At 46.9% G+C, this 288,358-nt stretch overlaps 1 protein-coding gene and 1 long non-coding RNA gene across 6 annotated transcripts; both read right to left on the bottom strand.

Moving 5' to 3' along the window:
• Positions 1-63,031: 63,031 nt before the first annotated feature.
• On the bottom strand, positions 63,032-71,114 carry LOC121458715. Its single transcript, XR_005975876.1, has 5 exons — positions 71,026-71,114; positions 69,355-69,431; positions 65,211-65,294; positions 64,762-64,853; positions 63,032-63,089 (listed from the first exon to the last, which is right to left on the bottom strand). It is a non-coding gene; the product is annotated as an uncharacterized LOC121458715 (long non-coding RNA).
• A 51,853-nt stretch (positions 71,115-122,967) lies between these two features.
• On the bottom strand, positions 122,968-274,663 carry Myo1b (myosin IB). 5 transcript variants are annotated; one of them, XM_041668131.1, is made up of 31 exons: positions 274,479-274,663; positions 244,800-244,943; positions 229,616-229,731; positions 203,421-203,515; positions 192,556-192,660; positions 188,774-188,820; positions 184,043-184,106; positions 172,313-172,411; positions 170,524-170,627; positions 168,998-169,145; positions 168,611-168,729; positions 164,236-164,322; positions 163,597-163,662; positions 153,473-153,577; positions 150,444-150,506; positions 148,211-148,411; positions 146,960-147,186; positions 144,229-144,429; positions 142,594-142,687; positions 141,629-141,778; positions 139,654-139,722; positions 138,271-138,357; positions 137,906-137,992; positions 136,128-136,214; positions 133,141-133,215; positions 131,703-131,837; positions 130,656-130,762; positions 128,265-128,397; positions 127,326-127,478; positions 125,390-125,517; positions 122,968-124,203 (listed from the first exon to the last, which is right to left on the bottom strand). In XM_041668131.1, the coding sequence occupies exons 2-31, from the start codon at positions 244,932-244,934 to the stop codon at positions 124,080-124,082; spliced, it is 3,411 nt and encodes a 1,136-aa protein (XP_041524065.1). In that variant the 5' UTR covers positions 244,935-244,943; positions 274,479-274,663; the 3' UTR covers positions 122,968-124,079. The 5 variants fall into 5 exon arrangements, with proteins under 5 accessions (XP_041524065.1, XP_041524066.1, XP_041524067.1 ...); XM_041668132.1 differs by lacking the exon at positions 274,479-274,663 and adding an exon at positions 258,220-258,251; XM_041668133.1 differs by lacking the exon at positions 137,906-137,992.
• Positions 274,664-288,358: the final 13,695 nt, after the last annotated feature.

The following is a 288,358-nucleotide window of genomic DNA, read 5'->3' as shown; positions in this document are numbered from 1 at the left end:
ATGTGGTTGTTGGGATTTGAACTCAGGACCTTTGGAAGAACAAGCAATGCTCTTAACCGCTGAGCCATCTCTCCAGCCTCAGGCTCATATATCTTAATGCTTAGTGATCAGATAGTGGCACTATTTGAAAAGGATTAGGAGGTGTGGCCTTTGAGGAAGCGTCCCTGGAGGTGGGCTTTGAGGTTTTGAAAACGGGCGCTAGCCCTAGTCTCTCGTTCTCCCTAAGGAAAAGGATGTTGCTCTCAGTTACTGATCCAGCGCCTGCCAATGTGTCTCCATGCTCTCCACCATGGCGATAACAAGCAGAACCTCGGAAACTGTAAGCAAGCCCCCAGTTCCTTTCTTTCATAAGAACTGCCTTGGTTCAGAGCATCTCTTCACAACCATAGAACAGTAAGACACGGCTGGGGAAGGTTTGGATAATTTTCAAAGGATTGCAAAACAAAGAAATATATGAAAGCGAGTAATCTCCTGAGCCTGAAACACCATTTCTGTTTCAAAACAATAAATAAATAAAACTTTGCAATCCCTCAAGTAGCCTCCTTAAACTTATACGTTTAGTGCCGAGGATAAAGAACCTGATGTGTAAGGTCTTCCCTGAACCCAAACCTGCAGGTGCTCATCGAGAAGACCCTGGTAGTCTCGCAGCACAGCTCACAAGGAAAGAGGACTTTGGTTTGATTTAATAAAAGTCCACAAAACTTGGTGTCCCGAGACATAATATTCACATCGATAATTCAATTAAAAATTGACAGGTCTAGAAGAGGAAAACATTCCTGCAATTGTCATCCACTGCTGTGTAACAAACTACTCCCTCCAAAGGGAACATTTCTTTCCTTGTGTGATCCTGTGAGGCAGGAATTCTTGCAGAACACAGCAGAGAATGTTCCTCTGGACTTTGTTCCCTTTAATGTCTAAGCTGGAAGACGAAGGGTAGGGGTGAGAATTATCCACCCCTACACTTATTCCTTTATCTTTTGGCAGTAGGTACTGGCTAAGCAAAGCACCATTGTGAACACAGCCTTGGTTGACAGCATCTGTTTGTTTATTCCTTGCACATGTCCAGGAGTAGTGGAGCTACGATTGACTGGTACCAGGAATATCACCCTTGGGTGCTAAGGATTGATGCTTTTGTTGGTACACCTAGAGCAATGGGCTGCGCCTCGGCAGTTGGTCAGGCTGTTTTGCACAAATACTGTGATTAATGATCCATACCAGGTTCAGCCTTGGGGTTTCAAGCTTCAGCTGCTTAGAAAGTTGTGCTATTGTGACGTGACCAGCACGTCAAAAGCCTTGAACGCAGAGGTTCCCGATGTGCGTCTGGACACACACTCCTATTGTTTGCTGCCAGAGAGGATGCACAGGACTCATATCCTCTGACGAAGACTCCAGAACCTGTGCTGAGCGCTGTGCGCTCTGTCAGTCCAGGGAAAACGTCTCACCGATGGCTTTATTTGCAGTCCTGTCACAATATAGTCTCTGCGGCCGTGATAACCCTTTGAGTCTGATATTTTCAGGCAACCACTGAGTCTTGGGGTTCTCAAAACACCATGAAAATCCAAAGAAAGCCAGATGGGGTTTGGGGAGATCCTCAGCAGCTGAGAGACCTCCACTCTTGCAGAAGACCCAGGTTTGATTCCCAGTGCCCACACGGGACCTCACAACCGTCTGCAACTCCAGTTCCAAGAGATACGATGTCTTCTTCTGGCCTCTAAGCACACCAAGTACCCATGTGGCATACACTCATGCAGGCCAACACTCATTGACCAAAAGGAAAAATAAAGGCTAGATGTACAAGCTGTTCACTGTTCTCTAACATATTAACTGAAATTTAGTTGGGTGTGTCTGATCAGCAGGCTACGTCACTAGCAAGGCCCTTTGCTGGGCCTAACAATCTACACCCAAGCCTGCTTACACAGTGGAGGTTTTAGTTTCTCTTCCATAGGACGGCTCATGGCATAACTTCCCTGGGAGAAAATGATGAGAGACAGAAGAGGGAAAGGGAGGGGGCATGACAGAAGCTTGCTCAGCTAGAAGTTAAGGCTATTAACTTTGCCACATTTTGTTCGCCACACAGACCAACTTTGGCATAATATAGGCAAGGACAATTAAGAATGTGGATACAAGGAGACAAAGGTCATTAGAGACGGGCTATTAAACTAGAATACCCATGTTAACACAAGAGTAAGCAGATTCCCTAGGAAGGATTGCGATAGCAGAGAAAGAGGTCTATTAACTGCAGACGGGGTTAGTCACTGAGAAACTAAGACTGTCAGGTAGAACGGCCGTTTTATTCCAGTTCTCAGAGGCAAAAAGCCAAAAGGTCTTCTTCGTGTGTGTTTACAACAGGTTGTTTTCTGTCATGAGTATTTAGCACGCATGTCCACATCAACCTATGCACAAATGTCAGAGGAATTAAAGAAAAGGTGTTGGGGGGTTAGCAAACAGACAATTCTGCTTTGAGCAAAAGCATACTGGGAGAAATTGCGAACACGTTAAGAAACAGCGTGAAGACGTCAAGAATTCGGGCTCAGCAAACAGGAAGCCATAACCACAAACTAGAGCCTCAGCGGGGCTGCAGAAGGTGATCTCTGCGTGACCTCTAGTTGTCCTAATTTGCCAGGAACATCTGACCTAGAATTCTAGGTGACATCACCAGTGAGGTGGGAAGACGACGCTGGGAAGCCATCAAACATGCTGCATGCATTGGGATGAGAGACTGTTAGCTTAACACTGTTAGAGATTAAGGTACTGTCACGGTACTGGGCCCAAGAGACAGGACAGGGGCAAGTTAATACTTTAAAGGTTTTTTTGTTTGGTTGATCTTTTGTTTTGTTGGTTTTTTAAGTTTGTTTCTTTAGATGATTGGTTGGTTTTTTTTTAATTTTGTTTGGTTTGGTTTGGTTGCTTTTGTAAAGGAAAAAAGTATTTCAATGAGGTAGCACAAAGATATTAATTAGGAACTCCAAGAACACAGACTTCCACATTTCTCATTAGGTTACTGTCTTCGTTAAGATTTCTATCGCTATGGTAAAACACCATGACCCAAAAGCATGTTGGGGAGGAAAAGCTTTAACTTCCATATCGCTGTCCGTCCTCAAAGGAAGTAGAGACAGGAACTCAAACAAGGTAGGAACCCAGAGGCAGCAACTGATGTGGAGGCCATGAAGGAATGCTCCTTGCTCCTCATGGCTTCCTTGGTCTGTGTTCTTATAGAATCCAGGATCGTCAGTCCAGGGATGGCACCACCCACAATAGACTGGGCCCTCCCCCGTTAGTTACGCATTAGGAAAATGCTCTCCAGGCTGGTGCACAGCCAGATGTGAGGGAGGCATTTCTTCTTCTCAGATGATGACAGTTGTTTCATGATAGACATACTATGCCATCATATGTGTCCGAATCCAGCCAGCACAGTCACCAGCTTAGAGTTTGTGGAAAGGAGAGGAGTATCTTGAAAAGAATTAAAACAGCGCATTTCAGACTGACCCTGGTGTGCAAGACTCTAAGCTTAGACTCCCCTGATCTTACCAGTTCAGCTTCCTAAACACCATCATTCTGGTCGAATTGGCCAAACATCAGCCTTCCACATGCAGTGTGTCCATTCCTCTCTACTTTTTAACGTCCCCAATCCAGATGTTCCACAGGCTATGCATCTGAATTCAATGAAACAGACGATCTTCTTGGAACATTCTGTAGCCCAGGTTTACCTTCAACTCACTGTGGAGTATCAAGTCAGCCAAAACATTGGTAGCCTCCTCCTGCCTTAGCCTCCCAACTGCTAGAATTGCAAGTGTGACCCCCCCCGTGACCCCCACTAATATGCTCTATTTTTATTCGTCTCAACATTTGGCTAAGGGGATTTTCTTCCTCATGTACATTAAGTAAAGTCAAACCCAAATTTACATGGTCAACTTGCCATTACAATGTCCAGCTGGTCACAGTGGCTCACACCTGCAATCCCAGCATTTGGGAAACTGAGGCAGTGGAACGCAGTGGGGGTAGGGGAGTGGGGGTAGTTGGGTGAGTGCCCAGCTGGTCATGGTGGCTCATACCTGCCATCCTAGCAATTGGGAAACTGAGGTAGTGGACCGGGGTGGGGGTGGCTGGGTGGGAGGTAGGAGGATTACCATCTTCAAGTCCAGTCAGGGTTATACAGAAAAGCCTCATCACAAACCCCAACGAAACAAATAGACAAAACCACTCAAACACAGGAGATAACCAAACCATAAAGGGAAAAGGGTTGTTTGGCTCATGAATTGGGTGAGTTCAGACCTTGACTGTCAGGCTCATTGCTTTTACACCTGGTCAAAGCAGTATGTAACAGCGCGAAGCACTGAGTAGATAAAACTACTCATCTTGGGGCCAAGCAGTGACAAAAGAAGGTGCTGGGACTTACGGTTCCCTGTAGGGGTGTGCTACAAGGGTCCCCTATCTGACAACCTCCACTAGTCCTCACATCTTAAAGGTGCCATCCCTGAGAGTGTCCAGCTGAAAGCCAGGCTGCTAACACAGGACCCTTCTGGGGCCCAGGGCCAAAGCCTTAAAAGTGACCTTGTCGCAAGAGGCCTGTTGCTGTTGGAAAACTGATCAATATCATATAACATTTTGGCATCATTGATGTCATCCAAATGTACATGAGTGAGATGTTCCTACCTTTACCATGGTAACTGGGGTTTTATCCTTCTCTTTCTTCCTTTTTTTCCTTCTTTTTTATTTCCTTTTTCTGTCTTTTGAGTACTATGCTAAATATTTTGTTTATGGTTTTAAGTGTGTGTGTTTAGCTGAAGATTCTACCCAGGGCTTGGCACATTCCGGGCAAGTCATCTGCCTCAAAAAGCAGCACCAGCTGTAGCCAGTTAGGTGTGGTTTCTTACTTTGTTAGTGTCTGGTTTGTCAGCTTCTCTCTTAGTCAGAATTACCATTGCCGTGATGAAACACTATGATCAAATGCATCTCTGGGAGGATAGGGTTGATCTGGCTTGTACTTCCATGTCATTCATTGTTCATCATAGAAGAAAGTCAAGGTGAGAATTCAAAACAGGTCAGGGACCTGGAGGTGGCAGCTGGTGCAGAGGCCATGGAGGGGTGTTGCTAACTGGCTTGCTCCACATGGCTTGCTCAGCCTGCTTTCTTATAGAGACCAGGACCACCAGCCCAGGGGTGGAAATACCTACAATGGATTGGGACATCCCACACTGATCGCTAATTAAGAAAATGCCTTACCACAGAAGACAACTTCTTGAACAGAGCACCAGTAGCACAGACACTAAGATCAATAATTAATAAATGGGACCTCCTGGAACTTAAAATCTTCTGTAAGGCAAAGGATGTGGTCAATAGGACAAAACAGCAGCCTACAGAATAGGAAAAGATCTTCACCCACCCCACACTTGACAGAGGACTGACCTCCAAAATATATAAAGAACTCAAGAAACTAGGCATCAGAATACCAAATAATCCAATCTAAAAACTGGGGCACAGACCTAAACACAGAATTCTCAACAGAAGAATCTCAAGTGGTTGTGATAAACTTAAAGAATTGTTCAACATTCTTAGCCATCAGGAAAATTCAAATCAAAATTACTCTGAGATTCCATCTTGCACCTGTCAGAATGGCTAAGATCAAAACCACAAATGGCAACTTACGGTGGACAGGATGTGGAGTAAGGGGAACACTCCTTCATTGCCGGCATGAGTGCAAACTTACACAACCACTTTGGAAATTGATATGGCAGTTTCTCAGAAAATTGGGAACCAATCTGCCTTAAGACTCAGCTATACCACTCTTGGGTATATACCCAAAGGATGCTCAGTCATACCACAAGAACACTTGTTCACCTATGTTCATAGAAGCATTTATAACAGCCAGAACCTGGAAACAACCTAAGATGTCCATCAGTGGAAGAATGGATAAGGAAAATGTGGTGCATTTACACAGTGAAATATTACTCAGCTGTAAAAAAAAAAAAATAACATCGTGAAATTTGCAGGCAAGTGAATGGAATGAGAAAAAAAAAAAACCCTAGTGAGATAACCCAAACCCAGAAAGACAAACATGGTATATACTCACTCATAAGTGGATATTAGCTTGAAGGCTACAATCCACAGCTTATGAGAGGCTCAGTAACAAGGAGGATCCTAAGAGAAAAACACGGATTTCCCTGGGAAGGGGAAATAGAAGTGATCACCTGGGTAAATTGAGAGTGGAGGGCATGAGAGATTGTGTCAAGCAGGTTGTGGTGGGATGGATAGGTAGAGTAATGAAAGAGACATCTTGATGAGGGGGGGCATTTCGAGGTCAGAGAAATACCCAATTCCAGGGAAACTCTCAGGAATTCACAAGGATAACCCCAGCCAAGAGTCCTAGCAATAGTGGAGAAGGTGCCTGAACTTGCTGCCCCCTGTGGTCAGATTGATGACTACCTCAATTGTCTTCAAAGAGCCTTCATCCAGTAACTGCTGTAAGCAGTTGCAAAGCTCCAGGAATCCTCTTGAAGAGAGAAAGGAAGGATTGTACTAGCCAGGAGAGTCAAGGTCATCACAGGGGATCCCACAGAGACAGCTGACCTGAGCTCGTGGGACTGACAACTAAGGAGCCTGCATGGGCCCTCTACATATATGTAACAGTTGTGTAGCTTGGTCTGTTAATGGGACTCCTAGCAATAGGATCATGGGCTATCCCCAAAGCTTGAGCTGGCTTTTGGGAACCTATTTTCCATGCTGGGATGCCTTGCCCAGCCTCAATACCTCAGTACAAAGGGAGGAGCATAGTCCTGCCTCACTTGATATACCATGCTTTGTTGACACCCCCGGGAGGCCTGCCTCTTTCCAAACAGAAACAGAGGAGTTAAAGGAGGGGGAAGGAAGGGGGGATGGAGGGAGAGGAGGGAGGGAAAACTGCAGTCAGATGTAAATTAAATGAAAAAATTTAATTAATGAAAACAGGGGAAAAAAGAAAAGAAAATACCTTACAAGCTTGCCTACAGCCCAAGTTACCAGTGAGGCACTTTCTCAGTTGGGGTTCCCTCTTCTCAGATGACTGAAGCTTGTGTCAAGATGACAAAAAGCCAGTCAGTAGAACCTCCTATGCTAATAGGCATGGCTCTCTGACCCTCTTCTGGTTCTGAGTGCTGCCTGAGCCCTATTTCATTCTTCATTCAAGCAAACCCTGTCCATTTAAATCTGCCTGAAGTTTTACTTCTAGAAAATGTCCATTGATAGCCATTGTGTTCATCCCCACACAATAAATCATAAAACATTATTCCTCATTTTGCTTTCTTATCCATTGCTGTGTGCAAGTTTGTCCTAATTTTCCAACTCGGTGCCCACCTCACCCAAGAACCCCTGTCATAGCTATCACACACACAGTGGTATAAGCTGTGGTTCTTACCGCACCAATTCTGAAGCCCGAAGAGAAATGAGAAATGGAAAATTTCCCGTAACTCGCCTGGCCAAAGCCTGACACACCTGAACGCCACCTGGCAACCGAATTTGTCCTGATGTGAACTGGCTTAAGGCTGTTTGTGATCCTCATCATCACCATCACTGTGAGTACTCATGCACTTTGCTACCATGATGCCCAAGTGTTTCTTAAGGCAGCTCTGCCCTCCCATGCTGGTGTCTTATCTGGGATGCCATGTACTTACTTCAGCACAACATTAAGTTCTCAAAAGCCTAAATTGCAAACACCTCTGGGTACACAAGATTCCTATTAAGCAATTTCTCTTATCTTCCTTTCTTATTTTTTCAATTAATTCTCATTTTCTCAAGTTGTTTTATTTTATTATAGAGAATGTCTTTGGCCTTCTTACACAAACACTTTAATGACTTAGGAAACTGTCACAATGAACAACACTTTCTTTTTTAATTTTTATTATTTTATTTTATATCCTCACTTAAATCTTCCTCCCTCCTCTCCTTCCAATCCTTCCCCCAACCTCCACCCACTGCCCCCATTTGCTCCTGTGTAATTGGAGACTGTACTTTTGTTTCCTAGCCGCCCAGACCCAAATAATCACACAAATTTATATTAATTACAAACACTGCTTGGCCAACAACTCAGGTGTATTCCTAGCTAGCTCTTACATATTAAATTAACCCCTTTCTACTATTTTATATTTTACCATGGGGCTCATGGCTTATCAGTAAGTTTCTGGCATCTTTCTCATTCTGAGGTCTTTTTTATCTGTATCTGTCTTACTGTGTATCTGTAATAACTTTCTGACCAGCAGAGCTTTTTTTTAAAATGCTAAGCAGCGTGGCTAGGACTAACACTGCAGCTTTGCCAACTGGCTCTACCCCATCCAACACGGCGGAGGTACGTTCACTGCCTCTGCGAGCCATGCTCACTGCTCCAGCTCCAGGGATGCAGCAGGTCGACATCACCATTAGACAGCGTGTGGTATTCTGCTTACAAACCTCATCTAAATGCTCCATAGCAGCACCTCCCAAAGGAGCCAGAGCCCTTTGTGCCGCAGTACAAACCAGGAAACCATCCCTTAAAGAACCTGCGCCTCTGCTTGAGACCAGCAAACAGACCCTATCTAAAAAATTATGTCCATGTCACTCCTCCCTCACTTTTCTTCAGAAAGGGGCAAGCATCCCATGGGTATCAGCCAGCCATAACTTATCAAGTTGCAGTAAGAGTAGGCACCCCCTCTCCTGTTGACGCTGGAGGAGACAACCCGGCAGGAGGAAAGGGTTCCAAAAGCAGGCAGAGGAGTCAGAGACAACCCCTGCTCCCACTATTAGAAGTCCCATAAGAGGATGTTGTCAGTCATTTTTATTCTTTATTCTTTGGTCCTTGGGGCCCCATCACCCAGTTCCCAAATAAATCACACAGAATCACATTCTTTCTTATGACTGCCCTGCCTTAGCTTGGCTTATTTCTAGCCAGCTTTTCTTAATTTAAATTATCCCATCTGTCTTTTGCCTGTGTGCTTTTACCTTTCTCTCCCCTTTTCTTTCCTTCTTACTCTGTGGCTTGCTGCATAGTTGCGTGGCTGACCCCTGATGTCCTCCACTCCTTTTTCTCACTCTTTGAATGTCTCTTCCCAGATTTCTCCTCCTATTTATTCTCTTTGCCTGCCAGCCCCACCTATCCTTTTTCCTACCTAGCTCTTGGCCGTGCTGCTCTTAATTAGACCAATCAGATATTTTAGACAGGCAAAGAACTACGGCTTCGCAGAGTTAAACAGATGCAGCCTGAAAGAACTTACGTCTGCATCATTAAACAAACGTTCCACAGCATAAGCAAATGTGACGTACCTTCAGCTAATATTCCATGACAAGAGTGTCAAGGTCTGTCCTGTGCAGGCTCCCTTGTTGTCAGCTCAGTCTCTAGCCACTGTGAACCCAGGTTAGGTGATGCTGTGAGTTTTCATGTGGTGCCCTTGACCCCTCTGACTTCCAAGCTCCTAGAACAACCCTTTCTGAACACAACTCCTACTGAATTTTCCTGGACTCTGAATTGCTGGTTTTTATTTGTTCATCAGCTGTGAGACACACTTTTTAACAACTCAGATAGTATTTAAATGTGGAGGACATCTTTATGGGCCACTAGCTCTTTGACCTTTCTTGAATATACATCTTATAATCTTATCCAGGATTAGATTAACTATGATATGATTAAAATTGAGGTGGCCTCAATGGGCATTAAGTGTCTAACTATTCTTTGTTCTCTCTCTCTCTCTCTCTCTCACTCACTCACTCTCGCTCTCTCTCTCTTTCTGTGTGTGTGTTCCCAAATTTTATTTATCCACCTACCACATTTTTCAGTCTTTCCGTGTGACCTCAGAAAGACAGGTGCTAACCCACAGCGTTTGAGCATCCATTAAGCCTGACATTTAGAAATCAATGTAGAAACGACTGAGAACTATCATTCGGTAAGTGAAATTTTGCATCATAGGGCGACTGACTCATTAAGTTTAGTTCTAAGAGACAAGAAAAGATTCCCTAACGGAGGTTGACGGGAAACCCCTGGGTCGCAGACATTTCCTAGCTTCCTGTGGTCAGCCAGATGCTACCGCAGTAGGTACAGTCCTAGAACACACAGCAGCAAGCCTACAACAGGCAGAGGAGCGCTTCCCCTTTCTGAAGCAGAATCTACAAGGAACTACCAAGTCGCCTCTGTCTACGGTTGTTTAACAGCCAGTGCCTAGGTTTCCACAGTAGGGTTGAAAATTCTATTCTTTGGGATTCTGAACTTTTAGCAGAGAAAAAAGAAATTCTCTAGGATTACCCATACATAATCTTGTGTGCATGTGTGTGTCTCTGTGTGTATGTGAGTGTGTGAGTGTAAAGCCTTTATTCAATTCAAAGCTGAAATAAATTTATTTGATGTCCACGTTTTACAATTATTTATTAATCAATATAGAATCAGCATAGCACGAATTAGCACAGCCCTGACCATTTCGCAGGGACTGGTGAGCCTGTTAGGTGTGTTCCCATTTTAATTTCTTACTCAGAAATAAGTCAGAAGACCTCAGGTTCCTGACTCCCTGGCTGCGATGGGATGCAGCTGTTTTTCCCGTGTGCCAAGCTGTACCAGATGATCTCCACCTCCCTCCCCTAAAAGCTTGTCAAGCAAGCAGTGGGGTTGGAAATGTAAAGTGAGTGGAGAAGGCACAGCTCCCTCAGAAGCGGGGAGGAGGCCATGCCAGCAGGGTTCCGTGTGCATTGCCCGCAGCTCTGTGGATTGCTATCCTCATTGGAGAGCATCCATGGCACCAGGTCCCTCAGCCGCCTTCTCTCAATATGCCCGGGCTATTCTCACACCTGAGTCCTTCTGTGGAGCGTCCCTCATCAGACCTCTCGTGTCCAGACTTCACTTTGCTGCCAAAAGCTGTAAGTGACCTTCCAGACTTGATGTGCCCAGAGCTCTGATCAAAGTGGCACCGCGAGGCGGAAATTCTTACCTCTGTGAGGTACCAGAGATGTTTCCGAAAGCAGAAGTGCCCCGCCACCCATTACTAATCTCTTCAAAGAGTAACTGGAAAGTGCCAAGGAAACCCCTTGGGAAAATCTTAACAAATGTACCTCACTCGGGAAATTCTGGAAAGGTGAGACAAGCTGCCACATCCCGACTTCTCGTGTATATGCTAAGCTGACTTTTCACCACAGATTCATTTACGCCCTTTCATAAAATACATTTATTATCTCTCCTTTCCAGATGCTTCAGCTATATGAATACAATCAAGCCATGAGAACTTTCTAGCTCTTGAGCCCAAACAGACTAAGGACGCGGAGAAGTTGTTGAGCTCTCCAGGGGTGACTTTCATGCAAGTGGTTCCATTTCGGGAACCTGAGCCAATCTGAGGAGCCAAGCTGTGAACAAGACACTTTGCTTTGACAGCTTGGCATTGGTTGGAAAACCATATAGTCTCACGTCTGTTACATGTTTGAGATCGAGTATCAAAGTGAAATCCTTTAACAAGCTTTGGCAAAGGACCAAATGTGTGTCATGGAAGATAAGAGTTCTTGGGATGAGCGCAGGGTGTGCTGTTGTTGTGATTTGCCATAAAAGAAGATTCTACAGCAGTATCCAAATTCATGCTAACGTCACGAGTCTGAAATCAAAACATTAAAACTAACGACCAAAAAATTTAGTAATCATTTCTTTGTGCTCTTTGGATGGACTTTGGCCACGGATATATGTTGATCAATTAGTTATTTCAGTCAACAAGATGGCACCAGTTGCTCATTTTTGCAGCGATTTTGTGAGGCTTACATGTAAGAATTATATTCAGTATATCTAAGGGGACTACTCTTACTTGAGATTAGTCCTTGACTTGACTTGCGTGGAGAAGACACGGCATGCCCTCTCCCTCCCAGGCCAACCCGTAGGCTTGGGTCTCTGGAGAGGTGACAATACCTCTCCTTGCAACCTTCTGTGACCACCTTCACCCCAGTGTCATGCTTCATTTCTTCGGGGGGATCCAGACCCATGTTTATCTCTGCTCCAAGTGCTCTGTCCCAAGCCAGCCAATATCCTGCCAAGGAACAATTTCGGCTTCAATCTACTAAACAAATAATCCAGCACTGCCTCTAACGGTCCCGCCGGTGCCTGCTAAACGCTTTTGCTAATATAGTTGTCATGTTAAGGACCTGGCCTGAGAAGGCATCATCGCGCTCTGCAGCTGCTGTCCTGGACGACCAGACGGAGATTGGCAGGACAAAGAAGTTCAGCATCCAAACAGGTCCACCAGGCTGCTGGGTCCTGAATGAGATTGTCTTTGAATCTGTTTATCACTTGGGCAGTACTCTTGAATAATCATATTAAGTCATCAATTATTTACAACATACACACACACACACACACACATATATGAATCTCAAGTTAGCAGAGAAACAGACAAGCACTCAAGTTGTGAAGTTATTGGGGGATGCTGGGCCTGACACAGAAGACGATCAGAAGCCAGTGAGTAAGCCAGGCCAACAAAACCATCTGACCCATGTGTAGCAGAAAACACACTCTCTGGACACAGGAAAAAGTTGGACCCCTTCATCAGAACCTCCTCAGAGATGAGCAGGCAACATTAACACAAATGGATCCCAACACAACAATACCAAGCCATGAACAGAACTGTTGGCATCCCAAAAGCAAATTGTTCCTTTTCCCCAGAAGAGTCCAGACCCAGTGTGTGGCTTGCCTGGGCAGGATCCCTCTGCCTGCCTTCTGCCACAACTCCAGATGCTTAGCTGTTAGCCTCAATCAGTCTTCGTTCAAGAACGAAGCTGAGGGCTGTCAAGATGGCAGGCAGAGCAACGCTCCAAGCCAAATTTGAGATTGCCGTCTATGCAAGATGGGACTCAGGGAGGGCCTTTAAAGGGGCAAATCACATGAAAACCTTCAGAATCTATTAAAGTAAGCAAAAACAACAACAACAAAAAAAACCTGTCCTTTTGCTAGGTTAAGTGGCAAAGGCAACTCAAAACGACTTTGGGGTATCGGAATAAGCAAGCTTCAGAAGCAACAAAAGCAGTTACTTATATCTTAACAAGCAGATAGTCACAGCTGTGTATTTTTGACTGAGGGTCACTGAGACAGTTTTACTGTGGATGTGATTTCAAGATACTAGAATATCTCTGTGAAAAAGACAGGCTTTTCTCAAACTTAAGGGTGTGTTCATAAAGCAGTATTAATACATCATACTTACAAGTTACCTGGGTGATTCATATCACGGCTTTCAGGCCTACTGAGATTTCTGGTTTCTGTAGTCTGGGAAGAGCAGAACTACATCAATATCACATAATGGGCGACAGATCCCACACCATCGGCCAGGTTTCTGCATAACAAACAACCCCAATTCAAGTGACATCTCTCAAGAGTACTCATCCATTCCCACTTTGAGACTTGCCAGGGTCTAGTTGACTGCTTCTAGCTCATTCTGCTCTGACGCCTGTCATGCTAGAACCAATGGTCACCAGAGTGGCATGTTAGATCCAACAGTCACTAGAGTGGCATGTTGGGGCCAGTGGTCACCAGAGTGGCTAGCTGCCACCTCCTGGTGGATCACAGAGTTCACGAATCTGACCACACCTGTCCCCAAGGGCGGGGGAGGCTCTATATGCCTTATATCATCTAGTACCTGGTTGACAAAAGCACATGACAAGCCAGAAGTCACCAAGGCAGAGACATGGGCTGTGCCTGCCTTGCTGGAGACCCTGAGCGAGAACTTGAGAACACAGTTACAGCTGACCCCATCCTGCACTAGAAAAAAAGACTCCATGATAAGTGTTTTAAAAGGATCTTTCTTTTATATTTTCTTCCATATGCTTAACGTGGAAGCTAAGAGCTGGTAATATTTTCCTATTATGAACCAATCAGTAAATGGCTACATTTTTGTCTTTGTGGACTATACAACCTTTGTTTCAACTCTCCCATACTAGCGTGAAAACAGCCCTTGACAACACAAAAAGGACCCACTAAATCCACCACTTAAGACCGTTGTGTGTCCACTGCCATGAAAGTTTCAGGTAACTGTCACGAGTTACAGGACGTTATGAATATCGGTTTGACTTTTTAAATCTGTAGAAATGTTAAAAACCGTTCATGGTTTGGGGCCTACATAAGCTAAGTGCTTAATTAAAGTCGATTAACCCACAATGCATGAACTCTAAATTAGCCCATGGGCAAGCCAAGCACTTGACATTTACAGAGAAGACAGTGCACAAAGCTGGGAGTTTGCACAGGTCGAGGATGTAGGCCACAAAGACATTTACCTGGGGACCTTTGAACATGCAATTTCTGTAACAAAAGTTCTACACTATAAATGCTAGAAGTCATGATACCAGGAGGTTATTAGGGTGTAGCAAGGAAGACAGAATCCCTTGAAAGAGCCCCCTGGGTGAGCTACAGCTTCATTGAGGATCGCACATTCCCTCTTTAAAGCACTTAAAGGTAGCAAGGGCTTCCAGCTACTGCCTGTTATGTTCATCTTTATTTCCTATTGTTATTAAAGTACATTTAGTTGACAATAAAGTTTTATGCCTTCAAAGTGTATGGGGTGATATTTGATGTATGCATACATTGCAAAATGATTGCAATAACAGATTAACATTAACAGAATGACCCTCTTGCAGGTGGAGATGGGCATCTGCTTTCCTGGGATGTTTCAGCTTAAATAAAATAGCTCATGTTGTTACCCAGTACAAAATTAAATTGTTAAAGACAGAAACTGAAAGTCACTCCCTTCTTAGGTGTACCTCATTGATAAGCATGACACATAATTATATATATATATATGCATTTTATTTCTCTATTATATATAGATATACAGGTATGCTGCTGCTTATTAAAATATTCTAATATACCCAGTGTTTTAAGTTTAATATGCAATTGTGGTTATGCATGTGCGTAAAACACCTGTAACGTGTATGTAGAGGCTATAAGTCATCTTTGTGTGTTGCCTCTAATACTCTCAATCTGATTTTGTGAGACAGGTTCTCTTACTGAGCCTGGAGCTCATCCTCTACTGACTGGCCAATGAGCTGAGCCCCCAGAATCTGCCTGTCTCTGACTCCCTCACCCCCAGTGCTAGGGTAACAGGCACATGAGGCCACACCCAGCTTTTTATGTAGGTGCCAAGAAGCCATCTCAGGTCAGAACGCTTTCCCATCCCTACTCACTAGGCCTGTAACGATAACACCTACAGACTGTTTTTTTAATGTAACAGTATGTTCTGCAAATCTTGTCATAATAGTACGAACAGATTTTGCAATGTATTGCAAAAACATGGTATCACCATCATTTAAAACTCACACTGATATCCATTTCAGTTCTTTTCAGTTTCCTCCTACAAATGTAACATTAAAGTGAGCATCCTCATAACGAAATCTCTCCATAAATTAGCCACTGAGCGCTAACAAACACGGATCTAAAAGTCCAATATTCTGGATCAAAGTGCATGAGGTAGTTATATCAACCGTTCCCCCCCCCCCAGTGTTGTCCGGTGAAGGATAAGGAGATTGGAAGTTTGGACACGTGGGTGACAAAGAGTAATAGTAACAAATTAACTAATGAATAATTGGATGAGAGGGGAGGACAGGCGAGAATAAGAACATTTGGTCAGGCCTGGCGGTGGTGGCGCACACCTTTAATTCCAGCATTCGGAAGGCAGAGGCAGGCAGATCTCTGTGAGTTCGAGGCCAGCCTGGTCTACAAGAGCTAGTTCCAGGACAGGAACCAAAAAGCTACGGAGAAACCCTGTCTCGAAAAACAAAAAAACAAAAACCAAAAAAACAAAAACAAAAAAAAAAAGGGAACATTTGGTTTTGAGACTTTTTATTTGAGATTAACTACTTTTTCTTCTTTGTCATTGAATTGCGGAGAGCAGAGGTTCTGAACAGGGGTGGAAGGATGTTATGGTTGGGGTCCTCTGTAGTAAACTATCCCCAAACAGAACGTATCAAAGCCACAATTGGGTTTTAGCTCCCAAGGTCCTGTGTTCACTCCACTTGGGTGAGAGATTCTTGACCAGACTCTCCTTCAGGCAGCTGTTGTCAAAGTCTGGGGTCAAAGTCCTCTGCTGGCTCCATTGGGCTGGCTGTGAGTCACCTCCCGGCCCTGCCCCCATAACTCACTGATGACTGTGAACTGTGAGCGCACCAACAGGTGAGTCTGCAGGCTCTCTCCTGATAGCTAGCAACCTTTACAATATGGCGGCTGCGTCCATTGCGGGGCATGGACCAAGAGTTAGTGGTCTAAAATCCCATAAAGTAGTCTGTATTTATTCAAGTCTTTCTATGCTCTAAACCTGGGAGTCATAAGCTAGTACCTTTTTGAAATTGTTCTACTACATTTGGGCCGGGGAGTGGGGGAGGATGGCGGTAAAAATGGGTTCTCTCCTTCTGTTACTTGGGTCCTAGGATCAAACTCAGGTTGTCAAACTTGGCGGCAAGTGCCTTTGCCTGCTGATTCACCTCACCACCCTCCCACCCACCCACCCCATCCACCAGACGATAACTTCTGCCACATTCCCCGGGGAATTTCCAACAAATGTCTTGGAAATGCCTGGAAACAAGAGAAGACACCTCCTCCATGGTGGGACAGCAACAAGTCACCCTACAGAAGAGCTGACCTCGGCTACTCTTGGAGGACAGCCGGCCACCCTCAAGGAGCAGACAGGAGTCCTCTGAAAGTGTGGACAAGCCTGTTCATGTTTGCGTCTTCCTCTATAGGCAATCCTGATGAGTCCCAAGACTCTCAAAGGGCCAGGGTTAGGGAGGGATAGTGAGGGGAAAGCAAAGACACAAATACTAATCCTGGTAAATACAGTCTATTAACTATTTCAATGGCTATTGTACCTTAATATTCATCTAAAGGTTTCAGTAGGTTTCTTTGTCACTAATTTGGATTCAACTCACCTCTAGCCTGTTCGCTAAAACCTCATCCATAAAAAAATCCGCAAAAAGAGATCGGACCGCTTTTGACACTGTGACTATATTGAAGTGAACCTGGATGGAGATCCACGCACACACGTAAGTTCTGAATTGTAAGTAGAAGAGCCTGATTAAATGAACGTTGTATTTTGGACCCCTGTTCCCACCAGGAATACCTATATTTGACGGAGAGAGCGCTAATCAGCTATTCATATTCTGTATGCAATCAGGGGGAGATTTCTTTGCAGACCCCTGAAGCCCAGTTTTGGCCAGAACAGCAGCTTATTTCCATCATTAGAGCATGAAATCTGCCTACTTTTTATCTCAGCACAGGTGACTTTAACCACCATTACCGGTCACAAAATTATATGGTTTTTATTAGGGCATTTGGTTCTTACAACTGCTCAGGATCCATGGATTGGGGGAGCTGGGGAGGGGAAACTATAATCAAAATATATTATATTTTTTTAAAAAGTCCATTTTCAACTTTTTAACAAAAGGGGTAGGGCAAGTACTTGGGGCGTGGGTGCTTTCGATGGCCCTTCTCATTGGAAGTCCAAAACATAGTTTCGAACTGCTTTTAGCAACGCTAGTAGGGTCAACAAGTAGATCTTCGTGCTGACTGCCTGGCCCTAGTGGGTGGGTGGCTTTTGGACTGCAAAGAACCCAATTCCTCATGATAAAAAGACATAAATGATAGAGACAAGTTGTGTGCTACACCCAAAAATATCAGGCTGGTGCTCCATGCTGTCTATGAGGAAAATGTTTTGGATTCAGTGTGGAGTTTATTAGGAAGAAAGAGGAAGAGGAGGAGGAGGAGGAGGAGGAGGAGGAGGAGGAGGAGGAGGAGAAGGAGGAGGAGGAAGAGAGAGAGAGAGAGAGAGAGAGAGAGAGAGAGAGAGAACCTCTTCAGAGAAAATAGCAGACAGGAAGAGAGAGAAGGGGTGGGCAGAGTTGGCCTCTTAAAAGGACATTTGCACCTGTCAGGGAACAGCTTGAGATGCCAGGATCCCAAGGGGCAAGGCCAAGGTGTACTGGGATACTAACAAAGTGGCCTTGTTGTTTGGGTTTTGTTTCCATTTTGTTAAAAAAAACACAGGTACCTAGGAGGTCAGAATTCACTACTGAGGAAAGAAGGGATGGATGGCATTGGTCCCCTCCTTTTCCTCCCCCTCCATAGTCCCTGGGAAGAGAGGAGGGTTGGGGTGAGGGCTAGCTACGATGAGGACTCGCCTGTCAACACTTGGCCAGAGACACTCTGAGCCCCATCTTCCAGGGCCAATGGGTACACAGGAGACAGGCCAAAAGACGCATCGAAGAAAGTCTTCCGAAATGTGAGACAGAATTGACCTGTGCCGTGTCTGAACAGTAACTGCATAAGATAGGCAGACACGTCACCGTCAGACGATGGAACCTTCCACGGCAGCTTGGCACTGAAAAAGGGTGGATCTCACAAAGAACAAATTGATTAAATGAAAAGTAGATGCTCCTCCCCCTCTCCGCCCACCCCCAGTTCATCCAAAACATTTTCCCCAGGCAGCATGGAACACCAGGCTGGTATTTTTGGGTGCAGCGCACATTTATCTCTTTTTATCACGTTGGCATTTGAGCCCCTTATCACCATATGGAGGGAAGAAGATCTGGTTTCCCTGGGCTGCGGTTTCAACCTGTGACTCAGGAGGCCTGCTGGGCTCATCTGTCCGTTCTGAACTGGGCTCCCCGATTCTGCTGGGAAGCAATAGGGGAAAGGCTCTCAGTCCTTGGCAGGCTGGGATGGAGAACAGCAAGGCCGGGACAGCCAGGTTCATCCCTGGATAAGCTGAGTCATCCGGAACCTGCAGAGGATTGTCTGAGTAGGGTTTCCCTCTTCTCCAGCTCCCCGCCCCCCTCCGCACCATCCGCAGGAGGGTGAAACAGCGTGGTCAAGCCCCAGGCTCTGGCTACCTACTAATTAGTCAGGCCTGGCCTCCAGCACAGGTGCTCTGCTCACCTCACGTACCCTTCCGTCCTTTCCAGTTCAGGAACCATAATTATCAGGAGCCAAGTGGCTCCTCCTTCCAGCTCCTCCCTTAACCCCTGATATCTGTAAATGACCTGGGTAAAGTGGTGGTTATCCCTGTCTGAGCGAGGGCCAGCGAGAAACATCAGGTCTTGTAACCTCTGTGTAAAGGCGGGTCTATGCCATTTACAGCTGAAGCGGGGTCCCTCCCTTCCGCTGCTCTTGCTGCTGCTTGGTTTGGTTTTCCTTTGAGGGTTTTAAATGGGGGTTTCCGTAGGCCAGGTTGACCTCGTATCTGTTAGGCTGCAATGGCTACCCCTGCGTTCCTGATCTTTCTGCCTCCACTGTCAGATGCTGGAGTTACAGCTTTGCCCATTGGGATGATGTAAACAAGCTCGGTACTTGCTGTTTCCTGGGAAAGCGCCCATCAGGCAGCTACTGGCCCAGATACCGCCCTCCTTCTTGATGGAGGAGGCAAGAAAAAATGGTTTGAGAAATAATTCTGTTTAGGTTTTATTTTTTTTATTTCATTTTGTGCATGTGTGTGTGCGTGTGTGTGTGTGTGTGTGTGAGAGAGAGAGAGAGAGAGAGAGAGAGAGAGAGAGAGAGAGATCTGTGCTCAAGTACCTCTTCAAAGGCCAGAAGAGGGTGTTGGAACCCCTGGAGGTAAAACCATAGGTGGTAGTGATCCAGTACTAAAAACCAAACCCAGGCCCTCTGGAAGCTCGCCTCGTAACCCAGGTTGACCCTGAACTCACTGCAGTCCTCCTGCCTCAGTCTTTCCATTGAACAAATACTGAGCGTGAACCACCAAATATACTCAAATAATAAGACTTAAATCAAAACAAGCAGAGGGTGTGAAAGCGTAGTTTCCAGATCCTGCCTGAGTCGTCGTCAGGAGACGCTCCATGGGATAAAGTAGGTTTACAGGCGGCCTGCTCCCTAAATGCTGATGAACAGTAACTAAGGCTGGCACACAGGAGGGAACGGCTCCCAGAAGCCTGTGCTCAGCGGAAGAAGCCAGGCGCAGGGAAGGCACACAGGAAGGAATCTTGAGCCATGGCTCTTTGAAAGCCAAGAGGAATTGCTTAGAAAGCCATCTCAGGAGCTTTGCAAATGACGCAAATACCTGAGTCTGGACCAATGAGGCGGAAATGCCTGCCTGCCTGTCTCAAATCCACCCAATCGTCCATTTCCGGTCTATCTATGCAAAGCAGACCTCATAAACTTTCACCAACACTGTGCTTATGTACGTGAGATGACCAGAATTTTCTTTAGCAGTTTATACCATAAAAACTGCAAGAAGAAAATTTTCAACCCAGAAGATGATCTAATGCCCACAGCTGCCCCCTCAATCCAAATGCTGTTGACGCTGCTCACGGCAAGAGCTCATTCCTTGCTTACAAGAGACCTCCTCTCAGCCCAGAAATGTAGTCAAATTCAGCACCGTACACAGAATTAAATTTTCTAGGATTACAGGCATGGGCCTCCACACCCAGGAGTTCTTTGTTAACTTTCCAAAGGAGGAAAAAAGGGAAAAACAAAACAAAAAACCTCTTGCTCAGCTAAGGAGAGGAACCCAGTCTGCCGAGTGAAAGACAGTGGATTCTGAGGCTGTGCTCATCCCTGCTTGGGCTCAAGGATGATTCTAAGTCTCTGGGGTCAAAGGTCTTCAGTCCCTCTGTGATTAGGTTCTGATCCAGTCACAGTCACTCAGAACTGCATGCCAGGAGCCCCCCCAGACTTCCTCCGTTATTAACCCTGCTTTCGTCCCTCGTCCTCTTGTCTTTATGCCTCTCCCGCAAGCCCGGGATGATGCCATCGTCCGCACACTCCTAAGGAAAGACAACGTTCTACGATCACAGGTCACAGATCACAGCTCTGCGCCCATTTGATAGGGATACAGATGCAGTTTTTTTTCTCTTAGGTACCCCAAATTTCTTCACTGTGTGTATTTCTTTATATCTATGTTCAAAAAAATCACAGCTGTTTACTGGCTCAGTTTTTCTTCTCACACTTTCCCGATAAAACCTGATCCGTAACATTTATTTTCCTCGTCTTTGCCTAGAGCCCGGGGCTCTGTAAGGAACTGATCGGCCTGTAGGCAGCTCCGGCGATGGCATCCCACACATTTTCCTGCTGCGGTCACCTGGCTCTCTGGCTTCCCATCCGGCTCCTGTTTTCCTCGCTACCCAGCGTCAGGCTACACATTGCATATCATAATTTATGAACAGCTAGTGCCTCTTTTTAAACGCCACTGTCTCCAGTAGTTAGGATTACGCCAACGACGAACCAGACCCTCCAGATCTCAGTAGCTCAACAGACTAGAGCACTGTTGCTTGTTCCCAGAACAAGCTGGGGTAGAAGCAATCTGCGACGCCCGGCTCCACAATCCTTCAGCTAAGAGCGGAATCCTGCTGCTTGTCTTCCAGGCTCGGCCTGAACTAGCAGCGGTGAAGGGGAGCGATTGGAAAAATCTCGTGACAGGTGGTTATGAGCCAGTCCTGGAAACATCTCTCTCCGCTTCATCACTTTCTCCACACATTTCGGTGGGGAAAGATCGCTCCTCGATACCGAGAGACTGGAGAGGGAGGCTGAGAGATGTAACTCATCAGTGGTCAAAGGAACTTGGAAGCTAGCCAGAGTCTAACCACTGAACTGTGTTCTAAAGTCACCGAAAATCTAAGGCCAATAGAGAAACAAAGGCTAGCGATAGAGTACCCAAAATGGAGAAGAACTGGTTGCTATAAAGAAAATTAGGATAAAACTTTGTATTATAAATATACACATAATTTTAAGAGTAAAATTCTGGAAGGAAATATACAAAATGCTAATATGTATAATTTGTATGACAGGAGTATAGGTTTGTACAATTTTTCTCCTTATGATTCTTATTATCCAAGCTACTTACAATCCACTGCTATAGTTATAAATAAAATAAATATTCTTTTAAAGACTAATAAATGCATAGCTGTTGCTATAGCTTCTATATAGAAGCTACTTCTAATCTAGCTAGCCCATGTCAACATCTGTAATAATAAATTAGAATAAATAGAAAAAATGAGTAGGTCCAGTTCTACTTAATAAGATAGGAATGATTAATATTATTTAGTTATATATTCCAGAAAAGTGTTCTGAGATGGAGAAGATTAATGCGATTTCTTCAAAGAAGGCACTATTGGAGAAATGCAGTTTTATTTTCCTATTAATGCTCTCTATATGACTTTTATTGTTTTAATTTCATTTACCAAAAACAACCCTTGTAGTTTCTAAAAACCTCCCTCTCCACCTCCCTTCCCACCCCTCACCTGTCTCTGTAATATGTGATCGACAAAAATACATTTCGCCTGGCATCTGGCCCCTAAGAACGGTTTGTACGGCCACTTACTTCTCTGTCAGAGCGGACAGTAGAAAAGACACAGGGATCCCCAGGCTTATTATCACTCTGTTGCTCTCTCAGGCTCAGGGCAGACCAGCCGTGCTTTGAGTAGCTTCTTGGAATATTTACCTGATCAGTTTCAGATCCCTCACAATCAATCCAGTATCACCCCGGGACTCAGGTATTCACCTAAAAAGAAGCTGTTCATCTATGGATCAGTACAGCCAAACCAGGTGCTGTGGTGCTTATGTGAGGGCTGTACCTTCTGCTCTCCTGGGGGTACTTTTGGGGTTTTTTTTGTTTTGTTTTGTTTTTCGAGACAGGGTTTCTCTGTGGTTTTGGAGCCTGTCCTGGAACTAGCTCTTGTAGACCAGGCTAGTCTCGAACTCACAGAGATCCGCCTGCCTCTGCCTCCCGAGTGCTGGGATTAAAGGCGTGCGCCACCACCGCCGGGCTCCTGGGGGTACTTTTATCAAGAGTGCCCATCTTTTCCCTCCACTGTGAAGACAGGACTGTTTGTCTGCGGTTTTGGCCAATTAACCCCCGCGATCCCGCGAGATTATCTGTTCTCATCCAAACGTGTTTCCTGGGAATCGTTAGCATTCCTGGTGGACACTGAGAAGAGAAACCAAGGCGCTGTGCACAGCACGGTAGAAGGAGAGGCTGCTTATTGGAGAAAGTAGCTTGGGCTTCGTGTCTCCCTCTCTGTGCCGTGGCGGATTCACAGTCTGTCCCCCTGCTCCAACTCTGCTGCCTATAAGGTTATCTTCTATTGGAAGTTTATTTATGGTCTTTCCATTTCCAAAAGAGAAAGGAGAAATTTAAATGCTGCATATCTTATTAAACACCTGTTTGATGGTTTCCCCATTTTCATCTGTCGGCTGACCATGTCTGCCCCATGAATGGGAAAAAGTTGTGCAGAGCCTGCTAACACAATCCTGAGATCTAATCTTTGCCAGGGATTATGAAGAAACTTATAATTATGTTCTACTTTGGATTTACCCATCTTTACTTATCTCGCATTGAAATACAATCAAAATCAGCCTGTTTCCATTCGGTTGCAAATCCCCGTCTTAAAGTTCCTATTCAAAGTCTCCCCAATTTTCATTTTCTCTGTCTTTTCTTATTATATTAAATCCTGATATCTGAAAATGGAACTATATAGCAGCATTACCCTGTTCTTTAAAAAAAAAATAAGATCATATCTACTCTTCCTGCATTTTCTACATTATAACCATGTTTTCTTTTTTTAAATCCCTGACAGGTTGCAATTAGATTTCCAGCTTGCTATTGTATTGTAGCAAATACTGTTATTATGGTAGAAATAATTCACTTTGTTTAGTGAACTACTCAGATAGTCTGCAAGATGCCTCTGATACCAAATGTCATTTCCATTCTTTAATTATAATTTTTAATCTTTTCTGGTTTGCTATTCTTTAAGTAGATTAATTACTTTTATTTTAAAATTCAGAAATGGCCTGAGTTTAATAATATTTATTAACATGAATTATTATATCCCACTGCTTTTCCCTTGTAGAACAGTAGAAGTCATTTTGTTCTTTCCAAACTCTTTGACCTATAACATAGTGAAACACACTGCCAAAGACCAACACAGATTTATTAAGTAATTAAATTATTAGAAGAGTTTTTAAACTTTGTATACGTGTCTGTGTGCATCTGTATGATTGTATACCGCAGACCTAGATGGTATTCACAGAAGAGGGTTTTCGAGTTCCATGAAGCTGCAGTTGCAGACAGTTGTGGGTCACCATGGGTCCTGGGACTACAATCCTGTCCTCGAGAAGAGCTTGACATGTGTGCTCCTAACAGCCGAACGTAGCTGCTACCGGCATTTCGATAACTGTCCGTCTAAAAGATGTGCCTTCAGAGGCTGTGGTCACCCTCTGAAAGGTATGCTTTCTCTAAAGATCTTCCCTTTGTCCAGAGCTGTTTGCAAACAAGATTGTTGCAAACGAGCAGAAAGCAAACAAGAAGTGAGGCCTGTCTGTAGCAAACACACTCATGATGAAGGAAGAACTCAAGACTTGTCTGTGGTTCCCAGGATCATGCTGACCGGTCCATGCCTAGGATGTCCCGCCATGCACCAAAGCAAGGCATTCTTTGAGTATGTGTTGAGAGGGCACGTGTACTAGGTTAGATTGTGCTTCAGGCTTGTCCCTCTTGCTGAGTACTTGGGTAGAGCTTTAGCTAAGTAAGGTTCAGTTCAATTGAGCAAGTCCATCAGACTGAGCATTTTGGGAAAATGAAAGTTGGAAAATGAGCTCTCCAAACTGGTCGCTAACTCAGGTACTGTCCCTCCTTGTTCTGTGACTTAAGCCAAAGTACTTTCATCTCGAGGCGCTAATTGATTGGCCTCCACAGTAGGTGTGCGGTGAGTTTCTTCCCAGGTTATCTGTAAGGATTTAAAGGATCCCATTTACAAAGTGTGGGTAGGCTGATGTGATCCGAGCGCTCGTGGTCATCGGGTGTTAGCGGTATTTAATGTTTGCTATCTATATGTCTGTCATTTACTGCTACCTACCAGGACCAACCACAGCAACAACCACAAAACCCCCACGGCTGATTTCAGATTCCAAGCAGCAGTTTGGTTCTGGTCTGTCCCAATCTCTCTAAGGACCACACAGAGTATGTTTCTATCATGATTTTAGCAGAGATGCCCGGGGAGAAACTTCACGAAACAGGCACAGCACCATCTGAGTCACGAGCAAATCAGACTAGCTGAAGCATGTCCTGTAGCCAGAGTCAGGGGATGGGCAAGGGGACTTGGCATGGTGCTGAGCCTTAGCAACCAGAGGTAGATCAGAACCTTAGGACTGGCTTTTTCCCCTTCGTAAGTGAAGTGCAGATGGCGCTGTGGTTTGGATCGAGAAAGTCTCCCAGAGGTTTGTGAAAGTTTCTTTTCTAGTCCGAGGAGCTAGCAGGAAATGACAGAAACGTTAGGAGGCAGGGTCTGCCTGGAGCAAGTAGGTCACAGGGTTGTGTCTTTGAAGCCTACTGGAACCCAACCGCTTCCTGTCTTTCTGTTTCCTGACAGCCATAAGGTAAAGGGCCCCCTGTCACAGGCTTTCAACTTTGTGGTATTTTGCCTTACCTCAAGGTGAGAGGTAGTGAGTTTCGCCGACCTTGGGCAGAAACCATGAGGCCAAAGGGACCTGTCCTCCTTTCTACTGTGTCGTGTGTACTTTGTCCCAGTGACTGAAAGCTGAGAAACACAGAGGAAAGGCCCAGGAAGCTGTCACAGAGACTGCTCTGCAATCCTGATGTTGTCAGATCTCCACCCGCTTCAGATGCTCCGATAGCTCCTTGCATCTGAACCTTCACGGTACTCGCAACCCTGGGCCTGCAAAAGCAGCCATGTCTGGACAGACATGCAACAAATCCCCAGGTACCATGATCAGTCTTACCAATGGAGTCATGAAAGCCTTTCTAGTGAGCAGAAACAGACTCCCAAGAGTATACCCATTGGCAAAGTTGCTGGTGTATAACAGTGAGAAGAAACTGCCTGGCTTGGGGAAGCAGCTCTCCCCACCATTCCTGGAAGATGAAAGGGGATCCATTCTAACTGTAATACAAGTAAATGCCCCGAAGGATGTCATTTCTTCTCCAGCCATTATAGTGCGAGTTTCTGGTAGACTGCCGTTACAGTTCTAAAAACAAAGCATCCAATACTCACTAGACACTTCTTGTTTAACCTAAGTATTAACAAAACTTCTGTGGACCTCTTATTTATTCTTTTTTTTTGTGTCATAGAACTAAGGCTATATGTTGGACCTAATGATTAATTAAGATTGCTATATAAAAATTTGCTACAAATCACAACGGTCAGATTTTATTGAGCTTTCTCTGGAGAACAAAGCGTTAGAGAATAGAATTAGAATCTTTCTTGGTTTTTGATCCACACAAAGTAAGACAAAGAAAGCAATAAATCTGTGTCGGAGGTTCTCCTTCAGGCTGTGAGGTTGTTCCTCCTCAACCGTCTGGGCAGAGTTCCTGTCAAACAATTCAGGCAAAGCTCACTCTCAGTCAGGGTTCTCAGGAGCGGGCCCTTCATTTTAAGACAGGAAAGGAAGATGGGAGAGGTCCCAAGGCTTTGAAAAAGTTGTCAGGACACAAAGGGAGATGAGGCATTTTCATCTTTGGCAGGACGTAAGACTCCTCAAGTCCCCAGGGAGGACGTTCTGCTCAGTGTGAGGCCACACAGGACACAGCTAAACAGTATGACAAAAACGCTGCCTCGGGTGGACAAGGGGCCACTGTGCGATCCCTGCTCACTTGACAGTGTGCAGAACAGAAATATGGAACCTCTGTGGAGCCCGGGCTGACAAGACTCTACCATCCATACTCAGAAGAAAACAACCCAGAACAGGTGTGCAGACACACGCCTTTAATCTCACGACTTGAGGGACAGAAACAGATAGATCCCTGTGGGTGTGAGCCCAGCCTGGTCTACAGAGTGTGTGCTAGCCAGTTCAGCCAGGGCTAAACTCTGAGACCCTGCCTCACAACATTTTAAACAGAAACTAGGTCTTCTCACCGCTTTGTTTTCTGTTTGTCCCGCTTCCCTTTCTCTTATCCCTTCCCTTTTCTTCTTATGAGTGTGAATTTTTCTGACCAGGAGCCCCTCTGCTGTGTCCCCGAGTCTCTGATAACCCTGTGAGTCTGGTTCTAGTGATTACTAGCTCTGTTTCCCAATGGCAAGCTTTTGGTTTTTATACAAACGTCTACAGGAGAACAAACCCTCTGGAAAGTTTTCCTATGCTTTCTGCTTCTACACAGTCTTTAAATTCCTTCCCTGGGGCCGGGCGGTGGTGGCATGCGCCTTTAATCCCAGCACTCAGAAGGCAGAGACAGACAGATCTCTGTGAGTTCAGGGCTACTTGGTCTACAAGAGCTAGTTCCAGGACAGACTACAAAGCTACAGAGAAACAATGTCTTAAAAAAGGAAACATCAATCTATTATATAATAAGCAGTCAGAATTTTACATTCTTTCCTAAGCCCGACATATTTGTCTCATTCGTGAAAGCCATTCTCTTCTATATGCAAATTTGAATCATAGAAACATAAAATGTTTTAGTTAGAGAGTTTTATTCATAATATATATCTATCAGACTGCCATTGGTCTCTTATAATTTTTCCATTTGTTGCAGTTAAATAGGGATGCTTGAGATTTTAAAATATGCAAAACCAGCTTCATGGTTAACTTATTAGCTAGACCCCCTCCGTTCATAGTTTCTAAATCCATGAAATAGTGTTAAAAGCTTTTTAAATCACGCAAAATTAAGAAAACCGTTATTTTTCTGGTAATAACTATTACCTGAAATACCAAGCATGCTATTGATTTGTAAATGTTATCATTAATAACAGCATTGACATAAGGAAATTCCAAATAATTGTAATTCAGTCCTCGGTTTTTCTTACGTTTACTTTGCGTGGGTGTGGGTGTTTGCACAGGCGCAACTTCGGTCAATCTCATTTGGTAAACTGGGGAAAGTTCCACGCTCTGGCCTCAAAATAGCCACAAAGTACTCGGGCTGGCAGACGCGCTCCAAGGCAGTGGCCACTTTAAACGTGATCAGCCAAGGTGCTCTGTGAACTGTGAACTTGCAGAAATCCTCATCCAAGGGTTCTTCCCAGGAGAGTATGTGGCTGACCTTGTCAGATTCCCAGAAGCTCTTCCCACGCCAAGCTGGTGGGGCTTGACACTCGTTCATTAATGAAAAGTTATTTTTACATCTCTCATCCTAATTAGCAAATCCCCATGTGCAGATCTCACAGAAAACTCTGAAGTGCTCCGTAATCGTGCCTGGAGTGCGCGCTTCTCATCGCGATACTTCAAGTGCTAAGTGCTGCCAGGACGCAAATGAAAAATTAATTTTGTTCATAAATCATACTGTTTGTCCTGAAGCACTTTAAGGTAAAGTTTTTATAAAGATGAGAGAATATTCTAAAGCCCAGCTAGAACAAAACTGTAGACTCTCACTCGCTCTCACGACTCCTAACGGGATAACCACGATGGCGCCATAATGGCGCCCCTGGAAATCTCCGGGCTGAGTAACGGGACCCAAAATGGCAAGCCACAGCTCTGCTTCCTCTGAGCTATAGCTTGAACGTTGTGTCCAAACCTAAACGACAGAAGCAGCATCCCGTCTGATGTCCCCTCTCCAGGTACCGCCCACCGCAATATCATCCACTCAGCTGCTGGAGGAGGAGGAGGGTTGGGATTCGCCCTTGCTAGGTTTGACTCAACAAGCTTATTCGCTTCGTCAATACAGTGACTTAAACAGTGGCCTCAGAGCAAGCATCTCCAAGTCCTACCATCCGCCTGCTAATGCAACCATATATGGGAAAGGGGCTTTTGCAAATAAATGGAAGATCTTCAGCTAAGATTGTCCTTCACTGACTGGACGGTGCATATATCTAGTGACAATCTTTATGAACCATGTGTTTTATAGCAGAAAACAATTGGACACCAACAATAGAGAAGAAAAAAAGAGGAGAAGCCATGTCGAGGCAGGAGCAAGCCCGGAGTTACTTAGCTACAAAGTTAGTCCCTGGAAATGGGAAGAAACAGGAGCTGTCTCACCTGGATGCTCTGGAGGGAACATGGCCTGGCAAACACCTTGAATTCAGGTTTTAGCCTCCAGGATCATGAAAGAACAAATTTGTATTATTTAAACCACCAAGGTTGTAGTCACCGGTTTTCTTAACCCTTCAAAAGTAAAGCCGTGTTCCAAGTCCTTCTCACAACCATGTCAATATCTTTGACTCTTCCTCTGTGTCCCCTGTGCTGACATAATTCAGACCACCACCAATCCCAGAAATATTTTAGTTAGGAAAAAAAAAAAAAATCTCATGGGCCAAGGTGAAGGATGCCGGTACCAACCGAGCTGAGTTTTGCTGGTGCTGAGTTCTGCTCAAGCTGAGCGCTTCTGCACAGGAACTTGGGGCATTCCTGCAATCCTGCCTTCCTCAGCTGACATCTGCAACACAGCTGGCAGACGTCCAGAGCAGAAGCAGTGTGGCTTTCCGAGTTTGAGAAACTGCAGATACCGATCTTCTCGACATGGAAGAAAGACAGGAAATTGCTTCTGTTTTGCTATGCATTTCTCAAGACACCGCTGTGGGCTAGAAAACAGAGGTCCTGGTATATCTAAACATGTTTCCCTTCTCTCTTTTCTGAAACTAACCAGACTAACCCGGAGCTGACTCAAGGAAGGGAAAGGGATCTCAGTAAAGCTGCCGGGCAGAGGCAGTCACGTCTGTTAGCTGTAAGCCCAGCATTCCTAAGACAACATCCAAATGAGCTCAAATTTAAGCGCTAAGAAAAAAAATAAAAATAAAATCAAAACCTTTATCTCTCCGCTAAGGTGGGTGCCTCTGGGTAGACAGTGTAGCAACTGTGCCTCCTGCTAAACCCAGGGATCCAGTCTCCTGGGTCTAATGAGATTATTGATTCCCAGGAGCAAGCTGACTTCAGGCAAGCCTCCTCCTCCTAAAGCAGAAAATCTATTCTACAGTGAAGACCACACTGTGTTTTCCTCCTGGCTTACCGCAGTTTCAACAGTCCTTACCTATAATGGAGGAATTTAACAAATGCCATATCAATGCGTTGCTAATTACTGATTAGCGGCAACAATGCCAAGAACGAACTCTCTAAACATCCCCAAGCGCGGTTCGTCTGAATTGGTCTTGACAGCTGTTTTCCCATTTTTCGACTCCTCTCGTTTCTCTCTGTATGATACTTCTCCACTCCAACACTATAATAACAAGACTAAAAACATTGCCGCAGATCAATTGTGGAGGGGAGGCTTGAGAAAATCTGGGGAGCCTTCCGCAGAAGCCTCTTCGGGTAGCGTCTGTCACAGCTTCTCATTACGGGAGAAGAGAAATCTCAGCGAGTGTGGCTGTCATAACACAGGCAAGGGATAACAAACTGGATCGTAAAGAGAGAGACAGTTTTTATTGTACTTGGATTTGGTCGGGCACAAAGGAGCATGTATATGCGCATAAACACAGATATACAGTTTGGCTGAGTAAAATTGCATTGTCGTAGACGTGCGGCCATAAAGCAATGAGATTAATTTCCTGGTCATACTGGTGGGGACCATTTGCCATGTACACGCTCTGCGATTGTCTCAAATACAGCAACCTTTAAACAGCTAGCCTCACAGATATACCAGAGTCTTTGTTCAAGTCAACACCCAACCAGGTTAGCTTTATGGTTCTCATAAATGCTCCAAAAACCTAAGCTCCAGGATTAGACTAGCCAAGATTCAAGGACAAAAAACACAGAACCGCCCCTACTAAGGGGACAGCTACCTCGCCCTGTGGGCTGTGTGACCCCTGGTCTCTTGTACTGAAGAAGTCAGAAAGTTTCCCTGCCCAGCACTCCTGACAACTGTGAATCCAGTTTTGTTTGTTTGCTTGTGTTTCTGGTTGGGTGCGCTGGAGATATGCTGTCCTCCTCTTCCAAAGGCTCTCTTGGCTCTTGCTCTCTCCCAAGTTCTGCACTGCGGAAGCAGCATTCTCAAGAAGCCAGCAAACATCAGCTGGGGTTCAGCCTGGTTGAGTTCTGACGTTCAGGTTGGGAGGAAGGTAACCCCAAGATCACTGAAATTACAGCTGAGAAAGAAACACACCAAGTTAGGCTTTGTGGCTTCCTACCCATGCACCGAAGAGATCTGGAAACGATTACCGGAATAGCATCTATGATCGCTCTTAGCTCTGTTCAGAGTCCTTGTCTCTACGGGTCTTGCTGTGCTCCAGGTACATCTAAAAATCTGAGGTCACTGAGACAAAGTAGCCATTCATAAAAGGAAGAAAGAGAAACCAGTGCTGATAGCATTCTTAGGCAGAGTTGTATTACAAAACACAGTGAAGTCAAGAAACTCCGGGGGGGGGGGGGGGAGTATTGGTTAAAATAAAATAATTCTAACCACAAAGGATTGCCTTATTTTGTTGCTTTTCATATTGATACTTTGGTAACAATCACAAAAATAAAGAAATAAAGAGGAGGGGGGGGGGGGCTTGTTATTAGTGTGGCTCAGGATACCAGAGCTAGAACATTGTCTTTTCCTTAGAAGGCAAAGTGATTCGTGTTCCAGATGGCTCCAGGCTTCTTGTGGCTGATGCTACAGTATCAACATGATGTAGGAAAAGGAAATCTGAATTTAAAATTTACATCCTAATCTCCTATGACCTTGAACAAATGATTTCAGTTAGCTGGGGGAGGGGACATGATGTCGCACACCTATAATCTCAGCATTGAAGAGGCTGGAGCAGTCTAGGGTACAAAACAAAAATGATCTGAAACAGAAATAACTTGGTTCGGTCCTGTCCCACGGGGTGTGAGCTCCCTGGATTGGAGTTACCAGAGGCTGGTATGGTAAGAGCCACTCCTCAGGGCCAGTCTTATTACTAGACGTCAATAAATCACCAGCCATCAAAGTCTTGAAGAGCGCTCGGGCTTCAGGTAACGAACTTGCAAAATGAAGTTCTTGGATAAGTGATCTGAGCACTCTCCCAGCTTTTCAAACTATGGATTTACAGAATAAAAGGAATGATTGCTCAATACATAAACACAATAAACTGGGGTAGGGCCGTAGAAATGAGTTATCCCTCCGCAATAAGAAAAGAACGAACCTTAGATACACACAAAAATGTGGACAAATCTCCAAATATTATATCTGTACTGCGTGAAATAAACCCTACCCCCTCATTGTCATAAAACCCTAAACTGAGGATCTGAACAAAGAGAAAGAGGGCGTTATCTGGGGTGTCGTGAAACTTTCAGGGTGAGAGATACCTTTGCTATCACTGTCTTGATTGAGCTGATAATTTCCCTGAGTAAATGCATACGTCAAGCCTTATGACAGTCTACACTTGAAGCGTGTGACAGTGACTACGCAATTTGATCTTAACAAAGTTATCGAGGAGAAACAGATGGGGAGCTTGGGGGAGTCTGGAGATCTGGAAAGATAACTGGACGGGAAGTCTAACTGCGGATGATGACGAAGAAGACAGGAAGGTGGGGGCTACTGAACAGATCAGAGGACGGTCCACAAACACAGAAGGGGTTGCGGCATCCTAACTGGTCCCCTTCAGAGGCCAGAGAAGCAATCTGGAAGCTATACAAAGCAAAGCCCAGGCTGGGGTCGGCACAATCTGGACAACAGAAGGCTTTGCTTGCTGCCAGGTCATCGACTCTGGCTGTCAATATCACCATAGATGCTGCTAGGCCTATTCTAGGGTTGAGCACTGACTGGGTCTTCTCCTTGCCAATCACACTCAGCCCAGAGTACTGACTGGTCATGCTCCATGCCAATCACATTCAGCCCAGAGCGCTGACGGGGCCTTCTCCATACCGACCAACCAGTCATACTCAACCTAAGCTGTTATTGAGCTTTTAGTCAGTGATAGTGGAGGCGAAATGTGAACATTATTACGTTGACTAGCCAAAAGGAGTGTCAACATGGCGTCATGTTGGGTGTTCATTCCAGATTCTTCTGAAAGATAGTCCCAGCTCCCCACTGCTACATAGACCAAGACCAGGAGTTTAGTCTCTGTCTTTTTCTTTTCTCCTAACATCTGAACTGGCTCTCCCAACACTTTTTTGGGGGAGTTCTGGGGGATTGCCACAACCGTGGCAAGTTCCGCTTTCTTCAGGCTAAAGAACTTTACTAGAAACACTGGTAGAATATTAAATTGGATAAAGATCAAAGTTGGTAGAATTCCTGGTAAGCCCACAGTTGGTCCACTTGAAAGGCAACAGTCCCTTTTGCTTTCTGATTAAAATGGAAATTGTCTATAAAGAAACTCCTTGGGACGAAGTTGAAAGACGGAACCAGATTAAGCAAGCAGTTCATTGCCCTTAAGCCAAGCAACTCACAGACAACTGTAGACCCAGCGCCAGGGGTTTGGGCTCCTCTGGCCTCTCAGTGACGGCATTCACATGGACATACCCCAATGGACACGCACACACATGCACATAATTAAAAATAATAAAATAAATCTCAAAAACATTCAAAGAAAGTTTAAGCAGCTCCCACTCCTTACACACTAGAAGGGGGAAGTGTTTAGCAGTGGAATTGATACTGCCTGAATATACACCGATGAGCACAAGGAAAGATCAGGTGAGCCCACCTTGTCATAGACAACAGAGTTTAGGCCTCTGGTGTAAGCTAACCTTAACTAGCATAAAGAGTCACCCAAACCTCCCAACGCGCATCCTAACTGCTGCTTACTGAGGCAGCCAATTGCCGTCATTATAACTCTATATCCTTCCAGCATTAACCGCCAAGCTCCTGCAGGTATACCAAGAGCTAACAAGAAACATTCTGATTTTCTAAAATGAAGAAGAGTCTAGGAAGATTACTAGAACAGAGCATTATAACTCTTAATCATTGCGATCTCTTAAGCCCTGCAGGTATAATGAAATCACGTAAATAAACCGCAGGGTTGAGGGTCCCGGGCAGGCAGCAGCCGGAACAGAGTCGGGCAGAAGGCTCAGCTGAGGAACAGCCTGGAGGTGTTCGTCTGTGAAACGCTCCTAAGAATCAGGCCGTGATTATAAACTAAGATTCACAGAGAGCTCTTTCAAATCTCGGTGAAGGGCTCATTTTTTTGAAGCCGTTCATTAGGTTACTGCCTTCATCTGTTGCCGTGGTGGCCATTGTGACTGCAGAACCCAAAATGATACTAATTTTGGCGACATTTTCTTCAGCCTCTTACCTTTTTCCTAGGAAAGAATTTTCCTTAGAGAATCTAAAAGTCGAATTGCTTAGTGATACATACTTTTGATGACAGAAAGAAGAAGGAAAAAAAAAACCTCCGTTGAGTCTCTCTCACGAACCAACTAAAAAGGCATCACTAACGTAAGCCATATTGCCAGAGTCACGGCTGCCTATGGAAATAGGGATGGGACGGAGAGAAAAGGAAAGCGCAGAAGTCCATACTCCTTTTAGTGCTCAGGATGAGAAATAACTGCGCCCCTGTCCTACGCTAGCAGAGAGCTCACGGGAGCACAATGGCTGGTCTCAGGCTCCTCTCGCACAGCCAGGGGACATCAGGAGAAGGTGTTGCCTGTCCCCATGCGTGATGTTGCTATGGGAAATACCTTCATTTGCAGTGAGATGTAAACCTACTCCCGTGTTCAACAACCAACAGTTTTCGGTTCATCTTCTTCATATGTTTTTATTGGTTTGATCCGCCGCAACATTAAGTCCTTCTATAACCCTAAGGAAGTGGGGCCTCCAGTTTGAGCCCTGGACAGAGGGAAGCTGGGTCTGTGGTGTGAGCCAGCTACCCAGGAAAGCTAGAACAATCTGGCCGGGCAGATCCTGGAACCGTGAATAGAGGTGTGAGTGACTCTGCTGCCCCCTAGCGGTTTTGGTCACCTGGAACCCTCCAGGCACAAGGTCGCTGGCTTGGGATTGCTCACTGTGATCATTATCTTGGGATGGATGGGTTCCAGGAGAACTACAGCTTTCGCACTCACACCAACACAAAGCTAGTTCTGCCATGTGACCCTGGTCCTGCCGACCTGCTACTGGCACCCATCACCTTCATGCCGTACATATTTCCTGAGCTCAGGTCACAGTGGCGCAATAAGCCATTCAGATGGTTTTATGGCTGAGCAGCAGGCCTTGCTCAATCATCAGGTAGCTACGCAATACGCAACGCGATAAGACTTCAAACAAAAAGGACAGCATTCTGAGAGCAGGGAGAAGGCAGAAGATCGATCTAGCCCTAAAGATCAAAGAAGCAGCTTGAGGGTATGCTTAACACCCAGCTTGAGCCATGGCGCAGAGGCATCACAAGGAACACTCCGGAGAGCACGTGGTAAAGTGAAGAGGCATCTGGGTAAGAGGAGTCAGCATGAGGCAGCGCGGACAAGGCGCAGACAAAATCAGCTGCGTCCTTCGGATGGCTGAGTTTTACCCTCATAAACGGGGCAACTGTCTGCTAGGACAGGTAAGGTGTGGTCCGGCCTGTGTTTTCAGGGGCTCGTGAAACCTGCCGGGTAGAAAAGGAGCGTAGCGCAGAGACTAGGGGAAGAGAAGCAGAAGCTAAAATAAGATTTTCCAGGCGAGTGGGGCAGCCTGGGCGGACCACGAGCACTGACGGGTTCTGAAACACTAATTCTGACAGGCGTGTGCTCGAGCAGCAGATCTACTAGCTGTAGAGACTGAGGGAAGCAAGGGGATTATTGCCGGGCTTCCTGCCGTGTCTACACTAGGAAGATGCTCATGACACCATTGAGAGAGGGTTGAGAGCCGTGGATGTTGGGGCTTTTGCATTGGGTCGTATGGCATTTGCACCTAGAGATGAACTACAGGGAACTGGAAACACAGATCTGGTCCTCATGATCCATAGGTCCGTTTTTGTATGAGAAAACTGAAGCTCAGAAATGTTGGATACTGTCTCTAACTTGGTCCCTAGTAGAGGGGGATGTTTTAGGCATGCTTATGTCTGGTCTTAGCCTAGTACCAGAAATGGGGAAAAAAAAAAAAGCAGCTCTAGTATAGCAAAGTCAGAGACAAAAGAGAAAGGCAGAACCTGAGAAACACAGGTTCTGAGGAAAGCAGAAGATATCTGAGCCAAAAGCTGAGAAAAAAGCAAATTCTACTGAAGGAGGAGGAGTCAAAGGGCCAACGGGAGGATGAAGACTTGATGCTGGACCAAGGGAGGAGGGGGCAAAGGATTGAGGGAGGAGGAAGACTTGGTGATGGGCCAAGGGCTAGGTGGGGGATTTCATACGCCAGAGTAGTTTAAATTGTTTAAGCACAAAAGCGAAGGAGGTTCTCCTGGGCAAAAAGAGGCCAGGATAAGTGAAGTCAAGACTAGAGAGAGGAGGTGTGGAATCACTTCTGCCAAGAACTGCTTACTTCCATTTTTCTAAGATAAGAGGAGAAAGGAAAACAGAAACAGGAAGTGTGCCTGTAAGATCAGCATCTTGGCTCATGGGAACAGCGTACATTGTGCACGTGCCCAGGCAGAGGCCCTTCCAAATATACCCATACCAACTGGAAGTTGAAAAGCCTAAATCTTTCCTACCCTACTCAGCACAGACCAAAGAGAGTTTTACTTGCTTTTATTTCCAGGTTTTTATTTTGTTCCCTTTCAACCTCGAGTTAACAACTGAAAACATCAGACACAAAGGGACATAAAAGGGAAAGACATTCTATTTCATCATTAGTTCAGCCTTCCAGGAAATAGGACCACTAACAACTACAATAAGCCTTCAACAGCCTTCCCCTCATCTCCTCACCTCCTGCTTCCACTGGGCCAATGAGGGGCCATTGACATCCCCTGCAACAACAGAGTTCAATCCTGTGCGCTTGACATCCCAGACAATAAAAAATAAATTGCTACCTATTCTTCGCTTCACCTCAGAGTCCTCTTCCCAAGAAGGAGCCAAAAAAAAAGAGAAAAAGAAAAAGAAAAAGCAAGCCAAGTCTTTGGTCTTCTCCACCCTGGTGTTATGACACAGACTGATGGAGAAGAATTATTTCTCTAATATTTTGGCGACTGCTTCCTTGTCTGTATATGTTGTTATAATTATCGTAAGAAAATACTAAATCTGGCTCTCTCTATAAGTGAAGCTTTGGTTGGAGAATTATCAAGGTGAAAAAAAAATTGGAAGTATTTTTCTGTCTAAATCATCTGCCTTCATGGGCCCTTGGTAAGTGCCCCGTTTACACAGCCCCCACCTTCAGCTCCTCTCAGATGGACCTGCCTTACACGGTCCCGCAAATGGCAGGGGACAGGTGTGCCATGCACCCAGCTGCCTTTACTTTGAAACAGCTAAACGCATCTTAACACCAAACCCATGGTTCAGTCCCCAATAGTCCTGGTTTGCTTCATCTGTCAATTTGGCCACCTACAATTATCTAGTAAGAGAATCCCGTGTGAGGAATTATCGACGTCGGACCACTCCTGTGGGCACATCCTTCGGGGATCATCTTAACCGTTGAGTCTTGTAGGAGTGCCCAGCGTAGTGTGGGCAGAACCATTCCTAAGCAATTGGCTCTGGTCTGTGTAAGAACGCCGAGTATAAGCCTGCCTGGCAGCCAGCAAGCATCCTCCTCCATGGTTCCCAGCATACATCTCTGCCTGAGACGTGAATTCCTGGGTTGGAGCTAAATGCTCTTTGGAATATCAAGCACGCCTATCTTCAAGCGCTTGCCAGATTCCTCCCCTCAACTGTGGACAGTACCAGACACTATAAGCTCATGGATGCCTTTCCTCCCCTGGGTCGAATTTAAATCAGGGTATCTGTCACAGCCGCAGAAGTGAGAGCACCAGAACTCCCAACAGATACCACCATGCGGCTGTCTGGCTGCATACAGCCGCCTGCAGCAGGAGACAGTGACCTTAACTCTTCGAATTCCCCCACCACCACCACCACCATGGCCTGCTTTCCACATCTTCCTTTGGCCTCTTTGGCTGGTCCGTTTCCCTTCTATTTCAAATCCTTTCTCTTTCCTTTTGCAGATCAGCACTCTTTCGAAGAAACCAGAACATTCTAGGTGGAAAGTTTAGCCTTTGTGAGACAAAAGAAATCTCTCAATTGCATCTTTTCCCGGTAGTCTTTCTAGGTCGTGGACTGCGGCAAGATTGGTTTGATAGCGACACGGAGATGCCGCCCTCTAGTGGAGAAGACGTTTTCCGGCACTTAACCGCTGGACTGTGTCATCTTCGGGGTCAGTGAGCTGCTTGCTCTGACAGCGTCTCATCAATCACATGCTCTCTCTCTCTCTCTCTTTTTTCAAACCTAATTCTAATTCTATATTTTTCCTTGAGAACAAGTTCCTCTCTTGTTTCTTCTCTGTTTCTTCAAGGAATTTCTTTTATAAATTATGTTCATAGCTATTAAGTTGCTGTTCCGAAAATATAGACCAATGAAAGCAATAAAACCTTCCATAACTCAAAGTAATCTTGACCTTTACTTTTTTAATATTCTGCCAAGGATCAAAGAAAGGGCTTCATGAATTCTAGGCAAGCACTCTACCACTGAGCTATATCCCCAGGAACATTTAAATAAACTGTCTTCTCTGCTGCCACATGAATGAGCATACCTAATATAATTTTTAGGTTGTTTCCATTTCCATTTTATTTTATTAAAAATAATTTTTCATACAATATGTCCTGATTATGGTTTCTTCCTCCCCAATGTCTCCCATATCCTCCATACCTCCCTTCTCATCTAAATCAACACTCTTTCTGTCTCTCGTTAGAAAGCAAATGTCTGGAGAAGAACAAAAGACAGCAAAAGCAGACAAAACAGGATAGGACTCAACAAACAAGCAGACAGAAAATGAGTCCACAGAAAAACACAGACTCACAGGCGCAATGTTTACACACAGGAGCCCTAATAAAACACAAACCCAGAAAGAACCTGTAAAGTAGAAAGAAGGAAGAAGAAAAGGAAGAGGAGGGAGAAGGGAGAAGAAGCCCCGAAAAAACATTATGGAATTTAAAAAAAAAAAACTTCCAAAGATTACTGTGAGCTCATTCTGTGTTGCCCGTCTACCGCGGAGCATGCGGTCTGCCCTTAAGAGCTGTTTATATACCTGGAGAGACTCCAATGGATAAGATTAATTTTTTTCTTTGCAAGCATTTAGCAACTGGAGATAGCTCCTGGGTTAGGGAAGCCAGGACCAAAAGAATGCACTAAGCCCCTAGATTCAGAGCATATGGAAGGTATTCAGCTTCTCCGTGTTCAATGAGTCATGTGGATGTTGTCTTTAGGAAGGGGACCTTACTACCAGGAAAGTAGCTGGTACCTGTCAATCGCTTAAGTTGTTTTAGGGCTCCCATGGGACCCCTTTGGCCAACAATTTGATTAGATGTAACCCATTCTCGGTACTGAGTGCTCCATTTGGTGACAACAGCTGTCCATCTGGGACTCTGTCTCCCCATTATTCGGCACTTTCCTTTAGATCATCTTCATGCATGTCTATATTTTAGGAAATCTCTACTGAATTAAGTTCCCATACGATCCTTCAAATGGTCCTTAGTTGTCCGTTTCCATATTCTCTTCCTCAACCTCCTCTTCTCCGCCCTCCCCATTTGGTCCTCCCGTTCCAGTCTTCGCCTCCTCCATCCATAACCGTCTGTTCTAGTTCCCCTTCCTAGGGAGATCCACCCCTGCTTCTTAGTCTCTTACTCTCTGTCTCTGGGGTTATACGTTGTGCAGCTTGCTTACCAAAAACTTAACCGCTAGCGTGCACATATAAGCGAATACATACCACGGTTGTCTTTCTGGGCCTGGGTTCCCTCACTGAGTATGATTTTTTTCCAGCTCCATACATTTATTTGTGGATTTCATTTTTTAACTGCTGAGTGATATTCCATTGTGTGAATGTCTAGGTTATTTTTAAAATGTAAGATGCATGATGTGTATTTTTTTTTCATTTGGCAATAGGTCCTAATTATTTACTGTAATTTTATGTTTTTCTTTAATGGAATTTAATTTCCAAATGTTAAATGCTTGATATAACCCATAAGACAATACAAAGACGTGGAAAGGCGTGAGTGTGTATGTTCACACACACATTCCTGTAGGCCCCTCACTCAAGTTAACATCCTGGTTTGTAGCCATCCATTTCTCCAAGCTTACAAAAACTTTTCTACTAACACAGAAAGATTCTTGCTTGTTTTCCTGAAATGTGGCCTTGCTGCACACACAAGCTAGAAACAGTTTTTCTTAACATTTTCTTTTGTTTACCGTACAAGCTTTACTATCTATAATACAGAGCCTCACAAAAATACCATTATTCAAAGAGCTTTAACTATTTCAGAAATTTCTTGGAAGGGATCCCACTCCCATCAGCTTGGAGGAACAGACTACCTTGGCGATCCGATCGTGTCCGCACCTCCCGGTATGGCTCCCTTTTGGCTTTGCCTTCTGACAAGGCAGAAAATTGCATCTGTTTCTCATTTCCATCATGCTTCCCCAACCACAAACACACTCAAGGAACCCAAATTCATAAGGCTGATGGAGAACAGGACAGGCTTGAGGCCAGAGCAGGACATATAGCAAGACCCTGTCTCAAAAACAGATAAAAAATAAACAATATGGTTAAACCATCTTGGTCCCAGCATATGGCTATGTCAAGCCTCAGCTAACTTCCCGGTACCAAGAATATTATTTAGACTGAGGTGTTTGTGGTTTTTTTTTTCTCAAATTATTAGGAATTACAGTTGCTACAATCCAGGTACATTATTTTTTATGTTTATCTGTATTTCCACACACTAAGTTCATAGAACTGAAGTTGTGTTCATGAGCACTGACAAGCCCAGTGGACGCCGGAGTCAGACGGTCTGAATTAAATTCTGGATTCACAGCTGTTTAGCGATGTGATTAGACAAATAGGGTTTGGTGCTGCTGCTTTGTTCTGTCTTTTTTCTTTATATATGTGTGGTATATACATGAAAAACATTTCATGCGTGCATTTGTGTGAGGATGCATGCACACACGCACACTCACGTGTGGAGGCTACAAGTCAATGGGAACCCCTTCCTCTGTCATCTTACCTTATGTTGGAGATATGGACTCACGGCTTACCAAAGTGACCAGCTGACCAAAGTGTTCCAGAGAACCTTTCGCCTCTACCTCCCCAGCCATGAGATCACAGGCCAAGTCATTGCACCCAACTGGTTCCATGGATGTTTACATCCTAATTTAGGTCCTCATGCTTGCACAGCTGAGCCTTTACCTACTGAGCCATCTTCTGGCCCTGTGAAAGATTCCTTTACATTCTGTGAATTTATGTCGCTGTGATTGATTTAACAAAGAAGGGGGCTGGCCAATCGAGGGGCAGAATAAGGTTAGGCGGAAGAACCAGACTAAGGACGCTGGGAAGAGGGCCGTATCAGAGGGGTTGCTAGAGAGACACAGAGAGGAAATGGGGGTGCAAGATGAAAGAGAGGTAATGCCACGTGGTAGGGAGAGATGGAGGGAGGGAGGGAAAGAGGGAAGAAGGGAGGGAGGGAGGAAGAGAATCATGTGTATCCAGTGTGAAATTCCCTTATTATAGATTATTGCATTCCAAGACTCTGGAGACATAACCCAGCAGTTAAAAGCCCTAGCGTTTCTTCTGGAGGACAAAAGTTTGGTTCCCAACAACCCATGTTGGGCAGTTCACAAACGCTTGTGACTCTAGTTCCAGGGGATCCAACACCCTCTGCTAGCCCCCACAGGTACATATACACAAGTCACACACTAAACACACAAGCACATAAACCTAAATCAAAATAAAATTAATCTTTAAAATGTAGATTGTCTTCTAGAAAGCTGTATCGCTTGATTCTGAATGAACAATACGCCTGAGTTAATCAGTCTGCCACCAAGAAACATCCCGTGTAGAATGCCATGTGGTACCATGACCAGCTGAAGCCGGACCCACATCCCCAGAGAGCCCCCCCAGTGCTGGGGGTGGTCTCCAAAGCCCTCTGGGAGGCCAGCTGTCTGACGGCTCTAACTCTCTTTAGCACTGAAGCAAGCGGAACAGCCGAGTTTGAGGAGGAAGGACGGCAAATGGCCTCAAGGGACTGAGAAACTGGCTGTTCACAAAACAAGAAATCCAGCATCTAATTGCAAGGCAGCTAATCGTAGAGCGTCTAATTGAGAGGGAGCATTGGAACAAGGAGCGGAAATAACCCTGACTCCATTCAGCTGAGAACGAGGCCCCGGACGAGCCGTGAAGGGCTCCTTTCCCTACAGAAACATCAGGGCTGCAGGCCGCACTGCACGCAGGTGCCAGCGATGGGGCGTGCGCACATTACCAAGGCAGGCAAACACAACATCGGGAAAACACTTAATCTTCCTGTTTATCCCCAGAAGGATTAATAACCAGGGGGAGAAGGGAAGCTGCATTCTTCTTCATTTGGAAACGAGCGACCGCTAATGCCGAGCTCCCCTGGTCTGTAGACCAAATACCTGCTTGCACTAAAACTGCCACGTATTATAAACCTCAGCGAGGAAGTGAATCCATCACGTTCGGGCTCCCTTAAGAACGGCTTTTCCCTGGAGTACCTAACCCATTACTGCATATCTTGTAGAAATCAAACGCAGGCTCCAGCCGCTACCACAGAACAAATCGGTTTCGCACAGAAACGCACAAATCATGACATTTCGCTTGGCTTTAGCTTTAGCTTTGAGGCTTTTTTATGGTTATTGTTTTTGCTTTGTTCCCCTTGTGTTCAGGCAGCCGTCCTTAAGATTCACTGGCCCTGGACTCAGCTAGGGGTGAGGAAGGGTTGGCACCCTTGCCTTGGCCTCCAGATGAGGCACCAAGCTGGTACTACGGCCAGCTGTGGATCCTATAGAGGGGTGGGGTCAGGTGGGTGCTCACGGCTCCCTTTCATCTACCCTAAGCCACTTTCTGACTCAGTTTCCCCTCCTTTTATACAGATTTTTTTTCAACACGGGATTTCTGTGTAACAGACATGGCTGTCCTGGGAACCGGCTCTATAGACTAGGCTGGCCTCGAACTCACAGAAATCCACCTGCCTCTACTTCCCAAGGGCGGGGATTAAAGGCGTGCGCCATCACCACCTGGCTCACACAGATTTTTGATTTTCTCACAGAGGAAACATGTTTGCCGTGTCAAGGCTACTGCCTCGTCACCGGAACCATTGTTCTGTGGGTCACCACTGTGCCCCACCCCCGTCCAGCACTGGCTTGGTTCCTGATGTGCCGACTCTTACATACTTGAGGAGACACTCTGCATGGCTAAAAGGAGGAGTTAACTATATTTCAGTGAGAGTTTTAAAGAGATATAATGACCCCTAGTTATAATCCTAACATTTAAGACAGTTTTGAAGAATGCCAGCTCTATGTCCAGATGTGCAAGGCCTTGAACTGTCTTTCATTCCCATGACCCTAAGCTACAGCAGTGAATCTGTGTGTGTGTGTGTGTGTGTGTGTGTGTGTGTGTGTGTGTTGGGCTGTATTCCATAGAGACTGTGTGTGTTGGGCTATATTCCACAGTGATTGTGTATATGTGTATGTGTGTGTCAGGCTGTGTTCCACAGTGACTGTGTGTGTGTGTGTGTGTGTGTGTGTGTGTGAGAGAGAGAGAGAGAGAGAGAGAGAGAGAGAGAGAGAGAGACTGTATTCCACAGTGACTGTGTGTGTGTCTGGCTGTATTCCTCAGGGGCTGTGTATGTTGGGCTGTATTCCATAGTGACTGTGTGTCAGGTTGTATACCACAGTGGCTGTGTGTGTCACAAAATGAGGCTGCTGTTAGAAATTTGGTGATTTCTGTCTAAAATTTAGAAACATCAAGTAAGGACAATTAGCTGTAAAAATCTCTATACTTAGCTACTTTCTTATACTTTTGTTTTATCAATGCCTAACAAGATATTTGCCTATTTTTTAAGGTAAGTTGTATATGGAAAACAGGATGGAGAAAAAGATGTGTTTTCTCAAGGAAAGCTCTTCCATACATAAAGACCATTTTGAATATCAGAACTCATGACGCATGCTTTAATTAAATAGAGAAGGTAAGTGGAGACAGAGGCACCATCCGAGAGGGAAGCGGCATCTCTGGGGACGCACAACTACTGGGCTGTGGCTGTGTACTTGGAGATTGCTAGCAATGACACACACAAAACCAGTTTAACAGTGGGCTCCAGTCAGGATGACCCTAGAGCGTCTCTGTAGAGCCCAGCCACCAGCAGCCTCTGTTACTGCTTTCCTGTAAAGATGGAGAGTCTAGGAGGCATTGTCTTAGCCTCACGACTGTTGGAACCACCGAGAAACCAGGGTTTCTCCTGTTCAACTCTTCATGTGCCGCGCTTGCCAAAGCCTTCGTTGGCATGGCTGATCTTGAGAAGAGTAGTTTTTGTTCCACTAGTTTCTCCCATCTGCACACAGAGAGGCAACTTTGTCAAGCAGAGCTGCCTACTAGAATTTCAGCCAACTTCAGCCAACTGTCGGGTGCACACTGGAGCGCCAGAGGCCAGCCACTTGAGCTGGAGTCTCACGGAAGATAAGCCGTCCTCTCTGACATTCACGGTTCTAGGCCAATGAGTCACCAATCCCATTTCAGCTCAGGGAAGAAAATGCAGTCCGTATAAGGATCTTTTTGAGTATTTGCTTCCAAGGGAATTACCCAAAATCTGTCTACTATACACAGTCTAGAGGTCGTTAACCAAGTTAATAAAATAAAAAACTCATGGTCAGTGAATTTAGGATAATCCACAAGTAATTGTTTAAACACGAGGAATAACAGGTCTTACGTCTAGGTTCTTAAAAGAAGTCTGAAGGTCAGTGTTAAGAACTTTAATCTATCCACGCAGGTAGAAATGGGTGGCAAAGAATTTCTTTCTTGAAGTATGGAATTACTCTGTTCTTTGGTTTGGGGTTTTGTTTTGTTTTGTTTTCGAGACAGGTTTCTCTGTGTAGTTTTGGTGTATATCCTGGAACTCGCTCTGTAGGTAGACAAGGTTGGCCTCAAACTCACAGAGATCCGCCTGCCTCTGCCTCCTGAGTGCTGGGATTAAAGGCGTACACTACCACCACCCAGCAAAGTATAGAATTATTCTGAATGTGATCACATCAGCACACAAAGACCTCCTTGGACTTCACTGAAGAATGTGCCTAATATTTACTTAGTAATAAGACTTTTAAAAGATTTAAGTGTGTGTGTGTGTGTGTGTGTGTGTGTGTGTGTGTGTGTGTGTGCGTGCGCACTCGCATGTGCACCGGTGATATCAAGATCCGCTGGAGATCTTGACATAAGTACTGGGAGCTGAACTTGGGTTCGCTGTAAGTCATCTCTCTCTCCTCCAAATTCTGTTTTTTAGGCGCTAGATTTGATCTGTACTTAAATTCTTTTCTTTCTCCTTCATCTAGCATTTAAAACCTGAAAATAAAGGAACAAACCTCTCCAGGGACATTGTCCTGGGTGTCCTCCAAACACCTGTCTCTGTTTAACGTTCACACATTTGCCAAGCAAAGGAGAGAGCCTTGGTGCAGATGAAGCTCAGAGATCCATGGCGGAAATGCACAGACACCCCATTAAACACCCCCCCCCGATTTTACTGCCTACAAACTAGGCCTGGTGTGAAGGACAGGTGCCTGTCAGGGGCACCCCTTCACCCTTCGTCGGCCACCGTTCACGCCAGTATCGATTCTACTCAAGTTTCAGAAGCCCTGGGCAATCTCCTCTGTGTCCGCTGCGTGCATTTTCTTAAGGAGCTCGGAACAAATGCATTCACTCCGGATAGGGCACCCCAAACAGCAGAGACCAAAGGAACAACTCTTCCCACGTCTTAGTGAACCAGCGAGCTAACTGGGACTACCTAGAAGTACAAGGTTGCTTACAGAAATATGAATGACTCAAAGGAAGTTACATGATAAAACAGAAAAGAAAAGGAAAAGCCCACCTAGGCATGGACTCCACCTCTGGAGCTCCCTGCACAACTCAAAGGTACTTTCCTCTCTATAGAAAAGTCCTTATTGCTTATATAACTTTGGGGATACAGAGGCTTGAGAATCTTGAATTTTCAGGAGTGTTATGAGTCTTGTAAGCTTCCTTTGCTTCCTAGGCCTTGTGTGTTTCCCTAGTTTTCTGGGATGGATGAGTCTTCTGCCTCTGTCAAGGAGAGGATGTTTAATTGGGAGGAAACGGCCATGCCTTATTTCGAAGATGAAACTTCACTGCCGGTCTGAATCCTTTCTTTCAGTTAATCATTGCACTGGTCCTGGAAAGTACTGGGAGACAGCTAATGTACCGATGTAAAGGTGAATTTCCTTTTCTGGAAGCTTCCTTGACTTTTAAGGTTTCCCTTTTGTATCCTTTTAATGCTGCATACAGATTTCTGCCTTTCTGAGGTACCCCTGTCTTTCCCTATCACACACCTGAGTGGATTCAAACGTTACCCAGCTTCCCCTTTCCGTTTTCATAGCCATTTAGGCCATGTCAAAATCACTTGTTTTTACTTTAAATCCATTTCCTCTACTCCATCACAAGACTTTGGAAAAGGCCCCTGTACTCCCTGAGATTCTCCGCCGTAAACCTTAAATGTCTACATCTCTCTTTGGACTTGAATATGACTAGAAGGTACAATATGTCGGTTGATACTGATGCCAGCAGCACAGGAGGCTTGTCAGGGACCCTGCCGTGCTCTTGACTCTCAGCAGAGGATAAATCACTTGATTCTGTACAATAGTCCTACAGCATATATGTACTGCTATCTTCATTCCCAAAGGTGGGCGTCTTCAGCAAGGGAACGTGTCTTTAAACTCAAGGAATGTAGGCAACATGGGCCAGTGTTACTCGGGACAAAATTTGAACTCAGGAAGTCCGGCCTTGAGAGCCATGCCCTTGGAGGTAGAAAGCAATGGGAGAGGGTATAGGAACTGGGAACCCAATCTGGTGTCTCATGTATGCTAGGCAAGTGTACAATCTTGGGGCTGTATCTGCAACCCTGCAGCCACATCCTGACTGCAGAACTAAACTGCCCTCGTGTGTGGAGGTGCAGGGAAGGCGGGGGGGGGGGGGGGGGGGGACTGCTCTACTCCCCTGGCCCAGGAAATGATGGTAGAGTCACTGGGATCATTGGACATAAAATCCAGCAAACATTATGACCTGAACAAATTTCCACTTTACATAAAAGTATCTTGAGTTCTCTCCTCTGAAGAATCAGGGTTTTGTCGTTTTCTTTCTTTGTGTGTTTTCTTTATTAAGACTCTCACCACACAGTTCTAACTGACCGGGAGCACACTGTGTAGACCAGGCTGGCCTCAACCTCCCAGAAATCCGCCTGCTTCTGTGTCTGGGACTAAAGACCTGTACCTCCACGCCCAGCAAATACTAGTCTTTTTATTCTATAAATAACAACGGGCTAGGTCATAATTTGTAAACCTCCACCATCTTCTCCTTTTTCTTGAGAGGCAAAGATGTGTTCTGAAGCTTGTTAGAGGGAGGCGGCTTGTTGGTTCCCGGCCACCCGGCTAGCTTAGGCCCGAAATAATAAATTTGTATCGATAAACCAAGATCCATACCAATGCAAAGTATCCATCTCTGTAGCAGAAGCTAACCAGCATCTTCACATCAGGCCTGGATCTCCACGTAGACTGGCTTCTAAGCCAACTGAAGACTCTGTTTTCTAAATCTCGCCCTAAGACTTGTGTTTCACTCAGTTTGAGACCTACATCGTTTCATATCAACTATTCTGCTTCAAAGAAAGAGTGCAAATGGTACTCGAAATTAATATAAGATTAGTAATCTTTTTGTTAAACATTTTTTAAAATTTGGACGGTGGGAGTGAGTGCGGATTTTGAGCATGCTAGTGATTAAGCATCCCTTGACCTTGCTTGACCTTGGCATGACCTTTACCCTCACAAAGCCAGCCAGGAAGACCTCTCCCTGAGATGAGTCAGCACTCAGTTCACAGCAAACCCTCTTCCGTCCTAACACAACCACCCCTTCCAAAGTCGGGGAACGCGGTGCAAATAATGACCCTTGGGGACACAGACTCAAAGACCAGCCAGCCCAACTGTGAAGTGTGCCGGGACGAAAAGGACAGAAACTAAGGAAGGGTGACTTCATTGTACCCCAAAGCAGAGGTGCAGGCGTGCGTTCAGATATAGAGGCGACGGGAATGGAGGAAGCTTACATTAACACATTTTCCTATTGGCGCTTCATGTGCCATAAAACCTGTCACTTCAGGCTCCTGTTGTGCGGGGAGAAACACTCTTTGCTCTCTTCCAACTCCTCCCATTCCAAGAAACCCCGCTGAGTATCCACGCTCTGAGTTTAGAACGCACCCTTGGCTCTGACAACCGCCAGAAACCCTGGGACCCAAAACAGGCCCGCAAATAACAGCATTCTCTCATCAAAATTCTGCTATTTGGGCACTCAGTGCTCCTACACATACCTTTCACTATACTGTGATCCAATTCCAGTCCATCCAAAACCAGGCTGGCACGATGCAACGATCCTAGATGTCTGGCTGAATCCTGCTTGTTCTTGTATCCATACCCTACGTTTGCTTTTTGCTTGCTGGGGTTTAGGCAAGTTCCTAAACCAACTGTAACTATAATTTCCCCCACTATAAAATGAAAGCGTTAATATCCATCACCCGCAGCCTCGACGATGATCCAATGAGATAACACACAGTAGGTCCGGAAATGTTACAATGTCTTCCCCTACTATAGATTAAATTTGTTGCATTTACTATCAAGTGCTACCATGTTCGTTGTGTTTCCTCCGCTTAAACATCTGTGGTTGTCAGTGGGATTGTTACAATGCACCGATTCCTGCCTCAAGTACCCCGATTTTCTATAAACCAGAACACTAACCGAAGGAAAGCCATCTTAGCTCCTCCCTGAGCTAGCTCACAAACTGGATTGCTGCTGCCACCTGGTGGCCACAGAGACATGCGGCGGCTTTTCCCAAGAGCTGGTTGAGCCCGGGAAGGAGACCTTAATAATAAGGAAGAACCCTTACAGAGCCCCTGGTGAGGGCAAGAGCCTCCCTTTCCTGGCTGTCACTATCTGGAGAGCGGCATGCCCGCTGATTTGCTTCCATCGTTCCGAGATTGAACACCAGTGAAAATACAAACTGTTTTGTTTTTTTTTTTTTTTGTAACGGGAATTCTGTGCACTTGAACACATCCCGAGCATGCCTACATGGTACACAGCCTTTTGCAAAGGCTATAGCGGCTGTCCAAAATAGTCTTGCCTGTGCCCCGTGTAACCTGGCTATTCTGTCTCGGTGTTTGTAGGTGCACAGGACTATAAACGCCAGCTTCCATAGGGTAGAGGACTCTCTATGGGAGCTAAGGGGAAGTTTTAGGATGTGGGCCTCAAATACAGCGAGGGCGTGAATCAAAAACAGGTGGATCCCTTTCTGATTGAGTAGGTCTGGAGAAAATCTGAGGATGACAGATTTAATGAGGGACATGACTGTCCTTAACAGGGCCTGTGGAACCACACTTGAGTGTCTGTTTAAAGCAAGAGGATTTGTGTAATGGGAATCACCTGGTGGTGGGGGGACTTTTGAACACTATTCTGACCCCCTCAGTCTGGGGCCACTCTGACGACCCAGGGGAATCCTGCAGAGAGCAGTGGATATCAAATGTGCCGCATTAAAAGCTACCGATGCCTGCACCACAGCCCGGCAGACAAGGCTGTACTTGGTCTGGGGTGGTGCTGGGGTGCAGAGAGACATCAGTGCTACCCGGGCAACCCCCGTGTGCAACCAAGGTCGAGAAAACCTAGGCTAAGAACAAGACTACTGTAGCGGGATGTTTGATGGCACTGTGACTGTTAATAAAGCCAACCTTGGGGCCGGAGAGATGGCTCAGCGGTTAAGAGCACTGCCTGCTCTTCCAAAGGTCCTGAGTTCAATTCCCAGCAACCATATGGTGGCTCACAACCATCTGTAATGGGGTCTGGTGCCCTCTTCTGGCCTGCAGACATACAAGCAGACAGAATATCGTGTACATAATTTTAAAAAATTAAATAAATAAATAAAGCCAACTTTGAATCAGGGGGCGGAGTGAGTGACTAGCAGACTGGGATTAACTATAGAGATTTTAGAAGACCCAGGACGCCACAGGATAGAGAGGCACAGGAAAGTGTAGGGAGGGGCTTGGAAGACTCAGGGTCTTTTCCATTAGGGAAGCATGGATGGAGAGAGACAGTCAGCTGGCTGTTTCTCCGCCACTTTCTTGATCTGTCAGGTTTCACCCTGATATCTGACTCCTGAGTTTTCAATAATAATACAACAATTTAGATAAATGCTTCAGCCTCCTGATACCTCCAGAATGGAGTCAGGGGAGGTTGTCAGGGGGAAGGATGTGTCTTTTGCTTGTGCCATGATTCTGACAGAAGTGGGAAACCTGAAGATGGCCTCTCGCCCCCTTGTGAACCCCCTGTTTGTGTAAAGATGTTTTAATATGTGCTAGTTTACCCTTTAGCACAGATGTGATTTAATGTGGCTCTTCTCCCTGACTGCATTTCCCTTGCCTTGGTTTTCTTTCTGAGTACAGGAATTCTGTGCACACGGTACAGTGGGCAAGCATCCCCCACGAGGGTACACGCCGTTAATGCTTTGTACCGTTTAAGGGGCTTTCTGCTTGCCTAATAAGCAGTCTGCACTACCCCGCAAGTGTTTGTAGAATCGGAGCTCTTATTATATGTCACACGTACAAATGAAGACAATGGCAAATGTGTTAAAGGTGCAGAGAGGACCAGACCTGATGTCCAGCAGCGACTCACACGAAGGGGTTTCTCTGACCTGGCCCAGTGGCTCCCCGTCTGCAGATCAGCCTGTGGGGCCTTTTCTGCAGCATCCCACACAAAGCATCACTACTGTTTATCTTCACTGCCTTCCCCTGGCAGAAGGCATCTTCTTCATCCCCCCTCAACAACTATACTTTGACTAGGCTTTGACCAGAGAACCATAAACCAGCTTCCCGGAGATTCCCTGTGACGAGGTCCAAAGAACACTTTCTCTTTCCAGCTCTGCAGATTGCATCCCACCAACCCCAACTTGGGGCTGACAACAGTACCAGGCCCCCTAACTCCGACTAGGAGAAGAAGGTAACAGTGTATGTTTTTAAGCACCCTTCCTAAAGACCTCTCTGGATAACAAACCGGTTACTTTGTTTTTTTTTTTTTTTTTTCTCTTGACTGTGTGTTAGAAAGCTCATCGATAACATTCATTGAGTGTGAGTTTTTGGCAACACACCAAACAGAGGCAGTTTAATTTACAGCAATATGGCTGCGGGCAAGCCAGCTAATGAGGGAGACTAAAGATTTAGAGTTAAATATTAGATTTATCTTAGTCTTTATTTCTTGCTGTTCCAACCAATAAAAAGAGATGTCGCCTGTGGGGTATTCTGTCTAGCTCCTGGTGCCTAATGCACAGCCAGAAAGACATCTACGTCTACATGGTGTACAGAGCAGGGATGGTACTTGTCGCCTTTTGGGTTTAGCTGGACGTCGCAGCCTCTGCTGGTTGGAATCATGATTTACTAACAGTTCATGGCTACAGCTGTTTATCTTAGGTACCGTTCCACAGGGTAATAGCTGCTCCCTCTCAGGACTGGACAAGAAGCCTTGGGCAAATGAAACAGCAAGGATCTGGAGAAGAGGACAATGATAAACCACTGTCTTTTCCTAGGCTGGTGCTTATGAAACCCACGTTCATGACTGAAGAGTGAGTCTCTGGAAAAACACTCGGGAAAAGTGTTGGAGGGGTGCTCCTTCCTTCTCACCCACAGGGCTGCAAAATCCCCAGGGTGTTAATATTCTTCTAGGACACCCACATGTAAAGGTGCTCAAAGAAATGAAGACCAATTATTCCCTTTGTTCCCTCCCTCTGAGCTGCCTCCCCTGGTTCTGCTGATCCATCCAGCCTCCGAATACTGGCTGTTTGGGGTTGGCTTTTCATGTTTGTGGTTGGAGACAGGGCCTTGTGTAACCTCTGAGCTCATGCTCCTACTGCTTCCACCTCCTAAGTGCTAGGGTCCCAGTGGGTGGCACCAACCTCACCCAGCCTTGGGTTTCTGAACGTCTCTCTTCTTTATTAGTCATGCCCCTCTGTGCACGGCACAATATGTAGGTTCCCAGATTCTGCCTTTTGCTTCTCTTGTTCTCATCTTTCTTCCCTGTGTATTTTGCCTGTGTATAAGGAGCAGCTTTCTTGAGCCCTGGGAGCCCCCGAAATCCAGCTCATCACATTGCTACACCCTTATTCAGCCTGGTGGCACACACAGTAATCTTAGTACTCGGAACAGGCAGAGGCAGACAGACCTCTGTGAGTTCAAGACCAGCCTGGGCCACGTAGTAAGTTCCAGGCCAGGTAAGCCTACATAGTAAGATTGGGGGGCCGGGGTGCAATACAACCTTGAAAACTCAACCAAATGTATTGTGTCCGTTTGCCAGCCCCTGTAATAGTCCACAACTTGGTGTTTCTCTTTTCTGTTTGTTCCCCATAGCTTTGGGGTGAAAAGATGTCCCCGTGAGTGAACGTGGCTTGTCACAAAAACCTGATGATCTGAGTCTGGTTCACAGAAGCCACGTTGAAATGCCGGATTTGGCGGCATGCATCTGTAATCCCGGCACTCCTAAAGCTCCAAGGCGAGAAAGGAGAACTGATCGGAAGCTCCCAGGAAGCTAGCGTGGGCTACTCTGTGCAACAGAAGCAAGGAAATCCTGCATCGGCAAAGAGAAATGGGGAGCAACTCCTAAAAGTTGTCCTCTGACCTCCATACATACACCGTGTGGTGCGCATGCGCACACACTCACAAAGAAAGAATTTTGTTAGACTAAAGCCTCTTGCAGATCGGCTATATGGCTGTAGCCTGAAATCATTAAGTGAAAAAAAATCGAGAAATAAAAATTCGTGTTTTAAACAACTTTCACATTGTCCTGCGCGTTCTAGTTCATTACAACTTATTTTTGTTGACCTCTTATTTGCTTCATTTAGGCGCTAAACTTCATTTATTCTGTCCAGCAACAAGAGAGTCCCGTGCGGTTTGCTATGGCAGACCAAGCAGACCACATTGGAGGCTAGAGCCAGACTCGGCAGTCAAGAGCACCCGCGGCTCTCCAAGGGGACCCAGGTCCTGTTCCCAGAACCCAGGTAGTGACTCAGAACTGTCTGAGCTCCAGCCGCAGGACATTCAATCCCCTCCTCCATCCTCCACGGACACCAGGCACACCTGTGGTACACACTCCTGCAAATGCTCATCCACATATAAAATGAATCTTTTTTTTTTTTTTTAAGATTACACTACCTAGACGTTGAAGGCATCTTAGTCTAATGTAAGTACACTCTGCAATGGCCTTACAATGATGAGGTTGCCTAGCAACGCATTCCAGGAAGTAGCCCCACGGTCACGAGGTGATACCTAGCTGTATCTATGGGGATACACATAAGACTAACTACTCTACAGCCACATAAAGCATGCATAAGAAGGGAGATCGGTGAGAAATAACACAAAACGTGCAGTGTTTGAGACGGTCCGTTCCCCACCCCCAGGAAAGGCTGTCTTCCCCGCCTCTGGCACTTTCTATACATCCCAGCTGCGTTATTTATCTCATTATGTGTTTTCCATTTACCTTACTCCGCGTTGATAAATTGAGCCCTCCAGGAAGGTTTGTTTCTCATATCCTTCAACTTTCAATGCTTAGCAGAGTGCCTGGCACAGAGAAGGGGACTGGTGGGTATTTGATGAATGAATGGCCTCTATTTGAGGCTCTGTGAGCCATATGATATCTATAGCAATCACTCAACTCAATAACGCAAGAGTGAGCACAAGCCCCTTGTAAAGGAGGGAGTGTTCCAATAACATTTTTCTTCTGGGCAATGGGGCCTGAGGTTCGTCTAATTTTTATATGCTATAAAATAATTTTTCTGCTTTCCTGAGCACTCAAATTAAAAAAAAATGCTTATAATGGACTGGTGGGGGGGGAGACCAGGAGACATAAATTGATACAAGGATTTTGTCCATAGTTTGTTATTTCCTAATCTGAGCCCTTTGAGTCAAGCTTCAGAGGCCTCAGCACTGACACTGCTCCTTCGTCTGATTTGAGAAAAGACAACGGAGAGGGGGTTATGGGTGGAGCCCACCTCTTGGAATAGTCCCCATTTGCACCCCCAGATCGGCCGGAATCTGAACCAAAGTGCCTACAATAGCCCACTCAACAGCACAAAGCAATCCGGCAAGTCTCACAGAAATACAAGATCACACCGACCTACACTCTGACAAAGTTACCAGCTAATCTCGCTCTCGGAGGACTCAAAGGTCCCTGAATAGAGGGGCTGCTATTGAAAAGCGAAAAACCGTGGAGAGCGGCAGAGTGAATGGCTACCTGAGACCTATTCAGGCGCGTGCGATCAGGAAAAACGCAAGACGCATCAAAGTGTCTGCGCGTGAATGCAGGCTGTGCGCAGGTGGCTTCCGAAGGGCCACACAGAAAGGGATTTGAAGCTCCCAAACAAAGGCCAACTCCAGAGGGCAGCGTCAGCTACCGGGATTAGAGTCCTGGAAGCAGCGTGAAGACACCTTCCTGCCTTTCAAACCGACATAAATAGATCAGAAGGGCTGGGCTCCTGCTTCTTTGAACCACACAGAGTTTCTGAGCTGGGATTTCTACATAAAATGCATCTTCCCGGTTTCTTGAGTATCTCTCAGTGGTCACCACGGGGGTTTGCCAGTCTTCAGACCAAGGAAAGGAGACCCTTTGCGATAACACACCGGGGCATCTGGGTGACTACGTCCACTGCCTGCGCCCCCACATTCATCCCAAATGCAGTCCAGGAATGTCGAAGAGAGTGAACGCTGATATTGGGAGAGCTTAGGGGACATGCCAGCACCAACTAACGGCACCTAGCTCTGCAGGGGGACCCTAGGACTCGGCATGTCCTTTTATAACTAGAAATGGCTGCAGTGTGTCTCTTTCCTGCTTTACAAGAGACTCTAATAAATTCTGCACTGTTGTAGACTGAAGGGCAACAGCTCTCCACAGTGCTTAGGTATAAAAAGAACACAAAACCACTGACTGCCAACCTGACAGGATGTGGAATCGTGAAGGAAACAATCCTCTGGACATGTTTACGAGGGAGTTTCTAGACTGCGCTCACTGAGGAGATCCCCTGAAGGAGGGTGGCCCATTCCGTGGGCTGGGATCTTGGACTACATTATAAGGAGGAAAGTAGCACTATAACTAGCTGCCTCAGGCTCCTGCTGCCATGGGCTCCCGACCACAAGCTTCAAACAGTATGGAGAAGTAGGACCATCGCTGTACTAAATCTGACAGTACAGTTCTAGGCCTTCAGGGAAATGGGGGAGGATTTGTCCTCTTGGACTAGAAACATCAGGGAGAGCTTCAAGAAGAGCGAACTGACATCTTAGGGTTTCTATTGCTGTGAAGAAAAACCATGACCACAGCAAGTCTTGTAAATGAAAACATTTAATCGGGGTGTCTCACTTACAGTTTCAGAGGTTCAGTCCATTATCATCATAATGGGGCTCTTGGCAGCATGTGGGTGGACATGGTTCTGGAGCTGAGAGTGCTACATCTCACAGGCAACAGGAAGTCAACTGATAGCCACACTGAAGGAAGCTTGAGCAAGCAAGACCTCAAAGTCTACCCCTACAGTGACACACTTCCTCCAGCAAGGCCACACCTCCTAAGAGTTCCACTCCCTATGAGATTATGGGGGCCAGTTGTATTCAAACTACCATACCAGGCCATTATGGTGACATTCTGGAAGAGTAGACTGTCCAAGAAGTATGGCCAGTGGAGATGTGATTCACCAGGTTTTAGAGAGGAACAAGGACTCCATCAGGAACTACAGTACTGGGTGCTTCTGTTACCTCTTGGTAAACAGTTCAGCTGCATTCTGCCTGGGTCCCGAGAACCTCAGTGTGGCTAAATTTAATGGTAATGGACTTATGTGTTTGTCGGAGGACGTTTCTAAGTAGGGCAGCATCCAGGCTGTGTCCTGGTTTCTGCCCACTGCTCTTATCCGGGTCTACAGAGAAACGAGCAAAGCAGAACAATGTGATGAGGACACGGGCGTGGGTGAGTTTAAAGCTATGGACAACGGGGCTTCAAGGCAGCTGTGGTTCTTAAACTAATTAGTGCCATTAAAGGGTCACCAGGCCTTCTTGCCAGCATCACCTCGCTTACTACTTATCACCTCCCTGGAAACTGCCTTGCTACCGTTACAGATAAGGAACCTGACGTGTGGTCAGGCGGAATACCCTGTCCAAGGTTACAAAGCAAGCGGAAGTTTGGACAGTAAGTGCCTCTCGTTACTCCTTCCGGGGCGGGGGGGGGGGGGGCGTTCCACCCAGAAATAGGACAAGGGTGCCCACTGCAAAGGGGCTACATTTGCCGTTCCTCTGACCCCATCAGCTTGGCAGGAAGTGTTCCAGACCTACACAGACCTATTTTCAGCTCAGTCTTCGGAGCTAGCAGTCCCTCACAATGAAAAGAAAGTGAAGCAGAATTCTTTGGCACCTCGCCCTCCTCAAACCTGCGGCCTGACAATTGAGACTGTGTAGAGATCCAGTCTGTTTTCACCATAGAATGCTGAGGATTGATCCAGAGACTCACGAATGGCCGCTGGTCCCATGTGGGCAGGAACCAGAGCAGTGGCTGTGACCATGGCTAACCTACGTATGTGTTGGTTGGGAGAGGCAGGCAGGCCTTACTGAAAAAGAAAAGCCAACAGCATGGGCTTAAGGAACTTTGATCTGTTTGTAAAGCTGGTAGACACTGCTCTGTGGGAACCAAAGTCAAATTCCATAGCGTGAGGAAGGTTTCCTAGAGAGCTACTTCTCCTCGGGGTGTGTATCTGCACGCGATGGGAAATTGCTAAGCATCTCAGGGAGAAAAGCACTGGGTAGCTTGGCCAAGAGTCGCGCCGATGCTGCAAGCCAGGTTTACCCTCTACAGCCACCTCGAGCACTGTCACTGTGAGAGCTGGGTGACTTTTGTCTTCTCTGGACCACTGGATCACTTTGTGCAAAACCACACACACACACACACACACACACACACACATAACCACGAAAGGAAGTTGACCTCTCTCAGTCCCTTGTTTGGGAATAGAAAATGAACTAGAAACGCACCTGAACTTGTTACAGTTCAGGCCTTGGTCTTGACATCTGCCCCTCCATGCCTCTGGTGCATTCTCAGGGCTCTCGTTTCTGGACAATAGCGAGAAGCTGCCAAAGAGCAGAGAGCACGGGGATATGCACGGGGACACGCACGGAGACACGCACAGGGACACGCACGGAGACACGCACGGAGACACACACAGGGACACGCACGGAGACACGCACAGGGACACGCACGGAGACACGCACAGGGACACACAAGGAGACACGCACAGGGACACGCACAGAGACACGCACGGAGACACGCACAGGGACACGCACAGAGACACGCACAGGGACACGCACGGAGACACGCACAGGGACACGCACGGAGACACGCACAGAGATACGCACAGGGACACGCACGGAGACACGCACAGAGACACACACGGAGACACGCACAGGGACACGCACGGAGACACGCATGGAGACACGCACAGGGACACACACGGGGACACGCACGGAGACACGCACAGGACACGCACGGAAACACGCACGGAGCTAACAAAGCAGGAGGCGTCACAGCAAGGACAGTCGGTGCCCTCCTTCCCAGACGATGCTCTGTGTATCCCCCTTGAGCCCCCGGGTCAGGGAGGTCACGCAGCCTCAGAGAGGGACTATTGACCGCTAGAATCAATTCAAAGCAACAGGAAATCAGGGCAGAACAAAAGTAAGTTTAGCAATGGAGACTATTTCAGAACACCTGCCACGGTAAATTTCCTGAGTCTAGGGTTTATTCTCAGTCATTTTTTTTTTAAATCTATCTTTTGATCATATGCCAAGGAAGTACTGGAAGCAGGTGGTGGGGCTCAGAATCGCTGCAAAAATGGCAGCGAGCCTACAGTGAAGCAGGCAGGAGCAACGTGCCATAAAAAGAACCCAAAATCGTATTATTAAGAAACATTAGAAAGAGATCATTGCTTTTTAAATATTTTGTTTGCGGCTGTGGAACAAACACAGTCAGGGAGAAATACACACGGCTCCTAAAGTCGTTGGTTAACCTGTTATCGTCAGCTCTTGGAAGCCATTCGGCAAGGTATAGCTTAGAGATCGCCACTAGAACTTCCACGGAGCACGGTGACTTTCATTCCCAAGGGACACCCCGCTACCTGTGTGCTGTTCCTAAGAGGTGAGAGGGTTCCGACCTGTGAATTCAGGAGATGAGTCAATCACATCCAGAGTGGTCCCTTTCAGCCCACGGAAGTGGCCAGTTTCCTCCTGGGCCACTCAGAAGGAGTCCGACTTGTCAGGAAGGAAAAATGTGAGGGGATTATCCAAGTGATTCATAATCAAGTGACAAAATATTGGGCAGCCCACTAGGGACGGATCCACTCTGTTCTCTGGCCAAAATGGAAAGGCGTCAAGGTTAAGAAAGAGGTGGCTTGGCCCTGCGGTGGTGGCGCGAGCCTTTAATCCCAGCACTCAGGAGGCAGAGACAGGCCTGTGAGTTCGAGGCCAACCCTGGTCAACAGGAGCTAGTTCCAGGACAGGCTCCAAGAGCTATAGAGAAACCCTGTTTCGAAAAACCAAAAAAAAAAGAAAGAAAGAAAGGAAGGAAGGAAGGAAGGAAGGAAGGAAAGAAAGAGGTGGCTCATAGACCCAAGGACATGAGATCTTCAAGTGGACCTTGTTTTGAAGGCCGTCATGGGATTATTTTGTCAGGGAAAGAGTGGAGTGTATCTTGTTTATCCATTTCTAAACATTTTAATATCTGTGCTGTGTAGTTCCATTGTTCTCTTGTCCTGGCTCCTGCAAACGTTCATAGCAACCTGTTGTTGAAAAGCCTTACCAATGCACGTGACTGTCTCTTCCTACGGGTCCCCACTTGACGACCTGCGGGACACGCCTGCCTGCGGGACATGCCTGCCTGCAGGACACGCCTGCCTGCGGAGTCTCAGGTCAGGGTGGCACTCTAGTCTTTTCTAACTACCTTGGCTGTCTGCTAATGCCTCCAACAAGCCTGCTGCCCCTCCCTTCCTGTGCGTTTTGAAATATCCAGAGACACGAGATGCTCACAGTCTCTCACATTGTGAATGAGGATGGACTCACGCCTGGCACAGCAATTAGGGACCCGCTCACAGCCAGGGCGCTGAGAAACAAAGCCTGTGGTTACACTCCTGGTTAACGAGAATCTCTCACTCAGAGACGAAGCCAGAGATAAAGCAGAGAAGCCTGAGGGACTCTGAGTGATAAGGAAGATGACAGGCCTGCTTCCAGATTTGTATGCAAAACCTTCCTCCCCGTGAGTGTCTGAAAGGAAAATTGGTCCATTGAGCTAATCACTAAACAGAGTTCTTCAGTGTGCCCCAGTTCTGACATCTAATCAGTGCTGCAGCTGCATTTAAATACAGCCGACTTAAAGGATTGCAGCTTTGGAAGCCGGGGATTTTCTAGATAATCTTGCCTATAAGGTCCTCGACTCGACTCGCGCTGCCGGCGCTGCCAACCGTGATCCCCAGTCAATCACAGCTCACTCATCTAGTAGTGCGTGTCCTGCTTTGCCCCTGCGTGGGAGGTTTTCGATATAATTAGCATTTGCTGGAAAAAAAGCTTGTTTCTAAAGTTTGTTATTGACTTGATTAAGAAAAAAACAACAGCAACGAATTTTGCAGGAACATATGTGCACACCCTCCTGCCTGCCTCTGCAATTAAGGCCGTCCCCAAGAAAAGCACTGTGCAGTATACGACAATGGCGGTGGCCCTTACTGCAAGTCCGGAGGCTCTTACCCAGAAGCTCCCCACGCCCGGAGCTTGGGCCAAGATTTTGCTTTCTCTGTGATCTCTTTAGTCTCTGAATGGAAAGACTCTCGCAGAGCAAAACCCAACATTTACTGCTGCGTGGAAATGAAGGATCTCTAAACTTTCGCCCAGAGTTTGTGCAAAAGAAAAAGGAAGGGAGGGACGGATGGAGGGATGGAGAGACAGAGGGACAGAAGGAAGAAGGGAGGGAGGAAGAAACCTCGGGCTTCAGTTTCACTAAGTAAGACTGAGAACAGAGGGAGTGGGGAGAGAGGAAGCAAAAGAAGCAAAAGCAGGGCACACCAAGATGCTCCTTCCTGTGTCCCCTACCAGAACGCTGGTGGTTATTCTTGCTGGAATATTTAACATACTTGGTCTTTAGCTGGCCATTTCAGTTTTGCTCAAGGTCACAGCTGTTAACAACCATGATCTTGGGAGACAGACACGCAGAGGAGAGCTGTCCAGGTCCAAAGTCACTGCCAGAAACCGCACCCACCCTGAATACTGCCTGTGTGCTGGCTGTATACACTACCTACTACCATAGTTCTTGCACGGTTCTTAGGTTGACAGTCGCTATAAAATAATTCTGGGAGCCACCATCTCCCACCTTCAAAGGTAAAAACTGAAGCCACGGACCTGACCTATCCTTTCCTAGTAGTTAGGTCCCTAGAGAGGTGGTCTATGGCCCCTTGGTCAAGGGAGTCCTTCAATGTGGCAGGCTTCCCTTGGTCCTGCGCTACTCACTGGTCCACCAGCCCACCTCACATACAAAGTTTGGGCAAGTAAACAGTAGGAACTTGCTCAATGTCTGGCTTATTAGCGTTTTCTGGAACGTTGAAAATATCCGTCAGCGGCCTTCTATGCTGCCATGGCACCTGGAGGGTCTCTGGAAGGTCGGGGACCATAATTCTACCCTGTTACAATACAGTGTTCTTCCTGGGGTCCCTCTGAGCTTTGTCCCTTGGTCTTTCCCCGGGTGACTACCCAGCCAGTCTCTAACACTCCAAAGTCCTGCTGGATGAAAACAAAAACCAAAAAAAAAAAAAAAATCAGCCGGCAGCTTACTACTTTCCTTGACATCTTTTTGAGAAATAAAATGCCTTTTTATGTCTGGGAGTTTGAGATTTATTGTTGTTTTGCTTTTTGAGACAGGAGCTCACTGTGTATCCATTCCTGGTCTGGAACTCAGTACGGAGACCAATTTGCTCGCAAAGCCACAGAGATCCACCTACCTCTGCCTCTCAACTGCTGGGATTAAAGGAATATGCTACCATGCCCAGTGGAAAATTCCTTTTTTCAATTAAATTTAAAACTCCAATGGTCTGTAATCACTTTACTGCTTTGCTTGTTGTCAGAGGTATCTTAACTATAGGCCAGAGCAACGAGTTGGCTGTGGGCTCCCCTCACATGGGCTTGAAGGGTGGGCAGACTCCAATTTTCACAACTAAGAGATAAACAAAATACAAAATGGCTAGAGGCAGGAGCTGATGCAGAAGCCATGGGGATGGGGGCGTGCTGCTTTTACTGAAGCTATGCTTTGCCTAACTTGCTCGGCCTGCTTTTTTATAGAACTCAGGACCAGCAGCCAGGGATAACGCCACCCACCATTGGCGTTATCCCTGGCCCTCCTGCAATGATCACTAATTGAGAAAATGCCTTACAGCTGGATCTCAAGGAAGCCCTTCTGATGAAACTCCTTCCTCTCGGATGACTCTAGCCTGTATCAGGTCGACACACAAAACCAGCAAACGTTAGCCTCACTCCTTCACAGCCACCACACCTGCGGGCCAGCTGTCTCCTCTGCTTCTTCATTTGCCTGCTTAAAAGCCAGCCTAGCCGTCTCGCCCCATGATGGAGGAAGGTCATTGGTTAAATAAAAAGAAACTGCTTGGCCCTCATTGGTTAGAAGATAGGTGGGAGGAGTAAACAGAACAGAACGCTGGGAGGAAGAGGAAGTGAGCTCAGACTCCACAGCTCTCCTCTTGGGAGCAGACGCCATACTCTGCTCTCCCGGGCAGACACGATTCATCTCAGACCCAGGATGGACCTAGAATCTTCCCGGTAAGACCGGTGCTCACAGATTATTAGAGATGGGTTGATCGGGATATCAGAATTAGCCAGTAAGGGCTAGAGCTAAAGGGCCAAGCAGTGTTTAAATGAATACAGTTTGTGTGTTGTTATTTCTGGTGTAAAGCTAGCTGTGCAGGAGCCGGGCGGGACGAAAAGTAGGCCCGCCGCTCTTATTACTACAGCCCCACCCCTGCCGCCCAGTTTTTTCCCTGCTTTGTGGTCCTGTCCAGCCACTGTCCGCCATTCCCTTGGCCATACAGGGTTTTCCAGGGTTATCTAAACACCCCCAAAGCCATGGCCACCTCATTCTTTCCCTTTACTAGCCCCGCTCCTCGCCCCCAGCTCAGATCCTGATCGCTCCTTCTGTCCTGATCACGTGTTTCCTACACGTGATCACATGTGCTTTTCTGTTTATGTGTGCAGACACTCACATATGTTGAGGGCAGAGGCTGACAGCAGGGGTGTTCCTAAATCACTCTCCACACTACTTTTTGACACAAGACACAAGACCGCTTACTGAGCCCAGTGTCCACCTACTGGTTAGATTGGTTAGTGGGCAAGCTCCAGGGACCCAGCTGTCTGCATTCTCCAAGAGCTGAGAACCCAAGGGCACACTGCCATTACCTGGTTTTTCTGTTCCACCCCCATGGGGATCTGAACGCAAGTGCTCATGACTGCATGGCAGGCACTCTGCAGACTGAACCCTTTCTCCATCCTACTAACACCCTATTTGTAATTCCCATGTCAAATGTAACTTTACCTCCATAGGTCTTTCCAGGCAGAATAGATTGCATTGCTTTGTACTTCCCATTTTTTTTAACTTTTTTTTTTATTGAGAAAAGAAAAAAAAAAAAACAAATTTCCTCCTCCTCCCAGCCTCCCATTTCCCTTCCCCTCCTCCCACCCTTCTCCCCCTCCCCCCACTCCTCTCCCCCTCCCTCTCCAGCCCAAAGAGCAGTCAGATTTCCCTGCCCTGTGGTAAGTCCTAGGTCCTCCCCCCTCCATGCATTTCTAGGAAGGTGAACATCCAAACTGGCTAGGCTCCCACAAAGCCAGCATATTACGTAGGTTCAAAACCCCGTGCCATTGTCCTTGGGTTCTCATCAGCCCTCATTGTTCGCCATGCTCAGAGAGTCCAGTTTTATCCCATGCTTTTTCCGTCACAGTTCAGCTGGCCTTGGTGAGCTCCCAATAGATCAGCTCCACTGTCTCAGTGGGTGGGTGCATCCCTCGTGGTCCCGACTTCTTTGCTCATGTTCTCCCTCCTTCTGCTCCTCATCGGGACCTTGGGAGCTCAGTCCAGTGCTCCAGTGTGGGTCTCTGTCTCTGTCTCCATCCATCACCAGATGAAGGTTCTATGATGATATGCAAGATATTCGTCATTATTGCTCTAGGATAGGGTCATTTCAGGTTCCCCATCCTCAGCTGCCCAAGGAACTAACTGGGGACCTCGGCTTGGGTATCTGGGAGCCACTCTAGGTTCAATTCCCATTTTTTTTTAAAGATTTATTTATTATGTATACAACAGACATATACCCGCATGCCAGAAGAGGGCGCCAGATCTCATTACAGATGGTTGTGAGCCACCATGTGGTTGCTGGGAATTGAACTCAGGACCTCTGGAAGAGCAGCCAGTGCTCTTAACCACTGAGCCATCTCTCCAGCCCTGTACTTCCCATTTTTAAGCTATTCCCACTTGCTAATTACTCCTTGCTAATTCCCCCCAGAACCGCAAATGATTCCTGGGGAGCACAATGGGCTCCCCAACCCGCGTCTCTGCTTCTCGCATAGAGTAGTGTGGTTCAGTCACAGTCAGGGCGAGTTTGCCTGAGTCACAGGATGAACTATGACCTCATGGATTCAGCCTCAGTCCGTGAAGATTGTCAGCTGGGACAATGAAAGACGATTTCAGAAAATCTATTCTCAAAATCACGTATCCCCAAAATGATAGATCCAACAAACCTATGTGCTCAGAGTCCTTCTCTGACCTGCTTGTGAGTGGTGTGTATGTGTGTGTGTGTGCACATGTGTGTGTGTGCACATGTGCGTATGTGCATGTGTTTGTGTTTAAATTAACAGCTGCCAGCACACGGCTGGTCATACTGCAAGTACTCCATTATTATCGATCAGGTATTTGGGGAATGAACAAATCATACATAAAAATACATATATCATAACTCAGCATGTTAATATGGGTGACAAATCAAAATAACGAAAATAGCTATATTCCGTCAGTCTCTGGTGGAATCCATCTAAGGCTTCAAAAAGTTCTATCCTTCGAAAAACCATCATACATCAGCAACCTCTCTCACAGAAAAAGAGAAACTGTATGGGGCCTGAAGAGGTTAATTTTCTACCAAGCGGGTATTACATCATAAATATTGAAAGCAGTCAGTCTCATCAGTAAGATTAATAACAAGGAGACTGTATTTTTTTTTATATGTAGGACACCCAAGTGAATTTCATAGCCCAGCCATTAGTGGAGGAAGCCAAGCTTGAAAGAACAACTAGACAAGAAGTTATGCCTGTGCTCGCTCTGTCCCTGGGAACTTTATTGCCATATTTAATAGACATTCCAATAAGCACCAAGTCTAAGGGGAAAAGGCATTTAATGAAGGCAAGCTCAACCTAGAACAAAACAATTTCCAAAGAGAGAGGCGTTGAAGTCTGTGTAACCGGAAAGCCAACTCTGAGTAAAGGCTCTGGAATCATCTCCCTCATGCCCAGCACTGTACACCCGAGAGATTCCTCTCCACCAGGCCAGCCCCAAGGAAGGGCCATCTGCACCTCAGCTACCCCCTTACTATCCTGACCCTCCCCTTTATCATCTGGAAGCGGCACGCATCTACTAATGAAGACTGACCGCGTTGCAAGCCAAACCGCACTTCCATGAGTGCTAAATGTCCTTTGAAAGTTAAAAGACGTTCAGTAGACAAACCACAAGAGGACCCAGCCCTGCGTTTCCCTTCCCTTCAGAGCCTTCCCTGCAGGCAGCGGTAGAGCGCTGCTAGCCCATCACGGCCTTACTGAATGCCTCGACAGTTTTCACAGGTCCTCAGGAAGCTCCTCCAGGGCTCCAGCTCAGGTGTGGCAGCAGCTGCCCTGGGACTTCACACCTGCTGGGATGGAAAACACATGCGCGAGTTAATTAAGTCTACTGTTAAACAATTTGTTTCTCGCCAAGGTTGACTCCCTGGAAGGCATTGCGGCTGAATTTTTTTTCTTCAGCAAGCCTTCATTGCTGCGGTGTGACTCCTTCCTCTTTAGAAATGAATTTTCTTTCTGAGACTCTCAGGTCACTGACAGTCTAACACGTTCTTAAAAATCCATTGCTAATGGATGACAAGCTATTTATTCACGGTATGGCACCTGTATTTTTTTTTCCATAGCCGTAAAGGTCCTCAGAGTAGTATATCACTGAGGTAAAGCCGGAATAAGACGAGCGTCCAGGCTTTCGTATTATATAGCGTTCTTACTCAGAGTCAAGGCGAAGACAGCGCTTGAAAGGTTTTCACCGTCTCCCTGACAGAGTGAAGAGCGGAACACGAACAGAAGGACTCCTAGAAGAGAAATGGAGAAGGCGGGAAGCAAGCTGCTTTGTTTCTGAACAAAAAGGATCAGAGGACCCTCTCCACGTTAATTGCTTCTATTTTTACTGCGCGCCCACATTGTGTTCCTGTTCATCTGGCTAACAGATGTTCTAGAAGCCCTTCACGTCCTCGCGCCTCTCACACGCCCTGTCATTTCTACCCTGGACCACCTGTCCCCTCTCTCATCTGAGTCTACCCGACAGCGGGGAAGGCCAGCCGCTGGGCAGGGTGTTGCTCTTCCAGGTTGAAGAGATGTCTCCAGAGGCCGCTGGACCTCATTTCCCAGACACCCTAGTAGGATGCTGCCCAATGATCAAGTTGTTCCCTGTGGGATGGGAGCCTCTCTGCATCCCTTAGGCTCTCCACCTTCCTTCTCAGACCCAGGAAACTGATGACACCGGAAGTCATCTGTTAGGACGGCAGAGCCTCCGCCAGACTGGTGTCCTGGTGCAGTCCCTCCTCCGTCTTCCTTCCAGCACCAGACTTCCACGAGCAGGATGCTCATCCGTGTTATGCATTAAGATTGCCATCAAAATATTAGCAGTACTCAATTAATACACGAGGCCAGTGAAAGAAACCTTGGCGCCGGCTGTGAGGCAAACCATGCTGTCATTGTTTGCTGAACGCCAAGCCCCGCGTAAAGTTTGGGGGCCACAAGACAAACCGATAAACTCCGATCCCTGCAGAGGTCGCCCAGACCGTAAGATTATGGAGGGGGGGAGAAAAGGCACGTTTTAAAGATGTGGTCTTATTTCTTGGGAGCAATTAGACTGTCTCACTTACTTAAAAGGGCCTGGCATCTTTTAAGCAGGAAAGCCAGTTAGCCAGTTAACATATGAAGAAACTCCAAACCTGGTGTGCATTTGTGTGTGCGTGCATGCGTGTGTGTGTGCATGCGTGTGCATGCGTGTGTGTGTGTGTGTGTGTGTGCATGCATGGGGGGAGGCAAGACAGATTCATATCTATGTAATGCAACATCCTACATGATAGGGTATGGAGCCACCTAGAAAGGGAAAACTGTATTTTCCATAATTCAAATCAAAGCCCCATTCTCCAGACACAGGGCACCGCACCTCAGCCATTCTCTCTGCGATATATTGTAGGTCTGCAGGGAGGGTCCAGGCGGTCAGTGGGTAACTTGGATTTTAGGTTGACTTCGACAAGCACGTAAGGTTTTCTCCTTTGTTCTCCTTTGTTGTCTCTTTAAATAGCTTGAGGTACTGGTGTATTTTAGGGACTATATAAATGTAATCATCCGTTCATCCATGGTTTTAAGACAGCTGGCAGAGAAGGGAGGCTTCTTTGAACAGGGCTGAATCTAGCTTTGTAAAACCTGAAACCTATGCATCATGGAGACCTGTATATGAAAAGAATTGTACTTAAGAAAGAAATTTTAATATAGGGCCTGGAGTGGCTTGGCAGATGAAAGCCTGTAAAACTTCGGCTCTGTGAGGTTTATGACAGACCTACATGCAAGCCAGAAGTATTCTAATTTGGGTGAATACTTAAAAAAAAGGTCGAGAATTTTCTAGATATAATTCTGCTTTGATCCCAGCTCCATTAATTGCAGATCAATTGACTAAGAGCAGACAGAGAAAAAAAATCCATCAAAACTATGTTCTTAACTCGTATTTTCCCAGCCATGCGGCATGTGGCATCTGAGGGGATGTTTGTGTAATGGAAGAGGAGAACACAATTACGCCATGTGATGTGGGAGTGATTTCTTTCTAATCTGTTGCTTTCATAGGTTAATTAATAAAGAAACTGCCTAGGCCCATTTGATAGGCCAATCCTTAAGTGAGTGGAGTAAACAGAACAAAATGCTGGGAGAAAGAAGCCGATTCAGGAGTCGCCATGATTCTCCCACTCCAGACAGACGCAGGTTAAGATCTTCCCTAGTAAGCCACCTCGTGGGCTACACAGATTATTAAAAATGGGTTAGATCAATATGTAAGAGCTAGCCAATAAGAGGCTAGAGCTAATGGGCCAAGCAGTGTTTAAAAGAATACAGTTTCCGTGTAATTATTTCGGGTATAAAGCTAGCCGTGCAGGCAGGCGGCCGGGTGCCAGGAACGTAGCCTGCTGCTCCTTATAGCAACAGCCACGTGAACACGGGAAAGAGTGCCACACCCTGCGGTAATAACAGTGGTGGTTTTGGTGCATGGGAATCTCACTTCTCAGCCTCACTGAAGAACCGTCCTGGGGCTGGAGAGATGGCTCAGAGGTTAAGAGCACTGGCTGCCCTTCCAGAGGTCCTGAGTTCAATTCCCAACAACCACATGGTGGCTGACAACCATCTATGATGAAATCTGGTACCCTCTTCTGGTGTGCAGACAGACATGCAGGCAGAACACTGAATACATAATAAATAAATAAATCTTTAAAAAAAGAAAGAAAGAAAGAAACATCCTGTTCTTCACACTGATTGTTAGGCGTATAGAAAACCAAGCCACCATTTCACTGTGTGTATAAGTCAGTCAGCTGCATTCACCCGAAAACAAACTGATTTAGAAGAAAGAAAAAAAGGTTCATTTGGCTTCTGATTTCTAATCGCTCCCAAGACATAAGACCACACCTTTAAAATGGGCCTTTTTTTTCCCTTCGCAATCTTCTGAGCATCAACAACCTTGTGTCTTGTGGCTTAGGATAAAGATGCTGACATATAGCTCTCCACAGCTGACTGATTCTGGTAGGGGTAGGGGTGGAGAAAGACTCGGTTTCCTTTAAGGGGTTGGCCACTGGGAGTTTGACCATGCTCCACTGAGAATACGGGCAACACAAATTGGGTTTGGTGTTTTCTTGGGAAGACACAAAGATAGGAGGGTGGGCCTGAGAGGTATGGGAAGCAAGCGTGATACATTGTGTGGAATTCCCAAATAATTTATAAAAAATACTATGGTGATGGGGCTGGAGAGATGGCTCAGTGGTTAAGAGCACTGACTGCTCTTCCAGAGGACCCGGGTTCAATTCCCAGCACCCACATGGCAGCTCACAACTGTCTGAAGATCAGTTCCAGGGGATCTGACACTTCACACCAATGCACATAAAATAAAAGTTAAATAAACCATAAAAATATTTTAAAAAAAAATACTACGGTGGGGAGGGAGGGGAAGAGCAGTCATAGCACAGCAGGGAGGCAGTGATAACATCAGAGATTTACTGCAGAATTTAGGTTCTGAATCTATAGAGCTGAGAGGCAGAAGTCTGGCCACTTTGATTCACCAGGGTGAGTCAGTCATTGGCAGACTTTCCACTGTGCATCTTCCATGTCTTTACTTGAAGATTTTAACAGCGTGTGTGTGTGTGTGTGTGTGTGTGCGCGCGTGTGTGTGTGCGCGCGCGCGCGCGTGCGCGCGCACGCTGTGCCTTTTCATTTGTTTTTCAAAATAGGGTTTCTTTGTGTAGCCTTGGATATCCTGGAACTCACTTTGTAAATCAGTCTGGTCTCAAACTCACAGGCCTGCTTCTGCCTCCCAAGTGCTGGGATTAAAGGCCACCACTACCAAATTTAACGGTATATTTTTTTAATTGATATTTATTGAGCTCTACATTTTTCTCTGTTCCCCTCCCTACCTCTCCCCTCCCTCTTCAATCCTCCCCCAAGGTTTCCGTGCTCCCAATTTACTCAGGAGATCTTGTCCTTTTCTACTTCCCATGTAGATTGTATCTATGTAAGTCTCTCTTAGTGTCCGCGTTGTTGTCTAAGTTCTCTGGGATTGTGGTTTGTAGGCTGGCTTTCTTTGCTTTGTGTTTAAAAACAGTATATTTTAAATAAAGCCATAGGTTTTAGGTTTGTTTTTTTTTTTTTACAAATTTTAGAGCGCTCATTTTTTTTTAAGGTATAAGATTAGGTAGGGATAGAGAGAGAAATAGACACAGAAAGATATAGATAAACAATAAAGGAAAGGTGGATAGAGAGATACACAGATGATGATGGGTGGGTGGATGGATGGATGGATGGACCGACCGACAGACAGACAGACAGACAGACAGACAGACAGACAGACAATGGTAGATGCTAGGCCCATACCTGTGACATTGGCTGTTTGAGAGGCTAAGACAACGGGTCTGTATGTTCGAGCCTGATCGGAGCAACGAGGACAGGCCCTGTCATTTTTTAAAAGTTGAAAGTTAACATTTTAATTTGAATACTTTTGAGTTACTCCGCCAGTTCTCACTCGTTTATCTTCCTCAACAAATGCTTGTTGAGTACTTATTCTTTGCTTTCTAGATGCAGAGGACATCGGTGAGCCTGGCTGTCCGTGCTCCCTGTACTCTATGAATGAGCTTGACTGTGCTCCCTATATTCGCAAAGGAGCCTGGCTAACCGTGCTCCCTATATTCGCGATTGAGCCTGGCTAACTGTGCTCCCTATATTCGTGAATGAGCCTAGCTAACCGTGCTCCCTATATTCGTGAATGAGCCTAGCTAACCGTGCTCCCTATATTCGCGAATGAGCCTGGCTAACCGTGCTCCCTATATTCGCGAATGAGCCTGGCTAACCGTGCTCCCTATATTCGCGAATGAGCCTGGCTAACCATGCTCCCTGTACCTCTCTAGTGAGCTCCCTGTACTCACAAGTTTCAAAACCAGAACAGCCTGGAGTTTAACCGCAGGGCTGTACTATCTCTAGGTAGGGGAGCCCTAGCAAGGCGCTTTCCTTTCCTACTGTATAAACCCCTAAGGGTCCTCCAAAAATAAGCACTAGAAGCCAGTTAGTCCCAAGTCTAGCACAGCTCTCTCTAGGAAATCTTCCCACAGTCTGGAAAGCGAGCGCTCAGATGTGTGCCCAGTGCCTTTCAGCACCTCACTGAAGTGGGAAGTTTGTGAAGGGCTGTGGTGAGTTACCGACAGCTAGCGTCAACTGTCACTCAAGAGGTCACCGAGGCAACCGCGTTCTCAGTGAGGGACCAGCCCCACTAATATGTCTACAAGCCTCCTTCCAGTTTCAGGAAAAAAAAAAAAAAAAAATCCTTTCCCTGCAAAAACACATCTTCCTCAAAAAAAAAAAAAAAAAAAAAAAAAAAAAAAAAAAAAAAAAAAAAAAAAAAAAAAAACGGCTGCTCCCTCAGGTGTCGTGCTAATCCGGGCTGTGACTCACTCTGAGAAACACCATGTCAGCCAATGTTGGATTCTTCAAGCGGCCAAGTAAGGCAGCCTGTACTCTGGTCAGGAGGAGCCTTCCCGGGGTTCCTCAGGCAGCTCTACCACACACACAAAAGTAGGTTCGTGACCCCAAAAGGGGTCGTGGTTGCAATCATCAAATAGGACAAAAAAAAATGGAGAGGGTGTCAAAACACTGCTTGGAATCTGAAAAATCGTAATTAAAATAAATCTTCAAGCAGGTCAGCCTCCAACCACTCCAAGAGATACCTGAAGGTCACACATAAGCTGTAAGCTAAACTAAAGCACCAACAGCATTTGGAATTTTTTTAAATCTAATTTTAGTACAGATTAAGGGAGGAACAAGGCTAAAAAAAAAAATGTTCAATTAAACCAAATGGAGAATAGCTGTTGGCATTACAGAATCCCAATACAGGCACAAAGCCCTAATTGAAGGCGTAATTACTCCTCGTGTCTGCGCTAGACCCTCACTAAAGCCTCCTTTGTCAACCCGTCTAGGTAGCTAATAAACGTGACAAATCTAGAGACAAAGAGAACAAACGTTTAGTACTGGGTGGTTTCACTTTGAGTTCCTTACGCGGTGGGAAGACGGTCGCGGGGATGCGCATTCCACAGCCTTCTCCGGGGCTGCCAGCATCTGGGTTTCTTTCAGTCGTCATTTTAAATGTTATCCATTTAACCGCAGCCTCAATACCGTGAGCAAGCGGGACGTGAGCATGAAGGTGCCACCCCAGACGCAAGAAGCTGGTCACAGCTCCGCCTTTGCTTTGGGTTTTCATTTTGCCGTGCAATGTAGGCCTTTAAACGCCAGAGGGCAATGTACGAGACCCGCTCTGGCTCCTCTGCTCACTCAATACGTTAACTTCAGTGAATCAAAGTAAAATCTTAATTTTAAGTACTTCTTCTCCCCACAAAGACATTTTATGTCATTTAGTGCTTCAGAAATTAAAAGTAGAGTTTGATAGAAAATGAGAGTCGTGAGCCCAACTAATGAAGTTAATTTGAATCATAATGAAAATTACAAAGATTAATTTCATAAGCAATCATTAATAATGGAAGCTCTCATGTACGAATAATCAAAGCCTTAAATATTATATGATAATTAATTCATTACTATGGGTTACATATTTTAAAATAACTCAAATCCTCCTTGCTTTCGGTGGTTATTAATAGCCATCCTGAGGGAAGAAAACTCACAATTTTCATTAGAATTTTTTTGTCTGTTTTTTTTAAATGGGCAAGAGAAAAATTAAATTATGCTGAGAACAGGCTCGCTCACCAGTAACTCACCTTCAAGCAGAGAAGTCAGTTGTCAAAGCTTTGCAAAAGGGCACGGACAAGCAGATGGGTCTACAACTCAGGGTTAATGACATGTTGACCAGACCTGATCTGAAAACCTAATGTACCAATGTGACCCTCACCCCGATTTTTTTTTTTAAGTTGATACCATTCCAGAAAATTCTACACTACTAACTTAACATGATGGGATCACAGGAAAAAAATACAATACGCTAAAACTACATGATAATGTTATCAGTAGGCTGTGCATGTAAGGCGTGTGTAGAATGTTATGGATTCATGCCTAGACTTAAGTCTCACCCTCAAGCCCCTCTGTATGTCTATGCAGACATTTCAAAACCTGAGAAAGACCCAGATCCAAATCACGATGGCCCCAACCATTTGGAATAAGGAGCACTGAGCTTATATATTATCTTACTGTCTGACGATATGATTTGGAAGATGGTCATATATACTTCTCCGCTTACATGCACTCAAAAATCAACTGGATGGCTCTGTTTATCAAGGGCCCTCTGCTTTTCCCAGAGCCAAACTGTATGTAAAACACTTGCTGTTGCTTCTTTACCTATGCAAAAATCAAGTGGGCTTGGAACGGACTTTCAAATCCTACCTCTTGATAATGTAGTAGCAACCTCAAAAGGTCATGGGGACTGTTGGTGGCTCTATTACGAGACGTGGTCTTTAGATTTTGCTGTGCCCTGATTCCTATGTTGAAAGGGTGTCTTGTAGAAACCATCTGTCAGGTACACAGAAGCCTGACCTCGGCTTCTTCATAGATTGCCAAGTGTCTGGGTGATCTGAATTTGCCCTGGTCTTGAAGATTCCCTGACTATAAGATTGGACTTACGCAATGCAGCCTGTGCTCCTTCTGCGGCACGCAAGCATTGGTATCCTCTCTGGCGCTGGAAACACGGTGGTATGTAAGACGGCCCAGAGGACAATTTGCAAAAGTCACTGCTCCCCTTCCACCGCGTGGAACGATGCCAGGGATGGCACTGAGGTCACCAGACTTGGCAACAAGCACCTTTACCCCCTGAGCCGTCTCTTCAAACCATAAATCGTCATCATCATCATCATCATCTTCCTAAATAACCCAAGCCAGCCTCAAACTCGCAGCCCTGCTGGGACAACCTCCTTGGTGCTGGGATTACAAGTAGGTGCCACCAAGATCGTCATTTTCAAACAAACATTATACCATAAGCAATTCCGCACCCAGAAATCGGTAAGTATACATGCTCCTAAAACAAAGAAATATACCCAGACCTGGCCAAATGGCACGCACGTGTTTTTAGGTTTGGGCTTATGAGGCCTCTAAAAGCTTTCCCAAAAGAGTAAACTTTTTTTTCCATTTTTTATTTATTTATTGAAAAAAATTTCTGCCTCCTCCCCACCTCCCATTTCCCTCCCCCTCTTGCCACTCCTCTCCCCCTCTCCCCACTCCATTCCCCCTCCCTCTCGAGTCTAAAGAGCAGTCCAGATTCCCTGCCCTGTGGGAAGTCCAAGGTCCTCCCTGCTCCATCCAGGTCCAGGAAGATGAGCTTCCAAACAGGCTAGGCTCCCACAAAGCCAGAACATGCAGTAGGATTGAAACCTGGTGCCATTGTCCTTGACTTCTCATCAGTCTTCATTGTCCACCACGTTCAGAGAGTCAGGTTTCATCCCTTGCTTATTCAGTCCCAGTCCAGCTGGCCTTGGTGAGCTCCCAATAGATCAGCCCCACTGTCACAGTGGGTGGATGCGCCCCTCGCGGCCCTGACTTCCTTGCTCATGTTCTCCCTTAACCATAAAAATATCAGGTGTGTAGCTATTTTTACTGTATCAGATAAAGCCACTAGTTTGTGACCTCGGACTCTAAGAACGCTACTTGGATGCTTTCCAGCAGATAACAAAAACCCTTTTTGACTTAATCCGTTAGTTTCTAACTCATCAAGTTTGGCTGTGTACAGTTTCCTCCTGTGTCTATGGAGTAGCATCCCCTCCTGGCTCGGCCCCTTCCCATTTCACCCCAGACTTTTCTCTTCTGCTCAATAGGATCCCCTCTTCGCCTTCCAGCCCCCTCCTCTGCAGTCTTCCGGCTCAGTCCATCCCTGTGTACTTCCCAGTTTACCTCAGGCTATGCCTAGTGATTTGCTCATCTCCACGAAGTCCCAGTTCTCAAACGTGACCCCACTTCTCCGATACACAGTCTGACTGAGCCATCTACCCACCACAGTCGCGCCTGATTTAAGAAGTTCCTTTGCTGAAGACATAAGCTTCCTTTAAAATCCAATCATATTCACGAAGCCTCTGAAGCTCCTACTATATAGCCTACAAAGAGGCAGTTGGAGGCCATGTCCTGCTGGAGGATGCAGGTCCTACATGGCAGAGCTATTTGGTTTCCCTTTTCCCCACTAGAATGCAGGGATTTTGAACCCAACCTCTGTGTCCTTAAACACAGTAGGGCTAGGCACGTGTTTGTTAAACTCAAGTGTAAAGTTATCTGGAACCTTCGCGATGACGTCAGTTTTAGCCTTATCTGGAGAATAACCGCTCTGGAGTGTTTACGCGGACAGAGTGGGAGCCTTCTTATTCCCTCTGGAAGACTCTCTCATTCCCAACGGCGTTTCCGGTAGTTATGCCGTGCGTTTCCACGTTTGCTTCTTGTCCCCATACCGAGTGACAAGTAGGCTGTTTTAGTAGAAAGAGAGCCAGCCACGCTTGGGGCAGACAAACAGTTGCTGCCACACCCTCAGACCCACTCACTCTGTGGTAAGGGAACGGGAGCCGCCTGTGCTAGTCAGCCTGCGCCATTGGCCTTTATCCACTGCAAGAGCCGCTCGAGCAAAGACTTTGATCTGTTTTCTTCAGAACCTCCAGCCAACAGCGTTATCCCTAGTGTCCACGACAGCCTTAAGCGTAAGAGGCACAAATAACGTAGCCATGGCCCTGGCGCTTCACTTCCGCAACAGCGCGTAGGTCGACCCGCAGCATCCAAGCTCGCGCGGGGGTTGCACCAAAGAGTTCTCCTCTGTGCGTCAATCAGCAGCAGACACACAGGATCGCTAGTGTCCTGTCTGTCCCTCACGTCGCTCCATTCCACCCGCTCCGCCCAGTCATCCGTGAACACCTCGCTGTCTCCACGCCAGTTTTCACACAACTACCAGCAATGGGCAGCAGGAAGCGAAGACCAAAGAGCACTCCCACACCCTTCATGCTTCGGCAAAGATTGCAGGACTTACGTGGGGAGAAAGACCAATGCACTGGGCTCGGAATCCAGATTTCTGGATTTTGAGAGGAAGACATTAGAAGGTAGATTACAGTTGTCACGTGTCGGGGTCCGGTGCCAGCCGGGACCCATAAATTATTTCTCCGGACCAGAGAAGAGACACAGGATCAAAGACACAGTTTAGATGGCTTTATCGGGAGGGAGATTTTTAGTGAGTGATCCCTCACGAAATCCTGAGTTCTTCCTGCTCTGTATGTTAGCTCTGTCCGGTAGGCTAAATTAGCATCTCTATTCAGGCATCCTCCAAATTCCAAAAAAAAAAAAAAAAAGGAGCAGAACAACATCCTAATCCTTTGTTAGGGATGGCGACAGGCTAAGTGACGGATCAGCTCCTATATGACCTGAGATTCTGGTCACCGTACCATGTAGAAACATGGGCCTACAGTCACAAGCCTTGAAAAGGAGCCTATGAGTGTGGTAGTTGTGAGGAGAGCTCAACACAGCAGGATAAACCAGGCCGGATCCCCTCAGGGAGTGTGCTAGGCTTTCATTCAGATGAATTCACTCTGGGGATCTTCCGAACTTTTCCTTTCACCTGTGTGTGTGTCCCTTCCCTTCCCTGCTCCCTGGCCTTCCCTGTTGATGCAGCTGAGGTGTTCTCACGGAAGGCCTTCTGAAGCTTCCCCTGGGTGGTCAACCCTGCCACCCACACACCTTCAGAAACCATGGAGCTACCTCTCTACTCAATGACCCGTGCATGGACCACACTGCCCACTCTATCTCCCAAGCAGATGGTGCCTCGAATAACCTCACGGTACTATTAAGACCGACTAGGAGCAAGGTTTCGGGAACACCCTGGCAGGGCTGTGTAAGTGGGCTTTGGCGATAGGGCTCTGGGCTGTCTTGAACCAGGAATGACTATGATTGGTAAGAATAGCTATCACTCTTTAAGTTCCGCAGGCACCAGCTGCTTCATCTATAAGATATGGATGTCAGGTAGTAGGCACTGGTTTTTTTATGTGTTAGAGCTAAGCCCGTCCCTAAGTCTTCAGTAGCTTACCAAATGCCTGAGGAAACCGTGGGAAAGACAGATTAAGCAACCTGTGGAGCTCTTTGGCTGCTCAGAACAACTCTGCGTTCACAGTCACTTCACAGGTGAGGAAACAGAGGTACGAAGATACAAGCTAACAATGGCTAACAATAGGGATCTTCCTCCCATCCGTAGGACCCCCACGGCCTTGTCTTTCTGTTACTGAGTTCTGTCCCTCCAGAACCCTGGGTAGCTGTGTGACCTTGAAGAGGAGGCAAAGCTTTCTACCCTAGCTACCACGAGTCTACCCCAACCTTCACCCTACCCCGGGAGTATTCAGTCCTCTGATCTGAAAGCTCTCCTGTGGATCCTTCTGAATGAGCAGGGTGGGGGTAGCTGGGGTGCTCAACAGGGTGGTAATAAAGTCGTTATGCCCAGATCATGGAGCCCCCCAAAAACCAACCAGGAGACCAAATCCTATATGTAAAGGAAAAAGCCTTTATTCTTACACAAGTTTGCAAACTCGGACTCTCCGTGTGTCTGATGTATTGGGGTGATCGGAGAGCCCCCGAGCTCAGCTGGGGTTGGGTTTCTATAGTAGCAAAGGTGGGGGGGGGGGATTTCTAAGGATCAGGACCTCTAATTGGCTGGCATTTGTCCAGGGGTGTCCTGGTGAGAGGCGATGGGTGTGTGCTGGCAGGTGATTCTGTCTACAGTGACTGGAAGGTTAGGAATTTCCATCGGAGGGTCTGTTCCTGGGTGGAGCATGGGTGGTCTCGGTTTGTGGTCTTTCTCAAAATCAGGTATTGTCTAGGGTAAACCACTGAGACTCGGACCTCTATTGAGCTTGTCCTGGCTGAGTCCCACAAAAGTAATCCCTTATAATGTTCCACGGTTTCATCTGCTTAGAACGCCATGTCTGTTACAAACGGGAACATAGGGCCCTGGACTGCGGTGGGTGGGGGATTTTCAGTCTTCCACTTGAGGGCAGCAGCTTCCTGTGCCGAGCATCCTAAGGCTGTCTCCATAGAGCTCATCAAAGGGATTTTCTGGTGGCAATTTCAAGGCAGGGAGACAGATACCTCAGAGCTCATCCATCTCTGTTGCTTCTCCTGCTGATGGGTGAGGTCTGGAAACAGTGTATCGAACATTCTTCTCTTGTTAGGGGTCAGGATGTGATCTGACAATTGTCAAGGGCAACCATCGTATCATAAGTGAACTGAACTACAATAAATACTGATATATGACCCGCCTTTTCATATCATATATAATATATATTCTATTATAAAGAAGATATAGCTTTCTTGTAAAATTCTTTTTAGTCAAGAATTCCCTTTGCTACCATGGTGACCTTATAGTTCAAAATGCTGGGGATTTTCTTTTCTTTCTTTTTTCTCCAGCCAACTTTGGATATATTCTGCCAGTTTTTTCCTGAAATTCTTTCCCAGAGACTCCACTGGCTGACATCTGCATAGTCATTTGCATAATGTTATTCCCGATAAAGCCCTGGTTCTCTGAAGAGGAAAATTAGCAATTATTATTTTATCACCGAAGGAATGATAGCACAGGATGTCAGCTACCAACCTCATTTCAAAACTTCTGAAAGAGGCCGTAAAAAAAAAATAATAATAATACGAAGGCATGTAGGATTAAAGAATTGCCATCCCGTCACGTGACACGGACTTCTCTGGCGGTGATTAAAGGTGTTCGGGCGGCGAGGAGAGGAGGGACCAGGTTGTCAGTTGCAGGCGAGGGAAGAAACAGAGGCGAATTATCCCAAGCAAACCGTTTAATGGGGCTTTGTCAGCGTGGCGGGCTGGGCTGCGACGCTGGGTGACAGCTGGCGCTTAAGAGTCTCGTTATTAAGGCGACATAATTTTGTCCATCTGCGAGCTCAGAAAAAAAGGGGGGGGCAGTAATGGTTCACGCTAGCCTGAAGTCACGCGTGGTTCTCATTACAACATTCTCCCATCGAAAGACACCATACAGATCTCTTCTATACACACCCCTACGTGGACCTGTATTTTGTTTGACGCTGAAGGAGGAGCTTTATAATTTCACGCCCCTTTTGGATGAGTCCACAGCTCCAAATGGCCATTACGGAAATCCTTTCCTATTCCTGAGAGAGAAGCGCCCAGCTGCGCCTCCTCCCCAGGGGCAGGTGACAGTCATCAAGACAGGTCATTAGCAGGCTGTTGCAGAGGACTGGTCAGGGAGAGGGCGGCCAGCAACTGCGGAGCCACATTGTCTCACACGTCCAAAGTATCAATGATCTCGGCCTTCCTGGTGGGTTGAAAGGCCAAAGGTCACCAACGCTGGTTTGCTCACAGGGTAAAACTCTTTAACGAGAGGACCCTTAGGATATATTTAAATTTTGTCTTTTACCTGAGTAATGGAGCTTTTAGATAATAAAAAGAAATAATGTAACTCTACTACCCAGAGATAAACAATAATATTCTAAAAGAGACATCTTTTTATTCTATATGATATTTATTTGCTGAGTGTTTGTCATTATGCATATTCAAAATCGGTTTATAACCTGACTTTTCTACACAGTAATATCCTGGTAATACATTTTCCTTGTTTCTCAATATTTGAAACTCATTATTTTTAATGACTGTCTAATATTTCAATTATAATGACCTTTCCCTAATTTAACCAGTTTCCCAGCGTGTGCTTTTAGATTTTTGGGGGATTTTTAGGTATTTATTCAGCTTTTCTAGACATAAAAAGAAGCGATCAGGAAACCTCATTTGCGTTGATTTCTAGGATCAAGAATTTTCCGATGCTTTTCAGTGAATTTGTATTAATCATACGGTGTCTGTTCATACTTCACAAATTGCCAGACAAACAGGCAGGAAGGCAGCCCACAGGGTGTTCTGGGCAGAGTCAGAGGCCCTCAGCCCATAGGTGAGAAAGATTTGGTGGTAGCACTAGTCTAAAGAAGACATTCTGCGTGTACACGCAGAGGTAGGGAACAACTCCTCCTTTTAAAGCTACAGTGATCTTGGCCCTCTAAAGGGCGGGCATGGGTGTGTTGGCAGTGATCTGCCCACGCGTCATGTAACATTTAAGAAAATGGGCGGTCGTGGAGATTGTCCTATGAAAGGAAATAAGCCACCCCCAGAAAGACAAATGTCCTCGTAAGGGTTGCTGGCCAGGTGCCTTTTAAGCCTTTGGAACTGTTTTGTTGGTGGAGCTAGGAAAGGCTCAGATGCTCTACGATCCTAATGGGCCACCCTAGAGGGAGCGTAAAACAGACCGGTGCTGGAATTAGAAACCGCTGACAATGAAGGGCCCGCCCGTGAGGTTTCGGAAGGGAATAAGTACTCTCCTGAGGACTGAGATAATGCCATTCATGTAGTATATTAGCCAAGAATCTGGCGATTTCTGCCTGTCCCAAAAGCTTGACTGGGGTTAAATCTGAAGGTGATAGGCTGATGTGTTTGGCAGAGAAACATTTTAAAACAAGATGGTAGTCAGGCTGGAGCTGAAGCAGCAGCTGTAGGTAATAAAGAGATGGGTACCGTTGTAGAGAAACTCCCTGCGCTTAGAAACAGTGGTTTAAAAAGGGTATCCTGAAGCTGATTTAGTAGTGGTCCACGAGGGGGCTGGGCTTGCATCTTCACCAAAAGGGGCTGGGTTTGCATCTACGCCAAGGGGGCTGGGTTTGCATCTTCACCAAGGGGGCTGGGCTTGCATCTTCACCAAGAGGGGCTGGGCTAGCATCTTTACTAAGTGGGGCTGGGCTTGCATCTTCACCAAGAGGTACTGGACTTGCATCTTCACCAAGGGGGCTGGGCTTGCATCTCACAAAGTGGGGCTGGGCTTGCATCTTCACCAAGAGGGCTGGCCTTGCATCTTGACCAAGGGGGCTGGGCCTTGCTCTTCACCAAGGGGGCTGGGTTTGCATCTACACCAAGAGGGGCTGGGCTTGCATCTTCACCAAGAGGGGCTGGGCCTTGCTCTTCACCAAGGGGGCTGGGCTTGCATCTACACCAAGAGGGGCTGGGCTTGCATCTTGACCAAGAGGGGCTGGGCTTGCATCTTGACCAAGAGGGGCTGGGCTTGCATCTTCACCAAGAGGGGCTGGGCTTGCATCTTCACCAAGAGGGGCTGGGCTTGCATCTTCACCAAGAGGGGCTGGGCTTGCATCTTCACCAAGAGGGGCTGGGCTTGCATCTTCACCAAGAGGGGCTGGGCTTGCATCTTCACCAAGAGGGGCTGGGCTTGCATCTTCACCAAGAGGGGCTGGGCTTGCATCTTGACCAAGAGGGGCTGGGCTTGCATCTTCACCAAGAGGGGCTGGGCTTGCATCTTCACCAAGAGGGGCTGGGCTTGCATCTTCACCAAGAGGGGCTGGGCTTGCATCTTCACCAAGAGGGGCTAGGCTTGCATCTTCACCAAGATGGGACTGGACTTGCGTCTTCACCAAGTGGAGCTGAGCTTTCATCTTTACCAAGTGGGGCTGGGCTTGCATCTTCACCAAGGTGGCTGGGCTTGCATCTTGACCAAGAGGGGCTGGGCTTGAATCTTCACCAAGAGAGGCTGGGCTTGCATCTTCACCAAGAGGGGCTGGACTTGGCAGTATTTAAGCACCATCCATGTGGTATCATGGAGGAAACAGTATCACAGAGAGCTTAGAGAGCAGCTCAAGCCAGAAGCAGTGTGGCAAGTCTGGCATTCCTGTGGAGATGCTCTGAGAGATCAGTGTATGAAGCTGTGAAGGTAGAAGCCTCACTTGCAACAGACAAGCCAGGATGCTGGAGACGCCAGGACCACAGGATGTAAGCCAAGAATATTTACAGTTATGGAGTGCAGCTGGCCTAAGCTTACTAGAGAAGCCTTCAGGTGGCAGCACTGGGGGCTTGAGCCTACCTGAGCCCATTGGAGACCAATTCACTTCATTATACTCTCTAGAGGATGGACATAGAGCTACAGAAGTCGGCATTTACCATGCTGGATTTGGGCTATGTTTTGATGTAACGATTACTTTTTATGACCCAATTCTTAAGTTTTGGAATATGAATGTCCGTTCTGTGCCGTTGTATATTGGATGGATATGAGGTTGTTGTTTTTTTTTTTTTTTTATCTCAGGGGATCTCACAGTTAAGACACTTTGGGAATTTAAAGGGTTGTAATTTTTTTTTTTTTTTTTTTTTTTTTTTTTTTAGTTTTTCGAGACAGGGTTTCTCTGTGGTTTTGGAGCCTGTCCCGGAACTAGCTCTTGTAGACCAGGCTGGTCTCGAACTCACAAAGATCCGCCTGCCTCTGCCTCCCAAGTGCTGGGATTAAAGGCGTGCGCCACCACCGCCCGGCTAAAGGGTTGTAAATTTTTTAAAGAGTGTGGGGACTTTCAAAGTTGGACTCGATTTTAATAAAGATACAGGTGAGACATTGAGCTTCCGGCTCAGTCTCGGGTATGGGAGCCTCCGCTAGACCTTGGTCCACATAACAGGTTCATAAACTTGAAGACTCTTTCCCCTAGAAGCCACACTCCAGAGCTCCTCGCTGTGGGTAGGGACCCATGAACCCCTTCCCATTCTATACTAGAATGCTGACTGCCTGGGGCCACTCAGGTCTCATGCAGACAACTGCTCATGGTTTGAGCTCATGAGTGCACCCACCTGTCCTATCCAGAAGACACTATTTCCCACTTGTCTTCTCCAACCTCTGGCTCTTACGATCCCTCCAGATCTCTCATGGGATGGTCTCTGGAAACTGGGAATGAGGAGCAGCATAGATGTCCATTTGTGTCCAAAAAGACTTCTTTGGCGCGGTCTGATGGCTTCACTGACCTGCAGATGAAGGGGTACAAATTTAGAGGACCATTTAACACCACATCCCTTTAGTAGATTGATAGTAGTAGGTTCGTTCCTGTGGACTATGCAGTCCCTCGCCAGGGCTTGGGGCCATCATTACAGCAGCAGACACGTGCCTTTTTGGAAGAGAGCAGGTCAAGAGCTCAAGAAAGCATTGGTCACCCTCAGAACAATCATGTTCTTGTAACTCGCACCGTTCACAGCTGAGTAAGACTGTGGATAACTTCTGTAGTAAGGAGCAGGTCCTTTTTGTTTCGGCCACCCAGCTAGCATAACCCGAAATAATCACACAGAAACTGTTTTCATTTAAACACTGCCTAGCCCATCAGCTCCAACCTCCCATTGGCCAATTCCTACATCCCAATTCAACCCATTTCCATCAATCTGTGCATTGCCACATGACTGTGGCTTACCGGCAAGATTCTAACCGGTGTCCGTCCCAGGCAGGAGATCCACAGTGTCTCGACTCTGCCCTTCTTGCTCACCGCATTCCGTTCTGTCACTCCACCTACCTAAATGCTGCCCTATCAAAAGGCCAAGGCAGTTTCTCTATTCAACCAATGAAAGCAACACAGAAACAAAAAGACCTCCTACACCAAACTTCCCTCTGACAGCCTGAACAGCACCTTCTGGTCCTCGGAAAGCTAGTTAGCAGGAAGTGAGCTTCCTGGTTGGTACCAAGTCAGTTCGTCCTGTGCTGTGACCAATGTGTGTGTTATCTTCCACCATAGGGTCTTATCATCAAGCCCTAGTGGGCAAGAGCAGTAAGCAATGGTCTGTATTGTTTTGGGGTGAGTCTTTGGGACAACCTGGGACTAAACTTAAAGAGAAATATCGCACACCTTGTTCTGGGCTTTTTATTTAGCAACTTATGGCTTCTGGGAGGAGCATAAACCCTGTGTAAGTTAGTTTGGTCATATGCCAATTAAACTCTATATATGAATATATATATATATATACACATATATACATATAGAGCATATACACCATAAAATAGTAGGTTTCTATACAGCTTTATCAAATATCCTTAGTGGTAGCTATTCCCTCCCCCATCCTTACCTCTGCCTATTCTCCCCTTCTTTTCCCGACTTAAACCTCTCTCTCCATTACACCCCTTCCTCGCCATATAATAACAAAGTTATTTTTTAAGAGAAATTAGCCTTTTAGATGGAGTATATTTTTCAAAACATGAAAATGCTGATGTAGACACACGTAAAAGCACACAAGCCAAGCTCCGCATCGTCGGTTTCTCTTTCATTGGACGGTGCCCCAGTGCCGCTGCTCCATCCTCTCCATCCTCTCCAAGGATTGTAATGGTCACATACGAATACAGCTTTGCATCCGCAGGGAACTCTGTGACAGTTGCTTGCAGAGCTAGGTTTCTTCGACCTGATGCAAATGTCACAGCCCATGCTTCCTCTTCCCCACACTGAGCCAGACGTGGAATTCAGCCACTTTTACTTTCTCAAACATTGCAACACCGGCATGCGGGACAAGGCAACAGAGATCCGGGATGAGGAAAGAGGGACCCGCATCCATAACTCTGATTGAAATGAAGATGCTTTTGAAATTCCTTTGATGGCGCTGTGGTAGGACATCTTCCAGATTTGCTGCAGGCAGTTTCTTCCTGTCACACGCGCGGGTCATTTTCATTCTCTCTGTTCTTGAAGTCGCAGGGTTGCAAGTCACTGTTTCCTGCAAGACTGGCAAACAGCTTTGCTAGTCTGCACCCATCCCTAGCCATCCTTCCTGTTTATGTAAGGGGGTGGGGGCTAATTCTTGTAAATTTCAGATGCTTCCTGGGGCCTTGTCAATTTCTTTTACTTCCTGGGTCTTTTGGAGTCTCTTCCCAGGAAGAGATGTTTGAAGGAAATGGCCACACGACACTGACTATCTTTTTTTTTTTTTTTTTTGGATTTTCGAGACAGGGTTTCTCCATAGCTTTTGGTTCCTGTCCTGGCACTAGCTCTTGTAGACCAGGCTGGCCTCGAACTCACAGAGATCCGCCTGCCTCTGCCTCCCGAGTGCTGGGATTAAAGGCGTGCGCCACCACCACCCGGCTGACACTGACTATCTTTTAAAATCCTCACAGAAGATCTACCAAAGGCCAAAATTTGGGAAATCAAGTTAATATGTTTTCCTCTCTTGTCTCTTTGAAGTCTCTCTTTCAGATCATGGGTATTAATTCCATTAAAGCCTCAGCAGCTAGTGGTCTGACCTTAAGCCAGTTAATATCCCAGTAAACCTACGACTGATAATTCTGCTGTCAAGAGTTGGAAAGGGAAGGCAGGGGAGAAGGTCAATAAACATGGACGATTCTAACATGTGCCATCACTGCTAAGGATTATGTAGAGAACATGGCTACAGAGACACAAGCTCACTTCTATCATAGTCTTTCCTTAAGCATAAGGCAGAGGTGGAAATGACCATCACATAGAGTTCAGTCATCTTAATATTAATACTTGGAGTCTAAGTATTTAAGCACGAAGCCCGACAGGCAGAAGTTTAGTTTTACGAAGTGCCGGAATAAAAGGTTGATTCAAAGTACTTGTACAATTCAAAAAAATAAATCTTTTTCTTGGGTAGCTAGGACTTCCTTTTGTTAAGTTTTAAATCCCTGGCTACGGGGAATCCGCCGCCACTGATGTAATAAGTCAATCAAACCGAATTAATAAATAATAAATGATTTACTAATAAATAATAATTCTGAGCAAAGCATTCCTGGGTGGCGCCAGGAGAAACTGAGACAATCACGAGGGGAATCCACGAGGTGAGGGCTTTTTAATGCCCTCCGGGGGTGGAGCCGCCAATGGCAGGCTTTTTGGGGGGACGGGGTTGAATCTGGACAGAAGCAACTCCAGGGGAGGGGGCTAGGGGTGGAGCTTCCACCCAAACACCTTTCTTGGGTCAAGAACAACCGAGTAACAGCTGCAGTACAGACCTCTGAGCTCCCCTCGCCTCTGTGGGATACTGTACCAAGCCGTGAAGCTTACTCCACAAGGGGGAGTCAGGCTCATGTTCAATTTCCTTCTGCAAACCAGAGAGGAACAAAACAAAATTCTGCTCCAGAACTTCCTGAAATTCCCCCAAGACACTTTAGAGTTAGTCTTTTCAAACCAAAGAAGCCCTTTTTCAAGACTGTTTTCAACAGATCCAAACCTGTTTCCCAAGTCAACCTTTTTAAGAAAGGCCACACCCGTCTCCCCAGTGAAGACTTTGCTCCTCCAGTTAGTCCTTGTCCCAGGGACGTCTCTCTCCGCTGGCCACCCAGTCCCTGTTTTCTCTTTTGCGACTAGTTCTCCAGATCTTTTCTTCAAAGACCCCCGGAACCCAAGCGGCCTCACCGGCTGTGCTTTCTGCTAGACACCCAACCGTCTTTGGGACTCCTGGCTGGGGAGGAGATTCTGATCTCAGGTGATGAGGAGAAACCCCCAGAAGAGAGCTGTAAAAGCAGCTGAGGTTCAGACCACAGATTTTACCTGCTTCCCCAGTGACAATGACTTACGCCGTTTCTGTCTGCCAGCGTCGGCCTCCACAACAGGGCAGTTAATCTGCAGTGACCAAGAAGCCTTGCCATGCATGCTCCTGCAGTGGAAACCAACCATACTAGAGAGTCATTATGGCCCTGCCCTCAGAAGGAGCCTTCCACACTCAGCCACTTCCTTTCTGTGGGACTTTGTCTGGGGATTTGCCATTCGCTGGGAAGACAGGCGTGTTCTGTCTCTGGGATTGAATTTAGGGCTTCGTGCATGCTAGGCAAGGACTCTACCCAGCCGTGCATAGAGACGCTAACCGTTTGTAGAGTATCGTAAGAATGAAATGAGGTTAGATGCATTAGGGATATTCTGATTATGCCCTAAGGAATCTTGAGGGCCTAGGAGATGTAGCTAAGAAACCAGCGTAGCAACAAGGGAGGAGGAGACAGCAATGAATTACTTCTGCCTTCACACACACACACACACACACACACACACACACACACAGAGAGAGAGAGAGATGACAGACAGATACAGACACACACACAGAGAGAAAGAGACAGACAGACACACACACACAGACACACACACACAGAGAGACAGACAGACAGACAGACAGACACAGACACACAGGAATCAGCAGGCTTGACCCTTTATGGATAAGAACCTTCCTCTGCTTTCACGCGTGCCCCTCTGCCAATGCTCTCTAGAACAGGGTTTCTAGTCTCTGACTGCATGCAGCCAGCTTCAAACTCTTCCACAGAGCTGCTCTGGGGTTCGACTCCCTGACTTGACACACCATCTAACCAGACAACACAGATCGCTTCTATTTGAATTATCAATATTACATGAGTCTGTGTAACAGGGGGAGGGTGGGGAGGCCAGACCCCGTCAGACCGTCCAGGCAGCCCTGGCAGAGGGCATCTGGAAACACTCAGACAAGCAGTAGTGGGGAGGCACGGTGCCCAGGACACAAGAGGTCTGTGAGCAGGAACTGGGTGGGGCCGGGGCTGACTCCGGCCAGTCAACTCCCTAGCACGGGGCTCAAAACCCTCTAGCACTTAACTGCTTGCCAATTGCCCAAAACTGCTTTCTATCTTGGCTTCTGTCAGCTCTCACCAGAAGGAAACTGTTAGACTTGAGCCAGACCATGGTGGCGGCGGGACAGAGGGCAGCTGCCACCCACAGGCGGTCCTGCCAACGACAGGGCAGGGGGGAAGGACTCAGGCTGCTGTGCCCTGTGAACAACAAAGGACAATTGATAGGCACTCGTACCACACATTCCTGAGTGGATCTAGAAAAAGCTACTTAGTATATGGTAAAAACTCCCCCTATTCCATGTGTTCCGTGTGTGTGTGTGTGTGTGTGTGTGATGTATGTGTAGGTGTACACATGCCCCCTTGCACATGAAGGCCAGAGGTCAACTTCAGGTGTCATTCTTTTTTAAAAAATATTTATTATTTATTTATTATGTATACAATATTCTGTCTGTGTGTATGCCTGCAATCCAGAAGACGGCACCAGACCCCATTACAGAGAGTTGTGAGCCACCATGTGGTTGCTGGGAATTGAACTCAGGACCTTTGGAAGAGCAGGCAATGCTCTTAACCTCTGAGCCATCTCTCCAGCCCCCAGGTGTCATTCTTTAAGCCCAGAATCTTATGCCGTTATTTGAATCCCTCACTGCTGGTCATTGTGGTTGCTGGGACATCCTTCTATCAAGGCAAGTGCTGTCGTGAGCCTGATCCCTATGATCCCTGAGCACATATGCAGGAGATGCAGGAGTGTCCCTGCTATGCAGCCTTAAAGTGGGACTTCCGAGCTACGGGGACTCCTGTTTTAGGGCGCCGCACGCTCGTTCATCTCCAATTCTGTTCCCGCCATCACCGGGGAGCTCTTGCTCCCACCCTCCCCTTGGCAAACTTCGCTGTTATCTCTCCACTCCTCCGTCCTCAGGTAGCAAGACGGGGCTGACAGGCATGAGGCGGTTCTGGGATTCTGCTTGCTTTTTTCTGTACTGGGCACTCACTTCCGATGCTGTCATTCTGGAGCACACAGGCAATGAGAGCCATTCATTTCCTAGCATAATGTCCTCTATGGAACAGGTAGCTAAGCATCTGCTAAACATATGAAGGGCTTTCAAGCCATCTGAGAGGACCTATACAAGAATATTACTTAACACGGTAACAGTCAATGGCATAATTGTTCCTGACTTCATAAACTTTATGAAGGTCAAACACTTTGCCCTAGGCTACACGGTTGCAAAGTGAAGAGACCTGGAAACATCCCGGCCGTTCACATTACCCAGTTCCCACCCATCATTCAACACCCTGCTTTTCCTCAAAACTCAGCCAAAAGACAGACTGAACAATACAAGATGGTCTGAGGACCACCGATGCTTTGGACCACGCTTCGTGGTAACTTAGTCGCTTTGTCTTGATTAAAATCTCTCAAGCAAATGCAAGCATCTCTCAATGTTGCCTTTGGAAAGCATCAAAAGCATCAATTTAGAGCCCTTGTATCAGGAAAACTATTCCCACTTAGAGCAAAAGCTGCGGCCAGCTGTTGCCGCTTCCTGCTCAGTTTCCTCTACACCCATAGTTCTTGGAGTCTCAGGAACTCACGCTCCAGCTGCCATGTTGCAATTCTTCTTGATATAGCAAAACCATCTGAGACTCACTCGTGCCAAACAGGATTCTGACTCGGTCTCTCTCACAAGTCAGATCCACCACAGCCTCCCCAGGCCCACGGGTTGCAGCTCCATCCTTCCGGACGCCCAACAGAAAACTCTGGTGTCATCCTTCCCGGTTCACATTCCTCACTCCGCAAAGCATGCAAAGGGGGACGGAGTGCATGCTACGCCGTGACCACAGACTATGCAGTGAAGCAACGGCCATAGGGCCCTGGGCTGGTCAGGGTACTTCCTGAGTACATCCCGCCGGGTGACAGAAGGCAGGCCAGAATAATGCCCGAATCCTAACACTCACCAAAGACTTCCAGTTTGCGATACAGAAGTCAGACTGGTCCTCTTAAAAAAGAACCTCACTGCTGGCCTTCTTTCCTGGGCCAGCGGGTCCTGTTCAGGAAGTCATTTCTTGTGCCTAGGACGTCAAGGTTTTTTCCTTATTCGTGACCTACTTGGAGTTGTTTTGTGCAGCAGAGGGAGAGATAAGGATCTAGTTTGGGGGCGGGCAATTTGCAGGATCGCTTAGCTCCCTGGAGCCCACCTGCATCCCGCTCTCCACCCACAGCAACCGACAATAATACCCTATCAGCCCCTGTGTGGACAAACACGTGCTGGGACACGTCCTAGAGTTAACAGGCAGTGGGCCAATCCAGCCTGGACTGGTTTTACACGCAGGTGCTCCAGGGCAAACTGTCCTTCCAGTGAACTTTGAGGGGAAAACCCTTACCATGCCGATGCACGTCTGGGCATGCATGTGTGACTGAAATCAGATAAATCCTGGGAGACATGAGCAGCGAACAAAGGCTTAGGTAATGCAAAAGTCTGTCAATCAAAACAGCAAAGCGGGTGCTGCCTAGCAACGCCCCGACAGTCATCAGCTGGTCTGTCAAGAGCCCACTGTTCTCTGGCAAACTGTCTTACCCTATACTTTTGCATTGCTTCTGAAGACACCTCCTGGCTGCTTTGCTGTTTATGTCTACTTTCTTCAGGTCTTTGAAAAACACAGTGAGGAACGCCCAGTCCAGACAGAGGCCGAGGGTAGTAATTTCCTTCCTCTACAAGTGGATATCCGATTTTCCCAGCCCCGTTTGTCAAAGGACTGTCCTTTCTTCAGTGTGTCTTTTAGGGAGCTCTCTCAAAAACCCGGAGGCTGGAGCTCTGTGAGTTTACATCTAGAACTATTTTGCATCATTGATCTACCTGTCTGATAAAACACACACACACACACACACACACACAAACAAGTACCATACTGTTTTCATGACTGTGACTCCATAATATAATTTGAAATTACATGTGGTGATATTTCTAGCTTTTTTGTTGCTCCCTCCATCCTAGGATTGTTTTGGCTTGAGTTTTGGTTTTTGTTTTTCCAAGTGAATTTTTAATATATGTTTAGGCCAAGCTTAGAGCACATGCCTTTAATCCCAGACCTCAAGAAGTAGAGGTAGGTGGATCTCTGTGAGTCTGAGGCTAGTTTGGTCTACATAATGTGTTCTAAGACAACCAGGACTACAAAGATAGGCCCTATCTCAAAGTAAATAAATAAATAATAAAATGATGTTTTTCTATTTTTGTCGAGAATGGCGTAAAATGGAGATTATGCTTTATCTATAGATTGCTTGTTTTTTTTCTTTTGAAAGCCATTTTCACAATATGAATTCTTCATTATAAGACAACCTTCCATCTTCCCTTCTAGTGTCTTCTTCAATTTGGTTTTGTTTTTTAAGTTTTGATTGTAGAGATCTTTCATTAGATTTTTTGATTAGATTCCAAGTTTTTTTTTGTTTGTCTGGATTTGGGTTAGGCAGCTGTGACTGAATGGGAGCATCTCCCTGCTTTCCTGCTCAGCCCCCCCTTTTTATTGGCATCTAGAAGGCTGCCGATTTTGTATGCTGATTTCGTATCCCACCGCTTTGTGTGTTTACCAGGTCTAGGAGTTTTCTAATAAATTCTTTAGAGCCTCCTACCTGCAAAATCATAACATCTACAAATAGAGGTAATTGGACTCTTTTCTTATTTATAGTACTTTGTTTCTCAAGGATAACAACCAACAAATCATAAAATCTAAATGCTTCTGTGCAGCAAACAGTGATCATGTCAAGAGACAGCCTACAGGACGGGAGCCGTGTTTTGCAGAGAATTGATGTCTGCACTACACAAAGAACAAGGTAAGAGAGAAGACTGAGCCACACGTAAAACAACCCGATCAATAGTGAGCTGGTGAAGCCAACAGTTTACAAAACAGGGAAGGCGAATGGCCAGCAAGCATATGAGTAAAAACGCCAGCTGCACTAAACTATCAGGGAAATGCAAACTGAGATCCCCTTGAAGCTCTATCTTACTCCGTCGAAGTGACAGTCATTGGGAAAGCCATGGATGCTGGCAAGGGCACAGAGAAAGGACCACCCCTGACAGATGCTAGTGGGAACGAAAACGGATCCGACCTCTACGGAAACCGGCAGGGAGGTTTCTTAAAAAGCTACAACCCACTTCTGTATAACCCATATACCACTCTTGGGATTTATCCCCAAATCTCTAGGCCAACAGATTACACCGACATTTGCACACCAATGCTTACTGCATCAGTGTATATAGCAACTAAGTTATGGAAGCAGTCTAGGTAGCCAACAGCTGAGCAATGACTACAGAAAATGCAGTAAAGATGCTCAATGAGATTCGTCCCCAGCCACAAGGAAGCACGGAATTAGGCCATTTGTAGGAAAATGGTGGAACTGAAGCAGATGGAGCCAGCCGCAGCGAGGTAAATCTCACATGATCTTTTTCATTTGTGGTTCTTCGGTTTTGTATGAAATCGTTTAGGTTTATATCAGGTGAAAGTAGAGGTGAAGTGGTCTACAGGGGGGGGGGGAAGGGGGGCTCACCAGAGGAGGGCTGAGACAAAAAGACAGGAAGGAGAACAGGGCTGGCTGTGTACCGGGCATATATCCTCAGTGCACAGTGTGGGATTCACGTCCCCCGTTCCCCGCTCAGAAGGTCTCCGTGGTGATCTGTCCCTCCTTTCACCCAGGCTTGACCATGTACAAGCACTAATATGGATTCCTCTCTCCACCAGCAGCCAGAGCCTGTCCTAGCTAGGCCAGGGACGCAGCTGCTCTACCCTCTGTAGCTTTTCCCGTTGAAGATCTGGCATTGGCGCATAGTTCCTAGACTGTGGAAGAGAATCATGCACTCTTCGGTAGGTTTTTTAATTGAAAATAACCTAAGCTTCTGGATTGGAGGGTGGGGCAGGGAGCGCAGAGTTCTTCTGTCGGACGGAGTCAGGGCTTGGCAGTTCTATTTACGGTTTGAGTACGGATGAGGTAAGGGAGGTGGGTAACAGTGAGGGGTACATACAGACCTGCAGAGATGGCTACCAGGCTTCTGTGTAGCACAGTTTCTAATGGGTCTTAATAATAAAAACCCGGAGTCAGATGTTAGGGGCTGAGAGCCTCCCTTAAAGGTGTGTGCCCCCCACTGCCTGGTCTCTATGGCTAACTAGTGGCTTAGCTCTGCACTCTGGTCTTCAGGAAGCTTTATTTGTTAGATTACAAACAAAATATCACTACACTTCCGCCTGGCCCGAAGAAGACTGGGAAGAGCATCCCTCTGCCTGACTTCTACTGTACAGCTAAATGGCGGGAACATGGTGTCACTCACAGCACCAGAGCAGTAGCTAAGGGCGACTTCCTGATCCCCAGCCGGATCTGGTGTGGACATTTAGAACCTGAAAGGCCATCAGTGGCACACTTCCTCTAAGACAGGGTCACCTCTTAATTTTTCTGATCCTTTTTCGGTGTCCTTCCAGGGCACTGGCATCAGCAGGTGTGGTTCAGATCGAGGGTAAATCTTCCCACCTCAAATACATCAATCAAGAAAATCCGTCATAGGCACACCTGAGATGCTTGGGTTTTAGTTGATTTCAGATGTAGTCAAATTGACAACCAGGATTCGCTACCATCTGACCAATTGTAGGACCATTCTACGACCCTGATTCCCTTTCCCTCCAGGCATTAGTAGCCTGCCATTCCCCAGCCTTAACACCAAGGTCAGTGCTTGCTCCCAAGGAGCTTTGAAGGAAGGAGCAAATAAGAAATCACTTGGGTTTCATTAAATTATTAGAAAGTACTGAGTGTGCTAGAATAGGAGATTCTCTTACACTTGCCCACCAGAGAACGTTTGTTATCAGCATGATACAATAGCAGTCGTGTGAATGAGGCCCCTTCTTCAGTAGGACAGTAGAGGCACTCCTAAAAACAATACTCAAGGTCTAGAAATTGTCCTAAAAACACATAGCAAATGAAGAAAGTCTCTACAAGAAAAATCTATCCACAATTGATTTTAAGGAAAAAGCAGTTCGGCAACATCTGAGTCATGACCACCTCTCCTCTCCCTTATATCCCTTTCCTTGCCCACAGATATGACAAAGACTAAGATCTCTCTCCTGCCAACTTCCAGCCAAGGGTTACCATTCACTGCTCGAAGCATTCCTTATTCCTTCTAACTCTGGAAGAGACAATTTTCCCACTGAGTGGACCCCATTCACAGCACTCACAATTTGCCCTAGGTAGGCAAGGCCATGAATCCTGAACCCTGAGCCATCACCCTGACTCAGTGACAGAGCAGAAGTCCCACCCTAAGAAAGGCAAGGTAAGAGCAAGACAATGACCCTACCTAGCAGAGACCACTTAGGAGTTTTTCACCAGAGCGAGCTGGAGCCCATCTGAAGACAGCGCTTAAAAGCTAGACTAGACCATGGGCCACCTCCTTCACCAAGTCTCGGTGAAAGCTAAGAAAAGTTCTCCAGGGGGTTTTAACAACACTACAAAAATTCCCTCCTAGGAATTGTCTGGATTCAGACTGTTGAACAATTTGTGTGCTAAGGCATTTTCATAATAGGCTAGAGCAATCAGTGAGTACTTAGTGAGCCCAACAACTGAGTGTTATATCAATTGAGAGAGCAAACAGAGGGACTGGGACAGAGAGTCAGAGAGTCGGAGAGTTCTTGGGAAACAGTTGCTACCCCAGGGAGGTTGCACGCACACTCATGTGTACAACTCTGAGAAAGACCATCTCACGAATCAGTCTGTCTGAGGAATTAGACAAACGGGCAAGCTCCAGAAATGAGGACAGGGAATCAATATCCGGAGTTGCTACAAACCTCATCAATATTTCAGCAAAAAAACTTTCAAAGGTGACGGTCAGTTTGTAGGGGAGGTGCGGGCTAGGCAATGGGCACTTCTTTGGACCAGGTCCTGATGTTGGAATTTACATATAGACTTCAGAGCCACCATTTAGAACACGTTCAAAGAACTGAAGGAAGGCATGCATAAAGGGAGGATGGACAGTGTCCCCTTGCTCAGACTATCAGTAGAAAGAAGCTTTCTTTCTAAAAAGTCAGTATTAAAAAGCATAATAAATGAACAAAAATCCACTAGAGAGGCTCAGTGGATTTGAGGTGGCGGAAGAAAGAATCAGAAAACCTGAGGAAAGAGGAAACAATCTTTACGGCCCCCACATATGTATGATGGGCACTAACCCTCCCTACACACCAAAACAAAAACCAAACAGAAGATAACAGAAAACAGTTTGAAGAATTTGTTGGTGAAATTTTCTTTCTTTCTTTCTTTCTTTCTTTCTTTCTTTTTTTCTTTCTTTCTTTCTTTCTTCTTTTCTTTTCTGTTGTGTTTTGTTTTGTTTTTAAACAAGGTTTCTCTGTGTAGCTCTGGCTGTCTTGGAACTCATTCTAGAGACCAGGCTGGCCTCGAACTCACAGAGCTCTGACTGCCTCTGCCTCTCAAACATTAAGATTACAGGCGTGCGCCACCACACCCGAGGGATGAAATTTTTATAGTGTGACTGAAATTAACCATAAACGTTACGACACCGCCATCCACGTACCACCGCTGTCACCGTCTCTTTCTTCGTTATCCTTGTCCTGTGCTGTCCCCTGACATTTACTTCTGAATTACCCCCTGTTTTTGTTTGTTTGTTTGTTTTTAATCAGCACAGCGTGGGTCCTCTGGTCCACACGGTTTCCTCCAACTGCTTACGTTGCCCATGCACTTTGAGTCTTTCTGCGCTTCTCTGCAAATATCCAAATAACAAGCATCAAACACCTGCTCGTTGTACTAGGCGCCCGCGACACGAAGAGACGAGTCTGTCCCTATGAGTCTAGGCAGAAACACACCAGAGTCATGACTTTTGTGGGATATAAAGCTGCTGACTGAACTATCCGGAAGAAGAGAACCAATTGAGATGGTGCTCGGGGAGGACTGCTGATCAAGGAGTCAGTCTGGCAAGTGGAAGCATGTCAAAGGGTCTTCTAGGAAGAGAAAGGGTAGAGAAAAGGCCCCAAGCAGGATGTCCATGCTGGGCCTGGAGAAGAACAGGACTCAGTGGAGGGAGGGTAGTAAGTCTGTGAGAAGGGCAGGAAACAGAGTTGCGGGGCTTCAGGCTGCCATCTTGGAGGACCCTGTTTCTCCTTGGGATATCTAAGTCAGAGAGAATTATGCTCTGACCCCTTATTAAACTGTCCAAATCCTGCCTTATCCTCAAGCCAGCGGTTGCTCTGTCTATCTATCTATCTATCTATCTATCATCTATCTATCTATCTATCTATCATCTATCTATCTATCTATCATCTATCTGAGACAGGGCGTCATATAGCTAGGTTAGCCAGTTGGTATGTAGGCTGACCTTAAAACTCCTGATCCTCCCCACTCCACCGTCACAAAGAGGCATACCCAGTTTAAGAAGGGTTTTTTCTATGCAGCTGAGACTCCAAGACTGTGTTCATGAACTTGAGTACGACGATAGCTACACTTACAAGGCCACCCTTGGATGATGACATCATTGTCTCCGGATTAGAGTACCACATGGAGAATGAGACCCAGAATGTTAATTAATAGTGTCTATTTTCTCTAACGTGTTTATTTCATACATTTTCTGCTCTCCCCTTTGTATGTAAAATGTCATTTAAACTTAACCATGTAGGAAGAAGCTGAGTCACAAGGTGGTGAAATAACTGGCCCACGGTTGCCCTAGTGATGATAAAACAAAGATTTTTAGACTACTCCCTTTCAGTTTTAAAGCCCAGACTTTTATTTATTTTAAGATAATTTCATGTGTCGCACACTGGCCTTGAACTCACTATGCTGCTGGGAAACTCTGGTCCTCCTATCTCCACCTCCCTAGAGCTAGCTGCACAGAAGGGCATCCCCATACCCCATTTTGTGCTGGCAATCAAACCCAGGACTTCATGTATGTTAGGCAAAGACTCTGCTGGGCCACATCCCCAGGTCCAAAGCCCAGTCTCACAGGCAAGCGCTAACCTTGCTGCCTCTTCGGAGCTCCAGGTTTAAGGTGAGTACCAGGAGAAGGACACAAGAAAAGCAGGGGAAGCTTGCCAGGACAAGCCCTTCAATTCCTATGACCAGAGAGTATTTTGACAAGGTTGGTAAACATGATTACCGCTGGCCACTTTGCCTTTTGTGTTGAGCATATGTAAAAGATGACCAGAAAATATAAAAAGTAAGTTGTGAGAGTTTTTATTTTAAAATCCACAAAAAAATTCTTAATGTTTCTGTCTTATAAAAATAATAAATTGTAGGAGAGTAGAATAAACAAAAAGGAGCAGAAGAAAGGAAAAGCAGCCTGAAAGCATCCACTTAGCTCCCTCGCGTCTTCCAGCAGACTCTTAGGAAAGTCAGCCTGAGTGCTTAGGACCAAAGGAGGCTCACAGAACGTCTGAGCTGTAACATGATCACACAGCTTTAGGGCCAGCCAAGAAAGTGACTGCATACTCAACTGGCCACAGGTCAGTGTTCTGCCTTTGATACGAGCGAGCTGGCTTCTCGGGGGTTGGTTGCTATAAACCACTTGTTACAAGACTGAGCTTCTAAGTTCGGCAGTTGCTTGGTCAACTTGGTCAACAGTTGCTAGGTTTCATTCTGGTACGTGAGGGCTGAAGTTTGGAGGCAAACTCAGGCTTCAGCAGAAGTGATCAATAAAGCATTAATACACATTTCTGAGCTTCTCAGAATATGCACACCAGGGCCGTCCAGGTTTTATATCTGTCAATTCCATGACAATGATGTTGTGTGTTTAGTGATAGGCTCATTTAAAGGATTCGTATACCCTAGTTTAAAGGGTTGCTGTATGGCTTTGGCTGAGTTTTTAGGGGTCCTTTCCCCACCCCCAATTGCTTTAACTACCAAATATATCAGAGTCCCTGACAAGCCTGTGTTTCAAATTACCCAAAATAGATCGAGAAAAATCTCAAAGACCATTAGCTTTGATTTCCCAGGCGTTGGAACTGGGGGAGAGTTGGTCCTGAAGCAAGAGGGCTGGGTAAGATTTTTCAGGGGGAAAGACCCCCCCACACACACCTACCACCCCTCACCCCCCACCCTCCACTCCCAGGACTTCAGACTCCAGACTGGGGTGTATCTGCGGGAAAGCCCCCAGTGCCTGAATCTTGATGTTTTTGATTAGTGGCTTTTCTGAGAAACGTCCCTCCCTCTGCCTGGCCGGCACGTGCAAGGTTAAGAAACCTTATTAAACGCCTTGCACAAAAGCCGCGCCCTCCACGGAGAATCTGCTTCTGGTGAGCGCGAGATTACACAGGGGTGATGTTGGCCAAAGGACCTACCAGCCCCAGGCTCTGCAGGGAGACTGACATCAAAAGGGAGCCGCTCAATTAAGGAAGCAGCCTTTCCTGGTGGTGGCTCGGAATTTCATTTCCAGGGCAGGCTGCTCTGGCTGAAGATAAGAAGCCCTGGATAAGAGCCTGCTTGTGGCCTCAATGGCTTCCTTCCTGAGCAACGCGAGAAAGAGGGAAGAAAAAAAGATTAGCGCTGAGCGTCAGGCTCCGGTTTTGGTTTCCTTTCCGAAAACTCAACCCGTGCCTTGGTAAATGACAAAGTGCCTTTTAGCACCCGAGGCTGTTTGGATTTCTCCTCGTGCGCCTCCCTGCGTGGCTGTGTTTTATTTGTTAAGGTTTGTGGGGCGCTGCGCCCTTTTCTACAGAAGGCTTAATGGATCAACTCTGCAGTCAGTGCTAATCAGATGCAAGACCTTAGCGCTTACGTGAATACGTGAATACTGTCGCTGGTTTTCATTGTCTTCTGTTCTTTTCTTATCCTCCCTACAATGGATTATTTTTAAGACGCAGAAACATTAAAACCCTGGAAAAGCCCATTACCCATTGTTGTTTTTTCACAGAATGAGAAGGAGAAAAAAAAAACCCGCTGAAACCTACAATCATCCCCCTCTTCCTCACCCTCCCTCTGCTGAGGGGGAGGAGCAGTAACCTCCATCCTCCCTTAGAAGGTTGGAGTGAGGGGTCCTTACCAGAGAGACATGGGGGACTCCTCTTCTGAGGGCTTCTCTTTTGGGGCTGATGCAGGGCAGGGCTCTTCTTCTGTGCATGCTTGGAAACAGCATTGAACAATCCGGTTTGGAATAAAGTTGAAAATTGTTTCCAGAACACAAGTTAGCCTCAGTTGAAACTGAGAGTCAACCCAGTGGGTCGCAGGCCAGCCAGCGCATCAGGAGTTAGGTGCCCACTTCCGCCATGGAATTCCAGGCCAGCCAGCACCAGCCAGGGCATCAGGAGTTGTCTGTCCTTGTCCTGCCTCGGGCAGGATTCACACCGGTGATTCTCTCAAAGCGAAGAATCATACTCTTATTTGCCATGGTTTAAAGTCACATGGACAGCCCCGCGTTGCTTTCATTTTGCCCCAAGACTGCATCTTGTTCATTAAAGAAGAAAGCAGGTACAACACCAGGTTCAAGAAATGTCCTGCTCTAACACAGTGTGGACTCAGAACTAGAACATCTGTCTTTTTTACGGAAAGGACACATCTGGGGAGGAAAGAGAATCAGGGTTGTCACGTCTAATCACGTCCCACAGTTGAAAGGTTTAAATATTATAGACTATAAAAGAGCTAAAACTTCAAAACGTTTTTACGTTGTCCAGACAGTCTTGAGCAGAATGAAAATCTATTCAATTCAACAAATATTTATTGACTAGCTATGCTAGTGCTTCTAGGAATACGAATAAATTGAACAAATGCCAAGTTCTACATTTAGATTCAAACAACTTCATAAACCCCTAAAACAGGATACCTGGATGGATTAATAATAGGACGAGAATTTGGAAAGTGCCTTTCCGAAGCATCACTGACTTCCTCAAGTATACAAGGTAGCAAAAAGCAAGTTAGAAGCCCACGAACCCAGCCTTCATTTTACGTCTGCCCATGTCCAACATGCCAGCATGATATTGCTCAATGAATGCCCGTCTGGCAGCTGATCATCTTTCCAAGCTGGAGCCACAAAGATAATAGCACCTGGAGTACTCACTGCCAGCTGTTACGTCTACCTCCAGATCCCCGCCACCACGGCAAAAGTACCCAAACTGTCCCTGTTGTCCTAAACCTGGTGGTACCGTGGGTTTCAGGGCCAACAGAGCCTCAAAGATAACTCAGGCATGCTGAGATCTCCCCCAGCAGGAGTGCTCATTCCAAGAAACATCCATCTCACCTAAGTCTCAAGGACCTCTTACCACTTGGCAGAAAGGGAACAAAGACAGTGACCAATCCAAACACGATTTGATCAAGACTGCCTAGTTCTGTGCATTTCTTGGCCCCTGACTCAACTGCTCCTCCAGCTAAAACTCTAGTTAAAACTAAAGTTCTTGTCGGTACCTGGGTCCACCGAACCTCTTTTCTCTCTTCCTCTTCCCGGCAAGCCACTTCGGCTATTCCTTCCTACTCTTAGCTACTATTATCTCTTTAACAGTGTACTGGGATAGGTGGCTGAGCCTAGTCTTTTGGGATTGCTAGAGCCAGAGCGTCTGCCCTGAAACTCTGGTAGCAAGTGGGAGCTTATGGGAAAAAGAGCCTTGAGCCAATATTGCAACTGAGAAGCAAAGAGTTTGAAAGGGCTTGTCTGCACCAGTCGGATACAGCATCTAAGGAGCAGGGGGCCTTGTCTCAGAATTGCTGCTCCGTGAAGAGCGCATCCGTGGTACAGTGGACATTCTAGGCAGAACTATACAACACTCTACATTTTAATGCGGACTCTGACACGGTAGGATCCACGCAGAAATCACATGTGTGATTGAGGGGCTTGGGAAACACACGGAGAGGAATAGTGGAGGGAATAAACAATGTATAACCTCCAGATCTCATCGAGGCCAAGTGTGAAGTCTTGTGAACTAACACCCAATAGAAACCAAGGTGGGTGGTAGATGAACACTGTGAGTCTCCTGTGCTCGGCTGAGGCTCAGCCGGGTGCACTTTCCTCCACATGCCTGGCGTTTCTCACAGGTGAAATTCATCACGGGCAAGGGGACGTTTAGGGTAATGTCTAAATTATTTCCAACTCATCAATCATGTCGGAACATGCACAGTTTCAAAGTATTGAAGCACAGCTGTTATTACCTCCAAAGATCTTGACCGTACTGATCCTCCGTGCTGACCATACCGATCCGGCCTTTTTCTAGAGCTCAAGAAAGTTAGCAAAGCGAGAGATATAAACCAAGACGCCACTTTATCAACACACATAAATCCGTAAAATCATTGTGTCTGAGTATAAAATGCAAATGTCAACGGACACCTGGACCCATAAATTCATCGCTTTACTTTTCCTGTCTCAAAAGCAACTAGGAGATAGGAATCAGCGAGGGGAAACAGACTTGTTTGCAGGTTGTCTGGATCCAAGGAGAGAAAGTGCCCTGTCTTCTTTACCTGCCCTTGTAGCAGAGAAAGGTGTCACAGAAAAGGTAACACCAAGACTAAGAAACCACGTGCGCTGTCTTAGCTGTGAGGCAAGCTATCCATCGTAACCATGACTAAGTCTCTTCCGGGGAGCCCTGCTCTTCCTCTGGTACCAGGGCTACAGGCTCATCTCTCCCCCTGTGCTGGACCTCCTGGGGGCAGATCTAACCCTTCAGGGTCGTATTTTTAGGATCCCCACTGCATATGACAGAGACCCCAAAGAGGCAGAGGGAAGTCTCCCAATGTTTCAGGGCTGGAGGGATGCAAAACAATCACAAAGGAGCGTAAGGAAGTGTAGCTGGTAGGAGAGGATTTCAAGAAACAAAGGGAAGGCCTGGTCCTCTTTGCTGGGCGCTGATGAGAGGGCCAGGAAAAGGGGAACAGCTGTTGAGTTAAGCTACACACAGGTTTTGCGCTGTGCTGATTTGAACGGTAAATGCCTCCCGTAGGTTTGTGCGTTTGTGTGTGTATGTATGTGGGTTTGAGACACTTGGTCCCAGGAGGTGGAGCTGCTTAGGGGGTTGTTGAGGAAAGTTATGATTTTTGTAGGGTGGAATCCTGCTGGAGAAAGCCCTTCACTGTGGCAGGCTTTGGAGAGTTTAAGGTCCCGCTCCACTCCCGGTTTTCTCTCTCGACTCCCCTGCGATCAGCCAGCGTCCTGTCCCAGGTCTGAGGCCATGCTCTTCCCCAATATTACGAATCCCCCCTGCCCAGAACTGTAAGCCAAATGAACTCTTTCTTCCGCAAGTTGCTGTTGTCCTGGAGCTTTATCATAGCAACAGAAAATAATGAACACGCTTCCCCAGTTAGCTTGAGAACAAAGCTCAGGTGGTATGCAGGAGCAAAGGCTTAATTGGAGAGTTCAGGTCTGTCATTACACCTACTCCACAGTCTGAGACTGTGTCTTCTAGAAGGTAGAGGCCTGCACAAGTTAGCGAGGCCCGGATTCAAAACAAAAGTCCAAAGGAAGCCAATAGTAGCAGCACATACCTTTAATCCAAGCACTTAGGTGAGAAAGGAAGAGAGAACCGAAAATATGAGACCAGCCTCATCTACATAGTGTAGCCCGTCCACAGCGATGTGGCGAGAGCTTGATTTAAAGCAAAGTTCAATTAGGCTGGGTGGTTGTAGCACATGTTTTTTGTCCGGCATTCAGGAGGCAGAGACAGGCAGATCTCTGTGAGTTCAAGGGACTGAATCCAGTGTTCGGAGCATTGTAGGCAAGTACTCTCCTAGTGAGCCACACTTCCAGATCGTCAGACAATCATTTAGAGGGAAAAGGGGCCATCAAGATAGGCCAGGGATAAAGGTGTTCGCCACACAAACCTGGTGCCCTGAGTTCAATCCCCAGGACCCAAATAGCAGAAGGAAGGATCAACTTCACAGAGTTGGCCTCAGGTCTCCGCAGGCACTGCCTCTACATGGTACACATACATACATACATACAGGCAGGACAACACTCATACATCTAAAACAAAAAACAGATATTTTTTAAAAAAAGAAATACAAAATTTAGATTAAGAATCCTCTACCGTACTCTTCCAAAAGAAATCAGGTGTAGCACGTGAAAAACGTACTCATGTCTCCAAAGAGAATCTGCTCTTCCTCAAAAGACCGGTAAATAAATAGGTATTCAAATGTCTTTATTTGAAATAAAGTGCTTAGAATGTGCACCTACCGTTTGCATGGTTTTATGCTTTAATTAACTTTTGAATTTCCTGCTAATTCCCATTCTGATCCTACGGGATAAGAATGATTCTGCAGGCCGGGCAGTGGTGGCACACACCTTTAATCCCAGCACTTGGGAGGCAGAGGCAGGCGGATCTCTGTGAGTTCGAGGCCAGCCTGGTCTAGAAGAGCTAGTTCCAGGACAGGAACCAAAAGCTACAGAGAAACCCTGTCTCGAAAAAATCAAAAAAAAAAAAAAAAAAAAAAAAAAAGGAACGATGATTCTACAGCTGGTTTTAATAGTTGCAGACCCCAAATTCAGTAGGAAGGAGAGTGGACAGTGGCCAGGCATGCGTTTAATGAGAACAAGAGGCCTAGGACAAGAGCTGGCCAGGATTTCAGCTTCTGCTGGCAATAAAGTAAACAGTAAAGAGAACAGTATGAGGGACCTTAGCTGAGGGGTGGGGTGGGATTTCCAAGGATGCTAGGGAGATGCAGAAGAGAAACAGGGCATAGGTGGAGAACTAGGACTCATGAAACAAAAGGCGGCAGCGAGCTGACAGAGGGTCCCTGGGAAGCTGATGCCTCTTGCTGCCAGCCCCACTTTATGCTGGTCCCAGGGCACAGGCAGCCTTGGCTTCAAGCTGATATCGAGAGACAAGAGCATAAGAAAGGCCTCAAGGTGCGTCTTGACCCAGTTCCACAAACAGACACAGGTGCCGATATTCGCTCTCACTGTGAAAGAATCTGATGTGTATTTCTAGCCTATGGCTTAGCCTTGTTTCACCAAATCACTTGAAATAGGAAAGCTAAATATTTTTCGCTTTGAAAACGTTTTCCAGGCGTGACTCCTGACGGGCCTCTTCTGTACTTACAGGAAGTTCATAGATTTCCCAATACCCCCCAGGCCCAGGAGAGAATTCCAATTCCTCTCCCAATGCCACATCTCGAAAGCCAACCTCGCAGGTCTGCCTTGTGCTTAACCATTGTCTCCCAAACCACATAAATCAAAGGCTTTAACCATCTTCGCCATTTACCAAAAAAGGCCTATTTCATATATTTTGAGAATAATACCATAAAGCTGAACTGCACATTTGTACAACAGAACTCTAACTTGAATGCTTGCTATATTCAACATGTTGGCTATATTCAACATGTTTGCTATATTCAAAATTTTTGCTATATTCAAAACTCTCTAGAGCTCACGACTTCGATATAATTAACAGCCGATTGCTACTTTTCTGAAAAAAGCCAAGTGCTGTGGGTCAGAATTAAATGGTAATATAGAATTTGATTGTCTGTCCTCTCTGTCAATGGGCAGTTTTAGCAGACACATACGCTCCTTTTGCTTGGACAGAGCCTGGCCTTCCAAAGTCTCCAAAGCCTCTCGTGTTGATAATGCCTGTTTAAGTGCCCATAAAAGCCACCCACCTCTCATCTACAGAAGAAAGGGAGTTGTAATAGATACGCAGAAATCATTCAGATTCGTCCCTCAATGGAAATATGACCACATAGTTCTGAAGATATGAGATACATTCAACGCCATAAAACTTATTTTTAACTTGGAACTAAAGCTTTTTTTTTATTGTGCAAATGTGTGCGTGGTGCAGGCATGTGGGTGCACAAGCCTTGCTGTGTGCATGCACAGAAGCTGGGGGAACAGAGAAGCGTCCTGCCCCATCTCTCTCCACCGTATTCCCTTCAGACAGGGTCTCTGTGAACCCGGACTTAGCCTGATGGGCAGCGAGCTCCAACAGTCCCCTTGTGTTCATTCCTTATAGTATTGGGGTTGAGGTGCTTGCATGGTCACACCCACCCTCTTACCTGGGTGCTTGGGGGTTGAACTCGGGTCCTCTTGCTTGTACGGCAAGCACTATCACCCACTGAGTCATCTCTCCAGGCCCACAACTAAGCCCCGTCCCAGAAAAGTGGGTTTTGTCTAGTGTCCCATCCAGGGTGTGTCCTGTGGTCCTACCAACTAAAAGAGGAGCTGTTGAAAAATTTTATGTTAATGAAAGCCCGAGATTTAACTTCTCTCACTAGCCAAGGGGCAGAAATTAATTTAAAGTTCTGGTTATTCATCCTTTGAATTTGTACAAAAGCCATGCCTACTATGAGGGGAAATCACATGGGATAACACACGTGTCAGAATGGTTTTAAAACGGGTAAGGCCTGCCCACATCGAAGGTCACATTATCAAGAGCCGTGAACTTTGGGATCAGAGTACATTCATTATATGTAATTTATACTAACACTGGAAAATCGTATGCTTCTCTTGGTTGCACTTTCTTTGGGAGTGAGAAGAGAGGAGCCTACAAAAAACTTTGTGCATGCTCTCTGCTACGGCAGGTGACTTGCTAGGCCCTTCCACCCTTCAGCAGAGAGAATAAGTGCCCTGCGTGTTATTAAACAGCTCGTGGTGCTTGGGATACTAAAATTAGGAAGACATGAACCCTATTAAATTGCCCTCAAAGGAATCAAAAAAGCCAAAAGATCTTCTCCCATCCAGACACCATAGCAGGTTTAACATGAACATAGAACATGCGTGGAAGCCCACTGGTTTTGTGGGCCTCGTGGCTGGGGGCTCAGCCATAGTCACACAGCTGTACCTAGGGGTTCTATTTTTGGAACTAAACCCAATAAGACTTCTATTTTGCCTATAAAAAGGCCTTCCTCTCATTCCCACTCCTGCCTCGTTTAATTTTTTTATTATTATACAACTACAGTACTTAATAAAACTTTTCGAGACGCGAGAATTCATTCAGAATAATTCTGTGGTACAGTCTCTCTTTTTGACACCATTTTTAAGAGGTCACTTTCCACTTATGAAATAGCTGCCACGCGCTGCCCTCACCTGGAGCAGTGAAAAACATCTCCAAACCTTAGCAGATGTCCTATGGGAGTCAACATTAGTTTCATTGGTTTTTTTTGTTGTTTGGTGTTTTTTGTTTGTTTGGTGTTTGTTTGTTTGTTTGAGTCTAGGCCTCAGGCAGTCCAAGCTGACCTCAAGTTTACTACACAGCAGAGGATGACCCTGAAATTCGGCTCCTAAGTGCTGGGATTCTAGGCTTAAGTGGCCACACCCAGCTTCTGTGGTGCTGGGGGTGGAATGCGCACTCAGCAAGCATCCACCCGACCGAGCTAAATTCCCAGCCCACATTACTTCCATCAGTACATAATAAACAAGAAGCAGGCTCACAGAGGTGTAGAGAAAGAAAGGAGAGGACTTTTGGCAAAGCAAAGAAAGAGTGTTAAAAACAGAAACTAGAAGAAAGACTGGGCAAGAAAGTGTAGCTTGGAAGGCACGGGGCTACAGGGCAGGACTGAGAATGCTGGGAAACCAGGGTCCTTGGCTATTCTGCCCACTCTGCCCTTAGGGCCCCCAGCATTGGCCCTGTGGTGGTTTATTGGGTTGTTTTATTTATAATCCTGTGGATTGGTTTCCTGACGTGTAATCCTTAACTGTTTCTTTTAGCCGTGGATTCCTGGAACAGCTCTGGCAGAATCTGCCCCGGCTGAGGCGGAATTGCTAGGCAACCGGGCCTCTCAGCAGATAGCTGAGTTACCCACCGTGCCTGACAATCCCTGTCCTAATCCACAGTATCTGAGAACCGCGCAAAAAGCCCCGCCCTGAACACACCCAACCACACGCTGTTCCGCTTCTGTGTGTGTGAAACCAGTCATGAGATTTTATTGGAAAAAAGAAGTTCTCGTCTTAAAAGCCTTGATTTTAAGGCAGTGCTAGCGACGTCAAGAGCATCGTTTCCCACACAGGGCTGAGAACTGCAGATACAAGGACGAATACAGACAAAATGTTGTTTGTTTTCTCAGAGCACCCACAAGGACTCAGGGGATCTAAGGAACCCCCCCCCCCTTGAAAACAAGCTGTCAAGACGGTTTTGGTGCTAGGAACCCCCAATCCTGATGACACACCCGCCCAAGGATGGCCCCCAGTGAAGGAGTACCATGCGTGATGTTTGTTTGGACCTGAGGGATGAGATGAGGTCTTTACTTGTCAGCGTGGGAGGAAACCAGCACAGCAGAAACAGGGAAGGTGGAAAGACAAGGACGTTTGTTTCCTTCCAAGGGACCGATCAAGAGATGACGTAATGCAGAAGAGGGGAACAGGCTATTTCATCAGTCTCTAGACGTCAACATGTGCGCGTGCGTTTACTGTTTGATCAGTAACAGTGGGAGCTAAGATTCGGCCTCAAATATTGACTTTTCTCTTTTGGCCCATGATAATGAGATTGTCAGCTGGGCTGACGGGACGACTGATAAGCCTTATATTTCCCGGCTTGTATACGGCCTTTTGCTTCAGTGATGGTTGAGATAAATGTTTTTTTGGGAAACTCGGAGGCTGGTGACCTCTGCGTCTCCTGCTTCTGTCTGGAAAGTCAGCTAATGGCTGAACTAGGGACTGCTATTGCTGCTGGATCAGATGGCTACAGAGTGAGAACGGAATCCCAAGACGCCAAGGCGCGGAGTGTTCCACCTGCTTGGAACCACCACTGTCACACTCATAGGGGAGAGACAAGTGAGCCTTCTTGTTTGAGGTTCTGTTGTAATAAAGGCGGCGGGCTGCGTCCCCGGCACCTGGCCGCCCGCACAGCTAGCTTTACTCGAAATAATTACGTGGAAACTGTATTCTTTTAAACACCGCTTGGCCCATTATATCTAGCCTTTTCTCGGCTAACTCTCGCACCTGGACTAGCCCATTTCTGATAATCTGTGTAGCCCACGAGCTGGCTTACCAGGAATGATCTTAACCTGCATCTGTCTGGAGTGGGAGAACCATGGCGACTCTCTGACTCAGCTTCTTTCTCCCAGCCTTCTGTTCTGTTTACTCCTCCCACCTATGTTTTAACCTATCAGGGCCAAAGCAGTTTCTTTATTGCTTAACCAATGAAATCAACAGATTGATATATGACACTCCCCCAACAAGGTTCCATTATTTGGGGTTCCACATTCCGTTTTTATCTACAACTACTAACTCCCATCAATGCATGACAGCCATTCTCCTTCCAAATGATGGTGCTGAGACCTAGCTGATAATTATCTGTCCTACTTCTGAATTTCTACTTCTGCAATGAAACACCGTGACCAAAAGCCCATTGGAGAGCAAAGGGCTTATTTGACTTACACTTCCACATTGAAGGAAGTCAAGACAGGAACTCAAACAGGGCGGGAACCTGGAGACAGGAGCTGATGCAGAGGCCATGGAGGGGTGCTGCTTACTGACTTGCTCTCCATGGTTTGTTCACCCTGCTTTCTCATAGAACCCAGGACCCCCAGCCCAGGAATGGCACCACACACAATGGGCTGGGCCCTCCCCCATCCATCACTACTTAAGAAAATGTCTTACTGCTGCCTACAGCCCCATCTTATGGAGGCCTTTTCTTAATTGAGGTTCCCTCCTCTCAGATGCCTCTAGCTTGCGTCAAGTTGACATCAAAGCAGCCAGCACAGTCACCAATACAGCTCTGAATGTTCTTCATGAAGTGCCAGAGCCCATTCCCATTGTACTCTCTGACATTTATCATATTCCTACAGAGCCTGGTGATTGAATGAGGGTGTCATCGCTATTGTCCATCTAAAAGACAAAAAGAAACAGATTCCTCCTACATCTTACTGCCCACTCCTAATCAGGAGAAATCAACTTCGTTATTGAATTTGTTCCTCGGGTCAGGTAGAGACCTGCCTGGCATGAGATGACTCAATTTCATTTGGTCTCCTATGAATAAGTGTCTAATAAACAACCCTCAACTGTTAGGTATTGTTCACGCACTTGGAAGAAAACAATGAACGAAACGCACACCCTAAGTCAGTCCTGGATGTGGGAAGATCATAAATTATTAGTTATTAGTGGCAGTCCACCGAAAGTACCTTAGGGGCGGTAAGTGTCAAATAGAGAATTAATTCAAGAAGAGGGGTTGGGGGATGGTGCGTGGCAATAATAGTAACACTGGGAAGGAAGGTGCAATTCTGTTTCTTTTAGTTTATGTGTGTGGGTGTTGAGTCTGCCTGTTTGTATGTGTACCGTGTTCATGTCTGGTGCCTGTGCAGGTCAGAAGAGGGTGCTGTATCTCTTAGGACTGGAGTTAAAGATGGTCAGGAGCCACCATGGGGGTGATGGGAGTCAAACCTGCAAGTTTGGTTCTCTGCAAGAACAAGCACTCTTAGCCACCAAACCCTCGATCCATTATCCACATTTTAATTTTTCATAAAGACAGGGTCCTAGTATACAATATGTAGACATATGTTGCGCTGGCTATCTTTCTGCTTCGGTCTCTTCAACTCTAGGGTTATAGACAGGTGCCGCTACAATTTTTCTTACTTTCTTTTCTCTTTCTTTTTGTTTCTTTCTTTGTATCTTTCTTTGTATACATGCCTGCATACATACACATACATATACACACATATCCATATGCACACACACATATACAAACATGCATTCATGCACATACACACATGCACACACATTTATATACAGCTATATACACACAAACACATTTACATATACACACACAACACACATAAGCATATATGTACACACATATAAAAACACATATAAAGCCGGGCGGTGGTGGCGCACGCCTTTAATCCCAGCACTCGGGAGACAGAGGCAGGCGGATCTCTGGGAGTTCGAGACCAGCCTGGTCTACAGAGCTAGTTCCAGGACAGGCTCCAAAGCCACAGAGAAACCCTGTCTCGAACCCCCCCCCCCACAAAAAAAAACCACATACACACAAATATACACACATACACAAATACATACACTCATACAAACACATATACATATTCATACACATATGAGTGAATACATACTATTTGTCTTTTTTTTTTTTGTTTTTTTTGAGACATTTTTCTTTCTGAGACTGATTTGCTTTAATGAAATAATCCCTATTTATTATATCGATTATTCTGCAAAACACAATGATTTTATTTTTTTATGGCCTAATAAAAATTCCATCGCGCATACGTAGCACACTTTTAATACGCTTATGCCTATCCATGGACAAACATCTAGGCTAATTCCGTTTCTCAGTGACCCTGAGTAAACATGGGTGTTAGCATCAGGGAAGGGCTGTACCTTAGTTTCCTCCACTGATGTGGTCGAGAGAGGTGTAGCTGAGTTCCTGCGCTTTACCCCACGCCTTTTCGACACATATTCAATCACGCGGTTTCTCTCCTCAACTCTCATATAAATGAGAGTAATCACATATGCAAATTTTCGAACGTTGAATCAACCTTGTATCCCTGGAATAAAATCTACCTGGATTATGTCGCGTGACCTTCTTACCATGTTCTTCAATACAATTTGCGAGAATTTTCATGTTTACTTTCAGAGAAACAGGTTTCCATTCTCCCTTTTGCATCGTGTGCTTATTCATTTGGTGTCTGGGGACCCCTGACTTTGCAGGGTGAGTTCCGTTGTCTGCCTCTCCCGTTTTGTGGAAACAGTCTGAGGAGAGACAATTAGCTCCTCCTTAAAAGGCTGGTAGCGTTTGGCAGTTCGTCCTGTAAAAAATACTTTTCGTGAGGAACATTTAAAATTTGTGTATCGATCGTTTTGCTTGTGACAAACTTTGTGTAGCCTTGATTTAATTTTTTTTGGGGGGGTCATATGTGTCAACTTTGATTTAAGTTTTGGGGGGCTGTATGTATCTAGGACTATTCCTTCTCTAAGCTTTCAAAGTATTCTATAAATGGCTCAGTAGGTTGCACTGGTGTGTCTACTAACATACATATGCACCAACAGTAATTGAATAATAAGAGGCCATGGCTTTGAAAGGGAGCAGGAGAAACAGAGCAAGGACTGAAAGGAAGAAAAGGAAGGAAAGAAACGGTGTGAGTACAGCGTGTTTCGTAAGAAACTCATATTGCTGAGTGTATTTTGAAAGTAGAATCGAAAGGCTTGGCTTGCGGATGGGACGTGACGTCACTGGAACAACTGGGTCGGACTCCGTGTTCTGACAGATCAGTCAGTCAGGCTTGGCCACTCTTGACTAGTAGACTGATTAAGAGTCAAATTAATAGTGGAAAGTAGAAGGAACTTTTTAACGTGGCCCCCCTGGAAAGAGGGAGAAAGAGATCCCATGTCCCCCACCCCACACGGAGTCCATCTTTAGGTCCTGACATGGTGTTTAGGTTTGAGTAGAGAGCCAGAGCAGAGTGGTAGGTACCTTGTTAAGGAGTCTCAGTCAGCTTGTGCCCCAGCACTAGGGGTCTCTGCTTTCCAACCTCGAGTTGGTCTGGGTGTTGTTAAGGCCCCAGTGAGCTCTCTCTCCAGGCAACTTTTCTCTAACTGGCTTCCGTCTTTCTTTCTTTTCCCCGCATGAGATTCCTGGGGTAATTTTCAGTTCCTTTGAGACCCTTGTTCCAGTACTCTGATGGCAGAAGGGAGGACGTGAGGGTCCCTTCAGAACACCCTGGTACTGCTCAGGACACTCACAGTGGTATGGAAAGCAGACACCATCAAGGAAGATCCCCAACCTCAACCAAAGCCATCGGAAGGAACAAGGAGCCATTCATGAGATGGGAAAACTGTGGGCGGGGAAAGTTTGTGGAGGTGGGAATCAGGAATTTGGTCTGAGACAGACATTGGAAAGGCCTGTTCGCCAAGCCAGAGGAGCTCTTGGTAACCCTGGCAATGGATCTAGAGAAGAGAATGCTGACAAAGCTTGTTAGCCACCAGGTTATTCAAAGCCATGATAATACAGGAAACGTAACACAGAAAACAAACTTGGGGGCATTCTTCATTAAGACCTTAGTGCTCTGCACCTATGAACAGCCAGCAGACCTGCAATCTGGCTTCGGCTGTCCACACACTTACGGTAAAATGTACAGTGTTCTCCATCTGATATAGTCACCTGGAGTCACCTCAATTTTTTAAAACCAGCCTTTATTAAGTAAGACTCGTCTCCCTTCAAGGCCGTATCTCCAGGTATTGACTGTGCTAGCTTTAGCACGCCCACCGGGGTGATAGGGATTCTTAGACAGAACAAATAACGCAATCACTCATCTTGTCGGCCTGCCTGACTAATTCAGAGGCATCTATTGCCCTGATACATACTGTTAAGCAACATCTTTGCAAGAGAAATCCCACAAGTCTGTTTTCTCACCACTCCTGCGAGGTCAAAGGACCAAGTTTATCACTGTTTTGTTTACTCGCTGTTCAAAAATAAGCCCACTGCTCATGAGAGGTTACCGCAAATTGGAGGAAACTTAACCCGGCGTTCCGGAGACGCGAGTTTTCTTCTGTCAAATGACCCTTGCGAGGACTGTCTTTCCAAACCGAGAAGTTATGGAAAAATTTACTCAGCGTTTTGATTGCTTTGTTTCCCCCTCCCCCACCATCTTTCCTTTTTAATTTCGTAGTAAAATAAAATGCTACTACAGAGAACCACTCGAAATAAATGCACGGAGGGCTGCGTTATGAGGTCAGCTTCCAAGGTCACGAAGCTGTACTTCATCCCCATCCCCAGACATGCCTTAGCGTGCCTCAAGACAGCCTCATGCCTATCACCTAACTGCTGCCCGGCCTGACCCTCCGGTCTCTGGTCTGCCTGTTGGAAGCCGACTCCAGAGACACAGGATTGGGCCCTGGTCCATTCACTCAATGCATTTAGAGAACTTTGATGCTAACACTGCAAGGTTTGTTGCCTGGAACACTGTCATGCTGACAGACACACACATCCTCACCCTCTGCTTCCTTACAGAGTGGGAGAGTTCACACAGGGCAGGATGCGTGCTCGGTCTCCAGCGCCGTTTACTGCTTTCCAAGGTAACGATGTCATTTCCTACCAAGTGAAGACTGACACAGGAGACAATGCTCCTTTTACTTACTTACTCGCATTTTTTTGAGACACAGTCTTGCCTGGCTTTGACTTGAATGCCTCATCCTCCTGCCTCAGCATCCCGAATGCTGAGATCACTGGACGGAGTCACCACCCACAGCATCTTCCTTTGCTCTCTTCCAAGTGGTTGTACAATGTGACCTCAGAGGACGCAGCCTCAGGCCTTCCCTCAGCCGTCAGTCTTAGTTCTGAGGAACGGCGTCCTTTGTGCTCACCAGATGTTCGTCAGTAGCCATGAGGCTGTCTGAGTGTGGGGCTCGTTTTCTGGGTGACTCAGAAGAGGCTCCTGGAAATGGCGCTCTCCGGGTGGTGGTCTGTGACCTCTGTGCTTGAGGTTATGTTAGACACGATACCTTCGCTGCACCCTTGCTTCCTTGAGGGTCTCAAGTACATTCCTTTACAGTTTCCTTGCAGAAGGCCTTAAGTGTCCAGAGAGATAACGAGGTTGGGGTGTACATCAGGAGTATAACACCTGTCTAGGACCATGAGCCAGCACTGGGGGGAGCAGAGGCATGCCCGAGGGAAGTCCTGAGTGTCAGTGTGCTGCTGACATGGGCACAGCCGTGACGAGGACCCATGAGAAAACGGCAAGGCTTTATCCCCAGGTGGGGTTCAGCTGCAAACAGTAAATACAGCTGAGCTTCTCCGTGCTTCTGTCTCTCCATCAGAGAGCCCTGTCTATCAGATCCCAGCTTGTCTACGTGTCTGTGTGTCTGTCTTTCCTTCGTTCCTTCACTGCCCCCAGTGAGTTCCATCCCTAGAGCCATGCTGGGTTTGTCATGGCATGGAAAACAAAAGTATAAGAGTCTGGTTTTCATTTCCTTAGAAGTCAAACACTCCTGCCTTCTGTACATTGAAGTAGCTACCTCTTCCTCCTCTTCCTTCCTCCTCCTCTTTCATCCTCTTCCTCCTCCTTCTCTTCCTCCTCTTCCTTCCTCCTCCTCTTTCATCCTCTTCTTCTTTCTCCTCCTCTTCCGGCTCCTTTTCCTCCTCCTCTTCCTCCTCCTTCTCTTCCTCCTCTTCTTGGCTAAGTAGTTTTCTAGAATCTACCTTGGTAGGCAGTCCAGGTCAACAATGTCAGGACAGATGGTATACCTTTTCAACATTACTTTCAAATCTTTTTTTGTTGCTGCTGTTTTCTGTTTTCTTTTTGGTCTCAGTGTTCTTTAATTACCCAAAAATTTATCTCCTTGGACCATCTTTAGTATTTACTATCTTGTCTCAATACCTTCGTGTCTTTATATCTTTTTCTCCAATTTTTGAAATATTTATATTTTAAACTATTTTCATTTGAAATAATTTCAGAATGTTAAATATATTATTTTTTAAAAATTACAAAAATAACACAGAGGCCCCAGCGATGGTGCAGTCACCAGAGTGCTTACCAGATAACCATAAGGCTCCCATTTCAATCCCCAGAACACATGGAAATGCCAGGATGGCTATGGCCATCTGCCCATGATTCTGAAATTGCCAGCCTTGGAAGGCGGAAGTAGGAGATTCTCAGCACGAGCTAGCTGGCAAAACTATCCACGTTGGTGAGCTCCGGGTGTGATCAGGAGACGCCGTCTAATGAATGAGGATGGAAGAGGGATGGGGGGGTTCTCTAACATCAACCCCCAGCCTCCGCATTCACATATACACAAGTGCACCGACACACATACAAAACCAACCCAACAGACAAACTCTGTGTGTGTGTGTGTGTGTGTGTGTGTGTGTAACAGAGCAATCCTGGGTAGAGTCCATCAGCTTTCTAAAGAGTTAGCACCAACGCCATCACACTCATGGCGTAAGGATCCAAGTCAGGGATGAAACACAGAGTAATTGAACACGTGCTCCGTGGACCTCACTCAACAGCTCCAAGCCACGCCCTCTTCTCCACCAGCGGGTCCAGCCCATCATGCATTGCACCTATCACCGTCCACCACTATACCTCCATCTTCCCTTTCCTGCCATACTTTGGAGAAGTGCTGCCCCATACTGTAAGTCTGCCCCCCCAGTTTGGGTTTATCTGGTGTCTCTTCTCAGTTAAACTGAAGTCGGGGTTCCTCCACCTTGGCATTTCTGGCACCGCGGACACAACAGTTATGAAGCCTGGCATTGTGTTTACCGCAACTGCAACCGTGTCCTGGGCCAAGAGCGCTCCTCCAGACACCAGGGTCACGACAGATCAGCTTTACACGCTCTTTGGTGTGGGAAGACATGCGTAGTAGCTGAGACCTCTAATCCGGTTGGCATTTTGACAGGGACTGGTCCGTGTGCCTGGCATCACCTCAGGAGATCCAGCGTGTTCAGTGTCAGCCACAGCAACTTCTGATCTCTTTTTTTTAAATATTTATTTATTTATTATGTATACAATATTCTGTCTGTGTGTATGACCGCAGGCCAGAAGAGGGCACCAGACCCCATTACAGATGGTTGTGAGCCACCATGTGGTTGCTGGGAATTGAACTCAGGACCTTTGGAAGAGCAGGCAATGCTCTTAACCTCTGAGCCATCTCTCCAGCCCCCAACTTCTGATCTCTTGGTAAAGGGTGTTCTGCCAGGCTGCTGCGCTTTATAGCTGGGCTATTGCTCCCTTCTTAATAAATCTTCAATGTCACATAAGATCCTGCAAATAACCTCTTGTCTTCTGTCCACTTGTGACTAATTTGAGCATCCCCTGGTTCTTTCTTCTGCAGTAACTTCTGCCGGAGATTGCCAGCAGCACCATCTGTCTTTATTACTTACATATTTATTATTTTCAGTGCATTTATTCTGCCTCGAGACAGTGTTTTCCGGATCCACCCATATATCTCTCCATTCAGTTATTTATTTGCATTAATATAAACTAATGAATTTTTGGTGTATCCGTTAAAATGTTACGATTGTTGCTCATTTTGTTCCTCATGTTAGGGAAGACAAACTGTCTTACTGAGTCCACCAATTTTAAACGTTACTCTCACTCCACTCGGCCTCTTGAAAACACACCCACAATCATCTTTGACCCGGCAACAGACAGCTAAGGACACCTGGAGGATCCTGTGTTCCAGGCGTGTGTCACTAGGAGCCAAGGGTACTCGGTGTATTGGAAATCTATGAAGCCACCAGGTTACCACCATGTCCACCACGGCTCCCCTCAGCCACAGCCACACAAGGAATTTGTGGCTTGTCCCTACTTCCCCCTCACCTCCCGAATCCTCACCCAAGCCCCAGGCCCCTCGCATCCTGTGACCCCGTCCCCCAGATGTGCACACAGATGGACAGGTGGGCATGTACGTATGCGTGCAGAGGCCAGCAGATGGCACCGGTCATGCTGTCACTCCCGACCTTCCCCTTTTGAGGTAGAGCATCTCCTTGAACCTGAAGCGAGCATTTTCATCTGGGCCGATAGCCAGCAAGCCCCACTGGTCTCCTGTCTTCATCCCCCGCAGCGCAGGCAGGGGTTGCAGGCTCACGAGAGGCCGTGCCTGACTTTAGTTAGACAAGTGGGATTCGGGTCCTCACGCTCACGCAGCGGGCACTGTAAACACGGGGCTACCTCTCCAGCCGCAGAGAGTTACAGATTTTATTTTTGCTAGAAGATATATCCTTTCTCGATTTTATTCAGATGTTACGATGATATGGTCATGATGTCTAAAATAGCAGCCACACGAGGCAACTGGGCTAGTTTAATTGAGGTTGGCTCTAAGAGTATAAAATACAGTTTCATTTTTAAGAATAGTGTCTCAGTTTGTTGCTCAGGTGCTTCTCAATCCCCTGGGTTTTAGCATCCTGCTGCCCCAGCCTGCCAACAGCAAGTTGCCACCAGACTCAGATAACAAGTGAATTTTGAACCCTTGATACCAGAACAAGAGCATAAAATATGTCAATGTTCACATTGGTTTCATGTTAAACTAAGATTTTTTGGGGGGATGGTGGCTATCAAGTATTAAATATAATTGATCTCATTGGATTATTTTTTCTGGTATGGCTACTGGGAAAGTCTAATAACACGTGATTCATATTTTACCAATGGCATGTGCTATTTCTATTACATTAGATGTGGTACCTGCAGGAGAGAATTTTGTAATAAAGACACTGGCTTGTTATAATGAATTTCTTCAAATACTACTATATGTACATTTCATTTGGGCTTGGAATTTTCCCTCAGAGACACAAGCCGAGTTGCTGGGGTTGAGGGGCATGTTTTTGCTTTGTTTTGTCTTTTTTAAGGGCTGGCTGGAGCTTGGCTAGTTCAGGAAAACAAAACCTAAGGTGAAAAGGCCTCTGGGTAATGTAGGGTCTGAGGACACAGGATCAGCACTCAGTGTCCAAAAGCTTCAGCAATTTTCCCAGCTCACTGCATTGTGGGAATTGCTTTTCCGGGGAATAAATATGCTATTTTTAACATTTTTATTATACAATTTGTCACAGTAGGTCTCATGAGACCGTCAGCACCCGCTTTCAAGCAGAATCCAACCACAAACAATTCCCTACATGTGACCATCGACATCTGGCCCAAAGTCCTCTCCCACCTCCGAGGTGGCTTGGATGTTTCCGCTCTGAACGGCATCTGTCAAATCTACAGCCCTGGGAAGGTGGCAGCGTGGGGTACCACAGCCCTGGCTGGGAAGGAGGCAGCGTGGGGTACCATAGCCCTGGGAAGGAGGCAGCACTGGGTACCATAGCCCTGGGAAGGAGGCAGCACTGGGTACCACAGCCCTTTCCTGTGCACCCGTGTGCTGCATTCCTCTGTCATTGGAGACTCCATGATTGTGTGGCATTGTCCCTAGAGGGTTGCCATGAGCGCGTGGGTGCCGAGAAAAGCCAGCCAGTGCTTTCCAGCTGAAGCCGTCACGGCCCTTGCCCCCAGCAAACACACGCTTCTCTAAACAGAACTGGCCTTGTCAGATCCTCTAGCAACAGAGGCAAAAACCGTGTTTCTAACATAGGAGTTTATGTGCAGAATAACACTTATAATATTAAAATATTGCTTTAGATGAGGTGCCATCTTATTAGCTTAGAGAAGACCCATATAATAGCAAAAGGATAAAAACCAGGGGTAGGGGACACCTACTTTTTCTCAAGGGCAGATGGTCAGCCATGGCCACGTTTTGAAAAGTCCAAAGATGGAGGTTTCCTCACGCCAGAATTGGCGGAGAATATACCTGTTCTTCTTAGGTAAGTACTTAAACAGCTTTCTTTTCAGGAGCCTTTTCTGCATCCCGATTCTAAGTCAAGATGGAAGCCTCCTCTCCTCTCAGTGTGCCTCCACCAATCAGAGAGGATGCTTTCTGGCAAGCCATGACCCAGCAACCCTGGCCAATGGCAGACTTCCTGCTAAGACCAGCTGAAGCGAAATCTAAGATAAAGCAAAATATCTCATTCAAGGACTTGATTTCCAAAAGCAATTTATCAACCCCACAAAGAGAGTAAGTGGAAAATGCTATTTATTTAATACTATTAAAATAAAATTTAAATGTCTATACTCCATCTGAAGTTATTAATAGAATACACCATGACTCAGCAGAAAACAATTAAGTCCCAAAATGGTTGTCCCACAGATACATACAAAGATAGGTTTGCTGCCGGGCAGTGGTGGCACACGCCTTTAATCCCAGCACTCGAGAGGCAGAGGCAGGCGGATCTCTGTGAGTTCTAGGTCAGCCTGGTCTACAAGAGCTAGTTTCAGGACAGGCACCAAAAGCTACGGAGAAACCCTGTCTCGAAAATTTAAAAAGGAAAAGAAAAAGATAGGTTTGCTTTGGGAGGGGAGGGGCGATCGTATGTCTAAGGCCAGTAAGCACTCCCACAGAAACAGTGCCTTTAGACAAGACATGGATGCTGTGTCTACATCCTATGAGTCAGACTACACCTATAAATCCTAAGACACTCTGCTTGAGTGTCCGGGTGTGGTTTGGGGACAGTTCAAGACACCACACATGGCATCGTCATCTGTGGAGAGTTTTTCCTAGCTGGAAAGAACAAATTGGTGGGTGGATTCCTTCCTCTTTAATGTCTCAGCGGTAACTCTTAAGCTCGTTCCACGTCAAGTTACCAGATCTCCTTTGTCAAGGCCAAGTCTAATTTGTACTAGGAAATAAAGACAGCTGTTCCATCCAGCCTGGGAAAGCACTTGAAAGAGTGGGTTCCAATTATTGCCAGTATTTTTGGATCTCTGCATTCATCTGCCCATAATAATAACACACGAGAACTTCTGCCCCCAGTGGAATGGGAAAGCTAAAAGATACAAAGGCCCTATCCAACAAAATATTTACATCCCTACGAAGTCTTCCTTCTTATTTCTGCGTACAAGATGCTTAGGGAAGGAGCTTTCTCACTTTTTAAGTTATGGGTGCTTGCTTTAAATGTGCAAATCCCTTATTTGTATAGAAAGTCACTAAGCTTCTCTCATCAGGAAGTATTGGATAGAGTCTGGGGAAAAATAAGCCCAAACCATGCTGAGGCCTGTTTGCTATACATAGCCATCCTGTAAACTTTCCACTTAGGAATTGCTGCTTTTGGCTCCCTTTAGGGGCTCCACCAAGGGCAGCCAGTCTCCATGACCCCACCCCTTCAGTGTGACGCTATCTCATTCTAGAATGTAGGATTCAAGATAGAGCATATGGCGTATCACACTAGTGATGCTGGCTCGCGAAGTGAGTCAGCTCCACCGTGTGTGCCACTAAGGACGACTTTGAGGTTTCTGCTGAGGACACTGCTTTCTGCTACCCATGGCACAACTCCCCTCGTCTTTCCTCAGAAAGGGTTGACACCGACAAAACATTTCCCATAGGACTTGGTTAGTTTCGAAGGCAATTAAATGCCACAATATGTCTGCGTTGTTTTCCTTTGCCCGCAGTCTGGAAACAGGACCTACACGCTATTTTACACACTATACAAACCTACTTCATCTTCCTTTCTGGTCCTATTCCTCTGTCAGTGAAGTTCTCAATTTCAGAAAAGCCCGGCGTGCAGAAGCTACTTTTCAAAGGGCAATTCTGAATTTAGCGAGCTCAGAACTGCAAAGCAGAGGGCGGACTGGGTGATTAACGAGACATGATTTAGAACTCCTTAAAATTAATTTTTTAAAAATGTGCACCTAGCAGAAAAGCCAAAGACAGATCCGAATGCCACTTCAGGTACCATCTGTTCTCATCGTCAAGCTGTTACCACGGCGCCGGAAAACCAACCGGAACATTAACAGAGGCAGAAAAACCCGCCAAGGTCTCTCGTTATTCTACCAAAGGAACTCGGCTGAAGAGAGGAACATTCAGTCACACACACTTATGAGAGACAGCAATTTCAGGGAAACATAAAACGAGACAATTCATAATATGGACAGAATGTTGAGTAGATGGGAAACCACACACCGAGTAAATAACCCAATCACACGGCATTAGGTGTTCACTGACTTTATAGAAACGGTTCACGGTTTCCTCACACGACCCCAGGGAACGCCTGCGCTCAATCCCCCGTGGCTTTTCACTGTTTCGGAATTGTGATGAACTGTCCCTGCTCCCATATTTGAAATTACTTACTTGACTTGTTCACTGAATTAGCAGACTTGCCGGTTTCAATGCCTTTTCCTGTCAGAAATGCTCAAGATGGCTAAAGATAAGCGATGCCCCTTAAAGGGCTATATTATACAGTGACAATATGGACACAAATCAACAGACGGAAGGATAGAGAAACACGGGAGAGGGAAAGGTGGGCTTTTTCGATAAAGGGGGCTGTGTCTGCTGGGTATCTAGGTGAGGAAAACAAACAGGAAGGAGTCTTGATATGCTACACCATAAAAAAAACAAAACAAAACAAAACAATTCCAACCAGAGCAATGGGCTAAATGTCCCAGCAAAACCTTCAGCATTAAACATAATCTCAGGTAAGCAAGTGTTTCCAAAATAGGAAACCAAGCGCCAACTGGAGGGGAGGTCACTCACTGGTAACCAGGACTACGGTAGACAGATTTCTGCTCACCTGAGGGCCGTAATAAGGCAACAGCAAAGTCACCAGACTGTGAGATCACACACACACACACACACACACACACACACACACACACACACACGCCTCAGCCAAACAGGCACGGAAATACAAACCACAAAGGAAAACCCATATAACTAGGTTCTTTGCCAGAGGATATAATCGGAAAACACTGACAAGGAAATCAGCAATCCAAGCCGAGCTCACCAGAGCGGAACTAAGGGCTCCCACTACCAGGTGTGGCAGTAACGTCGCCCTGTGCAGACCTTTGCGGGGTAATGTCTTTGGAAATCAGTTTGCGAGTCGCCTGTAGCTGACAGGTTATTTTGTCTGATTCAGCTGTTCGGAGGCAGCCATCAACGCAGCGGGGATCTCTGCCCGTTTGACAAGAACGTTTGCAACAACCCCATAGCCGAACAAGCGGGTACTGTGGGTTAACACTGAGTTACACACTTGTGAATATGGGAGAAACTTAGCTACACACACACACACACACACACACACACACACACAGAGTCACACTGAGAGAAAGACGACTACATGCTACAAGAGCGCATTTGAAAATGGGAAAGATTATTGTGTATCAAAAGACAAAGTTGACTTTGGCGGAGGATTTTGACTGGGATAAAGTTTCTGCCGTTATCTGGGACCTGTTTTGAGTTCTGGGTACAGGTTGTGCTAACTTCTTTGTGTACCTTTCTGTGTGCAGGGCATTCAAAATCCTCTTTTGAGAGGATATGCCAGCTCTGTTAATCTCACCTCAAAAAGGAAGGGGGGGGGGAAGAGCTCCTAAAATTATGTGACCATAAAATCTGATAGGAAGTTGATCTGGTGCCTTCGGGCTCGCCAGGGTATTAGGTAAACAGGGGTTAAGTTCATTGACCACTTTCTCTTCAACACACGGATAAGCCAAGACTATCTCTCTTGGTTATGACGTTAGATTTTTGCTGAACTTTATGGAACTGGGTTGAGAGGATCTGTCCACCATAACAGCAGAAAAAATTAATAAGAAATCTATAGTCATGCATGCTGTTGTGGTCCCCATAAGCTCATAGGGAGTGACACTATCAGGAGGTGTTGACTTGTTCAAGAAAGTGCGTCACTGGGGAGGTGAGCTTTGAGATCTCATATAGGCTCAAGTCACGCCCAGTGTCTCAGTTCACTTCCTGTTGCCTGTGAGAATCAAGACATAGCTCCTTCCCTACTCTCAGCCACGTCTCCAGCACCATGTCTGCCCGCATGCTGCCATGTCCCTTCATGATGATAATACGCTAACCCTCCGAACTGGAAGCCAGCCCCAGTTAAATGTTTTCCTTTACAAGAGTTGCTGTGGTCACGGTGTCTTCACAGCCATAGAAACACGAAGGCAGCTACATCGTGACTAATTTACGATTATTAATAAATGATCTTCACACCAGGAAGGATAGCAGGCCCCTCAAAGGTCTGGATGAGATGCACTAGAAACAGGCTTTGTTCCCCTTCGTGGCTGTTGAGAGCAGAGAGAAAGGCTGCAGAGAACAGAGATGCAGAGGCCGCAGATGTGCAGACCTGTGTGTCCTGCAGAGAGGCCGCAGATGTGCAGACGGGGCATTAACTTACGGCTGTTTTGCTCCAGGTCAGAAGAGCCCCGCGATTCTCCCCTTCCACTCTCCTGTGTCTGTCTTAGTGAGTCTCAACGCTGCAGTATTTTACAGAAATGTCACAGCCATCCTAAACACATAACAGAAGAGACACAGCAAGGAGGCCACCCAACCCTCCCCGAGAGAAGAGTGGCCATTTGAAAGTTTGCCCGTTGTAAAATATCTTGCCTATTAATTACAAAGGGATTCGAGAATTCCATTTGTTCTGATAAGTATTTTAATGAGCTATGCTCTAATTGTGAGGATATTCAATTACGTGAGCTTTATTGCCATCAGCACACGGCTGTAACGATGCGACAGGAAAACGGTTCACTGTCTTAGCTTTCAGAGTCCTCAAGGCTGAGAGGGTGTGCCTGCTATTCACTGACCACTTGGCCTGCTTGCTGCTGTTACAGACAGAGGCCCCTCCCCTCCGGAGACTAATCAGGGACATTCAGATGAGCTGGCGGCCTTATAGCTGGGCTCTGGCTCTAAAGAACTATGTTAAAAGTCTGACATACAAAGCCAGAATCAATCTTGCGGAGCGCATCTATGTTTGCGCCCCTTCCTCATGGGTGCTCGATGGCGATCAGTCAGGAGTAACTCCACTAGCACACTGCCCACACTGGCAATGATGCCTTGGGGACCCATTGCCTGCTTTCCCATCTGTTACATCTGTTAGTCACCTGGGGGCTGGGCAATCTTGAGTGACACTTGGGAACAAGCTGGGGCCTACCCAGGATGCCTAAGAACTTGAGTCCCGCCAGCACCTTCTCTCCATTGCAGGGGACCGGCACGTCCTCTGAGGGCCCAGTGACAGCAAAGTGACAACCTCTGGACAGACACTAGAGGCCTTTTACTTTTGAAACAGAGCCTCATTGTGGGTCTCAAACTCACAGAGATCCAGTGGCTTCTGTCTTCAAGGTGCCGGGATTAAAGGTGTGCACGATTATGCTAGCCAGGAGAAGGATTTAAAATACAAGGGGATGCCAGTATTTCTCTTAGTGGTTCTCAGCGTCTGGGTTCCTCTGGGGAGCAGGCCATTCTAAACCCAAGAGCAAGAGTTCAACGATCTAATTAAAAAAATCTCCAAATATGACTTCCACAATCCACTTTCATCGTTCCTTAAATTTAGGTTTTTACAGACTCCTCACCTTCACACAGAAGGAAGCAAGACTTCCCTAGCAGACAGAGGCCCAGTTCACATAGCGAGTTCTGCGACAAAAGCAGATACTGGCAACGCTATCCTTACAAGGCACCATGATGAACATCACATCTCTGAATCTGGCGTGCGGTGGGAAAAGTTACCAAGTGGATTCATACTATGGGCCCTTCGCGCTCAGTTCCACTCAAGAAGTGATTCCTAGCCAGAGGAGACATCACGGGATGCCTCCCGCAAAAGGAGGTGCCGCTGTGAGAACTTGCTCTCTGTGGCGTCTTGCTAGGAGAAAATGGCAGGAACAACGTGTCCACGGACACACGAGCTTTTGACAGAACTACGCTGTCTTTCCCATGAAGCCAACATGTTACGGACTGCGAGAGCCGCTGAAGGGGTAACCTCGAGAGGCAGACACAGAGTGGACAGGCAGCGAGTGAATGAATGAAGTTCATGACCCTTCACCCCGAGCAGTGCCCTGAATGTCCTAAGTGTGGTTAGTAACTGTGGGAGGCAGACACGGAGTGGACAGCCAGCAAGTGAATGAATGAAGTTCAAGACCCTTCACCCAGACCAGTGCCCTGAATGTCCTAAGTGTGGTTAGTAACTGTACGTACACACGGTTGGAAACATCGGTGAGCACCCCGCTGCTCCCCTACAGCAGAAACTATCAACTCAGCACCTCAGGAACGGAAAACAACACATCTCTTCCACCTACGCCAATAAACACAGAGACGCCTGACAATTTCTTTTATCAGAATTTTTTTTTTTTAAAGTACAAAAATCAAAAGAAAATCCCCGGAGAATATTCTCATTGGCTGATTACGGATACAAAATGATTAGTGAAAGTCGTCAACATGGAGACCGTACAATGTCCGGATGGAAAACTTTTCTGTGGCACGTTAGATACGTCACGTATGAAAATAGCTCGAGATACAAAACTAGAGCTGTGATTCCAGCACATGGCACCAGCTTTAGAGCAATTTTATTATTTAACATAATCCCGATGTATATACAGTGTCCTCCCAAATAAGAAACAGTTTGATTCCAGAATTTCAAATGTGGTTTCCAAAGTGAATTCTTATTGTCAATTTCAAAGAACAACAACAACAAAAAGAAGCCCTGAAAACTAATTCTAATTTTGATCTTTGACTAAAATACACACCCTGAACCTCTCGTATACAAAAAAAAAAAATGTATATTATAAATAAAACTTCCAAAGGCGATCCTGGATGCTTTATTGCACATCGAAGAGAAGGTCTGCCGCTGTGAACGGCTCTCAGCCTTTTCTTACGCTGCCGACTCCGTGAAAGCACCGTGGGCTTCTCGAGTCCCATCCCGTGCTTCTTTGGAACCGCAACGAAGCATTCTGCTTCAGTTACCGTCCCTCAAGCCAGAGTAACTTCTGCTTTCTGAACAAATAAATGTGCACATCTAAATGTCAGTTTTCTCTCTTTTCCAATAGATAACAAAACATAGAGGAATTTCACCCAATCGTCCGTCTCCAATCCCCCAGGGCCGCCAGCTTCTCTTCTGTTGTTACATCGCGCTACAGGGTTCCCGCTAATGCCATCATGGCTAGCGGTATCCTTTGGCCTCAATCTCTTCTACCTCCTTAGCTATTGTTTCGCCAGCACAAATCAGCCAGAAGGTAACAGTTTTAAAAATAAAAATGTTCCGAATAAGTTTCAGCACAGTGCCCAGCAAAAAGTAGGCGTTCAATAAATATCTGATAAATGAATGTAAGCCCCCTCTTCACGTTTACATGTACTAATGATTTACGGGTAACATGTGGGTTTACGGGACACAAGTCTCGAACGTTAACTGAGGAGAAAACACGTAGGAGGTGGAAGCGGACATTGTCAGTTTCTAAAATCCTTCCCAGGACAGACTGTGGACTTAAGGATTAACTATTCCAATAATTAAAACAGATTAGTCAAATACTTTTAATTTTGCCAAAGGACTCTAACAGCTTGCCTTTGGCAACCCCCAAACATACAGCGAGCCCCCAAATAAAACAAAATCAAATTGCACTATTACGGAGAGAGACAAGTCCATGGAGGGCAGAGGCATCCCTCGCTCAAGGGACGGCGACTTCCAGGAGCCGATTGTTCTTCCGCTTGCAGGTCGGCACGCTCCCGTTTTTCTGGGCGCCTTGGATAAACTTCACACACACTTTGTCCTGTCTGAACTGCACCAGGAACCTAGGAGAAGAGAACCAGACACACTCAGGAGCACACACAAAGCAGGTGAGGGTGCGGTAAACACCAGCTTCCCTTTTTGAAAGGGCCATGACCATGGGAGGTACTCACGACCCGCCTCCATTGCAAGCCACGCCCACTACAAAGCCACGCCCATTACAGGCCACGCCCACGCCCCTCATCTACCAGCCCCAAGGAAAGGAAGTTCCTGTATTCCAGCAGGGTGAGGTGAGACAGCGACTGCTTTGTGTTTCAGTGGGGCCATCACATTAACAGGCTGCAGCTCCACCTTTCCTCATTTTTTCATGGCCAACTTTTTAAAGGGTCAAATTAAACATTCGCAGAATCAGACACACGAAATGTGGACTTTCAGAAAGCTATCCCACAGGCACCCTACCCCAGTGGTCTCATCAGCAGGCTCAGGACCTTTCCCCATGGACCTGGGGGAACAGCCTCCTAAAGCACTGGGGCATTCCTGAGTGGCTCACCTAGCAAACCTGTGGTTAATGGTACTGACGCCCACAGCAACCGCAAGGGCAAAGACTCCATGGTACCGATGTATATGCGAGCCCCAGTTAAAAGGCAGTGTTTTACACATACCATCTCACGGGGTGAATTACGCCAGCTTCTAATTCATACACTGTTCTATTTATTTTGTGTGTGCTCAGGGGCACGTGTATGTGTGTGTGTCTGTATGTGTGTGTGTGTGTATTTGCTGTGCACGTGTGTGCGGCTGCATGGGTATTTGCTGCATAGGTTAGAGTTCAGCTTTCGGTAGAGTTCCTCTGGGAACTAACTATCTACCTTGTCCCTGGAGAGAAGGTCTCTTACTAGAACTCACGGCTCACCAATTATGCGAAACTGACTTACCAGCAAACCCTAGGGAACAGTATGCCTTCCTGGCACTCTAAGGATTACCAGTAGGAGCTACCTTTCCAGCACTCATTCATGGTGATATATAAATTAATAGAAATGGGTTAATTTAAGATGTAAGAGCTAGCTAGAAATACACCTGAGCCATTGGGCCAAACAGCGTTGAAATTAATATAGTTTTTGTGTGATTCTTCAGGTCAGGGCAGCTGGGATATGAGCGAGCACTCTTAGTTGGGTTCGTTGATGAAACTGGAGAACCAAACCCAACAGGAAAGCAGAAAGCGAAGAGTGTACTGCACACAAGACATGGACATACTCATCCGAGATCTCGATATTGAGCTTCTGGTTGGTCTGGCTGAGGGTCGTACGATACAGCTTGGTGGCCATCTCAATCAGGTGGTCACTGCTGAAGAGGAAATCCCCTTTGCTAGCTGCTTCTGAGCCCTGCAAAGACAAGTCATGAGTCAGAGAGAGGAGGGAAAGGCTCCCGGGTTTGAGGGGAACCTCTGATCCTGGGGTTCATCCTCCAGATGAGTGGCAAGGACAAGACTAGATACCTCAGTTTGGTCATGGACCAGAACAGCAATCTGTAGGCCCCTGGAGAAGAAGCCACAAGAGTCGTTTGTGGTGGGCTTGCATAATTAAGCTTTACGGGCAACGACCCAACTTACAACTCAAGCTCAAAGCGCCCTTCAAAAACCTTTCAGTGATTTGGTTTTAAGAAGCCACACAGGGGCCAGCGAGACAACTCAGTGGGTGAAAGGGCTTGCCACAAAGCCTTGAGGACCAGAGTTTGATTCCCGGGACCGACAGAGTGGAAAGAGAAAACCGACTCTCACAAATTGTACCGACTCCTACCAACAGACACACAATAGATAATTATAAAAAATAGTGAAAAACCAACAACCAATTCTTTTTAAGGAAGTTAACAACAAAAACCCTTCGAACAAACTCCCAGAGCAGCTGAGTACACTCAGCTGCCCGGAGCGTCACCAGGAGACTCAGGCGACAAACAGGATGCTGAGGTCCCAGGCTGAGAGCTGTGCAGGGATTAGACGGGGGCGTGGCCAAGAGAGCGGCAGATCTCCAAACCCCGCCCCCAGCTGTCACTTTTGTGTCACTGATGCTAAGAGCAGCTGTTCTTATGGCATGATATGCCTCCATTTGGATTTAGATCCGTGGTGGCTAAGGAAAGTCTCTGGGTTTTTTCTATATGTATTAGTAGATGCTAACATCTGTTTATTTGGTGATGACAATTGTACTCTGTGAAGCACGTATGTACAGTGTGTGTTAAGCCTGCTGATGGGGGAGTGTCATATATCAATCTGTTGATTTCATTGGTTAAGCAATAAAGAAACTGCTTGGCCCTGATAGGTTAAAACATAGGTGGGAGGACTAAACAGAACAGAATGCTGGGAGGAAGAGGAAGTGAGCTCAGAGAGAAGCCAAGCTCCCCTCTCCCGGGCAGACGCACGTGATGAAGCAAGCCGCCAGGTCAGACATGCTGAGTCTTTCCTGGTAAGACCGGTGCTACACACAGATGGGTCGATCGAGATATCAGAATTAGCCAGTAAGGGCTAGAGCTAATGGGCCAAGCAGTGTTTGAATGAATACAGTTTGTGTGTTGTTATTTCAGGGCATAAGCTAGCCAGGCAGCCAGGGTGCTGGGGACGCAGCCCCGCTGCTCATATTACAACAGCCTGCTACCAATGTTATGTAGTAGATACAATCATTTTAAAGTTGAGATTAGTGAAGAGTTACAAATAGCATGGGCCCAGGAATCAAAATAAAAATCCAGTGCCTACACTTTAGCCTTTCTATTCAAGCCAGTGGTCCTTCGTAGGTAAAAAGCATAAAATATTAAAAAAAAAAAAGTTAGGTCAAAATCAATGGCAAAGGTTTTCTGGTAGTTGTAGCCTGTAATAAACCCCCAAGTCAAAGGTAAACAAGAACAAAGGCAACATTTTTCAAGTTGTCACACAGAAGCAGCACCAGGAAGAAACATAGTATCAAACGTCTCCACACGACATCTTCAAGCATTACTCTTGGAAGTCCTGTGAGCAAGCCATGGAACGTGTAATTCAATTCCTGAAAACGGAGCCTGAGATTTTAGACGTGGGTGTAAACAGTCAAGCTTTATAAGTCAGCAGCGGTGAAAAAGGCAGGGCGAGGAAGGTGGGGCCGTCTAGTCAGTAGATGGGAAAAAGGACCCCAGGAGCGGCTTCCAGGTCAGACCGCTGGGGGAACCTTACCTCCTTGAGGTGGACGGCAAAGAAGCCATCGTTCTGTGAACTCATGGAGACCTTGGTCACATCCACCAGGGGGACCTCGGACTTGATCTGCCCGGACTTTTGGTCAGCAAGGAGAAGGTTATTGTTTGTCAAGAGGAAAATCCGGGACGTGCTCTGAGACAAAGACACAAAAGCATGTCAGGACCGAGGACCCAAAACACTCCAAAATGGCGCCTACATGCAGATCAAGGAGCAGTCACTTCCAGCAGTAAACATGTTATCCTGCTGTCCTTCAGCAGGCATATGTATGTAAACAGACACACTTAAACAATGCATTCTGAAAACTTCATGTATGTGTGCTATGAAACTCTGCGAGCATGACTCTGTGGTCGTGTACACAGGTGCACACGCGTGGAGGCGGAGCAGGGTCCTGGGTGTCATCTACCTCTCTCCCCCTTATTCCCCCGAGAAAGAGCCTCTCAGCGATCTGAACCTCTCTGTTTCTGCTAGGCTGGCTGGCCCAGCTCCCAGGATCTTCACACTCTGGTGTGGGGTGATAAGCAACCACAACACGGCCAGTTTTTTGGTTTTTTCTTTTGTTTTTTTTTTTTTGATGTGGGAGCTTGGGATTTGAACTTGGGTCCTCATGCTTGCAGAGCAGGGTTTTTAATCCATTGAGCCATCTCCCCCGTGCTTATATTTTCAATTTCTGGGAATTCCAGGAAACAGAAGAACCTTTCCTACGTTTAGAGGAGAGGAGAGATTCCTCCACAAATTCCAACACTACTAGAATGTGCGATGCAAACTGGACTAAAGCAGAAACAGGGAAAGAACTCTGCTACGCTGGGTGGAAACAGGGAAAGAACTCTGCTACGCTGGGTGGAAATAGGGGAAGAACTCAGCTACGCTGGGCAGAAACAGGGAAAGAACTCTGCTACACCGGGCGGTTGACGCTTTTACCTTCCCATTTGCGCGGTTAATTTTGTTCACGACCTCGGCAATAATGATCTTCTCTTCAATGGCGTCTTTGAGTTTCTTATATTTGGGGTTCTTGTTGATTTCCAGGTAAGCTCCTTGGAATGGTTGCCCAACACTACAGGGGAGAAACAAATCCTGTACCTTAGAAATGGCTTCAGACAGGCGACACAGTCAGAGGGGGACAGGCCAGGGGATCTTAGGGAATAAATAAGTCAGGAAAGTGACTTCAATTGATGTTACTCTTTGCGCAAGCACCTGTTTTAGAGCTGGGTTAGAAACGAAGCCCTAAACCTATGTCAAGACTATTTTAAAGCAGCCAGGGGCAGCTGGTCGGTGGGGCTGTGATAAAAAGCTCACTGGTCATGATCGGGACAGAGAGCACCCTGTACGGCCAGAGTCAAGCGCCGGGCCCTGTGTGAAGGAACGGACACCAGAAAGTTAACAGCTGCCCACACAGGGCACACCAACCCACGTGAACAACGTAAGCCAACGACAAAGAACGACATCACCACCATCCTGCTCCAAAGACAAATATCATTTTCGCACAGAGAGTAAGAAAGTCAACGACCTGCAGGGGCAGGCTAGACCTAGGGCTTGTCAATCACGTAACAGTTCTTGATTTTTCCCATGGGACTCTGGAGACTCAAGACGACCTCACTAAGATGTCCCGGAGGTGACAGGCACTCAGACACAGCCAGAACCCTTTGCTTCTGCCCAGAGGTCGCTCAAGTGCGCTCTCCTGGAGACATGGTGTGTGTGTGTGTGTGTGTGTGTGTGTGTGTGTGTGTGTGTGTGTGTAGAAGCTCAGGGAAGAAAAATCTACGTAGGCGGCTGGCCCTTTAAGCTCCATGGCGGCAGCGTGAGGAGGCACCCAGAGGCATTGCTGCTTCACAGCTCGGGGACCGCGTTGCCCTCAGGTGAAGAGAACGGGCCACCTCCTCCAGAAACTGACACCGCCTCCCCGCCAGAAGGGACTTGCCTTGAAGCTCACTTTGTGTTCAGTTAATTGTGGTTTTAATAATAAAAAAAAAAGCGCTAAGAGCCTAATTTTAGTCCGTTTCCTTAGCGATACATTCTATCACTAAGTCCACCCCCCGCCCCCCTGCCATTCTAGGGTCTTCTATGGGAGTTGTTTAAGAAGGTTGCTGCTGCTGCTGCTGTCTAATTTGAGACGTATAAAGAAAAGGATGACTAAAATCAGTTCCTGAAGAAAGCACACTGCTTTTCTGTTGGTTGGCATAGCGCTTACACAGTAGGCATGTTAGACAACTTTGGATTTAGTCACGCAAGCATTCAAGTAAGCAGCTAATGGGAGAAATACTGCAAATTAGAATATTCAAACCCAACGGGCCTGGCAACTGTGCTAATTTAACCCTTTTATCTTTTTTTTTAATTTTTTTTTTTTTTTTTTTTTTTTGGTTTTTCGAGACAGGGTTTCTCTGTAGCTTTGGAGCCTGTCCTGGACCTAGCTCTTGTAGACCAGGCTGGTCTCGAACTCACAGAGATCCGCCTGCCTCTGCCTCCCAAGTGCTGGGATTAAAGGCGTGTGCCACCACCGCCCGGCCTAATTTAACCCTTTTAAAGGTAGAGTTTTGAACCATATATACAGATAAAAATAATACAGGTACATGAACTACATAGGACTACTTGGTAGGCAATACCAAGCCCTTCATTTCTAGATCTTTAGGAAAAGCTACAAGTCACTGGAGATTCTGGTTTGAAATTACACAACCACTTGTTTATATGAAGACTAGATGAAGGAGAACAGGAATGTGGGGGGACTGATGGATGGATGTAGGATTCACGGGACACTCGGATATGCCAAGTCCTTTGTCACGGGCTGGACTTGCTGCATCTGCAATGTGTTTATTCTTTTCCGGAGTTCATGGTGTCCACAGCGAATGACCTGAACTTTTGTACAGGTCACCGAGGTTATGACTAACCATTTAGCAGCCAAAGGACACCATGGGTCCAGGCTTAAGTAACAAGAAAGAGTAATGACCGGTCTGTTCCTGGCGTTGACCTTACAAATGAGATCCGAACACCGATTACGGTTCAATGCAAAAACAGCCTTAAAAACAGGGTGTCCGATGACAATTCATCCCAACAGCCACAGAACTTTCAACTGGCATGACCTCCTGTTTACCAAACGATTTAAGCTAAGGCGAATAGAGCAAAGCCAACGACTGTAATCCTTCTACATGGAGGGAGCTCCCCAGTCTTAGGTGTATGGATACCCAGTGGTCTCGGAAGTCATTCACAAAAGTACCATGCATCTATTACTGAAATGAAACCTAGAAAAGATGCTGAGACATGTTTGAGAAAGCAATTAGCACAGCAGAGGCATTTCTGAGCAAGCACGAGCATACACACCTGGAAGGATACAGAGCCTTCTTGTCTTTGAAGAGTTCACTGGCCTCTAGCTTCTCCTCGTAAATAAGCTTCTGCTGGTCTGTAAACTGGTCCCTGTATTTTTTACACTGGGAGATACAAGAAGAACATACACAAAGAACCAATGAGACAAATTCTTGGGGTTTCAGCTTTTGCTTTGTTCTGAGACAAGAAAGGGTCTCTCTGCAGAGTCCTGGCTGTCCAGGATCTCACCATGGCTGACCCTGAATTCAAGAGATGAGAGATGCTTACCTCTCCCTCTCAAGGGCTAGGATTAAAGGTGTGCACCACCATGCCTGGCCAATTTCCTTTGTTCTTTTTTTTTTTTTTTTAAGATTTATTTATTTATTACATATACAGTGTTCTGCTTGCATGTATACTTGCAGGCCAGAAGAGGGCACCAGATCTCATTACAGATGGTTGTGAGCCACCATGTGGTTGCTGGGAATTGAACTCAGGACCTCTGGAAGAGCAGTCAGTGCTCTTAACCACTGAGCCACCTCTCCAGCCCCCAATGTCCTGTTCTGAAGCTAAACTTAGAAGAGCAGTGAAAACCATTCATTTGAAAAGACAAACCCACTTTGGTTTCTAAACGTTGGTCTTAAGAAGATGTTACGAGGCATTTGTGTTACAGATTTTAGAATGCTTCTTCAAAATATAACAACAGGGTCTAAGTGGCCTATGCCCAGGGAGACTAGATTCATTCTGCTACAATGGAAACCCCAAGGACCTCCGGGCCTGGCTGTCATTCCTGAACACACACTCACAAGCAATAGCACTATATAGGAGACAGTATGGTAACCCCATGCAGATTTACACACACACACACACACACACACACACACACACACACACACACACACACCCCTCTAACCCAGGAGTGTGCATTCTTACTTTTGAATTACTGCTTTTCATTGTAAGATGCTGGCAGTAGCTGGACATGTCTGTCGACACTCAAACCCCAGCGTTTGGGGGGGTCTGAGGCAGAAATTATATGACCTCTGAAAAAGACAATGTCACGCGTTTTACCCGCCACAAGTGGAAGATCCTTTTCAGCTCCTTGTGCGTCGAGTCCAAGAACAGGTAAGGCCTCGGTGGCCAGTTCTTGTCTATTGGCGACAAGGAAGGCATTTTGTTTTTCATTTCCAGGAAGTATTTTTGCACCTACGTTGGGTTGGACAAGAAAATATCAGATGGGGAAAAGACCCCAGAGAGATGTACGGACCCATCATTCAACCAGTCTTTAAGAGAGTTGATGGGTCTGAGTCCATAAAGTTGTGTATCTCCTCTGATAATTCTACCGAATGCTCTTATACCTATGGGGCGGGGCAGGGGGAGATCTGTGATCTGCACCAAACATTCATCAGGAAAGATGACGACAGACATAGTTACTGCTATCAGCACTGGTTTACACCAATGCCATGGTAGGGCTGCTCCGTTCAACAGGGAGCCATTCACAGCATGTGGCTACTTACATTTTAGAGAGCTAAAATTCAATAAAGGACTCAGCCATACTTCCCAAGCGCTGGATATAACCGTACATGGATAGTGGCTACGCACTGAAGTTATGGAACACATTCATCACTGTAGCAAGTTCTAGACAAAGCTATACTGTCCAACAAAGATGCTCCCTAATCTGGGAGGTTTCAACTGATGAAATTCTGACTTTACGATGTGCATGAGCAAGGCGTACTTAGCAGAAACCACACTTCACAGTCTGATGTCTGGAGGGGCCAGGGGGGGCAGCGCAAGGCTCTCCTAAGAAACTAGGCCGCGAGTCCTGGGCTCAGCGAGTCAAGCAATCACGACTGACCACTGACAGATTTTCTACATGGGCCATGGTGCTAAGCTGCGACGCTCGGTAGGTTGGGTGTGGCGAAAGCACTCTTGGCATAAGATATTCTCAACTTACGATGTCGCATATATATGATGTGTCATTCCACATGGGCCAGGCGCTGGGAAAGCCTTATTGCTCAAAGTAAACACCTCCCGTGACCAAATGAGAACCACAGAAGTTACTCGCCCACCCGTGTTATATAAATAAACAGAAGTCCTGGCTGACACCAGCGTTTACAGGTTCGCCACAGGACACCCTCTAGCAGGGCAACTCCAAAATCCAGCCTGACCCGCCTTTGCTTCCGGACGCCTTGCTGCCATCAACCTATTTACAAAGCCGACCCTCCAGAGCCCATAGCAGTTTAACAGGGCAAAAGCCTGGCTCTCCTCACGGCCCCTTCTTAGTTTTCTATGCCAAATAAAATAAGCATCTGATCAATCCTATCAATCACAGGCCCCTGACAGTCCTGACACAACTGTATTTGAACCCGCTGAAGACCCAAACGGCAACTAATGGTCTTTTAAAGCTACGATTCATGTCAGATTTTAAAAGTCAGATTTGATTGAGTTGGTGCTATTAAGTGGTTAATTGAATAAGGCTAATTAGCTATGGGGGGGGCGGTCAACTTACAATTCTCTGAAGCGTAAACTCATAGATTTTCTTCCCAGCGTTCGCTCTGAAGAATTTCCTGTATTCCCGGCGCACCTTTCAAAGGAAGTAGAGAGAAGGTTAGAACGAGGCTGGCGGGGGCTCACCGTGGTGACGAATCTCTTTACACATCAAAGCGTACGGAACCCATGTATTTATAAACGTCCTTGCTGGGTTGAGAGAACTGACGGTACACACTCAGGCAGTGGCGGTTACGTCAGAGGGAAAGAGACTCGGGGGAACCAATATGTTAAATCCTATTGGTTTTTACACAGGCTGATAATTGGACATGAAACCCTCTACAGGGCTAGCTGGTCACAAATCAGAGCACGTTTCATAAAGTATTTTATGAGGCAATTTCTCCTTCAGATGTTTTTGAGAAACGGTCTGAAGAACTAGATCGAAGCTTCCAAGGATCCTGCATAAAAACCCAGGACCTGACTAGCGGACAACAGAATGGAAGCAGCTCAAAGTAAGAATCTCAGATGCCTCCGGGCCATCGCTGTCTTTCATTTGATTGCCAAATGTCACACCTCTTATCGCGGCACTGAAGGCATCACGCCATTTTGCACAGAAACTCCCCCCACAGTGCGACATGATAATAATCTACTTCATATATTGATGTCTAATAACTAAGTACGGCGTCCACCGAATTAATGAGTATTACAGTTAAACACTGAAGCCACGGGGGGACATAGAAAGCGTTTATCATCATCTACTTATGAACGGGAGTTAGAAATTAGCAAAACGTCAACCCCTCTGTGTACCTCGGTGTTCTACCTATTCTCTCTCCTGGGCTGAAGTACATATGCTTAACATATCTGTCTAACGGGCTTTGTGGAATAGAGACCTATAAGCCAAGCTCAGTCTGTAGGTAACTTTATCCTTATGTTTTTACAGAACGGTTTCACGGTCACGGGTTTCTCCTAATGTTTTTTAAAGCTCCAGTAAGAGTGATCCCCATTTCTACGGGACAGGGGAACCCCAGTAGCCTTTGTTGAGAGCTGCAGGTTCTGAAATGTACATAGCCAATCATACCTAACCAGCCTGATGTGTTCCTCATCTACACCACCTGCCCACCCTCCAGGCATCTATACAACAGCTAAATGTTACACTTTGACATATACTCCACACAGCCAGCCCTTTTTAAAATCCACGTCCTAACTGTCATGTCTCTTTCAGGACTTCATAACATTGCAGACCTCCAGCTTCCAAAGGTCAAGGGGAATACAGAAGAAAGCAGGCAAACTAAAGGAGTCTGTCACTGGGAGCACAGCCAGAGGCGATGCCGAAGTTCTGGATCGGAGATCGGAGCTGTCGTCAGGCTTCTGACACGCCACGGGATAAATGGCAGCTCCGCGAATAATGCTCTGCACCATAAAAACTTGGTGAAATCACACTCTTCTCACAGTGGGGATCCTCTTGGGCACCGGCATCATAAAATGGCCAGTGTACTTTGTATTTAGTTATACAAGCAAATCAAATCGTTTCAAAGGACATTTCAAAATATTGCTCATATCGACATAACTTGTGTTTGGGAAAAAATGACAAGATTATTACAATCTGAAACTTCAAAAAATGGTTTAATCTTATTTCCTAACAGTAATAATGGAAACAGGATAAGCTACTTCTGTCTCATGAGGAACTGGGACATATGTGTGTGTGTGTGTGTGTGTGTGTGTGTGTGTGTGTGTGTGTGGCGGGGGGTGAGTTGCAGTTGGGGCGAGCCCAGAGAATTCACCTGCAGGCTGAGCGTGTTCAGCCAGCTGGGGCTGACACCTTCCCAGTGCAAAAGCAGCTGGAAAGACTCTGCATTGAAACCAGGAAAACTGCAGATCTGACAGGCAGGAGTCAGCACGGAGAAGAAGGTCTGGATCCAAACCTGCCTGTTTCCCTCTTCTTATTAAAATTATGATGCAAATTCGAAAGCACGAAATGTTTCGTTTTGCTTGGCTTCTGAACAGAACTCGCATAGAACGGATGCAGAATCTGTCCAATAGAACATCCTCTAAACTCTGTTGATGCTATTTCTTAATTATCTTATGAATGAATACTCAGGCTGCTCAAAAAGGATAATTAACTAAACATTCGTAGGAGGGACTTTCAGGGGAACATGGAGGTGCAGAGTTGATGACCGCTCGGCTAATTTTCAAATATTCAGAATAAGAGCTAGTGTCCCTGGACTGGTAGGAACGCTGAGGAGGACTCATGTGAAAAAGATCCTGATCGCCCTCGACAGGCTATGTGGATGTCTTACTATGCTCAATGATCACTAAGCAGGTAGACCGAATCCTCCTATTGCCTGAAGGTTTTCAGTGCTCAGGGCCACATTTTCTTATTTACTTGGGTGTGCCTTTCCCCGCTGGACCAAGCACATGGTTCTCTCCATTTCAGGATCTCCATCATCTCATTCAGCAGCCTTTCTAAGGTTCCTAAAGCAAACGCGCTCATCCATGCTGGGGGCCATGATCACTTGGAAGAAAGTTCTGCTCCAGCCCTCTGTGGGGCAGCCCAGAAGATGGGGAACAAAGCCTGCCACTCCCTCTTAGGCTACTGTGGAAGGAAGATGGCTTCGAACTCAAAGATCACACTCTGCCTCATGATTTAAAAGCTCATACAAAGTTGGGTGGTGGTGGCAATTGCTTTTAATCCCAGTATTTGGGAGGAAGAGGCAGGTGGATCACTGTGAGTTCGAGGCCAGAGGCTAGCCTGGTCTACATGTCTTAGACAAAATATACTGCATCACACTCATTATTTACATTAAAATTACAGTAAAATGAGAAACTTAATGTGTAGTTGCTTTCATTTCCCCCCCCCACTGAAAAAGAAACAAGATTAGGCAAGCTGACATTTCATAAGGCTGCACAGACAGCAGCAAGCGCCGCCAGGTTTTTCGGGTTAGTAGGTGCGAGGCTTTATGGGGTGGGGGGGTGTTCACCCAGGGCAGGAGGAAGTCACGATGGAAGTACCTTCAGTCCAAGCCAGTAAGCCCAAATGACAGCAACTGCATGCTTACGCCTAGCCTCTTCCTTCAAGCGTTTCAATTCCCTCCGAGCCTAGAACGTTTTAGATAGTAAGTAAGAGAGAGCCCATTGCAGACAGCACAAATGACCAGAAAAAGACACCCCCGACCAAACAGGAGAGCCAACATTTGAGCGGGGCTACAGAATGGCGGAGGAACAGTGCACACTCATTTCAACCCAAGGATTCGGCGTAGAGCTGGTACAGCGGCCTGGATGTCGGTGCAAGGACAACTGTGATCACTCCTCACGCGCACCCCTCCTGTCTCCTCGGTCCCTACTCCTGCCTCCACATTGGCTCAGCTCCCTCACAGAGAGAGCTCACTATCCTTTCCCTGGCTGCAAACCTCCCGAGATCCTTTATCTGGGTGAACAACCATTTGGAAAATTGCAAAAAATAAAGGCTGTGAGGATGTGAATGCAAGCAAAAAGGCAGACTAATAAAACAGAGAGGTCCTTCCTCGGCCAAGCCAGAAGCGGTGTTAGGAACTGAACTGCATGGGGGCGAAGTCACCGCCAGAAGGTCCTGGAATCAATCCCTCACGTCGCCAAAAACCAAACTTGGCGAAGATCCCAAATAGTGAAATATACTAAAAAATTAAAATGGAGCAAAAAAAAATGGTACAACTGACAGGTTGAAAAGATAACTCTGGGAGAAAAAAAATGAACCTTAGGCAGGCTCTTTCACAAGACAGAGGCAGGCACTGACTTTTGAAACATCCCGGCACTGAGACCGGGGAATAAGCTCACTGCAGAAGTCCCGTCAGAAGCAGCAAGTCGGCAGGGACGCTTCTCTTAACCAGCTAAGGAACTAGGTTGGTTTTTATAGATTCTTAGAAAAAAAGACAAATGAACAATTTCCGTCAGTTTTTGGACAAAGCTTTTGTGTATCCCGCACGGTTTACTTCTTATCTAGCTCACAAGACGGGCTTACAATGCTAACGAGGTAGACTTTAACAAAAACACAGGACTCCGTAGAGTTGTGTGTTTCTAACTGCACTTTAAGCAGAGATGATCTTTGATGCCTAAGCAAGAAAAACATATGAGACTCTTGTTCCTTGGGGGATATGAAATGTTCCCAGAGCCCAGGACTCTGCCTGGAATTAGTGAGAGTTTCAGGAGGCCTTTGTCCCAGAAAACAAACAGCAGTGCTGGAATTCCTCGGATTCTTCTTTGGCAAGTATGGCTAACTTCACAGGAGTACAGCTTCCTATGAAATCACAGTTGCCCCCTCCTCTGAAAATGCGACACCGTTGGCTTCCAGGAACCAACAGGTGTCAGCCTGAAACGCGATTTCATTTAAAGATGACTTCTTTCAAAGCATGTGTTAAAGGCATTCATCTGTCAACGCCCTGCAGAAACCGATCCGAACCCCAACCTTAATGTTCTTCACATGCCCCCTGCATACAAGTACTCCCCCCCCCCCAAATTGGCCAGCATTCAACAGTTGGAAACAGTGGGCATTTAACATGCAAATTATCGGGAGGATTTTAGAAGAAAAACTACGCTACAGTCTTATTAGTGAGATTAGTGTTTTGGTCTGTACATGCCAAAGCTCCCACGGCATTCTACCGTCCAGCATCACCGGGCTTATTAATCTGGCTGCTAGAGCATGCACTGAGAGGTGAGTCTCTACAAATGCACCCTTCATCCCTGCTACGCTAAGAGACCAGGGTTGGTCCCCGTGAAACTCCCGGACGCAACGATGGGACGTGTGCATCAAATACCTTCGATCCAAGCCAGTAAGCCCAGATAACTGCAATAGCATGTCTATTCCTAGCCTCCTCCTTCAGCCGCCTCAGCTCCCTTCGCGCCTGTGGTGCGTTTGAAAAGGAGTGACAGAAAGGGTTAAGGCAGGAAAGGCTGCTGCTGCTGCTTCCCAAGGGAGACAGAAAAGGAGACACCGGTCACCAACAGTAAACGCAAAAGCATGTGCCACCACCCGCACCAAAACGCGGCCAAGAGCAGGAGAGGCACGTGTGCTCAGTAGCTCAAGCCAGTGAGTCGTTTTCTTCCGTCCCTGAGTCTGCGGGTGCTAGGCTCCACAAGTTACATCCGACCCCACCTCCCTCTGCAGGAACCCCTGGCCTACCTGGGTTCCGTGCCAGTAGGCTGCAATGGTGGTGGCCGCCTCCTTACAGCGCTTCTGATGCTTCAGCTCCCGCAGGAGTTTGCGGGCCTACGGTAGAGAAATCATCCCCTCAATGAACTTAAAGAGAGACTAGAAAAATCATCTTCAGAGAGGTGAGAGTCCCAACACACACGGCCCAGTGAGAACCAGATGAGAACAGAAGCAAGTGCCCAGAGACACTAGCATGGCAGGGTGGTCACACCGGGAAAAGGCAGCCTCCCACCCTGGTAAACGACAGGAAAACAACGGCCACAGCAACACGGGCTATTCACATAAACGTGGAGGCTCAGTCATTAAAAACACTATGAAATTCTCAAAGAATTAACAAAATAATAATATTGTTATTATTAATATTATAATCATTAATTATATTGTTATATATTAATAATTATATTATTACTGTTGTGCTTTTTCAAGACAGGGTATCTCTGTGTAAGAGCCCTGGCTGTCCTGGAATTAGCTCTTATAGACCAGGCTGGCCTTGAACTCACAAAGATCCACCCGTCTCTGCCTCCCAAGTGTTGGGATTAAAGGCGTGCGCTACCACCCAGCTAAAATATTATTTTTTTTTTTTTTAAAGAGTAAGATGGTAAATGGTTGGTGTTGAAAGTCACATAGTGTGCTACAGCTACTAGAGGACTTGGCTATTACGGACCTAGAGTCTAAAATAGGTGAATATGGCCACATCTTCATGGATGGATATTAAAATCCACATGCCATGTAATCTTCATGCACTTGAAACTCTTTTCTGCTTTTTGTTTACAATGGCTCAAAATATAAAAACCACTCTTGACTTGCAGGTTGTACGAATCAGAACACAGGCTTAAGTTTGCCTAGGGCCCCAAGTTCACTGACCCTTGAACCAAGCTTTAGCTGGAAGGCCCTGGAACCTGAGCAGCCACTGTGGCTGTCCACTTTCCCTCCTACCACAGCCCGGGCCAGGACCAGGAGCCTTTAGTCTTTATGAAGGGGCTGCAGAGGATCACTGGGAAGTCATGGACATGGGGCTAACCCACAGGAATCAAGCACTGGCTGGACCACGCCTTTCTGGACAATGGCTCCTCTCAAAAGCACAGGGTGCAAGGATGTCGCAATTACAGACAGTATTATTTCAGGGACTTCCTGCTTAGAGAACAAAGCTTAAAAAAAATAAATAAACCAAGCGATGAGAAGGAAGCAGCCAAGACACGGTCACCAGGGCTCCCTGCTTGGCCCCTTAATATTTACTCTTTCCTCGTGGCTGTTTGCGGCACAGGTGTAGGAGAGGGGAAACCATCCCCTGCAGAGCAAGCCTGAAGACAGCACCCTCTGCGGAGAAGCCCAGCTCCCACGTCCATAACTCACCTTCCAGCCCCGGATGTAAGACTGAATCACCAGGGCTGAGCTCTTTATCTTCTGGTACCGCTTCTGTTGCTGTGGGATAAAGGGGAAGAGGTGAAGGGTCATCTCTGCAGACTAGAAGGTAGAGCTTGCAGGGTCAAAGAAAGGGCGTCTGTTCGCCAGGAGCAGTGGAAGCCTGATCATCCTCCCCAAGTTGCTTTGGCCAGGGATTCGTCACGGCAATAGTAACTCTAGCAGGAAGGATGCCTATTTCCCCTTGCTAAATGCGAACCTTATCAAGTCAGGAACCCGGCTGCTGGGTACACTTCACTGCTCTCAGAGCACAGCAGGCTTTTAAGAGCTTTTTTATGGAATTCAAGACAAAATGATTAAGCCCAAGCCTGGATTTTCTTGTTTTTTTTTTTTTTTTTTTTTTTTTTTTGGATTTTTGAGACAGGGTTTCTCCGTAGCTTTTGGTTCCTGTCCTGGAACTAGCTCTCGTAGACCAGGCTGGACTCGAACTCACAGAGATCCGCCTGCCTCTGCCTCCCGAGTGCTGGGATTAAAGGCGTGCGCCACCTCGCTTGGATTTTCTTAATGACCTCAAAATAAGAAATGATAAAAAAAAAAAAAAGCACACCTTAAAGATAGGCTATTTGTTGGTCCTCCCTATCTCGGGAGAAAAGAGCATCCTAAGCTTGCAGAGTTAAGAAGTGTGCTGCTGTGTGCTCGGAGGATCCATGACCACTAGGCAGAGAGACAACAGTCCACCGTGTCTTAGCTGAGTGGACAGGAACAGGCTCTCCATTTAAAAGTCGTCATTCTAAGACTTGCATGGTGTCTGTAACCTTCCTGACACTTGCATGGTGTCTGTAACCTTCCTAATTAGAACAAGCGATTAAAGACCCACTTAAAGACCAAGCACACCTTAAGCTCGATCATTTCAATACATTACTGGTTCCCAAAAGTTGGGAAGATGCTAAAAATGCATTTCATGAATGTAAGCCAACATGGATTTTATCTGAGGGCAAAATGTCTCTTTAGATGCAGAGGGAAGATTGCGCTAAATGAGACCTGATTGCAAATTTAGCCCGTGTTTTAACTTTGTGGAGAAGAAGCACAGAACGAACATATTCACAGGCTGTGTTCTTCTGACCACTACGATTCACTTCAAGAACACGACTTAAATTTGCGTGAAGGCAGAGGCAACGCTTCAGGCCCTTCCAAATCCGTGACCTGCCTCCAGCGAAGTTGTCAACCCCACTGTTAAACTTCCAAAGAAGTTCCCTATGAGTTAAGCAAATATATTTTATTATCGACGCCTTCTATCCGAGGACTAAAGACAATCCAGCTCTTTAACCAAAACCATAGCTGTACTAAAACAAACTTTCAGTGCTCTAAGATTAAAGCCATTTCTCTTCAATGCTGCGGTGGTAGTCATTTTAGACGACTGACCCCATCGTAGTAAAAGCAAATGACACAATCTCCTCAAGCCAACGACAAAAATCCAAGATAGATTTCCTGCTACATCGTGCCCGAGATCAGTGCAAAACAGTCTGGAACACTCAACCTGAGCTCTGGAACTGTCTTCAGCCCAGATCCATGGTCTGCCACTGAGAGCTGCAGGCAGGTTCTCAGAAGCGCTAGGCCTTGTTTTCCCAGGTTTAAAAAAAAAATAAGAATATGCATTTCATGAGGTTGTTGGGATATTTTAGCTATGGAAAATCTGCAAACACCTGGTAAGCACATAGAGAACGCTGAGAAGTTGGCATGGTGACATCAGGCTGTAACAAGAAGTTAGCATCATGACATCAGGTTGTAATGAGAAGTTGGCATGGTTACATTGGGTTGTATGGAGAAGTTGGTATGGTTATATCAGGTTGTGCTGAGAAGTTGCTATGGTTATGTCAGGCTGTACTGAGAAGCTGGTATGGCTACATCAGATTATAATGCAGTGAGAAGTCAGCTGGTTACGTCAAGCGGTAGCTTCGGGACTCACCGCGTATCTCCTGCACCAGGCCGCAATCACAACTTGGCTTTTTTTCATGAGCAGGAAATGCGTACGGCACTTCCATCCCCGATAAATCTTCTGAATGAGAGTGGCCAGGTCCTCCAGCCGCTGCTTCCTTATGTCTTCTAATTGGAATAACTAGTAAGAAATGATAGACAGACTTAGCCAAAGTCCCCCAGGCCTAAGGCGTACACGAGAGGACGTCCCTGGGTGCTGAGGTCAGCTCCTTCAATGTGCATGCTACAGACCATGGTGCACGAGGGAAATATCTGGATAGATCCGTGAAGGACCCAGTTATTCAGGCTTCATGACAAATCAGAGGAGGTTGGAACGGACCAACTTCCTGCTCTGAAGGATACAAAGCAGCTCAGGGTGAAGCTCCAGGACCAACATGATGCCCAGAAGTCTGAGAGGCGGGAGTTCAAATCTTCAAACAAAGGACGCTCAGACAAAAGGGGACAACTCCCCCTAATGTAGGCGCTGGCTGCCTCTTCCTCTTCAACAACCTGAGTGCCCTCAAGTTCTCTAAACTGCCACCCCACTGAGTTGGGTGATAATAACAAACTTTTCACCCATCTGTTTCTTTAGACAAAGACTCTGAGGAATTCTAAGGAGGTCTATAAATTTGATAAATTTTGACAAAGAAAAATATTTCCTTCCACGTTCCACGGGCACCCATGGAGTTGTGATCCCGAAAACTCTTGTGTCACTCAGACACAGCAGACATTGGCAGGCTCGCCTCCCAATCTCTGGGAATCAGGAAGAGCGGCTCAGCCAAGGTTTGGTAGCTATCGTATAGTGTTGGTGTTGTGGAAATAATACACCATCCCTTTCGTGCACCAGCTCTAGGATACTTCAGATGAACAGAGGAATATGGCCTTCATGGTGGGAAGGACCTCAGCCATTAGCCTCTTTGCACGGGGAATTGAGTTCAGAGTGTAAAGGTTACATACTGTTCTTGGGTTTCGGATGAATATCTTGGATCTGCCAAAGGAGTACTCTTCCATAGGGATCTCTAGCTCATTGAACAGAACCTCCACACCAGACCTGGAAGAGTGAACAAAATCCCAAACAATGTTTTCCCCGAGTTACGAAAATAGCTTTACCGTATATAATATCAGGTTCTCATTAATACACAGAAAAGGCTACATAAAAACATTACGTGTGTGTGTGTGTATATATATATGTGTGTGTATATGTGTGTAGGTGTGTGTGTTTGTGTAACCGGTAGGAAGCGATTATCTACTTTCACCACGTGGGCCCTAGAGATCAAACTCAGGTCGCTGGGCCATGCAGCCAGCACCTTTACCTCTCCAGGCCCAACACTGTTCCATGTTTTTAGGGTGCTCACTCATCTGGTGAGCATCTTTCTACCAAAGGATTTCCAAGACTGATTTCCACAAACTAACCCAGACTGATAAATATTACTAAAGCAGATCTAGGTTCAGAACTATGCACATTAAGAAATGCAGAGGTTTTTTTGAGTTCATTACTAATACAAAAAATAGTCAATTAATGTATCAATGGGGACCAAGAATGAAAGCAAAAAAACCTCAGGCCTCTACTGAACCTACTCAGCTCAGTTAACTCTGGGTGCAAGTGCTTTTGGGTACTACCCTCGTGCTTGGTGCCTGAGGAGGCCCGGAGAGGGTGCTGCATCCCCTGGAACCGGGGCATCAGGTGTTGTGACCTGCATGGTAGACGCTGAGACCCAACCGCAAGTCCTCTGCAGAAGGAGCAAGCTCTATGAAACCACGGAGCCACCTTTGCGGGCCCTCCTGGGACACTTCCATCATCACTTTCATGGCAGAGGGTGAGCGGAGCCTAAATCAATGCTGAGAGCCAAACCAATCAGATGCTACAGAACGGGGCCTCTGTGGAAGGAACAAGGCCTTGACCTTGGTTGCAACATCAGTTTCTAAAACCGGCCTGGCTCCACCAACCTGCAAACGGCCTGCCAGACAGGGAATGAATAGTGTTCCGTGCTATGGCGTGTTTAGAGCAACATCCCTGAAATTAACGGTGCGCAGAGACAACATCCTGAGTCTGCATTAGACACACGAGACTATGGCAGATGAGACTTCTGTCTCTTCTGTAATTCAGGATGAATGTCTACTTACTACTCAAATCTTCTCTAAAAGGCTGGGTCCCACTGAGAACGGACACACAGCCTTGGCCCAAGATGAAACGCCCCAAGTGCCTGTCTCAGTCATGAGCAGGCATGCTGGCTCTCCTGCAGTGCTCAGACTTCTACGGTCCCCAGGGCCATCCTGATGGGTGACAGTGGAGGTTCCTCTCCTGTCACAGCTGCTCTCCAGCACGCGAGTTCATACAGCAACTACCAACTACCTATGAGCTCACCACGCGTACGTTTGAAACATTCATCGGCGTGCGAGTTTCATTTCTTCCGTTTCGACGTCAGAGAAAATCGACACCTCTACAGTCAGTGGAGAATTATCTCCAATGGTACCCCAATGGAAGAGGGACACAGCCAACTTCACATACAGAGACGCATCCAGGCCAAACCAAGAACACAATGCTACTCGGACACCTCAAAAGCTGATGACCTCACAGACAGAGCTGCTTACCTTGCTGGTCCTTTCCAGTGAGGCCATGTTTGTTTGCAAAGCATCTTGTATCTTTCCAGGCAGGGTTCATAGGCCTGCCGGAAGGCGTAGCCTGCCCGTCTCACTCGGACGTTCTCCAGAAGACCCAGGTACCGGATCTGATGGCAGACGAGGCTCTCGTTGAAGATGTGCGCCGCCTTCTTATCGTTGGGCTTGATGCACCTAGGACGTTTCAAGTATTTTAGGTTTTAAACTCTGCCTCTGTGGATCTTAAGTGGCGTTTCATGTCTAACGGTTCCACGGTAATTATTTGCTCTTCTTGGGAAACCAAACCGTCTCTAATTATTTCAAAACCTTTCACAATAAACTAAAAATAAATGTAAAATTGCACACGCTACAATTAAAAAATGATGAGGACGTGCGATGGCCCTGGTGAGTGTCAATGACGAAAACGGGACATGCTGCACAGTTACGTCTATGTGGCGCCCACGCAAAACCAGTCTGAATTCCTAGTTCGGAGTCCTCTGAGAGGTGGCGGTGGAGATCCACACAGAAGACACGCATAAGGAAACCTTTTATGGTGACAGATGTGTCTATGTATGTGTGTGTCCACACTTCTGGACCCCCAGCTCACCCGATCAGGTAGAGTAATGGGACAATGACCTCAGGAATCCCTGACCCCGCCTTCCCAGCACTAGGATTATAGGTAGACCCTGAATGGTGATAAGAAGATCAACACCCCTCCCCTCCCTCTCCTGGGCCTCTGTTCCTCTGTAGCAGGGCTTTCTGTTGCTTAGGAAGGACTACATCCTTAAGATTCCCTTCCTAGTAAGGAGGTATAGTCACATGATCAGATTTTAGTATCAAAGCAGAGCTAATGTGTTGTGTTCTGGTCTGTGTCCATGAAGCAGGCCTTGGCCAACTCAACGGTGGCTGTGGGTGTCAACACAGTGGGCAGCCATCTTTGACCACGAAGGTGAAGAACGCACCTTGGAAATGGTGGAATGACAATACAGCAGGAACTTCCCTGTTAGCTCTACAGCTGCTCTTACACAAAACGTCCTTATGTAGAAACAGGTGCCAGACTTGTTATCAGTCTCGGATCACACAAGGGCTTGGCTCACACAAGATCATCACCCCTGGGCTGCCTAGCACAACTGTAAAACATCCATGGTATGGCTGTACAATTGTTAAGTGACCTCCCTAACACAGACAGACAGACAGACACACACACACCAATGGTATGGCTGTACAACTGTTACGTGACCTCCCTAACACACACACACACACACGCACGCACACACACACACACCAATGGTATGGCTGTACAACTGTTACGTGACCTCCCTAACACACACACACGCACACCAATGGTATGGCTGTACAACTGTTATGTGACCTCCCTAACACACACACACGCACACACACGTGCGCGTGCACATACACTGCTAAATCTCATCTCGTTTTGTCTTCATGTTTGCATACTTTTCCTTTGACCATATAACGTCTACTGCACGCATTCAATGAAGGCAACAGACGGCTCAGGAGAAAAGTCTTAAGTTCCAGCAGTCTCCAACACACACGTGCAACTGGCTATTGATACAGGACGCGGAACAACGAACGGGAAGAGTTTAGTCTTACGTCTGAAGTCCAACGCTGCCCAGATTCTAGCAGCGAGCCCGAGGACCACCTCACAGTCTTGGGACTCATCCCAATTTCTTACAGGACACACAAGAACTAGAGAACAGGAAACTCCCTAAGGTGATGGTGCGTATTTTGCGGCTCACTCGGGTGATGCCGCCAAGGTAAACATCATGATTATAAAGTAATCGAACTGTTCATCTCAAAGCTGTGTGGATCACTTCATGTAAACGGCATCTGGAGAGAACTCGATAACCCCACTCCACTGAGAAGAGCGCAAACAAACGATCAAAGATGCCGGGGTTAGTTCCTAGAAGTGAGATTTTTCTCCCGACACATGTTCTAACTTGGGTAAATGAGAGCAGGGTACCCTGCCTGTTTCTGTTTCTACTGATATGAGTTTCGGGTAAACGAACCAAACATACAGAAACTGTCCCTCACTCTGGTTTGTTCCTAGCTGAAATTACAAGGGCAAAGTGCATGCTGGCGTCTGTTCTAACAGCCCACACGCTTCCTGCTGCTTCTGCAGATCCTAACTCGAGTGGGACCTTCTCGAATCCAGAGCAAGCCACATCTAAGATGACCTAGGAGCTGGAAAACAAAGGAAGAAAACTGAAGTGACACTAGGTTTTAGGGACATCTTTCTGATTGCCTCGAGGACACTGGGCTGCTTTGGGAATGGTTTCTCCCAAGAGTGACTACCAAGCTGCCTACTTCACTGCTATGCTCTGATACGACTTTACAGGCATCCAAGCGGATGCCACGGACAGAGAAGCATGCACAGCCTCAGGAAAACATCTTACCATTTGTTTCTGTGATTTGTCATTAAAAAACAAACCATAAAAACAGAAAGTTGGGAACTCCTACATGCCGCCAGCTTCCTGTCTCCTGTCAGGCCACGCCACATTTTTTTCCTTTAGTATACACCCCCCCTCCCCCCCATTTTTTGGAAAGAAATACAGCTGTGGATCTTTTAGGACAACCAAACGCTGTATTCTTTGACCTATCGCTGTGTTTGTTACTCTCCAGTTGGGCTGCATTTAAATTTAAACAGACAGGAAAATAAGATTCAGTAATTGTGCTTGGATTTGAGCTCGTGTTCCGGAAGTACCTGATGTAGTTGGGATTCTTGGTCTGCAGGTTCTTCATCAGGGTGGCCACGGATGCCTTGAACTGTGAGCCGGCCGTCGGAGGTCTTTTCAGGTTAACCTTCGCGGGGTTCCCTTCGGGGAACAGGGATTTGATGAGGACGTGGCCAGCCTTCCACATGGCTTGGGACAGGTCTCGGTACAGGAGGTCATTGTTCTTGTCCACAAACCCTTCCACCTGGTACAGCACCTGTGGACAGCACACGGGACTCAGCGTCGGCTCACTGCGCGGGGCAGCGGCAAACCAGAATGACGGCATCCAAACTCCTTCGACATCACAAGCCCCCAGTGCGCTAGTAGCACAGATACCCAGCTAGCCTCCAACTTTGAGGTCCATCAACTGGAGGTGCAGAAGAGATCAAAATAAATTCCAACGTCCTTCAGGGTTTGCAAGAATAGACGCCAACATTTTATGACATCCTCAAAGGATTTCAGATGGGTTTTGGTATGTGTATGTGTCTGAACGGATTTGAGGATTTTCTTTTTATTTGCTGGTCGCAAGCCAGTCTATTTCATTTCAAAGCAGAAAAGGGAAAACAGAGAGAACACTGACATTTCCACAGCCACCCTAAGTGGCGGGGAAACTCAGCAGGAATGTGGCCTTCACTCTCACGGCCCAATGGAGAAAAAGGGCCAATGTTGGGGCATCCTAAAACAAAAGGTAATCCAGCTATTAGCCATTTCACTCGGTGTCCAAATAAGGATTCTCATTCTTATTTAAAAAGGCAGTATTTAACCCAATCAATAATCTTTGGAGATTCTAATAATCAGCCTCCTATCCAATTTTTTTTTTATTGAGATTAACGTCCTCAAATACTGAAGAAGAAAATTTAACTAGGTATTTTCCCCAGTGTCTCTCAAAAATCTCCATCTAAGAATTCTTTATTTTTGCTGAATAACTTGTACATTTAAAACCACACTGTAGGCCTTTCTTCTGGAAGGTCTTCTTTGTTATTGTTGCCAGGCATTTCTGACAGAACAGCTTAACAGCTGAAAATAATAAAACGATTTAAGAACACTTTTTAGCACTCATTCAGGGCCCAGGATTTGTTAGTGAGATGTAGCTCGACGCGGTGTGGACTCAGCTGTCAGCGAGCGTGAGTTGTTCTTAAGGACCTCATGCGGCCACAGGGTTCAGCACACCGGTCCCCCAGAAGCCACAGCAGCCCTGGAGACAACTGTGTGCCCGGGGGAGCTGGGGGGCTTTCCAGTACCTTGCCGGCGTAATGCTGGATTCTGAAGCAGCTGTGCGGCAGGGTCGTGTCGTTGAGGAAGCGGGAACACTTGCTCATCCGGCTCTCGAAGTGCTGGTGGGTGGCACAGACTTGGTTCAGCTTTTCCAGGAAGGTCTCATCTGTGACGGTGCCGGGTCTCAGGCATTCTTCGTCCAGCATGGCCAAGATTCCGTTTGTGTTCTGAGAGAAAAGAAACGAAGGGGTTTCCTTCCTTCCTTGCTGCTCTGCTCTGACAATTAGTCCTAATGACAACCCCTAGCAAAATCAACGTAGCCACATGCCAAAATTCTGTTTGGCTGCTACAGAAATGAGACAGAGTCACAAGGCCACGGAGGAAGCCAGCTCCTTTCCAGAATGCCCCAGGTGTGCTGGGGGTGGACAAAGGACAAAGTCTTTGTCTTTGTGTCTCCTTCCCCAGCAGACAGGAAGGGGCCACGGTCACCTCACCCTCAGTACAAATGGAATTCACAGACACGTGTGCGTGGGCCTCAAGTCCAAAGTCAAGTGTGAAGTCAGAGGTGGCAGGGGAGAATGGTGTCAAGAACAGGTTACAATCCCAGCTCTGTCCCCTACGGCTTCTGTTGGCTTCACGGCTTAGGCAACAGATTGTCTCACGTTACCAGCCTGTTCATGGATTCAGGGTAAAGCTGGGTTTCTTGGAGGGAGGGGATGGTGCCGTGTTTCGGGACGCTAATGATCCTGCAATCAAGAGCTTTGCAAAACCACGTGCAGAATAAAGCTCTGGTTCCAGATAAAATTTCTAAAGGGGTATTAATTATTAATGTAATTTTACTCGTGCATTCGGGCTCTAGGATCATTTTATTTCAAGATGAGCCCGTCCAAGAGGGAGCCAGAAATCAGGAATCTCCTGCTTTCCTAACAAGTGCAGTGCCCTTCCTCCCACTGTCCCCAGGGCTCCGACATCACAGTTCCAGAAACAATCCAAGCCACTGACCCTCAACCCCGCCCACTTCCACTGAAGCAAAGGCCCTGTCCTCACGAGGCTATGGTAGCCTTTGGCCGGAGTTTATTCATTCCTTACAAAACCCAAGGGAAGAGTGGGCTCTCCACTGTGCTCACAACATCCCAGAATAGACGCTGTTGTATGGTGGCGGTGGAAGGAAACGCTTCCTTTGGGCCCCCGGGCTCTTCCGCCAACACGAGTTTCTTCAATCATATATACAAGGGATTTTCTGGGAGATAAGCCTGCATAGAAGCGTGTTACATTTCCCTCTATTAAGAGAAATAATTAAGTGTTGCTGTTTATGAGGAAAACACTCATCAGGAAAGCTAGACTTCCCACAGCAGAGCCCCCAGGTAACAGAATATCCTAGGAACAACTTCCAGGAGGATCTAGGATCTCTGGATTTGAGGTGAGGACTCTGAATCCTTTGTGTTGGATGGCAAGGCTCCCCCCGCAACCCTGGTCGGAGCTTTCAAAACTAAGCTCCCTTTGATCAGGAAGGAGCGGTATGTTGGAATATCGTTTTCTGTGTTCAGCTCCATCCAAGGGGAGGTTTTCAGGAGGATTGTGCCTATTGATGGGAAAACACTGGCTAAGCCCATGACTTCCACGAGGGCTTAGGGAGACAAGCAGCAAAGTGCTGAGTACAGGTGGTATTCTGAAAACACAGCACCCGTTTCTAGGGCAGGTAAAAAGTTGGCAAGAGAGGTAAGTTTATGTTGTCATCTCAAACTACTAATTCAAGGTCAGAAGTACTAGCCACCTGAGGTTAAACAAAGGGGCTTCAAGTTTCCACACACAGATACAGCTTCCTACAGCTACTACAATGACCTCTCTAATACTGCCTAAAAACAAAAACCTTAAACCCGAACACCTTTCTGAAAACTGCCCTGCAATTTCCCACACTTTACTTCTTTTCACACTCTTATAAACTTTATATAAAACTCAAACAAAGTCTTCTGAAAAACTCTAGGGAGCTTGGCCACCAGCTGTCATCACACAAATGCTGGTCTACGCGAGGCCCTGGCATCTGAAAGCGTAAAAGGGCTGCCATAGGACATGACCAGGGATCCTGGCTAAGTACGGTGAGAAAAGCTGGCCATGCACACACTCAAGAGCTGAGAAAGAGGTGAGGATTATCATAACGTTTTCCCAGCTGAGTAGTGCCACAGAGGAAGGTGGAAACCATCATTTGCGTGTAGTGTGAGATTATACCACTCAAACCTTCGTGAATCCGTAAGTACTCACGTTTTCTATCAGGTCACAAATGATCGCATTGTTGAAGTAATCAATGTGAGTCCATTCTATGTCCTGAAAACAGAGCAGAACAACAAGACCAAATCCATGTGACAACGCATACCGTCATCTGAAAAGGGACAGCTGCCCCGCCACCCCCATTTCACTTTCTCTCTCCAGAACCTGAGCTGCGAGGATCGCCTCCCAGCTCCCCAAACCTCCCCAACACAGCAGCCCACCATGGACAAACCGAACGGAGCCACAGCCCTGGACCTGCTCCAAGACTGCTTCCCATTCCACGCTCCCATCTGTGGCTGTTTCCCATGCACTCCACGGGCTCGAAGCCAAATATTTACTCAAGGGGCCCGGGGGTCAATATTGCTCTGTGTATATTTATGATCTTTATAAGGAAACAGGGCAGAACTTGATCCCAGCAACCTAAGGCCTAGAGATTTTATTTGTCACCATGAGGGAAAAAAGTCATTGGAGAGGCAATGCTGAGATCTAAGTTGGTTAACTATCTCCAGTGTAAAAACAGCCCAGAGAGGAGAAAGCAGTTTCTCCATATCATGGGAAAGCTACCCCATGAGGCTCAACACTAGCACCAGAGCCAAACCTGTGAGGCCAACTGCAATCATCCCTAACCTCCATCTCTACGCACAGTCACTGAACTTTCTTCCTAAGAGAAAAAGGTTTACATAGCAAGCGAGCGGTCTGCCCAGACATGTTTCAGGGAATCTACACATTAATGTCCTGGCATTCTGCATGTGATGAAGAGACAGGACGAGAACAAAGCTTGCTTTGAGGGTGTTTATGTGACCAAAGGTTGCCGGACAAGCACGAAACTGTTCTAAGTAAAATGCAAACATTTGCAAACAAAGAAGTATTAACAAGTTGGTTTAGTGGGGATTGGCAGCCCCATTAGAAAACACAGGCAGGAGTGTATGGAGGTGCATGCCTATACCCCTGAAACTTGAAGGCCGAGGCAGATGGATGGATGTTGGGGATATCTTGGGTGACACAGCAGGATACTGTTCAAAAACAAGTTTGTGAGCGTGCACACACACACGAGAATGTGAGCTCATGGAAAACATAGCTCTGTATACTATCAATCTATCAAACATCCATCATCTATCTATCATCTATCTATCTATCTATCTATCATCTATCTATCTATCTATCTATCTATCATCTATCTATCATCCATCCGTCTGTCTATCTATCCATCTACTTACCTATCTATCATCTATCTATCCATCCATCTATCTACTTACCTACCTACCTACCTACCGATCTATCTATCTATCTATCTATCTATCTATCTATCTACCTACCTACCGATCTATCTATCTGTCTGTCCATCTATCTTCCATCTGTCTATCTATCTATCTACTATCAACCTATGAATGATATCTTGTTTATACTCTATCAAATAAAGCTTGCCCAAAGATCAGCGGGTGGAGCTAGCCACTGGTTATCTACGGAGGTCTGGAGGTCTGTACAGATAGAGAGGACAGACAGGAAGTAATATGGCTGGGTAGAGAGAAGAATATAAGGCAGGAGGAGCCATGAGGTCAGCCCTTAACGGCTGAGAAGTGAGCAAGGTAAGTTGGTTGTGGCTTGCTCCTTTCTCTCTCAGATCTTCCAGAGAGCTTTGTTAGAGTACAAGCAAGATACGGTCACATTATTCATCATCAATTGACCTATCTATCTGCCAGGGGTAGGGCGTCATGCTTGCAATCCCAGCACGTAGGAGGCTGAGACAGGACTGTCTTGAGTATGAAGTTCATTTGGGCTACACTGTTAATTTTGTCTCTAAAGAGGAATAGTGGTGTTGTGTTAAGAAGGCTTAGCCTGCGCTCAGTCCCTGGGACCCACATCGTAGGAGAAAACTCTCACAAGTTGTACTCTGGTCTCTGCACACACCACAGCATGCTCAGGGCCACAGCAAACAGATGCAACTTCATTAATTTAAAAAAGAAGGAAAAGAGGCAATAATAGTGCTCTTAAAACACTGGGAAATCAAAAGCGAACAAAGACAGGGACGTGAAAATAATCACTGAAGGAGAATGTTTACTTAAAAAAAATGAAAGCATAAAAATTCAAGGCTGTTTTAGAAGTAAAGATGAAAGGACTTTACAAACAATTATTTCTGGTTATTTTAAAACTATAATTAAGTGAGACAATCCTTTAGAAAAAAAACCTTTAGGAAAGGTTTCTCTCTAGGTTTTGGAGCCTGTCCTGGAACTAGCTCTTGTAGACCAGGCTGGTCTCGAACTCCCAGAGATCCGCCTGCCTCTGCCTCCCGAGTGCTGGGATTAAAGGCGTGCGCTGCCACCACTCAGCTAAGCGAGACAATCCTTAAATAACATCTGGAATATGGTGACTATATAACAAATGCTATGCTATTTATTATAAATTTTGACAACCCCTGCTTTTTAAGATTGAGCAAAATCTCAAAGAATCCTCAGTCCACCTGTGGTGACGCTGAATTTTATTTTTTTTTGGTATATAATTCTTAGTGTCAACTCACCCAAAATCTACAACCATAAAGAGTCAGTCTCTGAACCACCCTGTTGGCACCACCAACCAAGGCTTTCTACAGGCAATATAAATAGCTTCGTCACTTTTAAGACCGATGGACTCTGGTTTCTTCATTTAGCAACATGCATCTGATTCACGGTGTGTGTGTATGAACTACTCACTCCTCTCTACGCTGGAGTTCTAGTCCAGTGTGCGGATCGACTCCATTTTAACACCACGTTATTTTACATAACTACGTTGGAATCCGGACAAGACTGAAGGCCATTAATGACTATTTAACGCCCGGCCCGTCTACTACGTACCAGGTATTGCTCTCCAGACTAGCGGTGCAGTACCAGAGAAAGCTGCAGTCAGCACAGCTGCCGTGACAAACACAAAACACAGAGATAGAATAGAAGGAAGCTGAGAGCTGACTCTCACGCAGGCCACGTGGAGGGAGTCTCCCAGACACAGACTCTTGGTTCTAAAGAGCAACCGTTCAACAGCTTCAGCTTTACCTCCCGTATGTACTCCTCTTGCTCTTCCTTCAGAGTGAGTTCGATGAAGATTTGTTGAAGCTTCTCGTTACAATAATTAATAATGAACTGCTCAAAGCTGTTGTCCTAGGGGGAGAAAAGGAAATGAATACACATAAGACCGTATCACAGCTCTCCCTACCAAAGACACACCACGCTTCACTCCGTATGCGACGCCACACGCTCCCTTCAGACTTGACTGAGGCTCCACACAAGCTCCCACGACAGACAACGTCCCCTGTAAGCGCTCAAGGGGTGGCTCACGAGTCAGCGAACAAACGAAATACGCACAGATGTCGCAGTTCTTACAGGTGGGGATTTTGAGAAAGGCCCCCAATTTGTTCAAACTCCCCAGTGAAGTTCAGTAAAGACACAGAGAGGTCTGTAATCCCTGTCAGCGACTACCCAACCATTAATTCTCAGGGCCGCCTGCCACACCTGTTCCCTCCAGCCGGAATCAGGTCCCTCACTCGGCACCGTTATCTAAGTGTGTGCACGCACATATGTACACGTATTGGCTACGTTCACAGATGTATCTCATCGGACATTACTTGAGGGGAAGAGCTGACCCAACCCTCTCGCTCACCGTGATGCCTGCCGTACTGCATCAGCAAGTGCAGATGCCCCAACTGAACAGAAATCCAGGGAAGTCAAAGCATCGAGACCACATGTTAGTCAGAGACAATGTCTCCTATCAGAAGGCTGCGTCACACTCTCAGGGGCCCCATGCTCCCTCTCAACAGGAGTCCGGCCTCATTTTAATCATCTCCCAGGAATCCTCTGATGGAAGCTCTATGAAATCATTTTCGGACAATCTGCAGAGCTCGGTGGACACACTGAAGGTGCCAATGTCATCTGCTAAAGGAACATGTATTCCACTTGGAACCTTCCAGAATGACACAGACGTGGTGCCAAAGCTTGTCTGCTTTGCTTCTCCCCCTCTCATTCTTGGCAATGGGCAAAGAGACACAAAGTGTCTACCTCCGGGAAACTTGGCCAGTCCTGCTCTGACAAGGAACCCCCCACATACGGGAAGACTGAGGCTCATCACTCCGTGGGCGCAAGCGCACACTGGCCTTCGCGTCTCTCTCCCAATGACAAAGGCACAAAAGCCACTGAGGTTTCTGACAGCTGATCTTTACACTGACTTCGGTCCTCCCCCGGGTGGTCCTGAACTGGGTGCTCATGCCAGAGCCCCTCACTACATCCTTGTCTGGTATCGGGTTTGTCATCACGGTAGTGCAGGGACAGAGACTTCTAACTCCAAACCACAAATGACACACGGGCGTGCACTATCGCCGACTGGCCTCGCTAACGCTCGATTCAGTGAGGCAGCAATGGTTTCCACAGTCCTGGAGGTTTTCACTAAAGGAGCAAGCATGGGTTTACAATACCTCCACGAACGTAGTTTTAGACACAAAGGGCACCCCTGGGTGCCTTTGCGTACACACCCTTTAAAATCTCAGCACTAACAATTTCGACTAGAAACTAAAGTCAGTCCACTACGGCTGCTGGACGCCGTCTCGCTCTTGACTACCACAAAGTCCTTTCATATACAAGAAACATCGGGATTTTGTGGTTTGGTAGAACAGGTACTGACATAATGCTACGATCACAAACAAAAAAAAAAAGAACATTTGAGTACCTGATGCAAGCAGACCTCTCTTAGACTGGAAAACAAACAGAGAGAGTCTCCCGTCTGAGAATCCGTGCTGACGGAGCAGTTTCAACACAGCGATGCTAAAGTCTCAAGTGTCCACTGGTGGGGGCAGGGGAGGGAAATGACTGGTTCCTTGGATACAGTACGTGCTATGGACGCTTTCAAAACAAAGCTATGAAACACACACACACACACACACACACACACACACACACACACACACACACAGGTTAGAAGCCAGCGGCAAAGCATCACGATTACAGCACAGCTTGCGGATTCAGTTCGAGCTAAGGTGTGTTTCCTGTCCACCCTTCTAATTCCCTGCCCGGGTGCTGCACCTCATATCCACGCAATTAGCCAGCGACCACTTGCCACGAAACTCACGCAAACTGGAGAAGCTATTAGCACAGGAACATGCAACAGACCGGCACTGCAAACGGTTTATACTTACTGCATTCTGGTGCAGGGGGTGGGGACAGACATAAAATGCAGTCAGTTCCTAATTAGCAACAGACTTTCAGTAGTAAGCACTTTGTCGGTTCCTCATTGGGCTAACTGGTACCTGCACCAGGGTCCGCACAGCTAAGCTGTGGAAAACTGGAGCTGAAGACACAGCCAACCTAAGGGAGTGTCTCTAAACTTGGATGTTGTATCTCAACTATGTTTCTGTTACAGAGGGGGCTCTTCAGGATGAAAGGGGCCCCGCTGAACTGCTCACACGTCATTAAACTTTCCCGAAAGCCCTAGCGCTCAGAGTCCAGGGCTGCCTGAATCAGTGTAACATCTGTGGAAAGAAAATCTACGTGTAGACCCATGGTCTACGTCTACCTAGAGTCAGGGACAAAGGCATTTGGAAAAATCACACAAGAATCACACCAGAAGGACCTCCCGTCCGTGACCCACTTCTGTGTGCTGTGTGGGCTCACGCTGAACTAGCTCCTCCTTCAAAACCAGTTAAGGGCTGGAGAGATGGCTCAGTGGTTAAGAGCACTGACTGCTCTTCCAGAGGTCATGAGTTCAATTCCTGGCAACCACATGGTGGCTCACAACCATCTGTAATGAGATCTGGCACCCTCTTCTGGCATGTGGGCATACATGGAGGCAGAATGTTGTATACACAATAAATAAATCTTTAAAAAAAAAAAACCAGTTAAGATGGCATGGAGACAGTATCCAGCTAGAGACGATCTAAGAACAAAAGCTGAACTCTCCAACCTTATTCTAAATGACAAAAGTCACCCTCCCAAGCCCCCCCCCCAACAAAACCGGAAGACCCAACCATCAGTGCAGAAATGAATGTATTCCCTCACATTGAAATCAACATCTACTACAATTATATTCTACATACTCCAAAACACATCATGGCCGGAGCAATAATTATAAAAACTAGAGGATGATAATATACATATACTGTGGTCTAAGTTTAAGCTGTTGACACTGCTCAACTTTTGGAAGAAATAGAACTTCTTAGACAGAATTAAAACTTAAAATTGTAAATAAAAGCCTATAGGGAAGGAAGATAGGAAAGAGGGAGGGGAGAGGGAGAAAGGGAGACGGGGAAGCAGGGCCTGGTGGCAAAGTAATTCTCATATGAATTACTAATTCTAACACATTTCTCCATTTCTACAGGTTAAAATAACACAAGGTTTTCAAATGTGGGTCTCCCTCCCCTTTATACAATGTCCAAAGCAAGTCTAGAAATCCTCATGGAACCTGAACGCCCCCAGCAAGCGTCTATCTGATACTCTTCTGCGTGGCGAGAGTATGGTGAGCAGCCAGCACCCCGCACACCAGTCTCACGAATCAAGCCTCCAGGGAAAGAGCTGCCGCCACGACTTAACCCCCTCCCTAGTCTTCTTTACTGATGTGCCCACATTGACTCAGAAAATCTGAGGATAAAGTTGAAACATTCGGGAACGCATTCAAACAAGTGCTTTCAGGTTTTTAGTGAATGACCCCCCGCCAGGGAAGCTCGGAACATCCTCTGCCCCGAAGAGACAGCTGTGGGGACACAGGGAACTGGACGGTACAGGGGTTCGGGCTACTTTACAGTGTGCCCCAACCACACACGGGGACGGCCAGCACTCACTGTTTATAGCGGCAGAACAAACTAATGCTTTCAACCCCGGGGCTTCTTAAAACATCTTCTAGACTCTGAGCTGACTGTGCTCCCAGCACGAGTCAGAGCTGCTTTCTACCTCAGGTACCAACCATGACTGATTTAGAAATATCGGCCTATTTACAATCTCCTTTGCAAGAGAAGCAGCTAAGGATATCTTACGCTTCTAAAGGCAACTCCATATTTTTAAAAAGTTGAACTCTTTATAAAATCTAAATATTAAAATTAAGAAGTAAATACAAGAGACAACTCCATATCCCAGGTATTAAGGACAGGAGACAGTGCATTTTGCAGGAAACATGCTCTGGAAACCATGAGTTTTTCAAACAAAAAGTGCCGCTAATTCTACAATACACACTGTCAGTGTTTTCTACAGGTCTGCTCTTCCATCTGAGGCCAAACGTTTGGCATCTGGATGTAATGTATGAGATGGGGTTTCATATTTCTATGTAATGAAGGCACAGCAAATGAAATGGCTCACTTGTGGATAAAGCCAGAGTATCCGCGCACCTTAGAGACCCTGGGATGGAGACAACACTGTTGTAAATGCGTCCTTGTGATGACATCCTTGTCGGGTGGCCTCCGGTAGTCCCCGAGTATGACACCATTTTCACAGAAGAGGGTAACAGACTTAGCCACGATCAGTTTTTAAAGCCACCACTCCAAGAAATAGGCTCTAAAGCACTAATTTTTTTTAAGTAAACATCAGGGAAAAAAATTCCTCAAAATGTTTGAGAAAAACACTTAGCATTAGCTATTCACTGTCCTAAACATTTACAAAACTGAGTAACTAACAAATTTCCCTTTAAATACCTAACATCTTTTTTTCTAGGTATCAAATATGGTAAACTTTAAGAAAACAATGCTATTTTTATTTATTTTTTTATTTTTATTTATTTTTTTGATTTTTCAAGACAGGGTTTCTTTGTGGCTTTGGAGCCTGTCCTGGAACTAGCTCTGTAGACCAGGCTGGTCTCGAACTCACAGAGATCCGCCTGCCTCTGCCTCCTAAGTGCTGGGATTAAAGGCGTGCGCCACCATCGCCCGGCCAACAATGCTATTTTTAGATTCTTAAATATTTTTAACTGAACTGTGATTTTTAAAAATTAGTACGTTGGTTTTTTTGTTTGTTTGTTTTGAGACAGGATTTCTCTGTGTCACAGCCGTGGCTGTCTTGGAACTTGCTTTTGTAGACCAGGCTGGCCTTGAATTCCCAGAGATTCCCATTTCTGTGAGTTCGAGGCCAGCCTGGTCTACAAGAGCTAGTTCCAGGACAGCCAAAGGCTGTGATACAGAGAAACCCTGTCTTGAAAAAACAAAACAAGGAAACAAAAGGTGGACATTGAATTGGCAGCCAGCCTTCTGCCTGGATGGGAGCATTTCAGCCACACAGGATGTGAATTACCAGCCCGTGATGCCTCCATGTCCAAGGCACTGTTAATGTTTAATTAAGTTTCCCAGTAAACTAACCGCCAGTTATAATAACTTCCTATCATATAAGCCTTAAGGAAAGTTTCACATTGCCCAACTTACTTTTAAATGTAATATAATCTTTAAAGTTAACAGCGCTTATTCCTTTCCCCCTTTTCGTATAAGGCATTTATTTCGATCGCCTTCATACCCTCCTCCCTGGCCAGCCCACTTCGTCCTTAATGGACAAATTATAAAAATGTCTCAGAAATCCAAGACCAAACTCTCAGATAAAACAAAGCCCAAACTTAACTGTGCAGGGCGTCTGGACACATTTTCTTCCTTTGGAAAGAGGGTTTCCTGTTCTACCAGGGTGTAGGGCGACAATGTTTTCCTCTGAGCACCGTAGTGCGGTCTTCCACCTTCCTTTATCCTGTTTCATCAATCTGTTTTCCAAATGGACATCAGACTACACGCAGCCGGCAAGGCAGACAGATTCGCCCTCCAGTCCTAACTGCTTCGTGGGCAAATCCAAACATCATCATCCCAAGGTTTCATGCTCCCATTTCCCCTCCATTCAGGGAGGAACCAAAGAGACAAAGGGCTTCCGCCTGCTCTGCTGAAAAGTGCTTCTGTGCAAGGGACCGTGGAGCCAGAGGTAGAATCGGACAGCTCAGGAAACGTCCTGGGCCTTTACTCTCCATTTCTTACATTTTTTTTAAAAAAAGGTTTATTTATTTACTTCATGCATGAGTGCTCTATCAGCATGTCTAGCTTTACGCCAGTTTAAGAATCAGATCCCAAGAGAGATGGTCGGGAGCCACCATGTGGTTGCTGGGAACTGAACTCAGGACCTCTGGAAGAACCAGAGCCATCTCTCCAGCCCCTTTCTGTCTACTTTCAACGTGAAACTCACAGTGCTCTCTCAAAGCAGAGCCCTATTTCCTGTGGTCAGTCTTGACAGAACCAGGCAGCGTTCTATTTATACTCTGTTATTTTTACACCTGGGTGGAGATTACAGAAACACCCGTTTTCACTGGTACGGAGTCTAAACACTTCGTTCACACTGACTCCTACTTTGGGTTGCGGTACTGTTCAATCTTGATTAGCTGGGCTTTCTGGGGTCAATACAGGCATTTCCATGTTATCATACTGCCGAGAATCCAAGAAAGCAAAGGTTACTACCGGGGATAGGTACGTGAATAATTTACTGAAAGAACATTAAAAAAGGAACCATTCGGATTTTCAATAAAACGTAGATAAAAGTATCTAAAATTATCCAGGCATATTTTTATTCCGAACGCCTCCAAATGAACGTTCATAAATTAAAACAAATTCTTAAAATCATGATGGCTGGAGATTAAACCGATACGGTTTCGAAGGGAAATGGACAGGGTGCGCCATTAATCACAGCGCATAAGTCTTCTCTCAAGGAACTAAGACCGGGAATGGAAAACACCACACAGCATGACACACCTGTAATCCTAGCAACTGGAAGACGGAGGCAGGCAGAACCCTGTCGTTAAGCCCAGCCTGGTCTACAGAGTCAGATGGGGCCAGCCAGGGGTAAAACTCAGGTCACCGGTTCTTGACAGCAAGCAGCTGGGCCATCTGGGCGGCCTGTTGTTCAAACCCACCCACCCTCTCTACATCTGTTAACTAAAGGGCTCTTTTATATAAAGGTCTGGCTTAAAAAACTGGACATATCGCTGTCCTATTAATTGTAAGAGGATCTCTGGTTTTTTTTGAGTCAATTGTGTTGAATTTTTAAAAGGCATCAATGTCATGGAGAAGAAAGTAAACTCGGTGACTTTATATGGCTGTAATGGTCAGTTTGGGTGGTCAACGTTACCCTCTGTGGATTCCCCTGATGGGAGGAGTCAATAAGGGATTGTTTACATTAGGTGGCCCTGCGGTGGGAAGGAGTACCTGCCCACTGTGGGTGGTGTCACTCCCTAGGCAGTGTGTCATGATTATGGTAATCGAGGTGGGCGGGCCTGTCTGTCCACTGTGGGTGGTGCCATTCCCTAGGTAGGGGATTAAGCCAAGCACCAGCCTGTGGACGTACTGACCGGCTACCCCAGCTCCTGCTGCCTTGACTGCCTCATGGTAAAGGGCTATAACCTAGACCTGTGACCCTGATAAACCTTTTCTCTTCAAAAGTGGCTTATATTTTATCATAGCAACAGAAGAGAAACTAGGAGAGTGGCCATTTAACAATTTGCTGTGGCTATAACTACTCAATCTGCGCAAAGCAGAAAGTTCTGTTTAAAGAGTGCACTGACGGCATCAGCTCCAGGAGCGGCAGGCAGCTTCAGTTCACACTGACGGTTGTGTCTACTGAGCGTTTGGGCTCAACCTTAACCGTGCACTGGCGTCACCAGGGGGCTGTGGAAACACTACTGCGGGTCCTAGGCTGGCGAGTCTGATACGATTGTTCGATTGTTCGTACAGTCTGGAGGTAGGAATTCCCGAAAGTGCCCAGGCGGTTCCACTGTGTAGCTAAGCCTGAGACGTACTGAAGCAGGGTCTTCCCCAGAAGAGCGTTTAGAGAGACAGTGTGAGCATCTTCATAACTAGAGTGTTGAAAAGATGCTGCGCTGGCTAACTTGAGGCTGGAAGGCAAGGACAGCAGGTGTGGAAAAAACCCGAAATAAAGGATTGCTGAGCCGAGCCGGGTGGTGGTGGCGCACGCCTTTAATCCCAGCACTCGGGAGGCAGAGGCAGGCGGATCTGTGTGAGTTCAAGGCCAGCCTGGTCTACAAGAGCTAGTTCCAGGACACGAACCAAAAAGCTACGGAGAAACCCTGTCTCGAAAAATCAAAAAAAAAAAAAAAGGATTGCTGGAAGAGGCGACATCCAGGACCAAGTTGAAGGATTAGGTGCCCAGAGCAAGCACACTCTAAAAAAGGAGTCCAACCCAGGTTCCTGACTTCCTAAGAGGGTGTGTCTCTCTCTTCACCAGCGACTGACTTTCAAGACCTTAAGCTAAATTGTAAATTCTGAGCAGACAGGGAAATCCCTGCCGTGTTTGCCTGTAGTACGTGGATCACATCAGGCAGTCAATAAAGAAATGCCGACTGTCTTATATGGCCCGTGAGGTGTACTGTGTCCGTGGAGAGCTGCTAGGGCTAGCTTTCCAAAGCTAATTTAACATCTTAGGACATCCTAGAGGACAAAGCTATCTGGACGTCTCAATATAAGCCCATTATCCTCTCAAAATAGTTTCAGTTGGGTATGGTGGTGTATGCCTGTAATCCTACCACATGGAAGGCAGAGGCAGGAGGATTGCCAGGAGCTCAAGTCTACTGTCAACCTGTAGTAAATTTCAGGCCATCCGAAGGTTTTGTGTGACATGACACTAAGAGCCTAGCTTATGAGCAAAAAAAAAATTGTTCTCTGGCAAAATCAATGTGAAACCACAGTCTTTATTTTTAGGAGCATCATTAACTATTTTTTTCTTTTAATTTTCTATTAATATCTATGTTGAGCACTCAGCCAATTCAAGAAACTATTTAAGTTTTGATCAAGGCTGTACCAGCTAAGAGGTCCCTTCCCTTACCAAGGGCAAAGAGTGACCCTGACTCCTGCCTATTTAGTGGCAGTAATCTGAGATCGTGCTAAGGAAAATTTCAGTACGGTGACTTCTGACACACACAAGAATTCTCCCAAACCACAAACTTCCTGTTCTTTCATCAAGAGACCCGTAGCTTCCTTTGCTGATTTAGCCTAGGAGGCAGCAGCAAACCAGGAACTGTGCTAATGGCTGAGCATTCCAGACGAGGGCAGGGCCAGCTCCTACTCTTCCATCGAGGAAGGATCCCAGAATGTCCAGAAACTGGGGATGATGGTAAAATCAGGGAAACTGGAGGCCTGTTAACAACATTTGGGCTTTTTCAATTTCCAAATATTGAGAAACCCATGAGTTTGGGGAGGAAGGTAAGGAACTGACCTTGGTCTTAACCCTAATAAGAAAAAGGAGCAATAAAGAAGATATCAGGAAGCCAGGGACTCGGCCCTGTGTCGGCTGTTTAGTTACCTGACCTTCAGGATTTTATTTCCTCATCTGTCAAAGGGGAATAACAGCAACACCTGTGCAGTAGCTACAACAGTGTTTGAATTCAGTCAGTCCTTGGTGAGTTCCTACAAACAGTCCGTAGGGACGAAATCAGACTGAGGGAGAAGATACCACACTAGACAAGACTACTAACAGAATCTCCGAGGACTGTCTGGGTTAGTGCACAGGAATGCCTGGTTGCCTTTCCTAAGATTCTATGATCTTAATTTTTTTTGGAGGGCGTACATTCTTTGGGAGGTTATTCTAGGCAGGGATTGGTTCATAAACATGCAGAACTCATTACTGTGGGTGAGAATTCAGGGAGGGGACAGTGAAAAAACACATCTTAAACCAGACTAGAATAGTACTCCAAACCTGCCGCTAAAAGCCAAACGGAATAATTCTATATGAATGTGTAATATTTAACCACATAGTCTGGGGCAGGCAAGAGCCTTCGAGCTTCTTCTGCCGTGGCATTTACTGCTTCAGATCACAGCGGGACGTGGCCTGGATAAGACTCAGGAGACACCGCCACGGACGGCAGGCTTCCCCATTTCCATGGTTTTTGATGCTTCATGTCTCAACCTACACATGACTGGATGGCCACAGACCTCAGTGTCCACATAACACAGCAGACACATCGCTGAGTAGAAATCTCGAAACTGAGAACACGTGTGTCTGCACGCATGCACACCTGTGACTATATACGTACACAGAGCTTACCTGCAGATTCAAAGTATAGTTATTTATATAGTTATATATAAATATAGTTATTTACATACTGCCCATACAATGTGACTTCATTTCTAATTGTTCTACTTTAATAACGGTGGTACTAATTTAAAAAAAAAAAATCTTACCTCAAATATTTCAAAGCCATAAATGTCCAGAACACCCATGACCTTCTTTCTCACTTTGGTTTGTGCCTTTGAAAACATTTCAAGTTAATAAGTTAATACAGTCATAATATAATACCGGGAAAAACCATAAAGCACAGACTTACGTATTCGTTTTGAATTAGAACAATGATTCGGTTGCCCCGCTAAAGCTTAGGTAAGAGAACTGGTGTGGAATCGTTCAGAAACCCAGAAGAGATGGTGCAGTCGTCAAAGGCTACAGCTACTCTGGCCAGCAGAGCTTCCACGCTCACCTTGTCCAGTGCCCTCCCTCCCTCCCTCCCTCTAGTGAAGAACGTTTAGCCCCTAAGAGAGAAGCCATCTCTGTTCAGTGTGCTGCGTGCGAGCGCTCAGAAAGCTGCTGGCTGCTCTGCCAAGACCGGCAGACCAGGCTGGTCACTAGTGAGAAGCCAAAGCACACGGCCGAGAAGGGAAACAAAACCCTGGCAAATTCCAACTGAAGCGAGATGGAGTCATCTTAAGGAATCAGCTTTGAAAGTGGCAATCAACTACTCGGTTGTAAAATTCAGCTTCTTTAAGTTAATGTTGACACTGTGAATACCACTTCTATATTAAGACTGGCGTCTTCCAGAGATTCGGTACCTTTATGCTCTCGTTGATGCGATTTACCAACCACGAGAACAGCCTGCTGTAGAGGTTTTTAGCCAGGGCATCACGGGCATAATAAGCCTATTAAAGAAAGAAAAGAATCATTTCACACTAACAACTGTCACAATGCTTAATTTCTATAAAATAACAAAAATACTTTAAGAATATTTAGGCTATTTATTTCAAATTTCTCTTTGGGGCAATTTTTATTATACACTGGATGAGTAGTTGAAGTGTAAGAGAATCAGGCAGACTTTTCATCAGGTCTCCATTTCTGCATTCCAGGAAATGAATTCCAAATATCACAGACAGTTTTTCCCCAGTTTTACACAACAAAGGAAAACCGGGCGTGCACAACAAGAATAGGAAAATAAACGCTTGTGGAAGAGATGTATTACACGGTTGTTCTAAAGAACTGCTGTGGAATTAAGGAACTAAACATTGCGTTGTGTGAAAGGAACTGAATAAGCTGTACCCTTAATACAGTAACCACCCCCGATACAAACACAAAGGAAAGAAAACAAAACAGCTCAGACTAAAGCAATCAATTAACTTTTTTTTCTTCCTTTCAGCTAAAACCTAATTCTTTAACCGAAGAGATACAGAAGGAAATCCAGCGCTGGGCGGTGGTGGCTCGCACCTTTAATCCCAGCACTCAGGGGTAGAGGCAGGCAGACAGCCTGGTTCGAGGCCAGCCTGGACTACACAGTGAATTCTAGCACAACCAGGACTGTTCTACAGAGAAACCCATCTAGAAAAACAACAAACAAACGAAACAACAAAAAGAGGAAAGAGAAAGTATAATTGATGGAATACTTGGGAAAGAATTTAGAATATTTCAGAAGATGAAAAGCAGAGAAAGAAGGACGCCGTAGAGAGATATAAAGTTTCTAAAAACTGGGGCCGACAGAGAGTCGGCTCAGGAGAGAAAGCCCTCCGCCCCACCAGGCCCACCAGCCTGTGTTTAATCCCTTGTGTCTCAGACAGTGTGGAAAGCAGGAATGGGGAATAAACCTAGAAAATCTGCTAGAAGTTGGAGAGAGAAGGAAGGAGGGCAGGGAGAAGGAACGAGATAGGAAGGGGAAGAGGAAGAAGGGAAGAAAACGGGAGAAGAAAGTGGGGAGAAGAGAAGAGGGGAAGGAGAGAAGGAAGAAAGGGGAGGGGAGAGAAGGGGAGAAGAGAGACAGGAAAGGGAAGGGGAGGGAAGGGAAGGAGGGAAAGGCAGGGAAGGGGAAAGGTAGGGGAGGGAAAAGGGATGGGGTGGGGAGAGAAGGAGAGGAGAGAGAAGGGGAGTGATAGCAAGGGGAGGGAAGGGAAGGAGGGGGAGGGAAGGGAAGGGAAGGAGGGAAAGGTAGGGGAAGAAGGGAAAATGGAGAGAGCCTGCGGTCGTGGTGAGATTCCACAGCAGAAATCAAAAACAAAGTATGCAGCCCCAAGAGAACTGAGATCTCCCGTGTCTAACAGCCGTCTGTGGGGTTTCCACTGCCCTGAAACAGGTGATTTAAGTGTGGGGTGCTTGTACACAGTTGTGTTAGAACTTCTGAGGTATCCAGTTCTATAACTAGTATCCGTTACTGTCATTTCCTGATCCCTTCCCTCTTCTTCTTGTGACTCCAAGTCATCTCCAAATACCTCTTACTTTCCAAACATCCTTCCTATCAGCAGTTACCCAGCTGCCCACCCTCTGGCCCCAACAAAGCACCCTTGTGATGGGCAGCGGGAACTGGGTGACACTATGCTCCCAAGTGCTGTTGTATAGTTCTGAGGGTAAAGTCACAGCCAGTACTCTCTTCTTCTCAGCTTTCACACAAATGCTCTATTTCGGAAGTCACAAATTCAAATGCTTTTAGACCGTGACAGAAATGTACAGGAAGTGGGGAGGGGAGAATCTGGAGGGCCGGAGGATGGATTCTAGATGAAGGCACGCAAACTCTCAATTTTAAAAAGCAGTTAAAAACCAAACTATCCAGTGCCCAAGTAAAGTCTGCTTCTGATGCTGAGCCTGGTGCCGTGGGCCGCTACTCTTGCTATGCTGACGCCCCAGAAACGGAATCAAACCACGTGCTCTATGCCAGAAACCCAAAAACAGGGAGGGCAGGGACACCGGCCCCCATCTAAGGATCGCTACTCTGCTGTATGGAAAGGAGGAGCACACCAAGGGTGATAATTCACTGCCTCAGACCCCAAGCACACAGGGAAAATGTCTGCTTTTCCAGTCTGCTTTTCTGCATCTGCTGGATGCCCAGGGAGGAAAAGCCCTGGTGCCATCTACTTCCGAGAGGCTGGGATGGGAAGTGCTAAGTAGGCAAGGTGGGATACAGATGGGGAGGCAGCCGCAGAGCAGCAGAGATCACCTAGATCACCACAAAGACCTCACTCAGTACAGAGAAGAAAGAGGTCAGGAGATGGGGGTTTAGGAGCCTATTTCATCAGGCAAATCTCTCTGTATAGAGAACAGTCACATGAACCCCACAGACGGGCAGAAGCAAGGAGCAATGGCATACGGATGGTGGATAAACAAGAGGAAAAACACCAAGAAAAAATAAACTCGGGTCTGGTGGTGGTGGTGGCACAAGCCTTTAACCTCAGCACTTGAAGCAGAGGCAAGCAGATCTCTGTGAGCTCAAGGCCAGCCTGGTCCGCAAGAGCTAGTTCCAGGGCAGCTAGGGCTACACAGAGAAACCCTGCAAAAAAACCAAAACAAACAAAACACTCAGATAAGTCACATCAGTGGAGTCAGATTACAGAGGGCCTGAGTCTAAGCAGAGCATCATGGTAGACGCTGGACAGCCTAAAAGAGGAACTGGGTCTGGTTTCTGGAGAGGATGAATAAAAGCAAGAAGATAATACCAGAAAAGCAGATCCCTAGTCCACGTATTTCCACGGCCTCTGAAACACAGGCCTTCCGTGGCCTCACTTCATACAGAACAACCCTTCTGGCTGCTAACCTAGTTGGATGGCCTCTCTCAAATGTGAGCCTGCGGCAGGCAGTGTACCTTTGCTTGTATCAGAATCCCAACTTCTTTAGTGCTAAACCAGACCGCAGGACCCCACCTCTCGGGAGGGATAGACAGACAGAAGGATCCTAAGACAAGCCACCCAGGTAACTATGACGAATGTCCAAGTCTGAGCCCCACTGCATGCATTCTCTGGGTCCAACTTGACCTTCCCAGGCATGTTGTGAATCCTGACTAAACCGGAGCCCAGGCTGGCTGGCAGATGGATATTCTTTCCCAGGTAAATCCTATCTGTCCACAGAGCTCTTCTTAGTCTTGGTTTCGCCAATATGGGTTTGTGGGGGTACGTGCTCTGCATATTTTCTCAGTGAGGTCAGTTCTCCCTGACTGAGGAGTCAGCTGACTCCAAGAGATTTGAAGGCCGAAGCCATCACTTACAGGAATGAGATCGGACTGGATAAGTCCGACTCTGCAGCTTCCCAGCGGCTGGCGGCTAGGTGTAAGGAAGAGAGACCAGAAGACACAATAGTGTGTAAAGGAAGCAGACCCAAGTGAAAAGCCCTGAGTTGGCCATTTGATTACAGCCCAGATCAGCACTGACAGGGAGAAAAATGTCAAACTCAACAGACCAAACAGTTCACGCCACGAGGGCCTCCAGATGCAACCTGAATGTGCTTAGGTTGCATACGCATTGCACACGCATCTGCAGAAGCAACTCAGATTCGGGTCTTAGGAAGAGTCCAGTGGCATAGTTGGGGTACAACATAGAAGACAGAGAGTCTGCCTTGACCATCTGGGCTTCTCCTGTCTACCTGTTTCTTCTCTGAATCAACCGCCCTCCCTTTACTCTTCTTCCACCAGGCATTAAACCGTCAGCAATTCCGTAGCCTCGAGTTCAAAGCAGGTCCAGACAGGTCCCATGCCCTGGCTTCAATGCAACCATCTGGGTCTGGACTGGCGAGTGCTCCGCCAACTGCCCTTCTGCTCTGTTTCCCCTAGGCTCTGCTCTTGACAGCCAGTCAGAGGGACCCTTTGAGACACGAGGAGGATCATAGATCGTACCCATCTCTGCAGGATGCTCTCTCTGTGCGGTTCCCAGATCACTTTCAATCATAAGCATCATCTTCCTTCCTGTCCCTATGGACATCGATCTTCCTCATCCCGTTCTATCTCTCTCTGTCACTGTACTCAGCAACTGCTGCTCGCTAGATTACTTACGGCATCTACTGACCATTACCCTATTCTCCAACACCCCCCTAATCTGTTTAGTTTTCCTTAGTGTTGCCAATGCCTAGAACGGTATGTGGAATATAGCCTGACCATGAGGTAACTAACTGTCTGCAAAATAACATATGCCATAAAAGTATCATCACGTAAGGAACCTTTTCCTCTGCATGTTACAATTCACCCACCTGAGCCACGTTCAAGGTGGTCGAAACTTTCTCCTGCTTTGCTTCGACGGTCCGGAAACTAAAGGCTCTTTCTAGAACCAACTGATCGATGCTGGTCAGTTCGCAGATTTCTTTTAACTCTGTTGGGGAGCAGAAGAAGACGGGCACAAACAGTGAGGTACCCGTGGTCACTATCAAGCCCTCGGCTGTTCTTTCTACATCACGCTCGGCACGTAAACAGGTACGAACTAGAGAAGGGCAAACATCATTGCCACGGGGGGTTTCGGTTTAGTTTCGCTAGTAAATTCTTTCAAACTGATGGGAAGCCCAAGGTTGGCTTTCTAGACTAGAGACTGGGCAGCAGTTCAAAGCAGGAGCCCCGAGTCAGGGGATCCCCCACTGACTGACCGTTTTTATCTTTGATTTTGCTCTCATCCAGGCCATTCACTCGAGACTCGGGCTTGAACTCGATGTTCCCCAGCTTCAGGACGGCGGCCACGACCTCCAGGACCGACTCGGTTTCGTGGTCCGTGAAGCCCACGATCTGCATGGCGTTCTGAGGAGAGAGAGGGGCACCTGTTTGCCTTCTGCAGCTGTGTGTCTGTGGGTGTTTGCTTGTTTTCAACATATAATGAAACCTAATAAATTCTGCTACTACAGATTTACTTCTGGGGTAAAAAAAAAAAAAAATTAAAACACAAAACAATTATCTTGCTCCGTGGTTCCAGACTGTGACTTCAGAGCCTTCCAGGCACACTTAATGGCAGAGTTGTGTACACAAGAGGAGGCTGGGAGTTGAGCCTCAGCCCCCCCCCCCCCCCCCCCGTTTCAAATCAACCAGCTGGTTTCCATACATGTCATCTTTTTTTTTTTTTTCCACACAGGGATTCTGATTCTAGAAATAAAGCCAAACAAGATGTCTCTACAGCCGTCAACAACAGAAACAGCCCTTGCTTATTTCACAGATGAGAAGAACCCTGGCCTGCAAAGGTGAAGAACCCCGGAGGGTCCCAGGGACACTCACTCATTCACAAATGTGCACCGAGTGCCAAGCATGTGCCAGGCAGAGTGGTTACAGAGCTGGCCTTGGATGCAAGTCTTAAAACAAAAATCACGTCCGGACTATGGCTTCCATATGCCGGTGTGTATACAGCTCTACAAATGGCTTTCGTCCTGACACCAGCTGGTACTACTCTCCTCCGTACGTGTGGCACTAGTTTATACAGCGGTGAGAGTTATGGACACTTTGGGTTATGGAAATCTCCAAACGTATACACAAGTAGCAGGAATGAGGAAAACACCCCGCATCCCCTCCATTCTGCCTCAACATTAACGGGTGCCAATCTGGCTTCGTCTGTCCCAGCCCCGCTCCTCCCCGCAGCCTCAGCTGTCCCACTGCGAAGTAGAGCCCAGGGACCATGATGTCAGAGAGTGTATGCCACATAAAGCCAGAAAAGAGAGGATTGCGCAGAAGTCAGCTTCTTTTCTAGAATGAGGAACTCGAACTCTTCTGACACGTAAATCCCCCGAAAAACAGGATTTTCTGCCTGAAAACACTTTGGACTTAAGAGGACCCAAGGGCAGTTTTCATATTTGTGAAATTAGCTTTGGCTATAAAAACACATGGAATTTCAACACACACCGAGAGTCAAGTCCCAGAACAAAAGATGCAGGCTCCTTTTCACCAATGGTAAAACAGCACGCTCTAGTGAACATGGCCTTCACAACCTGGGGTGATTAGTGAGCGGGTGCAAACCCGCATGAATGAAAACGCAATGAATTCTCTAACCTGGGGGATGCACAATGAACGCGTCTAACCCGGGGGGGGGGGGGGGGCGGGATAAACGACAATGCAGAGAAAACTGAACTGGCAGCGGTTCTGGCTAAGCAACGGGGCTGCCCATTCTCAAGCACGGAGAAGGCACTCCTCTTACCCTGACAGTTCTGAAATTAGCAGCATCATCCACACCGTTAACTTTGGCGGAGTCCAGGCTCAGGTAGTTGTATCTGCTGAAATCCCGCTCCAGCTTCAGCTTCTCTGTGGAGTCAGGCACGCAAAGCGATACGTTAGGTCAGGAAATGTATTTCAAATGACTGACCATATGGACAGAGATCAATAGCAGTGATTCTCCCAAGCCCACTTTTGTTACTGCTGAGCATTTATTATTGCATGGAAAATATTGGGATGGAGGATAGCTAAACACAAGGGGGTGGAAAACGTCCTTCATATAACTTGGGCTCACATGAATCATTATGATATACCCCATAAAGTGGTGTGACTGGCTACAGACTGACCATCCGGTGATTCTTTGGAAGATTGCTACCAACAATCGGGCGCACTCATTAGATCAGTAAATTCCAAGTCTAGACATCAGAACACTCTTCCTAGCTGTTCCTTTCCGCGCTTCCGCTAGTATATGCCGAGTGGGTAACTCAGTGTGTTTTAGGGTGCATGTGCCGACTGTTTGTTGCTGTTGCTTGTTTTTGCTTGTTTCTGGAGACAGGGTTTCTCTGTGTAGCTTTGGAGCCTGTCCTGGCATTCGCTCTGTAGACCAGGCTGGCCTGGAACTCACAGAGATCCGCCTGCCTCTGCCTCCCGAGCGCTGGGATTAAAGGCGTGCGCCACCACTGCCTAGCACAACTGTTGACTATTCCATGGTGATGAGGGTTAATTTTCATTGTCAACTGAATTTAGATCGCCTCAGAACCTCTCGGTGTTCTGAGAGAGGTTTAACAGAGTGAGAATAGACTGGATAATATGTGGGTGGAGGCATCCATGGGGCCCAGAGCGAGCCTCAGGAACGCCAGCATTCACCTCACGGTGCTGCTGGTCTGCCCAGATGTGAGCAGTCATACGGTCAACTGGTACAAGTGCCAACACGGTTACCACCACTGCCATCCCTGTGTTCCTCGGACCCTGAGCCAAATCACCTTCCCGCTCTTACACGGCTTCTTCCTAAGTATTCAGTCACAGAAAGAAGAAAAGTAACGGACAGAGCGTGCCTCTCTGAGTGTGAGCGGTTTTCCATAGCTCTTCTTGCTTTAACTGTTTGATGGCGTAGCCAGCAGCAATTAATAATTTCCTTGTGAACTTATGTTAATGCCACAAAAATCTCTGAAGGTCAGATGGTTAACTCTTGTATGGCCTCAAATATCTTCCCTAGGACTTTAAAAATTATTACACGTATCCATTTTCTCTGTACACTTGTGAAGGCATGTATGGTAAGTACATGCATTTGTAGCATCGTGGCAAGGGGGTAGAGTCAGGACAGCTTGTGAGAGCTGGTTCTCTCTTTAAACCATGTTAAGTCCAGGAGGCAGAACTCAGGTTAGCAGACTTGAACGCAAGTGCCTTTACCATTGAGACATCTTGCCCACCCCGTTCCCCATGGTTTTTAAAATCCTCACTCAGAAAACTCTTCCATAATCGTAGGCCTTTATCACACATTGCCAATTTTCTTCCCATAAGTGTTATGGTCCTCTGTTTCACTTTTAAATGTGTGAGCGGTCCTTCCCTGTCCAGAAGGCTCCCCTAACACGCCTGAGGTGTATGACTTGGTCCCTGGTGAGATGCGGACATAAGACAGAGATGCTGGGCTGCGGCAGGAGAAAACAGAAGATGCAACGAGAATGCCGACAGGGAAAACATACGGGAACGTGTGGCGTAGAGAAGGCTTCAGGAATCGCTGCGACAATAAAAAGCAAATAGAGACGCGGACTTACGGAGCAGTTCCTCAGAGGCTCCAGAGAGCAGCTGATAGAAGACGTGGAAGTTTCTTTCGCCTCTTGGCTGCTTAACGACACGAGATTTCTCTAAGAGATCTAACAGGAAAAAAAAAAAGAAAGAAGAAAATTAAATTGCATAAAATCCGTTTTGCCTTCAACTATGACTAATTCTTGCTTCCTCTTTCGTTACTTTATACTACTAAAATAAAACAATAAAAGAAGTTATATTTTAAGGGCTTCCTCGAAACAGAAGCACAACTCGACTAAAATCACCAACATAGGCAGTTATTCCCAACAGACCCGTTCAGGATAATAGCTCTTAACACTAGTATCCTATTAGGCGTTTGATGGTCACATTAAAGTTTCAAAAATATAACGTCGCAAATGTAAGCACCGAAAAGCATCCTTTCATACTCCACATCTTAATTATGAAGTGAACAGACAAACTGCCGGGCCCTGGGTGTGAGTGTTTCTTGAACAGTGTCTTGTTTCAGTGGGTCTCACTGCACAGCTGAGCACACGGGCAAGGCTATCTGGGGAAGCCAGATTTGAAATCAGACCACCCGACAACACGCGTCTTCCGGGCTCCACGTATGCCCTTTGCCTTTCGGCAGAATTAGAGCGGGTTCTCTAGATCACCAAAGTTTGAGGATCTTGTGTCACCTGGCCCTATTCATTCACTGGCTCCAGACACTTTTCCCTCTCTTAAACGCACGGTCTCGTCAATTTTTCACACTCAGCAATGACAAACTAACAAACCAGAAAGGAGGCAGTTCTCCTCCTGCCTAGAATCCCACTAACCCCTCACCAGAGACACAGAAACCCAGCCAAGCTCTGCTGGCAAAAGCTAATTTTAAGACGTATCCTTATAAACGCACGCTTTTAGCTACACAACACCGTAGCGATGACATTCTAAGCCATCGGTTCTCTTTACTGATGTTCCCGACACACTTAGTCCTAAACACATTGAAACCCAGATGCTATTGAACTGGGTGTGAAGTCAAAGGGAGAGCACCGTGAAGGTTCCCGAGGGAACGCTCACTGATCTTCTTCATTTGTGTTTGTGGCATCTGCAAGGGCGTTTGAGGATGCAGGGAGGGAAGAATTTAACACTGCAGAGCCACAGTGAACGGGGACCTAGAAGGCTCTAAATACATCTGGTTGCTTCTAAGAACAAAGAGATGAAGCCGGGAGGTGGTGGCGCATGCTTTTAATCCCAGCACTTGTGAGGCAGAGGCAGGAGGATCTCTGTGAGTTTGAGGCCAGCCTGGTCTACAAGAGCTAGTTCCAGGACAGGCTCCAAAAGCTACACAGAGAAACCCTGTTTCAAAAAACAAAACAAAGAGAACAAAGAGATGGGAGGCAAAACCTATCTATTCCAGATTAGTTTATGTTCGTCTCCAGCTGTCACAAGACTTGGGTGACCGCAAGGTCTCCCCAAACTGTGGTAAAGCAAAAAGTAGGGGTAAAAAGTGAGAAGCACAGATCAATACAACTCAGGGGTAAAGACAGCGGATAATATTCGCCATCTGTAAAGAAATGGAATTTATGGGCTGGAGAGATGGCTCAGAGGTTAAAAGAACTGACTGCTGTTCTGGAGGTCCTGAGTTCAATTCCCAGCCACCACATGATGATTCACACCCATCTGTAATGAGATCTGGTGCTCAGAACACTATAGACATAATAAATACATTAAAAAAAAAGAAATTTCAGGCAATTAACATATATCCACGAGTGCAGAAAAATAAATAACTAAAAAGACAGTATGGTTCTATTTCTCAAGTGGTCAAGCTTCTGAGAGATCCTGGCAGAAGTTAGTGTGCAATTCTGGGAACAAAGAAGCCAGGGACAGATTCCTCACAGAGAAGCTAATCCTCAAAGAAGTCCCCACGCCTTGAAGAAAGTAACTGACTACAGGAGGAACACAAACAAGGGCCATATTCTGCTTTGTTCATTCACACACAGATTCCTGCAGCGGAATCACCGCCCACTCGGCACCGGGAACAATTCAGCAATCAGCAAACAGGAAGGCTTTCTTTCTCTGGTCAGTGACCGACCGCGCCACACACACCAATACAACAACAGCCTTTCCAGGTGAGATGAGACACGGACAGCTGGGGAATGACTCAGAGGACAGAGCACGTGCCAAGCACATATGTGGGTCAGAGTTCGGATACCCGGAGGGCAAGGAAAACCAAGATGTGGCAGTGCATGTCCGGTGAGATCGAAGGAGCGAGGAGAATCCCCAAAATCTCAGGAGTTAACTGCCTGGTACTCCAGCAATGACTATGATGCCCTGCCTCAGACAAAGGAGAGGACCAACTCCGGAAATCTGACCTCCGCACAAGCACCATGGCACACGCGTGCATGTGAGCACAAGCACACACACACACACACACACACACACACACACACACACACACACTTCTAGACAGAGACCACAAGCTGCTCATGACTGAGAGGGTGAGGAAGGCAGAGTAAGTGAAGAACCCAGGTTTTACAGATCCCTAAGAGCTTGGCCACACCCTGGACACACTGGACACCTCCCAAGCCTGCTCTTCTCACCCAGCAGTAACAGTGGCACCGCTGTTACAGAGACGAACGTTCTCGGCAGCATGGACACGTTCTCTCCTACACATCGAGACACAAAATAAGACCTTCAGAAAGCACGTGACTCATGGGCTGCACTGTGTGGCTGCCATGGGCTACTGAGCCGGGCATTCGGCCGCTTTGAAAATGTTGATGACAGACAGTGTAGAAACAGCGGCGGCTGTCAGGCTCAGCGACGGCTGTGGGATCCATCGCCGTTAGCGCCAGCGAGTTAAAGGCCAGCAATGTGACAAAGAACGCGGACCCACAAATGTACTTATATGGTCGGAAGTGATCGCCGTATTCAAACGAGACTCTCGGTGCGTGTGTTTAAAAGGAGAGGCACAAAAGGGAAACCGAGGCAGAACTTCACCTTCCTTTCCCCCTGGGAGCCTACGCAGCCCTGAGTGCTGGCCCTGAGGTTGACTCTGTCACCTCCACCCCGAAGACAAGAAAAGGAGGCTCATGCCGCACTGGTCGGAGTGTGAACCCGGAGCTTTGGTTGCTAAAGCTCATACTTAGGCTCTGTCGTTGTTGGGGGAGGGGAAGCGCAAAACTCTTAAACATTTGGGAAATGATGGACTTTATACGAAATCCATGAATTCACTAAGCAACTGTCTCACAAAATGAGGCAGCTTTTATTACGAAGCCGTTGAAGGTTTTTACTACTCACAAGGCTTACTCTATTACCCTGGAGCCTGTTTCGGGTTCTTTACAACTTTTCACTTAAGTCATAAGCTTCCAGGTAGAAAAGGAATTAGAGGAGATGCCTGCCCCCAGATAATTCACGCATCCTTGAAGCCACTCCCTGTTCGGTGGTTTTGCTAAATGTGCATGTACCAACATAATCAAACAGCATGAGATCATACCAAATAATTACTCAAAGCAGAGAATATAAGCTCCATTCACTGGAGGGACTTCTCACCTGACCATGTTCATTTACTTAAATGCTCCCTGAATGAAGGAGAAACAGAACTCAGCACGGTTCTTCTCCACCAGGGGAGCGCCTGCAGCATGGGCCGGGCCTCTGCTAGGGAGATTTCGAGGACTTAATGCCAGATCCCTGGTACAGCAGCATCCGTGAGAATGTCCAGAACCCCCAATGCAACCGCATCTCAAGATGTAAAGATCGCCATAAATTCAGATTAGAGAGAGATAAACTTATTAAGCCATACGGGAATAGGGAAAAAGGAAGACTGGGCCAGAACTTGCCCTCCTACCTAGCAGGCCATCACCCACGAAGGACCGACAGAAGGACCTGTTCTGCGCTTCAGGGGCTATCTGCTTCTGACATTTTAGCAGCTAAAATTTATATGATGCACAGGTACCCACTCATCTGGGAGACCACCTTCCCTGAGCACACCATCAGAGGAACACCCGTGACTGCACTCACTGAAAACGAAAGCTTTTGAAAGCAGGCGAAAGAATGAAAATGAGTAAAAAGAATAGAAGGGGTGGGAAGAAGAACTCTCATTACCCTGGGGCATAATAAAAGGATTACAAGCCTAGAAACAAAAAAGTGTCTTTGTTTTATACACAATCTCTCTCCCAGGAAAAGCAGGGCCCCTGAACGAAAAAGCAGGAGCTGTGGGCACTGCCCTCAGCGGCCCCATCTCCAACCGTCCTCGGTGGTCCCCCCATCTCCAACCGTCCTCGGTGGCCCTTCATCTCCAGTTGTCCTAGGTGTCCCCCCATCTCCAACTGTCCCTGTGTCCCTCCCATCTCCAACCGTCCTCGGTGGCCCTTCATCTCCAGTTGTCCTAGGTGTCCCCCCATCTCCAACTGTCCCTGTGTCCCTCCCATCTCCAACCGTCCTAGGTGGCCCCCCCATCTCCAACCGTCCTCGGTGGCCCCCCATCTCCAACTGTTCTTGTTGGTCCCCATCTCCAATTGTCCTAGGTGTCCCCCCATCTCCAACTGCCCTCCATGTCCCCCCATCTCCAATTGCCCTCAGTGGCCCCCATCTCCAACTGTCCCCAGTGGTCCCCCATCTCCAACTGTCCCTGGTGGTCCCTTATCTTTACTGAAGTGTTTGCTGTCCCTCCCTTCCGGTCACTGTCCAGATGGACAGGAGGGAACATGAAGGTTTTATTTATAACTGTCCATCCAAGCCAGTGGATGTTTAGAAGTTAAGGAAAAAATTAATATCTCATCAGTGGTTGCTACTACAGTTAGCTCAGAAAAGAATATCAAAGAAGAAAACAAACAAGAAAAAAGAAAACAAGGATAAGGGCGTGTTCAAGCTCTTGAAGAGGCCTATGAAGACGCATCTTTGTCTCAGTTCCCCAGCGAGGACGGGATAACGCTGCAAGCCCATGCATTAATGAAAATGCTGACTGCTCCTGAGACTCCACGACTTCCCTCCAACTACCCAATCACCAGGAAATACTGAGCAGAACTCAGTATTTTTACTGGAAAATCCTAAATATGAACATGGGTTTACTTATCTTTTAGGGGTCAGATTTTAAATCAATACCATCCTTTTAAAGATGCTGGAATACCGGAGGCTCACGTAAGGGTTGGTAGGCATAGCCGAATGCTCGTAATTATAGCCAAGAAGGCTTCCAGTAGCTATGCTGGCCAGCTTGGTGTCTGATTGAGAGACACTGTCTCAATGGATAAGGAGGAAGAACAATTGAGGACGATTACTGAGATCAACTTTAGGTCTCCACACACCCAGACACACACACACACACACACACACACACACACACACACACACACACACGTGTCCACCACATACACACATAGAGAAAAAAAAAATCAAAATGCGCACAAAGCCCAGCCCTAGTTTTACAAATAAGATGACATGCTCTCCTAACTTGTTACTGATTAGTGGTCCCAAAGAAGGCAGATTAGAAGCAGACACTATTGACTGGTAGGCAGATATTAACCAGCTCCCAAGAATGGATTGACTCATCGATAGCAGTGCTTCTCAACCTGTGGGTCGTGACCCCTTTGACAAACCTCTATCTCCAAAAATATTTACATTACAATTCAGAACAGCAGCAACAAAAATAATTTTATGGTCGGGGGTCACCACCACGTGAGGACCTGCATCCAAGGGTCAGGGCCTTAGGAAGGTTAAGAACCGCTGACCTACAGGGTTCTCCAAATCCATCTCATGCATACGCTTGTCAAGAAACAAATTAAGATCAGTTTCCTCGAGGATGAATTAGATGAGGCAGTTTCTCAATGGTTTGCCATTGATGAAATCAAAGATATGATATAAAAGAACAAAGCTATAAATCTCACACAATGTAAAAAAAAAAAAAACCATGTTCCATGTGTTACCAATATACAGCATAGAGGCTAAACAATACACCCCAAGGGAGACAACACACAAAAGCAGGAAGCAACCACGCCATAAATTCTATAGAAATGTAAGAGAAAAGCAATCAAGAGCCTTCTGAGAAGGGCCGGTTCATTTCCTGTCCTTCATGTCTCTGCAGGGGATGTCCCCAACGAAACTTCCTAGATCTTCATCGGTCCTCCCCAGGAATGGAGGGACAATTGCACGGTAAGGCCTAGGGTTGAGGTGCATGGACGCGGACTGGGTCCTTCTGGGCTCTGCTTACCACATACACAATGACCTTGCTCTTCAGTCCAGCGAGATAGTTGGGGCGATGGCCATGGGGAGAAATCATGAACACTTAGTGCCATCGTTGGCTCCCTGACTTCTAACAGCCAGGGGGCTACTAGCACACCTATGTGTTCAGGTGACAAACCCAAAGCCACTCTCTTCGACCTCAGCTTTATCTCTAACAGAGTCTTCTCTTTTCCAGTTGGCCTCCCACGTCTGGACTGCCTATATGGGAGAAAGTACTCTAGATCTCAGTAGCTTGAAGCATTGAGTAGCTCTGTCTGGTCTGAACCCAGCAAGGCTGATGGTCCTGGGCTTGCTCCTGGCTCTCTGAGTGACATCTGATAGAAACATATCAGGCAGCCCATTTCATGACCCTCTTCTGTACCAAACAGATGTTTGTGCACACTGTCGCGAAGAGAGACTCCTGAGAAAGCAAAGGCAAACTCCACTACGCAGCCAGTCCAAGTCTGGCTAGGCCCCCGCCCCCCCGCCTTGACAATTGTTCCACAGACTGAACAAATCTCACGGTCAAGTCCTGAGTCAAAGACGATGGGACAATCCAAAGGTGAGACACAGAAAGAGAATTTGGTGGGGCCATTCCTGAAAAATCTATCCAACTGAGGCTGTTAAAATAAAACTGCTGGGCCGTGAGGTGGCCCAGGGGGAAAAGGTGTAAGACACCATGTCTAGAAACCTGAGCTCCATCCCCAGGACATGCAGAGTGCATCTCCCCCATGCTGCCTGCCGGGTGAGCACGGAAAACAGTGAAAAAAAAGAGCTGGAATTTGGCTTGGTGGTAGAGTGCATAAGAAGAAGGCCCTACCTTCAATCCCCAGAAACCCAAAAATAAGGCATATAGATAAAATTACCCACTAAATCTGGAGTTTTGCTTATTAAAATTTTCAAACGCATAAAATTATGTATGATATTCAGTGTGTATGTGTGTGGTATATGCGTGTATGTTTGTGTAGTATATGTGTATACGTGGGGTATGTGTGTATGTGGTTATGTGTATGTGCAATGTATGTGTATATGGGGTGCGTGTTTATGGGGGGTCGTATGTGTTGTGTGTATGCGTGTGTAGGGTGTATGTGCATGTGTAGTATGTATGCATACGTGGGGTGTATATGTGTGTGAGAGAAAGCTGTCAGATTTATTCAGTTGCTGGTTACTCAGCAATAGACAGGTTGTCTCTGCACTACAGAATTTGTATTTGGTGAAAGGCCATACAGACAATAAACGAGTCGGCATTTAATAGTGGGAAATAGACATTTATTGAGGGTTTACTATGTGCCAGGCACTTTATGGAGCTATAAATACAGAACTGACCCTGGTCCAGCCTGACACACGCTTGATTATTCCCACTGCAAAGATGAAGTCAGGGAGGGCCAGAGAACTTCAGTAACTTGCTGTCTCTTGTATAGACATCGGTGATCGCATGAGAAACCAGTGGGTTGTGCGCATGAAGCAGAAGCCCCAAATGCTGAAACACGACATCCAGGGTGCGTTTCTGTGACACCCAGCGGGGGTGAGGGCAGCCAGAATTTTCACCTTGGTTTACACTTTAGACTTGAAATCAGAACCTATTTCCAGAGCAGATTCCTCTCCGTGCTGGTCTCTGAGCAGATTTAGATCATGTTTTACCACGGTCTAAATTGCTTCCAAGCATCACAGATTTGAGAAGATGCCTGGGAGTATTATAAAAGAAGCAGAAAACTAGTTTCTCAAAGGTTCCAGTTCAGAACACTACGACACAGAAATCTTCGGCCACAAGCACCCGATTAGTAAGCAAGCAGCAAGCCGTAGCCAACTAGAGACGCCACTCCAGGTCAGTGGGACGTCTGCACTCACTCCCGTGTCTCATCTTCTCTATTAAAGGAAGCCTCTGCCACCTCCCATTTTAATTACACGGCCTTCTTAAGGACACTGCCCTCGGGCCTCTAGAACTCTCAAGTGTGCTCCAGACTGTATCCCACCCCTCTTTAGGAGGGGGGAGATGAGTTGGAGGCCTTTGTTCTCCACTTCCCGGATGTACAACCGTCTAGAGGGTGCCTGAACCACTCAGGGTGATCATTTGAGCCATTGACAAGTTGGGCTTTTCCGAGTGGCTGCTGGGAAAGGAAGCAACGCATCTCTTCTGCAAGACAAAGCAAAGCCCTTGCTCTTCTCCAGCCCGCAAGACGCTAACGCGTCAGGGTCTGGCAAGAACCCCGGCGATTCACTCACTGCTTTACATGCACCAAAGCCAGCCTGGCAGCTCCCAGGGCCCGCATGAGTCAGCCCTGCCTGTATGGGGTGAAATTTCCTGTCCCACCACTAATGTGTGCTTTCCCTCTCTACAGCAAGGGATATTCTTAACCACCGGGGTGTTCCCGCTTACGAGTTTCGATGTAATTTTTTTTTTTTTTTGTGGGAACAAACTGTAACCAAGACCATATGAAACTCATTCACACAGGCATATTAGTCTTAACGGACACCAAGTGTTTGGTATTTATTTTCCATGGATACTGTAAGAATCTTCTGATTCTTAGGTCAGGAAGAAACTTATGTTTAGAACTTGAACTTAAATGATAATCCAAAGTTATCTTCTCATGCTGATAATGAAGTAACTAACTCCTAATTATCTTCACAGAATCCTCAGGAACACTATAGATTAAACCATTCCAGAATGTTCAGCTGCAAGTTCCGCAGTGAAAGGACAAGTCCAATGCTACCATCGGTGCAATGCCCAGCTACTGTAATAAGTGGCATTAATGATGCAATAACTAGCATTAATTCGCCTTATAAAAAGAAAGCACTAGGGAGCTGGAGAGATGGCTCAGCGGTTAAGAGCATCGCCTGCTCTTCCAAAGGTCCTGAGTTCAATTCCCAGCAACCACATGGTGGCTCACAACCATCTGTAATGAGGTCTGGTGTCCTCTTCTGGCCTGCAGGCATGCATACAGACAGAATATTGTATACATAATAAATAAATAAGTTTATTTAAAAAAAAGAAAGCACTAAGGATTTATGAATAGTTTGCCGAATTAAAATGAATTGCTTCTGAGAATGGTGGCCTTAAACTTGAGCCACCCCCTTCCTGAGACAGTTCTCATTAGCTGCTATACCCTGCAAGGGGTCTGCCTAGGCAGTCTGGCAGGGGCCATCATCATCTGCTTCTGGCTGGAGGAGATGCATGCTGCACGAGTACTTCCGCTGCCATACTCAGCCTATAAAATCATATAATCGAAATGGGAGTATCCTATACAATTTCTTCTCACATTAGAACTTCCCCTTCAAGCTACTTCCCTCACAACGCCACATTCCTACAAGCACACAGCGCCATCGCCATGCGCAGCACAGCACAGTATACAGTGAGGCAGACCAAAAGGAAAATCACCTTACGTACTGCAAAAATGCTGAAGCGGAAGAACCAGAGTCCATCCACCCACTCCCGTTATTTCAAAGATGAGGAAATGCTAGTCCTATCTATGAACGAAGATGAGGATTTCGTTTTAAAGTTCAGCGACTCGTTCAGCTACTACTGGGCTCTATGGCATGTGCCTGTAATATCACTGGGGAGATGATGTGGGATTCCCCTCTGTATGCTGTGAACACCATTGGTTAATAAAGGAACTGCCTTGGCCTGTTGGTAGGGCAGAACAGAGCTAGGCGGGGAAAACTAAACTGAATGCTGGGAGGAAGAAGGTGGAGTCGGAGAGAAGCCACAGAGCTGCCACTGGAGATAGATGTGCTGAAACTTTGCTGGTAGGCCACGACCTCATGGTGATGCACAGATGAATGGAGATGGGTTAAATTAAGATGTAAGAGTTAGCCAATAAGAAGCTAGAGCTAATGGGCCAAGCAGTGCTTTAAATAATACAGTTCGGTTCTGGGTGACCAGGATGAACAAGCAGCCTCCCAACATCAGGGAGACAAAGAAATGAAAAATTCTGGGATGTGCTAGCCAGTGGTCGAGCCAGACGTATGAGCTCCAGGTTCAGTGAGAAATTTCGTCTCAGAATACAGGGTAGAGAGTGAATGAGGAAGACAATGGCACCCATCTCTGACCTCCACACAGTCGCGGACATCCATAAGTATATGTGTGTGTTCCCATTCTCATCCCTCGTGCCCCCACCCCCAACACACGCCATGAGTTCCGCTACACGGTATGCACAAATCACTCCTAACACCAACTTCTGCACAGCATCGGGGAGCTCACCCCCGCTCCCCGGCAGCTTGAGGGTTCTTGGCTACCCATCTCCTCTCCACTTTAGGTCTTAGGTCACTTAAAGAGGATGGCTGGTGAGGCGGCTTGGTGGCTAAGAATGCCCAACGCTCTTCTGGAGGACATGAGATAGTCTCCCGGCGCCTATGTGAGGATTACACAGCCACTGGAACTCTGGCTGCAGGAGAGCCGACGCCCTCTTCCGGCCTCTCCCAGTATCTGCACCCCCATAGATAGACAGACGCCATTACTCTAACAAGCCAATGACGGTGTTCTGGGCACTTTAGACAGCCCTGTCATTTCCGTGTCTAGTGCAGACTAGTTATTTTCACTCTCCCAATCTCTATAGGCAACTAGTCTGGTCACGTGACCCTAAAACCCAGAACGTTCAAGGATAGTAAGATAACGGCCGGGGTTACATAAACCCCTGCATTACAATTCATTTCCAAATAAATGAAACGTGAAATCAAAGGAGAAAGAAACATCAGGGGAGTTCCTGGCTCCCTGGCTGGGAGGCCAAGAAGGCACACAAAGCCAGCCATGCTGGTGGGACTCACGGCTAGTCTACAAGCCCTAGACCCTGAGCTACGCGTAGCCTGGACCTCACTCCACAGTGGGAAGGAGGTTAATGCGTCCATGTTTTACCAACAGCTGGATTACAGTTCCATTATCTAGAAAGCCTAAAAAAAGAGGTCACGGTTCTCAAAATAACATTCAAGATAAAGGCCTACTCATGGTACAGGAGAAAAGCTTCCTTTAAAAAGCTACTAATTTAAATCCATTATTTCTATTTTAGGGCTAAGGTAAAGTTCAGTGTGCCTGCCCAGTGTGTATGAGGCCCTAGGCTCTATCTTAGCGCCACAAAATTAATTAATAAATTCCCTCGGTTTTATTTTTAGTCACGAAATATATTTTTGTTAGACTGGCTTAAAGGCCCGTGAGGAATAAAGTACAAATACTTCAGCAGATTTCTGAACAGTTTACCAAAGGTAACAATAAATGAATTTATAACACTTAGCCAGGTATAAGGATACACGCGTTTTTGAGGCCTGTTTGGATTAGACAGTACAATTCTCTCTCAAAAAAATCAAAACCAAACAATATATATATATATGTGTGTGTGTGTATGTTTATGTATATATATGCATGCATAAGTACACATATACATATATATTTTTACATTATATTGTAAAGCAATCTGGAATGCCATGGTTAACAATTCTTATTAAAGCAAACGCTCTTCTTCCCCTTTCTCCAATCGAAGTATTTAGATTAGTCCACCACTTACAAACGCCTGTTTTATCATTCTCAAGCGACTGATAAAAGAGTCAAGTAAAATACTTACAGTTACTTATCACGCCTCCCAGCGGGTCACCTTTAAAGTCAAATTCAATATCCATATATTTGCCCTGTCAAAGAGAGACTCCGTCAGTGCATCCCAAAACAGCCCGCGTGCTTCAGAAGGGAGCATCCTAACTCATTTTCAGTCCTTTGTATGGATGTAATTAAGAAAAGCAGCTCATTTACCCATAAGGCAAAACAGCCTCCATGAATAATTCACACTGCAAAGCCACCACCTAGAACCCGTCTAGCCTGTAGCTAAATTAACAACAGATCTCTGTACACATGCACGTACGAGGGCACGCGTGCGCGCGCACACACACACACACACACACACACACACACACGCACGCACACGGGGGGGGGGGGAGTCCTTTCCATCATGTGACCTTTCCATTTCAGATAATTTCCAAACTTCCTAAAGGGGAGACAGTCTCAGATCAAGACTGAAAACAAGGGCACTAGTCTTGGCAGGAAAACTGACTGATAAATTATTTCATTTTATTTTATAGGCAGAATGTGTCTGAAGTCATTGTTACAAACTTCGCATTAGGCAGCGGGTGAAACGCAATCCCTCCCCCAGATTTCCAACTGTTCAAATCAAAACACAATGATGCGGGCCACAAGCTCAGAGCGAAAGACTACGTATCCCATTGAGAGGCGTTTGCCATAGATTGTACAGAGCCCGGGGTCACCTTACACTCCACGGGCAGTATCATAAGACACATGGCGTTAAATCTCGTAGATTTTTAGAAGCAGCCTCCAATGGTCTTGACGAAGAGTTACCAGGAAGAGCAGAATAGCAGTGGCATCTGCTTTGTGCTTAGAAAAGAGTATGTGTATTTAATAAGGAATTCTTTTGCTTTGTTGCATGTCCTGCTTCAATCACAATCAGATAGATACTATGTACAGAATTTTCCCTAAGAATTATATTTATTTTCAAAATGTGACAGGAAGAGAGAAAAGACTGCATGGCACTCGGTCAACAATGCAACTGGTGCCATTTTCTTAGCTTATGGACGCTCCCTCACCAGCTCCTCTCCCACTGCCATCTACCCTTTGAAATCGTCACTTAGGCCCCGAGCGAATGTCTCCAAATCATTTCTTCTACGTTGAGAAAGGCGAGCGAGAAACCAGACACAGTCCCTGCTGGGAAGGAGCTCACAGCCTGGTAAGCAGGACACAGTGGTGGAGAGACAAGCCTACCACAGCTCATGGACGCAGACAGCTATGCCAGGGGTGAGGACGGGAGCAGAAGAAGTGAGTTCAAGGCAAACGCCAAGTCTGCTGGGAGGTGGGGGAGCAGGAGGAGGAGAAGGAGCAGGCATAAGAACCAAGAACCAGCTGTTAGGGACAGTGAGGCGGGGCTTCAGGCTGGAGACCAAAGTCAGGTTAGCGTGACTTTTTGACATTCTCCTGACATGAGCCATTGTTACTGAAGGCTCCTAAAGAAGGCAGGATCAGATTTGCCACTTTACAAGATCACCTGACCAGCATGCAACGGGCTGGAAAGGAGGACGCCGGATGCCGTAGCGATCAAGGGATCTGGGCATCGGCTGGCTACACCAATTGGGAGAAAACCGTTGAGCGCTTCCGGCAGAAGAAGCGAAACAGGACCACAGCTATTCAGAGTCGCAGGGACAGTCCTGGGCTTGACAGAGAGAACCTCCAGAATGGTGGGGACAGAGGAGACAAGGCAGCAGGAGATGAGGGAAGAAAAGCAGAGAGGGAGCGAAGGATCGGCCTTGCAGGTGATAACTTTGACAGGAGTCCCTGGACGAAGGGGCAACAGGATCCAGAGAGTGGGTGGAAGGAAGGGTAAGCGAGACAGGAGCTGGACACCTTCCAAGGTCCCAGTGTCACCCCCGGAATGGGACATGTTCCCTACGGTTTGCTGTTTGAACACTTGGTCCCAGCTGGTGGGGCTGCTTGGGGAGGTTGTGGAAGCACCTGGACCTGGGGACCACTGAATGGACAGCATAGTGTCAGGACCTGCCTCAGCACCCATGATGGATGCTTCTCCTCAAACTATAAGCCAAAATAAATCCTTCCTAGGCTGGCTTTTTAAAGTACTTGAACAGACGACCAAAAAGCAATTATTACAGGTGAGTTTGAGGCCAGCCTGGTCTATAAAGAGAGTTCCAGGACAGCCAGGGCTGTGACACAGAGAAACCCTGTCTCAAAAAAATGAATGAGAGATTGGGCAAAAGCAAAAGTACTCTGCCCTCCAGTGCCTAGTTATCAGTCTACACACGGTAGATGCTTATTTGCTGCTTAAGGAAGAACACTAATCAACAAAGCCCTAAAACACTGTCTCATTCTAATAAATAAATAAATAAATAAAAAATAAAAGTCCCATATGCCAAACTAGAAATACTGGGGCCTACAGGACACACTGTGAGGGCTGTCCTTGAACACATTTTTACAAGTTTTAGCTATGACCAATGTGTCTTAACTACAGCATAGCAGATTCTATCAGATTTCTCAGTGAAGCGATCAACAAATTCATTCTAGATTAACCAAACAGAGCCAAGGGTTCTGTCCAGCAACACCACAATTCCACGAGATGGCACGGAATCCAACTATGAAATGACACCATGCGTCTGGGTGTTTTATTAATCAATTCATAAACCACAAACAGAGGAATTACTAGAAGCTGGGCACGAAATGATCTAGCCTATAATCAAGTGTTAATCCCATATCCTAATACCCAAGTTATAAGAGGATTTCTCTGAAGCTATTTAATAAGCTAAACAGCCCGCCAAGCCATTTGCAGGATCTTAAATACCACTGCAATAAAAAAAAATATATTAAGAAACACCTGACCTTCTAAGCAATTCAGTTTCCTGTCTTTGCATTGCCATGACCACGCATTTGTAAATATGTTTAAAAGTGCATGTGAACACAATTGGCGAACAAAACTAAGTTTCTATCACATAACGAAGCCTGATCATTGTAATTACTTCACTTCAGACTCTATTTCTGCAATGAGATTATCCAGGTGACCACACAAGAAAAGGCCTGCATCAAACTGGTTATGAGACTGTAACGGGCTAATCCGATGGAAAAACTCACAGCCCTGGGTTTGGGAATCTTATTTAGCCTTCTACTTCCTAAGTTACTTCTGTCTGAGACCATTTCTTTCTTTAAGCTCCGGACAACCTGTCTATGGAGAAGGCCAGCAGGGATCTAAGATGGGAGCAAGGGAGAACTCCTGATAGAGAGGCATCAAAGATTACCAAAACTGATCCTACTGGTACAAGCAATGAGGGGAGAAGATGGCTCAGAAAATGAATGATCTTTTTTTCTTTTCTTTTTTGGCTAAACAACAGAAGAAGAAAAAAAGGAACAATATCAAAGTACCATCATGGAGCTAGGCCAAATGGTACAGATGTTTAATCCCACCTACTCAGAAGGCTTTGGGCCAGGCAGTGGTGGTGTATGCCTTTAGTCCCAGCAACCGGGAGGCAGAGGCAGGCGGATCTCTGTGAGTTCGAGACCAGCCTGGTCTGCAAGAGCTAGTTCCAGGACAGGCTCTAAAGCTACAGAGAAACCCTGTCTCAAAAAACCAACCAACCAACCAACCAAACAAACAAAACAGAAGGCTTTGGTAAAAACCAGAGAGCTCAACGCTTACCTGAGCTACTAAATGAGTTCAAGACCAACCTGAGTAACTTAACAAGGTCCTGTAACCCAAAAGGAACAGAGACAAGAGAAAGGGAGGAAAGCGGAGGAAAAGAGGGGTACCAGAGTGTATATGGCTTGGCATTCACAAAGCCCCCTGCATTGCAATGAGCAGACATAACACTGTGACACTCAACACATTTGCTCCCAAGGCGGTGTCAATGTCTTGGTGAAGAACAAAGGCCCAGGGGAGCTCAAGAACCAAGTCCCCCAACAAGCAGGCACAAGCTGGATGGTTACAGGACAGAAGAAGGGAAGAGCAGTTGAGGGTTGGCCTTGATTAGAAGCAATGTTTCAGGCTCAATCATGACAAGACATTAGTTAACTCTGGTTCTCAGTATCCAGATCTCCCAGCCCCTCGTACTTATCAGTCCTAGTGATTTTACCTTCGGGGGGGGGGGGGGGGGGGGTTAAAAAAACACATCTTGTCCTTTCTGAGGCCAACAATAGGAGAAGAGGGCAACATATATACAAAAGACACTCACTTGAGCTATCTATTTTTTTTTTAACTGAATTTCTGGTTCTTTTTGTTATTTTGGTTGGTTGGTTATTTGGCTGGTTGGTTTTTCCAAGACAGGGTTTCTCTGTGCAACAGCCCTGGCTGTCCTGAAACTCACTCTGTAGACCAGGTTGGCCTCGAACTCACGGAGACCTGCCTAACTCTGCCTCCCGAGTGCTGGGATGAACGGCGTGCACCACCACTGTCCGGCTGAGTTTCTGATTCTTAATTATGACTTCTAAAGGCCAAGCTCCAGATGAGAAAGAAATGATTCTAAATAGTCTTATTTAAACTCACGGAATTTTATGATTGAAGATGAGGAGAAAACATGATAAAAATAGCTTGTCATTCCAAGAAAAACTGAAAGAATTTCAGAAAGCAACATAAATAAGCAAACAACACAGAGCTCTTATTGACCTTCCAGTGGGTCCCGACTGAGGGTGGCCCTCTTCTGACCTTAAAAATGTGAATATTAAATATTAAACATCTGCCTGTTTAAACACACATGGGTTAAACATTAGTGTTAGCACTTAAACTTCTATAAATACTTACAAATCGGGACGAGTTGTCGTTCCTCACAGTCTTGGCGTTTCCAAAGGCTGGTGAGAAAGAAACAGATGCATCAAGAAAGCTGACAGAAAAACAAATAATTCCAAGCAGAAACACAAAGCAGCCGTAGTACTGGACAGGAATAACTCTGGCAAACACAGCTCACGGTGACGGCACTTCTGCCCACGGTTACCAAACACACGTATCCAGTAGCGATTTTAGTGAGCCGCTAAAACTTCCGTCAGTTATTAGAAACACACTTGGAACAGGTGACAGCCCTGAATCTCGGGACTGTTTCGAGCATTACTCTAAACGTGATCTTGCCTAATTCAACATCTTTTAACTCCTGCAGATGAGCTGCTAATGAGTGGGAGACAGGTAAGGTTTCTACTCCTCCACCAAAACTGTCGGTAAGGCTATTTCAGAAATCTTCCATTATTGTATGCTTGATGGAAGTGGGTGAGGTTTGTAGATCACAAGAGGCAGGCAAAACTTAAACTCTCTCACTTTGAAACAAAGCTACTTATATAATCGTGATTACGTAAGTCCAATACAGCAAGAGCTGTATACCGAGAGTCCAAACGGAGTCATTTAAAATAAGACACAAGCAATACATAATTTATTAGTCTATGCCCAACAGGCAGACCTCCATGGAATCTAGAAAATAAAGGAAACGGATGTGACCCACAAAGCACAGCCCAAGTCTCTGTCGGTCTTAGCTGCTTCAAGACGACATCTGCCCTGGGACTCCCTTGGAAAGGAGAGGGAGCACTCCAGGGTGAGTCTGTCCAGGCACAGAACATTCAACCCTGTCGACAGTCTAACACAGGTGATAGCATAGTTATGGGGCAAACGGACTGCTCCACCAAGCCCACGCACAGATACTGACTGACAAACCATCCTGGGACGATGAAAACAGAGAACAGAGGGGCGTAGATACAAGTCCCATGCACATCCCTGTGGGTGTGCTGCAGGCAGCAGTGCGCCTCAAACCCGGGGGTGAACCCACATCCCGGAAGAGACACAGAATCTTGCATTTCCATCCAACCCTGCCCTGAAGCTGTTTCAGGAATCTGGGAGCCACCTTTGAAACTAGTTAGGAAATATTCACGAGGACATGGCTAAATGAAACCACCCTCTTGAATACGAGGCTAGGTATTGCATTTCTGGAAGCCTCCATGACTTTGTTAAGTGGAGGAGAAGATTAGGGTTAACTGTCACAGAACACAAGCACTTCGGAGGGGGTCTCGTCCTGAAAGCAGCACGTTGGAGAGAGGGGGCATTCTTAGGGAACACAATGAGGGTCAGCAGCTAAACCCAATGTTGAACCCACTGTTTTGTGTCTTTAAAAAACATTTATTTGTCTGTTTGTTTATTGTGAATGGCATGTGGGGGGTCAAAGACCAACTTAAGGGAGTTGATTCTCTCCTTCTACCAAATGAATGCTGGGAATTGAAGTCAGGACGTGAGGCTTAGGGGCAAGTGCCTTCACCCACTGAGCCATTTCAAAACTCATCCCGTTTTGTGCTTTTTGCTTAAAAACACATTAATGGCTGGGTGTGGTGGTGGAAGCATTTAATCCCACCACTTGGAGGGAGATCTCTGTAAACTGAAGGCCAGCCTGGTCCACATAGGGAATCCCAGGCCAGCCAGACCCTGTTTCAAACACCATATATATAGTCGGCTCAAGATGGGTGAAGACGAGATTGACAAAGTCAACAGAGAAGGTTCCTTATGTTGAGAAGCTTGGGCTGAGTATGGTTTGAAAAGTTCCTGACACCAATTTCTCCCTTCGGAGGAAGACAGGATGACTGATACCTAGGACCCCGAGAGGAGAAACCTTGCCAACACTCAAAGAAGGAAGCATGCTGGGGTGGGGGTGGAGGGGGCGGGATCCGATTCTCTTCACATTCTGCCAACCAAAAGCTTCCCTGAAGGCAACCTTGATGACAGGGGACACGTGACCTGGCCCCCATTAAACCATGACATCCCCCACGCTTTGGTGGGCTTCGTCTTTGGTATCGTGTAGGCCTCCCGAGTTAACTACTTAGGCCAGGTCCAAAGCCCAGCTCAAGATGCCGACACATAAAGGTCAGTGTGCTGTGGCTTGAAGGTCAGGGGCAAGCGAAGGACTGCTCCAGAAGATGCGCCCAGAGTCCCATCTGCAAGCCATAAACCATCTTCTCATCATGAGAAGCCTGAGTTGCACATTATCAAACACAACCCTAAACACTCGAGTCTTTTACAGGGAGCCTGGTAATCAGAAACAAGCGCTCCGTTCTAGAACACCCGAGACACATTCCACAGCTGCTCTGCGTGTGTGTGTGTGTGTGTGTGTGTGTGTGTGTGTGTGTGTGTGAGTTCCTTGTTGGAAACGTTCATTTACAGTAGCGGCAAAGCATTCCCAGAAAAGATAAGAACACCCACGGTGGACATTTCTTCCACATCCTGCGCTGCAGCCTAGCTGCAAATACCCACCACATAAAACAGCTCTAGAAAAAGATGCAAGGAAAGCCACCCCTTTCCACCACGGCATTCCTAAAACAAGCATGCCAGAAATACAGCTCACGCAGGGGCAGGAAGCAAAGAAAGCCCAAGTCTCAGACTGGAAAAAGAAAGAGATGCCACTTCTTATGAACCCTGCCGGGCAAGGAACGGAACGGAGTAGAGATCGAAGCGTTAACGGCTTCCTGAGCTTCGTGTCTTTCCTGTCTTGCCAGCCAGGCCAGCAGGCATGGCGTCTCCTCTGAAAAATGAGTTTCCGAGTAATGCTCACGGTTCAAGACCGTCTCCAGGAGGAAAGGAGGGGCTGAGCCAGAGCAGAAAAGACAACAGGGAGGGGTTCTGACCCTCCATGCCAAGAGCTGCCAGCCCTACCAACCCCCAGACAGCTCCACGTTCGTCCACCCCCAATCTTGTCCTGTGCTCTGAGCAAAGGGTTGAGCCAAACTGTTCCTCTAGCCCAGATTCTAAAAGGATGCTTTTGACGTTGTCGGGGGACAGGTGCCAATGTTTGGACCCAAACTGTTCCTCTAGCCCGGATTCTAAAAGGATGCTTTTGACTTTGGGGGGGGGGGCGACAGGTGCCAATGTTTGGAGACATTTTCAACCCTAATAAGTACAAGGTGCAACTGGCACCTGCCAAGGAGAGGTCATAAAAGTACAAGGCAGGCCTTGTGCTCATAGCAAAGACAAGCTCAGCACAACAGTGCCTAGGCACAATGGGTGTGTGTGTGTGTGTGTGTGTATGTATATAAATATACACACATATGGGTATATTTATATGTGTATGTATTATATATGTGTATGTGTATATATCTGTATGTATATACATATACCAGAGAGCTAAGAACAGAGCTTGGGAGATGCCTCTACAGCCAGGTTTGGGCTTTCTGCAGCCTTTGGCTTTCCCTGGAAACAAAAATAACCGGTCAAAGGCATTATGATGAATGACAAAATATCACTGCACCATTAACGGTGAGTACCAGCCCATTTCTGAAAAGCAAATCAAAGGGCGTTAAATGAAGACTGAATGGCAAGAAGGATTTCTATGCGAGAAAGCTCCTTTTCCGTGGGGTAGCTATGCCCTCTGTTAAGTACTTAAAGTCAAGCATCGCCAGGGTGGGGCTTACTTCCTCCAGAGCGTGGCCAGGACTGTGTCCTCTTCCCTCCCTGACTTCACTAGGCAGCTGAAGTATCCTGAACACAGTTGGCTGTTTGAGTCGCAACAAACACTTGCGCAACCCTTCTGAAACGCAACAAGCACACACTCATGCAACCCTTACCTTCCAGGACAGGGTTGGACTGCAGAAGCTGCTCCTTGACTTCATTCACTTCGGCTCCTTTGCCGCACACGGCCGCCACATAGGACATAACCAGCTTGCTGGCCTCTGTGGAGGGAGACAGACCTGTTGTTACTCAGTCACAAAGAGACTCTGAATCCCATGGGAAGAGAGGACTCACTAGGATCCCACGGGTCTTTGCTTCTGGGTGGAAACCGTGTTTCAGGCATATCTATCTACAGCTGTGGATTTTCAGCTGGCATACCATCGATTCAGTTAAGACAGGGCTTGCCCTGGAAGTTTACCTCTGAGCTGTTAAAATGAAGGCTAAGTTACATGGTCAACAAAAGTCCCTGCAGGAGAATCATACTATACATTATCAAAGTGATTAAGCATATACAACTATAGTTTGTACATGATGCAAGGCAAAAAAACAAAACTTGCTCAGCCTTTGCCAAACATATCTCTGAAGTTTAAAAGAACGGCTTCTCTTCAAAAACAGTTTCTGAGGCAAATTGGTTTGTTCACAGTTGGGCCAGACTGATTAATCTTCAATACCAAAAGAGAGCAGCGAATGGGGGATTCACAGTCTGCCAGGGCAGAGTCACTGCTGTAGGCTTTACCAGTAAAAACAAAGGGCAGGCTGCTGAGGAACCCACCGCAGAGAGCAGACCACTCCTAGCTCATGTGGGGACAGGGACAGGCGCTGTGTTGTTTGCTTAATCCTTCCTGCCAGTCAATGACCCTTCCCTCAACAATCTTCCACACCGAACCACTTCAATCCAAAGGACACCAGCATGTGCTCAAAGAGAAGGTGATCCCAGGTCCACCGTGGGGGGCGGGGGGACAGGAAAGCAAGTGTCCTCATTGAGGGGCTTCTCAGAGCCTTTCCGAGGCGCCTGGATACTGTGTCTACAGCACTGCATTTCCTTTAAGTTTCTCAGCCATTGAGTCTGTTTCCTGTCCACATGTCTGGTTCCAAGGATCCACAGTCAACATCTAGGAAATTCTCAACCAAGTGCCATCAGAACAAAACAGCATGGTCCGGGCAATCAGGGAGAACGGAACCAATCTTAATGTCCAGCACATTCTCAAATCCTTATTTAGTGCCACTGTCTAGGAGGAGGAAGAAGGCCTTCTCTTATATATGAAGATGCCACTGCACAGGGACGAAATAAGGCTATCCTGGCATGACTGTTTCTCGTGGGATTCCATCCTCTCTCCCCACAGGGGAAACAATGGATGAACGCGCCCAACAAGCATTTTGCACACGCTGGCTGTCATGTACATGTAGACTCCTGAAGGACATGCTAGTGTCAACTAAGACGGATGTGGAAAACAGCAAGAATCGACATAGTTCCTAAGACAACTCCTTTGAGAACCCGGGTACTCGCTCAGCAACTAGCAACAAAGCTCGGTCTAGTTTTCTTCCGGGTAACCTAAAAGGATCCTTACAAGTTCTCTAGCAGTCTGTGATGATCCCATCCGCTGCTACCCTCTCCCTTTAGCAGCCAGAAAGGAGAATCTTTTTATCTTTGCAAGATCACATGAAATAGCCTTCATTTAAAGTCTCCAAACTACACATTCCAATTCTCTTGAGTCTCTAGTGGCCACATTTCCCTCTACCCTCGATCTGAAGGGGAACCCTCTCTTTTAGATCTTCTGGATGGCGGCATCCTCCGCTGCTAGTCTTGGGCTCTGCCCAGGATCTCCACAAATAATGTCTATATTCTATATCTGCAGCCCAATTCGCACACTGCCTGGCCCTTCTTCCTCATTGCCCATCCCCTCACCATTATAGCTTCCTTTTTTCAGACCAATTTCTGGTCTTTCCAGTCTTTACAAAACTAGCAAATTTAATCTATTTATAGACAAAAATAACAGTCTTAAACAGACGCTGCTTAGGATAAAAGGATAAGTGTTCTGTTAGGCAAACCGACAGAAAACATAAAAGGTCCGGCTGTTTTGTTTATTCTGGTAACCATGGAGCTTTCTTCAGCCACGCCTCACACTTCAGACTCAGCTACGCTGACTCCACTGGAAATCCTGCTTCGGTTCAGATGAACCTGGGATAGACCGCCTCGGTGGGGAGAGAGAAGCCACTGGTGGTGCCTGGTGCTAGAACCCATGTGGCCTCTTGGGGACCCCTGTGTGGTCAAAACAGAAACAGGATTGGGTCTGGGGGCAGATCTCTCGGGATGTCCACTGGGCTTATATCACCTGACTGTTGAAATGTTTATAAGCCTACAGAACCCACTGGCATGTAGAGATGGTTTAACTTTAATAGGAATGTAGGCACTTTTACTAGCTGTAAAACTTATTTAAGAAACCCTAATAGTCTTTGAGTATAGTTCAAGGATGCGGCTCATGTTTCAGCAGCTTACTTCTAAGTTGGGAGAAAGTTATCTATGCTCAGACTCCTAATTACCATCAGGAATTCCTCTCCACGGCTCATTTTAATAATTAATTGCTGGAAACAGGAATTAAAAATAAATTTTTTTTCAAAAAGCTCAGGGGGTACAAGTGCTTGCTGCTCATGCCTCACAGCCGTGGTTGGGATCCCTGGAGCCCATGAAGAAGTCACAAGGTGGACGAGGAGGAGTCCGTGGGGCCGCCCTCCCTCTCACTGCCAGAGCCCAGGCCCTCGCACACAAATATGAGCACATTTCTTCCAACAGAGCCATTCTTTCTAAAAGCGATAGCGCCTACATTTTTAACGCCTACATTTTTTATCACTGACATAGTATCTGATCTTTAACTCAAGGAGTTCATGACACAGCTACTTTGGAAGAAAGAGTCAACAAACACAGGACAGGCTACACGGCCATGTGTCTGTCTGGATGTTTCCATGCCTCTCCAGGCCAGGAACAGATCACTCGTATGACCATGCAAGCTTAACACAGGCTTTCAGCTTCATTTCCTTCTGGTTCTAAAGTTCAGATAAATTTGAATCTGCATTCAAATCTTTTATATATTTATAAAAAACCAAATCTTCACATAATAACCCCTATAAATGCAGTGCTGCTGATAAGGAAAAACTGGAGAGCATCCTCCAGAGTTCAAAACTGAATTTTTTAATCACTGACTGTTAAGCTTACAAATACAGATTCTTTTTTAAAAAATATTTTCATGGTTTATTTAACTTTATTTTATGTGCATTGGTGTGAAGGTGTCAGATCCCCTGCAACTGAATCTTTAGACAGTTGTGAGCTGCCATGTAGTTGCTGGGAATTGAACCTGGGTCCTCTGGAAGAGCAGTCAGTGCTCTTAACCACTGAGCCATCTCTCCAGCCCCCAAATACAGATTCTTAAACTTGGCAAAGTGTAACCACACTGCTTAGAATCAGTTCTGAATGTATCATTTCTAACCCCGGCATATTCACGTTTATGTGTGCACGAATTTGAACCTTCAGCTCCACTGGCAGTCAGATAAAAACACAATCTTCAAGGCCAAAATCACTTCTCATAAAACATAGTAGGGTGTTTAAGGTTAAACACATACCAACAGACAAATAGCAAGTTACCGCTAGATCAGAGTATCTATGCCACAATTAATTCCCATAAGGAACCAAAAGGACTTATAGACGGTAGATTATAACTCTGGAGTCTTTGAAGTACTATATGTACTTCATATATAATGGTGGAGGTGATGGAGAAGGGGTACTACAATGACACTTGTGATCTTGAGACCAAAGCATGGGGCCTCCCCAGGCACTAAAACCTCTCTCTCCATGTTCACTGAGTGGCACTGCTTGGATTTAGTCTCAGCACTAGGTGGGTGGGGGCTGTCAGGATGAGCAAACTCATCTTGAGAGCTTAGTAAATCTGTCCAGGAGTTAGCAGACATCTGCAACAGTTGTGGTCATTGATGCACGCAATAACATATGTCACAGACAAGTCATGGATATCAGACTGCAAATAGAAAGGGCCATACATTTACATGAATACACAGACAGACAGACTCACTCTGATGGATTTATCTAGCGCTCCATCTCCTTGATTAAGATACCTAAGCTTTTCTAGGGACTCAGCTTACAAAGGTCTGGTGTTTGAGAATTAAGAGTAAGAATGCCTGCCAGGTGGTGGTGGTAGCACATGCCCTTAATCCCATCACTCAGAAGACAGAGGTGGGTCTCTGAGTCCAAAGGCAGCCTGGTCTACAGAGTGAGTTCTAGGACAGCCAGGGCTACACAGAGAAACCCTGTTTCGAAAAACAAAACAAAAAAGTAAGAATGCCTGCCCCAACGAGGCCACATTTGTGTCTAATAAAACAACCTTTCTGCTACTTAAAAAGATTCCTGCTTCAGAATCCCCAGGGCTTCACAGTCCAGCTACAGCAAATCCAAATCAACCAGGAACTCCATCAATGAAAACAAAAGGCCAAAATTTTGCAATAAGAAATACAATCATGGGGCCAGCGAGATGGCTTGGTGGGTAAAGGTGCCTGCAGTCAAGCCTGGCAGACAGAGTTCGATCCCTGTGACAAATTATATATATATATTTTAAAAAAGAATGAAAACAGAGAGATGCAGGCTACTACAAGGAGATGCTGCCTGGTGACATTTTCACTGAAATAAATCATATGTAATCTACCTTTGAAGAGAGCCACAGACTCGCTGGTGACGCCTACAAAATACATGTGCCAGGAAGAAACAAAACAGAGCTGGGTGCACTGTGGCCCTGAGCCCGCTTAGCTGCCCTGCTTCGGCACATGTTTCCAGGGCTCTGAAACAGGCTTCGGTGCCGAGGCCACACACAGCAAGCGGGAGCCTCACGGCTAGCTCACAGAGCCACCGAAGACATGAACAGGAGAGAGGCCAGTGGGGGTTTAGACTCGGAGATCTTAACGAGCAAGGCAGGCTCCAGAACTCTTCAAGCAGAGAGTTGATGAGTTCCTAGAAACGTATGGAACTGTGGAGTTAGGAACGGAGTAGCTTCAGAGTGTTTGCTCGTGTCAGGGTACTGTTCTCAGGTGCACTGTGTACTTTGGGGTCCCTGGAGACACGCAGGTCTGATGGGTCCCTCGTGTGCTGCCTCTGCCATGAAGGCTGAATTCACAGGCGTGTACTCCAAATTCGTTCACCGTCTCGAAAGAGTTGGGCCCTTTTAAAAGGCATGATGAATTTTTTATTTAGCACAGCGGTGATGAATTAAACGGCACCCCCAAAGCACTCAGAGAGTTCACGCCTCTCCCTGAGAGCCTGTATTATACAACCCAGCGGCAGAAGACTGTCTCCAGTGTTTACGACCAATAACATCATCCTCTGCCAAGGGGGTTTTATGACCCAGTTAAATTAATTACTTCATATAAAATAAGCCCTCTGACACCGCTCGGCAGTTCTATCTAAACTGCTAAGCACAGATCCGAAATGAAAATACTCCATGTAACGGACACCGTGTATTTCAGGCCCTCTGGAAATGCCAAGTCTGTTCCCTGTCATGTGTGTACTAACACAAGCTGAACAGCGGCAGGCACACGGAACTCCAAGTATTAAACCTGCGACTGAGATGACGTGCTGTTGGAAAAGTGGTCTGGCTTCTCTCCTCCCTCAGAGCCGAGATGAGAAGCCCTCCCCAGATTCCTCACAGGGCCACACGGCATCTCTGCATTGACTTCTGTCATTTTATTTTCTCATAACTTCGTGAAACAGAGACTTTTTTTTTTTTTTGGCTTTTCGAGACAGGGTTTCTCTGTAGCTTTGGAGCCTTGTCCTGGAACTAGCTCTTGCAGACCAGGCTGGCCCCGAACTCACAGAGATCCGCCTGCCTCTGCCTCCTAAGTGCTGGGATTAAAGGCAGGCGCCACCACCGCCCAGCTGAAACAGACTTTTTTTTTTTTTTTTTTTTTTTTTTGCTTTTTTCGAGACAGGGTTTCTCTGTGGTTTTGGAAACAGAGACTTTTAAACACACACAAATCCTGGGCTTTATTCCATGTTAGAGTCCGATGACAACTTATAATCAGCCAAACTGGAAGCAGTTTTTGTATGGCCAGTTTTGAAAATAAAGAAAATACAGGGAAAGATAGAAGCTAACAGTGAAAACTGGGCTCTTTCTCCAGGGATCGGGTGGAAGGAGATGTCACTGATGTCTCTTAATGATGAAAGGGGCTTGGAGGTCAGCAGCTCCCCAGAGCATAGCTGAATGGGGCTGGGAAACCAGGGGCTCTGGGATTCAGCACCACCTCCCCACACCAGGAGGTTGGTGATAATGGACAGCTGAAGCACAAAACTTCGTGACCTGGGGCATGTTAAAAGATGATCCAAGCACCCGCACGGCTGAAAGCCAGTCAGCCTATAGACCACTACCAGTTCATGTCAGGAGCTTTCTAAATGTCCTAGTTATGATACTTTGCTTCTTCTATTGGCGTTAACACGAACGAGCAGAGTCCCTATCTTTGCTAGTACAGTTGGTGGGCGTGGCCTTGGCCTTACCACTAAGGTCTGAGAGTTCCTCCAGCTTTCCGGCTGGAGCAGCACTGTGCTGTGTGTGCGCAGCAAACAGGATGGTCCTGCAATGCCACGCTGTTTTCCGGTGCCTGAGGAAGGAATCCAGCCAGGACAGCAGACAGGGAACAAAGAACTAGAGGTGACGATCGAGGACATGAAACCATGTGGCAGCTACTGATCAGAAACCCACGGGCAACAAAGGAGGAAGCCACGCGGCTAGGCAGTCCGCTGATGGAATGGGGGTGTTCTAGCCTTTGATTTCCTGCTCTTGGAAAAGTGCAAATACCAACAGGACCTGGCTCCAGAAACAAATGGCAGAGTTGAGTTCCGAGAAGGATGCCCTACATTGCTGGGGCTAAAGAGGAGACTGCTGACTCCCGGGAAGCGTATGCTCCAAAGGAGGCGAAGAACTGGCCAGGACCAATCAAAGTAACCGCAGCCCACATCCAGTGATTCACTCAGGAACAAACCGATATAGGCAGAATGCCTTAAAAGCACACGAAGCCTTAGTCATGAAGAGGGTGGGATAAAGCATCTCTTTCAAGAGAAAACAGAAGGGAGGCTTTAAGGAGCGAACAGGTGGGCTGCTGGACATCACAGGGTGAGGGAGAGGCACGAGAAGCAGCAAGAACACAGACGCCTACCTGCAGGGAAGGCCTGCCTCACCCCCAAGTACAATCAACGAAAAGGAGCCAGCATGCAGAAGGAAGCACCTTATGCTTCTGAAGCTAAGGAAGGAAGGAAACAAGCGTACCAATGCTTACGTAGGCTTGTGCTGGTGACCACCAACTCCACTGGCCACTCTCAGGAGATGGGGTACTGTGGCTGCTCCCAGGAACTAACCTTGTGTCACAAGACAGAAGAAGTGACAAGCAAGGAGGAAATCATCCCCCAAGGTGACCCTGTCCCGTTAAAGTGAAAAGACAGATCTGAACAGTCAGAACCAAGGTCTGTAAAAGAGACTGGGGTACCCAGGAAGCGGGTGAGAGGCTCTTAGAATGGCTATGGACAGCACTCACCGGAAATTCTGGGTTTGGACCAGAGGCTCCATGTGAACAAAAAGAACGGGAAGAACAACTGATTCCAGAGAGAACGGATGGGATTCGATGTGGACCTGAGTGTAAGCTATAGGAGAAGACGGAGCTACAACAACCCCCAGGTGTAGCTTTCGAAGAGGTTGCGCCACAACGCTGGTCTAACTTATCCCGGACACCATCAAAGGAGAAGGACAATGGGATCTGTTCCGTGCGTGGTGAGTCTGTCTGTCACGTATCGGGTGCATGAGTCAGGCAGGAATGAGTTACCTTCATTCGGAGATCAAATAAGTCATAGCAGGTGGGCGTATAAATGCAGAAGACGTGCGAATAATCAGCGAGAATATGAAACAACCTTAGGAGGGACTGTGAAGGGAGAAAGAAAGAGATGAAGCAACACAACCAATTGGCTTCTGGGACAGACCTCCTAAAGAACTACAGTAACTACTCTGGACAATTTCCAGGAGAACTGGTACTTTGGCCGATCACCAAAATGTAGACAAGAGGCTAGCTCCTCTGATTTATCCCATCACCTGACTACGAAAGACTTCAGAGGCGAGGTGAAGGGGACTTACCAAAAAGAGGCATCAGGACACAAACAGGCAGGCATTAGAAAAGGTAACTTGTGAAAGCCAGAACTCCAGAACTGTACTACCAACCTTCAGAATCCCAGCTCTGCTGCAGCCCTGACCTGATACAGTGTAGTCACCGGGAAGAGATTGTCAGAGCAGGTTGCTGGGATATCCATGTATCCGTCATTCAATGGGAAACGGTCCTACGTTAACTGGGGTAGGAAGATCTCTGCCCACTGAGGGTTGCGGCACTCCCAAAGCAAGGGATCCTGGCACTGTGTGAGTGGAGAACTTGAGTTTAACACTGACGTGAATTCATTCATTCATTCCATTCGGCTCCCGACTGTAGATACAATGTGGCCAGTTCCCTCAAGCTGCTGGAGACTCCTCCCCACCCCGGGACTCCTCCCTCTCCCCCGCCCCCATGACAGACTGTAACCTGGAACTGTCAGTGAAAATAAGCCCTTTCTCCCTTAAGCGCTTTTGTTAAGGTATTTTTATCACAGTAAGTGCAAACTAAGATATTTAGGAAAACTGCTGAACCATTTTGTGTCTCAGCTTCCCCACAATACAAATATGTACATCCTAAATAAATACTCGGTGTAGAATAACTACTACGACAGTCACCCAAGGGTGACAGTAATTCTAAGAGAGGGCAAAGCAAGGATCAAAGGTTCAAACCGACAACAGCAGCAAAGTTGTGTGTTATTTTGTTTTGTTTCGAGGTACAAGATTCTACGGGTAGATCTGAAGTAACCTTCTGCATCGCTACTAGCTTGAGGCCAGGTGTGGTGGTAAACACTGCAATCCTAGCACCCCTAGCACTTGGGAGCCAGAGGCAGGAGAAATCTGGAGTTCAGGACTATCCTTGACGACAGTGCACACTGTTCAAGGCTAGCCTGATGTCCAAGAGACTGGCTCGAAATAAGTAAATACGAACTTGAAAAGGCATGGCTCACAGAAGTGCTGGTGCCAACCGCAAAGATTCTCTCCTTGCTAGGAAGACCCGTAGGGGTCGATACGTGTGTTGTATGAAGAGTCCCAGGATCCACACCGAGAGAAGGAATAACAGCACGATAAACAGGACCCAAACCGAAAGTGTTTGCTTATTTCTTGCTATGTCATTTTATGAAACCACTCTACAAATCAAGATGTTTCTAAAACACTCTAAGCTCAACTGTGTGGGATTTTAAAGAAAAACCCAATTCTCCTAACCATCTTCTCTTGGAAGCTCCGGGTCTCTTTCCTTCGCTGTGTTCATTCTTTTTATGTGCTTTCTCTAATTATGGCAGTGTTTCACCAAGCAGGCCCTCAGAGGTCTGCATAAATAAGTAAACGTTTATCGTATGGAAAAAAAATATTTTTAAAACGATATAAGAAGGGGCTGGAGAGATGGCTCAATGGTTAAGAGCATTGCCTGCTCTTCCAAAGGTCCTGAGTTCAATTCCCGACAACCACATGGTGGCTCACAACCATCTGTAAAGAGGTCTGGTGCCCTCTTCTGGCCTGCAGACATGCACACAAACACAAAAATAAATAAATAAATAAATATTTTTTAAAAAAAAAAACGATATAAGAAGATATCTGGCCGGCTTCGAATGACTAAATGCTGTCCCGGGAAGAAGAAAGAATAAAATGTGGGAAGGTTATATAGGATTGAAGATCAATGAGCAGAAAGAGAATTCAGCTCAAGGGGAAGAAAAACCTCCTGGTTGAATCCAACTGACAAACACAGTTTGGTGATCTCTCCATCACCACAAAGGAGTCTGGCTGCCCCACGTGGAGGATTTCACACGGGATGGCCTATAACGGTCTTCCAGCCATAAGATACTATGCTTACTTATTCTCGCAATTTCTGTCCATTCAGCACCCATAGTCCTCAAAGAGTTTGTGCACTGTATCTTCAGGACTCAAGAGCAAAGTCTGGGCACCTCACATCCGCCGTTCATGACAGGGCTTGTGGGAAAGGGTACGAGGGGGTCAGTCCAGAGGGAAAGGTTCTTTCGAAGCTGGGTAACGTTTTCAAGGCTTGGCTCAAACGGTCTCAGTGAGGCGACTGTACCGCTGTGGCAGAGTTTCTTTTCTTTTTTTCCTTTTTTTTTTCTTTTTAACTTTCTTTTCTTGATCAAGGAGGATCCAAAAAGTGTTCAATCCGACCATTAAATGCCAAGCAAGATGGAGACACTTGAAACCACACTTCCGCACACTCAAAGGAACAGCCAGTTATGAGATTCTCGTCTCTGAGCATTTTACAAAGAAGCGTGAAAATCCCCCTTTTTGCCCTTCTGTTTCACCAAAACAACCAGATCAAATCCATCTCCTCCTTCAGGACCAGGTATCCGTGCTGTAAGCACAAGAAAGAAGCATGGCCTGTCCCTACAGATATGGGACATCGTCCGCATGATCTCAAATCTGTGGGCACCATGAGACTCTGGAGAGAGACCAAGCATTGCTGGTACGTTCCCTCGCTTTTTAATGGAGGCAAAGGATGGCTGTAGGGGCAACAAACCAAAGTAAATTGGCATCTCATTGGGAAGGGTCAACTCCTAAGGCCACGCAGTCAAGGAGAGATAAAGCCCATGATTGGGGCCAAAGATGGTACTAATGAAAACTAGAATCCAGGGCTGGGATATACTGGTTGGGACCCGATGGTACCTTGTCCCCTCACGTGAGAGAGGCGCTATCCACAGAACACCAACTGTGGGCATCAAACCCACACACAGCAGCTACGGCCACCTGGTTCCTGCGGGCCACCTGCCTTCTTTATTGCCGTCATTCAGCCGCTATGGGAAAGGTGGGTCTGGGGGTGGCCTCACCTGTTTTTCCTGCTCCGCTTTCTCCCGTAATGAGTATGCATTGGTCCTTATCTTGGTCACGGAGGGATCTGTACGCTTCATCTGACAGAGCAAAGCTGCAAGGAAAAAAATGTGGGGAAAGAGCCTTAGCATTCAGGTAGTTAGTGAGTGACCAGCAGGTAACTCTGCGTCCTTCAAGGGCCTCTGTGATTGGCTTCAAAGAACGGTAAACTGTCACATTTTATTTCTTCCCGATTTTTAAAATGTATAAATCAATTTATCCATCCTTTCTAACTCTTTTTTTTTTTTTTTTTTTTTTTTGGATTTTTGAGACAGGGTTTCTCCGTAGCTTTTGGTTCCTGTCCTGGAACTAGCTCTTGTAGACCAGGCTGGCCTTAAACTCACAGAGATATGCCTGCTTCTGCCTCCCCCGAGTGCTGGGATTAAAGGCGTGCGCCACCACCGCCCGGCTCATCCTTTCAAACTCATCTACCTTTCCCCATGCATTCTTTTTTTAAAAATATTTATTTATTAATTTATTATGTATACAATATTTTGTTTTGTGTGTATGTCTGCAAGCCAGAAGAGGGCACCAGACCTCATTACAGATGGTTGTGAGCCACCATGTGGTTGCTGGGAATTGAACTCAGGACCTTTGGAAAAGCAAGCAATGCTCTTAACCGCTGAGCCATCTCTCCAGCCCTGCCCCCATGCATTCTTGACTAAGAAAATAACACTGATTTATTGTAGTTTAAAATTGTTTTATTTAACCCATGTGTGTGTGTGTAGTGTGTGGTGTGTGTGTGTGTCTATTTCTATTGAAATCCAGGTTATTCAGAGAAGCAAGGAGAAAATGCTACATTGCATGTCCATAACTGGAGAATATTGAGATCATATTGTTTAGGGCATTACTTAAGCATTTCCAATATAAAGAGGAAGCCATTATCAACTTATAGAAGCCTCAATATAATAATCAAAAAGAAAAGTTTTCCAAAGGTAAGACAAACACTCAAACATCACATAGTTGTCACTACTATGAAGCTAAAAACAGAGCAGTGACCTTCACAATGCAACATCTTGATTGGGTACCACTGGGTACCGTGGAGTTCGCTGCAGCTCTTGTCCACTGTCTGGTGCCTAGCTTCTCATCCTACCTTATGACAACAACAGAACTTCCCCATCAAGACAGCCAGGCTAATTCACCTGTTGGTCTGTCCCTTCTCGAATTGTACTAATAAGGTAAATTTCCCCCTTTTTTAGTCGTTGAAAAAAAAATGAAAAAAAAATCTGGGTGATACGATAAATATTTTTTACCAACTTCCTACCTTTCATTTGTTAACCAGCCGTTTACTGGAAGTTCAGTGTGCGTCAAGAACACATCGGGGACACAAAATAATCCTCAGCCTCTTCCGCGAGGCTCTCATTTGAAAGTAGAGAAGAGGCAAACAGGAATAACTCAAGCCTAGTGATAACGGAGAAAGCTGGCAGGGCAGAGCTAGCCAGGAACCCCAAGAGGGAAGGCATTGGAGGTGGAGGAATGTCAAGGGTGGAAAAGTTAGTTCCAAAGAATGAATTTGCAAGGCAAAGAGCTTCCAGGTATAAGCAAAGGCCAGAGACACCAGGGTTCTGAGCAGTTCCACACAGTGGGAAGGCATAAGGAAAGGGACCTGAAAGGGGTCTACCCAGGGTGCAAATTAATAACAAAAGACATGCTAGTAGTCATGCTATAGGACTATAGATGGGAGTGGAAAGGTCAGCCCTGGGAGCTATGAGCCGTTCCACTCACTAGAATTTTCCACAATCTGTTATGTTTACTCATTTTAAATCTCGTAAGACTAGCTCAAGCAAGGGACGGCCAGCATGAACTGACCCTACTCTCGCTTACAGTGTCTCTGCGTATGGCTTGGGCACAGTTTGACAGGGCAGCATGCAGAAAGAAAGCTGGAGGCAGGTAAGGTAGGGTGCCGGGGAGCTTAGATCCAGTGCGGTCATTTTGTCACCTCCTGTCGTTCCCCTCCCTGACTCTCCCTGACCACCCGAACGGTGGATGCTCAGGCCCCTTCCTTCTATAAAATGATGCTGTGTTTGCAAATGGCCCCTGCACATCTCCCGGAACAGTTTAAACCATCTCTAGGTGACTGCAATGCTTCCTACGAAGCCAGGGCCACCAATAGCTGCGATCTATATCGGGTGTGGGCTAACGGCGAAAGGAAAGTCTGCACATGTTCGGTGCAAATGTGATGTGTTTTCCTGGCATTTTCAATCCAAGGATGCTCGAATCCACAGATACAGAAAAGTACCCATACCTAACTGCGTAAGGACCTGATTCATCTGATGGACGGTGTAATTTTAACTTAAGATAAATAAATAATAATAACAAAATAAATAAAAAGGAAAAGATGAAAGGGATAATTTCTTTTTAAGCCTGTGGAAAGCAACATGAAACTTTACCAAAATACTCAAGCATGAAGCAAGCTGGTTTAGTCTGTGACACGCCCACCTGGAGTCAGAATCATGCTCTCTCTCACCTAACTCTCACAGACACAGAGCGCGCTCGACTTCCTTTTCTTCTAGCGACAAAAGGAACGCCACAAAGAACACAAACCCTTTTCTGGACGCGCTCTTCTTCCTCCGTGGCCAACTCTGCACACACTCGTCCCCGAGGCCACCATTTGTAACTGTAAACTGAAGCCATATGCCAGGCCTCCGAGCCTCTCCTCTATCATTAAGGAGCCTAAATAAATCTCCAGAGAAGTTTTAGCTAAAAGCAGTCATGGTCCACATGCTCCTCATTATTCTGGGATGTGTCAGCATTATTTACCCCCCCCCACACACACAGGGGGAGGAACTGTTAGGGTTGTTAAAGGAGGAGAGCCTGGGGGAGGGGCACGATTCCGCCCCACCCTATGAATAGCAAAGATTCTGAACCTCTTCTGTCTCCAAGTGGAGCCCAAAGAATGAGGGTGACCCGGTGTTCCCAAGACTTTCAGATTAGTCACACGGCTGCCCACGGAGCACACCGGACTTTCCCAGCAAGCACCAAGACACTGAGCGTTTTCAAACAGCTCTGTCTAGTACCATGTTTTCGGTTTCAAAAGTTTGGTTTGGGGCTCATCTGTTATTTTCTGTGAGGGAGGAGGGTGGGTTGCACATCCAGAAGAGCCTGACTGGTGTTTTATGTTCCTCCTCTACCTGTTTCTACCCCGAGTGTTCATCACAGTGGCTCTGGCTGCGTGGTCCTCAGGGGGAAAGGGGAGGCTTCCCTCTCCACAGGCAAGGGCTTCCTTCTCCCCTTCTCCGTTCGCCCTACCCTCCACCCTACCACCTCCTCCCTAAGTTCGTTTCACCTCAAGTGCAAAACGGCTAAAATGCATGAACGACCCCGCACCACCTAAGCACGGGTGCCCACCAGAGAGCACCCAGGTTTTGCCTCAGGCTCTCCTCTAATGGGTAGATTGGAAATGTGCCCAGTCAGTTCTGAGCGCTCTCTCAGTTGGACCTCTCTATTAACCACTGTCTGACAGAATACAACCTGTCTCAGAAAACTCTGCTAAACTCAGATAACCGAGTCTGCGCCCCCCCCCCCCCCCCCCCCCGTCTCCAATGATTTCCTTCAGGGGCTCTCAGAACGGAATTCCCTCCCATGTGATCCTGAACCCCAGAGACGCTCAACCACACTGGGGAATCCCTTCTCAATTCAGCCTCCTCCAAATAGCTCTCTGTGTCAACACTCTCTTCTAGAGCTAAAACGCCAACTGTCTCTTTTCCAACCTTTCCAACCCTAGCCCAGCCCTGACATCTAAGTGGTTCTAAAGTAAGTTACCCTCCCCCCCAAAAAAATGTGCATCAAAATGTCCAAGTTCCATCTGCCAAATCTAACTTCATTTTGAGTCCGATCAAGGGACAAGACAGCCCACAAGAAGACACAAAGGATGTCGGGCAGTGGTGGCGCACGCCTTTAATCCCCAGCACTCAGGACGCAGAGAACTCACTTTGTGAGTTCGAGGCCAACCTGGTCTACAAGAGCTAGTTACAGGACAGGATTCAAAGCTACATAGAAACCAAAAAAAAAAAAAACAAAAACAAAAAAAACCAAAAACCAAACAACAACAAAAAAACAAAGGAGAGGGAAAGGGAGAAAGGAGTCCCTAAGCTGACCTTCCTTGTAAAGTACTTTGTAAAGGCCTTATATACCTAACTGCTTTGGACTGATAATGCAGAATGTTTACCCTCTTGGAAAATGTCACCTTGCTATAAGTCAGCGTTACTTAGGATAGTCACTCTATCACATCGTGAAGGGCGACTTCATTCTTCCAGCTATTGGTATTTTTGTCTTGGAAAGTTTTAGTGCACTCTGGCCGATGCCAGGCCAAGCTTTCAGGATTAAACTATAGACACAATGCGGTTATCTCCTCAGAGCTACACTGGCTAGAACCCCGACGACCTACGCTTCAGAGCGAGATAGTGAGCAAAAATGAGCCTTTCTCAGAAGAGATGAGAGGAGCAAGATGTGAAGTGAAAGAGAAGGGAAGGATGGAAATGGGAGGCCTGGGGCCGGTGGGGAGGGTCCGCGCCTCGCCACGGCACTCGGACGTGGCGCAGGGCGTGCATTCCCATACCGAGTCTACGTGGATTCTCTGAGTTTAAGGGTGTGAATCACAAATCCCTGAACCACTAAAAACATACAGTACCACAACCGGATTTTTAAAAATTACTTTTTAAAAAACTGGGTGAAGCCAGGCGGTGGTGGCGCACGCCTTTAATCCCAGCACTCAGGAGGCAGAGGTAGGCAGATCTCTGTGAGTTCGAGGCCAGCCTGGTCTACAAGAGCTAGTTCCGGGACAGGAAACAACAGCTATGGAGAAACCCTGTCTCAAAAAATCCAAATAAATAAATAAATAAATAAAATAAAAAACTGGGTGAGAAAGAATAATAATAATAATAATAACAATAATACCCAGACCAAACAAAATCAATAAATGAGAGATGGGGGTGTGGCTTGGCGGGGAGAGCCTACCCAACAAGAATACAGCACAGTGTAAACCAGGTACAGCAGCACCCAATCCTAGCACCAATCCAGTGTGTAATCCAATCCAAGGTACGTAGAGCACCCAAGGAGTGCCTGCAGCAACAAGAGACCCTATCTCAAACAAACCAAGTTTTAGAAGGTAAACTAAGCCAGTCACGTGGCCTATGAGAATGGATACAGAAGCGTGTGTCAAGATATACAGCTGACAAGGAGTATGCTTAAACTCTGGTTTGTTTCTGTAAGGAAGAATACTTTTGACATTAAAGCTCAGAGAAAGCTCAAACTGTCATCCCAATATAGAAAGTACTGGATCACAGTATAACAAAACACAGTACTGCTAATACACACACACACACACACACACACACACACACACACACACACACGGTTTTTCGAGACAGGGTTTCTCTGTAGCTTTGGAGCCTGTCCTGGAACTAGCTCTTGTAGACCAGGCTGGCCTCGAACTCACAGAGATCCACCTACCTCTGCCTCCCATGTGCTGGGATTAAAGGTGTGAGCGAGCCACTACTGCACGGCTAAGATATATTTTTAATTATCTATAATTTCGTAAACATATTTAACACTTTTAGTTTCTGAGTTCATATATGCTCATAGTAGAAACAGAAGTGGCTGTTATTCTTTGGGCTGCATTAACTGGAAAAGTCATGTCCCCACTGGCCACCACATATGCAAAACAGCATTTTTAAGAAGACACCTGTACTGAGCTGAGCATGGACTAAAAGCTCAGATGTCAAGCTTTAGAGCAGGACATGGCAAATGGCTCTAGGTTCCTCCTTTCGAACCGGGCTGGTTTGCAGAAACACCCTCCCCATCACCACGGGCCAGCTTGCCAACCTCAGTGTCCACCAGGTTCTTGATATTGTGTCAACTCAAAAATAAAGGTTAATCTCTGCGGTCACACGCGACCACTGAAGGGCAAAAGTCACGATGGTTCACGTATGTCGTAGTTCGAGGTATGATAAAAAAATATCCGAACGACTTGACAAGACACTCTTCTAAATGCAGCATTGAATTTCATTAAAAGTTCACATGCTGGTTACAGAAAACAATCTAGCCTGAACTGAGGGTATTAACTCAGTGACGAAGAGCTTGCCTAGGGTAGGTGAGGCCCTGGGTTTAGCTACCGGCACTAAAATAAATAAATAAACAAACAAATAAATAAAGGCGGTCTTCTGAGATTTTAGAAATTCTTCTTACAATGCTCTTAATGGAAAAATGCTTAGGGTCATAGCCAAATTCTTTGGAACTCATTATCAAAACCATAATGGAGAGCCTCCAGTTTTCTGCAGAGTGACAGCCTGGCCTGGGACTCCCCGAATAGAATGGACACTGTCCTTTTACCGAACAGATACAAAGAAGGGTTGGACCCTCGTGGGTGGCTCTTTTCATAGGCAAACGTCAGGGCAAGTCTGGGAAGTAGGTAAGAGGCTTGCGGCGCCCCAGGGAAGGTAAAGGGTTGGATCCAGCTCTCAAAGCTACGTGGAGGAAACAGCCGCCTTTGTGCCTGGAAGGCTCCTTGGGATCTAACGGTAAAGCTGATGTGTTGCTTAGGGCTTCCTTCAGAAAACTGGACCCACGTGAAAGAAAACAGTACCCAGAAATGTCTGGGCACTAAGAAGCAACCACAGGGCAAGAATCCCTCATCCCCTTCACTGTTAGCACCCACCCTGGCTTGGTAAGAGGTAAAAGGAGATCAACTCCAGTCCCGTTTCTTCACCAGTCTTTGCTAGTGTAGAGAGGGTATTCTCTCACTAAGCTTGGGTGGCTGCTAAAGCCAGGCTCATCCCTTAGTCACTAACAGGTAGGAGTAAGCAGAGGCAGACAAGGTCATTCACAAGGGCAGCGTCCTGGTGACTCTGAGGAAGAGGGTCACGAGGCTCTGTCCTCTGGGGGAATCTAAAAAACAGAAAAGGCCCTCAAAGTCCCACAAAAGGGGTAGGGAATGGTAAGAACGCGACAATGCACCTCCAAAGACACCCAGAAAATGAAGAGGGAGAAAGCGTGGCTTTGGCCACCGAGGCACAGCAAGCTGCAGGATCTGAACCCAAGCCGTAAGCAAGGCCAGGGGCCAGGAGGAAGCAGCAGGCTAGGAGGAAATGATGCTATTTCCTCTCTCCAAAGATGAGCAAAACACACGGCTTGGAGGAAAGAACAAATACATGACCATTCAATTAGCCCATGGGTATTTTTAGTACCTCTTTCAACAAGAAAATTCTAACAGACAGCTTTTGCTTCCCAGTACTCATTAAAATAATTTTACCCACAGGACTAGCCTTTCCAACTCAAGGTAAACATGGCTACAATGAATTTCTGGGGCAAATGTCTCAGAATTTGAAATGTATTACTTATCCAGTGCTCTCTGCAAGACGGCTCACTCACAGCCAGCTTCTGTGACTATCATGGGCACCTGAGTCTGGGACACTCACCCAAAAGCCTCCCATGGAAGACCCTCCCTAAACAAAATCACTTTGTTAAGTAGAGCACAGTGGCAGGCCCCACCCCCGAGATGTCTAGGTTGCTCGGGAAAGAGACCCTTGGTGATTCCACATTCAGATGTGAGCTGCTCTGCAGGGCTCTGAGGGCCCTGTTCTGCTGCTGCTGTACACAGCGGGGCCCAAAGCCTCAGCACACAGTTTCACACTGGTGCGGGCCATAAGAGGGTCATTTGTAGGAGGGTCATTCGGGGCAGACAGCACCGAGCGGGGACAGACACAGCGAGACCCGACCGTGGTCATCACAGAGACACTTCGTGGAGATAGATGGCGTCGGAACTAGAAGCCCAAGCACGTGCCGTCTTTGGGTTTTAAGAAGTGCTCAGCAGAGAAGAAGCGCAGTTGGGAAGCACATTAGCACCAAGACTTGCTACACCCCTTAAACCTCAGGGAGCTGTGTTCACGGCGCATCCTGGATGGCGTCGGGAACATAGCAGAAGCTCAGTGAAGGACTGGCAGGCTAACTGGAGCGACTGTCTGGGTTTGGGTCATTTGAAAGAACAGGTCAGTAGCCATTTCACAAGGCTCGTTTTAGCCCCATCCCCCAAATCATGGTTCAAAGGATTTCTACCAAAGCATACGCTTTTTGCTCAGTCACCAAAGGTAGCATCCTCAGGAGCACTTCTGAGGATTTCCCAGGCGGACCACACTGGGCAGAAGAGAAAGTAGACAGCCCAAGGGGCCCTCCCTCTCAAGCACAAGGTTTCATACTCTTCCATTTGAATGAGAATGCAGATCAGGGACAGATCAATCAGACATCTACATAGAAAGTAAGTTCCCTTATGACATGGCCAAATTCATGTCTTCATTTTAAGAAGACCATAACCGGCGTGAGAGGTGGGGTCAGAGGATTGCAATTCGGACTTGGAGAAAAGAGAGCCTGTCACCAAATGATGAGGTTCCAGACTCAAGTGGCTTCTCCTGTGGCCCTGTCTTCTGGATCTATCGCTTCCCTTACTCCAGACTCGGCCTCCTCCGTGCGAGTAGGGCTTCCACTACAAACTGAGGCAAGATCACGATTCCAGGCCTCTTCTGCCCATTATCTGATTGCTATGTTTGATGATTTTATTCCCCTAGAGTGCTAAGAGGCCTGCATATCAAAAAGTCCACTATATATGAATGAGGAGACCCATGGCTGCAGAAGTGTTTGATTATCAGCGGGCCTAGAGAGAACTGTAGAGTACCTTAGGACCCGATTCCCCACGGAAAATAGGAACATCTATCTCAGATAAGTCTTCATGAAACAGGAACGAGAAGTCCAAGCTCAGCTGTGGAGTGTGGGAGCCACACAGAGAGAGCGAACCCTGGGCCACCCCAGCTTTGTTCTCCGGGTACCCAAAAGGTCACACCCCTAACTTGGCCCCACCTCTTAAAGTTCATTGGCTGACAAAGATTCCCCATCAACCATTACTCAAGTGTGGCTTAGATTTGAGCTGGCCCTGGTACGGTGGTAGACCTGCAATCCCAGCCACTCAGAAGACTGGACAGGGGGAGCGCTTGAACCTAAGTGTTTGAAGCCTGTCTTGACTGACACCGAGACCTCATCACTAAATGAATGGAAACAAACAAACAGCTCCTTTACTGACCACAGACTACATGTACTCTAGGTCCTGACCGTAGCAGACCACCTCCAGTGAGCTTCTGATTCCCTTAACCCCAGGAAGAAGGCAAACAGAAACCGAAACCAGTCACGGAGGCACCTGGAGGAGACACCATGACCTGCGGGCTCCTTTCATTCCTCATCAACTGACACCACCGGTATGCCACTGGGGCACCTAATCCTGGCACCAATCCTGCCTGTAATCAAGGCAACGGATCAGTCCAAGGTCATCCTCCAGTACCTGGAGCACTCAAGGAGTGCCTGCAGCAACACGAGACCCTATCTCAAACAAACCAAGTTTTAGAAGGTAAACTAAGCCAGTCACGTGGCCTATGAGAATGGATACAGAAGCGTGTGTCAAGATATACTGCCGACATGGAGTATGCTTAAACTCTGGTTTGTTTCTGTAAGGAAGAACACTTTTGACATTAAAGCTCAGAGAAAGCTAACACTGCCATCCCAATATAGAAAGTACTGGATCACAGTATAACAAAACACAGTACTGCTAATACATACATACACACACACATACACATACACACACACACACACACACACACACACACACATGCTAATACACACACAGAGATATATATGGTTTTTTGAGACAGGGTTTCTCTGTGGCTTTGGAGCCTGTCCTGGAACTAGCTCTTGTAGACCAGGCTGGCCTCAAACTCACAGAGATCCTCTTGCCTCTGCCTCCCAAGTGCTGGGATTAAAGGGGCTCATCCCTACACACATCAGCAACCCCTGGAGCCCTGGGCTTTGTTCCCCCTCTCCTAGGCCCTACGGATTCAGAGGACTTGGCAGTGACTCAACTGAGCAGTTCAGGTTTCTCTAAATGGGCCTCTTAGATGCTTCACCACCCCACGGTGCTGTGTGAGGGGAGGCCACAGCTGGAGCACTCCCGTCTCTCCACGTCCAAACTCTCTAGAGCATCTTTAGGCACACACGGTCCCTTATAAGGACGACGTAAGGGACAGCGGAAAACAAGAAGCTGGGTTAAACTTCTTACAGACTCACTTTTTCTACCTGTGGGGAGAAACATGGGTGTTAGGTTCCTATACTATGTTCACAGGAAGTTAAGGGAGATATTCATGACGACGTCCTGCGTGCCCTATATCCCCGAAGAGAGAGCTTGTTCTAGCCCACAATGAAAACTTTTATTCTCTCGAGCAAACAAGACACTTTGTTCCCCTATGCAAAACTGACTTTACAATAACCGCATTTCCCCTTCTGCCTCCACTACCAGGAAATGAAAAGGAGGGTTCACTTGCCGCAGGAGACATCATGGCACCAGCTTTCTCTCAGCTCCTTTTTACATCCCCACTGCTCTGGCTTGTAAAGGCTGGTTAACTTATTACACCGACTGTAAAACAGGAAGCTGTCTTCAGTCAACTAGGAATAGGAGAGGATAGGAAAGTTAGTCAAAACGAAGGGGACCACATATCTCCACGCAGAGATTCTCCTTTGGGGGTTAGGGGAGATGGTAGAGGACGGACAGATGGATATTCTTACACACACGCATGCACACGCACGCACGCATGCATGCACACACGCATGCACACACACAGGTTTACCAAACAGAGACTACAACTCAGGATTTAGCACATCTCTAGGCAGAGAACTTCCAGAACCTACTGTTCTGACTGGTGTCTGGAAACCTGAAAACAGGCAGGTCCACTGAGATAGATTCTCTTGTCTTCTCAAGATGCCTGTCTAGTCTTAATTCCGTCATCACCCACCCATGTTAACCAGCCCACCTCTCCTACAATCTCAGATGCTATTCTCTTTCCTTTCTTGTGTTTGCTGTTCTTTGTTTGGTTCCAGTCCCACATTCAGGGAACTGCAGGGGGAACATATCTGGAGTGAGAGAGACAAGCCTCACCCTGGGAAAGCCCCTTTCAGGATCACAAGATTGGTTCTGCTCGGTGCGCATTCTTTTTCCTCTTCCTTGACCAGGAAAACAAACAAGCAAAATTCTTCTGTGGTCCTCTCCATCATCTGCCTTTGACTAGAACCATACTTGGAAAAGAAGATTTAATTTACGTTGTCCCTACACAGATCTTTACACTCCCGAGTGTGGAGGAAATTGACCTTCATTTATTCACCTCTCACCTAGGAAGAGTGGGACCCAAAAACATTTACGGTGTACTGGCTTCACTCTCCAAGCCACTGTGCCAAAATCCCAACAGGTAAGTATGTGGGAAATACAGAAGAAATCAGCAACTCATCACCTAAAGATCCCAATAGCTATACCAGCTCCAAAAAAATCAATACAGGAACCATGCCCAAAACAGAGCTACTGCGGCAAAGCATCAAGCATTTAACCACGTCTTCAAATAATCACATAACACTGACTCATTCTGCAAACAGTAACTGTGACATTGCTAAAAAGCCTCTTCATAATAAACCAGAGCCACTACCAGTGTCTCTGCCGAAAAGTCGTGCGAGACAGAATAGCAGCGGAAACGTGGAACACGAGCCAATGGTTTTATTTTTGCAAGAATGTATTCAAATAAGATTAAAAGTGGAAAATGTGAAAATACACTATGATTACGGTTATAAGAAAAAAAAGACCTGAAATGTTTTAAGAGCACGGTCTTACTAAAATACACCATCCCACGCATGCCTTAAATGCAGGCAAAAGCTTTTCTGTGGCTTCTATGAGGTAAATTGACAAACACGGCCAACCGTACTGAAGTGATGCAGGAGACAGGAGGCGGGAGGATGTGCTCACTACATGTCATCTTGCCCAGTTCCCCTTCCAGGCAATAGGGAAGATTAATTCTCAGCTTCCTCTGTGGCTGCGAGCCCATGTGACTATGAGAGGCCAAAGATGAAGGGCCAAACAAGCTCTGCTCTTCTCCTCCTAAGCCAGGTACTCACTCCAGATGTTACCACATACATCTATGTATCTATCATCTATCAATCTGTCTATCTATCTATCTATCTATCTATCTATCTATCATCTATCTATTTATCATCAATCTATATATCTATCTATCATCAATCTATGTATCTATCATCTATCATCAATCTATGTATCTATCATCTATCTATCTATCATCAATCTATCATCTATCTATCATTCAACTATCTATCCATATATGTATCATCCAACTATCTATCATCTATCTATCCATCAATCATCTATCTATCTACCTATCATCTATCTATCATCCAACTATCTATCATCTATCAATCAATCATCTATTTATTATCTGTCATCTATCTATAAATCATCCAACTATCAATTCCTATCTATCACCCAACTATCTAGCCATCATCTATCATCTATCTATCTATCTATCTATCTATCTATCTACCCACCCACCCACCTACCTACCTACCTATCATCTAGTTAGCTAGCTATATTGAAGCAAGTTGGATACCTGGGTTGACATGTAGAAGAAAGCCCAAGAAAACCTATGTGAGACGCATCAGACTAGGTCGGCATCTGAACAACACTGCTTTGTCCTAACAGTTTTTCTTCCTTATAACCTATCACTGATCTCAAGGACATTATAACCTTGAGTTTTGACTCAACCATAGAAATCTATCCAGCAGTCAGAACAGACTAGCGGGGCATTAAATACAGGTACCTCCTGAGTATAGTACCACACACCTATTAGTAGGCTTACAAAGTAAGGCACACGTACCCCACAGGATACTTGGAGTCACAGGAGTATGGATACAAAAGATCAGATTTTCTAATATTCCTGACTGTCTTTAGTTAGGGTTTCTATTGCTGTGAAGAGACACCATGACCACAGCAGGTCTTAGAAGGGAAAACATCTAACTGGGGAGGCTTACAGTTGAGAGGGTCATTCCATTGCTGTCACGGTGGGACACGGTGGCATGCAGGCAAACATGGCGCTACAGAGGGAGCTGAGAGTTCTGTATTTTGCAGGCAACAGGACATGAACTGTCCACTGGTGTGGCTTGAGTGTATGTGAGACCTCAAAGCCTACCTCCACAGTGACACACTTCCTCCTAACAAGGCCACCCCTCTCATCAGTGACACTCCCTTTAGGGCCATCTTCTTTCAAACCACCACAGTGACTTAAAAGTTGGAATTTCTATTTCTATGCGCATCTCATAGCGTACACAGTGCGTGAGGAAACCGGTACTGGACCACAGAGCCAACATCCTGGGTAGATGCTAAGACCACCGATCTTGAAGCAATAAATGAAGGTAGCGTTCGATACTTGCGTGGAGAGGTTTCCTCTTGAAAAAGGCCAGTGCGTAATAGGAAATTCTGAGCCGTATCAGACAGTACATGATACCGAACTGTAAGACCATGATACTGCATGGTAAGGACAAAGGTGTCACACTCCTGCAAAGAGGCCTTTGAGGCAGGTGCTGCCCCAGATGGACCTTGAAGGCCAGCAGGGCTTGGACTGAGAAGAGTGGAGGAAGTTCATCCAGATGGTGCCCAGGGCTATTGTGAGAGGAACTATAGGCAAGAAGAGGCGGGCGGAATGCTGAAACAGATCATACATTTATCAAACCACCATTTCCAGAGCCCGAATCTTTACTGAGGGCATATTTTAATTCTCGTGGAGATACTCATTATCAATGTTATCTGTGTGTAATCATCAAAGAAAAAGGTCCCCGAGTACAGAGAATAATAACTATTTTTCGAGTTGTAAAGATTATAGTACAATTACGCCTGCGGGACAAAGCCTGTCATTCCCCACCTTAGATACAAGGCTATTTAGATGAAAGCTACTACGCTGGGAAAAGGAAGCAATGTTCAAAGTGGCAGATATCGTTTTCTATGGGTTTCAGGGAACAATGCCCAGAAAGTACACACACACATTTCCACACTTCCTTCTTCCTTCTGCTCAAGGTCCCAGGTAATGAGTAACCAGACAGCAATGAGTGACTCATGTCACATCATCCCAGCAACGTGTGCTCAGCTTACAAATTGTTTCTTTATCGACCCTATACTTAAGTAATATTTTTAAGGTACTTGTAAGGCCTTGGGTGAGACCATCTGAACTGAAATGCCTGTTTTTAGCCCCTGTTCTATTGATGTAAGCGAAGCGCTTGCTGGCCAAAGCCAGAGCACACACCGAGGCAGCGGCAATGCTACCTGGCTAACACTGAGCAAGGACACATGGACATGAGAGCCTCTTGTGAAACCAAAGCAGCTGCTGATGCCTACAGTTCCCACACTGATGTCCACCCTGGAAGGCAGCAGGATCCTCTGGCTTCAGAGACTTCCTAACTCCACACTGTTAAGGTGGGCAGAGGAGGGGAAACGCTCAGGAGAAAAGACGCATTTTCTACCTTAGTCCCCCAGTGCTACATTCTGTAAAGCCGGGCTGAGCCATTCCTAAGGCTTTGGATGTTCCTTGTAGTCTTGAAGCTCACCTCCCACCCTGTGCACCTAGATGCTGGACACTGATATCCAAAGAGAGGGGCTTCATATGCAAATCAGATATAACCTCTGTAGAAGTCAGTGTATTTGGCACCAAATGCCGCCCCTTCTGAATGATATTCTGACCCATCACCAATGGCAACTACAGGTATTGTCATAAAACATAAACAAATTAACATCTGTTTAAACTTAAAAGTTATTTCCACGGTAAGTCACTCATCACTCATTCATTAAAATATTATATATATGCATACACATTTGAGCACATTCGACAAGTCTGAAAACTTTTTCCACTTAGCGATGGAGTTGAAAGGCGGCGATTCTTTCCAGACACCAAAGCTTTTAACTGTGTATCCAAACCCTACTCCTATTGCTTTTGGGTCGTCTTCGCCATCCTCCCGATGACTCGAGCAGATTGGTATTTTGAATGTTTTAATAGAATTTAAAACTAGTTCTGCATAGAACCATCAAGTCAACCCAAATAGCTTTTCCTAACACCCTTGCTAATTGTACCCTAGCCCAAAGTGGTGTTCTCCATTTACATTCTATGCAGCTAATTGTTAAGCTACGGCTGCCGCCTCTTTAGAGAATTCCTTAAGACCCGATGCAGGTAGCATTTCCCAAGTCTCCGGACACACTACTTTTGGGGGCCTCCCAACGCATGCCTTTTCTCTAAACACTTGCGATTGGCTGTCTGCGGTCACAAGTTTCTCCATATATGAATGCAACCAATCTACAAACAGGAAGGATTTGGAAGAAAAATCACTGAGGAGGAACACATTTTCTTGCCTCTATCCTCCCAGTCTTACAAAGTAACAATGGCTTGTATCACATGCACGCTATACTAAGTTTTATAAATAATCGAGAGATGATTTAAAATGGTGGTGAGGTGGGCTTATGAGCTCACACTACCTGTCCTTAAACAGACCTGAGCATTGGCAGATTTGAATTATCTTCAGAGTTCTGGAGCCACGATCCCATAGATATACCAAGGAACGACTGTACGCTGTTGTTACATGACAGAAGCCAACAGCCACATCTCACCTCGGTTTGTCAGGAAGATCCTTGAAGCCAAATACACATCTTCTACACAAACGCCTACCTAATAAATAAACACCCAAATGTACTCATTCCTCTGTAAGTTTTAGGAGGCGGTTACACCGTGTCAGGCATTGTGGCAGTTGCTATGGACAGACGGATATGCGGAACAAATTTCCCTAGCTCCTGTGGAAATGGCACTCCAGCACAGAAGACCAGTGGTAAAGAAATAAGCAAATGAACACACAGTGACCTGACAGGGTATAACAAACCGAAGAAAAGGGGGGTGACCACACAACGAGAATGGGGGTCGGGGACTGCGATCGTAGGCGGACAAGGGAAACATGCCCTGGCCAAAGCGAGAGCAAACCAGTCACTGAGGTGGGGAAGGGCAACGTGACAAGCATGGAGGCCAGTGGCTGAGAAATAGGAAAGGCAGTCAGGCAGCAGGCCAGCACCTGGGAAGACATGCAGAGGTCTGAGCAGCAAACAGAAACACCTGAGGAGCAGTTAGCTCTTCGCCCTAACATGTGAAGGCATGTTAGGGGGACACCAGAGCAGGATCAGGAGGCCAGCAGGGTACTGGTGGGGAGGGGGTGGATGGATCGGGGAGACCAGGTGATAAACTGGGCATAAGGGCAGAAAACAGGCAAGAAAGATTTGGGCTGTGAGAAATGAAAGGGTGGGGCTGGCACCACCCACAGCCAGGAAGAGGAAAGGGAGCGGGGCCATCCCAAGTCTGGGCTAAAACATGCTGATGTGTGCGGTGCCTATGAGACCTCAGGAGACACCAAAGGGCTGCGTGTGGGGGTCCAGCTGGAGAGATACAGGGCACGCCGCAGGCATTCGGAGCCGCGGCTTATCTAAGCGGCCATCTGCCAGAAGAAGTCCCACAGCCAAGAACGGTTCTGCTAAGGCAGAACCAAAAAGAAGACGACATCCTGAGGAGTCTTGGAGGTGGCAGCGAGAAGTTGGGAAAACAGGAATGTTCACGCCAGGAATCTAAACTACTAAGGTCTGCAGGAAGGAGTTTATCACGCTGCCAGAGACAAGGCAAGACTGGTCACTGGCTCTGACAACCTGGAGGAGGCTGCTGATCTTCAACCAACTAGTTTAGTGCCGGAAGAGTGTGCGGCCAAGTCTGAGGACCCGAGTTCAAACCTCGAAACCTGCCTGGGTAGTAGAGGGACTGCCCTCAAGCCATCCTCTGACATCAACATGTGTGTTTTGTGTGTGTGTGTGTGTGTGTGTGTGTGTGTACACAAACAAATGCATGTAATAATTTTTCTAAATTAAAAAAACCCTATTTCAGACAAACAAAAAAATTCAGAGTGAATTCACTTAAAAGAGAGAAACCCAGGGTCAATATTCTCAGTCTTGTAATAAAAGAAAGCAAAGAAATGGTGGATAACTGGGAGGCGTGGTGAAGAAAAGCCCTCTGACACGCTGACAGTGGAGGGAAGCGGGGGAGCGTGCAGCTGAGAGAGGGGTGATGGAGAGAAGCCCTTCAGGACCTGACTGTGGGAACCCGTGAGGTGTCACCTAAGGAGGGAGCTGAGAGACCCAAGGCTTCCGAGGACAGAACTGGTGAACCCCTTTCAAGTGGAAGCTGGCTCGTTCCGGTTTCTAGAACACTCTTAGGCTCTCCAGAAATTGTCCCAACTGCAGGAATCCAGCCGTCAAATACTTGAGGCCAGCTTTCTCAGGCTTCTTGTGACAGACACACGCAATGCGACGCGGTCCTTGCCTCGGGTCCCCAGCATTCCTAAAACCTTTGCAATCTCCTGAGTAACGAGTTTCTTATTCACACAAGGGCCTCTTACCTGGGGTTTTGCATGACTCACAGTGGGTCTTCTGGTCATTACAAGCCAGAGTGTCCAGCAGGAAGACTCAGCCTGCAGCTGACAACGAAAACCTGGGTCCATCTCACCATCTCAAAGGAAGGTGGGGGATTCTAGAACTCAGGTCAAAAAACCTGAACAATGAGATGGCCAGGGGCATAGACGGGGCTCTAGCAGCAAGACACGGAGGTACAGTGACAGCAGCATGCCAGGAGGGAGGGCACAGGCTCTGGCCTGGACCACTACGCCCCACGGAGTCTTCCAGCTGGTGTTTATACGCATCCTTTTGAATAAATCAGTTAATGTTAAGTGTTAGAAAATTCTCAAAAGAGAAAGAGGCAAGGTAGCCGCAGGAATCCCTAAATGTGTGGCTACTGAAAAAAGAAAGCGTGGCCCAGCAGGACGCCCCATTTACAGAGGGCACCTGACGCGGGCCTTTGCTGGATACTCTGTGACCTATAAGGTCTATGCTATTTCCGAGGCGTTGGGTGCACGAACGGACTGGATCGTCAGGCACACAGTGTTAGAGACCCTAAGGGCGTTGGGAGAAATCACACACTCTGCTGTTAGAAATGGTACCGACTCCACATCCGTGTTAGATATGAGAATCCCACGGGGACCAAGGACACAGTAACCATCTGAACACTGTACTGTAAGCGGAATAGCAGAGCAAGACAACAGACTCTGTCCTTTCTTAACCAACAGTCTTAAATGAAAGCTGTTGGCGCACAACCACCTCCTGCTCCCTCAACAGTAAATACCTCAAGGGCTGACCGGTTCCAACTCCTGTCAACTAAACACCATTCGCAAGTAGATCTGCACCGCTGTAAACACAGAAGGTTCTAGCCGCACGTGGTACTTGGTACCTAGCAGGCATTCAAATAACACACTGAATGACGGCATTCGCACGCTCCCTCTGACTGGAGAATGCCTCTCTGACCTGGAACTCTATTCTATGCGCATAGAACAAGCTCATTCTTCAAGAGCCCATTGGCCCGTCTTCCAAAATCCCAACAGGTCGTGACATTACCGCTATACTCAAACATTTGAGGCCGCTGTAAACCGACACTAACAAAATCGGAAGAACCAGGGTGCGTGCACCTTGCTTTCTGTGGCCTTCCATTGCCTTCTCTGGTTATTACTGACTATAGTGTCTCCTATATCGACCGGGCAGCCTTCCAGACAAACTCTTCTTCACGTCCACAGAAGCTTGCACAGACGAGGGATGCCGAATCAATCGTGTTTATTGGGAGAATGTTCGAGTCCTTCTACTGAATGACTTTGGATTCCTCACAGGCTTCAGGAAGGCATACCTCACTGGCAGGGAGGCATACCTTGAAACTTTGAGCAGGAACAAGGCCCCCTCTTGGGCTAGCATACGGGAGCCTGCTCTCCACTTCCCTTCACATGGGTTTCAGCCCCTGCAAGCTGCTCAACTCTTAGGCCCAGGCAGTCTCAACTCTTAGGTCTCCCAAGTGCAGACTCCAAAGACCCTTGGCTCACCGCTCACCTCCCCCAAATGGATCAGGACCGGTGTTGTCCAGCCCCCATCCTGGCAAATTCCAACAAAGTGCCAGCCACAGACCCCAGCAAGGATTCTTCTCACAACAACACAGACACAGGTATGGTCCCCTCCCCTCCTCGCTAAACACACACCCTTAAGGCAAGGCCTGGGTGACAGGGGCAGAGGCCATGGCCACTCAGGTAACAAAAGGGCTTTTTCTCAGACCACTGAAGGACTTCACAAAGCCCATCAGAAACCAGCAGGAAATGGTAGGCTTGGCTGAGAACTAAGCTTTTCCATTGAGACTGATTGGATCGCTGTGAGCCCTCTAGGCTGGTGTGAACATTGGAATATATGCTCAGCTTTACAAACATCCTTCTTGAGATAAAATCTTCCAAATCCCAGATGAGCATTGACAAGAAACAATACAACTTTTTAACAGACAACTACAATTAGGATCAGGAGTCTGAGACTTCCTGGATGTATTAGAAACAGTTTCTACTGCCAAGCAGGTTCTGGCATCACTACGACTCTTATGCCAACGTATTTGGCTGGCATCCCGCTCACTTTCCCATTTCTGTTTAAGAAGCTTCAGAATCTGAAAGAGTAGCAATCAGCTGGGGACTCCCTCTACCCAAAGAACAGGCTCAAGAGGGACGGCTTTGAAAGTAGCTCCAGGCAGGCAGGACAGCAGGACGGCTTAGCAACCCTGAGGACCTGAATTCAACCCCTGGGACCCACATGGTAGAAGGAGAGACCTGCCTGCCTGCAAGGTGTTCTCTGGCTACCATGCACACGCCAAAATAAAATAAATAACTGTAATTTTAAAACCTAAGTAGCCTTCGAAAGACGCAGACACCAGGAAAGGTTTGAGATTCCAAGGAAAGAGTTCCGACTTGTAGAGTACTTTCTGAGGCAGAGAATGCCTCAGGCCAGGAGACACGCCTCATTACAGACCCGTGGTCACAGCTCTGGTAGCAGCTGACTTTTGACCCAGGGCCACTGCAACGCATTAAAAAAAAAAAAAAAGGCACAGATCCCTCTGAGGCAAACTTTCCTAATCTTCGGTTGTTCAAAACCAAACAAGTGTCTTCAAAGATGGGCGGCAAACATGGTGTCTGCCTTCCGCTGACTGCCAGAGCGGTCCAGTGTAAACGTAAAAGGAGGGTTTTTGCCATCTTAAAATGGGGCTGTGACGGCGAGATATTGATCCGAAGGGTCTGAAGATGAACGCTCTGGCTCTGTTTCCTTCTCGCACGAGTTATGCGCGTGTGCACGTGGGCCACAGAAACAGCACCTCCGTCCAGAACCGGCCATCTCTGGCTTTACAGGGTTCCAAAGACTGTGACCCCAGCCCCGTGGTGAGACTGCCACTGGAAACCACCAGGTTCTCCCTTCCCTGAGGTCTTATTTCTTCCTCTTTCCCTCCTCCTAAAGGCTGATGTGCAAGATCTCAGCCTCTGAGTACATTTGGTCAAAAATGCTATCTCCCCAATGAAAACCAGAGTTTTGTTTTGCTGGCCGATGCCTCCCAACACCTACAAGAGAGCCTGGAGCACAGCAAGTGCTTATTAAATATTGACTCGGGGAATGAAGAACATTTCTAAAACGGTAAGTAGGCCGTGTGAGAGACGGGAAAGGAAAAAAACGTCTCCCCCCGCATACAGTTTATTAGAAGGCACCAGAACAGCCAAAGTTTCCATGGCTCTAAAAGTAAAAATGAGAGGAGCAATCCAGTGACTTCAGCAAGGCCCCCTCCCCAACAAACACACACACAAGCACTCCTTAGGAAAAGCTGTCGCCACACCCCTGATCCAACCATCACAAGTTCCCACTATAAAGAGACACCACCGGGTCTACCGGTCTCCTGCAGAGAATCCCTAACCTAGGCTCTGAGTGTCCAACTTCGTCATTTCCACAGTCTTGAGATAGGATCAGAATGTTCTAGATAACATTCACCTGGCTCACCTGGAGTGCAATGGAAACCAGGCCAACCGAGGGCTCGGGACCCACAGGCATCTACGTCACTCGACAGGCATGCAGTCCTAAACACTCAGCTCAGTGCAAACAAGGGGGTCAAAGGTTCCAGAGACGTATCTGTACGGCTGACATCAGTCCCATGCAAACTCCCCCAACTTCCACATTTTCAGATGAGAGTAATAAGAACGCCTTCAAAGTCTTAAATCATCTTTCTAAATTTTCAAAGTTTCCATTACAAAAAGGGAAAGATAGCGGACTTCAAATAGTGCTGGCAAAATTTACTGTAATATCATTCACACACTTTATCCCAGTTCAAGAAGGTCATCGCTGTGGAAATTATCCCTTTGTACACTGTGAAGATGTGTCGTGCTAATTGGTTTAATAAAGAAGCAGACTGGCCAATAACTGGACAGGATAAGTTTAGGCAGGAGAACCAGACTAAGAATGCTGGGAGGAAGAAGGGCGGAGTCACGAAAGTCCTGGGAGAAACAAGGAGACAGGATGTAAACACGCCGTGCTGAAAGAAGGTACCACTGCATGGCAGAGGGTAGATAAGAAGCATGGGTTTTAAAGAGTTGGCTAGTAAGAAGCCTGAGCTACTGGCTGAGCATTTATAATTAACTCTCGATGTCGGTTATTTGGGACCTGGAGGGTGGGAAAGAAAAGTGCCCTACAGGATGTTTCTGCTCTATCCTGGGCTGTGCCCATCAGAGAGTTTCTGGCAGAAGCATGAGCCACTCTGGCTTTTAGCGGTGGGGTCCCTCCATGGACAGCATGAACAAAGAGAACCAGCTAGAGAAGCTTAGGGTCAGAGGGCACTATAAAATATATACTCTTATATTGTAGCGAAAATGAAAAATCCCCATCACAGCACATGGCATCTGAATAAATCCCTCGATCACGTTATGAAGAACTTGTTTTTGATGATGTCTCCATTGTGAGATCCAGCGAAATGGAAAAATTATTTAACATTGCTTTTCCTTCCTAGTTATTCAGCGCTTAAAGAAAGGGCAGTGTGAGCTACAGAGGCGAGCAGGATCAATGTCCTAATTTACAGAAGTTTCTAATTTAAAAGGATGGCACTGGGCGCAGGAGAGATGGCTCAGCCGTGAAGAGCACTGTCTTCTCTTCAGAGGACCTGGGTTCAAGTCCCAGCAGCCACATGGCAGCTCACAACCACCTCTAAATCCAGTACTGGGAGATCGAGCACACTCTTCTGAACTCTAAAGGCACCAGGTATGCATATGATACACACACATATGTAGATGAGACATGAATGTGTAAAGAAAAATAAACAAATCTAGAAGAAAAAAAAAAAAGATGAGACTAGACACAATTAATCAGAGAGGAAGGAAGAAATCCGTACGGTCCCGTGGGCAATCCTGAGGCAGGCTCCCTCAGGATCTGCCCATAAAGCAGTTTTAACAATCTACAGAACGCACAGGTAAGAGACATGGAGAGGAGGTAGGAACAGCCTTCAGTGGTCGGTTCCAGGAGGATGAGCAGGATTTGAGGCTAGAGGAGACAGACAACCTTGAAGACCAGGCCAAAGAATCTCTCTAGTCAAAGGATGTGCAGGAGCTCCTACAGGCTGCCCAAGAGAAGACAACACAGCCTGATTACAACAGAGCTTCTGACGGTGGCTGATAAACAGTTATCAACAGGAGCGAGACCAAACAGCTATGGACAAAAGTCCAGTTGGGTCTGGCAACTAAATCCCTGTGGGCGCTGGGAGGAGCCGAGAAGTCCAACCCTTTTCCCCTCTTCTCATCCTCCTCGCTCTTTCCCATGTTTGAAGTTCGAGATCTGAGGTGGTTCTCTGGGGAATCCAGCTCCTGAGCTGTCTGAAATGGACCAAGTCCTCCTTGGGATGCCTTTGAAAAACTCTTGACTATCAAAGAATTTTAAGAGCACATCAGAAAGGAACCACGCCTTCCTGAAGATGCCACCCGAGGACCCCAGGCTCAAAGGTGTGGCTTTAACATAAGGGGACGGTTCTTCCCTGCCAGGGAGGTGAATGAATGTTGAAGGGGCCAAACACGCCCTCAGTACAGCAGACACTCTTTTCAGAGAGACTTTAGGTGGGAAACCATCCTATTTTACCTACGTATGTATTTCCATTACCTGTACCTCATACACTTACGTGGATGTAAATATTCTGACTGAAATTTAAAGAAAAGATAAATCTGAGAGACTTTCAAAGACAAGAATTGTAAGAGAACACTTTTAGTAGACTATTAGTGAGCTCCGGCTCTAAATGCTACTTTCATTTCTCTTTTAACTTTATTATGGTGATATATGTGTTTATGATGGGGGGGGGCATGCCGGAGCAGGTGTGTGGAGGTCAAAGGAGTCAGGTTTCCCTTCTACCTTATGTGGACTGTGGGTACTAGGATGCTGCTAAGCCATCCGGCTGGCCCAAACCAAATTCTTGAAAGAATTATAGTTAAGGTGCATCCAAATCCAAAGTCATATTATCACCCCGTGTCACAACACTGTGATCTGAGCATACTGGCCTGGGTTGTAGGACGAAGCCTGTTTGAAGACCACTGTCAAAAACTGTCAGGAAATAATGCAAGAAGATACACACACTCAAGGGAGTGGAAAATGTCCCAGCATGGAGGAGGAGGAGAAAGTATGTAGAAATGGGCAAGAGACGTGGCTGGCAAAATGTCTCCCATCTTATTACTCTGTCATTGCTAGTGGCAGCCACAGTCCTTTTAGGGTAGTGCCGGCAACGGTCACTCTCAAGACGCACCAGCCGGCACACTCAGAATTGTTACTTTACTCAGAGTAAAGCCAAGGGCTACGGTCCACAGCACGAAGTTCAAGCAGGAATGAAAACCATTTGCAAGCGCACGTTTATTGCAGCATGAGCTAAAACTTCAGTGGGTGTTAGCACAACCCAGAGGCCCTCAGGAAGCCAGGCTCCTCAAGTCGGGCTTTTCCCAGTATGTTTTCTGAGTAAGTCCATGGGAGACTCTGGCGTTGACTCCAAACACCATACGTTGAGCGTGACTTCAAGATCTATGACTTAACCTAGGCATCAAATACAGTATGTCATTGCAAGGGAGCTAGAGGGATGATTTTTATAAAAGCAATTTCAATTTTTAATTTTTCTTAAGGCACAGTAAGACTAGACCACTGGCAAAACTAAAAAAAAAAACAGGATAATCAAAATCTACTAAATTGTCAAAATATAGATGGCTCGGTACTTTTGTTTTGGTTTTGTTGGTTTTCTAAGACAGGGTTTGTCTGTAGCTTTGGAGCCTGTCCTGGAACTAGCTCTTGTAGAAAAAGTTGGCCTTGAACTCACAGAGATCCGCCAACCGCTGCCTCCCATGTGCTGGGATTGAAGATGTGCGCCGCCACCACCGCCTGGCGACTGCCCAATTTTTAGTAACTATTTTCATATAATTAAATATTTAGTTCCAAAGAACCCCACACGTCCCTGTGAGCTGAATCGCTGAAAAAAATCAAAATATACGTAGATAATGAGATAGACAGACAAACACAGATTATTTCACTAGATATAAATATGTACACATATCCACATATATCCTTAATTATGAGAGCTCATTTTTCATCCAATCAGAAAGGGCAGCTGATACTTAACCACAAACGAAGTACAACTAAGGCTTTGGCTATGGTTCTCCCGCTTCAGTGCCGAGCTTCTTGTCCTGGTGCTACTGTCTGTGCGCGGCCAGTTCTAGGGACCTGGGACTGTTGTGTGCCACCGCTGTAGGACAGACAGTGGCCAGTGTCTGTCCTCCAGTGACCAGCAGAGCCCTCCCACCTGTGCGTGTGGCAATCAAAACTGTCTTTGGACAACATCAATTGCTCAGTCACCCAAACCATGTCTGGATGTAGACACCAATGAGCATCTGAACCACAGAAGTCCAGCTTAACCATTTTAAAAGCCATACAGGGGCTGGAGAGATGGCTCAGCGGTTAAGAGCACTGGCTGCTCTTCCAAAGGTCCGGAGTTCAATTCCCAGCAACCACATGGTGGCTCACAACCATCGGTAATGAGATGTGGCGCCCTCTTCTGGCGTGCGGGCATACATGGAGGCAGAATGTTGTATACATAATAAATAAATCTTTTTAAAAAAAAAATCAAAAGCCATACAGCCACCGCCGCAGCATCCCAATGACAGATCAATCTTTTCCTCGGCCGAGATGTTTTCTAAATGTTTTCACATCGGTATTTCTGCTTACCGACAGTGAACACGGAACAAGCATCTTCATGGATGCGCATCTCACGGCAAACTGGGGTTGTTTTCAATGAAGCCTTTGTTTAAAATGAGAGGATGAGACTGCTAAAAGCTAACGGTGATGACAGCAACAATCACAGCCCTTGACGGTTCTCCGGGCATCTTTGCAGACATGGGTCCTAGTGCAGCGTCACACGCAACGGTTTACCACCTAAGAGTACTCTGTTGTACCTACCAATGGCCCTCTGCAGGTCACCACGAGTTACTTACTGCAACTGAAAACAGTAAGAACTCTGGTAAAGCACTCACAAACCCACAAGGAGGGACAGGAAATGCTTCTGCTCAGGCAAAAACCAGAGAAGCCTGGGGCTCTTGACTCATTACACAACTTGGCCCAAACAGGATCTCTCTCTCTTTTCCTTTTAACTCGGCAGCGGACTTGAGAAGGTAAAAAGCGCACAGACTCCTTTCTGGTATAGGCGAGTAGAACGTAACCGGAGAGATAAGAAGGTTTTAGTTTTGCTTACGATTTCGCCTTATAATTTATTTATTTTTGCTTTTTCAGACATTTTTACATGAGCAATTAAAAAAAAAATCTAGTAATCCAAGTCTGTTGTTGATCCATCAAACAAACAAAAAAAGACTTAGTAAGAAAAATAAGGCAGCCCGCTCCACACATCTGGAGAGCAATGTCCTTGGAAGCCAGACAGTGGCAGTGCTGTAGCCCAGGCTGCCCTGGAACTATATCTGTAGCCCAGGCTGGCCTCAAACTCACAGAGATCTGCCTGCCTCTGTCTCCTGAGTACTAACTGGGGTTAAAGGCATGCGCCGCTACACCAAGCTGTGGGCGTCTTACAATGTGTACCTCTGTTTTGTGCACAAAACTAAGCAGCAGCTGCTGCTCCCAGTCTTCGCTGCAGAAATATTTTACACTTAAGTATTCTGCCTTATTTTTTGAGGCACTAACTATAAATTTCTACATTCTTTCCCGTGAGCTAAAAACCACAACTAAAAACAAAACCACTTTCCTCTGATTCCAGGAGACAGCTGCACGCATGTGTCAATCACGCACTAGAGGGGAAGGGCTGCCTTTGCCGGCCGTACTCACATGTGAGGGCTCAGCTCGTAGAAGTTTCTGTTTCTGTAATCCTCCACTTTCTCAGGCGAATAAATGGGCAAGGACCGGTAGGGGTTCACGGATATAACCACACTTCCAATGTATGTCTGTAAAACAGAAGAAGAAGACAGTAATAGGCTAACAGCAAACGGGACACATCCAAACACCTCAAACTTCAGCGTGATGCGCTTGCATCCCTCACCAGGATTTTACACACTTCAAGAGCACTGTGTCTCTCTGAAGAAAGGCAGCCAATAGTGCATGTTCGTTTTGCTCATACATGGAGAGCACAAGTTTGTAGACTGGAAATAAGTTTTCAGATAAATCTTGACATAACTTACTGACTCTGTACAGGAGTTCTCCAAAGTCCCATCACGCTGGCCAAGTTCCCGTCACTGATGCTCACTGTAAGCAAGCAGTTACTGCTAGTGTCTCCTTGCTCACCTTTAGCCTTCTAAGTGAGCAGGAGCATCAGCCATCCAATTCCCCAGCCCCGCCCACACCGAGGGTAAGGGCTTCCCTTGGGCACGGCCTCTTTATAGCCTGCCATCTAGAGCAGTATAGACCACAGGCAATTCAGTATCAGGTCCACAGCTAGCTAGCCCTTGGAAATATATATGTCACAGAATTCCATGCTACCATACACTTGGGTAGTAGCATTTACAAGTGCTTTCTGATACAACATGCATTTAATACGGAATTGACACCGAATGGCCAATTTAAATGGACGTCCTAAGGGGTCCACGTTGTATTTCAACAGACATTAACTAACCCCTAGCTGCCAACTAGAACTTCTTCCTTTGGGCTTCACCCTTCCGTTGCTGGCAGCCCCGGGAAGACTGGCTCGGTCCCTTTTGTGCCAGGCCTAGCACAACACCATGGGTGACAAAGGCTGCTTGCAGGTAAACTCGTCTTGGCAGCTCTGGTTTTCCTTAGTTTCGACATCATGAAGACGGAAGAGAAAGAGCTCTCCTGATCGGGCGAATGAGGGGTTTAAAACGAAAACCTGCCTGTCTAACACGTAGTTACGTCAGATGTGAGAGCGTGGCCTCTGGCCTCGGCTTTAGTATTTGCTGAGTAAATGATGAGCCCTCCTCGCAACGGGAAGTGCTTGTGCCTTTATCCTTTGGCAAAATAAAAATAAAATTTAAGCGTACAGATTTTGTTAGCAGAGAAACCAACCCCTGGGCTGGCTCTTCACGATGGCTAAGCGGTGATAACCATCTGCCGCGGTGGCATTCTTGCAGAGAGAACAAATTCTGCTGCCTGGGTTCCGCCATCAAAATCCCCCGCTAATGACACACACACACGTTACTTTTTATTCGTAACTTTTTCTGCACGGTGAAGAAGCTGTGCTTCTGCGCCGAGCTGGGTCACCGTCGGGAAGAACAGGACCTGCCATAGCTCCAGTGAGGGCTAAAGTGGACGCTACTGCCCGTTATCCTCGGGTTGACGTGCGACACCAAAGTCACTGTATACAGCGGCCACTGTTTTAGTAAGCCTGTAGGCCATGCGTTGCCAGGGAACAAAGTCTTAAAGGATACCCACTCCCCTCGGTTTCCTGCCCTACTGTGGGCGCTGCTTGCAAATACGGCCAGAAAACGGTCTTTCACCTGTACACACACCTGCCATGGGATGAGCGGAGTGTTTCAAAGGCGGGTGTGTGTGTATGTGTGTGTGTGTGTGTGTGTGTGTGTGTGTGTGTGTTCGTTTATTTTCCACGTCTCTGAATCTGGACTTGGACCAATGAGACACTAGCAAATGCGACCCAGGTAGAGAGATTGGAAAACCACGCGGGACTGGTACGTGCCTATACCTGTGCTCTTGATATAACGAGCTTGAACCATCCACAGAGAAGTATGGGTGGGGCGGAGGGACAATGTGTTCTGCCCTATATTGAGTATTAAATAGGATGTGAGTGAGCCAGTGCACACCATTAACCCCACTGAGGCCACCAGATACTTGAAGTTACAGGAGTCACCCCAAGGTGAGGCCAGCAGAAGGGACACAAAGCTGAAGTCAGACTAAATTTCTACTCCAGAGAGCTGTCACCCAAGAAGACTGTCACTTTAGCCATTTCTGAAACCAGTTTGCCATGGCACACCAATAATCGACATTCCCGTATCCCTGAATAAACCAGAAAAGGGGCCAAGCAGGACAAGACGCACTCACCGAAGCTATCATTAGAGCTGCTGCGCTCCCCGCGTTAACAGACTTAGTGGGATCTGACCTGTACCCCCGCGAGGCCAATTAAACAGTAAGCAATAGTGAAAAGGAGGAAAGGGACTTGGGGTGGGGGGGAGAAGAGAGTGTGGGAAACCCACTCACTGGTGCACACGCATGCACACGCACCCATACACGCACACGCGCGGATGCATGCACGCTCATGGATGCGTGCACACACACTCTCACACACACACCCAGTGTCCCTCTGTGGGGGTCTTCATTTATTATTTAATAGAAGACGGTCCAGGTGAGGGAGCAGCCCAGCCCACACCACTATTTGGGCTTCCAGCTCCCCTGCAGAGCTGTCTGACAAGTTCTTAGGACACTGTGAAGTCTCCTTCCAGGAAACAAGTTCTTCCCTCCTTCTGAAACCGAGCTTCAGCCTTCTCCTCCCAGCATGGGACTCCTGAAGAAATTCCAATTTCTTGGGGACAATTGTTTTCACGGTCCAACAAAAGCTCACCTGCGTCCCTCTAGAAAAACCTCATCCCCGCCAGGCTGGTTACACCCACTCCACTTCATGTCTGCATCCTAAGCCTTGAACCCCTAAGGTTTGCCTTCAACCAGGACAGCTGTCCTGATGCTGCCGGGCTCCTTCCTCCAAGGTTCTACAAGCCAAGGCTTCAAAATCCCCGTGGTAGCAGCAGGGATAATTAAATATTCAGTCACAAGCCCCTTCCTCGGAAACACAGAAAGTAGTCCTGGAAGCAGCTGATTGGCTGGGGGAAGAGGGGGGACTGACATTCAGCTCTGGGTTTGGGCTTTCCAAACTCATGCAGGATAAAGCTTAGCTCTTCAGGGGGCAGGGGAGCGATGGGGCAGCTCATATCTACACCAGTGAACATCTGAACTTCAATGCTATCACTGCCCTTTTCTTATAACATCGAACTCTCAAAAGAAGCTCACTGTCCAGTAGCTGCTTCCTCCATCTCCCTGCTCATTGTCGGCATCCTCCCAACCGCAGCGCCATCCGCCATTGGTGCCAACCTCCTATCAACGAGGCAATGAAAAGCTCCTCTCCTGTCTGTCACAGCCCTGTGCGACCAGCCTTCAGCATCTAGGTCGTGAAGGACAAGAGGAGAGGAAAAGTGACAGAGAGGGAGGGAGGGGCAGAGGGAAGGCTGGACCCCTGTCAATCACCAGGCTTCGCTTCCACTTCTCCAGGGCAGACATTAAATGTCACTGAATGTGCAAACATTCCTGAGTCAAAACCAGCCCCAGCTGCGTGTTTTCAATGCTTCTGGCACTTCCACCACATGCCTTGCAAATAGCAAACACAATCTGAGGGTTCCCCTTGTGCCTGCAGGAAAACTGAAGTTTTCCGGGAGGACAGTCCCTGTCAGCCTTCCCTCTGCAGACTCGGGTGGTTCAGAGTCCGGGAGAAGAGCCTCTGTACCCAGAGTTTGCGACAGGCCACGTGTGCTGTTCCCAGAAGAGCCCTGGCAAAGCTCACTCCTCAGAGACCATCTCAGTGACCTGGGGAGGCACCAGCCACCCACAAGCTTTTAAAGAGATCTCGCAGGAACTCTGGCACTACAGGCAGGGATGGATTTAGTGGAGGTCTCGGGGCTGGGGTCCTGACTCGGCTGTTACACAGAGGTCAGAAGATTCCAGCAGGGCCACGTAGCATTGATAATACCATAATACACGCTGTTTACAGAACGCCCATGCGCCTGTTGTGGGCTTGGTGCTTGGATATATAATTTCATTTGATCCTCACATCTTCAAGGGAGAATCAGTAATCGTCCCCCTGTATATCCACATGAGGAAACTGGAAAAAGCTAAAAAATGTGCCTCGCTTTACACAAAACTGAAGACTTACCAGAAAACTTGGAGCTGCAGCTTACAGAACATTCCAAATGGATTTCAGATATAAGCAGCGGGAGATGTTGGAGAGGCTGAGCTGAGGGCATAGATGCTGCAGGTGTGGGTTCAAATGTGAGCACGTTCATCATCCAACCCCTTTACCACACAGCAGCTCTGACTTCAGAGATGCTCCTGTGCTAGCTGCCTTGAAACTCAGGACTCTACAGTCTAGTTCCCTTCCCTCCTCCCTCCCCGTCCCTCCTCCCTTCCCGTCCCTCCTCCCTTCCCCACCACTTCTCCCTTCCCGTCCCTCCTCCCTTCCCTCTCCATCCTCCCTTCCCTCTTCCATCCTCCCTTCCCTCTCCATCCTCCCTTCCTTCTGCTGTATAGCCCAGGCTAGCCTTGAACTCCAGTTCTTTATGTAGTCCAGGCTTGCCTTAAACTCATGGTTTTCAATCTGCCTTAGACCCTCTAAGGCTGGGATTTAGGCTTATACCACAAGAGCAGTTAGCTTTCAAATGTTGTCTTCTAGATAGAAGACTCATCTCGATACAGACAATGAGGGGATTTTATATTTAATATAATGTTCAAATAAAATTGGCCCTTAATAAATGTGTTGCTCATTATCAACAGTCAATTAAATCAGTTTGTTTATACTGTTCTGTAATGGACTGCTTTTGCCTGAGTCCTGGCTTTGAACCACTCCTGCTTCAGAGGTGAAAGAAGCATGGCTCAGAGGGTTCCTACATTGTCCCTGACAGCTTCTGAAGCCACTTCAGATTAGAAAGAAAGGCAGTCTTCGGGTTACAAGAAAAACATTTTTATCTCAACAGAAAAGATTAATCATAATAATCATCTCAACATCAGAGATACCCGTCAGGAAACTGTCAATTAACAGACAAAACTTATTGACTATCTGGGGTGTTTTTTACTCTAAAGAGGCTTCAGCCCATCACAGAACTGCATAGACAAACTGAGTCTTCTCGACAGAAAAACGGTAGTTCAGAGCTAACTGCTCTTGTGGCACAAGCATACATACCAGCCTTGGAAGGCCTAAGGCAGATTGAAAACCACAAGTGTGAGGCAAGCCTGGACTATATAAAGAACTGGAGTTCAAGGTTAGCCTGGGCTACACAGCAAAACACAAGGAGGAGGGGTGGGAAAGGGAGGATGGAGAGGGAAGGGAGGATGGAGAGGGAAGGGAGGATGGCAAGGGAAGGGAGGAGGGATGGGAAGGGAGGATGGGAGAGGGAAGGAAGAATGGGGAGGGAAGGGAAAAGAGATGGGGAAGCGGGGATGGAGAGGGAAGGGAGGATGGAAGAGGGAAGGGAGGAGGGAAGGGAACTAGACTGTAGAGTCCTGAGTTTCAAGGCAGGCAGTGCAGGAGCATCTCTGAAGTCAGAGCTGCTGTGTGGTAAAGGGGTTGGATGATGAACGTGCTCACATTTGAACCCACACCCGCAGCATCTATGCTCTCAGCTCAGCCCCTCCAACATCTCCCGCTGCTTATATTTGAAATCCATTTGGAATGTTCTGTAAACTGCAGCTCCAAGTTTTCTGGTAAGTCTTCAGTTTTGTGTAAAGCGAGGCACATTTTTACATTTTCCCTGTCCTGGTTTCCTCATGTGTATATACAGGAAGACCATTACTAATTCCCCCTTGAAGATGTGAGTGCCAAGTGAGATTACGTATCAAAGCACTAAGCCCACAGCAAACATTCCACAAACAGTACCCATTATGGTGGTATAAATTCCACAGGGCTCTACTAGGGATCTGCTGGCCACTGTATAACAGCCAAGCCAGGACTCCAACCCCTAGACCTCAGCCAAATTCACCCAGCCCTATAATGCCAAAATCATGAAGACGTTCACAAAATGGTCTTTATATACCGCAACTGGCCATGTTACCATACAGCCCATGAGATAGTCGTAAGGAAGCGAACGCTAAGATGACGCCACAGAGCACGTCCTTGGAATCCTCAGAACAAGAGCAACTCGGGTCATAGGAGGAAGCCGCCACTCTCCTCTTAGGTCTTGGATTCTGGGAATTTGATCACAAGACACAAACTATCATGCGTCACCCTGCTATTAAATGGACATCTGTGTGACTTCCCCAATTCTCCTGAAGAGATCCTTTGTCTCTGGGGTTTTATTAGAAGACACACTGAGGTCTAGCAAATGTTCTGGTTGCTTCTTACACCATTTCAAAGTGTGCAAAGTGGTGTTAAGTCAAAATTCTAAATGTGAGGTCAAGAACAGATGTCAATACCTCTCTGGTACAAAAACACAATCTAGTGTATGTATTAACAGCACCACTCTTGGAAACATGGTTGTGTGTGTGTGTGTGTGTGTTGCTTATATGTATTAGGTATCACACACACAAACAAACACAACACTAATTATACCCTATTTTTACAAGTATAGAACTTGGATTCGCAGGCTGAAATGATGTAGCCGAAGTGGTACACGTACATCAAGGCCTGCACACATCCAGTACGCCCACAGTCCCATAAACACCTGTCACAAAGCCAGAAGAAAATTAGGACGCGAGAGACCGGTTATGTGCCCAGTTCGCCGCCGTGATAGCTTCTTTATCTACCACATCTGTCAGTCAGTTTCAAATGCTTCCACGAAGCCTGCTTCACCAGGGTGCTCACGATTCCAGACGGCATCTCCATGGCCACGAAGCCTGCTTCCCCAGGGTGCTCACATCCCTCATGGCATGGCCATGGCCCACGAAGTCTACTTCTGCAGGGCGCTCACAATCCCTCTTGACATCGCCACCACAAAACCCACTTCCTCAGGACCCACACTCTAGGACCCAGCCATGACAAGGTCAATAGAGGCCTGAGTCTCAGCAGTTTACCCTAAGGCAATACCTGGTTCCAAGAAAGACCACAAACTGAGACCATCCAGGCACCACCCAGGAACAGACCATCCAAAGGTAATTCCTAACGTCCCAAACATTGTAGATAGGATCCCCTGTCAGCACACACCCATCACTTTTCACCAGGATACCACTAGACAAATGTCAGCCAATCAGAGGTCCTGAATCTTAGAAATCCCTCACCCTAGCCTCCGCTATTATAAAAACCCAACCAGAACTTAGCTGGGGCTCTCCGATTGTGCCAATATGAATACGCTGGACACTGGGAGAATCCAGAGAGTCCGAGTTCTAGTCCAAACTTGAGTAAGAATAAAGGCTCTTTGCTGCTTTTACATACAGGACTCGGTCTCTTAGTTGTTTTTTTTTTTGGGGGGGGGCGACGACGACACTCGGTGATCTGGGCATAACACACACAATCCTCATGACATCACCACACCACATCTTGCTTGTTGTTTTTATTTTTCCAGTATTTTTCAATCTGAAAAAAGAACTCATCTCCGTTGATTATTTTATCCGGTGCCTTAAATCACTGGCCTCAGACCAGACATCCACAAATACACCAAGAGGCCAGCAAACTGTGGGTGCAGATGACATCTAGGCCTGCTGGTCTAGCCTAAGACATTCCTACCCCACCAACTATAATCTTTCAGCCCTGACCCGTCAGTCAATTTCAGACCGTAAATTAAAGAACTATATATGAATTCCCTGCCAAGCTTAAATACCAGCTAAAAATACCACCCCAGGCTGCCTTTAATTTAGCAGGACAAGGCAATGCTGCCATGTCATCGCTGAGACAAACTGGGAAAGGAGGGAGGAACTGTCCAAATATATATATATTGTTCTACAGATCCAGTAAAACCCTTCACTAGGGTACAGGGTGACCCTGAGTTGTTCGGCTCCCTGCTTGCCACAAGTCCTGAAAATAGCGTGAGATGGTTACCTGGAAACGGAAATAGAGCAAAAATGAAATCTGTGCAATGAAGGCAAAAACGAGAGCGAGGTAGGAAAGACAGAGTGGGAAAGAGTGTGTCCCCCAAATCTGCATGCTAGAAGCTTCACCCCAGATGTGAGAGTCAAGTCGGGGGGGCACCATTAAGAGGTGGGGCACCACCCTCTGAAGAGATTAATGTAGCTCTCATAGGATGTAACTTCCTGGAGAGGGTTGCTATAAAAAGCATCACCAGGCCCTGTAATCCCTCCCTGCTCCTCCCTGTTCCACCATGGGATCAGCTCCAGGCCCTGTAATCCCTCCCTGCTCCTCCCTGTCCCACCAAGGGATCAGCTCCAGGCCCTACAGTCCTGCTCCCCCTCCTCCCTGTCCCACCAAGGGATCAGTTCTGAATTTGCCATCACACTTTTCTCCACCTTGTCACAGAGTCAGGAACCCTCACTAGGACAACAATACCATGCTGTCTGAACCATCAGCCACCAGAATCATTTGCCAAAAACATCTTAATCAAAAAAGAAAAAACCAACAGTATTCAGTTACAGCAAAAGAAAATGGAATCAAAACAAACAAACAAACAAAAAAAAAAACAAATTCTGGACACAGCCACTCCACCTACAATATACTCCACTCCTAGTTCATGGCAGTCTCCAGAGTAGGAACTCAGGAAGATAAGCACCAAAGTATCCACTTCACCAATGAAAGGACTTGATTCCTAATATTGGCTCCTGGGAGTCACTACGATTCCAAAGTTCGTTCTGTCTGCTCGAAGCCCAGATCTTTCCCAAGATGCCACGCTGTGTTACCTTCCACCTACTCTAGGGTCAAGTTCAAAAGACAAAATAACTTCTCTTTAAAGATTAGAATCACCATTAACATCCATCCACCCTGTAGACGAAGGAGGAGATTGGTGTGTAACTGAACGGGCCCTGTGAGCCCAGAGCCAAGCGGCTTCCTCTACTTGGTGCTCATAAGGACCATGAGGAGCTGTCAATCACTTGCTTTCCACTTCATATGATGAACGTTCTTTCCTGAAGATCTTCTAGGCTCGGCTCTGGGTTTTGGCTTTTGGTTGCGGGGGCGCGGAGGGGGGAGCCACTTGGTTATCAACTTGGTTGATTCTCTTTGCTTTGGCTTATGAGGACAATGTCATGATAACCTATGGCTGAGAACCCGCCCTGTGTCCAATAAGTTCACGTCGTTGTACACTGAGTGCTCGCTCAACACAAGGCTAAAACACAGATTGTGACTTCCATGTTTCACCTAGGTCACTTTGAGGTCTCCGAATTCCAAAACGTTTACAAATTTCAGTATCACATGAAACTACTTTTCACACTAAACAGGCTTTCCTAGTAGTGAGGTCATTTGATGTTCGTGGAAAATCAACCGAAGGTCATTAGCACACGAACACTCTGGCATTAGATTTCCTAGCTATAAACCCCAGCTCCTTCTCATACCCACCGTGGGACCATGGAACAGATGCTAAGTCTGAGCTAAAACATAAAGGACTTAAAGTTTTCGAGGAGTTTACGGACTTTCCCTGGGTCTCACAGACAAAAGTAGCAGGGCCAGGCCTCGGGTTAGGTCTTTGCTCCGGGGTGTCCAGCAAACCGCTTCTAACAGAGGCCTTTTCTTCTGATGGTCTCATAGCCTCAAATCTAACTCCAGGTGTGGCTGTGACCACAACACTTGAGCTAAATGCTTATAAATATCACACAGAAATTTCAAGAATACCTGCTCTTGAAATAACTGCCTGAGACTGGCAGATAACACACACACACACACACACACACACACACCGCAGCAGCGTGGGAGAGATTTGCCAGGTACGCAGGTTTTATGAAAGTTTGCACAGGTTAAGAACCAACACATTATTATCAAAGCCGGCTGTCCTCATAAAATGTGCAAGAGACAGGTTGTCCTCGCAAATCAGACACAACAACCCCCTGTGCCTTATCACCGACAGCCACAGCTTTATCCAACCTTCTGACCGGTCTCCACTCTGAGCTCCCAACTGCACACACAATCTGCTCTCCGCCTTTTCTAGGAGCCAGCCACTCCCACACACAGCAGTGCAAGCATCTCCTGAGAACAGCTCGGGGTCCTCCTCCTCCCTTCCCCGTTTAGTCTAGGCAGAAGGAGAAGGGGCACTGAAGATTAATCCCGCCCCCCTCGAACCTCATCAGGGCTGGGATCTCTGAGGAAAAAGAATGCATGTTTCCAGCTCTAGGAGAGAAACAGTATCCTTCCTTACATGAACAGTTTACAAGACTCTGAACCAATGCTTCTGGAAACCTGGCACAAGATAACTAACTACATTTTCATGTTACATGGCTCGATGCTGCTTGAAATGTTTTTCAAAAGCATATGACTTTTATAAAAAAAATTACAGGCTTTTAAAAAAAGGTATGTTGAAATTACAAAAACCAAAAGGACAGTTAGGTAATAAGAACAACATGAAGCTGGACTTTGGTGCTCGCTCTGAGCTCTGCTAACAAATCAAAGGTCCAAATATCAGATTTTCATTCAGTCCAGCCTGGAAATACCCTGAGCTAAGCCACTCACACACAAGGGCGCAGCACTCCTGATGCACACACAGAGAGCATTCCTGACGCACACACACAGGGAGCAGTCCTTATGCACACAATAAGCACTCCTGATGCACAAAGAGCACTCCTGATGCACACACAGGGAGCACTCCTGATGCACACACAGGGAGCACTCCTGACACACACAGGGAGCACTCCTGATGCACACACAGGGAGCACTCTTGATGATGCACACACAGGAAGCACTCCTGATGCACACACAGGGAGCACTCTTGATGATGCACACACACAATACGCATGTCTGATGCATACACATAGTGCACTCCTGATACACACAGGGAGTACTCCTGATGCACACACAGGGAGCACTCCTGATGCACACACAGGGAGCACTCCTGATGCACACACAGGGAGCACTCCTGATGCACACACAGGGAGCACTCCTGATGCACACACATAGAGCACCATGATGCACACAAACAGTGAACACTCCTGATACACACACATACACAGGAAGTACTCCTGATGCACATACACTATGAGGGTGAGAAACTCATTTTTTTTTGTAACAAAAGGAGAGAAATCATTTATGGCACACACAAGTATGTTAGCGCCACACAACATGAACCGTCCTGTGTCTAAATGAAAAGTGCTTGGGAAATCTCAAGATATACAAACGTAAGCCAGTATAATTTTTTGCAGTATTTCTGTAAACTAACCAAGCATCCAGTACAAAAGCATGGGATCGCATCCCAAAAAGCGAAGACAATTTGTACTAGATTTTCAAAGCTCTCACTTCTACAAGCGCAATTAGTTTAACACGAGATCTTGAAACTGGACTAATTCAGACCTGTTTATGCAGACCTGACAATTCAGACAGAAAACAAACTAAATTTAGTGTTGGATGCTCAAAACACTTCTGTCAGTAGACAGACACCTTGGCTCTCTACCTTCCCAATCTGCCCTCCTGGTTCTTACTTAAATTGCCGGTTTCCTCTTCCTGGACAGGACCACAGTCCTGACCAGCCACCCTAAAAACAGAACCATCTGACCTCAGGTCTGCCTCTCCCTCCATCACAATAAAGCCCACGTGAAACCTGCCCCTGCTGCATGCAAGCTTGCCAGGGGTGGGGGTGGGGAGGCCGGAAGGGCTGACAAAGGGCAGAAGGAACAGCAGAGCTTGGGAATGTCACATCTAGCGTTTCCCAGCCACTGACCCCACACTGAGCCTGGGAGACTAACAGGCAAGGCCTGCAGCTGGTCCCAGCTTGAACTGCACTCTGCCAAGAGAGAATAACAGCAAGCAGCCCCTGACCCTGCATGCTTCGAACCTCCGCCAATCCAATTCTTCCCTCATCTCCTCTTACCTGTTCCTCCCCTGTCTCCACCACACAAGTCCAAAGCCCTCGCTGGGAAGCACAGCTGGACCCGTCCCCAACACTGTTGCTACTGGGGGGTCACAGACATGAACGAGCATGTTGGTACTTAAACAAGAGCGTTAACACTCTTCAGAGGATACTACTGGAGCACTGCAAGGAGTGTGCTACATCAAAATCAACCCACAGCTGACAGACGAAACCTGAGCTACTCCGGAAGCGAGGCTGGGGAAAAGCCCTGCATAACTAGACTTAATTCTGCCTCAGATGCTCCAAAAAAAAAAAAACCCTATTCACCCTTATCTGCCATCAGAAGTTCACGGTCCGGGAAGCACACTGCTGGGTGCCCATGCAACTAACACGCATGGCAAATGCCTCCCACGGGGCACAGCTCTTATAAGGCAGCACTGTCAACACAGCCGCTCGGTGACTTTAGGGCTTTCTGAGCATCCGTCTCTCGTCCACGCTTGCGGAGTTGCTGACGGTGCTCTCACACCCTGGAGTCCACTAACTGATGACCCAGAGAATGCTAGGGTTTGCGATCACTCTAGAGCAGCTCACGGCCAGAGCCAAGTCACCTCTCAGACAGCTCTGTCCGGGTAGACACCCCTCTGACCTTTTCTATGGGGGTGCAGGGCTGGAAGGGAGAGGAACCGCAGGGTGGAAAACAAGAGGCCCCCTAACCTAGGACTATACCACACGATGCTCACACTGCGGCCACACTGAGACTTTATAAGTCTAGGCCGGCTTTCTGGTCCCAGCCACCTTGTCAACCCAGTGTTAACACACATACAGGATGGAGCACCCCAAATGGTTGCCCGAGGAACAGAGCAAAGCTAAAGGAGGATACAACATCTATTCTGAGAAAGAACAAGTGAAAAATCAACACGTAACACAAAACAACGCGATGCTTCGTGCAGGTCAAACCATTTTGTAGGAACCCACGTCGGAAAGGAAAGCAAGAATATTGTCAAAATAAGAGCCAGAGATAGGTCTCCTAGGGTTGGCCATTCGAGGCCAGCAATCATGACCGCACCTACCATGCAGTTCTTGTATTTTTTGTTTTATTACAAAAGCAATGTATGTTTACCTTAAGCAGGACAACATAGAGAGCTAACAGTATTTCTCCCCTGTGCCCACAGGGCTCCACCAACGGCATTCAGTTAGCAAGCCTTTCTCATCAATCCAGGCCCATTGAAACAGCAGGACCGTGCTACATGTGTTACTCTAGAACCTGCTTCCTTCCCACTGAGAACAGAAACTGCTTTGTCAGCTATGACGTGTTTAACGCTGCAGTGGAAGGTAGCATAGCCATCAAGCACCGTGGAAAACATCAACTAATGTCAATATCTACAAGCAAAAGTCAATTTTCTACTTCTGTCTTATAACCAGAAAGGGCATTCCAGTAATAGTTTAGGAAATAAAATTATGCTGAGACCCAGATATTTTGTCTACTAAAGACTCATGGATGTTAACGTTTGGCATTTGGTTAAGAGGGGCATTGTTTTGGTTTTCAGTGGCCACAACAAACCAGGTATTCAAACGCACATAAAGCCCGGCTCTCCTGTCTTCAGTTCATCGGAAAGTGAATTGTGCTGCTCGGTGCCAAAAAGAAAAATGACCAGCAACATTAGTTAGGATATAATTGATTCCTCCTATCTTCATCTCGGAGACCGAGGCTTAAAGGCCATCGTTCACTTGCGATCAGACCACACTTTAAAGCTGCGGAACGGCCAAGCTTTCCCACCTGAAAGCGGGTACTGTACCCAGAGGGGAGGGGAGGGGAGGGGAGGGGAGAAGAGGGGAGGCCAAGCTAAAGAATGCCGTTCCCCTGCCCTGCAGCCCACTCAACGCCTTCTCCTTTCCATTGGGATCACCATTGTAAATAAACTCTGAACCGGAACTAATCCTTGGATTCTACATCCCCGTTATCAAAGTGGTATCCTAAAGGCAGGACTCAGAAGGCTCCCATTACTATAAAACTTCCCCCAACTTCCTACACTGTCAATCAAGGAACACAAGAAGTTCATCGTCCGTGCGAAGACTCATTTCGTGCAGAACTTAATCGCTCAGACTTGCCCTGGGGCCACACTCAGAGCTGCAGTTTTAGGGCTTGAGGAGGTTCGGAGGTGGAGCCTCTGGGGGGTGGACAGGTCCACAAGAATGCAGTAAACTCCGTGGCCCTATGGAGCCTCTCACTTCCCCCCGGGAGGACACAGAAGCAGCTATCAACCAGAAGGGAAGCTCGACTCTGAATCTGCCGGCCCTTTCCTCATGGACTTTCTAGAATTACGAGAAACAGACTCCTGTCTGTCATCCACGGGATGCTCTCTCTATGACAAAGGCCAGACGGACTCGGAGTTTCGACCACATGGAAACAAGGCCGTATGAAGAAACGGTGAAGCCCATGACTCAATACAAATTTTAGTTTGTTCGACGAAAGTCGAGGCTTTTTCTCGCTATCCCCTTTACGTCTCTCCTTTTATTTATCTCTATTTCCTCCCCCACACTGATACAGAAAATGGTGCACAGCCCAATAATACAGCTCACTGGGATGCACGGAAGCCCATTTCTTAAAGGAAAGAGCTCAGAAGCAAGGCAAAAACATCTATCAATCCTACCTTTGCCCAATCTACTATTTGCCTCTCGGCCCCTGGCATAGAAAACCAATAGAAAATCAATACCCCACTTCATTGGTTGAATTCACACCACACCTTTATGTCCACGCATGCAAGGGCGGAAGATAGATCTATCTTTTAACTCGTGTTTTAATCCATCTAGAGAACGTAGCCCAGTAACCGCTACAAAGTGCCTTTTAAGGGATCTTTAAAACTTGCGCTTGTCTAGCGGTGGATGTGCTCACATGGTTGCAGTTCCGTCCCTGCTCACATGGCTGCAATTCCGTCCCTGCCATTATACTTAGAGCGGCCATGCTAATTCCAGTCTCCAGGGAACACGTGCTGATCAGTGCCCTCCTGCAGTCTCTACGGGCAAGGATCAGGAAGGCTGCGTCTTCTCTGGGAGCTCACTGCCGGGTCTTGGTGAAGAGCATCTAAGTGATCAGAGTTCTAGACTCTTCCAGAGGCATTCAAGACACCAACGGGGCCTCAACACTGTCTGAACTGATGTCCTCTGAGGCGGGGACTGACACGTGGCACTCACGTGCAGTACCTGGCACACAGCCGACTGTTAAACACCATTGGGAAACACTTGACTTGTCAGTGGGACGCCTACGCCAAGCTAGCAAACACTCAGAATTCTCTGAGGACGACGGAAAAGGAAAACCTGACTGCTTAGGAACAAGAGAAAGGAGGGTGGGAGGTGTAAGAGCCAGCTCTGCCACAAAGCCCGGGACCTAAAAGCCACGGGGGCCTGCAGGTACTCACATATATCTCGTTGTGGTCGAAGCGCTTCTTGAGGTTGCCGATGAAGGTCTCCTCATTGAGCGGTTCTAGAAGAACCATGTCTCCCACGCCGATCATGTTGTCCAGGAGTGAGGACTTCACCTCCATTTTGGCCATGGTCTCCAGCTGGAAGAGAGGGGAAGGTGTCAAATCCATGCGCAAAACTCTTTCGGCTGGGTTCTGTGTGGCTGGAGAAATGACCCCCCCCCCCCACCTGCCACATAAAATGCCATCGTCTCCCTCCCCACGATCCACCTAGCTGGCGTTGCCATGATGCCTCCCTGCCGCCAAACGAACCTTCTTCCGAGTCCATCCTCCCAGGCAGAGGCCATCCACAGAGAGTGCCAACAGGGAGCCACCGTCACTGTGGCCCTGATGGCATCTCTATCACCAACCAAAATGGGCACAACTCCAGCAGAACCCCTTTCCGAAACTCCAAGCCACCCCGCCCCAGCCCTTCCGGAGCAAAGGCAGCCTAGGCCATACCTGAACCTGCTTCCTCTAAGATGATGTCATACCTCGGCTTCCCAAGACTAACTGGCAATGTATTAGCCTAAGACACTGTGTTGGAAATGAAGCCGGTAACCCTGCTCACCATGCCAAAGAACTCTGCATGCAGTGATGGACTTAGTCCTCGCAACAGCTCCACAGAGAGCATCGTTAACTCCGTGCTAATAATAGGAGCTAACTGGAGCCAGGGCGACGGTTGAGCAGGTAAGGGCACTTGTCACCAAGCCTGCAGACCTGAGTCCAATGCCTGGAACTTACACGGTGGAAAGAGAGAACCAACATCTGTAATTTCTCTTCTGCCTTCCGTGCACATATACCACGGCATGTATGTACCCACCCCAAACATATTAATCTTAAAAATTTGCGTGAGGAAATTGAGCCAGCAAGCCAGCTGGGTAAAGGAATTTGCCACAAGCCTGACACTAAGTTCGAGTCCCAGGATCTAAGGACAAAAAGGTTGTTACCTGATCTCCACGCCATGGCACTTTCTCATTAGGCCACTCACGCATACACAAAAGTTTTTTTTTTAATGAGAAGAAAAATCGAAGCTCAATCTCCTGTGATTTCTGGCAAGTGTTTTGTATGTGGTGTTAAAGAATCCTGTAGCGTGCCCCACAGAGTGGTGCATGCCCTTGATCCCAAGAGGCAGAGGTAGGGGGATCTCTGTGAGTTCGACGTCAGCCTGGTCTACAGAGCTAGTTCCAGGACAGCCAGAGCTATACAGGGAGGCTGTCTCAAAAGCAAACAAGAATGCCATTGCTACTCTGACACCATAGCTATGGGAAGAGGTTTCATCCCAGCATGGGAACCCTTTTCACAAAGAGTACAGCCCACAAGTAAACAGAGGTTGCCTAGCCAATGTAACCAACCAAGATAATCTCCATATTCTCAGTTTTCATCCTGACTAGCCATCCTAACAGCCAAACCAAGTTGACCCACAATGACTGACTAGACCCAAATACCACTTCTCCTTCACCTTAGAAGGGATTGCTACCCCGAGGAAACAGAGGCACCCTGTAACGGCAGCATAGTCTACACCCAGGATGTAGGGTGCCATCCACAGAGGAGAGCTGTGCTGCCAAGAGGACTAAAGTCCCTGCGAAGGTCTTTGCAAGGGAAAGGGTGTGGAGTGTCTATTGTACAACCCTTCCCCTCAGATAAACTCACTCTGACAGTCCTAAGTGTTTCCAGCACAGAAATCAAGTTTAAATGATGCTGAGACACAGAAAGGACAGACAGATGGGAAGGGAGGGAGGGAGAGATGGAGGGGGAGAGTAAGGAAGGGGGGAAGAAAGGAAGGAAGGAGGAAGGGAAGGGAGGGAGGGACGGAGGGAGGGGACAGGAAGAAGGGAGGGAGGGGACAGGAAGAAGGGAGGGAGGGAAGGAAAACAGGAAGGAGGGAGGGAGGGAAGGAAGACAGGAAGGAGGAAGGGAGGGAAGATAGGAAGGAGGCAGGGAGGGAGGGAGGAAATTCCTAGAAAGCCGAAAAAGGAACTAAGAAAGAATCACAGCTTTCTCTAGTACATATGAATTGAGTGAGTACTCAACACTCAAGAGAAAAGAAACTAATTGTTTTACTAACATGCTTTAGTCTCATGTCAACCACCCCTGGAATAACGAGTCCCCAGCACCACCTAGACAGAACCTGCAGAGAACAAGGAATGGTTCCTGCACTGGGGTGGGTCACGTTGCATTTCAGAACAGAGCTGGAGCAGATGGGAGGTACCTGCCATTTCTAGGGCTGGAGTAGCAGCCAGGAGACAGTCCACGGGAGACTGTAAGCCCCGACTCTGTCAAAATAAATTAACGTTTAAATCAAATCTCAAGTTCTTAGACTCGTGCAGTGCAAAAAAAAAAAAAAAAAAAAAAGCGCACTCCAGGTCTGTAAACGCGTTACATCTAATTTGGCTGAGGAGAGAAGAGAGATTGGGGACTAAGGGAGAAGTCAACTTGAGAAGGGTTTCAAAAATAACCACCTCAAACCAGCAAGTAAAACAAGGTGGCTGACCGGGAACTCTGCCCCAGGGGGACTGCTGGATGGAAGCTATTTACAGAAGCAGCTGGAAAGACACTGCTGCAGCTGGCTGCAGGGGACAGTAATCAGGCGGCCAACCTGCCCTGGTGACCAGACCTGCCACACCCTTACAACTGCCCACACAGCTCAAGGAAATCCTGTCAGCCGGCTCCGACGTCCTGGCCCAACTTCATCATCCAGGCAGGTACAGGTCAACTCAGAAAACAGACAAAAATTGAAAACGCGCTGTTTGCAAACTATAATATATACCGATAAAACGATCCAAGCTGAAACGTTAACCTAAGAGTCCTTCAGTTACGAGTACAGTTTGTCATTTTAGCGTCTGGGAATTGGAGAACATGAAACATGTCATCACAGTGGCTTCCATCATCAAAGGTAGAAAGAAGACACAGGGAATATGGTGGGAACTTCCCCGGCTCCTTAGAAACGAACTGTTCCCCATACTGAAGCGAGTAGAATTAGAACCATGACTTCTAGCATAGGTTGAGCTCACTTTGAGATCTTAATAAAAACATCTGGTATATTTGCTCCACCAAAAAAAAAAAAAAATCCTCTCTGACAGAGCTATGACTAACCATGGAAACAAATCTCAGAAGCATTTGCTAACTCAGTGTTTCCTGAAACCATCAAAAGAATTTCCACAGCTTTATGCAAAAATGAGACTGTACGTAAGGCACCAGGAATACTTTTTATTTATGTTATACACAAAGATGTGTGGGCATATCAAACAAAGGTGTGTGTGTGTGTGCTTGTGTGCGTGTGTGTGTGCTTGTGTGCGTGTGTGTGCATGTTTGTGCGCGTGTGTGTGCATGTTTGTGTGTGTACGTGTGCTTGTGTGTGTGTGTGCGTGTGTGTGCATGTTTGTGTGCGTGCGTGTGCTTGTGTGCGTGTGTGTGTGTGCATGTTTGTGTATGTGCGTGTGCTTGTGTGCGTGTATGTGTGCGTGTGTGTGCATGTTTGTGTGCATGCGTGTGCTTGTGTGCTTGTGTGCGTGTGTGTGCATGCCTGCGTGTGCACGTGTGTGTGCATGTTTGTGTGCATGCGTGTGCTTGTGTGCGTGTGTGTGTGCATGCGTGCGTGTGTGCGTGTTGTATCCAGTTTCCGTTCCCAAAGACTCTCACACAAATCTATTGTTCTGCCCTGCACTCCAGGTATTAGTACATATCATATGTACATTAAACCAACCAACACAACACTAGCCTGCTACCTCCTATTCGCTGTGACTGATTAAATCCGATGCTGCCTGGAATATCAGCACCGGTTCCGTCCACCTCTGCCGGACTGACGACGTGGCACTTGGATTGGCTCAACAACCCCTGCTCTCATCGAAGAGGCCACTTCCAGAAGGAAATGGCACACGGAAGAGGCAAGGCAGGAAAATGACTGAAAATGATTAGTGATGGAATCCTAATGACATCACAAACCTCTAGATCAAACTGCACTTAAGGTCCCCGGCACCTCATTCAGGGTTTCTGGGATGCGAGTCCCTTAGCTCCCGTTATGGTTGAAGGACGCGAAGTTGGATCTTCCGTCGCCATCAGAGAGCATCTGACATTGGATCCAAGCAACTGGTGCCAGAGCAAAGGCTCAAACTAGCTGAGCTAGGCCATGCGGTGTGAGGTGGAGGGCACAGGAAGTACACATTTTAGGCCAGCGAGATCATATTTGATATCTATTACTGGAACCACAGGCTGAGCCGAGCATGCCCTGGGGACTCAGATCTCGTAGCTGTAACGCTAGAGAATTTGAATTCGGGGAATTCAGAATACCAGAGCCATGTGTCCATGACACTGGCCTGTACGAAAGGCCAGCGAGGCGAGAATTTTCTGTTCGCTGCCTGTAGCAGTCAAGCCGAAGCCAACTGTTTGGTTCCTGAGAAAGGGATAAGCCCTCCCACTGCCAAGAGGTAAGAACCAGAAGATACCACCAGACTCTGGTTCTTCCACTATCAACCAAGAGTGGCAACTGTCTGTAGGGAAGGAGCCACAGCCAAGCAACACACTCTCAGGTCAGGTTCCTGAAGCTTGACAGGATTTTCAGTGTGTGTTACAAGTCCATGGAAGCAAGTTAACCTTGCAAAAATAGCTACATTTTTTAAGGAACAATAGTGCCAAGCTCTTGTTGATCATACCACTGTTTGATCCTTGCTGACAACCAGCCCTAGAGACTTCTAACTCACAAGAACTGCTGGAAGTACGAAAGCCCGGCAAAGTCTTTCCCCAGTGCTCACTTGGGAGGCCATGGAAGACAGACGCACAAAAGAGACGTTCTCAGAGAACAGTGGGAGGCATGTTTTCAGCCACACAGAAGAGAGACACATGATTTTGTCTGGGGCATCTTATTTTCCTATGTATAGGCAGGAGAAGGTGTACGCAAAGCCAGGTATTTCCTGTCCTAACAAGGCTCAGGCCAGGCAATCTAGACTTGGACCACACAGCAACACCCTATCTCAAACAACAAACAAAAACTGATCCAAGCCAGGCAGTGGTGGCACACGCCTTTAATCCCAGTATGGGATCCTAAAGCATCCCATGGCCATGGTAACCTAACAGTACAACAAAGTCTTCTACCCCATTGCCCACAAACATTCCAAGCTATGAACCGTGAGACACACTGTAACTGTGACCATGAGACACACTGTAACTGCGACCATGAGACACACTGTAACTGCGACAATGAGACACACTGTAACTGTGACCGCTAAAAATATGAAGACGGCCACCCCTCCAGCTGTCAGCCAAGGGAAGAACACTGAATCCCACCATTTGATATCAAAGCAGGAATACACAAAGTTATTTCAAATTAAAAAATCAACAGTAATAATTAACAAGAAATGGAAGCTAAGCAGAAAGATGACTCATCTTACCGCCCCCACGATGGGCTGAGTTCTTAGGGGAGCGCAGGCAGCAACGATGAACACTTTCTGCACTGAAAGAGAGTGGATGAATCCGAGCTGACAGCTCAGTGCGCACCAAGATTACTAAGCCGCATCATTTTAAATCTGAAACAACCACTAGGGCAAAACCAAAACTGCGCTATGAGTGGGAAAACACGGAAGCCCTCTCTGTAACTCAAAGAGGACATTTGAAACACATCTATTGTAGCATCGTCAGAAGGGTGCCCCAGAGGCAAGAGCTCCAGGGGACTTGCTAACAGTAGCAACCTGTTTAACAGACTCTGGCTCCAGCCATAACCTCCACGCAGAGTGGTCCTGCCTGCTGACAGCGTCTTTTCTAGAAAACAAGTTCTTCCGCCAAAGAGCCATGTCTTATTCCTTGGTATCCCCCCCTAAAGTCTACTGAAAATACGGTTGGAAAACGTGAAGGCAGGAGTCACAGCGCAAACCACTCTCGCGTGTGTAAGTCTGGTCACAATTAGGAGGCAGAAGAATGATAACCGCTTCAAGCCACTTTGGTGATTTCTCTAAAAAGAATCACAACACCGACAACAGGACAGGAAACGCAGCGCAAGGTTCCAACGAAGTCACTGAGGCTTTTGAGAGTGACATGCAAAACACATTTAAGTGAGGAAACTGGGCCAATGAGGCAAAACTTCAAGAACAAAATAACTCTCAGCCAGTCTTCAAGGCAAAAGAAAGGCAAAGGACAAACCCAAAACGGCCACATGGTTCAGAACCTAATAGGAGCGACGCACTGAGAACCAGAATTCCCGTCCTCGCCGAATATCATCTGGGGGTAAAGGGTTAGATACCCATCTATCCAGTTCAAGAAGCATGTCCAGGAAGAATCCTGCTGAGATGCTGGCATTGCGCGACCAGCTGGGGCACAGCGGCAGCCAGGTGATCTCTCCCCGCTTCCCCCACACCACGCCCAAGAGACAGAGCCCAGCAAGAATGGCAAAGGAACGCCCTATTTTTAAATTTCTAATTACGTGTATTTAGTGTGCACGTACGCGTGCCAGGGCACAGGTCTAGAGGTCAGAGCGCAGCTCGTGGGAGTCAGCGCTCTCCTTCGACCAAGTGGGTCCCAGGAATGGGACTCAGATCACCAGAGCTAATGGCAGAGGCTTCCACCCACTGAGCAATCTTACCAACCCAAACAGTCCACTGTTGACATCTCAAATGACCTCTTAAGCGCCTAAGGGAAGTGTGTACCCACTATAAAAAAAAAATAATAGAAAATACACATGAACAAAAAGAAAAAAAAAAACAAATCAAGAAGCTTGTTTTGGCCTAAATCCTTAATTTATTAGAATTTTTACAAAAAGCTAGACTCATAAATTGTTGGAGGGAGGTGCTTGTTGGTTCCCAGTCGCCCGGCTAATTTACACCCGAAATAATCACACAGAAATTGTATTATTTAAATCACTGCTTGGCCCATTAGCTCTAGCTTCTTTTTTTTTTTTTTTTTTTTTTTTTTGATTTTCGAGACAGGGTTTCTCCGTAGCTTTTTTGGTTCCTGTCCTGGAACTAGCTCTTGTAGACCAGGCTGGCCTCGAACTCACAGAGATCCGCCTGCCTCTGCCTCCCGAGTGCTGGGGTTAAAGGCGATTAAAGGGAAACCTCTAAGGCTACGCATTTCCCACCAGGTCCACTCAGGGGCAGGCATACAGCCTTACATATTTCTTGTATGTACCTCCCTCCCACATGTGATCAGGAACATCTGGTGCAGCTGGCTCAAACTTGTTTAGGGAGTGAAAACAGTATTAGAGGGAGGGGGACTTGATGGGGAGGGGGCTGGAAATGGGAGGCGGTGGTGGGGAAGAGACAGAAATCTTTAATAAATAAATAAATAAGTTAATTAATTAATTAATTTTAAAAAAGCGAAGGCCAACCTGCTACTGAAAACTATGATATTACATATATTTGGTGTATATGTATGGGTGTGTGCCACAGTATGAATGTGGAGGTGAAACTTTTTGAATTTGAGAACCAAAGTCACCTTTTAAGTTTTAATTAATGTGCCTAAGAGATCCAAGAAACAAAAATGCCTCTGATCTGCAAGCCCCTTGCCCAAGGACAGACAGCTCCTGAAATGCAGGAGGCTGTTGTTCATGGAAAAATAGCTCTAGCTTCTTAAAGGCTAACTCTTACATCTTAATTTAACCCATCTCCATTAATCTGTGCAGCACCATGAGGTCCTGGCCTACCAGCAAAGTTTCAGCACGTCTGTCTCCAGTGGCAGCTCCATGGCTTCTCTCTGACTCCTCCCTTCTTCATCCAAGCATTCAGCCTAGCTTTCCCTGCCTGCCTATGTTCTGCCTTGTTATAGGTCCCAAAGCATTTATTTATTAATGGTGATCACAGAGGGAAACCCCACATCAATAAATTTCATTTACATATATTTTACTCAGAAAAGAAAAACTTCTTGGCAGAGAAGCCAGGACCTCACAACTCTTGTCTCCCTCCTTAGTCTCCTTGGAGGACCCCCGACTCTGGGCCAAACCCCACACAAGACATAACATGCCAAGGCTCCCAACAGTACCACCGCTAACCAGGCCATGCCGTACACTGGCCGGAACAATGCCAGTTTCCAGTCAAACGGTAGCAAGTGTGGGAGATGCTGAGCACAAGGGCTCACATAGGGAGCCTTGTAAGGGACACCCTTCTGAGGGAAAAGTGGGGCTGATGCTGACCACGTGGGACCAAGAGAAGCACTAAGATGCCAGGGTTGGTTCCACTTAGGAGCCCCGGGAGAGTCAGCTGGGCTTCCTGACTTAAACTCAGCCTGATTTAGTCTGGTAGGAGAAGTCACTAGGCCTAAGTAGCATGCTCCAAGCAAGCCAGCCAGCTGGTAGGGATTGAAAGCTACTGTTCTCCCATCAGAAGCTTTGTCCTCCAACTCTGCAGTCCTGGAGGGGAGGCCTTTGGAAAACAATAGCTTCAGAGGCCATCGGGAAGAGCATAGTGGGATTCATGTCTTTATAGAAGATATAAATGTGAGTGAGGAGACACCAAGAAGGTGGGTGCTTGCCAGACAGCAGCTTCTGGAGCTATGAAAAATAAATAAATATCCTCGGCTTAAACCACTCTGCCTACAGTGTGCCACAGCAACCCAGGCACGGTGACACCGTGACACCCCAACATCCCTCCCCTGCTGCCGTCCCTCCCCTGCTGCTGTTAGTGGGCCTCCCCGTTCCTTCCCTGAAGACGGCAGCCTGGCAAGGTTTAATTAGTCGGGCGGTGGTGGCGCACGCCTTTAGTCCCAGCACTCGGGAGCCAGAGGCAGGCGGATGTCTGAGTTCGAGGCCAGCCTGGTCTCTACAGAGGGAGTTCCTGGACAGCCAGGGCTACACAGAGAAACCCTAATCGGGGCGGTACCTGCCTGGGCGGCTGGCACACAGGTTGTGGCGTGGCGAGCAAATCCGCACATTCTTCTACCCCAAGCACTCATCACCTTGGCCCTCCGAGCCCTGACGACATCAGCTAAGCCTCCGCGGATACACAAGAACAGCTTTGAGTACCCGCAACACAGCACACCTGCTCAGGATCTGACACCTGAAGGGCAAATGGCATAGAAACTGAATTCTTTGGGGCGATTTACTCAGGCAGCATGGTTCTCCAAAGGGCCGGGTTTAGGGTGTCACACACCGTAGGGTGATCTCTGCTGCACACTGCATGGGACAAAGTGGGCTGGCGTGCGTGTGCAGGAAGGTTCGGAGGGTACTAATTTTCACTCCTACCGACACGCTTGCTAAGAGAAACATATGAGCGGTGTCTACCCCCTGCATTTACGTCACGGGCCATAGTTTGCTGCCTTCCTGGTCTTTTATTTCATTGTTAAAAAGTCAACCCATGGGGAAAGTGTCCCCACCTCCAGCCTTTCTCTGAAACCTTCTGCTAAGACTCACGGGCTGTTGGTTGGAGCGCTGTGGTTGGAATAGACTCCTAGGCTAGGGAAAGAAACGGGCAAGGCCTCGGGGCAATTTCCACAGAGTAAAGCCGTTTGCCTGGTGTTCTAACTCTGAATAGAAACACAAAGAACATTCATAGGCAGTGAAGATCAGACAGATATGAATAAGAAATGAGAGTGAACAGATAACTACAAACGTCAGCCCGCGTGCCCTGAACGCGGCCACCAAGCCGGAAGCCCCGTGTAAGGAACAGTAGGGGCTGTGACTTTACGGTTATCTAAGGGTTAACACACCTCCCCCCAGTGTTTCTGCAAAGCCAGAAACGGGACTAGAATCACCACAGACCAATCAATGTCAAGGCTGCTTTCCACCTGAGCGTGGAAGCCGGCTTTCTCGACAAAAAGCTGCCTAGGAGCTGCTGTCCCACCCTAAGCCAGACTGGCCGGACGGGCCTGAAAAAAACGGCACCTCGACTCTGCTATTCATGAAGAGACAGAGGTTTGGGAGGCTTTTTCCAGCTGTGGAAAAAATGAATAGGATAAACATATCATCCAGGCTAATTAGAAGGATTTTTGAGGTTTAAAAAAAAAAAAAAAGTGGCGGCTGCAGCAATAGCACTAACCACGCATCTTCTGATTGAAGAGAAAAAGTCGGCTTATAGAGACCTCCCGTCCCAGGCAAAACCTTCCCAGAGAGAAAACGCGAGATCCCAGAGCCCTGCGCTCGCTCAGTTCTAAAGCATTGTCCACCCTTTGACCTAAGTCCTAAACTGCCAAGCGCGTCCCAGCAACTCGTAGGTAAGAAGTCCCGCTGCGCATTGCACAAGCCTGGCAGCCACCGTTCACCTGCCACGTGACCTGCCGACATTGCAATGGGCCTGCCATCTGCAAAGTTCACATTTGCACCAGTAAAATTAAGTGACCAAAAAGAAATCGTGAGGAGAAGGAATCGAAAACACTTAAATGAGTTTACAATTTTGTGTTGGGCCGCATTCCTAGCTACCCTGGGCCACGGGCTGTGAATGAGACCCACACTGGGCCCAGGAAGGACCCGAGATCCAGGCTTTGCCATCACAGACTCAGGCTGGAATCCGAGGGAATGCATTCCAGTTGCTGATCCCCAAACTCAGGATGAGAGGAAGGTGTACACAGATGGGCAGAGATGAAACTCGCTAGACATGGCTTCCTCCCTTCCCAAAACGCTTTTCCTCTTTTGACCCCAGCAGCTCACAAGCTCTCCCTACCCTGTCTTACGACAAGATTGTACTCATAACTAAGTGACTGCCTCCTCCTTTGGGTTCTAGGTTTAGTCTCGGTTAGTCTTGGCAGCCAATGAATAGGATCCGGAATTGCCTGGGGAACGAACTTCTGGAAGTGTCCAAGAGGAGTTCCTAGATTAGTTTTATGAGATGTAAGGCCACACCCTACTTGTGAGTGGCACCATCCGAGACTTGGGGTTCAGAGCTGAGCACCAGCAGCCACAGCTCTCGGATTTCTGACTGTGGGTGCGGTCTGCTAGGCGACCTCATCATCCGGGGCGTGACTTCTCTGTGACAGAACGCGCACTTGGACTGTGAGCCAAATAAACCCTCCCTTCCTTCTGTCGTCCTCGCCAGTTGATTTGTGACAGCAGGTAAGTAACAGGAGGAAGCGCAGCCAGTACACAGACAGACGGACGGACAGACAGACAAACACAAACACCCATTACTTCCCAGAGGGAGGTCTGCTGAGTGGTGTCAGGAACATCACCAAGGGACATCATCTCTCCAAGGCTCACCCAGCAGCAGCATCCAGCATCTCCACCCCCACCCTACTTCTTTGCTTTCCCACAACCCACAGAAGCATCCCTCGCCTACTGCAAGCTCAAGAGGTCCGGAGAGCTAGTTTTAAGAAGGAGCCTGCAACCATACTACGCTACTCACACGAAACCTTACAAGAATCAATGAGCTAACGTCTGAGGGGCTCCGAGGTCTGCGGGACAGGGGAGCCAAACGCCATAAACCGCGGTTCCATCCAGAAACACCAACTCAGCTGTACAAGAGAATGTGCTAATTATAACCCACAGACTTCTCAATCCGCTCCCTCGAGGCGGATAAAAAAGATTCCAAGAAGTCAAATGTTTAGATTGGCGAACCTGAGCCCCAGGAACCCCGGTATGAATGTAAAACTGCTCAGATATAACTGGCAAGCTGTCAGCTCTCGTGGGCCCTGCTGGATCCACAGATGCCACGAGTAATGATTAAACCGACTGCAGCCGCCAGGGAAACCAACTTCCCTTCCAAATGAATCCACTTATTAATCAGAAGGTCCCAGGCTCGTTTGGTCCCACAGACTGCAAACCCTGCCAAAGCCTCCAGCACCCGGTGGCTCTCACCCTCCACTCACGCCACCTGTCAAGCTCAAGGGACCACTCAAGGCCGAGGAGTGCTCTTCCACCAAACGCCACCCCAGCCCTCCAGTCCCTTTACAGCTGATACGTCCAGACCCAGAAGATCCAAGTCGCAGATCCAACTCAGTGTGACGGGGATACCTTAGGCACAATGCCACCCCCAAGCCTCAGTTTCCCCACACACACACAAAAAAAAAACCATAGCCCACTGTCTCTCAAGCTCGCTCCGACAGTCTTCCCGTGCTGACGCGACCAATTCGAAAAAGGCTGAGTCCCTTCATTTGAGGAATTCTAAAGAATGTTTAAAGAAACAAAAAGTCAGCAAATGCCAATCCACAAAAATCTCAATGACATTTTCTCAGCAGCTAAGGGGAGCAGCTATTCTGGACCCTTCATGGAAAAAATGTATTAAAAGCCTAACTATAGAGAGCATAGACAGACTGCGCAGAAATAAACAGGATGGCCCTAACACGCAGCTACCCGGGCAGAGGGAACACAGCAAGACTGTGTTTACAGCCGTCCACACAATCGCTGCCCAAAGGACATCCTCCCTCTTCAGAAATCCATCTAGTTATGAAAGCACTTAGTTATGAGATCAAACTACAGATCTACATATTAACAAACGTAGGAAAAGTTCCTTCCTTACCAGAGTGGGCCTCAGGCACGGCTCTGTAGCTGGGGTGAGAAAAGGCCTTAGAAAAGAAATTCAGAGACTCCCTGAGCTGTTAGCTCCTAAAATAAAGTCTAATAAACTATGTAAACAAAGGGAGAGATGTTTATACATTTACATTAGGATTTCATGGATGTTTATTAGTTGAAAGGCGATCAAACAAAAATAGCTAAGATAGTCCCTCCCCTCAAGACCCCGATAATATAAATTCAGAAGGCAAAGCTATTCTGTAATTTGAAAAGAATTTCTTAAAAAATAGCTAACTTGCTGCAATGCGTTAGCTTCCTGTAAAGTTATGTAAAATCAACGACGGTAATAGAATTTGGGAGCATTTTCTGTATCAACCTCCAGGTCTTTTCTCTTTGTAATATTAAATTTCAGAGGCAAAGCAATCATGACTCTTTTTACTGCGCTGGGCCGTATTTATCAAGAACCAAGGGAACAAATCATTAGAGCATGCCGTTATAATTTTGAAACGATGTCAAACGTGTATCCTAAAACCTGTGTTGACAAAATGTCCATTTACAGACGTTAACTAAATCTGAATGACAATTCTGCCGAACTTCCAGATGATCTACATACAGGTAACAACAAGAGCTAGGCCACACACAGGTACATTTTCCTCCTTGAACACGGCATACCTAGTACGTTACACAAAAACCCACTGTTAAGGTCCATCAGCTTGCCTACGCAAGGAGCCACAGCACAACAACCGTGTCCCCCAAGGGACAATTTAGTCAAAGAGGAAATGCCTACGAACAAACTGGACGGTAAAACCCAGATGAGAAAAAAGTTCACGTCCTGTGCAGGCACTTCAAGAAGGATTCTCAAAACCCATGAGAACGCGAACCATGAAATTAAAAGGCTAAACCTTTAAAATGGACGGTTTCACCCTCTCCGTGTTTAATAGGTGGTTAGAAAAACTACAGTCATTTTTAAATGACGTAGGCATAATGCCCCCCCAGTTTAGAAGGTAAACTGCTTACCAACGTTTCTCCTCCATGGTTTCCTCCGCCGAGTTAGCCAGCCCTGTAGCGCTCAACTCACACGCAAGCGAGGGACAAACATTCCCTGTGACGTGAGAGCTCACTGGGTACAACAAACACAACGAATGTTGCACACGCAGATAAGGAGGGGAAAGTAGGTCAATACCAGGCTGGCAGAGGGGCCCAGAGCATCCACCCAAGGCTGACCTTCATGATCAACTCCCTGCTGGCCATCACCCACCGCGCCTGCTCAGAGAGCAACAGAACAAGAGACCTAGCTACCGCTTCCAGGCATTTGCAATCAAACTGAGTCAACGATTAAGAGCAAACTAATCGATCAACAGTGTGCGCACCACGCAACCTCTTCACCTCGAGATGTGGAATACAGAGATTAGATTGACATGGACAATTAGCGTGGTTTCTTGCGGGGACATAAGTTTAAGATGTGCTGCGTTCAGCTACACTGTGGGACGTTTGTTTAATGATGCCAAGATGCGCTGCATGCTCTGATGTGCCATTTGTTTAACTCTGTGAAGCCGTGCCTGACTAAAACACCTGACTGGTCTACAATAAGAAGCTGAATGGCCGGTAGCTTCGTAGGAGAGAAAAATAGGTGGTACTATCAGGCAGAGAGAGTACACAGGAGGCGAAATCTGGGAAGAGAAGATCACGGAACAAGACAAGGAGAAGGAAGAGGGCATCAGGGGCCAGTTACCCAGGGCACAGCCAGTCACAGAGTAAGGAGGAAAAATACACAGAATAGAAAAAGACAAAAGTCCAGAGACAAAGGTAGACAGAATAATTTAAGTTAAAAAAAGAGCTGGCTAGAAACAAGCCAAGCTAAAGCCAGCCATTTATAAGAAAGAATAAATCTCTGTGTACTTATTTTGGGAGCTGGGTGGCGGTTCCCCAAAGAGTAAAAGAGAAAGAAAAAAAAAAAACCAACTACAGCAGTTGGCGTGCACCAACAGATCAGAGAGAAATGGTAAAAGTTGCCCTCAACGACCAGTGTTGAGAAAGGATGGCATGGGTATGACCACAGAGAATCTACGCACTAAGAGTAAAACACACTGAACAAACACCATGTAAGACGGCAGCAGTGGATACAGCCGAGCAAGGCCCGGCTGGGCAATGGAGCTGAGAATGGTCTGGGAGTCCAGCTCAAGAACCTTGGCTGTCAGAGCAGTGGGAACGCAGAAGAGTTGAGGACTCTGACAGCATCATCGATGGTGTCCACACTGCAGCGCACAGGCAGAGGGTCACCGGTCGGCCTGAAGAAACGAGATGACAACAGCTGCTACACACAGAGACGGAGGCTCACCTAAGCACCTCTGATCGGGTACAGAGGCGGGTTAGCCATCCTTCCGCTCCTGGAACAAAATGCCCGAGGTAATCACATTAGAAGAAAGGTAGGTCTGTCTGGGCTGGTAGTTTGGAGAATGTGGTCCATGGACACATGGTCCTACAGCTTTAAGATCACAGTGACGGGGTTCATCATGGCAGAAGCTTGTGTTCCCGTCGTGGTGGCCAACAACCCCTCCCAACGGTGTCTCGGGCTGATAAACGAGCCTTTAACACGTGGGCTTCGGGCATTCATTTCAGATTTAAGCTACAGCATAGACAGCAAAAAATAATACTGAGCTCACGGTCTGAGTAGGTTGGGACAATGACTAACAGGGAGGGCTGCTTTGTGCAGCTGTCCAGATTACACACTGTATAAAGGCCGGCAAGCCACAGGGGAAACAGGCACTAACTGTAAAAAAAAAAAAAAAAAAGACACAGCAAAGCTAGCAGCAGGGACTCCAGCTGGGGCTCCAACCTAGCAGCTTGGGGCAAAGAATTGGAGTGATTCAAATGAGACGAGATGAAGAAATCAGACAATCAAAACCCAGGAAACTTACCAATGGTAAGGTGAGAGCCTGGCACACACAGGAAGACCTTCCTCCTCCCCCCCCCTCGCCTCCACCCCGAGAGGCAGGTTTTCCTGCTTCTGGTTGGGCCTGGAACTAAGTAGCCCAGGCTGACCCCAACCTCCCAAGGCCTAGGACTCCAGGTTGTACCACCATGCCTGGCACTGGTACAGCCTCGAGGGCTGTGGCCTAGATAGTCAAAGAAAAGAGTGCCGGCTTGCTAGTCAGCTAAAAGCGGAACAGCTCTTTCTGAACGACATCCGGTCTTATTTACTCAGCTCCAAACGTATAGTTGCGAGCGCTCGAGTCACTTACGTACAAAAGTAATACTTCACATCCACAGCTGAGCGTGGAGTCGAGAGCGCCAGGTCACAGTCATGCCAGAGCCGGACTCTTAAAAACGCAAAGAATAAACACACACACCCTGCTGCTTAAAAACACGGCTGAGTTTCACACTCCAGAACTTTCCATCTTTAAGACTGCCGACGGCGGCAAACATTGTCCTCAAAGAGAACATCACGCTCTACAAAAGGCTATAGAGGACCTCAGCAAAATGTGGGTATCCTTACTCCGAGTAGCCCAATAGGAAATCCATGTATTATTCTCCATACTTGCAAGTCTGATAGCCAATGCCCTGAAAACAATGTGGTCCTCAGCTCAGTAGAAGAGCATGTGCCGGGGCTGGAGAGATGGCTCAGTGGTTAAGAGCATTGCCTGCTCTTCCAAAGGTCCTGAGTTCAAATCCCAGCAACCACATGGTGGCTCACAACCATCTGTAATGAGGTCTGGTGCCTTCTTCTGGCCTGCAGTCACACACACAGAATATTGTATACATAATAAATAAATAAATATTTTTAAAAAAAGAGCATGTGCCTAGCGTGTATGAAGACCTCGGGTTCAATTCCTAATGGTAAGGTGGGATGGGGGCAAAGGGGGGCTCAATCCAAATGACATAAGGCTCAGGGAAATTTTTAAAAAGCTATATATAACCTTTAATGTAGAAATAATATCAATATATTAATATATACACATATGTGTGTATATATACATATATATATATGTATGTATATATATGCGTGTGTGTGGGTGTGTTTTGTAACAAGGTTTCTCTGTATAACAGCTCTGGCTATCCTGAGACCAGGCTGTCCTCAAACTCACAGAGATCTGATCTGCCTGCCTCTGCCTCCTGAGTGCTGGAATTAAAGGCGTGCGCCACCAGCACCCTACTATATTAATATATTTCAACAGACTACTGGATGAAGAAAACCATCTCATCGCTATGGTTTGACTATGGCTTATCCCAATCAAAATTCATGCTGAGGTTTCACTGCCTGGTGTAGCAATGTTGAGAAGTGGTGGGGCTGCTGGGAGGTGATTAGGTCATTAACAGCTTCTCCCAAGACTGGGTCAGTCCTGCAAAGGGCAGGCTGTCACGCAGCAGGATCGCTCCAGTTCCCCCACACACACACACCTCCATGCGGGCTCGTGTGCCTTCCACTTTCTGCCAGGAATCAAGGAGATGCTGGTGCATGCTCTCGGATCTCCAGAATGACAGATGAGCTGGAGTAAAACTTGGAAATAAATCACCCAGCCTCAGTTACTCTGTCACAGCAACAGAAAACAGTAACGGTAATAGAAAGTCTAAGACTCACATACACATAGCAGAAATCCCTCGTTTCTAGTGAACATACACATCAAAAACCCAGAACAACCAAACACTTAGCGTTTACTCCTATGGCTACTCTGACTCCTTTATTAATATGCATGCCTGGGTATTGAGCTCAGCAACAAACATGATCTTAATATCTACAGAGCTTTAACCCTCTATGCTCTGTGTGTGTGTGTCTGTATGTGTCTATACGTCTATGTGTCTGTATGTGTTTATGTGTGTCAGTGTGTACCTGTGTATATATCTGTGTGTCTATGTGTCTATGCATCTGTGTGTATGTATCTCTGTGTATGTGTCTGTGCATGTGTGCCTATGTGTGTATATGTGTCTATGTATGTGTTTGTGTGTGTGAGTCTGTGTATGTGTTTCTATGTATGTGTTTGTGTGTGTGCGTCTGTGGATGTGTGTCTCTCTGTGTCTATGTCTATGATTGTGCATCTATATATAAGGAGAGAGTGTGTATGTCAGTTTTAACGTACCCACTGAAATAGTTCTGCCCACAGATTCTGCTGGGATTGTACACCCACTCAGCCTAATTTTAAATAAACTGGCCTCCTGAAAAGAAAAGGAACTCAAAACTGAACTCTAGAGGGAAAAAAAATTAACTTGTGAAACAGAAGGCAAATTCAAACGCAAATTTTTCCTGAACCTGGACCTCAAGTGATATTCCCACAATGCTTTTCTTTCCAACCACAAACCGAGGAGCACAGTAAGAGAAGCCACGGGCCCAGGGTCCCATGAAGGTACCATGCTACCAAATACACATTTACAGTTCACCTGACTGGAACGTTGAGCATCTGCCACAAGAGTTGGGGCTGTGATTGAAGAGTTGAAGAGAGACCAACGAACCCGAGTTCATGATGAAAGCCAAGATGTGAATCTACAGAACTGGGAAAGAAATGAGCAAGAAGCTGCCAGAGGGGCCAGACTGGACGCAAGATGGTCAGCAGGATAGAGACGCAGGCAAGGGTGGGTCACTGGGCTCACAGACCATGTATGTTGGCTAGATTTGTTTTCTCAGAGTTCTCATGATGAAGCCATCAGTCCCAGGACCATAATATGTTGACTATCTTTGGAGAGGTCTTTCATGTTAAAGGGGAGGACTTGAGTGGACCCTTGGAAGAGATAGATAGATAGATAGATAGATAGATAATCTAGATGGATGGATGATAGATGATAGATAATCTAGAAATCTAGATGGATGGATGATAGATAGATAGATAGATAGATAGATAGATAGATTAGATAATCAGTTTGTGTTGGCCAACTACTCATGAGCCTTACCCAGGGTGCAGAAGGTTCATGAACCAGTGACACCCCACTAGAGAAGTGTCCCTCTCCCAGCAGGTATCACTGGTTACAGGCGGGACCTTGCGTCCACTTCCCCTTCTCAGGGCTGGGATTCCGTCCAGTCTGAGCCTGTGCAGGTCAGGATGTGCCGACACAGTCTCTGATGAGCACCTTTGGGAACCCTGCTTTCCAAACGCTGTGTGATGTTCGTAAAGATCATTCTCTGGTCTTTACGAACCCAGAGAGCTCTCATAATCGCATACACTGTCAAGGGTGTGGGAACAAGTCCTAATTCCCTCCGGCTGGCATTCTACTCCCTTGCCACATTGCTGCAACCCACAAACTCCCGTAAAGGCGGCTTCCCCTACACCCGATTATTCTTTGCGATGCTCAGTGTGAGACTCTCAGGGCATCAATCAAGACGGACAGTTTCTGGTCCTTTAAACCAACTTAACTGCATCCTCCCTGAAATCAGCAGTATTCCTCTTCCCTGGAACCCAGGCCACACGGCTGCTCCGAGGCCTGGGGGGATTCTTTTGAGAACGTACTAAGACCAATTCCTGTAGATAAACTTCCCAGAAAAGAGCAGCTCTCTGTGCACGATTAGAGAAAGCGAGGAACACAAGAGAGGCTGGGAAGCATGATGGACGGGGCCGTGAAAGCAAATGAAAAGCGATGCGGTTTTTGAGGCAACTTATCTGATTTGGCATGGTCTCTTTGTGAAAATCTACTGGGTAACTTTCCAGAATTCTACTCCACCAGTATGGAAAAGTTCAGACTTTCTGATAAGGACACGATGGTGGCAATGCAGACTAACCCCCAAGGAAACAGGCAGAGAGAAACTCAAGCCCGGCATTCCTTTGGCCGCCCCTCCTTTCAGAATCCAACCCTGCAAGACACGGGGTGCTACTGGAACCTTAGGCTTAATTGGTTCATAACCTCACTCGCTGGTTCTAGGTGTGACTAAATAAAGGGCCACGATTTAGACGGTGAAAGGTATTTTTACCATGGCACAGGAAACCAAATTTGCTCTCTGAGCAGACGCACCATTCCTGCATGACAAACGAGAGACAAAGCCGGGAATTCAAAGAGAGACATTCAAGGTGGAAAGGGATGGGAGAGAGCAAAGGAGGAGCAGGTGACTAGGGGGCCCTGGCGGGAACACAGGGACCAAGAAGCGGCTGTCAAAGGAAGAGGGGCTCCCAGAGCGCACAGCCCACCTGCTAATGTTGAAGGCTTTCTGTCGAGGCTGTCTGTGCACAGCCGAACACCGTGGCATTTCTGCAACTCTTAAACACCACGGGAAAGCGCTCCACTCCACTTGCAGATGCTGCCAGCGCCAGGACACCCAGTGATCCTTTGGCCGTGCCTCAGCAGGAAGCACTTGGGCAAAGGCAGGTTTAGCCTCTTTTACTCCCATGGTTGTGTGATGTTATCAGCGGTCAGGGAAAAAACACTATAAGGTAAACGATACAGGTGCTGTTCTACTATCCTAACAATCGCCGTCCGTATTTTCTCCTCTGCTGGCTTCCTTTGCACACACCTGCCCGCGAAGTATATGTCGAAGTCTGTACCGCTCGTAGTTTGTACACATGCCTTGGATTCGAACAGATTTGAAGATCTGAGGGAGAAGTAGCCTTAGAAATCCATTCTCCAGAAGACGGAGCAACAGGAACTAATATAGAGTCCTTGTTCTGGGCTGACAGTACCCAGGCACACGCGCGCACACACCTTATACAATCCCTACGACAGCACAGACAAGACTCTGTGTCACAGTTTGTAGACAAGGAACAGGTAGACATAGACCCGACAGTGAGGCCACATAAATGAGCTAGCAACATTAAATACAAACGCCAAGGTTCAAAGCGGGTACCCTGACCAGCGCCGGTGCCCCAAACTGCGTCTCACTTCTTTACAAAGCCTAAACTCAATGGAAAGCTCCAAAAGGGTTGACCCAAGTGCAAAGCCTTGACAACCAAATAGCTGGAGTATAGGTGAACAAGGTGTGAGGACCTCAGGGGACTCCAGATCGCCCCCCACCCTCCTCTCACCCTGCCCTTGGGTCTGCTGACACAGACCCTCCCAGAAGGAGCAGACTGCCAAGCAAAGACATCTAATTCACGGGATCTCAGATGCTCAACAGAAACAGCAGTCAGCAGCAACGACAGCGGCAGGACAATTGTTGAACTGACGGTGGTGGAGCTTAGTCCCCATAAGACCATCCGAAGCTCCAAATATCCTGAGCTGAAGATGCATTTACGAGACCCAGCCCCAGAAGTTCCCAGCAGGGCTGGAGAGATGGCTCAGAGGTTAAGAGCACTGACTGCTCTTCCAGAGGTCCTGAGTTCAATTCCCAGCAACCACATGGTGGCTCACAGCCATCTGTAATGAGATCTGGTGCCCTCTTCTGGCCTGCAAGCATACATACATACAAAACACTATATAGATAATAAATAAATAAATAAATCTTAAAAAAAAAAAAAGAAGAAGAAGTAGTTCCCAGCATCATGATGCAGGACACTGTATGGTAATTCTCCACCTGGCTGCCCACATCTGGACAGAGCAACAAGCTATGTATTGCCAGCCTGGGGGGAAAAAAATCAAAATTCAAAGTACAGTTTCCATGGAATGCATCTCACTATCACGCCATCATAAAGTCAAGCAGTCCACGAGGCAAGCCATGGGGGACTGCCCGAACTAAAAGTGCTGGTATCAGGGAACCTGGAAGTGGGGTGTCTAGGAGCAGAGAGGCAGTCCTCTCCCTATCTGGGCAGATCGGGCGAGAAGGGCATCCTGAGCCGAAATGAGCACCTCCACGTTGGCTTACGGCAAGGGCAGTGAGGACAGAAGCCCCCTTCAGCCCACTGTGCAGAACACCGCCCCTCGGGCCTCAGCAGTCTCGCTCAGTCTCAGTTTCCTGCCTTACTTCTTCTCATTTCTGTGTATGTGTGTCCCTGAGTATGTGCCACGCGTGTGCATTGGGAGAGGAGTGGGGAGAGGCCTTGAAGCTTCATTACAGGCATCCCTAAGCCACCTACCTAACTCTCTGGGAGATCAGTGAGCTACCTGCTAAGGGCGTTCTCTCTCTCTCTCTCTCTCTCTCTCTCTTTCTCTCTCTCTCTTAGGCTGTCTACAGGGTTATTCAATCCTGCTCCTCCTCTCCTGCTAAATCACCCTTCAGGAAGACTGGTGAGCGTTCACGTCCTCAAACAGCCCCCCCTCCATACCCCAATCTAAACCCCTTTCTTGCCATCTGTCCTTCCCCTTCAGATCGCTTTCACAAGGACAGATGGCTCGGTGCCATCTGTGGCAGCGGCCACTGGTAGCACTAGGAGGAGGGGGAAATGAAGGAGCGTAGGTTCCCTGTCGGTGTGGACTAGAGGAGGAGGAGGAAAGAGATACAGTGACGATCCTTGTTCATCTCTACACCCAAATCTCTCACTCTTCCAGAAAGAAAGCGACATCATCTCTGCTCACTATTTTTATGGCATCTAAACACTTGATGAATAAACCAATGGATATTATATTCGTTAATATAATACATATTATAAATGTATTAAAAAACTAGAAGTCACCTTCCCTTGCTTCTAAAAGCATACAGTTTGCAAATTAAAATTAAACGTGACGTTTTCAATCCATGCTGAAATTCCTGCTCCATTGAAAGCCATCTGATGATGTCAGGTTCCCACAACAAGTTCCAGGGAGCAACTAAGAGCCATCTATGAACAGTGAACCAGGCCCTTCTTGATACACCAGACACAGCGATAAGAGAGGCACTAAACAGTCCCGTCACGATGACCACGAGAGCCAGAAACACCCAGGAAAATCTAAAACATGGGAAAGACTGTCACACATAAATCACATAGTGAACTTCACTGTGGGGAGGGATGTCAAAAAACCTATATAAACAGAGAGGTCTATCAGGTTTGTGGCGGCAAGACGTGGATATGAAGCTGTTCATGCGCCTGAACTTCCATTTCAGTACGTGCAATTCCTGAAACACACAACTGAAGGCAGAGGGAAGAAGGTGGGTGTTGGAGGGAGAGAGGCCGCTTGTTCGTTTCTGGCCACCCGGCTAGCTTAGACCCGAAATAATGACACAGAAACCATATTATCTAAATCACTGCTTGGCCCACTAGCTCTAGCTTCTTACTGGCTAACTCCTACATCTTAATTTAACCCATCTCCATTAACCTGTATACGCCACGTGACTGGTTTACCAGCAAAGTTCCCACATGTCCTGACTCTGGCAGCGGGCTCCACCGCCTCTCTCTGACTCCACCCTCTTTCTCCCAGCATACAGCCTAGCATTTCCCGCCAAGTTCTGTTCTTCCCTGCCATAGGCTCAAAGCAGTTTCTTTATTCATTAACCAATAAAAGCAACACACAGTCAGAAGGACCTCCCACATCAGGTGGGGGTGGGGCCCTAGCAGTGATGTGGGAGAACGCACAGGCAGGTTATACGCTGAGACACAATGGGGCAGCTGTGGGCACCACATTGGCTGGTAAGTACGGGAAAAGGTGTGGATCCCAGTCCTTCTCTGGGGCGGACACACAGCGCTATTTTCAGCACATCTGCCCACGCAGGACATATATTCTCAGCACAGTCAGGGCGCTGTGGAATTAAAGACGGGCAATGAAGGGATACCAGCAGTTAAGAAGAACAATTTCTCAAGAGCGTCCTGGAGGCACCAACAGTCAGGATGTGTGACAGCCACGGCCCCTTCTCAGGACTTCACTGCCCACATCCAGAAAGGCCAGGAGGGCCATCCTGCAAGGGAACTGACTTCAAACGAAGCAATTCAAAGGAAGTTGTTCCGACACTGGCCAAGGAACCCTTTTTTATGTAATTTATGAGCTTTATTTTTCCCCCCACTCTGCTCCTTTTTTTGTGGAAACACCTATTTTGGGCAAACGCTTTGAAATGTCTAAACCAGAATCAGGGCTTAAGGATTTGAACAGAGAAAACAGGCTGAATGTAGGAATAAACTAGGTGGATAACGGGTCACAAAAAAACCAGAGAAGTGGGTGGTGAGAACGCTTTTTAGCAAAAGGCAGCCAAGCTAGGCACAGATTTAGATGTGATCAAAGTTTGGCCCCAGACCCCATAAAAAAGAGGAAGAAAAAAAACTTATGCCATGTAATGTGTACGTACATGCACTAATAATAATAATAATAATAATAATAAATCAAGTACTTACTGAACATCATGAATAGCCCATAGCATAACACACCATGATTAGGGAAGTTGACAGTCAGAGGCAACTTGACAGAATCTAGAATTATCAGGGAGACGGCCCCTGGGTAAGTGACGGCGTTGAGGTGGGTCTGTGGGCAGCATCTCTCTGGCCGGGAGCCTGGACCACGTAAGAGGAAAGCAGGGAGCAGCAGCAGGCAGGCACGGCCCTCTGACTCTTGACTGTGGACAATAATCTCCATCTGCGTCCAGCTCCTGAGGCCGTGACTGCCCGGCTAAGACTCACCAAGTGTGAGCCCAGAATATAACTATATTCTTTAGTTCCCCTTGTCAAGATATTCTAGCACGGTCGAGGAAAAGAGACTAAGAGAGAGCTAGCCCTCCTGTACAGACTTGGCGTTTCCTGCCCACCACGGCCTTTAAAACACAACACGCCTGAGGTGCTGGGGAATGTCACAGGAGCACGGGGACGAAAGGCGGCCAAGGCTAAGCCCTCACCGGGAACCCACGTGCCGTTCGCACCCCTCCCACGCAAAGTGGAACTTAATACTCCAGGCGGGAACCTCAGGGCGCAGGGCCGGATCTTCTCACACCAAAGGAAAGAAAGCCAAGGATGGGGGGGGGGGGGGCACCTGGGTAGCATTTCCGCCCTCTCTCCGGCTTGTTTGTTTTCAGCTTCCGTCTGGGCAGCGTATGCCCATCTCCTTCAACTCAACTATTATTCTCCTGCGGGACTACATCTCCCTCAGGTCAAGGTAGGCCTGTCTTCCTACAGATTTCTTAGCCCACGGGGTCTTCTGGGAGATGTAGTCCCCCAGGAGAATAACATCAGCCACGCCCACTCTGCCCTGCCACGCTGTCCTTGGGGGCACACAGGGTGGCCTTTATTGCTTTTGGAAGGAGCACAGGGTCTCACATCAGCTGGGTCAAGGCCCACCAGAAGCTGGAGGGGAAACCGGCTGAGCGCCTTTCTCTGGCCCTCTCCCCCAAGCGCTACTCCAGTGTTGGTCTGCAGGGCGCATCGCCTGTCTTGGAGAAGTTAAGGACATGAAAAGACCAAGTCACTGCTATGCCATTGACCCTGGAGAGCCCAGTAGTATCCTGGGTTGAAATACTTCAACAAATAAAGGCACGGTTCACAATCTCTAAATTCTTTTTTTCTTTGTTTGTTTCATTTTATTTTTTGAGACAGGGTTTCTCTGTAGCTTTGGAGCCTGAACTGGAACTCACTCTGTAGCCCAGGCTAGCCTCAAACTCACAGAGATTCTCCTGTCCCTGTGTCCCAAGTGCTGGGATTAAAGGCATGCTTATCTTGGAAAGTAATTATGTATATGAATGTATACATGTATGCAGTATGGGTGTGTAAGGGGGGGGAGGAGGAATACTTTTAATATCTCCAGGCACATTCTGAGTACATAAATAATTCACGTGTGTCAACACACAGCTCCATCCTGCTCCTGCCCTGGTGATCACTGTGTCCCAAGGTCCCACTGTGTCTCTCTGCTCCAGCCCTAGGACACAGGTCACCTCTGTTCCCCTTCTACACTGCTGTCTAAACTAGTTCACTTCCCAGTGGGGAAGGACTGAGCACACAAATCATGTGGAATGTGTGTTCCCACAGAGTGCAGGGATGGGGTGATCTCAGAGGATCCAGGGAAGGAAGACCCTTGACACTTCCCTATGGAAGAATGTCCTCTCTAAAAGGCTCCTGCCAGGGCGGAAAAGCCTGTGCTGGGAAAATCCTCAGCCTGCGGCTCAGCGTGTTTCCAATTCTGACGTCCCACTTCCTCTCGACATCAACATTCCTTCTGGGTCTCAGCTGAGGAGCAAAGTGCTGCGTTTGTACAGGCTTTCAGATAAAAAGAGCTATCGCGGCGTTCAAGAAACAGGAACTGTATGATCCTATATAAAGTCAACCTCGATGCTGCCGGCTTGAAATGGTTTTTAAGAAGAACTTATTTTTAGATGCTGGTGGCCTTTTTCTAAAGTCACTTCCCTGTTTGTCTTACAAATAAAGTTGTTTATGTTAACGGGGTGTGGCGGCACGCACCTATAATCCCAGTGTTCAAGGGGTGTAAAAATGGCAAATTCCAGGCTAGCCTCGACTACACAGCAATAATGAGCTGGGGAAGCAGTTCCCTTGGGAAAGTGCTGGAAGCTCTGAGTTCAACCCCCACAGCCTCATAAGAGAGCTGGTACAAGCCTGTAATCTAGCACTCTGGAAGGGGAAGCAGGAGAAACAGGGTCATCCTCAGCCACATATGAGTTCTGGGCCAGCCTGGCCTACATAAGACTCTGGAGCGGTGGGGTATTTTTTTTAAGCAGTCATATACACTTTTCAAATAATGATATTTTAGCCAGGCGGTGGTGGCGCACGCCTTTAATTTCAGCACTCGGGAGACAAGACAGGCGGATCTTTGTGAGTTCAAGGCCAGCCTGGTCTACAAGAGCTAGTTCCGGGACAGGCTCCGTAGCTACAGAGAAACCCTGTCTCGAGAAACCAAAAAAAAAAAAAAAAAAATGATATTTTAAAAATAGTCCGGGGGCTGGAGAAATGGCTCAGTGGTTAAGAGTATTGCCTGCTCTTCCAAAGGTTCTGAGTTCAATTCCCAGCAACCACATGGTGGCTCACAACCATCTGTAATGAGGTCTGGTGCCTTCTTCTGGCCTGTAGACATACATGCAGACAGAATATTGTATACATAATAAATAAATAAATAAATAAATAAAGTATTGATTAAAAAAATAAAAGAAAAGAAAAGAAAAATAGTCATGTCCCTGATCTTGCCTTCTAAGCCTATTTCACAGCGGCTTTAGGAAGGATCAATAATAATACACGAGAAAGTGACCCAGGATCTGCAAAGAGCTAATAAATAGTTCAATTATGATTATTCATGTAATTGTTTTGTTTGGTTGTTGTTTGTTTTTTTCAGACAGGGTCTCTCTTTTCTCTTCTCTCTCTCTCTCTCTCTCTCTCTCTCTCTCTCTCTCTCTCAGAGCTCGGGCTATCCTTGAACTCACCGTCCGCCTCTGCCCCCAGGTTACTGGGATTAATGGCCTAGAGCGATCACGTGGCCACGCCCAGCAATTCTGCAGGGTTTAGCTAGAGTCAAGCACCCAAACCTCAAATCTGTCACTTACTAGAGACCTGCACCACTCCAACAGAGCCAGAGGCAATGCACCAAGCGGGCAGGTTTGCTCACACCTAAGATCTCAGCACAAGGAGGCTGAAGCAGGAGGATGACCATGAGTTAACAACCAGCACAGGTTATATAGTGATTCCTAAGACAGTCTGGGATGCAAAGTAAGACCATCCTCAAAACAAAAACCAAAATAATTTTAACCAGGCATGGTGGGATATGCCTGTAAAGTCGCCTGGGAGTGGGAGAAGAGGCAAGAGGATCAGGGGATCAAGGCCAACCCCGAGCTACATAGTGAATTCTAGGCCAGCCTGGGATAACTGAGACCTTTGGCCACATTATTTTAGAGATTAATATACAGCGACGATGCCTGTAAAATCCTGCACATAATAAACCTACTAAATGGTAACTATAATTAGCATTAGACTGTTCAATTAAAATCTAAATGCCTAGGTACTACTGAAAACAATGGAACAGAGACAGAAGAGAGACAAACCTCACCCCAAAAAAGGCTGAGCACAGGGATGCCAAGGGCACTACAGCTCTCTTCTCTGTGGACCGCCCATCCCACTCCCAGCCCACACTCTCCCCCAGTGATGTCAGCCCATCCCCACTGCCCTGCTTAGCTGTGCGGCATCCGGGAATGCCAGTCCTGAACTCCAGGCTTGACAGAGTGATGACTCATCCCAGAAGGGGTGCAGCCCCGTTGCCAGACTTATCACAAAATCCCGCAGCATCCAGTGGGACAGCCACGGGCCAGGAGCCGGCTATTTCGGGAGGCTCTCATTCATGTCTGCAGCAGCACTAAGGCCCACACGCTTTCCGTTTCGTTAACGTATGGACCAAAGAGCCCTGGGGGGGGGGGGGGGGGGAATCCAACGGAACTGCACTTAGCAAAACAATTCACATGAATGAACAGCCTAGAACGGCGGGACAGCAATGAAGAGGAGAGTCCCTCTGTAAGTGTCAGCCACCGTGACAAACAACTTGACACTTGGGCACCGTCCCACTCCAACTTCACATCACGACGGCTTTTGAGGACACGTTCCACGCACCGCTTTACAGCCTGGCCCGAAAACCTGGCCGCACTTCCGTGCACAAAGACGAGCAGGAACTTGTACAGCTTCTTTCCCATTACCACTTAGTGGGCACAAAACATTTTTTTCCCCCAGAGTAAGCTCCCAACTCGCCTTCTAAGGCTAAAAAAGGCTTTCAGCTTCAACCCCTCTTAACAACAAATGGCCCTCAACTTGTCCCGCAGGCAGTGCTGGTTCCAGCCAGAAGGCTGTTAGGTTATGGCCAGCATTTCCAAACTGCACCGGGCTTTGGGTCTCTGCCATCAACACCCCACATGCATAACCATCAATGCCTGGAAATGTCAGCTCCTCCTCGGTTTTGCTTAGAATGCCCTGTTCAAAGGCACCAATCACTCAGTCCCCCCAAAGGCTCACTCCCAGTCCCGAGCTCAGTCCCAATCCTTCTGAGATTCTCGATTCTAATCTAGGACTGGGTCACTTTCACTAAGGCCTGACGTGCTACCTTCAAATCTACTCCTCAAAAAAAAAAAAAAAACAACAACAACAAAAACAAAAAACAAAAAAAAAAAAAAAACGAGAGAAATAGTCACTGTCTCTCACTCCGGTTGGTCCACAGGGAGTGGGAAAGCACAGAACACTTGAAGCCATGGCTCCAGCCTCAAAAACCAAACCCAAAAAGAATATAGGGTGTTTTTTTCTGGGACCGATGACAAAAGAATTCTCAACTCAGTATTACATCACCTGATTCATTTCTTTAGCAAAGTCTGGTTTTCTGGTGGTTCCCAAGCCCCAAATATTTTTGGAAATGTATCATACATACTATACTGTATGATAATGAAGACACCTATTTAGTCAAAATGATTCTACACACGCCCTAGCCGGGTGTGGTGGTGCACACCTCTAGTCCCAACACTCAGGTCAAGGAGGCCTCTGAGTTCCAGGTCAGCCAGGGAATAAACCACGTGTCCAAAAAAAAAAAGCGGTTTGTTGGTTTGTTTGTTTGTTTTGGTCTGCCTATTTGAGCCACAGTGAAATCCACAGATACACAAGCACACAAATATCCTTCCTGATTTACTCTAAAATCCTTAAAAAAGAAAGAAGAAGAAAAAGGAAAAGAAAGAAAAGTTCTTCATCCATTATAACTAACAAGATCTGCTCTCAGCAAACTCCCATAGCCAGAGCCTACAACTTTAAGGAAGAACAGAACTTGTTGCAACAATTAGTGCTAGGCCGTAGCATGAACAAAGTACCGCAAATAAACTCCACAGGCCTTTAGACAGAAGGTTGTGTTTGTAATTAACTCCAACGCACTCTCATCACCCCCCCCCCCTCCCCAGCGCTCCACCCGGCCCAGCACCCTCCAGGGCTCCCATTCCCAATCTGGTTTCCATTCGAGCCCCGCCCCCTTCCCCAAGCCTCTCAGGGACTGTGAATCAATCCCATCCCGGGCAGGAAACGGGACCCGGGGCAGCCCCCTCCGCTGTGGCGGAACAAAGGAGTGGAGCGCAGCTGCACGCGCAGGGCGACCCACCGGGTCCTGCGCCCCTCCCCGTGCGCCGCGGCCCTGGCACGTCGCACCTGAACCCCACTCCCCAGGACGCCCCTTTGTTCTACCTCCACTTCTCCCTCCCACAGGAAGCCATAGCCTGTCCTTCCACAGAACCCCGGGCTAGGAAACTCCAGTGGGTCAGAGGGATGGAGGGGGGAGGGTGCGGGTGGGCCCGCGGAAAGCCGGGTCCCCCGGTGCCCGCAGTTACACGAAGCGGCTATCATATATTGAGAGCAACTTAGTTTCCAAGCCCCCGCCCCCGCTCCCGCCGCCCCCCGAAGGTACACGGAGCAGCGATCGCTCTCGATGACCTCGAGCGCGCGTGGGTTCACGCTGGAGCGCTGCCGCGTCCCACACGACCGCCCCGGGAGCCGGTGACCCGCGATCGCCGGCTGCGGCTGAGCCCGGGGCCGCGCGCACAAAGGCACGGGGCGGGAAGGGACCCGGCACAGGCGAGCGCAGCGTACCTCTCCCGGGCGCCTGCTCTGCCGCTCCGCCTCCGCGTGCTGCTCGCTGGCCGCCGCCTGGGGATCACGGCTCGGAACCGATGCGGGGCTCGTGCCACAGCTGCTGCCGAGGGTCCCGCGCCGCTCAGCCGACCGTGCGCCCCGCGTCCCTACGCTGCGTCCGCCGGCCGGGCTCCGAGTGCGCTGGCTTCAGGCGCGGCGGCGGCGCGGCCACTCCCCTCTCCCGGCGGGGGCGGCGACCTCGCCCGGACGCGCCCCTCGTTCCCGGGCCGCGGCTCACCAAGGCGCAGGCCTCACAGCGCCCCCCGGTGAGCACCCTGAGGCTGGGGACACCCAGGGACGCGCGCTGACCCTTCACCTTGGTCTCTGCGAGATCTGCGTACAGCAGACCAGAGATGCAGAGCCCGACAGCTAAAAGAGGCTTGGCCTCGAACACCGGCACAGAGAACATTCTCTCCGTGTAATCACCTCTCCTAGGTCAAAGTCTGGGTGCCAAAGAATATCACAAAACGCGAATTTACTGAAAAAGAAAACAGCGCGTGGTGCGACACTTGTATTGTCTCTGTCGTTCACATAGATATTGAATACAGCGTTGGGTACTGGGCAGTGACTGACAGTCCCTTGATCATAGTAGAATCAGGACCCCCCAGCTTCTCCTGGCCACCCTGGGATTCAGGACAGAGCCACATGACCCTGGGTCTGGCTTCATCCTGGAAGAGGGAAGGGTGTTCATCAAACTTACTCACGGGGTGAGGTGAGGATTACTTGCAGCGGTGTTAAAAGCACTACAGACACAGTAATTATTACTCATGACTCGAACTGCTTTATCCTGTAATGAAATAAATTGCCGTAAATGGGGCCAGGTTTAAATGCACTGACCTATATCTGGAAACTGGCGCTAAAATAAGGTGAACCAAAGCTTTCAGCCCTTATATAGCCAGTCACTCTGTCAACACCGGCGCTGGGATTTATCAGATGCCACCAGGAACTCTGCAAACTGTGTCTGCTTGGTGTTCTAGCTCCTCGGTGCCACCATCAGCACCGGGCAGATCTTCAGCTGGCATGATAATGGTCTAAGCTAACATATTTTGAGCTTTGGGTACGATATTATTTAACCTTCCCCAAAACCTGCGAGGTGCGTTACTTTCTTCTTTTTGTGTTAGAGACCAGGACAACCAAGGACAGAGACAACATCTTCCTTTCCAGTGATACAGCGATGGAGAAACCACAAATCCTTTGGTCCATCTTTCACTGGGGACAGCTATGTGAGTGCCTTCCTCTTGAATGCAGGCTGGACATACAGCTGAACTGTAACAAACAGGATACAGGGGAGTGAGGTGGCCAACCCAGCTCCTAAAGGATATGTCTTTTCACACACACACACACACACACACACACACACACACACACACACACCGCCTCTCCACCCCACCCCAGGTAGCCCAGGTTGAGAGTACCATTGTCGGCTTCTCCAGGCGTGACTGGGTGAGCCTTTCAGATGACTCTAACCTCAGTCACCATCCACCCCATGGGGGTGAGACCTAGAGAGAACGCACAGCTAAGTGAAGTCAGTCCCCAGACACAGGAGCCCTAAGAAAACTTTGTCATTGGAGTGTTTAGTAATAAAACCAACCATGCTTGGCCTAGTGGCATCATGCTGGCCTCCATCACAGGCTATCAAGAAAGCTAGCCCAGGCCTTGACGACCTACTACAAGGAAGACAGCAGCCCTCGGCTTCCGGAGAAGCAACACACCGACCCGCCGCCTGGCAACGTGTTGGAGACACACACTTCTAATTTGCCCCTGATCGTTGGCTCCACGTGCTTATAGCAACTGGATAGTAGCAGAACCTCTGAACCCCTCTGGCCAAGCTACCTTTCTAAAAACAGCAAATACCAACGACAGGTTCGTAGACTGTAAGTCAACTGCTTGAAGAATAGGGAAACGCAAAAAAAAAAAAGAAGAAAAAAAATTGAGACAGAAGTCTGTGTGTCATAGACTGGCTTCAAACTTGCTGTGCAGCCAAGGGGGACTGATCTCCCCGGGTCCACCTCCTGTGCCCTTGGGATTACACACAGACCCAAACAAACGCCCATCTCACGCTGTGTTGAGGAGGAATCCCGGGCTTAGACGTGCCTCACGCCTGGCAAGCTCTCTGCTATCCCAGCTACGTTCCCAGATTCCCAGACCTTTTTTTTTTTTTTTTTTTTTTTTTCCAAAAGCAGGCTTTCTCTGTATAACAGCCCTAGCTGTTCTGGAACTAGCAGCTCTTGTAGATCAGGCTGCCCTCGAACTCACAGAGATCCGCCTACCTCTACCTCCCTCCCGAGTGTCAGGATTAAAGGTATGAACCACCACCTCCTGGCCTAGAATTTTTCATCATAGACGTTGACCGGGTCTTAGTTAAGAGTTTGGGACAAGAAACTTCTCAGTGGGACTGTTTCGAGGACCTAAGAGGAAGTCTTGAGGATGCCAGCCCCTAGGAAGGATGGGAGGCTAGCTAGGCCGGAAGTTCTGCCTTCAGATCGCCCGTCGTGGGGGGAATTGATGCTTTCTTCCTGCCTTTAAGTGGTTCCAAAAAAAAAGTACTAAGATCTGTTACTCTATCTAATAAAAACTGAGAAAATTAGCCAAGAAGCTTAGAAAACCAAGTGAAAAGCAGTGAGAAACGTGTCACAGTTACTTTTAAAAGCACCATTAGCCTAATTTTCACAGACTCAGAGCGTCTGAGGGCGCATCACAGGGTTTGGGATCCCTTCACCTCCCTGGCTGTACTTTTAAAATACCAATCAACCAAGAAGTTCTAAAGATTAAGCTCTTCTAACAGTGGCTGAAAGTTGATAAATATGATTACAAAGGCATATTTTTTTTTACTTTCTTTTTGGTCTTTTTGGGGAAATAAGAAAAAAAAAAGTCTATTACATGAAGGGTTTGAGGTGGAAAACATAAACTGTCAAGTCCGAGGAGCAAGGGCATCTTAGGACTGGCCTTCACCCAGCAGACCCTTGCGGAGGCTCACACAGTGGAACCAGCAGACTGGTGGAGAGGCTCATACTCTAACAGGGGGCCAGCCGACCTGTGAGGCCGGTCACTCCCCAACAGTGGCGTCTTGTCCGTCTGTGACAAGCAGAAGTGAAAAATGTTGTGATCCTGTAGGAGTTTCTGTCTTCGCTGTCTTTACTTAGGCTCTCTTAAAATGTTGTTAGGGGCCAGGGAGATGACCCAAAGGACAAAGCACTCAACAAGCCTGGCGACCTATGCTTGATCCCTGGAACCTTTATAGCGAGAAGGAGAGAGCTGACCCCACAACGCTGTCCCCAACTGTTGGGAGCTGTGAACTCCCAGATCCTGAATTTCTGGTAAACAACTTGTAATGTTTGCAGCTGCTCTGAGCAGGTGACCCTCAGGAGTTCCTGATGGCAGGGGAGTGGTTTCTGGTGGGTTTTTGACTGGGGCCTGGCTATCTGTTAAGGATCCCTATATAAGCTGCCCCTGGACACAATAAAGGGGGCATTCCTGTTTCAAGGATGACCTGTGTCGATGGCTGTGTGCCTTTGTGTGTTTCAATCTCCAGCCCCTTGCCTGGGGCCACGAACTGTATGGTGGCGCTGTATAGAGCGTATAGAGCGCGGATGGGCGTGCCGCACCCTGCACTCTAAGCCTCGCCCAACAACAACAATAACGAATAATTTAAAAAAAAAAAACTAGCATAAAACCGAGTTCAGCCTGGTACAACTGTCTTATTCTTAGCAACTGTAAGAGTGGCCTAGATGTCACAATTTCAGATTCCTTTAGTGTACCTGGTTGAGCTGGCTTTGTAATTCTGAGGGCTAGTTTTATGTTAACTTGACAGAGCTAGAGTCACTTGGGAAGAGGGAGCCTCAGTTGAGAAAATGCCCCCCCACACACACCAGGTTGACCCATAGACGGAGGCTGTGGATCTTTTTCTTGATTGACAAGGGACATGAGAGAGCCTGGCTCACCGTGGGTGGTGCCACTCCCGGGCTGTGGTATTAGGTGCTATCACACAGTAAGCTGAGCAAGCCACAGAGACCACGCCAGCAAGCAGCACTCCTCCCCCGTGGTCTCTGCATCAGCTCCTGCCTCCAGGCTCCTGCCCTGTCTTCCCACAGTGGTGGACTGATGTGGAAGTGTGCTCTGAACCAATCCTTCCCTCCAGGATGCGTTTGGTCGTGAAGTTTTATCACAGTGATGGCGACCGTAACAAAGACACTGCCTAAGTGTTCTCTAAGCAGGAGGAAACTTCTGTGTTTGCGACATCAGCCCTTCTTATCTGTCCACTTGATGCTTAGTTTCCGCCCACTTCACTTAATGTTGGAGACCAGTCTCAAATTCATCGCCATGGAAACATCTCGATGCTGCACTTGCTCCAGGTTATGATATCTGCTTAATTTGTAGAAATGTTATGATATCTGCTTAATCTGTAGAAATGTTGATTTCTACAACTGAGTAATATCGGCCTGCATATTTTAAACTCTGAAAACACCAGGTCCATAAAAATAAGAAAAAACTGACCCCCCCCCACCTAGAAAACCTCTGTCTTAGGGTTTTTAATGCTGAGTTGAAACACCCTGACCAAAAGGCAAGTTGGACAGGAAAGGGTGTATTTGGCTCACACATCCATATTGCTGTTTATCGTCAAAGGAAGTCAGGATAGGAACTCAAACAACTGGAACCTGAAGGCAGGAGTTGATGCGGAGGCCATGGAGGGGTGCTGCTTACTGGCTAGCTCCCCTTGACTTGCTCAACCTGCATTCTTACAGAACCCAGGACCACCAGCCCAGGAATGGAACCACCCACAACAAGCTGCGCCCTCCCCAACAATCGCTAATGAAAATGCCCTACAACCGGATCTAATGGAGGCTTTTCCTCCGTTGAGGGTCCCTCCTCTCAGATAACTCTAGTTTGTGTGTTAAGTTGACGTAAGACTGACCAGCACAATATCTTACTCAAAAAAACAAACCATCTTACAGAGAACAGCCTACCCTAGAGAACAGCCCTGTGGCCGGCTTCACACGCACGCTGTCTCATGCAGCCTTCACGTGAGAGAATTGTCATTCTCCCACGCTTTTAGAGAACAATCCTGCGGCCTCACATGCATGCTGTCTCACGCAGCCTTTACGTGAGAGGACTGTCTTTCTCCCACTATTTTAGAGATGGAGAAACCCAGGTGAGGATAGTTAACTCTCTCGCTCAGGCTGCTGGGCAACAGCAGTGTGCTCCATGGGGCTCCAGTCTCTGGCTTCTGAGTTCAGCCTCATCCTCCTAGCATGGCTCCTCCCCTCGGAGAGCCTTTTACCTGTGAGCCACTTTCCTCTTTTGTCTCGTGAAACATCGATCATGTTATTTTCATAGTCTTCCACATACCTGAAGCACTAAGTTAGGGATTCTTAAATACCTTCATGCAAAAGAAAAACTATCCACGATTAAAGAACACTTTGAGAATCAGTGCTTAGTGCTTACAGTATTGTTTGAAATTCAGATTAGATAGTGCCTTTTAAAAACCTTTCTTTGGAATTTTCAGCCTCCAGGATTGAGCAGTAAAAATATAACTTTGAGCTATGCATTTAAAAAGTTGTAGATATACTACCCCTGCCCCCTCTGAGGTGTCTAGCAGGGCGTTGATGGTGCAACCTTTAATCCCAGAACTCGTGAGGCAGAGGCAGGCGGATCTCTGGGTTCAAGGCCACAGAGATTGTTCCAGGACACCAGGACTACACAGAAACAAACAAACCAACAAACAAAACACTGTAGATAAATGGCAACAAGAGCAGCAGAGGGTAAAACAAAACAATAACAACAACAAAAAAAAAACTAATAGAATTTCTCCATAGAAAGTTTCACTAACATTTTTGGTAATAAAGAGATGGAATTTTAAAATACAAGCTTACTTGCTGGTTCTGGGTCACCTACTGTCTTCTTACACCGTCTTAAACATTGACTTCCCTGATGGAATGACAGGCCTGCAAGTTAGACCTGTCAGTTTAAATACTCCAGCTCCATGGCAATAAGAACATTCCTACACCAGACAATTTATTCCTCCAAAAAAAAGGGGGGGGGGCTCTGAAAATTAAAAACAAAACAAATAATTCCTTATGAAAACACACATACAGCAGTGTAATTGAGAACCAGCATTGGGTCATAGTTACGCTGATCTTCAAATAAATTATAGACTCCCTGCCAGAAATTTAAATTGCTTAACTTTTTTCTCTTGACATTTTATAATTTAGCGTTTTGCCATTTCAACGAGTAAAAAAAAAGTCTATTTATTTACTCTCAGGTGGACGCATATTAGTGCAATCATGGCAAAGGCTAGAAGTGAGGCGTGAGCCACCCTGAAAAACTCCAAGATTATTGCCCCGTCTTCTCCTTCTCCCCCTCCCCCTCCTCTTCTTCTTCCTCCTCCTCCCCCTCCTTCTTTTTCTTCTTATTCTTCTTCATTTTATGTGCACTGGTGTGAAGGTGTCAGAGTCCCTGGAACTGGAATTACAGACAGGTGTGAGCTTCCATATGGGTGCTGGGAATCGAACCCGGGTCCTCTGGAAGAGCAGTCAGTGCTCTTAACCACTGCGCCATCTCTCCAGCCCTAAGCAGACACTGTTGTTGTTTCCCAGTGTTAACCGGGGAGCTTGTCACCCCACTGCAGAGGAGACATGAGGAGGACTGCAAGGAAAAGCAATATAGCACGGCTAAGTGAAAAATATTAGCTATCTGTACAAAATGTAGACCAACCTAGTTGAGTATCAAGCTGTATTTTGTGTCAACTCCAGTCCCTAAAACTAACTGAATTTGTATGTGATGCCTTTATTCTTTCAACATATCACCATAGAAAAGTACAGAGAGAGAGCAGTGTGTTTCAGAAATATCTTAAACAACCAAGACGCTGTACCACCCAATTCAGTGACTGTTGACGAAATCAGTCAAAGTTTACCCTGGATGTGAAGCAAGAGTTATCAGCAAGTTTGCTCATTGGTTGAGGGTTAACAACAAGCTTGCTCATTGGTTGAGGGTTCACAGCAAGCTTGCTCATTGGTTGAGGGTTAACAACAAGCTTGCTCATTGGTTGAGGGTTCACAGCAAGCTTGCTCATTGGTTGAGGGTTCACAGCAAGCTTGCTCATTGGTTGAGGGTTAACAACAAGCTTGCTCATTGGTTGAGGGTTCACAACAAGCTTGCTCATTGGTTGAGGGTTCACAGCAAGCTTGCTCATTGGTTGAGGGTTAACAACAAGCTTGCTCATTGGTTGAGGGTTCACAGCAAGCTTGTTCATTGGTTGAGGGTTAACAACAAGTTTGCTCATTGGTTGAGGGTTCACAGCAAGCTTGCTCATTGGTTGAGGGTTAACAACAAGCTTGCTCATTGGTTGAGGGTTCACAGCAAGCTTGCTCATTGGTTGAGGGTTAACAACAAGTTTGCTCATTGGTTGAGGGTTCACAGCAAGCTTGCTCATTGGTTGAGGGTTAACAACAAGCTTGCTCATTGGTTGAGGGTTCACAGCAAGCTTGCTCGTTGGTTGAGAGGTAGCAACAGGCTAGTTTATTGGTTGAGGGTTAACAGCAAGCTTACTTATTGGTTGAGGGTTAATAGCAAGTTTGCTCATTGGTCCAGCTGCATTCTCTATCTTGATCCCTGGACAAGATAAGGAAGTCTTAGCACGGGAATTGTGTCTGTATAATTCACTCTTAACCCAGAGCCTTTGATTATAGTAGAAACTCAGTCTGCCTTGCTTAATGAAGAATCGATTTCACACGTTATCACTAGTAGTGGACAGCCCATAATCTCAGCCCAAAGGTTTTTCAGGCAGACCTCTGAGCAGCTTTTTTCATTCTTCAGTTCCTGAGAATGAGGAATAGGGCAAACCAAAGGCAAGCTTTGCTGATGGAATCACAGCAGTGACCGATCATTTAGGCTTCAAATAAAGTCGGGGGAAGGGGGACTTGCAGGAAGAGTAACACATGGCAAGAACATACCTTATGCCATGGAAGAATTAGCCCACCATGACCAGAGCACTGACCAAAAATCTGAGTCCCCAAAACAAGGAGGGCTTTCACTGAAACAGAAACACACACATAACGTCCTTTCCCACAAGACACATGCTGAAATGCATTCTCCAGAGATCCATCAATAGAGATAAGCGAAGCGAGCAGAGAACTCTGTCCTAGAGCCTCAGGGGCCTTCTTGCCAGGCTCGGCTTCCACATCAGCGAGCGCGCGCGAACCTCACAGGGATTCACACATCTTGAGTCTGGACTTGAGACTGTAATGACGCAACTCACGGGCTCAAGCCCCTCCCACTCCAGAGCATTAGGCGGCTTCAGAAGGTTTTGCTCTCGTGAAGAGCTCTCATTTATCTATCTACTCCCTGGGGGTACTTTGGGGTCCTCTATGTTTTAAAACTCTGCCATTTTGCTAAACTGGACATCATATTTTCTAACTTGACAGTTTTCTTTATGAGTCCTTATCTGCCAGATGTAACTGTCGCCGTTCAGACGTAGCCTAACAAGAAAAAACTCTGTTGTTTTCTTAATGTCCTTCCATCCTTGTCCCCACTGCCTCAGGACAAACGACATTTGTCCTCCATCAAGAAGCCCGGCTATCTTTCAAAATCCCGGAGGACTGGTTCCAGGAATCCCAGGTACCCCCCAGAAATACCGGGAATTTCCCTTAGGTAAAAGTGACACCGAGGTCATTCTGCTCTACAGAGTGAGTTCCAGGACAGCCGAGGCTACACAGAGAAGCCCTGTCTCGAGAAACAAAACTAATTACTTAGTTATAGTGGCATAGTATTTACACATAAACGCTGCCTGTGCACGTTCTAATCTCCAGACAATGTACTTACTACATTAGCCATGTATGTAAGTCGGTACGCTAGTGTATTATTTAGCAAACAGCAATAAGGAAGTAGAAGCTGTATATATCCAACAAGCACAAATTTTCTAAATATGTCCTGCCCTCCTTGTTTTAACTGGAGGGATGACAGCACCTGCAGCTCTGGTGGGCCAACCGTATTTATTTTGTTCTGTCCAAAGGGTGGGATGCTAAGCAAAACTGTTAGGATCTAGGACCCCAGGGTGAAAGGCCCCACTTCAGACCTTCGGAACTTTGGGCATCCCTCCTTCCTTAGTACTATTCATCCAGCTTCCCCAAGTCAGGGCAGACTCTTCTCCCAGGCTTCTCTGGATCTCTCCCCAACAAACACAAACCCTAATATGCTATCCCAAGCACTTCAGATCAGACACACGCACTTCGGGAGACTAGGATTTCAGTTGGACGGGTGGAGAGAGGGGAGGGAGGGTGTTTGTGAGATTCTCCATCAAAACATTGAAATATCAAATTTCATAATACTGGAAAATGAATGACCAGAAAGATTTTTGGTCCCAAAAGTTTTGTACTTAACATTTTTCTAGTCAGTACAGGTCACCTCTCCCATCAAGCACTTGAGTTGTCTTTTAATGGTGCCCGCCATACACCACGGACTTGGGGATTTTAAGACGTATTTAATGCTTTTTTATTCAAATAATGTTTTAAACTTTATAATGATGAACGTGGATTCATTTTATGATGGAAAATGCTAAACCTGTCTCCAAACGCAACAAAATATCCATCCTGGCCATGATCTTTGTCACCGTTTTCTGAATTGTCCTGTTCTAAACTGTTGCCCTCAGAAAATTCCAGTCTTAACTGAGCTTTGTGGCCAGAATACCATGTAACCAATTCATGCTGAGCCAGGGTTTACACTGAGGACTGGGGCAGAGCTCTCGCCAGAGTGGAAGAGCTTCTGTACGCTGCATGGGTTTGCAGAATGGAAACATGCATAGTTCTCTCTGTTTCCCAAAACCTTGTGCTCACTTGTGGCGAGCAGAGTGGGGAGGCGTGAGCGTTGAGGAGTGCCGAGGGAAGTCTCTGTTACATGCCTGGTGGGCTTCTGTGACGGAATATTACAAGGTGAGTCTCTGATTTACCATGGGTTATTTTGTTCAGGCCCCTCCGGCCAATCTAACAGACAGACTCTAGGGCAAAATGCCTATCAGGTTGAGAGTTTAGACACATCAGTAGAGATGGGTTAAGGGGTGTGTACTATAGCCCATCACTTAGACTTGAAGCCTCTATGGTACTATAGGCTTCTTGTCTCTGTTTCCCCAAGACAACTATGCTGGGTGGGACTCTAACCCCAGTGGGATGGGGGTAGCGGTTTGGGGAGGTCGTTCAATTCAGATAAAGTCATGAGAATCAAATTCCAGCGGTGAGATTAGTGCATTCATGCGAGGGGGAGACTGAGGATGTGTCTTCGTGTGTCATGTGTGCCGTGTGAGAAAATACAGGGACCAGGACTAAGAGCTGGGCAAGACCCTCATCAGACCCTGCATCTGCCCATGCCTCCTGGACTCCAAAAGCACAAGAAGTGAGTGTTAGCCACTTAAGTCCCCAGTCTTCATTATTTTCATTACGACAGTCCAAACTAATTTCTAGGGAATCTTCACACGCTGTTTATTTTCCTTTTTTTTTCCTTCTGTGTTATTGCTGTTGTGTGCGTGCACACACACACACACACATGCGCGTGTATACACATGTGCTACGGTGCATGGATGGAAGCCACAGAACAACCTTGTCAAAGTCAGTTCTTCCCCCTTCATGCAGGTTCCAGGGAGCTGACTCAGGCCCCCTGAGCGATGTCACTGACCCCACCCACCAGTCGCTCGCTAAGCTTGGTGTGATTGTGGAGATGATGTCTACTTGGTTCCCATTTTATAACTTATCCATAATTCCTGGCTTTTGAACTCAAATGACCATACCCCCAACCCCTGTCAGGTGCTAAGTGTCGAAGCGGCCATGGTATCAGCAACCTCGGTGAGTGGGAGGGCTTATTAAAATCTTCCCGTAGAGCTATTTAGTGATTGATGGGGGAGGTCACAACACATTGCGGGCAGTGCCATCTCTGGGCTGGTGGCCCTGGGCTCTATAAAAAAGCAGGTGAGTGAGCAAGCCATGAGGAGCAAGTCAGTAAGCAGCACCCCTCCATGGTCTCTGCATCCACTCCTGCTCGAGTTCCTGCCCTGACTTCCTCTGGTGATGGACTGATACCTGGAAGTGTCAGCACATGAACCTTCTCCTACCTATGGTGGTTTGAAAGAAAATGGCCCCCAATCCTCCCCAAGTTGTTCCATCACAGCAATAGAAAACCTAACCGAGATAGTAAGGACTTAATAAGGCTTGCTAACCGCACAGGTGAAGGAGTGAGTGAGTGCCATGTGTCTCCAGTCTGGTCCCTCACACATCCTACATAGCTTTTATCACACAGTCTTAAAGGTTGTATCTTGTTACAGAAAGTCCCAAGGATTTTTTTTAAATTAATTTATTTATTATGTATACAGTGTTCTGTCTGTTTATATGCTTGCTGGACATGAAGAGGGCACTAGACCTCGTTACAGATGGTTGTGAGCCACCATGTGGTTGCTGGGAATTGAACTCAGGACCTCTGGAAGAACAGTCAGTGCTCTTAACCTCTGAGCCATCTCTCCAGCCCCCAAGGATTTGTGTGTGTGTGTGTGTGTGTGTGTGTGTGTGATATCTTATTTCCAAAAGCAAACATACAACAAACAGCTAGAATGTTTAGAATAAAGCCTGTTTGTTTTATTATTTTTTTTTAAAAAAAATCTTTAAATTGACACCTCATGTGCTTTGGATAGAAGTTCTCACACCTGGATATTAGAAAATTCTCAGTTTAGCAGAAACAACTCTGCTCAGCTGATCCTAATCGGCTTATCACTAATGTTCTATTAACATTCCATAATGGCCTCTCTCTTCACTTCGAGCCAGTACATACATTTTCCTAGTCTTCTTGCCCAAGTCAACCCATAAATACTTTTGATCTCTGAACTTTCAAACCCCAAAAGATTGATCGGGTCACTAAACACTGACTTCTTGCTTCCATGAGATTGAGAGCTCGCAGGGGCTCGGGATCAATGAATGACACTTCATCTTTTCAGGACTTATTTCACAGCTGAACACTTCTCAGAATAACGAACACAAGCCCAGCCCCTGACAAGCCATGGCAAAGACCAAACGAATGCGCGATACCACTCAGCCGGCCCCTCTGCTCTAGCAGGAGGGGAAGCAGGCGGTGTGTGTTGTGAGTTATTACGGTCACCACGCTACCCTCACACCCAGATCAGTTGCAAAGTGGAAGTCCGAGACCCCGGGCCTTTCACCGCCTACACGTGGCGTGACAACCACACACCAGAAATGTCTTCTCCAGGCCAAGAACCTTACCTCACGTGATGTCAATAAGAAAGACACATACCTCGCAAGAAAAAAGGCTGCTTCCTGTGCAAGGGCCTTGGTATCACGGTGGGGAACCCTTTAACACAAGCAAAGCCTATGACTATCTGCCTAAGGACAGGTTCAAAAGAGCAGACAGACCAATGGTGTAAGAGTTTGTGTTTGGAAGTTAAATTTATCACTTAAAAGGTCATGATAGGGAAGGAAGTTCCTGACAAAACTATATGGCTACACACATAGGCATCACCCAGGACATCCTGGTTAGGAACAGAAAGCGTTATATATGACCACAGACCAGAGTGGGTGCTTGTGGAATTCTAAGTCTAAGGTGGACAAGCCAGCTAAAATGTATATGGAGGGAGTAGCTGGGAGCCTCTGTGTGTGTGTGTGCACACGCGTGTGCACGCACACACACACCCAGTGCATTTGCACAGAGGAGTACATTTGCTCACTCAGAATTATATACACTCATGTGTATAATCCTTTGATAGGATTCTGGCCAATCCCCCAATTATCCCTAGAAGCTTGGACACAAAGCGTGAAGAATCCCTGCCGTAACCAGCAACTGTCAGATTCATAAACAGGATGCATTGCTGTTAGTGACAGCCAATAGCTAACGCTATGACAACTGAGGCCACATGACTAGAGTTCTGAGACTGTGACCGCATGGGCGGGAAGGACAGAGGGAACCCCTCCCAGCCTCACAGATCACTGGAGAGTACGGCACAGGGAGACAGGGCAGAGATGCTTCCTGTTCACACGTGGGAGGATCCTGACAGCAGACGTTCCGGGTGAATGTAGGATCAGGGCTCTACAAGACATCATGCTGCCTCGGCTTCGCGCCCCAAACTGACTGTTAACACTAAGTTTTATTGGCTGTTTTTGTATGATTTGTCACGTGTATAGAAACCAAAATGAACATAGAAGAAAGCAGTGCAGGGCAGCACCCCACCCCTGAAAACCTCGCATATGAGATATTATGTATTCGGATCCTTGTTATCATCTGGATCCCTGCTTCATTCAGGATGCAATTAGGATACAGACACACTGCGGGGTCTTTCAGAGGGAGTCCCAGAACTTGTGATATGTTTGATGAAGGACCAGAACCAAGAGCATTCAGAAGCCGGGAACTCCCCAGGGCGATATTAAGATGGTCCCCCTGCTTGTGTGTGTTTGGTTGGTCCGGTCCATTGTCGTTGTATTTAAAGTTGTGATTGTTTTGTTTACTGTCGCGTGCATGTGTGTGTTTCTGAGAATATGCACATGTGTGTGCAGTACCTGGGGAGGCCAGAAGAGGGTGTCAGATCCCTTGTAACTGTGAGTTGCCTGACGCAGGTGCTGGGAAATGAATCCAGGTCTTCTGGAAGAGGGACGAGGGCTCTTAACTGCTCAGTCACCTCTTCAGACCACTGGTTGTCTTGTGGTGTTTGTCTATGAATTCTTGACTGGCTTTGTACTTGTTATGAAGCCCAGGCTAGCCTAGAACTTAGTGGCAATCCTCCTGCCTCTGCACCTATGCCACCAAACATGCAAAGAAGGTGTAAACAGGGACTAGAAACCAGAAACAGCGCAAGAAAGTGC

This window comes from Microtus oregoni, unplaced genomic scaffold (assembly GCF_018167655.1).
Source record: "Microtus oregoni isolate MIOR12 unplaced genomic scaffold, Mior012 000018F_ref0000195, whole genome shotgun sequence".
Taxonomy (NCBI): Eukaryota; Metazoa; Chordata; class Mammalia; order Rodentia; family Cricetidae; genus Microtus; species Microtus oregoni.
The sequence above is the reverse complement of the archived record's forward strand: the minus strand, read 5'-3'. Positions and strand labels throughout refer to the sequence as shown.

Excerpts from the sequence above, each read along its gene's own strand:
- Myo1b (XM_041668131.1), bottom strand. The coding sequence starts at position 244,934 with ATGGCCAAAATGGAGGTGAAGTCCTCACTCCTGGACAACATGATCGGC. Across the intron at positions 138,358-139,653 it reads CTTACATCCGGGGCTGGAAG|GCCCGCAAACTCCTGCGGGA; the intron begins GTGAGTTATGGA and ends TCTCTACCGTAG. Across the intron at positions 137,993-138,270 it reads CCTACTGGCACGGAACCCAG|GCGCGAAGGGAGCTGAGGCG; the intron begins GTAGGCCAGGGG and ends AACGCACCACAG.